The sequence below is a fragment of the Rhinopithecus roxellana genome, chromosome 1, assembly GCF_007565055.1.
Source record: "Rhinopithecus roxellana isolate Shanxi Qingling chromosome 1, ASM756505v1, whole genome shotgun sequence".
In the NCBI taxonomy this organism is placed as follows: Eukaryota; Metazoa; Chordata; class Mammalia; order Primates; family Cercopithecidae; genus Rhinopithecus; species Rhinopithecus roxellana.
Genome location: NC_044549.1, coordinates 160883325 through 161171682, shown reverse-complemented (window position 1 = coordinate 161171682; position 288358 = coordinate 160883325). Strand labels below are relative to the sequence as shown.

At 43.6% G+C, this 288358-nt stretch overlaps 6 protein-coding genes and 1 pseudogene across 7 annotated transcripts in view; 3 read left to right on the top strand and 4 right to left on the bottom strand.

Annotated features, from left to right (window-relative positions):
- SUSD5 (sushi domain containing 5) overlaps positions 1 to 68630 on the top strand; it is a 78221-nt gene extending 9591 nt beyond the window's left edge. Inside the window, exons 3-5 of the mRNA XM_010372964.2 lie at positions 1792 to 1910; positions 33347 to 33535; positions 66962 to 68630. Coding sequence (XP_010371266.1) covers positions 1792 to 1910; positions 33347 to 33535; positions 66962 to 68253 — 1600 coding nt within the window. The 3' untranslated portion in view covers positions 68254 to 68630. The remainder of the gene's footprint in view (positions 1 to 1791; positions 1911 to 33346; positions 33536 to 66961) is intronic.
- A 4571-nt stretch (positions 68631 to 73201) lies between these two features.
- Positions 73202 to 106559, bottom strand: CRTAP (cartilage associated protein). Its single transcript, XM_010372963.2, has 7 exons — positions 105962 to 106559; positions 99825 to 99974; positions 97054 to 97225; positions 91273 to 91401; positions 88712 to 88857; positions 86837 to 86920; positions 73202 to 78561 (listed from the first exon to the last, which is right to left on the bottom strand). The coding sequence occupies exons 1-7, from the start codon at positions 106430 to 106432 to the stop codon at positions 78508 to 78510; spliced, it is 1206 nt and encodes a 401-aa protein (XP_010371265.2). The 5' UTR covers positions 106433 to 106559; the 3' UTR covers positions 73202 to 78507.
- Positions 106560 to 123588: 17029 nt separating this feature from the next.
- GLB1 (galactosidase beta 1) lies at positions 123589 to 237457 on the top strand. The gene is given in 17 exon segments (XM_010372962.2): positions 123589 to 123808; positions 149420 to 149589; positions 152648 to 152798; positions 153328 to 153388; positions 156276 to 156370; positions 164182 to 164362; positions 169566 to 169624; positions 171697 to 171818; positions 171903 to 171943; positions 177847 to 177959; positions 209504 to 209578; positions 212176 to 212265; positions 215314 to 215427; positions 217028 to 217159; positions 219552 to 219806; positions 236845 to 237109; positions 237112 to 237457. Coding segments are annotated over 17 exon segments (2031 nt in total). The 5' UTR covers positions 123589 to 123733; the 3' UTR covers positions 237144 to 237457.
- TMPPE (transmembrane protein with metallophosphoesterase domain) lies at positions 123702 to 131000 on the top strand. Of its 2 annotated transcripts, none has more exons than XM_030932785.1 (2): positions 123702 to 123808; positions 126528 to 131000. In XM_030932785.1, the coding sequence occupies exon 2, from the start codon at positions 126636 to 126638 to the stop codon at positions 127995 to 127997; it is 1362 nt and encodes a 453-aa protein (XP_030788645.1). In that variant the 5' UTR covers positions 123702 to 123808; positions 126528 to 126635; the 3' UTR covers positions 127998 to 131000. The 2 variants fall into 2 exon arrangements, with proteins under 2 accessions (XP_030788645.1, XP_030788651.1); XM_030932791.1 differs by lacking the exon at positions 123702 to 123808 and adding an exon at positions 124014 to 124102.
- On the bottom strand, positions 144207 to 144491 carry LOC104669850 (small ubiquitin-related modifier 2-like). The gene is made up of 2 exons (XM_010372961.1): positions 144349 to 144491; positions 144207 to 144285 (listed from the first exon to the last, which is right to left on the bottom strand). The coding sequence occupies exons 1-2, from the start codon at positions 144489 to 144491 to the stop codon at positions 144207 to 144209; spliced, it is 222 nt and encodes a 73-aa protein (XP_010371263.1).
- LOC104669851 lies at positions 189339 to 190286 on the bottom strand (annotated as a pseudogene).
- A 43921-nt stretch (positions 237458 to 281378) lies between the features above and the next one.
- CCR4 (C-C motif chemokine receptor 4) lies at positions 281379 to 284863 on the bottom strand. Its single transcript, XM_010372959.2, has 2 exons — positions 284722 to 284863; positions 281379 to 283020 (listed from the first exon to the last, which is right to left on the bottom strand). The coding sequence occupies exon 2, from the start codon at positions 282967 to 282969 to the stop codon at positions 281887 to 281889; it is 1083 nt and encodes a 360-aa protein (XP_010371261.1). The 5' UTR covers positions 282970 to 283020; positions 284722 to 284863; the 3' UTR covers positions 281379 to 281886.
- Positions 284864 to 288358: the final 3495 nt, after the last annotated feature.

Below are 288358 nucleotides of genomic sequence, written 5' to 3'. Positions count from 1 at the left end.
GAAAGAAGAGAGAGAAAGAGAAAGAAAGAAGGAAGGAAGGAAGGAGAAAGAAGAAAGAAGAAGAAAGAAAGAGAGAGAGAGAAAGAAAGAAAAAAGAAAGAAAGAAAGAAAGAAAGAAAGAAAGAAAGAAAGAAAGAAAGAAAGAAAGAGGGAGAGAAAGAAAGGAAAGAAAGAAAGACTTTTAAAAAAAGAGCCAAAGAGAGGATTAGTGAACTGGAAAATATTTCAGAGGAGGATATCCAGAATCAATAATAGAGGGAAAAGGATGAAAAATTATACAACAAAGGGTAAAATACAAAGAAGATGCAATATAATTTGAATTATAAAAGGAGAAGAGAAAGAAAAAAGAAAATAGAAAAAAAGTAATATGAAAATGATCCGCAATTGAAGAAAAACATCCAGACACAGACTCAAGAATCACTGCAAAGCTCAAGTAAGACAAATACAAAGAAGTTCACAGCTAGGCACATCCTGGTAAGACTGGAAGAATCATATATGAAGAAAAGAATATTTTTAAAAATTAAAAATGCTGAGATTGTCTTTAAAGGAGGAACAATAAACTGACAATGAAAGCCCAAAGACTTTTGATACTTTGAAGGTACAGAAAGAAAATTACTGCTAACCTAGAATTTTATCCCCCAGTGAAAAATATCTCCCAATAATAAAGGTGAAATAAAGAAATTTTCAGACAGATGAAACGTGAGAGAATTCATTGCATCCAATCTGCACTGAAACAAGTGCTCTTCAGGCAGGAGGAAAATATTGCATGAGGAAGACTAGAGAGGCAAAAAGGAATAAATGGAAGGAGTAAATATGTGGACCAATTGAAATTACGTAATTGTCTGAAGCAGTAATAGTAACACTGGATGCTAAAAAAATGATTTATATAAGTGGGAAGTGTTTTAAGTGTATTCATATGTACTGTTTTAAGTATTTCAAGTTGTATTATTAGGGACAATGATAAAAGTAATATTACATTTCAATAAGTCAAAGAAGTTGTAACTTCTGGGTACCACTGAAGAAAATAGTGAAAGGATATTTAACTTCCAAATCAATACAGAGAAAAAAGAGAATACTCCCTCCAAAAGTGAAGAAGAATAATTCAGATAATCCAAAGTGGGAAAAAAGAAAGAAGAGGAAAGGAAGAGATAATGGGCAGAACTAATAAAAAGCAGATTTAAATTAGATTGATGATTAAATTAAGTATAAGTAGACAAGAGGCTCCAATTAGAAAACAGAGATTGTGAGATGAACTTTTAAAAATTCAAGTATTTGCTGTTTAGAAAAGATATCCTTAAATAAATTATGGGAAAAAATTATAATGGAAATTATCATGTATTTAGAACTCAGTGATATTAAAAATATACATAACCAAACTCATGGGGTGCTGCCAAAACTATAGAAGGAAATCTAAAACATTAAATGTTTGTTAGAAAAGGAAAAAAGCTGAAGGCTCATGAACTAAAGATCTAAAGAAATTTGAAGAACAGCAAAATAAGAGAAAAAAGAGCAGAATTTTATGAAATAAAAACCAACATAATCTGGAAGAGATCAACAGTATATTGCCTTTGAAACTCGAATTGATCCCTGTTACTTCAACTGAAGCATCACCTGTATTTCTGAATTTAGACTTTTTTTTTTGCAGAAAATGTGTCCAGATTTATGCTTTTAGACAGAGCTCATGAATCAGAAAAATCTCTGCTGATTCGGAGCTGACAGCAGAAGAGAATTATTCCTTATTATTTTCAACCCGGAGTTCTCCTCACTCAGTGCCTTTTTTGTGTGTTTCAGAACAACCGTGTGTAGCAAAGGAAGTGGAGAACAGCAAATCATGAGAGCTGTTGATGTGAGAACTGAGAGCAACCCAGTTCCTGGTGGCACATACAGTGCCCTTTGTATTAAGGATGAAGGTCAGTGCCAGAGTCTTCCTAAAGGTGCTGGAGGGTGTGCTCTTGGGGGTTGCTGTATTAGGTTGGTTTCTCTAGAAGAAAACCTTGAAGTGAGGATTTACTAGACATGGTTTATCAGAAAGTCTTCCGAAGAAAAGCCCAATAGCACGGTAGGGAAGTGGACAAGACAGGGAGGGGTCAAGCATCGGTGCAATATTGAGCGAAATTCGCAGTGGTGGTGCCAGGTCACTTTGGCTCGATCACTCAGGAAACCCCTGGAGATAGTGTATGTATGTAACCCCAGTTTTTCCAATTGGGGTGAGGGAGCTGGAGTAGTTATACCACACCTGTCAGGCATGGGTGAAGGCTTGCTTTAGGAGATATGAATTCCCAGGTTCTTCTGTTTTTTGCGTGTGCACAGGCAAAAGGTTCCAGTAGCCTGAGTGCTACCTTCCAACAAAGGGGCAAAGGTGCCTACCAGGAGTCCTTGTGCATGGGAATGGTAAAAGTGTCCAGAGAATATGGGCAGAGCCCTAGCAGCATCTGATATAGCTGCTGATGTTCAAAGCTTGCCCTCCAGTCTCTCTTCGTATTGGACAGTACGCTAAAAAGAAAATAATATCTTTTTCCCAAAAAGGAAATGTATAGGATTTAGGAAACTGTTCACAGTAAGGAAAATTCAAATTCCTATTGGGAAATCAGCTGAGTGGTGAGGAGAAAATCATAAAGAAGCCTCAAGGGCAGCATTTTGTATGCACCAAATAAGTACACCTCTGTTATCAGAAACACATGTGGTTGAAAAAGGAATATTCGTGTGAATAGGGAGGGGGAAGCAAGCTTCTTACTAATCAGTCATAGAAACGAGCACAGGTTCTTCTTGGCTGCACATTGGACTCATCGGGGGGGTGTTAAAAAATACTGATGCCTCAGTGCCAGCGCTAAAGATTCTGATTTAAATGTTCTGGGTTTTTTAAAACTCCCCTGTGATTTCAATATGCAGCCTAGGTTGAGAACTCCTTCTGTAATGCAGTGTTTCCCAGACTCCCCTGATAGTGTGAAATACCAGAAGAACTTGTTGAAAATACAAATCATCTGACTGCATCCCAGAAGCACCAAATCCTTATCTCCAAGAAAGGGGTCAGAGGAGTTGGTAAAAGTAAGAGTCATGGTGATCCCTAAGGGCCTTCTGCTCTGGGGTCCCTCTCTAGGAAGGGCTCTGCATCTGCTGGTTTCTATGGAAGGGTGTTGGGAGAGTCTCCTGTCATCACTGATCCAATCAAGCAACTGAGAGATGTGACTTGGTTTTCAAAAAATCCAGGGAGAGCAGTATCTGTGGTTTATTTTTTTTCTTAAAACACACACACACATACATACACACACACACACACACACATTAGTACATTTTTAATTTTTATGTATTTATTTTGAGACGCAGTCTTACTCTTGTCACCCAGGCTGTAGTACAATGGTGTGATCTCAGCTCACTGCAACCTCTGCCTTCCGGGTTCATGCGATTCTCCTGCTTCAGCCTCCTGAGTAGCTGGGATTACAGGTGTGTGCACCACCATGCCTGGCTAATTTTTGAATTTTTATTAGAGACGGGGTTTCACCATGTTGGTCAGGCTGGTCTTGAACTCCTAACCTCAGGTGATCTGCCCGCCTCAGCTTCCCAACATGCTGGGAGTACTGCGCCTGGCCCACATTAGTAAATTTAAATAATCTTTTAAATTCTAAACATAAACAGAGGATCATATCCCTGAGGGAGACAGGACAGAGCCAGAAGAAAAACAGGACAACCTTTTTTCTTCAGTAATGTCAAAGAAATATGTAGGGCTTCTGAGCCTTATTTCTTTCTCCAATAAACAAGATATATTGGTTAGCTTTTGCTAGCTAACATATCACCCCAAAATGTAGTGGCTTAGAACAGCAACTATTTATTTAGCTTACGATTTTGTGAACCACCACTTTGGCTGCTTTTCTGCCAGTCTTGGTGGGACTTCTTCATAAGTCTGTGGTCAGCTGCTGTTAGCTAGGTATGCTTGCTTCTAGGAGTTGGCTGGCCTTTGGCTTGGGTGACAAGGGCAACTGAACCATGTGTTTCTCCTCACCCAACAGGCCAACCTGGGCTTTCCACCTCACAGACCATCGAGCAAGTTATGTGTATGCAAGTGTGTGCCCCTTTTGCCCACAACTGTAGTGCATGAAGTCAGAGGTTGAGAACATCCATTCATGTCCTATAGGACACCAAAGTCAACGTCATGATAGTGACTCCAGATTTGAGTCATGGACAATTCAATATATATGATACATTACACTCAGAGGAACATATTGATTCAGTGATTCATTTTTTGCATATTCCTTCCAAAAACGTGTAACTGAATCTAATCACAAGGAAACATTAACCGAACTCAAATTGAAGAACATCCTACTCTTTTTAAAAAAATGTCAAGAATAAGAAAGGCTAAGCAACTGTTCTAGATTAAGATAGACCAAAAAGACTTGTCAATGAAATGCAATTCGTGATCCTGGATTGTATCCTGAACTAGGAAAAAATAGTTATAGTTGATGAAATTTGAATATGGATCATGAATTAAATAATAGTATTGTATCAACATTTAAATTTTCTGATTTGGATAACTGTACTGTAGTTATATAAGAAAATATCCTTGTTTTTAGAAATGCACACCAAGGTTTTTAGGGACAAAGGGACATCATATCTACAACTTACTCTCCAATGGTTCAAAAAAGAATTATAGATACACATATATACATATTCACATATATATGTATACACACATGTATGCGTGTGTGTTTGTGTGGTATGGAGAGAGGAAGAGAGAGAAGAGAATGATAAAGCAAACGGGAAAGTGAAAACACATTGGTGAACCTGCATAAAGGGTGGGTTCCTTGCTTTTATAATGTTTATATAACTTTGAAATTATATAAAAATTTAAAATCTCAAAAAGCTCAGGCCGTAGCCAGATGTAGTGGCGCATGCCTGTAATCCCAGCCACTCAGGAGGCTGAGGCATGAAAATCACTTTAACCCGGGAGGTGGAGGTTGCAGTGAGCTGAGATCACATCACTGCACTCCATCTTGGGTGACAGAGCAAGACTGTCTGAAGAAAGAAAAAAAAAAAAAAGAAAACCGAACAAACAAACAAAAAAAGCAAAATGCTCAGGCTGGGCATGGTGGCTTATGCTTGTAGTCCCAACACTTTGGAGGATAACTTGAGCCCAGAAGTTTGAGACCAGCCTGGGCAACATAGCAAGATACGTATATATACGTATGTGGATATGTATATATGTGTGTATCTATAATTTTTTTGAACCGTTGGAGAATAAGTTGTACATATGATACCCCTTTGTCCCTAAAAACCATCCCTTCAAAAAGTAAAAAAATTCGCCAGGCATGGTGGCGCACCCTGTATTCCCAGCTACTCTGGAGGCTGAGGCGAGAGGATCTCTGGAATTCAGGGGTTTGAGGCTGCAGTGAGCTATGATCATGCCACTGCACTCCAGCCTGAGCAACAGACTAAGTCCCTATGTCTCTCTCAAACAACAACAACAACAACAAATGGTCTACATACTCCTCCAAAAACAGCAAAAACAACAGCAGCAGACAAAAATAAACCTAAGACCCAAAATAACACTGAGTCATGGGGAGCCGGTTGGAGAGAGCCAGTGGAACTGGAGGGTGTGGAGACCCGGGCACACCGAGGGCACGCCGCCAGAAAGCTCAGCAGCGAACTGTCCAGATGTGTTCCAGAGGCAGAGTATCTATGTTGCTGTCGGCTTTTGGGCTTCCTGAGCTCATCATGGCCATACGTGAGCCTAGCAGAATGGCAGGCTTTAGATGAGGCATGTGCTGAAGCTCCCATGACACCTGTTGGCATGTGTGTGAAGACTGGATGCCATTTGAAAGGAGCGGGCATTATGTGTGGTTCATCACTGTTACAGTGCTCGAGGGCCCTGCATCCCAGAGCAGCTCGCCCTAGCCTAGCCTGGGCAAGAGCTGCACAGGGCAAGGGTTACAGGGAAGACAGGGGCCTTGGTCCTGCTGGGCCTACTTGGTGAGGAAGCTTCAGGTGAGCCATGAAGAGGACGCAGGAATGCATGCGGAGATGGCATGAGGACTACAGGACTCTTCTCCTGGGGCCTAACAGAAAAGCAGGATGGATTCCCACAGTGACTCAGAGGGAGTTCTATCCCTGCCCCTCTGCCTTTTCTCCTTTAGAAAGAGCTTGTAAATGGTTCCTGCAAGGCCCTCCGCCCTTCTCAGCAGAGTTGCTGCTTTTCCTCAGTAGAGCCTTTGTTGACAGCACAGTCAAAAAGGGAAATCTGTTTGCTCAAGGAAGGTGCAGTGCCTTGGCGGAAGCAGAGGAGAACAGGCTGTGCTGTGAGGTTCCCGTGTGAGTGCAGGTGAGGTCCAGCTCAGCAGATGCCCCCGTGCAGTGTTCCTCCAAAGCTTGCCTTTTTCCCAGTGATGCTGCATGGCGCTAAGCTGCTTCTTTTTGGCAAGACTGGAAGAATGAAGAGTGCTAATTCCAGAAACGGCAGACGTGTGCCTCATAAAGAGCCCAGAAGGAAAACAGAGCCTGTGGAATGTTCAGGCAGCTTCCTCCTGTGTTTCTTTATAGAAATAAAGTTCATCGTGAATGTAGACTTTTCTCATTTTCCTTTCAGTATTTTTGTTTCACTGACAGTGAATTTCCAACCCTGTGGTGATCTCACTTAAACTAATAAGTGAAGTTATTTTTAACCAACTGGATTCTGATGAAATAAGCTGCCTCCACTTGGGTCTTCTGGCTTTGTTTCTCTTGGCAGCTTGTCTGTGGGGTCTGCAGCTTGGGGTCTGGAGGCTTTGATTTTCCTCTGACCTTCTGATGCCCTGAAAGCCTCCACTGAGTGTATGCTTCTGTTTCTCCTGATCTAAGACAGGTCTGGCCTTGCTTCCCTCTTCCCAGCCCACTTCACCTTCTTAGTACTGCATTCCTCCTCCCCTGCATACTTTATGATTGCCTCTATTGCCCTTAAAATCAGGAGTGAAATTATTCCTGTCCTTTATGTCATTAAGAAGAAAGCTGGATGCTCCCCTGTCTTGGTGAGTGATCAGGAATTTTTGAAAGTAGCTAATTTCCGGGACTGCCTGGAGAAGGCCCGGTGTCTCAGGAATAACTTTGGGGAAATTCTCCAGCTGTAATACCAGATTGGAACCAGTTAATTGCATTGGTTGGTACAGCTGATAGAGAACACTTAGTTCAGGGTCTCCCGGGGAAGTGTGAAAGCCTCTGAGCTGATTACCATGGACCTGCTGTCAGTCATTTATGTGTTCATTTATTTGTCCAGGGTCAGGCAAAGTTCAATGCTCAGACTTGTGGGTACTTCAGATAGATGATAGATAGATGATTAGATAGATAGATAGATAGATAGATAGATAGATAGATAGATAGATAGATAACTCCTCCCCTCTCTCAAGGAGTTAACAGTGTATCGGGATAGGTAAGAGAGGAATATTTTTCCATGACACAAAGGAGAAAGGGTATTAGAGAGACTTCCTAAGCAGTGGCATTTGAGATGGATAAGTTGAGGGGATAATAGGTAGGGAAGAGAGGACAGGACATTGCGGACAGGAAGAACAGGGGTAGCAAGGGCTAGGAGTCTAAAGATCCCAATGGCTTTGGGAGACTAGCTGTGGGTGAGCCATTGTACTAGAGCTCTGGGAGAGTGGGCTGGGTCAGCACATCCTTGGGGGCTTGAATAGTTGTTGGGCAAGGCTGAGGTGGCTGCAGAGGGCAGCCCAAATAATTCCCACACAGTAAGCAGTGATGCCCTCTCTCCTGCCACCCACACACCCAGGCCTGGGTGGGCATCAGGTCTTGTTTTCTCAGACCTGAGGTCTTCTGCTCCAAAAATGTGGGCTAGACCAGTCCTGATACACCAACAGCCAGTTTCCACGAATGCCAAGTGTCTGGGCAGCCAGAGAAATGTTGCCAATGGGTCTTTTGGCCCCAAAGGCAGATATCTCTGTGGTGTCTTTGTGGCCTGGGGCCATGGGCACCAACAACCCAGACAGACTTCTCCACTTCTGTGCTACTCAGAAGAATTGGGGCTGTACATCTGGACCTGGCGGTGTGGTCAGGGACTTGTGGTTTGGTTTTCTGGCGTGTGGTAAATGTGAGGAGTTCAAAGCCCTTCCTTGCAGACACATACATGTGTGCCCAGGGCTGGATGCGCCCAGGGACAGCTTTATTCTTTTTTTTTTTTTTTTTGGAGACGGAGTCTCGCTCTGTCGCCCAGGCTGGAGTGCAGTGGCCAGATCTCAGCTCACTGCAAGCTCCGCCTCCCGGGTTTACGCCATTCTCCTGCCTCAGCCTCCCGAGTAGCTGGGACTACAGGCGCCCGCCACCTCGCCCAGCTAGTTTTTTGTATTTTTTAGTAGAGACGGGGGTTTCACCGTGTTAGCCAGGATGGTCTCGATCTCCTGACCTTGTGATCCGCCCGTCTCGGCCTCCCAAAGTGCTGGGATTACAGGCTTGAGCCACCGCGCCCGGCCGGGACAGCTTTATTCTTAAGCCTCTGCCGATCCAGTGAGGGTCCACATGATCTGTGAGCATGGACTTGGAGATACCTGCCTACATGCTGTTCTAGGGCAGCCTCTGGACCTGCAAGTGCCACTTAGTAACAGTCTGTTATTTGCCTTTTTAGAAAGGGCCTTTATGCTCTTCTTTCCAAGACAGGCTTTCTCATTGTTTTCAACAACGATAAGCTAAGAATTTTCAAAATCTTTTAGTTCTGGTTCCTTTTTGCTTATCAATTCCATCTTTAAGTCATTTATTTATTCTCAAATTTTACTGTAAGCAACAATAAAGGAGCCAGGCCAGTCCTTCAAAACTTTGCTTAGAGATTTCCTCAACCAAATATTCAATTTCGTGGCTTGCAAGTTCTACCTTCCGTAAAACCCTAGGACACAAACACAACTCAGCCAAGTTCTTTGCCATTTTATAACAAGCATTGCTTTTCTGCTGATATTCACCAACATGTTCCTCATTTCCATCTGAGACCTCATCAAAATGGCCTTTATTGTCCATCTTCCTACCAACATTCTGTCCAGAGTTATTTAGGTATTGTATAAGAAGATGGAGACTTTCTCTACAGCTCTCTTTTCCTTCTGGGCCCTCACCAGAATTGCCCTCAATGGTCCATTCATGGCAATGTAGTCTTTTTCTAGCATGCTTGACCTTGACATGGCTACCCAGCCTGGTCTCATCTCCTAGACCCGTAACACTAAGGCTGGAGGACTGGAAAATCCACAAGAGATGTGGTGCACTGCAGAGGAAGCACCTAAAACATTCTAGCACCTCAAAACTTTTCTAGCTTCTATCTGTTAATTCCAAAGCTGAATCCACATTTTTAGGTATTTGTTACAGCAAACCCCCCACTTCCTGTTACCAATTTCTGTTTAGGCTGCTATTTAAAAATAACATAAACGGGGTAGCTACAAATGACAGAAATATATGTCTCACAGTTCTGGAGGCAGGGAAGTCCAAGATAAGGTACTGGCAGGTTCAGTGTCTGTGAGAACCCACTTCCCAATTCACAGATAACTCTCTTCTTGTGGAGCCTTCACATGGCAGAAGGGGTGAGGCAGTTCTCTGAAGTCTCTTTCATAAGGGCACTAGTCCCATTCATGAAGTTTCCACCCTCATGGTCTGTCTTGCTCTGTCTTGTACTGCTATAACAGAATGCCTGAGACTAGCTGATTTATAATAAACAGAAACTTACTGGCTCAAAGTTCTGGAGGTTGATGAGTCCAATATCAAGGTGCCAGCATCTAGCAAGAGCCTTCTTTACGTGGCAGAAGGTGAGAGGAACCGAACTCACCCTTTTATAATGGTACCAGTTCCACCTAGGAGGGTGGAGCCCTCCTGGCTTAATCACCTATTAAAGGTCCACCTCTTCATACTGTTACAATGGCAATTAAATTTCAACAATGAAGTTTGGAGGAGTCAAACATTCGAACCATAGCATGGCCTAATCGCCTCCCAAAAGTTCCACTTTCAAATAGCATCACGCTGGGGATTAGGTTTCAACATATGAATTTTGGGAAGACACAGACATTCAGTCTATAGCAGAGTGACAGCTATGACATGAAAAATCTTCTAAGACATATTATGCAGGTCTCAGAATATGTATAGTATAATCCAATTTATTCTTTAAAAAACTTATTTTTGTGTATATGTGTAAACGTGTGTGTGTGTGTGTGTGTGTGTGAAATTTCCCCCCAAAGAAAAAAAGACATCTGAAGGAGAAACACCCTAGAAAGGGAGTAGCAGTGAGACTGAAGGGAGATGTTTATAGTTCATGCTCTATATTTTGTATATTTTGATTTTTTTAATAGTGCACATGCATTATTGCATTTCTTATGTAGCTTTAAAATATCTCCCTTCTATATGTCTGTTCTCAGCCTGTCTTTTATCTTTTATGTGAGTGTTCTTGAGGCCAGGGTCTGTGCTTAGAACTGGGCCTTCTTCAATATTTTGGGTGTGCCATGTTCACACTCCTGTGTCTGCTGACTCCAGTGTCCCAGCAGTGGGTAAAATATGGGTGATTCTTCCTAACTCCCTTTCCCCCAAGTAAAAAGTTTCCTCTGTAGTGCACCACATCTCTTGTGGATTTTCCAGTCCTCTGGCCCTGTTGTGGGTCTAAGAGATGAGACCAGGCTGCATAGCCATGTCAGACAGCAGGCAGGAAAGAGCTTGGTGTGTTTGAGAAAACAGTGAGCCTAGATAGTTTCAGGTGAGAGAGAGCGATCCAAGACCGGGCTGAACAGGTTGGGATAAGAGCTGGATATGCAGGGGTGAGAATATTGGATTGAATTTAGAACCAGTTCTCAGCTAGGATGCACTTTTTGAACATTTTCTGAAAATCGTTGTGGCTGCTAGTGGTGCAGTCCAGTAGATCAGGAACCCCCAAACTTGTCCTTTATGCAAATTCCTCCAAGCCCCATGTTTATGACAAGAAAGTGAATCAGAGCTAAACCAAGGTGTTCTCAAAGGAAACACCTGGAATAGGTTAGAACCATGGGCTCTATACCCAGAATACCTGGGCTTGAATCTTGGCTCTACCATTTACTTGCCTTGGGAATAGTATTAGAACCCATGACATAGAGCTGTCAAGAGGACAGAATAGGATAATACAAGTGAGCCACTTAGCCTAGTGCATGGCACAGAGTAACACCTCAATAAGTATGAGCTATGACTGTGATTAGTATCTAGCGCCACGTAACTCTAACAACATAAAGTGATAATAATAGTACAGTTTATTCACCTTGATGTTATACTGTTTTCAATAAATCAACCCATAATTTCTTTCAAAATAATTCAGCAAAGTTTAATATGCATATACATATATTTATTTATAATGTATACAGCTAATATGCATACAACCAAGTAATTCCATGCCTGGGTATTGATCCAGGAGAAGTGTATGACCACATAAAAATGCGTACACAAATGTTCTCAGCAATTTTATCATAAAAGCCCAAAACTGGAAGCGACCCAAGTGTTCATCAACTGATAAATGGATCAAAATACGTGGTATATCCATACCATGGATTAGTATTTGGCGATAAAAAGAATGAAATATCAATACGTGCAAAAACATGGATGAAGCTCTATAACATTAAGCTAGATGAAAAAAGTCAAACACAAAATATACATACTATATTATTCCATTTGAATGAAATTCTAGAAAAGGTAAAACTACCAGTGAGAGAAAGTAGCTTAATAGTTGCTTGGGGTAGTATGGAGCGGGGGAGGGTGTCTAGGGCCAAAGGCAAGTAGAATATGGTTTATGAGAATTGTTCTATACCTTGATTGTTGTGGTGGTGGTGGTTATACAATTGGATACATTTAGCAAAATTGACCAAGCTGTACACTTAAGATTGATGAATTTTATTTATATAAATAATACCTTAAAACACACACACACAAAAAGAAAAAAATTATCGAGCAGCTTTACAGTTATATTCTATAACTCCAAAATTGTGTTTTTCCAGAGTGTTCCCACAAACATTATCTCATTTAATCAGCGAGGCAATACTGTAGGCAGGGTGTTATCATTCTCTCTATTCAGATGAGGAAACTGAAGAACAGAGAGATTTGGTGCTTTGTCTCAAGTGACACAGCTCCTGGGAGATGCAGATGAGACCTCTCACCCATGCACCTTCCTATTCCTGTCCCCACCCATCCCAATCCTGTGCAGCAAGTCTCAAGATCCAGCTAAACCTGATGCAAACATCTCCACCACTTTTTTTTGACCCTGAGGCTGCAGCCCTAACTGTGGGCTTTGCTTCAGATTCTCAACCTCAGGAGGAAAATAGTAATAGCTAACACCTGCTATAGTACCCAGTGTTCACTCATTTAATCCTCACGACAACACTGCAGGAATTTACTATTATCCAAATTTTACAGATGAGTAACTGAGGCACAACAAAGTTAAGTAATTTGTCCAACGTAAGCAGGGGAGCAAGGACTCAAACCCAGATTCTATAGGCTTTTTGTTTTCTGAGATGCTCCTTTCTTCTTACTCTTGAATATCTTACCTTCACAGGCACTGCTGTTTGCGCCGGGATGTACGATGCTCATATTAGGGTGCCCTGCCTTCCAATTTGCTCAGTATTGTTCTTTCTTGTGCTGGTAATTATTAACCAGGGTCCTACTCATTTTCAAAAGTGTCCTTATATGGATGATAAACTATACGGTCAGCCTACCCTGTTGACTTAGAAGAAAACTTTCCCAGGGAGCCCTGCTTACCAAAAGTAGAGAGTGTGAGAATGGTAGCATAGTTACATGTGGGTCTGTGCTTTCCCCTGCTCTCTACAGAAGTTCTTTTTTGTTAAAACGAAGATATCCTTACAGATCCAGAGACGCAGCCATTGTCTGTGTTAGGGCAAGGGGAACCTTTGTCTGTGTCAGGGAAAAGAGAACCTTCCAGCAAATCACCATCGCAAATTAAACTGATTCTTTGCTGCATTCATGGACCATAGCCCAACACCGATAATCTGTCAGTAATCCTCTGTGTTCCCAATTCTGCTGGTTTCTTCTCACCTTGAACCAAGCCTCCATCACTGACCATTATTGCTCTGTCAATAGTGGGCAAATACAGGCTCATATCTGGTTTTATCTTTTTATGAGCATTTTGTTTTTCCCCTTTTCATGGCCCCAGGTGGCATTCAATTCCAATTTAGCCATGGTGTGGTTGGCTTCATTTGGTTTAAGGACAATGGGTATTCAATTACCATCATTACTTGAATATCTATTCAGGGCCATGCAAAAGACCATCAGTCTCCAACTATTTATATGGGAAATGGAGCTTGTTTTTATTCAGGACCTTATTAAGTTTCAGGCATGTGGTAGGCACTGGGAAAGGCATAGGTTCATTTAATTCTAGTAACAACCCTATGAGATAAATGTCATTAGCTCCATTTTTACAGTTATAATAGATTTTTCTATTATAAATATGAATATGTGGTCATTTTAGTGGAAAGTATAAAGAAAATTAAGGTCTCTCATAATCAGTCTTCCCTAATGTAAGTATTTTAGCATCAGTCTTTTGTGTTCCGGACATGGTTTATTTAGTTTACTAAATTGGGATTACATGAACAACATAAAAGATTGCATTCTGTTTTTTTTCTCATTTATATAGATATAGATTTATATCTCCCCATGACATTGAATATGCTTCAAAGGGTGACTCTTAATGGCTATAATAATCCACTATATGAATGTACTATAAATTAAACATTCCCTGTTATTAGATGTTTTGGTAATTCCATGGATTTAACTGTAATAAATACCACAATTGAACATCTTCATGCATATATCTTTTTACTCATCTTCAATTACTTCAGGCTCTTTTTTTAGTTTCAATTTATCTAGAACTGTGAGCCAGCAATTGCATTAAGACCTTGTCTATTGTACACTGCCTCAGACCTTGTCAATTACCTGCACAACAGCCATTCCCTCCCCCATCCCCAAGCAATTTCTCCCCTCCCCAAGAAAGCTGGTTGTTAATATTTAATATTTATCAGCACATCACTGATCAATTGTGGACTAAGCAAGCAGAGAAGAATTATAGGACAAGTGAAAGGAGTTTGCATTTCAGAAAGGAGGGAATTATTTTAAGGACTCAGAACAAATAAAACCACTTGCAGCTGTTTAGAAAGTGATTATTTATTGGGAGCCGTGGTGGCTCAGGCCGGTTGCCCTGGCACTCGGGGAAATAAGGCTATATGTTCAAGACTCAACCTGGTCAACATTGATTGAAAAAAAGAAGAAAGTGATTATTTATTGGTTTGTTTGTTTGTTTGTTTTGAGACAGAGTCTCACTCTGTCCCCCAGGCTGGAGTGCAGTGGCACAGTCTTGGGTCACTGCAACCTCCGCCTCCTGGGTTCAAGTGATTCCCCTGCCTTAGCCTCCCGGGTAGCTTGGACTACAGGTGCGCACCACCAGGCCCAGCTAATTTTTAAATTTTTAGTAGAGACGGGGTTTTGCCATGTTGGCTAGACTGGTCTTGAATTTGTGACCTCAGGTGATCCACCCACCTCGGCCTCCCTAAGTGCTGGGATTACAAGCATGAGCCACCGTGCCCAGCTGAAAGTGATTATTTATTCTTGCCTCTGAGCTAAACAAAGAAAAAAGAAAAAAAGAAAGTGATTATTTATTAATAATTCATATTTTCATCAAGCTTTTACTCCGTATCCCTTTAGCTACCATCCCATCTCTCTCCTCCCTTTCATAGCCCTCAAAATCCTCTGCACTCATGGTCTCCATTATCTCACCTTCCATCATTCCTTCTTCCATCCACTGCCTTCTGGTTTCCACCTTATCACTTAAGTGGAACTACTGTCACCAAGGCTACTGGTAGTTTCTCTGTGGCTAAATATCATGGCCATTTCTCAGCCTGCCCTTTGCTTATTGTTTCTGAAGCTTTAAGTACTTGACCACACACTTCCTTGAAACATGTTCTGCCTTGTCTTGCTCCAGGTTTTCTTTGTATATGTCTGGCTACGGTGATGTCCTTTGTGAACTCTTCTTTCTCTGCTGACTTCCTCTGGGCTCTGATCTGGCCCTCATCTCCCCTTGTAACCAGTCAACCAGTGGGTTCCTCTTGCCTGCTGCTCAGATAGAGACAATTTATCAAGACAGAGGAAATGCAATAGAGAAAGAGTTTAATACCCGTGGAGCCAGCTAAATGGGAGACCAGAGTTTTATTATTACTCAGATCAGCCTCTGAAAATTCAGAGGCTAGGATTTTTAAAAGATAATTTGACGGGTAGGGGGCAGGCAAGAGAATGAGAAGTGCGGGTTGATTGGGTCAGGGATGGAATCATAGGGAGTTGAAGCTGTCCTCTTGCTCTGTCAGTTCCTGGGTTGGTGCCCCAAGACCAGATGAGCCAGTTTAATGGTCTGGGTGGTACCAGCTGGTCCATCAGAATACGGAGTCTGAGAAGTATCTCAAACACCAATCTTAGGTTTTACAATACTGATATTATTCATAGGAGCAATAGGGGAGGATAGGAACCTTGAGGCCTCTGACCGCATGTCTCCTGGGCCCTAATTTCTAATCTTGTGGCTACTTTGTTAGTTTTGCAAAGGCAGTCTGGTCCCCAAGCAAGTGGCAGGGGTGGGGGTGGGGGGTTGTTTCAGGGAGGGGCTATTACCGTTTTTGTTTCAGCGTTACACTATAAATCCTTCGCAGTTAGTTTGGCCTATACCCAGGAATGAACAAGGGCAGTTTGTAGGTTAGAAGCAAGTTGGAGTCGGTTAGATCAGATTTCTTTCACTGTCATAATTTTCCTATGGCAGATTTTTCTCATTGTCATAATTTTTGCAAAGGTAGTTTCACCCTCATCTCCCCTCACTCGCTGAACACTTCAAAGGCTTCAGTTTCATCTAAATGCCCATTAATTTCAAATCATTTCTCAAGCCTAATCTCCTCCCCAGACCCCTGAATTCCATATGTGCAGCTACTTACTTATGGACATTGCTCGTGGCCCATCAAAATCCACAAGTCCCAAACTTAGACTCATCTCCCTCAGCTTCCTATGCCCTGATCCTCGTCTCACCCCTAACACGTTTTAGTTAAATGTTCTGTAAAAACTTCCCTTCTCAGTATCTCCCAGATCCACCTAGTTCTGCCCTCTGCACCTCTTTTGGCTCCTGTGCTGCTATCCTGGACAGCTCAAATGGCCTTCTCACTGGTCCTCCAGTCTCCAGGCATGTTTCCTCAATGCATCCTCTACACTGCAAATAGTGTCGTTTCTATACCGCCAAGGGGATCATGTTATTTTCTGTGTTAAACTCCTTAATGGTTCCTTGTTCTCCTCTGGACGAATTCCAGATTTTTTACCTAGCTTGTGAGGCCTTTCATGAACTCATGCCTGCCTCCCTGCAGCTGCATCACTTGCAACTCCCCCATTGCTTGCTTCAGTCTTATCAACTTATTGCCATTATTTCAATGATGTAAGAGGCTCAGATAGCAAAAAGGTTGTTTGGCAGTGAGACACAGACGGACAAGTACTTCAATGCAAAAGACTGGAAACACCAAAATAGACCCAACATACATAAGTATATGGTAAGAATGGTGAAACTTCAAGATAGTGGGAAAAGGGTGGATGGATTATTTGATAGTACTAGGCTAATTGGTTATGAATATGGGAAAATAAGGCAATGGATTATTAGATATATTTTTTCTTTTTTTTTTTTTTTTGACAGAGTCTCGCTCTGTCACCCAGGTTGGAGTGCATTGGTGTAATTTTGGCCCATCACAATCTCCACCTTCTGGGTTCAAGCGATTCTCATGGCTCAGCCTCCCAAGTAGCTGGGACTACAGGCATGCACCACCACATCTGGCTAATTTTTTATGTTTTTGGTAGAGACGGAGTTTCGCCATGTTGGTCAGGCTGATCTTGAACTCCTGACCTCAGGTGATCCACCTGCCTTGGCCTCCCAAAGTGCTAGTATTACAGGCATGAGTCGCCGCACCTAGCCTGGGTTATTATATAGATATATGCAGATATCTTACTAGATTGAAAGGAAAAGATAAAGACCACAATAGAGAAGTATTTTGAAGCAATACGATTGGTCAATAAATATTCAACTCTCTTGCCAATCAAAGATATGTGCATTAGGCTGGGCAGGGTGGCTCACGTCTGTAATCCCCTCACTTTGGGAGGCCAAGGTGGGCAGATCATTTGAGGCCAGGAGTTCGAAACCAGCCTGACCACCATGGTGAACTCCCCATCTCTACTAAAAATACAAAAAAAAAAAGAAAAAGAAATAGGTGGGTGTGGTGGCACATGCCTGTAGTCCTAGGTACTCAGGGCTGAGGCAGGAGAATTGCTTGAACCCGGGACATGGAGGTTGCAGTAAGCTGAGATAATGCTATTGTACTCCAGTCTGGGCAACAAAGCTAGGCTCTGTCTCAAAAAAAAAAAAAAAAAAAGAAAGAAAGAAAGAAAAATGCACATTAATATGAGAAATCACTTTGTCAGCCTGTAAAATTGTCAAAGTTTACAAAGAATGATAGCACTCAGTGTTCTGAAAGGAAATGGGCAAATTTATATGCCACTTGTAGGCATATAAATTCTTTTGGTTTTTTAGAGACAGGATCTTACTCTGTCATCAAGGATAGAATACAGTGGTTTGATCATAGCTCACTACAGCTCCTGGACTCAATAGATCCTCCCACCTCAACTGCCTCAGTAGCTAGGACTACAGGCACACACCACCATGCCTGGCTATTTTTTATTTTTTAGTTGAGATGGGATCTCGCTATATTGCCCAAGCTGCTCTCAAAACTCCCGGCCTGAAGCAATCCTGCTGCCTGAGCCTCCCAAAGTGCTGGGATTACAGGAGCGAGCCACTGCACCCAGCCAGCCTGAGTATAAATTCTTAAACACTCATATTCAACTTGGCAGAACCTATCAGAAGCTTAAAAACTACATATTCCCTTTCATCCATCAATTCTACTTTGAGTGTTTTATTCTAAGGATATTAGCATGGCTGGTACTATAGGAGAAGGAAGACTTTCCTACGCGCTGAAGGCTCAGTAACTGAGTCTATGAACACTGACAACAGACAGATCAATAGGAAGAAAAAAGGTATACTAATTTATTATATGCACAGGGCATCACAGAAAAGAAAAGTGAATACCCAAAACCCAATAAGATTTAGGAGCTTATATACACTCTATGAAGAGGGTGGAGAGGGTACATAATAAGCTCTATGAAGAAGGTATATAAGCTCCTAAATCTTACTGGATTTTGGGTATTCACAGTGGAGTTTGATGGGCCAGGGGTGGGGGAATGTAGACAATTTAGGGGAGATTAAATGATTTGGGGGAGAGATGAATGAGCCCTCAGAAAAGTAGGTGTAACAAAGTCTGTCTAGGTCCTCTGCTGTGATAGGAGTAAATCTTCTCTGGTTAATGAAATTCCTGGGGAGGGGATTAATGACAGCTGCGTTCCTTTTGAAGGATCTGTCATTAGGCAGAAAAGGGAAGCCCAGGGAAAGCCTCTGCCTGTGTCTTCTATCCCCCAAGTGCCCTCAGTTTGAAGTAATCAGCATGCCGAACAGAGTTGCATATTTTTGGGTGGCATTTCCTGAACTCCCTCAGTATAAAGGTATGTTTACAATGTTCATTATTTAGTAAGGAAGAAATGGAAACAGAGTTAGTGTCCCGCCATAGGGGACCCATTATGGTGAATCCATACAAATGGAATAATATGTAGTCATTTACAGTAAAATTTTAAAATACAAATATTTGTTGATAAGGGGAATATTTCACAATATAATGTTAAATTAACAAGCTACAAACCAAAATGGTTATATCGTATTATAGTGTAATGCTGTGTGTATGTATTTGTGTGTATGTGTGTAAAACTGAAAGAGTAAAAACCATGTTAGAAGTATATCCCTGGAACAAAAATGATCTTCGCTGGCATTAAGAAGAAGGCAGAAAGGGCAGACTTGATAGCTTATCTCAAGAAAACCACTAACAAGTACTAATTGGCCATTGCTTATTTATTACAAAACAGAAATGTCTTATGACTTTTTTATGTGTACCATAATTTAATAAATCTCATATACCAGAACTTAGATCATGAGTGACTGATGAATATTTTTGTTGGGCAGTCCTGATTTAACTAAGACTGGCTGTGGTTAAATGAGTATGTTCAGTTTTTTGAATTTGAATAGTAATTCCAATCCAGTAAATGCTATCACTATTCCCCTTTTAAAATATGATTGTAATTCACTAGTAATGGTCAACTTTTCATAAAGATGGTGAATGTCATCTTAAAATCTGTTGGAGATTGGTTTTACATATAGATTTATATAACTGGTTATGTGAATATGTTTAAATATTGGGGAAATTCCTTCATTGTCTCAGAACCAAGCAAGACTCACTTGTGTTTTGTATTCATTTGCATCTTAAAGGCAAGGGCTGAAGATAAAGTAGCAATGTGTACTTTATATTTTTGGTCTTAACTATGCCAATCTAATTAGAATTCCCTGTATCTAAAATGGTTCTTTTTACTTATCGAAAGGCATTTTAATGTGATTTATATGTAATATCAAATAAAGAACAATTAACACTTCTCAAAACAAAAACAATGGTTGTCATTGGTGAGGCTAAAGGAAAAATTTAATTTTTTTCCCAAAGCTTTCTTCTCCCATTGAGATATTTTAAAGCAAATCCAGGGCATTATATCATTTCATTCTAGAATTTTTTTTTTTTTTTTTTTTTGAGAAGGAGTCTTGCTCTGTCACCCAGGCTAGAGTGCAGTAGCATGATTTCAGCTCACTGCAACCTCCGCCTCCCCGGTTCAAGTGATTCTCCTACCTCAGTCCCTGAGTAGCTGGGACTACAGGCATGTGCTGCCACATCTGCCTAATTTTTGTTTTTTTAGTAGAGACTGGGTTTCACCATATTGGTCAGGCTGGTCTTGAACTCCTGACCTCGTGATCCACCCACCTCAGCCTCCCAAAGTGCTGAGATTACAGGTGTGAGCCACAGCGCCCAGCTGGCTAGAAGATTTTTTCAATAAGTTTTTAGGAGGAGAAACTCAAGGAGTAGTATCATGTAGATTTCCATGTGTTAGTAATTGATTTAGAGTTATTGATTGATTGACACAGGGTTTATTTGCATATGAACTTGCCTACATCTTGCAAATACTATATTGCTTCCCTGGTAGAATCCCTACAAGTTGGAAATCACTATCTTAAGTTATGAAGTATCCCTTGGGAGAGGTTGTGAATAATTTTCAACCACTTATACCTCATGCTGAATAAATTACAGATTTTTCTAAGGGGAGGTATTTTTTAAATTAACTCAGTTCATTAAGGTATAATTTACATCAGCAAAATGCACAGATCTAAAGCTGACAAGCTTTGACAAATGTATACACCTGTGTAATCAACACCCAATCATGATATAGAACATTTCCTTCACCTCAGAAAGTTCCCTGGAGCCCTTTTCCAATAATCTTCTGCCCCTCCATACTCCAGCAGAGCCAGAGGCCCATCTCTATTCTGATTCTTATCACCATATGTAGGTTTTGCCTGTTTTTGAGGATAGGTTTTTGATCTAGAGCAGCAGTTCTCCAAGGGTGGTCCTTGTACCAGCAGTCTCAACATTACCTAGGAACTTTCAAGAAATACAAATTTTGGGGCCTCAGCTGCAGTCAGAAACTCAAAACGAAGTCCAGATGTATTTTTACAAACCTTCCAGGTGATTCTGATACATGTTCATGTTTGAGAACCTCTGATGTAGAGGAATGTAAGAACTAACTATTCTTGGGTAGGACAATGCTGGTTGTGTGTTGTGGAGTGGGTGGGAGGGAGCTAGCAGGGGGCCTTAAAGACACATAGCTTAGGTAACACCAAAAGGAAGAAGGAAAGATCAAGCATTTGTTTCAGAATTTTTACATTTTTGGCTTGCAAAGTAATAATTGAGTTTTGCAGGCTCTTCTTTAAAATTTCAAAGGTCAAGATGAAAGTCAACAATTTCTCAGAATAAAAGCGTCAACTTTCATACGAGTTCTAAACTCTGTGGAAACACTGGTTATCAGAAGCTCTGACTGGCAGGCAAATGTGCCCTTTTAAATTGAAAAATGAGTGAAATAAATGTGCTTATGAATAAACATTTGTTTGATAGACGAAATCTGGTATAAAATCTTCTTTTCCTGGAAGGAAAAATAATAGATGTATCTCTTGATGTTGAAATGGTTGAAACCCAGGTCTTAAATCTGTGTTCACAAACCACAATTTCTATCTACAGAATAATCGAGAAGCAATGTTAAGCAATGTTAAGCAATGTTAAGTAATGTTAAGCAATGTTAAGACACTTACGAAATGTAAGTTTCCGTAGAGAGAAGAGGATCCAGGTATATAGCCAGCTGTTTTCCATAGCTCCCTTGTGAGGTTCAAGATGGGAAGATTAGTGAAAGGAACTAATTCAAGTTGCACCTGGATATGAGTGGTGTTTCTGGCATGCACTTTGTTGTGTTAACGCATAGCACTGTTGTGCTGGAGCTTCCGAATCACACCAGCTCAGAAGTGTGTTTCCTGTCTTGAATGTTTGCAGGAAATCCAGAAACATATGGTATATGTACCTAGACTCTCAGCAGCATTATTGCGGTTTTCCTGAGCCACATTCTAGCCTGTATCGTTTTGAAAATTAATTATGAAGGAGAAGATCTCATGAGTCTGGTGGGATCTGAGTTTAGCCTGAAGTCCCTCCTTCTCTACTTCCAAAACAGTTTCCCTGTGTTCCTTAGATAGATTTATGTGAGACTGAAAGTATTAATCAGTCCTTTCATAGTGTTTGCTGAAAAGCCTTCCAGTAGATCCTGGTAAGAAAACAGTGGGGCATCCAGCGTGAGTCACGGGCAGCTGAGGAAGGTGGAAAGTCCAAGCCTTTTGCCTTTGAGATACCAGCTGGAAGGTGGTCCAGCCTGACATAACTGAGGTGGATGACTTTGGTTCATTCTTCACCTACATGATTCTCCCCTACTCACCCTGCGGAGGGTACATCTGAATTTGTGGCAAGGGTTTCAGATGACTGCCTGTCCTGACTGGCCATATAGGTGAAATAAGCACTTGATCTCCTAGGCTCCTTGACTCAGAGAGCCAAGGTAGTTTTGGTGAAAATGTGTCACTCTGTGCTGTCTTCCTGAAGTACAGCCACACACTTCTTCATTCAAAATCTCTCTCATTTGAAAGGATATGTACAGCAATAAGTGTCTTTAAGAAAGTGCTGGCGGGGCGCGGTGGCTCACACCTGTAATCCCAGGACTTTGGGAAGCCGAGGCGGACAGATCACGAGGTCAAGCGATCAAGACCATCCTGGCCAACATGGTGAAACCCCGCCTCTACTAAAAATACAAAAATTAGCTGGGCATGGTGGCAGGAGAATCGCTTGAACCCAGGAGGCGGAGGTTACAGTGAGCAAAGATCATGCCACTGCACTCCATCCAGCCTGGCGACAGAATGAGACTCCGTCTCAAAAAAAAAAGAAAGTGCTACCAAACTACAAGCTGTGAGGCCAGTCAGGGTGGCTTAAAGCACAAGTCGTATTTTTTTATTTTCAGCATTTCTCAGTCTATCTTCTTTTAAGCAATATGCTTCTTAGGTAACTTGACTGCATACGGACTAAAGGAAAACAATCTGTAAAATTAGAAGAGGAAATTTGAATTTGAATTTTTTTTTAAATTGTGACATTACCTTGATGCAGCAGTTCCACTTCTAGAGGTTTATTCTAAAGAAATAAGATAGGTACAAAAATGTGCATGTGAGACTGTTCATTGAAGCATTGTTTATAATCGTGAAAAATTGGAATCAACGTAAATATCTGTCTAATGATTAAATAATGTGTGCTACCAAAGATTGAAGTAGATTATAGTATTAACATGGAAAGAAGTGTAATATTAAAAAAAAAAAAAAAGACTTCTGGTTTCTGGCCCAGCATGTCAGGAGCTTAGAAGTTACTGCTCCATCATAATAAGTAAAAAACTAAACAACTGACACATCCACAGCTCTTCTTAGATCCATCAGCAAAGTGAGGTCACAGGGCAAACTGCTGTCCCTAGAATTGGAGACACAGGTGAAAACAGATAATCACACGTTACCTAAGCAGAACAATCAGAAGAAACCAATGCCAGGGTAGGAAAACCTAAACTGTAATTGATGAATTGCTGGAAGCTCAGGGTGGACAAGTTTGTGAGTTAAAAACTCCAGGGGGACCCAGTCATCAAGGAGCTCCCAGGCTTTTGAAAGTTTTACCTCCAGGAGCTCTATCAGGTCCTTACAGAAAATATGAGAGAAAAATCTCGTACTTTCAACAAAGAGAGAGGAAAAATAACCATTTTGAAATACCCCAGAATATTCTGTTCTTAACAAGGCCTGTGGTCAGGAACGAAATATTTTTTCAGAGCCTAACCTACTGCGGGGAGGGAAATTCCCAACTCCAGCTCCATGTAGCCATCCTCTCTCACCTAGATGGGAGGGAAAAAAATGAGAAGCACTGATGAAGTTCACAGTCCTGGGGCACAGGCTCACAAAAGACCGAGACCTAGTCACAGGACTCTAGAACACTTCCTCTCCCCTCCACACCTTCCCACCACATTCCCAGAGGCCTGTTTACCATAGTTGCTTTTGCTCAGAACGTCATGTCCACTTTTCAACAAAAATTACAAGGCATTCTAAAAGACAAAAGATACAGTTTGAAGAGACTGAAAACAAGCATCAGAACTAGACTCAGATATGGCAAGGATGTTGAATTTATCAGACCAGAAATTTAAAAATGCTACGGTGACTATGCTCAGGGCATTAATGGGAGAATTGGATGACATACAAGAACAGATGGGTAATAGAAACAGAGAGGTGGCAATTCTAAGAAAGAATCAAAAAGAAATATGAGAAATCAAGAGCACTATAACAGAAATGAAGAATTCCTTTGATGGGCTCATCAGTAGACTGGACACAGCTGAGGAGATAATCTCTGGTTGAAGATATGGCAATAGAAACTTCTAAAAACTGAAAAACAAAGAGAAATAAAAGACAAAAAACGAGAATAGAATATCCAAGAACTATGGGATACTAAAAAATTATAACATACACATAATGGAAGTATCAGAAGGAGAAAGAAGAAAGGAACAGAAGCAATATTTGAAACCATAATGACTTAAGAACTTCCTCAAATTAACATCAGACAACCAACCACATATCCAGGGAACTCAGAGAACACCAAGTAGGATAAATACCCAAAAAACTATACTCTGGCATATCATTAAAAAACACAAAACAATTAAAGATAAATTTAAAATCTTGAAAGAATCTAGAGAAAAAAACCTACCTTATCTACAGAGGAGCAAAAGTAAGAATTATTTGCAATTTCTCCTCTGAAACCATGCAAGAAAGAGAGAGTGTAAGGCCGGGCGTGGTGGCTCAAGCCTTTAATCCCAGCACTTTGGGAGGCTGAGGTGGGCAGATCACCTGGGGCAAGAGTTCGAGACCAGCCTGGCCAACATGGTGAAACCCCATCTCTACTAAAAATACAAAAAAAAAATACCAGGGTGTGGTGGTGCGTGCCTGTAGTCCCAACTACTCAGGAGACTGATGCCGGAGAATTGCTGGAACCCGGGAGGTGGAGGTTGCAGTGAGCTGAGATCACGCCCCTGTACTCCAGCCTAGGAGACAGAGCGAGACTCCATCTCCAAAAAAAAAAAAAGGGTAGTAAAATATTTAAAGTGTTAAGAGGAAGAAAACCCCACCAACCTAAAATTGTATGCCCTAAGAAATTGTCCTTCAAAAGTGAAAGAGAAATAAAGACTTTCTCAAACAAAAAATGAGAGAATTTGTTGCCAGTAGACCTGTCTTGCAAGAAATGTTAAAAGAAGTTCTTTAGGAAGCAGGGAAATTATATAGGTCAGAAACTCAGACCTATGTAAATAAAGGAAGAACATCAGAGAATAAATAAGTGAAGGTAAAGTAAAAACTTGTTTTTTTCTATTCTTAGTGATCAGAGAGATAATAGCAGCAATTCAATAATGAACTGAATGACACCAATGATACGGGGACAGGTGGGAGGAATTAGGCATATTTTGTTATTATAAGGTACTTGCACTACCTGTGAAGTGTAGTATAGTGTTATTTGAAAGTGAAGTTGGACTTGTAAATGTATGTTGCAACCACCAGGGCAACAACTAAAAAAGATAAAAAATTAAAAAAAAAAAAAAAACAGGTATAATTGATATGCTAAGAAAGGAAAGAAAATGGAATTATATATAATGCTCAATTAAAACCATAAAAGACTTAAAAAACATGGAAGACAAAAATAGAAACAGAAAATAGGGTAACAGATAGAAAACAATAACAATTATAGTAGTTATTCAATTATATCAATGATCACTTTAAATATCAGTGGTCTAGATACACTGATTAAAAGACAGGTATTATAACAGTGTGTTAAAAAACAAGACCCAACTATATGTTGTCTATAAGAAACCCACTGTAAGTATAAAGACACATACAGATAAAAAGTAAAGGGGGTTTGGCACAGTGGCTCACACCTGTAATCCCAGCACTTTGGGAGGCCAAGTGGATCACGAGGTCAGGAGATCGAGACCATTCTGGCTAACATGGTGAAATCCCGTCTCTCTACTAAAAAAAAAAAAAGTACAAAAAATTAGCCAAGCATGGTGGTGGGCACCTGTAGTCCCAGCTACTCAGGAGGCTGAGGCAGGAGAATGGTGTGAACCCAGGAGGCAGAGCTTGCAGTGAGCCAAGATCACGCCACTGCACTCCAGCCTGGGCGACAGAGCGAGACTCTTTCTCAAAAAAAAAAAAAAAAAAAAAAAAAAGTAAATGGATGGAGAAAGATAGACCATGCTAACACTAATCAAAATAAAGTGGGAGTAGCTATACTAGTTTTAGACAGAGCAGACTTTGGATCAAGAAAAGTTATCAGGGATAAAGAGAAGAATTATGTAATGGTAAAAAGGGCAATAGTCTAAGAAGACATAACCATCTTTAATGTATATGTGCCTAACAACGGATGCCAAAATACATGAGGAAAAACTGATAGAACCGCAAGGAGAAATAGATGAATCCACTGTTGTAGTTGGAGATTTAAATACCCTTCTGTCAGAAATGGACAGATCTGGCAGGCAGATCAGCAATCACATAGTTGAACTTGACAGCCCCATTAGTTAAGTAGATATAATTGACATATTTAGACCACTTCATCCAACAACAGCTGATTACACATTCTTCTCAGGCTCACATGGAACATTTGCTACAATCGACCACATCCTGGGCCATAAAACACAAATTAACAAATTTTAAAGAGTAGGAATATGACATCTGCTCTCAGACCACAGTGGAATTAAGGTAGAAAACAATAACCGAACGATAGCTGGAAAATCCCAAAGTCCTTGGAGATTAGACAACACATTTTTAAATAATGCGTGAGTCAAAGAAGATATCTCAAGAGAATTTTAAAATATTTTTAACCACATGAGAATGAAAATACTTTTCAAAAGTTGTGAGAAGCAGTGCTTAGAGGCAAACTTATAGCAGTGAATACATATATTAGAAAAAAAGAAAAATCTAAAATCAGTAATCTTAGCCTCCACTTTAGAAAACTCAAAAAAGAAGAGCAAGTTATATCTAAATTAAACAGAAGAAAAGAAATACAGTATTCATTGCCTAACAGCAGGGATACATTCTGAGAAATGCATTGTAGGTGATTTTGTCATTGTGTGAACATCATAGAGTGCACTTACACAAACCTAGACAGTATAGCCTGCTATGCACCTAGGCAATGGTACAGCCTATTGTTCCTTGGCTACAAACCTGTACAGTGTGTTACTGTACTGAATACTATAGGCAGTTGTAACACAATGGTAGGTATTTGTGTATCTAAACAGAAAATGTACAGTAAAAATATAGTATAAAAGGTAAAACAAACAACAAAAATGAGCCAGACACAGTAACTCATGCCTGTGATCCCAGCACTTTGGGAAGCCAAGAGGGGAGGATCATTTGAGCCCAAGAGTTTGAGACCAGCCTGGGCAACATAAGGAGATCCCGTCTTTCCAATGGGGGAAAAAATATCTAGGCAGGGTGGCATATGCTCTTGGTCTCAGCTACACAGGAGGATTGCTTGAGAGTCCAAGAGTTCAGGGCTGCAGTAAGCCACGATCATGTCACTGCATTCCAGCCTGGGCAACAGAGTGAGATTTTATCTCAGATCTCCCCACCCCCAAAACAAAAACCAAACAAATGCAAAAAAAAAAAAAAAAAAGATGAAAATGATACATCTCTATAGGGCACTTACCATGCATGGCGCTTGCAGCACTGGACGTTGCCATGGGTGAGTCAGTGAATGAATGGTCAGTGAATGTGAAGGCCTAGGACATTACTGTATACTACTGCAGACTTTATAAACGCTGTACACTTAGACTACACTAAATTTATGAAAATATTTTTTCATCAGTAATAAATTAGCTTTAGTTTACTGTAACTTTTTTACTTTATAATTTTTAATTTTTAAAAACTTGACTTTTTTGTAATAACAGAGCTTAAAACAAAAACACATTGTACAGTTGTACAAACATATTTTCTTTATATCCTTATTCTATAAGATTTTTATTTTTTAAATTTATGATTATTATGATTATTATTATTTGCTGGGTGTGCTGGCTCATGCCTGCAACCCCAGCACTTTGGGAGGCCTGAGGCAGGAGGAGCTCTTGAGGCCAGGAGTTAAAGAACAACCTGGGCAACATAGTAAGACCCCATGTCTACAAAAAGAAAAAATTTTTTTTGAGGCAAAGTCTCGCTCCATCACTGAGGCAACCTCAGCTCATTGCAACCTCTGCCTCCTGGGTTCAAGCTATTCTCCTGCCTCAGCTTCCTGAGTAAGTGAGATTACAGGCGTGCACCACCACGCCCGGATAATTTTTTTTTGTATTTTTAGTATAAAAAGTTATTTTAGGGTTTCACCATGTTGGCCAGGCTGGTCTTTGACTCTTGACCTTAAGTGATCCATCTGCTTTGGCCTCCCAAAGTGTTGGGATTACAAGTGTGAGCCACTGCGCCTGGCCAAAAAGAATTTTTTTAATTAGTTGGGCACAGTTGCATGTGCCTATAGTCCCAGCTACTCAGGAAACTGGGGCAAGAGGATCACTTGAGCCCAGGAGTTCAAGGTTACAGTGAGCCATGATCATGCCACTGCACTCCAACCTGAGTGACAGAGCAAGACCATGTCTCAAAAAAATTTTTTTTTCACTTTTTAAACTTTATTGTTAAAAACTAAGACACAAACATGCACATTAGCCTAGGCTTACACAGGGTTAGGATCACCATCATCACTGTTTGACACCTTCACATCGTGTCCCAGTAGAAAGTCTTCAGGGGCAGTAACACACATGGAGCTGTCATCTCCTATTATAACAATGCCTTCTCTGGAATATCTCTTGAAGGACCTGCCTGAGGCTGTTTTAGTTAACTTTTTAAAAATAAGTAGTAGTACACTCTAAAATAATGACTAAAGTATAGAATAGTAAATATGTAAACCAGTATCATAGTCATTTAGTATCATTATTATTTTGTACTGTACATAATTTTATGTGCTATGCTTTTATACAGTTGGCAGTGCAATAGGTTTGTTTACATTAGCATCACCACAAACACATAAATAATACATTGCTCTATGGTTTTACAATGGCTACATCATTAGGTGTTAAAAATTTTTCAGCTCCATTATAATCTTACGAGACTACCCTCATATATTCAGTTCCTCCTTGACCAAAATGTCATTATGTGGCACATGACTGTAATAAAAATTAGAGTAGAAATCAGTAAAATTACAAACATAAAATCAATAAAATCAATGGAACAAAAAGTTGGTTTTTTGAAACCATAACCATTTTGAAACTGATAAGCCTCTAGCCAGACTATGACAGAAGATGCAAATTACTAATATTGAAAATGAAACCCCAAAGCAAGCTGTAAAACCTAGAAATATTATTCTAACCTTCTCCCACCTTTCTGTGTAGCACCTAGTCAGAAAGAAATAACTTGACCTACCTTGTTTGGTAATAGGTCATAAGACCTATATTCCAGAGGAGTTCTGCCTATATTTCGGAGAAAAGAATGCTACACAGAGAGGCCAACAAAAAGCTCAACAAACAAACCTTGCTAGGTTTCCCGGTTTCCCCCTTTAGTATATTACCATTTGATCATACACCTTTTGTCCCATCACATTTCTACACAGCTGTCCATTCTTCCTTGAATCTAAACATAAAAATCAGCTTTCCCTGGTTCTTTGGGTATTTATTTCTGAAGGCTCATAGGTCACATAGAACTTTGATTAAACAATTGGTTGTGCTTTTTTAAAAAAATCAGAGGGGACATCATTAGAGATCCTATGGACATTAAGAGGAAAGTGAAGGAGTATTATGAACAACTCTATGCCCACAAATCTGATAACCTAGAGTAAATCATCCATTACGGAGAAGAAATGGACAATCTGAACAGGCCTATAGCTATTAAATAAATAAACTGAATCAGTAACTAATTACCTTCCAAAGAAAGCACCAAGCCCAGAGGGTTCACTAGTGGATTCTGCCAAACATTTAAGGCAGAAATTATGCCAATTCTCTACAATCTTTTCCAGAAGTTAGCAAAATAAATACTTTCTAAACCTTTCTATGAGGCTAGTATTGCCCTGACACCAAAACCAAAGACATTACAAAAAAAACTACAGACCAGGCCAGGCGTGGTGGCTCACACCTGTAATCCCAGCACTTTGGGACGCTGAGGCAGGCAAGTCACGAGATGGAGACCATCGTGGCTAACACGGTGCAACCCTGTCTCTACTAAAAATACAAAAAACTAGCCGGGCGTGATGGCAGCGCAGTCCCAGCTACTTGAGAGAGCTGAGGCAGAGAAATGGTGTGAACCCGGGAGGTGGAGCTTGCAGTGAGTTGAGATCGCGCCACTGCACTCCAGCCTGGACGACAGAGGAGACTCCGTCTCAACAACAAACAAACAAAAAGGCAAACTACAGACCAATGTATCTCATGAACATAGATGCAAATATCTTCAACAGAATATTAGCAGATAAAATTCAACAATGTACACAAAGATGTGTACACCAAAACCAAGTGGTATTTATCCCAGGTGTGCAAGGCTAGTCTTCAAAATTAATATGGTCCATCACATCAAGAGGCTATGGAAGAAAAATCACATAATTATATTGATAGATGCAGAAAAAGCATTTGACAAAATCCAACACCCATTCATGATAAAAACTCCTAACAAACCAGGAATAGAGGGGAACTTCTTCAACTCAATAGAGAACATCTAAAAACAAAAACAAAAACAAAAAACTACAGCTAAAATCATGATTAAGGGTGAGAAATTTGAGGCTTTCTTGCTAAGATCAGAAACAAGGCAAGATGTCTCTTTTCACCACTGCTTTTCGGCATTTTACTGGAAATCCTAGCTCATACAATAAAATAAGAAAAGAAAATATAGATTGCAAAGGAACAACTGAAACTGTCTTTGTCTGCAGATAACATGATTGTCTATATAGAAAATCTGAAAGAATCAACAAAAAAACTAGAACTAATAAGGAGTTATAGTAACAAACCTGCACGTTCTGCTCATGTATTCCAGAACTTAAAGTATAATTTTTTTTAAAAAAAGCAATTATAGCAGGATTGCAGGATACAAGGTTAATGTACAAAAGTTAATCACTTTCCTGTGGACCAGCAATTAAATAGTGAAATTTTAAATTAAAAACACATTACCAGTTGGGTGCAATGGCTGATGCCTATAATCCCAAGACTTTGGGAGGCCAAGGTGGGAGGATCACTTAAACCCAGGAGGTTGAGGCTGCACTGCACAAAGAGCTGTGATCACACCACTGCACTCTAGCCTGGGCGACAGAGTGAGACCCTATCTCAAAAAAACAAAAAAGCCAAAAACATGTTATCGTTTATATTAGCACCCCAAGAAAAAATGAAATTCTTAGGTATAAATCTAACAAATTATGTCCAAGATCTATATATCTAGATGAAGAAAACTGTAAAACGTTGATGAAATATATCAAAGAAGAACTAAATAAATGGAGAAATAGCCTATGTTCATGGATTGTGAAATGTCAGTTTTTCCCAACTTGATCCATAGATTGACACATCCCAATAAAAATCCCAGCAAGTTACTTTTACGGGTATTAACCCATTTACGCCTTGTGTTCCATTGTTGGAATGCTAAGCTTGTGGGAGTTATTTATATCCTACTGCTCCAGGTCGTTGCCAAGGTCTGATTTTTCACACACAAAAAATTTGCAACCTCTGGCATAAACGGGTTAACAAACAAAGTCTGTAGTTTATGTGGAGAGGTAATAGATCCAGAATAACCAACTAAATATTGAAGGAGAAGAACAAAGTCAAAGGGCTGAACCTGTTGGGCTTGAAGACGTCTATAAAGCTACAGCAGTCAAGATAGTGTGTTATTGGTGAAAAAGCTGAGAAATATCAAGGGATCAGAGTAGAAAGCCCGGAAATAGACCCACATAAATACAGTTGATTGATCTTTGACTAAGGAGAAAAGGCAATATAATGAAGCAAAGATAGTCTCTTTTACACAACTGCTGGAACAATTGGACATCCACATACAAAAACCATCACCTAGACACAGACCTTACACCCTTCACAAAAATTAACTTGAGAGGGACCATAGACCTAAATGTAAAACCCAAAACTATAAGACTGCTAGAAGTTATCATAGGAGAAAACCTAAATGACCTTGGGTATGGCAATGACTTCTTAGACTAAAGTCATGATGCATGAAAGAAATAGTTGATAAGCTGGGATTCATTACAAGTTAAAACTTCTGTTCTGTAAAAGACAATGTCTAGAGAATAAGATGGGTCACAGACTTGGGAAAATATTTGCAATCCAAAACACAAACCAACAAATACTAGCAAGGATGTGGAGCAACAGGAACACTCATTCATTGCTGGCAGGAAAGCAAAATGGTACAGCCATTTTGCTGCAGTTCTTACAAAACTAAACATACTCTTCCCATACAATCCAGCAGTCATGCTCTTTGGTATTTACCCAAATGAACCAGAAACTAATGTTCACACAAAAACCTGTAAATGGATGTGTATAGCAGCTTTATTCATAGTTGCCAAAACTCGGAAGCAACCAAGATGTACTTCAGTAGGTGAATAGATAAACTGTGATACTTCCAGACAATGGAATAGTATTCAGTGCTAAAAAGAAAGAGCTCTCAAGCCATAAGAAGACATGGGGGAGCTTTCATTGCGTATTACTAAGTTGTAGAAGCCAATCTGAAAAGGCTACATACTATGATGCCAACTATGTGAATTCTGGAAAAGGCAAACTATAGAGACAGCAAAAGGATCAACTGTTGCAATCTTTAGGGAGGAGGAAGGTATAAATAAGCAGAGCACAGAGGACTTTGGGGCAGTGAAACTATTCTGTATGGTACAATAATGGTGGACACGTGTCATTGTGCATTTGTCAAAGCCCACAGAATGTACACCACCGAGGTAAATTATGGACTTTGGGTGATAATGAGGTATCAGTGGAGTTTCATCAGTTGTCACAAATGGACCACTGGTGCAGAATGCTAATAGTGGGAGAAGTTGTGTGCGTGGAAGGGTCGGGGGTATAGGGAGCTCTCTGTACTATCTGCTCAGCTTTGATGTGAACCTAAAAAATAGTTTATCAACTTTTTTAAAGCAGGGTACTCAGTAATACATATGATATAAATCCCATTTATGTTTAAAAAACAGAAATATGTATGTATTTATATATGTGTGTGTATATATATATTTGTATATATAGGGTGTGTGAGTGTGTGCATGTGTGTGTGTGTAACTTTTGTATTTACCAAACTGATAACGTTGTTGCCGTTGGTGTTGAGGTTGTGAGCAGGGTGGTGGGGGGAAGGTACCCTCTGCTGTGCTCTGTAAAATTTAGCCTTTGTCAGAGTTCCTATTCACTTATCAAAATATGGCAAAAGGGAGCTTGCTGCTAGGTATGTATCTCCAGACACTCCTTTCAAGGAGACATCAGAAGGTAACATTGTTTGGCAGCTTAAAAATGCAAAGTTGTAGCACTTTCTGTCGCATTTATTCACGCAACAATTATTTTTGAGTGCCTCTTCTATTCCAGGCATTCTGCCAGGCCTTGGAGTTGCCAGGGTGACCAAGAAACAGCCCCTGTGATCACAGTTGAGGGTGCGGTGGGCGGCAGGGGAGAGTTGTGTTTTAAGTCTGTTTTCTCACAGGCTGAAAAAGTTCCGCACAGTTTAGAAAAGCTGACTGTGATTCCTTCTCCTCAGAGAAGCCGTGTGGAGACCCGCCTTCGTTCCCACACACCATCCTGCAGGGCCGCACCGGCTTGGAGATGGGGGATGAACTGCTGTACGTGTGCGCCCCAGGCCACATCACGGGCCACCGGGAGACCGCCTTCACCTTGCTATGTAACAGCTGTGGGGAGTGGTATGGCCTGGTGCAGGCCTGCGGGAAAGGTAAGCAGCCCAGGGATGGGCCACCTTCACGTACCCACGCAGTGCTGGCAGAGAGCTCCACGGCTGCTGGCTGCATGTGGTGGGCTCTTCTCCACCAAGGTGCCTTTGAAAAGAGGCTTTCAGACTTTTCTGCTGAGCTCTGGACCTAGCAACATCTCCACTTGGGGATTCCTGTAGCATTTCAAATGTGCAACTGAGCTCTTCATCTTCCATGCTGGGAGCAAAGGGTTAACAAGTTAAAATCCCCGCCGCTTCTCTAAGTACACAGTTGACCTTGAGTTAACTTTCTAGTGTATTTCCCTGGAAACCTGGTCAAGATGGAACATCAGCTGTGGTACAAAGCAGCATTTTTCTGGTGAAAATGACCCGCAGTTGGTAAACTGGGCTGGGAAGACTATAATGAATACATATGAGGAAGCCCAGCTCTGTGCTGCTCTGAGGGTGGTGATTCCTGTATCTGAGCATGGCCTTTGTGGGGACCCTGAGAACTATTCTGTGGGTTATTGCAAGACATTCGAACTCTTATCGGGCATGGGACTTCCAAGCATCATCGATCCACACCACACATATGAGTTCGGATCCACCTGAGCAATCTTGGGAGGAAGGCCGGGGTGGTGAGGGGTGGAGCAAGGAGACGAACTCCAGGACAGCTGTATGGAACTGCTGCAAGGGCTCTTCCCACGGATGAAACTTGCTTGCTGTTTCCCGGCGGCCTTGCTGTGCTCCCTGGCCTGGAGCCTTCTGAATGCCAGGTGTGACCTGTGGAGTCTGAATAGTTAGTTGAGACTAAAAAGAGTCCTAGTGGACACGGAGTCCCCCAAACCAGATATGATTTCCGCAGATGTCCCCATTCCATCAACATCACATTTCTAGGAGTCCTAGTTTACTGTGCCTCCTTAATCCCTGCTGCCCAGCCCCTGGGGAATTTTTCCAGCAGCAGAAATCACTGTGTCCAGCCACACCCAGTCCTGGCCTCCCCACCCCCACAGGGACGCAGCAGCCAGCAGGCGACTGGGACAGCCCCATGGCTGACCTGGCTTGCGACTCCTATACCTTGGACCTCATGCCAGACCCTAAATTGTTCCCTGATCTCACAGTGCTCCTCTCACTCCAAGAGACTTTTTCAAGAACCCCCGCCCTGGCCTCCCATGACATCCAGGTACCAAGCGGAGGCTGGTTCTACAGAGGGAAATTACTCCAGCACCATGATCTTACTGAACTTCTAGGACAGTTTGTCCCTGGAATGTCCTGCAGATCCCATGAGGGAACTCAGATGAGACCTAGGGCGCTGTCACTACTGTGAGAGTCATTCACGTTGTTGCCTGAAGCTGTGGTTTCACTGCTACCATAGTCTTCACTGGTATTTACTATCCACATTGTGAATACACCATTATTTATTTATTCAGTCAGCTGGTGGTGGACATTTTGCGGCTGTCACAAACTATGCTGCTATAATTGTCCTCAGCCTCCTTTGGTTCCCATGTGAACACATTTCAGTTGGTTCCTAGCAGTAGAAGTGATGCCCATGGAGTATGTGTGTGTTCAGCTGCAGCTGATGCTGCCAAAGTGTTCTCTAAAGTATTTGACCAGTCTGCTTTCCCATCAGCTGTGTCTGAGAGTCCTTGTCGTTCAGCACCTCATCAGCTTTTAGGACTGCCAGTCTGGTGATGGCTCTGTGGTGACTTGTAGTTGTAACATTCATTTCTCTAATAATAGTGAGGTCAAGCACTTATCACATGTTAATAGGGCATTAGAATTTCTTTGTGTAAAATGTTCAGGTGCTTTTCCCATTTTTCTAATTGATTTGAATTTGATGATTTACATATTATAGAATTTTTTACATGAAATATTCATAATTAATGTGTTGCAAGTATTTTCTCTCATTCTGTGGCTTATTTTTTCACACTTGCACTGTCTTTTAATGAGTTGGTTTTGTTGTTTTCTATTTCACTACTTTTCAAATTCTTTGCAGACTCCTTTTTTTTTTTTTTTTTGAGACGGAGTCTCGCTCGGTCGCCCAGGCTGGAGTGCAGTGGCCCGATCTCGGCTCACTGCAAGCTCCGCCTCCCAGGTTCACGCCATTCTCCTGCCTCAGCCTCCCGAGTAGCTGGGGCTACAGGCACCCACCACCATGCCCGGCTACTTTTTTGTATTTTTAGTAGAGACGGGGTTTCCCCATGTTAGCCAGGATGGTCTCGATCTCCTGACCTCGTGATCCACCTGCCTCGGCCTCCCAAAGTGCTGGGATTACAGGTGTGAGCCACGGCGCCCGGCCTCTTTGTGGACTCTTACCCATTTTTTCTAGTCATTAGCTGATTAATACTTTAGTAAAATGCAATAAAAATGAATTAATATAAAATAAAATAGATTCCAAATATAAATGCAATTTTTGTTGAATTAAATAGACATATACCATTCCCCTGTCAAATTGTTGCAAAAGTTTTTAAAAACTTTCTGGGTGTTTCTACTTGCCTTGTTGCATACCTAATAACAAGTTACAGACTGGGACAAGTGCTGAAAGCACAATTCGAGCAATCTTCTAGAACTTTCTTCATCTTTCTTCTGTTGCTGTTGCTGTTGTTTTGTGCCAGGCGGGAGCTACTTGCCAATTCTGATCATTCACCTGCCCAAGAAAATCAAGCATAAGCACCAAGCTTCCTGTTTGTCCAACATGTCACCTTGAAGCAGGCCCATACCCACCCTGAGTTGTTAATGTTCTGATGAGGTGCTGAAGTTGCACCATCTCATGAGCCACACCCACAGCCAAATGGGTTGTTTGCCAGCTCTAGTCGAATGAGCACTAAATGCGGGTTTTGTGGGTCCAAAATGATTATTCCCACTGCAATGCAGTTGTTAAAGCTTTAAGCTGCTGGGCAGGAATTCTGGTTTATACGCTTGGGCTGGATATACAGATTGTTACAGTGTCTGTGGATTTAACATTTAAGCTATCTGTGTTATTGTAAGGAGAGAGAGAGAGAGAGTGTGTGTGTGTGTGTATGTGTGTGTGTGTGTGTCAAGAGTATCTTCACCAGATGAATTGCTTCAAATTGGAGAAAAGTCAACTTGGGGGAGTGGGTCAAACAAGGATTTTGGAATTGGACCCATCTGGGTTTGGATAATCACTCTTTGTTGTACTGGCTGATTGGACATTGATCCATTCATTCATTCCACATCCCAGCATTTGGCAGGATCCTAGGTGCTGTCTATACAAGTTGAGTAAATACTGTCTCAACCCTAAAGGAAACGCTAGTAAACTAGGTTCCTCAAAGACACAGAAAAGCAGTAGATGATGAGATAGAGATTGGAAAGTGAGGTGTCACAGAAGGTGACATTTTAGAGGAAGTGTGTTTCCAGATAGAGGAAGTGCTCAGTAAATCCAGAGGCTATAGAAAACAAGTAAATGAAAGCTAACATGTATGCATTGGCTTCACTGTGTGAAGGAGGTTCTGGCAGCCTTGTGTTTTCAGTGTATATGTGAGGGGGTGGGATGTACGGTAGCCACACTGCAGTGCATACAGGAATGAGATGCAGGGAGGAAGAAGGCCAAGGACAGACAACTCAGGTTCATGTTTCTGCTGCTCATGAAGAGGAATAGGGAAGACACAAAGGATAGAGCTGGAAGAAGATCAGAAGTCCAAAGAGGTTGTAGGGGTTTGTTTTGTTTGCTTGCTTGCTGTTGTTATTTTTAAGGTGATTTCTTTTAAGATACTTTTTAAAAAAATTTCCTACAACAAGCGATTTGAGCTTATTTAAACAACGACAGAAAGGATGAGAAGAAGAGAAAACCGTTTTCTTTACTTTCCTGAGCCTTAATTTGCCCATGGTACCCTTCCCCCTTCCCCTTTTTTTTGAGACAGTCTCTGTCTATTGCCCAGGCTGGAGTGCAGTGGCACAGTCTTGGTTCACTGCAACCTCTGCCTCCTGGGTTCAAGCAATTCTCCTGCCTCAGCCTCCCGAGTAGCTGGGATTACAGGCATGCGCCACCACGCTTGGCTAATTTTGTATTTTTAGTAGAGATGGGGTTTCACCATGTTGGCCAGGCTGGTCTTGAACTCCTGAGCTTAGGCAGTCCACCCGCCTCAGCCTCCCAAAGTGCTGGGATTACAGGTGTGAGCCACTGCCCATAGTACCCATATTTTAAAAATAGGTACTAGTTATCACAGAGATACCTTAGAGATGAGGTTCCTGTGAATACATCATTTAGAACAGGACCTATGATATAGTATGGGGGTCAGTAAATGTTCATTCTCTTTCACTTGTATGCTGATCAATGAGACCATTCAGACCCTTTCACCTAAGGTATCTGAAGGGATTTGTGCATGACACCATGACACTGGCTGCTCGCTTCCTTGTGTATTATTAACTCTAGCCCCTGTTACCATGAATAACTAACGGCAGCCTGTGACTTCAACCATCTGTTACTTGGGTGAGAAGTTAATCTCTGCCAGGAGGCTTCTCAGATTCTGGAGACCGGCAGCTGGTCTTTTTTTTTTTTTTTTTTTTGAGACGGAGTCTCGCTCTGTCGCCCAGGTTGGAGTGCAGTGGCGCAATCTCGGCTCGCTGCAACCTCTGCCTCCTGGGTTCACGCCATTCTCCTGCCTCAGCCTCCCGAGTAGCTGGGACTATAGGCACTCACCACTACGCCCGGCTAATTTTTTGTATTCTTTAGTAGAGACAGGGTTTCGCTGTGTTAGCCAGGATGGTCTCGATCTCCTGACCTCGTGATCCGCCCGTCTCGGCCTCCCAAAGTGCTGGGATTACAGGTGTGAGCCACCGCACCCGGCCTCAGCTGGTCTTTCCAGAAAGGCATGGCCAGTGTGACTTTCGGACTTGATAGAGACCCACACAGCTGGTAGCTTCCTAGTGTGTGGCATGCATACCTGGTGGGTAGCAAAAGGTGAGGGAGTGGATGGTGTAGGAGGGTCCCTCAGCCACACGCCGCCCAGGCTGTGTGTTCACAAGCAACATTCCAGTCTTAAGTGGTGGGGATGCAGTCTCTCACTTAAGCACAAGGACTTTCGTCTTGACCATTCACTGAAATGGATGAGGACTTATTTAACTGCCATTTTCTCCCCTCTGTGTGTTGGTACTTCTCTAGCCCTGGTCCCTAGAGTTCAGGTCTGGTTCTGGCCATTTAGTCTTCCATACTCCTGTCAAAATCCATACATGTTCTTCTTGGTTTCCATTCCCAGTTTGGCAGCAGGAAATGTCTGTCATGCCCTCTCTAATGTACTCATAATCTAACTAAAATTGGTTGTTGCCCTAATTACAGAAAAGTCCTGATGCGGCAGGGCATGGTGGCTCACACCTGTAAACAGCACTTTGGAAGGCCAAGGCCGGTGGATCACCTGAGTTTGGAAGTTTGAGACCAGCCTGACCAACATGGAGAAACCCCTTCTCTACTAAAAATACAAAATTAGCCGGGCGTGGTGGTGCATGCCTGTCATCCCAGCTACTCAGGAGGCTGAGGCAGGAGTATTGCTTGAACCCGGGAGGCAGAGATTGCAGCAAGCCGAGATCACACCACTGCACTCCAGCCTGGGCGATAGAGCAAGACTCTGTCTCAAAAAAAAAAAAAAAGAAAGAAAGACAGAAAGAAGGAAGGAAAAGAAAAGATGCCACAGGGCTATCTGCCACCAAGTGTGAAGATAGGCTCAGAAAGGCCTACCCCTACTCCCAGTTCCAAAATTGTTTGTTGCTTTCTGGGCTGCAGTATCAGGAAAGTGCTTGACCCCAAGCTGCACCTCACTCCACCAGCCTCGCCACCTCTGAGTCCAGTAGCAAATGCACAACTTTTCTTTTTCCCTTCCCTGATCTGACACAGCCATGGAAACAAGACGCATTCCCCAGTGAGGCATTGAGAACAAAGCTGGTATAAACCAAACACTCACTCCATGCTGTCTCTCTTCTGGGAGTTATTTTTTGGGCCTGCTTTTTTAACAACTCTATTGGGTTTAATTTGCATACCATCAACTGTACTCATTTAAAGTGTACATTTATCTGAACTGTCAGCCGGGCGCGGTGGCTCACGCCTGTAATCCCAGCAGTTTGGGAGGCTGAGGCGGGTGGATCATGAGGTCGGGAGATTGAGACCATCCTGGCTAACACAGTGAAACCCTATCTCTACTAAAAATATAAAAAAATTATCCGGGCATGGTGGTGGGTGCCTGGAGTCCCAGCTACTCAGGAGGTTGAGGCAGGAGAATGGCGTGAACCCGGGAGGCAGAGCTTGCAGTGAGCCAAGATCGTGCCACTGCACTCCAGCCTGGGTGACAGAGCCAGACTCCATCTCAAAAAATAAATAAATAAATAAATTTATCTGAACTGTCACAGGTGTATACACTCATGAAACCACCATTATAACTAAAATATAGAACACTTCCATCATTCCCAAGTTTCCTTGTGCCCCTTTCTACCATAGTTTTACACACTTCATCTCATTTAATCTTCACAAGTCTGGAAGTAGAAATGGCGAGTTCCAATTTATAGATGAAAACACTGAGGTACAGGAAAGTTCGGTGACTTGCCTGTGTCAGACACCAGAAAGAAGCAGAGCCAGGGTTTAAAACCAGGCATGTCTGGCCGGGCGCAGTGACTCATGCCTGTAATCCCAGCACTTTGGGAGGCTGAAGCAAGCTGATTACTTGAGGCCAGGAGTTTGAGACCAGCCTGGCCAACATGGCAAAACCCTGTCTCTACTAAAAATACAAAAATTAGCCAGGTGTGGTGGCACATGCTTGTAGTCCCAGCTTCTTGGGAAGCTGAGGCATGAAATTCACTTGAACCCAGGAGGCGGAGGTTGCAGTGAGCCAAGATCACCCCACTGCACTCCAGCCTGGGCAACAGAGTGAGATTCTGTCTCAAAAACATAAAAATAAAAAATAAAACCAGGCATGTCCTATCCTGATACCTGCATCATGCTATGTGCTGCCTCCCGGGGCCCTGAGATGGGGAGGAGAGCGAGGTCTCGGAGCAGCACACCTGCCCACTTGCAAACTAGCTGTCCCCTCCGTCAGTTCCTTTGCTCTTTTCTCATTTCTACAGGTATTATTTTGTTTTCTTAAATTAACTTCTATTTCTGTTTTTCTCTATCTTTTAGACTTAATTTCCTTCATAGAAGAATGCATGAGACTGAAACTGAATTTAGAATTTCCTTGTCAGGAACAAAAATTGCCATATTTGTTCAGAGGTTCATTGAACCAGTGGTTATTTCTGGCTTGTCTGGTTGTCTTTTTTTAAAATTACTATTTTTAAAGGCTGTGTAGCCAAGAACAGAGGGGGAAAAAAAAGAGGGTACGTGTGGGGCTTCCAGAAAGGCAGCAAAGTGAAAAAAGATGGAAAGTAGCAGCCCTGGGAGAACCCTGGATTTTGGGCTCTGGCCTGTCTCCTGCAGCCCCCAGCCACATCCCACTCTGATAAGAGACACAAGCAGTACACAAGCCAGCCTGCGCTTTTCAGTCCTGACGTATGATTTTCTGTGCTCTTCTGTTTTCCAAAAGTAGCAGTTAAATATAAATGCACAGTGAATGACCTGGGTTTTGCCAGGAGAAGCCACAAAGCTTACATTTCCTAGACTTGTTTGTCTAAATCAGAAGGCCCTGGTTGTGTTAGTACAGGTTTTCACAGAGAGGGTCGGGTGAGGGCAGGGCTAGAAGGATAGCTGAATGATCTGAGTCAGAGCGCAGACGCAGGAAAGCAGAGGGGAGGTGAGAGATACAGCACCTCCACAGGCAGAGAGCTGGGCTTCTCCATCTTGTGGGCAGAATGTGCTAGTTGGTTGAAATCTGATGAATAACAAATGTTACTGTTCCCCATGGGGAGAAAAATAAGCTTTGGATACTTCTTCATAAGTAGGCTATTTGTAAGCACTCATTCTTGTCTTCATTTGAGGTTTTGGGGAAACTGTGATATACTGACAACCGGTTGTTGTTGTTGTTGTTGTTGTTGTTGTTGTTTTTTGAGAGGGAGTCTCGTTCTGTTGCCCAGGCTGGAGTGCAGTGGCCGGATCTCAGCTCACTGCAAGCTCCGCCTCCTGGGTTTACGCCATTCTCCTGCCTCAGCCTCCTGAGTAGCTGGGACTACAGGCACCCGCCACCTCGCCTGGCTAGTTTTTTTTTTTTTATTTTTTTATTTTTTAGTAGAGACGGGGTTTCACCGTGTTAGCCAGGATGGTCTCGATCTCATGACCGCGTGATCCACCTGTCCCGGCCTCCCAAAGTGCTGGGATTACAGGCTTGAGCCACCGCGCTCGGCCCTGACAACCTGTTCTGTTTTTAAGTCAGGACCTTGACCTGTGAACCTGGGGAGACAGGAAGAGCTTAGTTTGGGGCCCTGGGCTTCTGCCCAGGGTTGCTGTAGCCTGAGGGAGCTCTGGAGGCAGAACCTTGGACACACGTACAGACACAATCACGTGCAAATCCATGCATACACACATACCCACACATGCAAGCACACACACAAACACACAGCTCAGACTGTAAGTGTCCAGATCAAGGCCACAGCCAGGGTGAGGTGACTTTTCCCAAATCCTCGCTCTAACATTAAACACTAGGCCAGTGTTTCCTGCACAAAAAAAGGTGAGAGAGGAGAACATACTCATCTTCTGCCCATGTTCCAGGTGCCTTTTAACTTTATGTTTTATATATATATATATATGTGTGTGTGTGTGTATATATATATATATATATATATATATATATTTTTTTTTTTTTTTTTTTTTTTTTTTTTTTGAGTTGGAGTCTCACTCTTGTTGCCCAGGCTGGAGTGCAGTGGCGTGATCTCGACTCACTGCAACCTCTGCCTCCCGGGTTCAAGCTATTCTCCTGCCTAGCCTCCTGAGTACCTGGGATTACAGGCGCACACCACCACGCCCAGCTAATTGTTGTACTTTAGTAGAGACAGGGTTTCGCCGTGTTGGCCAGGCTGGTCTCGCATTCCTGACCTCAGGTGATCCACATGCCTTGGCCTCCCAAAGTGCCAGGATTACAGGCATGAGCCACCAATATTTAAGCTCATGGGATGGGTAACACAGGAGGTGGAAGTTGGCAGACATTGATTATCCCCAATACTGGAACTCAAAAGTCATTTATCATTCTTTGCCTCTCTCACAAATCAAATGATGCCTTGGCTGATGGACTTCCAGACTGCATCAAGCTTTATAAAAACTGGAATTCACATCCACTAATTCATCTCTTCACTAATTTATTTATTCAACAAACATTTATGGAGTGCCTACTATATGCCATACACCATGCTGTGTGTGTGTGGGATACAAAGTCAGGGGGTACATGCCCTTGTTCTCAGGAAGTGCCTGGGCTAGTGGGGAGTTGGGCGGGCTGTGCAGGGAGAGCAGGGTGGTGTGATCAGCGCAGGGTGACAGCGGTGAACTCTGTTCTGGATGGATGCTGTTCCCCACGTTCTGGTGAGTAACACATTAGTCCCAAACTGAGACCTTTTAGGGTTCAAGTGTCAAGCACCATCAAGATCTAAATTGGTTTTACCCTGTCCGTATAAGAGCATGAAGTGTTTCTAAGGTATCTTTACCCAATCCCCATATCATATACACCTTTCATTTTACTAGTGAAAGCCCATTTCTAATGTTTATCATTGGTAGTTAGTAGGTCACTAATTTTACCAATAGAAAGCCATTTCAGATATTCAGGGTACTAATTAGCAAAGCAATGTTTTTGGTCAAGGTACAAATAAAGAAGTACTTGTATTAGCCACATATGGAGGATGAATTTTTCTAGTAGGAATGCTAACTGTCCGTCCCAGAGTGAATTCTTAATTGGAATACCAGCAGCAGCTGGCTTACAGTGTGACATAAGTAACACATGCGTAATATTACACGGTGTGTTTTCTTTTTCTTTTTTTTTTTTCTTTTGGAGATGGGGGTCTCACTGTCTCACCCAGGCTGCAATGCAGTGGGTCTCACTATGTTGTCCAGGCTAGTCTTGAACTCCTGGATTTAAGTGATCCTCCTATCTCGGGCTCCCAAAGTGCCAGGATTGTAGGCATGAGCCACTACACCTGGTCACACAGTATATTATTCTTGAGATAGCACAGACATCTTAAGATGAATGAATGCCTACTGTTAATATAAAATTGAATGACATCTTAACAAAGTAAAATATTGTTGAATTACATTTTCTTTCCCTCAAAGATTATAGCCATTGTTCTTTTTTCTTCTGTCACTGAACATGATGAGGTTAAATTTTAGGCAAGCCTGATTTAATTTTGTTCTTGCATGGGATTTGCCTCTTCTTCCCGAATATCAGTTAAATTGTTTCTTCATCCTTGGCATTCAGCAGCCAAATACTGGGCCAGTTTTTCCTGGTACATGGTGTCCACTTTTGATTGTCTATTTATATTTTTACTTAAGAGTAAGATAAATACAGAACATTTCAAAAATCAAAGATTATAAAGTTCAGTGAATTATCATACCATAAACACACCCATGTAATCAGCACCCAAGTCAAGAAGTAGACCATCACCAGCCATCCAGAAACACTCCTGGTGCTCCCTTTCAGTCCCAGCCTCCCTTAGAGTAACCACTATCCGCACTACTTAAACTATAAATTACATTCGCCCCCCTCGCTTGACTTTTATTTAAGTGGAAGCATACATTATGTACTCTTGTATACAGCTTCCTTTACCCAACATTATGTCTGTGAGACACATACATGTTGCTCTGTGAGCTGTTCATTCTTTTTCTTTGCTGTGGGGTATTCCATTCTACCATTAGGATTATTTTTCATTGTTTCATATTTGGAGCTATTATAAGGACATTCTTGCACAGGTCTTTTGGTGACCATGTTACACGTATTCCTTTAGAGTTTTGCGTTTTCTAGAATTTTGTCTATATCATAATTTAGAGTTGAATTGCTGGATCATACAGGGGTATGTGTGTGTGTGCGCGCACACATATGCGTGTTCAACTTTAGTAGATAATACTCAACAAGATAATGCCCAAATGGTTGTAAAAATTTACCCTCTGAAGAGCAATGTATAAGAGTTCTAGGAGCCTTACCTCCCCACCAACAATTGGTATTGACAGTCTTGTAAATTTTTAGCCATTTTGATGAGTATGTTGTGATATCACTTAATTTGAGTTTCCCTGATTAATGATGTTAAGCACCTTATCATATGTTTTCTGGCTATTAGAATACCTCATTTGTGAAGTGCCTATTCAATTCTCTTGCCCATTTTTCTACTGGGCTGTCTGTTTATTTTATATTTATTTGTAGGAGTCCTTTATATTATTCTGGATACCAGAACTTTCAAGGTTATTTATGTTGCAAATGTCTTCTGTTAGGTAAGTTGCCTTTTCATGTTCTTCATAGTATCTTTCATAAATAGAATTTTAATGTAGTATAACTTACTAATCCTTCCCTTTTTTGAAAAAAACTTGTGATAAAAACCACATAACATAAAATTTACCATCTTAACCATCTTCAAGTGTACAGATCAGTAGTGTTAAGTATATTCACATTGTTAGGAAACAGATCTCCCTAACTTCTTCATCTTGTAAATCTGAAACTTTACACCCATTAAGCAAAAACTCTTCTTTTTCTCTTTTCCCTCAGCCCTTGGTAATCACCATTCTACTTTCTGTTTCTATAAATGTGACTACTATCGAAGCCTCATGTAAGTGGAATCACACTGTATTAGGTTCATTTTTGTGACTGGCTTTATATAAAGGAAACTATGTATCTATATTTATATCTTTTTTTTTCTTTGAGACAGAGTCTTGCTCTGTCACCCAGGCTGGAGTGCTGTGGGAAGATCTTGGCTCACTGCAACCTCCACCTCCCGGGTTCAAGTGATTCTCCTGTCTCAGCCTCCTGAGTAGCTGGGATTACAGGCAGGTGCAACCATACCTGGGTAATTTTCTGTATTTTTTTAGTAGAGTTGGGGTTTCACCATGTTGACCAGGGTGGTCTAGAACTCCTGACCTCAAGTGATCCACTCACCTTGGCCTCCCAAAATGCTGGGATTATAGGCATGAGCCACCGCACCTGGCCCAGCCTATATATTTTTAAAAGAAATAAAAAGGTATATTTTTAAAATTAGGTTAAGGAAGTTTCCTCATATTCCTAATTTCTAAGGGTTTTTATTTTGTTGACTTTTGTCAGATGCTTTTCTGAAACTCCTTTTTTTCAAATGTTAAACCAATGATGAATTCCTGGGATAAATCTAACTAGGTATAATGTATTATTCTTTTAATATATTAACTTTTAATATATACTTAATATATTAAAGCTTAACCCAGCTTACTGACATTAACTTATTGCTGGATTCAGTTTGCCAACATTTTATATGGGACTTTCGCATCTATGTTCAGTAAGATTGGTCTGCAGTAGTTCCTTTTTATCATATCCTTGCCAGGTTTTGGTACCAAGGTTACCCTGTATGTGTAAAATACATTGGGAAGTATTTCCTCTTTCTCCGTTGTCTGGAAGAGTTTGTGTAATATTGGAATTATCCTCCTAAACATTTGATGGAATTCATTGGCAAAGCCACCTGTGCCTAGAGTTTTGTGTGTGTGGAGAGATTCAGTTTTGTTAATGGTATATAAAAAGTTTCTATTTCCTCTTGTGTCACTTTTGGTAAGTTATATTTCTCTAGAAATTTTTCTATTTCATCAGGATTTTTAGTTTCCTGGACATAATTTTTTTTTTTTTTTTTTTTTTTTTTTTTTTTTGTGAGATAGAGTTTTGCTATTGTTTCCCAGGCTGGAGTACAATGGCGGGATCTCAGCTCACCACAACCTCTGCCTCCCAGTTTCAGATTACAGGCATGTGCCACCACGCCCTGCTAATTTTGTGTTTTTAGTAGAGATAGGGTTTAACCACGTTGGCCAGGCTGATCTCAACCTTCTGACCTCAGGTGATCCACCTGCCCCAGCCTGCCCAAGTTCTGGGATTGCAGGCGCAAACCACTGTGCCCAGCCAGCTTCCTGGATATACATTTTTATCATGAGGTCCTGCTGTTGTCTTTTCTAGTACCTGAAACATCTCTGATGATGTCCCTTTTATTCCTAATGTTTTTCATTTGCATCTTCTTTAAATTCTTCTTAACTAGCCTTGCTAGGAGTTTATCAATGTTACTAGTCTTTTCAAATAATTAACTTTTGACTATGTCGATTTTCTCTATTGTGTGTTTGTTTTTTATTGACGTCTGTTCTTTTAAAAATCTCCTCCTTCTGTTTCTTTGTGTTTAACTTAATTTTATTTACCCAGCTTCCAGAAATCAATTTGATTTTTCAGCCTTTCTTCTTTTCTCACATAGATATTTAAAGGTATAACTTCCCCCGAGCTCAGCTTTTGCTGTTTCCCACACGTTTTGATATGTCATATTTCCATTATCATTCAGTTAGAATGTTTTCTGATTTCCACTGTAGTTTCTCCCTTGACCCATGAGTTATTTAGGCATATTTTGTTTAATTTCTATACATAGGGAAATTTTAAAGTAATTTTTTTGTCTAAACTAATCTCACTATGACCAGAAAATGTATGTATGATTCAGTCTTTTAAAGTTTGTTGATACTTCTTTTTTTTTTTTTTTTTTTTTTTTTTTTTATTATACTTTAAGTTCTAGGGTACATGTGCATAACGTGCAGGTTTGTTACATATGTATACTTATGCCATGTTGGTGTGCTGCACCCATCAACTCGTCAGCACCCATCAATTCATCATTTATATCATGTATAACTCCCCAATGCAATCCCTCCCTCCTCCCCCCTCCCCCCTCCCCATGATAGACCCCAGTGTGTGATGTTCCCCTTCCCGAGTCCAAGTGATCTCATTGTTCAGTTCCCACCTATGAGTGAGAACATGCGGTGTTTGGTTTTCTCTTCTTGTGATAGTTTGCTAAGAATGATGGTTTCCAGCTGCATCCATGTCCCTACAAAGGACGCAAACTCATCCTTTTTTATGGCTGCATAGTATTCCATGGTGTATATGTGCCACATTTTCTTAATCCAGTCTGTCACAGATGGACATTTGGGTTGATTCCAAGTCTTTGCTATTGTGAATAGTGCCGCAATAAACATACGTGTACATGTGTCTTTGTAGTAGACTAATTTATAATCCTTTGGGTATATACCCAGTAGTGGGATGGCTGGGTCATATGGTACATCTAGTTCTAGATCCTTGAGGAATTGCCATACTCTTTTCCATAATGGTTGAACTAGTTTACAATCCCACCAACAGTGTAAAAGTGTTCCTATTTCTCCACATCCTCTCCAACACCTGTTGTTTCCTGACTTCTTAATGATTGCCATTCTAACTGGTGTGAGATGGTATCTCATTGTGGTTTTGATTTGCATTTCTCTGATGGCCAGTGATGATGAGCATTTTTTCATGTGTCTGTTGGCTGTATGAATATCTTCTTTTGAGAAATGTCTGTTCATATCCTTTCCCCACTTTTTGATGGGGTTGTTTGTTTTTTTCTTGTATATTTGTTTGAGTTCTTTGTAGATTCTGGATATTAGCCCTTTGTCAGATGAGTAGGTTGCAAAAATTTTCTCCCATTCTGTAGGTTGCCTGTTCACTCTGATGGTAGTTTCTTTTGCTGTGCAAAAGCTCTTTAGTTTAATTAGATCCCATTTGTCAATTATGGCTTTTGCTGCCGTTGCTTTTGGTGTTTTAGACATGAAGTCCTTGCCCATGCCTATGTCCTGAATGGTACTACCTAGATTTTCTTCTAGGGTTTTTATGGTATTAGGTCTAACATTTAAGTCTCTAATCCATCTTGAATTAATCTTCGTATAAGGGGTAAGGAAAGGATCCAGTTTCAGCTTTCTACTTATGGCTAGCCAATTTTCCCAGCACCATTTATTAAATAGGGAATCCTTTCCCCATTTCTTGTTTCTCTCAGGTTTGTCAAAGATCAGATGGCTGTAGATGTGCGGTATTATTTCTGAGGACTCTGTTCTGTTCCATTGGTCTATATCTCTGTTTTGGTACCAGTACCATGCTGTTTTGGTTACTGTAGCCTTGTAGTATAGTTTGAAGTCAGGTAGCGTGACGCCTCCAGCTTTGTCCTTTTGACTTAGGATTGTCTTGGCAATGCGGGCTCTTTTTTGGTTCCATATGAACTTTAAAGCAGTTTTTTTCCAATTCTGTGAAGAAAGTCATTGGTAGCTTGATGGGGATGGCATTGAATCTATAAATAACCTTGGGGAGTATGGCCATTTTCACGATATTGATTCTTCCTATCCATGAGCATGGTATGTTCTTCCATTTGTTTGTGTCCTCTTTGATTTCACTGAGCAGTGGTTTGTAGTTCTCCTTGAAGAGGTCCTTTACATCCCTTGTAAGCTGGATTCCTAGGTATTTTATTCTCTTTGAAGCAATTGTGAATGGAAGTTCATTCCTGATTTGGCTCTCTGCTTGTCTGTTGCTGGTGTATAAGAATGCTTGTGATTTTTGCACATTAATTTTGTATCCTGAGACTTTGCTGAAGTTGCTTATCAGCTTAAGGAGATTTTGGGCTGAGACGATGGGGTTTTCTAAATATACAATCATGTCATCTGCAAACAGGGACAATTTGACTTCTTCTTTTCCTAACTGGATACCCTTGATTTCTTTCTCTTGCCTGATTGCCCTAGCCAGAACTTCCAACACTATGTTGAATAGGAGTGGTGAGAGAGGGCATCCCTGTCTTGTGCCAGTTTTCAAAGGGAATTTTTCCAGTTTTTGCCCATTCAGTATGATATTAGCTGTGGGTTTGTCATAAATAGCTCTTATTATTTTGAGGTACGTTCCATCAATACCGAATTTATTGAGCGTTTTTAGCATGAAGGGCTGTTGAATTTTGTCAAAAGCCTTTTCTGCATCTATTGAGACAATCATGTGGTTCTTGTCTTTGGTTCTGTTTATATGCTGGATTACGTTTATTGATTTGCGAATGTTGAACCAGCCTTGCATCCCAGGGATGAAGCCCACTTGATCATGGTGGATAAGCTTTTTGATGTGCTGCTGAATCCGGTTTGCCAGTATTTTATTGAGGATTTTTGCATCAATGTTCATCAGGGATATTGGTCTAAAATTCTCTTTTTTTGTTGTGTCTCTGCCAGGCTTTGGTATCAGGATGATGTTGGCCTCATAAAATGAGTTAGGGAGGATTCCCTCTTTTTCTATTGATTGGAATAGTTTCAGAAGGAATGGTACCAGCTCCTCCTTGTACCTCTGGTAGAATTCAGCTGTGAATCCATCTGGTCCTGGACTTTTTTTGGTGGGTAGGCTATTAATTGTTGCCTCAATTTCAGAGCCTGCTATTGGTCTATTCAGGGATTCAACTTCTTCCTGGTTTAGCCTTGGGAGAGTGTAAGTGTCCAGGAAATTATCCATTTCTTCTAGATTTTCTAGTTGATTTGCGTAGAGGCGTTTATAGTATTCTCTGATGGTAGTTTGTATTTCTGTGGGGTCAGTGGTGATATCCCCTTTATCATTTTTTATTGCATCTATTTGATTCCTCTCTCTTTTTTTCTTTATTAGCCTTGCTAGCGGTCTGTCAATTTTGTTGATCTTTTCAAAAAACCAACTCCTGGATTCATTGATTTTTTGGAGGGTTTTTTGTGTCTCTATCTCCTTCAGTTCTGCTCTGATCTTAGTTATTTCTAGCCTTCTGCTAGCTTTTGAATGTGATTGCTCTTGCCTCTCTAGTTCTTTTAATTGTGATGTTAGAGTGTCAATTTTAGATCTTTCCTGCTTTCTCTTGTGGGCATTTAGTGCTATAAATTTCCCTCTACACACTGCTTTAAATGTGTCCCAGAGATTCTGGTATGTTGTATCTTTGTTCTCATTGGTTTCAAAGAACATCTTTATTTCCGCTTTCATTTCGTTATGTACCCAGTAGTCATTCAGGAGCAGGTTGTTCAGTTTCCATGTAGTTGAGCGGTTTTGATTGAGTTTCTTAGTCCTGAGTTCTAGTTTGATTGCACTGTGGTCTGAGAGACAGTTTGTTATAATTTCTGTTCTTTTACATTTGCTGAGGAGTGCTTTACTTCCAATTATGTGGTCAATTTTGGAATAAGTGCGATGTGGTGCTGAGAAGAATGTATATTCTGTTGATTTGGGGTGGAGAGTTCTATAGATGTCTATTAGGTCCGCTTGGTGCAGAGATGAGTTCAATTCCTGGATATCCTTGTTAACTTTCTGTCTCGTTGATCTGTCTAATGTTGACAGCGGAGTGTTGAAGTCCCCCATTATTATTGTATGGGAGTCTAAGTCTCTTTGTAAGTCTCTAAGGACTTGCTTTATGAATCTGGGTGCTCCTGTATTGGGTGCATATATATTTAGGATAGTTATCTCTTCCTGTTGAATTGATCCCTTTACCATTATGTAATGGCCTTCTTTGTCTCTTTTGATCTTTGATGGTTTAAAGTCTGTTTTATCAGAGACTAGGATTGCAACCCCTGCTTTTTTTTGTTCTCCATTTGCTTGGTAGATCTTCCTCCATCCCTTTATTTTGAGCCTATGTATGTCTCTGCATGTGAGATGGGTCTCCTGAATACAGCAAACTGATGGGTCTTGACTCTTTATCCAGTTTGCCAGTCTGTGTCTTTTAATTGGAGCATTTAGTCCATTAACATTTAAGGTTAATATTGTTATGTGTGAACTTGATCCTGCCATTATGATATTAACTGGTTATTTTGCTCGTTAGTTGATGCAGTTTCTTCCTAGCCTCGATGGTCTTTACATTTTGCCAAGTTTTTGCGATGGCTGGTACTGGTTGTTCCTTTCCATGTTTAGGGCTTCCTTCAGGGTCTCTTGTAAGGCAGGCCTGGTGGTGACAAAATCTCTAAGCATTTGCTTATCTGTAAAGGATTTTATTTCTCCTTCACTTATGAAACTTAGTTTGGCTGGATATGAAATTCTGGGTTGAAAATTCTTTTCTTTAAGAACGTTGAATATTGGCCCCCACTCTCTTCTGGCTTGTAGAGTTTCTGCCGAGAGATCTGCTGTTAGTCTGATGGGCTTCCCTTTGTGGGTGACCCGACCTTTCTCTCTGGCTGCCCTTAAGATTTTTTCCTTCATTTCAACTTTGGTGAATCTGGCAATTATGTGTCTTGGAGTTGCTCTTCTGGAGGAGTATCTTTGTGGCGTTCTCTGTATTTCCTGAATTTGAATGTTGGCCTGCCCTACTAGGTTGGGGAAGTTCTCCTGGATGATATCCTGAAGAGTGTTTTCCAACTTGGTTCCATTTTCCCCCTCACTTTCAGGCACCCCAATCAGACGTAGATTTGGTCTTTTTACGTAATCCCATACTTCTTGCAGGCTTTGCTCATTTCTTTTTCTTCTTTTTTCTTTTGGTTTCTCTTCTCGCTTCATTTCATTCATTTGATCTTCAATCGCTGATACTCTTTCTTCCAGTTGATCGAGTCGGTTACTGAAGCTTGTGCATTTGTCACGTATTTCTCGTGTCATGGTTTTCATCTCTGTCATTTCGTTTATGATCTTCTCTGCATTAATGAGTCTAGCTGTCAATTCTTCCACTCTTTTTTCAAGATTTTTAGTTTCTTTGCGCTGGGTACGTAATTCCTCCTTTAGCTCTGATAAGTTTGATGGACTGAAGCCTTCTTCTCTCCTCTCGTCCAAGTCATTCTCTGACCAGCTTTGATCCGTTGCTGGTGATGGGCTGCGCTCCTTTGCAGGGGGAGATGCGCTCTTATTTTTTGAATTTCCAGCTTTTCTGCCCTGCTTCTTCCCCATCTTTGTGGTTTTATCTGTCTCTGGTCTTTGATGGTGGTGACGAACTGATGGGGTTTTGGTATAGGTGTCCTTCCTGTTTGATAGTTTTCCTTCTGACAGTCAGAAGGACTCTCTGTTGGTCTGTTGGAGATTGCTTGAGGTCCACTCCAGACCCTGTTTGCCTGGGTATCAGCAGCAGAGGTTGCCGAAGATAGAATATTGCTGAACAGCGAGTGTACCTGTCTGATTCTTCCTTTGGAAGTGTCCTCTCAGGGGTGTACTCCACCCTGTGAGGTGTGGGGTGTCAGACTGCCCCTAGTGGGGGATTTCTCCCAGCTAGGCTACTCAGGGGTCAGGGACACACCTGAGCAGGCAGTCTGTCCGTTCTCAGATCTCAACCTCCGCGTTGGGAGATCCGCGGCTCTCCCCAAAGCTGTCAGACAGAGTCGTTCGCGTCTGCACCGGCTCCCGCTACTTCCCCTGTTGGTCTTCAGCTGTGCGCTGTCCCCAGAGGTGGAGACTCAGTTGAAAATGCAGAAATCACCGGTCTTCTGTGTCGCTCGCGCTGGGAGTTGGAGACTGGAGTTGTTCCTATTCGGCCATCTTGCTCCGCCCCCTCAACTAAGTCTGATACTTCTTTTGTGGTCAATTTTGTAAAAATTATTCTATGTGCCCTTGAACAGAACATTTATTCTATAGTGGTTGGGTGTCATCCATATATTTCAAGGAAGTCATATTATGAAGTGTGTTGTTCAAATCTGTATTCTTACCTTTTTTCTATTTGTTATAATTATTAATGATAGAGATGTTTAAAATATCTCACTATGATCATGGATTTATCAGTGTCTTCTTTTAGTTCATATCTGTTAGATTCCTATATTTTGAGGCTTTATTTTTAAGTACATACAATTTTATAATTTAATATCTTCCAGGTGAATTGAAACATTTATCTTTATGAAACAGCCTTCTTTATCTCTACTAGTATTTTTTGCCTTAAAGTATTTTTTGCTGGTTAGCCTCTTCATGACTTTTTTTTAAGTCTTTGACTTTCAACTCATCTGTGTGCTTATATTTAAAGTGTGTCTCTTCTAAGTACCATGTACATGGGTTCTGTTTCTTTATCCAAGCTGACAACTTTTGTCTTTTAATGGTAGCATTAATCTGTTTTACATTTAACCATCAGTAGATTTGGGTTTAAAATTACTGTTGTTTTCATTTTCTCTCTTTCCTATTTGTCCTTTGTTCCTTTTTCTCTGCTTTCCTGCCTTCTTTTGAAGCAATTAAGCATTTTTTACTTATTGTATTTACCCCTTTCTATTACCTTCTAATCATCTTTTACTCTCCTTTTAGTGGTTACTCTAGAAATTATAACAGGCACCCTTGACATACACAAGTTTAATATTAATGAATAGTTACACCATTTCCTGGCTAATTTAAAGCCATCAAACACTTTGACTCCATTTACCTCTTCCCAGCTTCTATGCTGTTGTCAGATGTTTTGAATGAATATTGTGTGTGTGTGTGTGTGTGTGTGTATGTGTGTGTGTGTGTGTTGTTTTATGCAGTCAACATTCACGTGGCTCTGCCTCCATGTTTACTGTTTCATTGTTCTTTCCTTCCTGCATCTCTGAGCTTCCATCTATGACATTTTCACAGAGTAAGAAATTCCATATTGCCAGTTCGTTTCTTCTAACATTTTGAAGATTTTATCACATTGTCTTCCGGCTTTTATGGTTTTTTCTGAAAAGTCACCTCTCAATCTTATTGTTGCTTTATCAAACATTATATATTTGCTTTCACAGGTTGCTTTTACATTTTTCTGTCTTTGGTTTTTAGCAGTTTTAATTTGGTATGGCTATAGGCAATTTATGTGAATTTATTCTGCTTGAGGTTTGTAGTGATTCTTGAATATGTCTTCTGTCTTTTTTTCCTGTTTTATAAAATTCTCAGTCTGCTCTGTCTTTTGAAGTTTCTAACTGATTTTTTAGCTCTGTCATGATGCTACATTGGTCCTCAATTTGATGCCTGAAGTTCATAACCACCCTTTTCATAACATTCTGTTATTTTACACATTACCTTTGAGCTTTGTTTTGTTGCACTCACTTTCTTATTAAGTTTTGTATTGTGAAACAATCCTTTAATCCAGAAGAGGGAATGGTGGCTGTAAGGGGACAAGTCAACTGAAGTAGTATGTTGCCCAGGCTGGAGTGCAGTGGCATGTCATGCATGGCCCACTGCAGCCTCAATCTCCTGGGCTCAAGTGATCCTCCTGCCTCGGCCTGCCGAGTAGCTAGGACTACCGGTGTGTGCCACCACACCCAGTTAATTTTTTTTTTAAGAGAAGGAGTCTCGTTTTGTTGCCGAGGCTGTTCTCACTCCTGGCCTCAAATGATCCCCCTGCCTTGGATATTTACTCTTGTTTGTTTATTTGTTTGTCTTTAAAATATCTGGGCTTGACTGGGCATGGTGGCTCATGCCTGTAATCTCAGCACTTTGGGAGGCTGAGGTGGGAGGATTGCTCAAGACCAGAAGTTCAAGACGAGCCTGGGCAACATAGTGAGACGCTGTCTCTACAAAACATTAAAAAATTTTTAAAACTCCGGGTTCTCCTTTTTCTCAAAAATGTTTTAAATGTTCTATATCAAAGTTTCCTTCCCCTGAACAATGTGAAGTCTTGGCATTTTTTATTCTGTCAGGAAGAAGCAGCCCTCCTGGTTACTGGTTCTCTCCATCCACTTTGCTTCTCTCTAGGATTTGTTGACTCCCAGTACCATTTCTGAAGGATGAGGGTGGGTTAGGAGCTAAGGCAGGCCATGCTTGTCCACTCTTCTTTAGAACCCTCTGTTTCTCCTCTTGGTAACTAGTTTATGAAATTCGTTGCAATATATTATTCCCTTTTCGTGAGGTTGCTATTGATAAAATGTTTTTACTGATGTTTAGTATAGTTTCCTCATTTTTAGAAATTCACATTCAGTAAGCCTAGTTTTGTGTTTGTGTGTGTGTGTGTGTGTATATGTATGTGTGTGTGTATGTGTGTGTATGTGTGTGTATATGTGTGTATATGTATGTGTGTATGTGTGTGTGTGTATATGTGTGTGTGTGTATGTGTGTGTGTATGTGTGTGTATGTATGTGTGTGTATGTATGTGTGTGTGTATGTGTGTATGTGTATGTGTGTGTGTATCTGTGTGTGTGTATGTGTGTGTATGTGTGTACGTGTGTGTGTATGTGTGTGTATGTGTGTGTATGTGTGTGTGTATGTGTGTGTGTGTATGTGTGTATGTGTGTGTGTGTGTGTTTGGTGGTGTTTCCCCATTTTGATAGGTACGGGGGAGGGAAAATATATGATACAGTTTCAACTGGAACACTTAGATATTTTCAAGCGTGGCCTGTGATGCACCCTGTTCATAAGGCAATTTTGGCCTGTGTCCCCAATACATATTCAAGTGGTCTGGAACATAAGTGATGAGGTAGAAGAAGGAGGAAGAAGAGCAGATGGAAGGGCAGTCAGAAGCAAGAACAAAAAAGCAGGGGGCACTGGGGCGGATGGAAGTGAAATATGGGGTGTGGGCAGAAGAGACAGGGAAGAAGCCGGAGCAGAGGTTACAGCGAGACTTACCAGGGCCACAGATATTCTGAGGTGCTGGAAGATCTTGAGTATCCCTACAGTCACACTTCTTTTCAGCTGTTGGTTATTTGGGTAGAATTCTGCTTTCCCATGGACCGTATCAGTCTTGGCATCTGCAGAGGTGACAAGATGGCGGTCTGTGAGGACAGTGAGGAAGCACTTAGACTCAGCACCCACATTGGCAGCGACAGGCTGCTGGCTTTCCCATCACCCGGGACTGCCTTTGGCAAAGCTCTGTGCAGATGTTGGTCCCTTTCATCATGCTGACTGAGTTCAGCACAAACAGCTTGTTTACTCCCAACCGTCAGTGAACTGAAAGTCAGTGAGTTGATGACCTGAAAGAAAATTAATGCACTGTCCGGATTCATGCAAGCAAGAACGGGAAATGACAAAAATACCATGGAATAAAATAGAATCTGGGGTCCTTCACAGTTTGATGTCTTGGGGCTGCAGTGAGGCAACAAAAAATACTCCATAGTAAAATAACATGTGGAAAGAGGCCTGGCATTACAGCTGGTGCATGAAGCCTATGCTTTCAAGTAGGTGGAAGCTTCTTGAGGAAAAATGATCTTGGAGAGTTACTGCTTCCTACCTTATCCCCTCATGAAAGAGGGCCGGGTTCTGGCTAAGAACAGGGATATTCATCCTCAACAGCAGAACCTCTAGGAGACAACTGGCAAATGTGTATTGTTTCGTAAAGATAATTTCTTCTGCAGTACCACAGAATATATTATTTTCTTTAATTAAAAACAAATTCATTGGGGCAGATTTGGGGCAAAAATGACCGGTCAGACATGTGGAATGCCAAGTTTCTATGCATTAGGAGCAAACTTTGATGGAGCAGGATCACCACTCTGCTTGAAACTGACTAGCAGTGGGGAGGGAGTTCTACTAGGCTACCCTTTTAAATTGATAAGAATATGGGCACCGAGGAGAGGCTGGGATGAGAAGAGATGCTCTCACCAGCTAGGCTGTGACAGCGATTTGCTCACCAGTATGTGAGGGTGTGTGTTGTGTGCATGTATGTGGTGCACACCCGTGTGTGTTTTTGTATTCAATTGGTCCTTCAACAATGGCATCTTTTCAGAGGGTCTTTGGGGTGTGATGAGAGACTATGGGTACAAGTAATTCATTTAGTGTAATTTAGAAGTGGGCCTATAGTCCTCTTGTGTTTTGGGAGACTGTGCTCCTGGAAATTGATCTCAGTGCGGAACAGTTTTAAGGTAGGGATGAAGAGAAGCTTGGGATCTGAGCTATTGCAGATTTTTCCCATTTTCCTCCCAGAACCATTTACTTTTTCACTCACTCAAGAATACCTATAAGAATACCTATAGTAGATAAGCACTGTTCTACTTTAGGGACACAGTGCCTTGGGCCCTGCCCCCCAAGCAGCTCATTACTATTGCTAGTGTGTCAGTTAGCTTTTACTGCATAATGGACCATCCTTAAAAGGCTTAGTGACATGAAACAACAATCATTTATTCTGTTCCAGTTCTTTGAGTCAGCAGTTTGGGCTGGGCTCACTCAGGTGAATGTGGTCAGCCAGAGCTGACTGATCTAGGGTGGCCTCGGTTGGGACGTTTGCCTCTCCTTCATGGGGTCTTTTATCCTTCAGCATCCCGGTTTGTTCACATGGCAGCTGGCAGGGCTCCAAGGCAGAGAGCAAAGGCATGCAACACTTTCATTGCGTTCCGTAGGTCAAAACAAGGGACGAGGTCAGCCCAGATTCTAGAGATGGAAAAACGGGCCCAAACTTTTCATGGGAAGTCATGCAAAGGCACATTGCAAAAGGACTTGATGCAGGAAAAAGTGGAGATTTGTGGCCATTATTGCAATCTGTCTTCCACAGCCAGTAGGACAGACATGTGCATAAGCAATCTAATCCCCTTATCCTGAGGTCAAAGATACAAGTCATGACCTTAAATCTCAGTGTGACTTGTCTATATATTTTGAGTAAATTGTAGAGAAAAGTTCTGTCATAGTGACATTTATTTCATTTTGTTGTTTTTGAAGGAAGGACAGTACTTCAATGCAAAACCTAATGTTCGTTCAGAATGTTGGGTGAAAATTTCGTTGAAGTTCAATCCTATAGGATGCAAGACCTTGAGATTCTGTCCCATATGCTCCAAGGGGGAAGGGAGTATTTATCCTGTTCACCAGTGATCCCAAGCTCTAGCACATAGTCAGCACTCAGTGAGGTCTGTTGAATGAAGGAGCGCGTCAGTGCAGAATTTGAAATGAGGATATAACAGGGAATGTGAAGGGAGGCGCCTGGTTGAGCACTGGGAGCCTGTATTTGAATTCTACAAGGCTGATAAGAATGGTCCAGCCATCTGATGTGTTTTTTGTGTGAGGTTTTGTGAACAGGACACAATGGGGTATAATCATTGGCCATCCTTTTCTAAGCATAAAACACACATGCATTTGATATTTATCAGTAATGTTTGCTCTTCATCCACTGTTTCCCTTTTCTGACTGAGGACACATGTAAAGTGAATGGGCTTACATTTCAGGAGCAGATCAGAAAAGATTGTTAAATTTTATTTATAACTCTGTCAGTCATTAAATAAGCAAGATACAGAGTCTTATTCTCTTAATAGCCTTCAGAAATAAGCCAGCTACCCACTAATCTAGTTTCAGAACCCAGGAATGCACCACATGACACCTCAGCATTCCATCTAGACCTTGACTCTGGAGCTCTGTGCATTTTGTTCTTCCTAAGTTGAAAGTTAAGTGGGAGAACCAGTCTGTTTTAATAATTTAAATGTATCTTCCAGTAGGACTTGGCTTTCAAAGACCATTGAGAGAGGGGAAGCTCAAAGGGCTGCTGCTGTCTTCTGAGGACACCAGCTTCTTGAGCTTTCCTGACCAGTTGATTCCCCTCTCGTCGGACTGTCCTTACATTCTGGTCTCCTAGTTGTGGGGCTCTATTGAATCTTATTCAGTTGGATTCAGAATACTTCACAGCATCATCCCATGACTTGAAAGTTTTACAAAGAGCAAATCAGTGTTTTAAAAGATGCATTGGGGGCCGGGCGTGGTGACTCATGACTGTAATCCTAGCACTTTGGGAGGCCGAGATGGGCAGATCATGAAGTCAGGAATTTGAGACCAGCCTGACCAACATGGTGAAACCCTGTCTCTACTAAAAATACAAAAATTACCTGGGCGTGGTGGTGTGCACCTGTAATCCCAGCTACTCGGGAGGCTGAGGCAGGAGAATCGCTTGAACCTGGGAGGCAGAGGTTGCAGTGAGCCTAGATTGCGCCATTGCACTGCAGCCTAGGAGACAGAGAGAGACTCTGTCTTTAAAAAAAAAAAAAAAAAGAAAAAAAGAGATGCATTTTTAACTTAATTATAAAATACATACAAATCATAAGGCAACAAACCAATGAATTATCAAGAATAAACACAGATATTTAGGCCTTGACACAGTGAAGAAATCAAATACTGCCAGCACCCTAAAAGTCCTGTTTGTACCAGACCCAGTCATCACCCCTTCTCTCTTACCCAAGTGTAACCACCATCCTGAGTTTCGACATCCATAGAGTAATTCTGCCTGTTTTTTAACTTTATATAAATAGAATCAACACAGAGTGTGCTCTTTTGTGCCTGGCTTAACATTATGACCATGCAATTCATCTATTTTGTTGTGGGAAGCAGTAGTTGGTTCATGTTTATTGATGTACAGATTTGCATTGTTTGAGTATCCCGTAATTGATGTACCGGTTCTGCAGTTAATGGACACTCGAATTGCTTCCAGTTTTTTACGATTATGAACATTCTTAGGCATGTCTTTTGGTGCCCATATGCACACATTACTGTTAAGTGTATATTTAGGAGTAGAATTGCTGTGTCATGGAGCATCCATATGTTCAATTTTAGTAGAGATGCACAAACAATTTTCCATCGTGGTTGTTCCAGTTCACACTCTCACTAACAGTGCTGTATATCCTAGTTAACATTTGATATTGTCGATCTGTTTAATTTTAGCCATTCTGGTGCTATGCAATGGTATCTCATTATGACTATCTTACTAGTGAGCTTGAACATCTTTCCACGTTTAATGACTAATCTGATATCTTTCTGATGATGTGCCAATTCAAGTATCTTGCCAATTTTTCTATGGTTTGTCTATCTACTTAGTATAGATTTGTGGGAGTCCTTTCTAATTCTGGAGATGAGCCCTTTAGAGTTATATGCGTTGCAGATATCTTCTCTAACTCTGCCTTGCATTGTAACTCTCTTCGTGGTAGCTTTTAATGAACAGAAGATCTTAATTTTAATGTCATCTAATTATCTGTCCTTGTGCCAATGCCACAGCCTTAAAAGGGAATTGAGTTTTACAGTAAATCTTGAGTGTTTTGCATGTGTCTTCCAGCCCTTTCTTGTTTTTCAGTAAATCTTGAGTGTTTTGCATGTGTCTTCCAGCCCTTTCTTGTTTTACAGTAAATCTTGAATGTTTTGCATGTGTCTTCCAGCCCTTTCTTGTTTTACAGTAAATCTTGAGTGTTTTGCATGTGTCTTCCAGCCCTTTCTTGTTTTACAGTAAATCTTGAGTGTTTTGCATGTGTCTTCCAGCCCTTTCTTGTTTTACAGTAAATCTTGAATGTTTTGCATGTGTCTTCCAGCCCTTTCTTGTTTTACAGTAAATCTTGAGTGTTTTGCATGTGTCTTCCAGCCCTTTCTTGTTTTACAGTAAATCTTGAGTGTTTTGCATGTGTCTTCCAGCCCTTTCTTGTTTTACAGTAAATCTTGAGTGTTTTGCATGTGTCTTCCAGCCCTTTCTTGTTTTACAGTAAATCTTGAGTGTTTTGCATGTGTCTTCCAGCCCTTTCTTGTTTTACAGTAAATCTTGAGTGTTTTGCATGTGTCTCCAGCCCTTTCTTGTTTTACAGTAAATCTTGAGTGTTTTGCATGTGTCTTCCAGCCCTTTCTTGTTTTACAGTAAATCTTGAGTGTTTTGCATGTGTCTTCCAGCCCTTTCTTGTTTTACAGTAAATCTTGAGTGTTTTGCATGTGTCTTCCAGCCCTTTCTTGTTTTACAGTAAATCTTGAGTGTTTTGCATGTGTCTTCCAGCCCTTTCTTGTTTTTCAGTAAATCTTGAATGTTTTGCATGTGTCTTCCAGCCCTTTCTTGTTTTACAGTAAATCTTGAATGTTTTGCATGTGTCTTCCAGCCCTTTCTTGTTTTACAGTAAATCTTGAATGTTTTGCATGTGTCTTCCAGCCCTTTCTTGTTTTACAGTAAATCTTGAGTGTTTTGCATGTGTCTTCCAGCCCTTTCTTGTTTTACAGTAAATCTTGAGTGTTTTGCATGTGTCTTCCAGCCCTTTCTTGTTTTACAGTAAATCTTGAGTGTTTTGCATGTGTCTTCCAGCCCTTTCTTGTTTTACAGTAAATCTTGAGTGTTTTGCATGTGTCTTCCAGCCCTTTCTTGTTTTACAGTAAATCTTGAGTGTTTTGCATGTGTCTTCCAGCCCTTTCTTGTTTTACAGTAAATCTTGAGTGTTTTGCATGTGTCTTCCAGCCCTTTCTTGTTTTACAGTAAATCTTGAGTGTTTTGCATGTGTCTCCAGCCCTTTCTTGTTTTACAGTAAATCTTGAGTGTTTTGCATGTGTCTTCCAGCCCTTTCTTGTTTTACAGTAAATCTTGAGTGTTTTGCATGTGTCTTCCAGCCCTTTCTTGTTTTACAGTAAATCTTGAGTGTTTTGCATGTGTCTTCCAGCCCTTTCTTGTTTTACAGTAAATCTTGAGTGTTTTGCATGTGTCTTCCAGCCCTTTCTTGTTTTACAGTAAATCTTGAGTGTTTTGCATGTGTCTTCCAGCCCTTTCTTGTTTTTCAGTAAATCTTGAATGTTTTGCATGTGTCTTCCAGCCCTTTCTTGTTTTACAGTAAATCTTGAATGTTTTGCATGTGTCTTCCAGCCCTTTCTTGTTTTACAGTAAATCTTGAATGTTTTGCATGTGTCTTCCAGCCCTTTCTTGTTTTACAGTAAATCTTGAGTGTTTTGCATGTGTCTTCCAGCCCTTTCTTGTTTTACAGTAAATCTTGAGTGTTTTGCATGTGTCTTCCAGCCCTTTCTTGTTTTACAGTAAATCTTGAGTGTTTTGCATGTGTCTTCCAGCCCTTTCTTGTTTTACAGTAAATCTTGAGTGTTTTGCATGTGTCTTCCAGCCCTTTCTTGTTTTACAGTAAATCTTGAGTGTTTTGCATGTGTCTTCCAGCCCTTTCTTGTTTTACAGTAAATCTTGAGTGTTTTGCATGTGTCTTCCAGCCCTTTCTTGTTTTACAGTAAATCTTGAGTGTTTTGCATGTGTCTTCCAGCCCTTTCTTGTTTTACAGTAAATCTTGAGTGTTTTGCATGTGTCTTCCAGCCCTTTCTTGTTTTTCAGTAAATCTTGAGTGTTTTGCATGTGTCTTCCAGCCCTTTCTTGTTTTACAGTAAATCTTGAATGTTTTGCATGTGTCTTCCAGCCCTTTCTTGTTTTACAGTAAATCTTGAATGTTTTGCATGTGTCTTCCAGCCCTTTCTTGTTTTACAGTAAATCTTGAGTGTTTTGCATGTGTCTTCCAGCCCTTTCTTGTTTTACAGTAAATCTTGAGTGTTTTGCATGTGTCTTCCAGCCCTTTCTTGTTTTACAGTAAATCTTGAGTGTTTTGCATGTGTCTTCCAGCCCTTTCTTGTTTTACAGTAAATCTTGAGTGTTTTGCATGTGTCTTCCAGCCCTTTCTTGTTTTACAGTAAATCTTGAGTGTTTTGCATGTGTCTTCCAGCCCTTTCTTGTTTTACAGTAAATCTTGAGTGTTTTGCATGTGTCTTCCAGCCCTTTCTTGTTTTACAGTAAATCTTGAGTGTTTTGCATGTGTCTTCCAGCCCTTTCTTGTTTTACAGTAAATCTTGAGTGTTTTGCATGTGTCTTCCAGCCCTTTCTTGTTTTACAGTAAATCTTGAGTGTTTTGCATGTGTCTTCCAGCCCTTTCTTGTTTTACAGTAAATCTTGAGTGTTTTGCATGTGTCTTCCAGCCCTTTCTTGTTTTACAGTAAATCTTGAGTGTTTTGCATGTGTCTTCCAGCCCTTTCTTGTTTTACAGTAAATCTTGAGTGTTTTGCATGTGTCTTCCAGCCCTTTCTTGTTTTACAGTAAATCTTGAGTGTTTTGCATGTGTCTTCCAGCCCTTTCTTGTTTTACAGTAAATCTTGAGTGTTTTGCATGTGTCTTCCAGCCCTTTCTTGTTTTACAGTAAATCTTGAGTGTTTTGCATGTGTCTTCCAGCCCTTTCTTGTTTTACAGTAAATCTTGAGTGTTTTGCATGTGTCTTCCAGCCCTTTCTTGTTTTTCAGTAAATCTTGAATGTTTTGCATGTGTCTTCCAGCCCTTTCTTGTTTTACAGTAAATCTTGAATGTTTTGCATGTGTCTTCCAGCCCTTTCTTGTTTTACAGTAAATCTTGAATGTTTTGCATGTGTCTTCCAGCCCTTTCTTGTTTTACAGTAAATCTTGAGTGTTTTGCATGTGTCTTCCAGCCCTTTCTTGTTTTACAGTAAATCTTGAGTGTTTTGCATGTGTCTTCCAGCCCTTTCTTGTTTTACAGTAAATCTTGAGTGTTTTGCATGTGTCTTCCAGCCCTTTCTTGTTTTACAGTAAATCTTGAGTGTTTTGCATGTGTCTTCCAGCCCTTTCTTGTTTTACAGTAAATCTTGAGTGTTTTGCATGTGTCTTCCAGCCCTTTCTTGTTTTACAGTAAATCTTGAGTGTTTTGCATGTGTCTTCCAGCCCTTTCTTGTTTTACAGTAAATCTTGAGTGTTTTGCATGTGTCTTCCAGCCCTTTCTTGTTTTACAGTAAATCTTGAGTGTTTTGCATGTGTCTTCCAGCCCTTTCTTGTTTTACAGTAAATCTTGAGTGTTTTGCATGTGTCTTCCAGCCCTTTCTTGTTTTACAGTAAATCTTGAGTGTTTTGCATGTGTCTTCCAGCCCTTTCTTGTTTTACAGTAAATCTTGAGTGTTTTGCATGTGTCTTCCAGCCCTTTCTTGTTTTACAGTAAATCTTGAGTGTTTTGCATGTGTCTTCCAGCCCTTTCTTGTTTTACAGTAAATCTTGAGTGTTTTGCATGTGTCTTCCAGCCCTTTCTTGTTTTACAGTAAATCTTGAATGTTTTGCATGTGTCTTCCAGCCCTTTCTTGTTTTACAGTAAATCTTGAGTGTTTTGCATGTGTCTTCCAGCCCTTTCTTGTTTTACAGTAAATCTTGAGTGTTTTGCATGTGTCTTCCAGCCCTTTCTTGTTTTACAGTAAATCTTGAATGTTTTGCATGTGTCTTCCAGCCCTTTCTTGTTTTACAGTAAATCTTGAGTGTTTTGCATGTGTCTTCCAGCCCTTTCTTGTTTTACAGTAAATCTTGAGTGTTTTGCATGTGTCTTCCAGCCCTTTCTTGTTTTACAGTAAATCTTGAATGTTTTGCATGTGTCTTCCAGCCCTTTCTTGTTTTACAGTAAATCTTGAGTGTTTTGCATGTGTCTTCCAGCCCTTTCTTGTTTTACAGTAAATCTTGAGTGTTTTGCATGTGTCTTCCAGCCCTTTCTTGTTTTACAGTAAATCTTGAGTGTTTTGCATGTGTCTTCCAGCCCTTTCTTGTTTTACAGTAAATCTTGAGTGTTTTGCATGTGTCTTCCAGCCCTTTCTTGTTTTACAGTAAATCTTGAGTGTTTTGCATGTGTCTTCCAGCCCTTTCTTGTTTTACAGTAAATCTTGAGTGTTTTGCATGTGTCTTCCAGCCCTTTCTTGTTTTACAGTAAATCTTGAGTGTTTTGCATGTGTCTTCCAGCCCTTTCTTGTTTTACAGTAAATCTTGAGTGTTTTGCATGTGTCTTCCAGCCCTTTCTTGTTTTACAGTAAATCTTGAGTGTTTTGCATGTGTCTTCCAGCCCTTTCTTGTTTTACAGTAAATCTTGAGTGTTTTGCATGTGTCTTCCAGCCCTTTCTTGTTTTACAGTAAATCTTGAGTGTTTTGCATGTGTCTTCCAGCCCTTTCTTGTTTTACAGTAAATCTTGAGTGTTTTGCATGTGTCTTCCAGCCCTTTCTTGTTTTACAGTAAATCTTGAGTGTTTTGCATGTGTCTTCCAGCCCTTTCTTGTTTTACAGTAAATCTTGAGTGTTTTGCATGTGTCTTCCAGCCCTTTCTTGTTTTACAGTAAATCTTGAGTGTTTGCATGTGTCTTCCAGCCCTTTCTTGTTTTACAGTAAATCTTGAGTGTTTTGCATGTGTCTTCCAGCCCTTTCTTGTTTTACAGTAAATCTTGAGTGTTTTGCATGTGTCTTCCAGCCCTTTCTTGTTTTACAGTAAATCTTGAGTGTTTTGCATGTGTCTTCCAGCCCTTTCTTGTTTTACAGTAAATCTTGAGTGTTTTGCATGTGTCTTCCAGCCCTTTCTTGTTTTACAGTAAATCTTGAGTGTTTTGCATGTGTCTTCCAGCCCTTTCTTGTTTTACAGTAAATCTTGAGTGTTTTGCATGTGTCTTCCAGCCCTTTCTTGTTTTACAGTAAATCTTGAGTGTTTTGCATGTGTCTTCCAGCCCTTTCTTGTTTTACAGTAAATCTTGAGTGTTTTGCATGTGTCTTCCAGCCCTTTCTTGTTTTACAGTAAATCTTGAGTGTTTTGCATGTGTCTTCCAGCCCTTTCTTGTTTTACAGTAAATCTTGAGTGTTTTGCATGTGTCTTCCAGCCCTTTCTTGTTTTACAGTAAATCTTGAGTGTTTTGCATGTGTCTTCAGCCCTTTCTTGTTTTACAGTAAATCTTGAGTGTTTTGCATGTGTCTTCAGCCCTTTCTTGTTTTGCAGTAAATCTTGAGTGTTTTGCATGTGTCTTCAGCCCTTTCTTGTTTTACAGTAAATCTTGAGTGTTTTGCATGTGTCTTCAGCCCTTTCTTGTTTTACAGTAAATCTTGAGTGTTTTGCATGTGTCTTCCAGCCCTTTCTTGTTTTACAGTAAATCTTGAGTGTTTTGCATGTGTCTTCAGCCCTTTCTTGTTTTACAGTAAATCTTGAGTGTTTTGCATGTGTCTTCCAGCCCTTTCTTGTTTTACAGTAAATCTTGAGTGTTTTGCATGTGTCTTCCAGCCCTTTCTTGTTTTACAGTAAATCTTGAGTGTTTTGCATGTGTCTTCAGCCCTTTCTTCTTTTTCAGTATTGCCTTGTCTATTCTTGGTTCATTGCATTTCCATAAACTTTAGCATTCAGTTACTGTCTGAGATTTTTTATTAGAATTGTATTAGATCTGTGTAGATCAACTGGGACAGAATTGCCAACTTAGCAATCTTGAGCCTTCTACTACATGATCATGATCTATTCCTCCATTCATTTAAGTCTTCTTTAATTTTGCTCAGCAATGTCTTATATCATTCCATGCAGAAGTCTTGGACATCTTTTGTTAGATTTATTCTTATAGGTTTGGTTTTTTAAATGTTATTATAAATGGCATCCTTTTAAATTTTAATTTTCTGTTTATTGACAGTATTTAGAAATACAATTGATGTTTATATTTACTATAGACCTAGTATCCCTAATAAAGTCACATGTTTTTTGGTCGTTGTTGTTTTTGAGTTGTTTTTGTTTTTGAGTCTCACTCTATCACCCAGGCTGGAGTGCAGTGATGTGATCTTGGCTCACTGCAACCTCCTTCTTCTGGGTTCAAGCAGTTCTCATGTCTCATCCTCCTGAATAGCTGGGATTACAGGCATATGCCACTATGCCTGGCTATTTTTTTGTATTTTATTAGAGATGGGGGTTCGCCACGTTGACCAGGCTGGTCTCGAACTCCTGGCTTCAAGTGATCCACCTGCCTGGACCTCCCAAAGTGCTGGGATTATAGGTGTGAGCCACCATGCCTGGTCTAAGCTCAGATGTTAATTGTAGTTAATTGTAATGTTCATATGTAGATTCTTTGGGTTTATCTATGATACGCAGTCATATCATCTGTGAATAATAACAGTATTATTTATTCTGTCCCAGCCCTTATGCTTTTAATTTCCTTTTCTTGTGTTCTATACTGGCTCTGTGCCTTTGGAGCTAATGAGGTTTTTCCCTCTTTCCTTCCAGATGGGGCTGAGGCACACATTGACTATGAAGATAACTTCCCTGATGACAGATCTGTGTCATTCAGAGAGCTCATGGAGGATTCCCGGACAGAGGCAGAAGAGGACAGGAGTCAGGGAGACTTGTCTGAGGAGGCTCCAAAACAGGACCATCTGGTCTCCATTTCTGTGGGGAGAGAAAACATAGCCCAGGATAAAGGCTTTGTGCCAACCACAGCCTTGCCTGGCGCTGGGAGCAGTGTCCCTGCAGACTCGCCAGGATCGCGGCTCCTCCAGAAGCACTTGTTCTGGTTTCCTGCTGAGGCTTTCCACAAGCCTGGGTTGGAAAAGGAGGTGGATGATGACACCAAAAAGCACTTTTCTGCTGGAGACAACCACAGTGGTGTAAAATTGGTCCCAGGTGAACCTGAAACTAAGGTGATCTATGACAACACTGATGGTCCCTTGGGGCCATTTATGGGCAAGAATGATAGCAAGGCAGGGGATCCTGTGGTGAGCAGCAGTGATGAGTCCTGGTTAGATGGCTACCCTGTGACAGATGGGGCTTGGAGGAAGACAGAGGCAGAAGAGGAAGAAGATGGGGACAAAGGGGATGGGTCAGTAGGACTAGATGAAAACATCCTACTTACTCCTGATCAGCCCATTCTTGTGGAAGTTAAGAAGCCCTGGAGTAGCACCCTCACACCAAGCGAGGGCATGACCCATAGTTCAGTTCTTCCATCTCAAATGCTAGATGTGGAAGCTTTGGCGCTCAGACCCATGAGTGTGTCCGAGCCTGAGGGCAATGGGGATGGTGACTTGACCAAGTACCAGTCAACTCTACCCTGGAGATTCACCACAGAGGAGTCTCCGATGGCCACCCTGCCCTATGAGCTCACCAGCTCCACCCTGGAGATATTAACAGCGACCACTGTCAAGCAGACACCTAACCACATCCCCTCAACGATCATGACAACCACCCAGCCTCCAGGAGAAACCACTGCTCCTGAGATCCAGGACAGCTTCCCATACCTGCTGTCTGAAGACTTCTTTGGACAGGAAGGCCCTGGGCCGGGTACAAGCGAGGAGCTTCATCCCACCTTGGAGTCATGTGTGGGAGGCAGATGTCCTGGCCTCAGCAGAGGCCCTGTGATCGCCACCATTGTCACCGTCCTGTGCCTACTGCTGCTCCTGGCAGGTGTGGGGATGGTGTGGGGCTACCGCAAGTACCAGCACAAGAGCTCCGTGTACAAGCTGAATGTTGGCCAGCGGCAGGCTCGGCACTACCACCAGCAGATCGAGATGGAGAAGGTCTAGGCACCTTCGGAGTGGGTTCTCCCAAAGCCACTTGGGAGGAAAATAACTGTGACACATCACACTGATAATTTACTAGAGCATGATGCAGGTGGACTGGGGCTCATCATGTTTTCCTCAGCTCTTTGTTTTATAGGCTGAGAAGTGTCTCTGGAGCACCTGGGAGGGCAGGGAGGCTTTGGTGGCATCATCACTCACATCAGTGTCTTCACCATCTGCCGTGGAATTGACTACACTAATCCCAGACCTGTGCTTGGGCCCAGTTTCCAGTGTGAGGTTGAAAATCGCCTCTTCCTTCATCACAGTATTGTTATTATTATTATTATTATTATTATTGTTATTATTATTATTATTATTTTTTGAGATGGAGTCTCATGCTGTTGCCCAGGCTGGAGTGCAGTGGCACAATCTGAGCTCACTGCAACCTCTGCCTCCCAAGTTCAAGCAATTCTCCTGCCTCAGCCTCCCAAGTGGCTGGGATTACAGGCATGCACCACCACGCCCGGCTAATTTTTTTTGTATTTTTAGTAGAAATGGAGTTTCACCATGTTGGCCAGACTGGTCAAGAACTCCTGACCTCAAGTGATCCGCCCTCCTTAGCCTCCCAAAGTGCTAGGATTCCAGGTGTGGGCCACATGACAGTATTACCTTTTTGAAGAAAGAAGATCACCAGCTTCATGCCCTGGAATTTTATAAATAGTCATGATAAACCAAGTGTATGAGAGCAGCAGTATTTAGGACATAGATATTGAATTATTGGGAGAGGAATATGGAAGAATAATGGGTTGTTTCCTTTTAATGTTGTGATGTTGCTGAGGGCAGATGAACCAAGAGCCAGGACACAGTCCAGAAGCTCTGAGGTTTCTTTTTTCGTTGCTTCTTGAAATTAGAGAGAATTTAAGACTGACATTTTGTTGGGGGAGGTGAGGAATGAAGAAACACACATCCCTCTCTGTTCCCTCCATTTTGTGGGACAGCCTATCATTTATTCTATTTTATTTTCAATCTTTCCTGGTTAAGGATTTGCTATTATTTTTTAAAAACAAAGTTAGCTTTGTACCAGTAAGTACCATTTCCTCTCAGAAGCAGTGGCCTAGTTGTCCTTGACCAGTCTGTGCCTAGGAATGTCTTGGAATTTTTGCCAGGACTAACAAAACTCAGTCCTTGGTTTCCTCTCTCAGGATTAACCATTTCTCTGAACTCCAGTAAGAGGGAATGACACAGGAGAAAAAAAAAAAAGAAATGTTTTCAGAGGGCCGAACACCAGGATATCAAGTATGGGCACGTACTTGATGGAGAAGCAGAAGAATCTGTAAAAGAGTATGAAATGATCTGTGCTGATCTGTTCTCTAGTGTGGAAACTGGGAGTTCTGTGGAAACAGAAGCCATCCTGTCTGTTGGGCAACCCATTTCATAGCATCTAAATCATTCCTTAGGGTGGCTCAGCCAGTATGGTTTATGGCAGTGGTTCTCAAAGTGTGGTCCTCAGACCAGTAGCATCAGCATCACCTGGGAATTTGTTGGAGATGCAGATTCTCTAGTCCCACCCTAGACTCAGGAAACAGGAACCCTGGGAGTAGGGCCCAGTTCTCTGTGTTTTTAACAAGCCCTGCAGGTGATTTTGATGTGCACTCAAGTTTGAGAGCCTGTTGGTTTATAATAAGCTCAAATGTGAACTTCAAGGCCAGCTGAACTCCTAAAGGCACAGAAGATGAGTATGTGGTGTGTGTTGTGTGGAAGTCAGGCATGGCTGTGTGCAGCTGAGGTGGCATTTGAAGCTGCCCAAATGCCACCTGCAATAGTCTCCTGTATGTTGGCACAGAAATGAAACATGTTATATTTTTCTAATATGAATCACCTTCTTGGAAATAGTTATCAGTGGTAAAAGGTGAACACAATACATTAATTTTGAGACACCACAGGAGTCTAAGTGTTTTTGTGTGGTAGAGGGAAATCCTGATCTTTTTTATGATTGAAAAATTTTTGGTGGTGTTTTACCTAAGGAAAAAAGAATTCACAACATGCTTTCTACCCTGCCACCTCTTTTCAGCAAGCTTTGGAAAAATACTAGGCGAAGTAGCCATAAAGAAAAGCAGCATAATCAAAGATCTTAGTCCCCATAGTTGGGTAAAATAAAGCCTGAAGGCACCAACTAGAATACCTGTGCATCAGATGAAGTCAAGAACAATAGGAATAAAATGCTTTCTGCATGTAGCCAAAGCAAAACATAATAGAATAAAAGCCAGAGACTGTATATATTTATAAATTAGATCCTAATCTACTGCAAGATAACTTTTCTATTTTTAACTATATAAAATAACCTCTGTCCCAGCATTGGGACTGTGTTAGTAACTATTATTATGGAATAACCCAAAACATTGAATTTATACCAACAAATAAATAGGCAATATTAATACATGTGTATTAATAAATTTATTACAAATTATCAATACATGTAAATGTTTTATTTGTAGACACGGACTGTGAAATAAACCCAACACATCAGTTTTTAAGTTCTTATTGGTGTGGTATCCTCTAAATTAATGTTATAGAATCTAAAACTGCATGTTGAAAGGGAATGATTAAAATACTATAAATCTAAATTGTATGTCATGCATGTTTTGAGAACGGTGAATGTTTAATGCTCATGAAAATTAGGGGAGGGGGTTCTATTAACACAAAGCTTCTGAGATATTTAAAATAAATAATTATTGCCCCAACAGTTGCTGAATGTATTTTATTTCTAGGCTACTGCACCATGGTTTAAAAAAAAAAAAATCTCACTGGGCACAGTGGCTCACACTGGTAATCTCAGCACATTGGGAGGCTAAGGCAGGCAGATCACTTGAGGTCAGGAGTTCGAGACCAGCCTGGCCAACATGGTGAAACCTTTTCTCTACTAAAAATACAAAAATTAGCTGGGCGTGGTAGTGCACTCTTGTAGTACCAGCTACTCGGGAGGCTCTGGCAGGAGAACTGCTTGAACCGGGAGGTGGAGGTTGCAGTGAACTGAGATCATGCTACTGCACTTCAGCCTGGGGGACAGAGCAAGGCTCCATCTCAAAAAAAAAAAAAAAAAAATTCTCTAGTAATCTTGAAAATAATGTCTTAATACTTACTATATCTAAGATCTAAGACTGTCCTTTCTAAACCTAACTCTCAGCTATGTTACCTCCTGCAGCAGGATTTTAGGGAAGTTTGTGACACTCTTGCCCCTCCTCCCTCCCTACTTCCCTCTTCCTTGCCCCAACCAGAGACCACTCACTTCACTGCAATGAAACACCCAGGACCTCACTATTCAAAGTGCGGCTCCTGCCCCGGTAGCCCAGGCCCTGCAAGCAAGTACACAATCTCAGGCCGCACCCCAGGACTGCTGAATCAGGATCTGCATCTAACAGGATGCCCAGGTGGCAGGCATGAATGGTAAAGCTTGAGAAGCACTGGCCTAAGAGAGAACTGATTATCCCCTTTCTCTTCACAGGACACTCAAAGGAGTAAGTAGAGGGTTAGCTGAAGGGACTGTTCACAAAGGTGTGGGGAGAGTTAGGGGAACCATCAAGGGATGGTGGGGACCTGTTAGAGAGCCAACAAGAGCTCAGCAATAGGAAAGGCCCTGCAGGACAAGGGCTCTGGCCTCAAGGAGAATGCAGCCAGTGTCCAACTGTGGCCTGGAGGAAGCAAAGATTTTAAGGACCCAGACCTTGTCTCACCCTGCCATCTCCTGCTGGCATGTCCCAGTGGCAACCGGAAATCAGAGGGTGAAGAAGTCCAGGCAATGGAATCATAGAGGTCAGGCTCCTGGGACATCAGGCATGTTGGAGGGGCCTGTTGGAAGAGATGTGGAAGGGCAACTAGCAAATCCAGCTCAGACACCATCAGCACCAATCCCATCTGCCTTACGTCCATTTTCACGTCCATGACCACCACAGATCCATGCCTCCCAAGCCTTCCAATGTTGTGGACATTGTTGATGCCCCTCCCAAGTCCCCTTTGCTAGGTAGGTGAACCCATCTTCCAGCTGCCCTGAGTGTTGGCTGGTAAAATGCTCATAAGCACATAAGTGTACCCTTCCAACACAGAGAAATGCCCTTGGCCTACTGGGAGTTCCCTCACCCAGGAAGTTAGACCACCTTATACTCTGCTAGGGCAGCCTATAACCAATGACCAGCTGTCATGGGAATGCAAAAGGCTGGCCTCCTTGCCTCAAGGTGGGACCAACTCCAATGTGATTCATGCTCCAGAGCTCCCATGAGATCAGGCTGAAGCCAGTCTCCAACTGAAGACACATCCTTACTAGCTCCTTCCTGTTTCCCTCACACCCCTTCTCTTGAGAGCACCCCATCACTTCCCTTGCTTCAAAGGATTCTGACCTAAGACATCCATCAACTCAACTCTTATTCCCTGCACCTCCTCTCCTCCTCAGTCCAGATTTTTTACCACATCCTCTGGAATTCTTGGGCTCATCTCCATGTCCTCCACCTCTTCTTCAGACAGCTGTTTGAACTCTCCATAACGTGGACTTCTTTTTGTGCTGGCTGGTTCCTCACTCTTTCCACCTGCTTCCTTCTACTATTCTTTCTCCTGCCTGCCCCTTAGTGGCATGCATGGAGCATAGTTGCTGTTGACAGTCATGCCTGAAGATGCGTTGGGTCCCTGTTTGAAACAGATTCCAAATGTTTTTCCTAGTGAGATTCCAGATCTCCTCTGAAACACAATCTTCCTGGGGAGAGGCATGAGCCTCTACTGCCTGACAGGACCTCAGCCAGCTCATGGCTAGCAAGGACCAGTCCTCCTGCATGAGATCCAGGAGTCCCTGGTGTGAAGTTTCTACTTTGTTAGATGAATGTCAGAAATTTCACAGACCTGAGAAAACAGAGCTCATTACAACATAGCTTCCAGAATGTAGTGAAGACATCCCTGTCCAGTGGATAGAATAGAAAATAGAGAATAAGCAAAGTAAAACATTTAATGTGATGTAAAAAGAAAAACAAAAAGCTTTTGTTTTCAACTATTTTCTGAGTTCTAATTTTCAACGAGAGTGAGCTTGTACATACCACACTAACCCAAAGAGAGGAGGCAGAGAAAGACATCAGCAGTGGTCTTTGGAGTTTGGCCTACTGACTGCTACCGTAAAGTGGGAGATAAAACTCTGGAATCTTGTATCTGTTGGCCAAATTGCTTAATTCCTTCCTATTCTCTTCTTATAAAATGAGGCACTAATATCTTACCTGCCAGCTCCGAGAGGATCTACAGCCAACTCATTCATTCAACAAGCAACAAAAGTCAGCTATTTTTGTGGGGACAGTGTCAGGTGCCAGGATATGTGGCTGGCCCTAGATGGAAAACACTCTAAGGATAACCATGGCTGCTCTTGATTCTTATTTCTGGGGTAGGAGTGGGTCAGGCAAGGCAAAGCCGGGCTGTCATGGTGTCTTCTCTTTCAGGGAGATGTCATGGGGACAGGCATGGGGATCAGTCTTGCCCCTGGCTTCAGGCACAGGAAGTCCCATGCATAAAACCTTTGGCTGAGGCTTACTTAAGGTTCCTTTCCGTTTTTCTTTCCTCCCTTGTACATAGTTTAAACTCTCCACACTAGGTCATTCAGGCCTGGAGTCACCAGAAAAAAAGAAGTCCCTGTTTGGGGGATGGCAGATGATCAAGAGTTCAGACAGCTGCGATGAAGGATTAGTTGTGGGTTTTTCTCAGTGCCTTGCTACAAACTGTGTTGCAGTTCCATGTTCCGACACTATTAAATAATGTTTTCTCTGGCACCGATCCACCTTTTCCCTACAGTTTAAGTATTGATTTTTTTTTTTAACTGAAGTGGCTTCGGTTTACAGCTCACATTTAAAACTTAGAAACGTTATTTCCATAAATGTTGGCAGAAGCCGGTCACTGTTTATTCCACCAGCAGTCATAATAAACCCCTTCCCACTGACAATCTGACAAATCATTTTCTGTTTGCCACTGAGGTGGGTTCAATAAAATTTTTGTGCTCTTAAAATTTCCCTAATAAGAACTGAAAGCACACATTTCCTTCCTAGGCAGGCCTTGTGGTCACTGCTCGCAGTGGCTCTCTTTCTGAATTCCAGAGGTGAGCACAACAGGTTAGTTGTAGTAATTAGAAAGTCTCAAAAATCAGGAAGATTTTAGTATGTTGCATATGTTGGTATGTGCTCATTTCGGTCAGTTAGTCACTTTTAATTACATGTGTACACAAACCTCCCCTCAGCCCTTCACTTCTCCGCAAGTCAAATGTGAACAGTAGCAGTGGCCACAAGGAGTTATCTTTAGACCCTTCCCAGCGGGTGCCTCCTGCTTGGATGCCCTGAGTGGCAATGGGGCTGGACAGATGCCCCACCACGATGGGCGGCCTCCCCACCAGCCTGCAGAACCTAAAAGCAACCACTGGGCTCCATGCTGATGGGTCAGAGGACAAGCGAGGCATCTTACAGCGGGCCTGGAAGCTCCCACAGAGCTTACAAATGTGTTTGTTTTTTTCAAGACAGGCCAGACTGAGGCTGAACCAATGGGGTCTCAATCCAGGAATCTTCTAGGCTCTTCCAAGAAACAAAGGGAGGTGTTGGGTTGAGGTCATTGAGTGCAGCCTGCACATCAGGGTTTCACGGTAGGTTTGGAAGAACCAGCCCACTTTTTTTTTTTTCTTTTTTTTAAGGTTTGGTTTCCTTTGAAATAGAAATTTTGGTAACTCAGCGCCACAGCCTTCAATCAAAGCACAGTACTGACAATATTGACTGTACTATCACCAGGGTCCTCAGGGGACATCGCTAGGGTAGGGGTGGACGTGCTTTTCAATCCCCAGTGAAAGGAGGCCAACTTCAGAGAGTAAACGAGGACCCCCTACCATGCCAACTCAACCCATATGTGGAACAACATCATGTACAGAAAGCTCACCCCAAGCTCACAAGGACCCAACGGGACCGCTGCAGGGTACAGAGGTGGAGTAAGTCACAACACCCAACCCAGCCTGGGTCCCTGTGGACGTCGGCTTTCATTTTCTCACACAGCTGGGAAGGACATTGCAGCCCAGGGCTATAAGGGGAGTTCACAGCTGCTGGGCACACTATTTACAGGCTCAGGAATCCCGGAGCAGGGCGTCCACTCGCTGGGTCCTCCACTACTTTCTAGTCCTGTCTCATCACCCTCTTCCGCACTGAGTTCAAAAGGAAGTTTCTCTGGTGGAGTAGAGGGTGGGGTGAGGAAATAAAGGAGAACCCGGCATCCCGTGGGCAAAGGCCATCTCCCCCAGCAGGAAGCCACATAAGATCTGACGCATCGCTGGGACTGGGGGGCTGCTGTGGACATGGTGCATCCACCAGTAATAACACTGACTCTTCGGGTCTAACACACCCACTGGGAGTACAGCCTCTGCGGACATGGGCAACTTCAGCCCAAGACAGAAGTGGTAGGGGACTGTCCTGGGTTGGGCACCCTCAAAAGAGAACCTGATGCAGGGATTCTTGTGCAGGTGAGTGAGGACATGGTGTCAGAAGGGATGAGGGAAGCAGGATGGAACTGAAGGAGAAACAGAAGGATGTGCCCGAGTTCCCTGAGGTTGGTCGAGTGTTCTGAGGGATAAGGAAAGCCCAGAAAAGCACCATGTGTGAGTGTTCCACCCCAATGAACCACCATTACACAAAAACCCAAACACTCCATCCTTTTATTCCTTCCCAGGCTATTGCAGGAAAAGTCTTGTTTCCCAAATGCTGTGCCTTTCTCCTCTTGCCTTCAACCCTGGAGGGGCCCAACTACGCAAGTGACTTCTTTGGGGAAGGGAATGAGGCTGAATAAAGAAAGCTCAGCTTCCAGCACACCACACTCTCTTGGTTTTCTCTGACCTTAAGGTAACCCCTTCTCAATCTCTTTGGCTGATTTCCAATTTCCCAGAGGGCCCAAGGGCTCCATCCATGGCTCTTTTCTGTTGCTTCTCAGTAATACTCAAGAGACAATCTCACTGGCCCCTCCGGCCACATGGCTTTAAATGCCACTAACATGCTGATGGTTCAGTAGGGGACGCTGTGGTGCCCTGCCAGATCCCTTCACAGAGCCAGTTCCCAGGACCCCACAACCACCAACACACTACCATGCATGGTAGCTGCCAGATACCTACAGCCTCTTTTCCAGAGACTTGCCCTCAACTGAAGCCACTTGCCTTCAAATGTACCAGCAGCACTCCCAGGGACCTTCTCACAGCCAATAAATGACTGATTAGAGGCTTTCATGGGTTCCTTCTGAGAGCACCCCACACAATAAACCAAGTGCATTCAGATCCCTGTCCCGAGCTCTGCTGCAGACCTGACCTGAGAAAACTCTCCACTTGGATTTGCAGCCAGAACCTCCCATTCCAACCACAGACAGCCTGCTTTGCACCAAATTCCTTACTTACCCAGCCCATCCTTCCGTTTCAGTAACCGGTAACTCCATCTTTCCTGCTATTCAGGCCGAAAACCTTAATGTCATCATTAACTCTTCTTTCTCTTACACTGCACATTCAACCTCTCAGCAAATCCTATTGGCTCTGCTTTCAAACTAAATCTAGATATTTGGCCACTGCTGTTGCTGTGGCCCAGGCCCAAGACTGGAATCTTGCAGCAGCTTCCTAACAGGTCTTCCCTCTTCCTTCTGCCCTTGTCCACTAAAGTTTTTCACACTATGGCAGCTAGAATGACCCTTGCAAAATATAAATCAATCAAGGCACTCCTCTGTTCAAACCCTCCAGTGGCTCCCATCTCACTCAGCAGAAGCCACGTCAAGGCCCTCCGCCACCTGACCTCCTCCCCAGCCGTCTCTCCTTCCATTCTCCCCCTGCCCATGACTTTGCTTGGTCTCCCTGCTCTTCCCTGAGCATGCAGAGCAGGGGCACTGCACATCTTGTTCCTCCACCTGGAACCTGGACCTTGCCCAGGGTCCACTTTCCTAATGTCTCTGCTCTGACGTCCCTTTCCCAGTGAGGCCCCATTTAAAACTGCAGCCTCATCTCCAGGATTTCTTCCTCCCTCCCCTGCTTTATTTTTCTCCATAGCAATTATCACTGTATGATACCTTGCATATATTTATTCCTATGTATTGGCTATCTCTTTCTCCCTGTAGAATGTAAGCTCCATGAGCACAGGGAACTTTCCCCTGTTATTCGGTGAAGTATCTGTAGTTCCCTGGTCAATGCCTAGCACACAGTAGGTACTCAATAAATATTTACTCAAAGAATAAATGGAACTAGACAGCTCTGACTTTCTTCTTTTTCCATCTCGGAGACTCATAACTAAGCATTGTCCTCAAATGGGATTGGCCAACCGTTGTGATTTTGGAGATGCAAAGTGGGGCAAAAGCCACATTTCTGTACTCTACACTCTCTACTCGTTTTTCAGTGGGTGCTAGAATTGGTACAAGTCAGACCAAGTGAAGACCACTGTGAGGCTGGAGAAATTTAGCCTTTGTCTTCCACCATCTTTCCTGGATGGGGAGAAAGGAGACTAAAAGCTGGAAGAGCAAACAAGCCAAAGGAGGTTTTCACAATTATCATCTTTTAGGAATGTTTTTCTTATTTAAAAAATAATACTGATTTTCTGGGGAAAAAAAAAAAAAAACAAGCCAGAGAAGACTGTCCTTCAAACCAAAATGGTGAGAAAGGCAGGTATGAACACGGGGAAGACAAGTGTGAACATGAGAAAGACAGGGGTGAAGGTGTGAAAACAGATGTGAGGATAAGAAGACAGGTGTAAAGGTGAGAAAGAGGCCGGGCACAGTGGCTCACACCTGTAATCCCAGCACTGTGGGAGGCCAAGGCAGGTGGATCACCTGAAGTCAAGAGTTCAAGACCAGCCTGGCCAACATGGCGAAACCCCGTCTCTACTAAAAATACAAAATTAGCCAGGCATGGTGGCACATGCCTGTAATCCCAGGTACTCGGGAGGCTGAGGCAGGAGAATCGCTTGAACCCAGGAGGCAGAGGTTGCAGTGAGCCGAGAACGTGCCAAAGGACTCCAGCCTGGGCGACAGAGCGAGACTCCATCTCAAAAAGAAGGTAAGAAAGATAGGTGTGAACACGAGGTGGCAGGTGTGAAGATGGGAAAGGCAGGCTCACCCCTGGTGACGTGTAGTGAGAGAGATGGGGGCTTCCCTTTCACTTCGGAGAGGAAAGGGAAGGCTCTGAGGTATCAACAGCCTGGGCTGTTGGGAAAAGGACAAAGAATCTGTGTTTCCTGAACGTCAAGAAGAAGTCTCTTTGGTTGCTGTGGGCTAGCTGGTCTCCTCCAGTTCTAAGAGGTCATCCACGTATTCCACAACTTCTCCCTGTGAGAGACAACAGGACAACTTTGTTAAATGGGCTCATTGGACTTTTAAAAGTGCTGATGAGCAGAAACAGTATCCCGAGAGGCCATTGCCACTGTCTGCTTTGGCTGAAACAGGTTTTCTCTGTTTCTCAGGGGCCCAGAGGACCTGATTTCTCCCTGTGGAGGGGACCTCGGCTTTCACTCCATTTGAACTTGCTATCAAGTGCTCTGTGAGATCCGCCAACATGCTGTGTGAGGCAGACAGCCCAGCCTGTGAACGGCTCTACCAAGTGCCCCTCCTGTGTGCATCTCTGCCTACTCCCCTTTCTCCCCTCTCATGTGCAGGTCTCCCACAGGAACACTTTCTATCTGTTGCCTTTCTGCCTTGACCACCAGAACACAAACTTCTCAAGGGCCAGGGCCTGGGTTGATTTTTCTTCCCCAGAGCCCAGCACACAGAAGGTGCTCAATAAATATGTTGAAGAATGAATGACTGAGCGCATGCATACATATTGCTGGTATGACTAAAGCAATCATCCCTCTTACAGGAGAGACACACAGGGACAGTGGGATCCACTTGCCCAGTGTCGGTACCAGGAGCTCACCTGCTCCCTCCTGCAATCAGCCTTACACTTCAACTTGAAGCAGCCCAGCACCGTTCCCAATTTCTTTCTCCACACTGACTTCTCTCCTAGAACCCTCCTGGACCACCAGCTGATGACACCCATTCTCTTTTCTGCAGAGAATGAGTGAATGACCAAGGCTGAGGCACCTTCCATAAGAGTCAGCACAGACCGGCCCCACCACCCCTGCTAAAGCTCGACCCCTTCACTGAGCTCACCATCCCAGGCCAAGAGCCTGTTGGCTCCTTTTGATGTTTCAACACAGAGAAATTTACAAAAATCTTGCAGCATTTGGGAATAACTGGAAAACCTATCAAGTACATGAGACACAAATGGGAGTCTTAGTATTATCATCAAATACTTCTACTATGTCATGCCTGAGGTTAGAAACTCAAATTGTAACAGTAGAACATTATGGCTTGGAAAAAGCGTTTTTCAGTTGCTTTCTAGACCCCAAAAGGAAAACACAGCATAGTAGACGGATTATGTGTATAGCCATAACTTCTGCTTAGGGAGTTACTATATCCTGCTGTGTGTCTGTTGTGACTTGTGGGATGATGGTATTATTTACTTTTAGCTCACTAGTAATGAGTGCCCGAGGCAGCACAGATGAAAGAACTGCACCCCCTGCATGGCTGTTGTGGTGAATACTGGTGGGGCCTCGCTCAGATCTCCTTCCCAGCGCACCCATCCCCAACTCCTGCGAGGGCTGTTTGCTAACGGCTAGCAGCTGCCCCATCTCTGGGCAATTGCCTTTGGCCAAAACAACAACAACAAAAAAAAACAACAGCAGTCTTGCCAGGGAGGTTACACACCAGCCCTTCCTGGCAACAAAGAATGAATGACAGACTGATAAGGGGGACTACAAAAGGCAGGAACAACTCTGCGGTGCCATTCATGCTCCAGAGTCCCCCGTGGGAGCAGGCGAAGCTTGACTCCAGCTGAGACCACATCTTTGTTGAGCTCCTTACTCTGACCCTCATTCTGTTCCTATCTGAGAGTACTCCCTCAATAAATCCTTCCAACAAATTATATTCTGTTTCTTTGGACTTTCCTGAAGCAAACAACCATCAGAACTTGAAACCTGAAGCATCTATTTCAGCCTGTTTTAAAAAGTTTCTGAAACTGTAATAAACCTCTGCAAAATTTTGAACCAGTATGTAGACCTTCAGGAGTGCTTATATACATTTCAATGCCAGAAAGATAATAAGGAAGAATGCCACACATATCAGCAGCTAAAGTAGTAGTATGTCCTTTGGAAAATGGAAGGATTAAACTAAGAATTTTATGATTTTGCTTATATTTTCATTTCAAAGTATTACTTGCCATAATTTGGTATATAGTAAGAAAATGGTTCATTCTTCAGAGATGGATTAGTTCTTTCACAATTCTAAAGCCTCAATTAATAAGCAAACTACTCCAGAACCTTCAACAAAGTCCTTTTATCTTGAAAGTGCCAAGTCCAAGAATCCTAGGAATTTTAAAGCCTGCAATAAGCTTGGTGTGTTCATCAGATGATTACTAACCCTCTGTGTGACTGTGAGCAAGGCACTCTCTCTTTCTGAGTTTATTTCCTTATCTGTGACATGAGAGAGCTTTACTGAATCCTGTAAAAAATCTCTTCATGTTCTAATATCTACGATTTGCTTTCTATATATGTTGTTCTTATACATCAGAAGTCTTCCAAGTGTTCGCAGCCTTAGACCAGGAATTTCACCACTGGGAATTTTTTCTAAGGAAATGATTAGAGAAGAAGTAAACGATTTAGTCCCTGCTATGCTATTTGTAAAAGCAAAAAAGTTAGAAGCAAACTAAATGCCTACAAAAAGGCTCTATTTCTACAAATTCTATATCATGTAATATTAGTCACTAAAAAGTCATGTTTATAATGAATATTAACTAACAAGGGAAACAAAAATCATGTGATCATCTCAACAGATGCAGAAAAAGCATTTGACAAAATTCAACACAACTTCATGATAAAAAAAATTCAACGAATTAGAAATAGAACTTCCTCAACCTGATAGGGGCACCTACAAAAAATCCACAACTAATATCATATTTTCACATTTAATGCTGAAAGACTGTATGCTTTTTCCTTTTAAGATTGGGAATAAGACAAGGATGTTTACTCTCTCCACTTCTTTTTTTTTTTTCCAGAGAGACAAAGTCTCGCTCTGTCACCCAGTCTACAGTGCAGTGGCATGCTCATGGCTCACTGTACGCTCCCACTCCTGAGCTCCAGCAATCCTCCCACTTTAGCCTTATGAGTAGCTAGGATTACAGATATGCACCATCATACTTAGCTAATTGTTTTTTTTTAGACAGTGACTCACTGTGCCGCCCAGGCTAGAGTGCAGTGGTGTGATCTCAGCTCACTGCAACCTCCACCTCCTGGGTACAAGCGATTCTCGTGCCTCAGCCTCCTGAGTAGCTGAGACGATAGCCATGTGCCACCAGGCCCAGCTAATTTTTTTGTACTTTTAGTAAAGACAAGGTTTCGACCAATTGGCCAGGCTGGTCTTAAACTCCCGACCTCAGGTGATCCGCCCACCTCAGTCTCCCAAAGTGCTGGGATTACAGGCGTGAGCCACCACACCTGGCCTAATTTTTTTTATTTTTTGTAGAGATGGGATCTTGCTATGTTGTCCAGGCTGGTCTCAAACTCCTGGGTTCAAGTGATCCTCCTGCCTCAGCCTCCCAAAGTGCTGGGATTTAGAGGCATGAGCCCCTGTGCCAGGCCTACTCTCTCTGCTTCTATGCAACATGGTACTAGAAGTTTTAACTAGAACAATTAGGCAAGAAAAATAATACACACATACATACAAACTAATAAATAAGTTCAGCAAGTTTGCAGAATCAATACACAAAATCTATTGTATTTCTATTCTTTTAGAATATGTCCAAAAATGAAAATAAAAAAAATTTCATTTACAATAGCATCAAAAAGAATAAAATGCTTGAATACTGGGGGTTGGAAAGAATTTATTTTAATTTTTTAAAAAATAGAACGTTTACGAATAACAAAATAAGAAAACACTGTAAAAGAAATTTTAAAAAATCCAAATAAGTGGAAAGACTTCTCACGTTTATGGATCAGAAGACAATATTAAGATGCCAATACTACCCAAAGAGATTTATAGGTTCAGTGGAATTTCCTATAAAAGAATCCCAGCTGCCTTTTGCAAAAACTGAAAAAGCTAAACCTATAATTCATATGGGAATATAAAGGACCCAAAATAGCCAAAATCTTCTTGGAAAAGAAGAACAATGTTGGAGGACTCACACTTCAAATTTCAAAATGTAGTACAACGCTACAGTAATCTAATCTTTGTTGAAAGTCCACGTAATTTAAAAAAAAAAAAAAAAGCTATAGTAATGAAGACAGTGTAGTACTAACCTTAAGGATAGAAATTGAGATGAGTGTATAGACTGAGAGTCTGGAAAATAATTCTCACATTTATAGTCAATTGATTTCTTTCAAGGGTACCAAGACAATTCAATGGTGAAAAAGTCTTTTCAACAAATAGTGCTGTAACAACTGGCTATTCACATTCAAGAGAATGAAACTAGACCTCTTCCTAATATCATACATAAAATTAACTCAAACGGGTTGTAAATTTAAATGCAGGAGATAAAACTATAAAAATCATAACAGTAAAAATCAGGAGTAAATCTTTGTGACCTTGGATTAGGCAATGGTTTCTTAGATATAACACACAAAACAAAAGCAACAAAAGAAAGAACAGATAAATTGAATTTCACCAAATTTGAAAATTTGTGCTTCAAGACACCATTTAGAAAGTGAAAAGACAACCTACAGATTGTGAGAAAATATCTATAAGTCATATATCTGATAAGGAACTTATAACTAGAATACCTAAAGAACTTCTACAACACAATAATAAAAAGATAAATAACAATTTTAAAGTGGACAAAAGATTTGAATAGATGTTTCTTCAAAGATATACAAATGGCCAATCATGAAATGATGCTCAACATAATTAGTCACTAAGAAGGTGCAAATCAAGCTGGGCGCAGTGGCTCACACCTGTAATCCCAGCATTTTGGGAGGCTGAGGCGGGTGGATCGCCTGAGGTCAGGAGTTCGAGACCAGCCTGGCCAATATAGTGAAACCCCATTTCTACTAACAATACAAAAAATTAGCTGGACATGGTGGTGCGCACCTGTAATCCCAGCTACAGTGGCTGAGGCAGGAGAATCCCAGCTACAGTGGCTTGAGGCAGGAGAATCATTCTCTTGAATGTGAATAGCCAGTTGTTACAGCACTATTTGTTGAAAAGACTTTTTCACCATTGAATTGTCTTGGTACCCTTGAAAGAAATCAATTGGGAGGCAGAGGTTGCAGTGAGCCAAGATCGCACCATTGCACTCCAGCCTGGGCAATAAGAGTGAAACTCTGTCTCAAAAAAACAACCAAAAAAAAAAAAAAAGAAAGTGCAAGTCGGAACCACAATGAAATACTACTTACATCCACTGGCATGGCTATTAATAAAAAAGACAATATTAAGTTTTGTTGAAGACATTGCAAAGTTGGAACTCTCACACACTGCTGATGGGAATATAAATGGTGCAGTCACTTTGAAAAACAGTCTGGCAGTTTCTCAACAGGTTGAACCATTACCGTATGGCCCAGCAATTCCATTCCTAGGTATGTACCTGATTTGGTTTGGATATTTGTCCCCTCCAAATCTCAAGCTGAAATGTAATCTCCAGTGTTGGAAGTGGGGCCTGGCGGAAGGTATTCGGGTCAGGGGGCAGATGCCTCAAAAATGTCTTGGTGCTCTCCTCATGATAGTAAGTGAGTTCTCACTCTGAGTTCACAAGAGATCTAGTTGTTTAAAAGAGTGTGGCACTGCTCTTGCCATGTGACATATGCCAGCTCCCCCTTTGCCATGACCATAAGCTTCCTGAGACCTCACCAGAGTCCGAGCAGATGCCGTTGCCACACTTCCTGTGCCACCATGCCCAGCTAATTTTTAAATTTTCCGTAGAGACAGAGTCTCACTGTGTTACTCAGGCTAGTCCTGGGCTCAAGCAATCTCCTGCCTTGGTCTCCCAAAATGCTCGGATTACAGGCATGAGCCACCGCACCCAGCCAGGTATTTCTTTACAGTGATGCAAAAATGACCTAACACAATACCTATGTATACACTCCTAGGTATAAAAAAAAAAAACAACTGGAAAGCTTATGTTCAAACAAAACTTTGTACACAAATGGTCATAGCATCATTATTCAAAATAGCCAAAAAGTGGAACCAACCCAAACATCCATCAACTGAAGAAAGGATAAACAGAATGTGATATAGCCATACAGAAGAATATTACTTGGTAGTACAAAGGAAATTTTACAGGTAACATGTTCAACATGGCTGAACTTTGAAAACATATGCTCAGTGAAAGAACCCAGTCACAAAAGACCACATACCCTATGATTCCATTTATATGGAATGTCCACAACAGGCGAATCAACAGAAACAGAAAGTAGATTAGAATATTCCAGGGGCTGGAGGTGGAGGCAGGAGTGGGAACGTTGGCCCGGAGGAGAAATGGGAAGTGACTTAGCGATGGAGTTTCTTTTGGGGGCGATAAAAATGTTCTAAAGTTAAATAACGGTGATGGATGCAAAATTTTGTGGATATAGTTAAGTACCACTGAATTATATACTTTAAAAAGGAGCACTTTATTGTATTGAATAATATCTAAATAAAGCTGTTTTAGAAAAATATAACAAGTGAAACTGCTCATATTATAATATCAAGTGAAAAAGGCATGAGACATAATTATAGCTGAGTTTATAATAAATATATAGAAAAACATAAATTTAAAACTATAAAAATTTTTTTCTTTAATAATAAAAAACAATGGAAAGATATATACCAAAATATCCATAGTAGCCTGCCTCTAGATAACTGGGAACTCAACTCCTCCTACCTTTTCTAAATATATTTTTCTATACTTTCCTTTTATTTATTTTTTTTTTGAGGCAGGGTCTTACTCCAATTGCCGAGTCTGGAGTGCAATGGCGCAATATCAGCCTCAACCTCCCCAGACTCCTTCAGCCTCCCAAGTAGCTGGGACGACAGGTGCACTCCACCACACCCAGCTAATTTTTTTGTATTTTTTGTAGAGACAAGGTTTCGGCATGTTGCCCAGGCTCGTCTTGAACTCCTGGACTCAAGCAATCACCTGCTTTGGCCTCCCAAATGCTGGGATCACAGGCATGAGCCAGTACACCCAGCCTCTGCTATACTTTCCAAACCACAGTGGCCAATCTTGTTGGTATCTGGCTGGTGTTCCTCCTTTTAGGGAATGGGGGAATGGCCCTGGTGGCATCTTGGGATCCTGTCTCAGGCTCTGCTTCAAGGATACCCAACCCAAGACACAGGCATGTGCATCACTTTCCAGTTTAGAAAGCATTTCCACATGCAACACAGTATTTTATTCTCCAGCCCTGGGAGGGCAGTATTATTATTCCCATTTTATAGATAAAGAACTGAGGCTCAGTTGTTTAATACCAGTGATGAGTTCATCCCATACCTATTTGTAGACAGAAAACAAATTCCATGAAGATGTCTTATTCAGAGGTGCTTCACCTAAAACTAGGCTATAGGAAGAGCAGACCTGGAGGCTCAGGAAACTTGCTGGCCTCATGCTCCTCATCTATAAAGCAAAGGATCAGACCAGAGCAAGCTCACAGCTCTCTCAGAGCTCCAATAGCTGACATGTCCCCAGCTTTCTCAGTAAGCATTTTCCTGTTTGTTCCAAACACATCTCTCTAAATACTACCGCTAATGATGGCTTTTCTGTGACCAGGCTGCCCCACCACAAAATGACCACTCCATAACCAGATGAATTGGGGTCAGAAAAGGGGTCAGCTGAGTAAGGTGAAATCAAGAATTTCAAGCAGTTCTAGAGAATGATAAAATGCTTAAAGATGCAATTTAGAAAAAATAGGCCGGGCGCGGTGGCTCAAGCCTGTAATCCCAGCACTTTGGGAGGCCGAGACGGGCGGATCACGAGGTCAGGAGATCAAGACCATCCTGGCTAACCCGGTGAAACCCCGTCTCTACTAAAAAATACAAAAAACTAGCCGGGCGAGGTGGCGGGCGCCTGTAGTCCCAGCTACTCGGGAGGCTGAGGCAGGAGAATGGCGTAAACCCGGGAGGCGGAGCTTGCAGTGAGCTGAGATCCGGCCACTGCACTCAGCCCGGGAGACAGAGCGAGACTCCGTCTCAAAAAAAAAAAAAAAAAAAAAAAAAAAAAAAAAGAAAAAATAATAATAGCAATAGTCTAGTAGAAAAATTGGGGTGGGAGTATCCATGTATCTTCAGAGTGCTGAGCAATTAAAAATTCACCGTTTTTATATAAAGTGCAAAGATGAAGAGTGACCACTGTGAATTCCTGGAACGTCGCCCCGTACCCGTTTCACTCTCAGGAAATGTGGCACTCCTGCCTAGGTGTCCTAGAAAGCCGCTCTTTCCCATGCCAGCGTTCTGGCTGTCACTGAAACACCCACAGTAACTGTCCTTCTCAAGGTCCCCTCTGTTTCTTACTTCAGGGACGACTCGGCCTTCCAGTGATTTTTAGCAAAGATGTGAGCAATATTTTCTCTTAGCCACCAGACATGTGCTAAGCATGAAAACTTACCTCATCATCATCCATTATATTTTCCTTAGCAAAGTCATACAGCTCCTTCTGGAGTGTGGTCACGTTAAAGAACTGAACTGCTTCCTGTTCAGACACAACAGAGAACAGTTTACAGGACCAACGTTTTCATCTTAGAACTGGGAGGAGGGAGGAACAGGATATGGGGTTTTTCTAAGGTGATGAAAATGTTTAAAATTAGATAGTGGTAATGGCTGTACAACTCTGCATATACTAACAACCACTGAACCACTTTAAAGTGGTGAATTCTATCCTACATAAATTATATCTCAATTTTTAAAAAAAGAGTGGCCAGCCCTCAGTGGAAGATGAACTTATGAAAATCAAGATGGCATATAGAAATCCCCATGAAAACACAAGTAAAGAGCAAATATCAATTAGGAAAAATCTTTTGAAAGTAATATATGATGAATGGGGTTTGCTAACAACACATGCTAAGTGGTGAGTTTACCTATCAAGGGAATTAAATGATGGTCCATCCACAAAAGAGACTACCAGGGAGCTGTTAAAGGATAATAATTAAGAAGTTACATGGATGTGACATGGAGAAATATACAAAGAAAGTTGCAAAAAGTTGTAAGACTATATAAATATGATCTTGTTTTTTTTTTTTTTTTTTTTTTTTTTTGAGACGGAGTCTCGCTCTGTGGCCCAGGCTGGAGTGCAGTGGCCAGATCTCAGCTCACTGCAAGCTCCACCTCCCGGGTTCACGCCATTCTCCTGCCTCAGCCTCCCAAGTAGCTGGGACTACAGGCGCCCGCCAACGCGCCCGGCTAGTTTTTTGTATTTTTTAGTAGAGGCGGGGTTTCACCATGTTAGCCAGGATGGTCTCGATCTCCTGACCTCGTGATCCACCCATCTCGGCCTCCCAAAGTGCTGGGATTACAGGCTTGAGCCACCGCGCCCGGCCATGATCTTGTTTTTATAAAAATACACAAATATTTACTATATATATGAGTAAATATATACCTTTAAAGCAGGGGATAAAGAGATGGCACAGGCTGGGCGCAGTGGCTAGCACTTTGAAAGGCTGAGGTGTGTAGATCACCTGAGGTCAGGAGTTTGAGACCAGCCTGGCCAACAAGGTGAAACCTCGTCTCTACTAAAACTACAAAAATTCGCCTGATATGTTGGTGTATGCCTGTAATCCCAGCTACTCGGGAGCCTAAGAAAGGAGAATAGCTTGAACTCAGGAGGCAGAGGATGCAGTGAGCCAATATCACGCCACTGCACTCCAGCCTGGGGGACAGAGCAAGAATCTGTCTCAAAAAAAAAAAAAGAGAGAGAGAGAGAGAGAGTGAGAAGGTGTAGGATTATGAGAGAATTTTGCTTTCCAAGTAAAATATTTCTGCAATGATCAAAATTTGTAGAGTTTTTATAGATTCAGAAATCAGAATGAAGCAGTAAAATGTTAAAACACACACATGTGCAAAACTACAGAAAAAAATGACTTTTCCTTTATTTCCTTTTTTTTTTTTTTTCAGAGAGAGTCTCGCTCTATCTCCAAGCTGGATGGCAGGGGCACAATCTTGGCTCATTGCAACATCTGCCTCCCAGGTTCAAGTGATTCTTCTGCCTCACCCTCCCAAGTAGCTGGGACTACAGCCGCGTGCCACCATGCCTGGCTAATTTTTGTAGTTTTAGTAGAGACGGGGTTTCACTGTGTTGGACAGGCTGGTCTCGAACTCCTGACATCATGATCTGCCCGCCTCGGCCTCCCAAAGTGCCAGGATTACAGGCGTGACCCACCGCGCCCAGCCCCTTTATTTCCAAAATAACCCTTTCTCTTAAGGTACAAGGTAGTCTCCAGAAGGCGAGAATGAAGAGAAAAGGGAAGGTGTGGTGCACCAGACTTACAGGTCTGGGCTGGAAGTGCTCGTCCGAGAGGCCCCAAGTGTCCCTGTGGTACTGGTAATACACCAGGTTCTGCTGCATGACCTTGTCATTCTGATCAAAGAGCAGGTAGCTGACTGCACAGGGGGCTGCGTTCTTCAGGTCATTCACTGGGGTTGGGAAGAAAAGACAAATGAAGAAATCAGCAAACCAGGCCCTATAATTCCTCTCACTGGTTCTGCTTCTAAACAAAAAGGTCATATGAACAAGCCCCTTCTCCACAGTCGTTCCTTCAGAGAGCCTGGGGCCGACTGGCAGCCCTGGGTGGGCAGGCCACAGATGGGGTCTCCACATTAGCCTGGAAGCCAGGCTTGAAACTTAGTTCTAGTTAGGCACATACCTATGGAGAAATGCCTATGTTCCACCTCCAGCTCTGGTGACCCGAGCTGGTCTCAGGTGCCTGGAAGTAGCTGGAAAAAGCTGGATTGTCCTGGGGCTGAGGGAGATAGGGAGGATGTGCTCAGTAAACAGGTTTCTCATTTGGGGCCTAGAGTATCTGGATCCCATCTGGATGGGACCACAGTCTCCAGATCTAGGTTAGCTCCCCTACAGCTAAACCAGACCTGGAAAACCCAAAGGATGGTGGAGTCTCTGGGCTGGAGGGGATTTGGAAAGTCGCCTGGTTTTGCCACCTCCTGAGGATGGAACTCCCACCTCCAATCTCTCTGTTTGGTGTTGCCCACCTATGACAGTACCTTCAGCAGAGGGATTTTGCAGGGCTTGGGATTTGTCTTGGGAGTACAGGATAAGGAGGAAGAGGTGATGAGAAACAAAGCCCCTCGTATTTATTCCGGCACATTCTACTCTAATTTACACAACAGTACCGCTGCTAAAGCTGTGGTTGGCCAGAGTAGCCAAAGCTTGGGTATGAATAAATTGTGCCACCCAGTGACTGTTTCCTGTAATGACTACTTTAAAGCCAGCCCTTAGGGGCATTTATTCTTCAAATATAAATACCACCACCTGCCCTCAAGCAATGTAGTATGGTAGGCGGTCTAGGAAAAATTCAAAACAGGGCAGATTTTCAGGAATCTCATTTCAGAAAGTACATTTCATTCATACTGTTGATCCCCGAAAGCAGATTTCCTGGGAAGCAGCAAGCACAGCTAGAGGCCTCAGTCTACCAGTGTTGATAAGTGTTTGCCAGTTTCCGTTATGCAGGGCGATTTTCAGGGCATGTGAGGATTTCAGAGGGCCAGGGAGCTGCCAGAGCCCAGATGTGTGCAGAATACTTCTAAATACCTAGTGCTCTAGCTTTATCCATTTAGAACCAAGCCATGCTCAGTGACCTAGAAGACCTTATGGCTTTTTATATTTATATAATACATATTCTTTTTCTTTTTCTGACCTTCAGGGTGCAAGGCTTACCCTGTGTTCTGAAGAGGATGGGAGGTGAGATAAAGAGGAAACCCAACAAAAAACACAATGATCACAGTGGGAAAGGAGGGCTAAAGCCAAGATCACCTCTCACTTTTCCCAGGGCACCCTGAGACCAGCCACTCCCAGAGGGAGTGAAGGGGCAACCCAGGGGATCTATTCTAGCCAGAAATCTGCCACCACTAGACCCTGGCTCTTCATTAGGGCAGAAGAATTCCTGCTGCCACTGTCCCTAATCATTCTTCTATGCTTGCAACTGAACTGCCAAGGGACACACTGCTTGAACAAGTGGCACTTGGCAAAGTCAGGTACAGGGAGAGGAGGAAAAAGCCGAAACACACAGCCTCTGAAGTCCAACCCTGTACTTCCTTCTCGCCCATGTTTGCCTCCCATTGTCCACTAGAACGTTCTGACTGAGAAACTTCCATTTCAGATCAAGGGAGGGCAACAGGTGCAGTGGCTCACACCTGTAATCCCAGCACTTTGGGAGGCTGAAGTGGGTGGATTACTTGAGGTCAGAAGTTCAAGACCAGCCTGGCCAACACAGTGAAACCACATCTCTACTAAAAATACAAAAAATTAGCTGGGCGTGGTGGTGCACACCTGTAATCCCAGCTACTCGGGAGGCTGAGGAAGGGTAATCACTTGAACCTTGGAGGTGAAGGTTGCAGCAAATCAAGATGACACCACTGCACTCCAGCCTGGGCAACAGAGCAAGTCTCAAAAAAAAAAAGAAACTCTAACAGTCTGAAAAGTAAAGCCCATGATGAGGAGGAAGAGAAATAATGGTAACAAAAACAAACACACAGTTTGCTATGTGCCAGTGTGGGAATACCCCAGACATTTCACATCTATTAATTCATTTAATCCTCAAGACAATCCCATGAGGTTAGTACTACAATCTGTATTCACAATGAGGAAACTAAACCACAGAGAAGCTAGTAAGTGATAAGGCTGAAATCAAACCCAGGCAATGTGGTTACAGGCTCTGCCCTGAATCACTAAGCCATGCTGCCTTTTTGCGCAAAGCATGGCACCAGAGTTGTCAGTGTGACCTTAGCTATGGACAACAACCATAGCTAAGAGTTATTACCTCTATTTTACAGTCTTAGAAGGACTCACCCAAGATGACACAGAAGATTACTTACACTTATAATAGGCAAACTGCAAGTAATGATACATGGTAGCCACAAATTTCTCAACTGGATAGCCTCCTATAACTGGGGTGAGGTTCTCTTCACACTGTATTTTGCATTCCAGAACTTCTACATAATGATCTGAAACAAAACATACAAATTTTCAGAGCAGTACATCCATTATTTTCTTAATATGCTACTTCTGCTTCCTGCCCAAATGAAAAAGGTAAAAGAAGAATATTTGCAACACCCACAAGGAGCTGAAAATCTTTAATATACAAAGTTGTTTCAAATCAATAAGATGAACATCCACTATATAAATGGCCAAATAGTATTAACAGAAATTATTAAAATGTCTGAAAAACATTGGAGAGATGCTACACCTCTTCTGTAATTAAGAAATACAATTACCCCCAAAATAATTTAAACGACTAAATTGCAAAATTTTTAAAAATTCATAATGTAGTATTAAGAAAAGAACAGTGAAACTTACACTCTCATATTCTGTTGATGGAAGCAAAACAGGAACAAACTTTTTGGAGAACAATTTGGTAAAATTTATCAAAGGTTAAAATACACATATTTTCCAACCCAGCTGTCTACTTCTAGGAAATTTTCTTTAGACATAGGCATAAACACTGTTTAAAACAACAAACAAACAAACTTGAAAGTACCTAAATGCCAATCAATAGGATGAGGATTAATCAATTACAGTATATAAAAATAATAGAATCTATATAGCCTTTGAAAGAGAGTAAGGTGAACCTAAATATAGTCCAAGACTACATTTCCCATGCAGCTAGGTTGGGGCCATATGACTAGTCATGGCCAGTGACATGTTGAGAGTAACAAGGAATGCTACTTCCAGGCTTAACTCCTAAAACCTCCCACATCATCCTTGGCTACCTCCCTTTTCTCCCTTTATGCAGCTAGAAGCAAAAGACTCCAGGAGGGTTGCACACATTTTGTAAGTAAGACTGTGGAGGAACAGGTACTTTCAAACATGGCTGGTAGGAGGTACGAAATGATGCCTTAAAACACTAAAATTAATTTACAGAAACATTTACTCTTTGAACTATTAATTCCACTTTGATTGACTTTGAAAACACACCTCCATACTTACTACCACCACCAACAAAGAAGTCTTACATACTTACTACCACCACCAACAAAAAATTAACATCAACAACATGGGTACAAACAAACATCATACATATCTTGATGTGATATCCTGAGGAGGACATTTATATACCGGTCCAGCCAAAAATACATAACCTGAATGTAACTGTGAAGACACATCATAGAAACCCAAATTGAGGAATGTTTACAAAGTAATTAGCTTATATTCTTACAAAATATCATTGGCATAAAAAGACAAAGAAAGGCCAAAGGATTGTTCCAGATTAAAGAATTCGAAAGGAAGATGACAAATAAATAGGAAACATGATTCTGAACTGGAAACTATACCAGGAAAAAAAATGGTGCTAGAAAGAACATTATTGTGACAATTAACAAAATGGCAACATGAACTACAGATTAATACAAGCATTGTATCTAGTATATTAAGTTTCCTGAAATTAATTACTATGGATATTTAGATAGTATTATTGTTCTTAGGAAATACACTGAAGCATTATGGAGTAAAGAGTAATAATGCATGTGCAACATACTTCCAAATAGTTCTGAAATAAAAATAATTATACACAGCCGGGCGCGGTGGCACAAGCCTATAATCCCAGCACTTTGGGAGGGCAAGGTGGGCGAATCACTTGAGGTCAGGAGTTCAAACCCAGCCTGGCCAACACAGCAAAATCCCATCTCTACTAAAAATACAAAAAATTAGCCAGGCGTGGTGGCACCTGCCAGTAGTCCCAGCTACTCAGGAGGCTGAAGCAAGAGAATTGCTTCAACCCGGCAGGCGGAGGTTGCAGAGAGCCAAGACTGCGCCATTGCACCACAGCCTGGGTGACAGAGTGAGACTGTGTCTCGAAAATAAAATAAAATAGGCCAGACGTGGTGGCTCACGCCTGTGATCCTAGCACTTTGGGAGGCTGACGCGGGTGGATCACCTGAGGTCAGGAGTTCGAGACCAGCCTGGCCAACGTGGCAAAACCCCATCTCTACTAAAAACATAAAAATTAGCCGGACATGTTGGTGCACGCCTGTAATCCCAGCTACTCAGGAGGCTAAGGCAGGAGAATCGCTTGAACCTGGTGGGGGGTGGAGGCTGCGGTGAACCGAGATCATGCCACTGCATTCCAATCTTAGCAACAAGAGGGAATCCATGTCAAAAAATAATAGTAAATAAATAAATAAAATAATAACAATAATTATACCCACAGCACATATGGAGAGAGCAATAAAGTAAATGTGGCACAATCAATGTTACAAATTGGTGAATCTAGGTAAGGTGTACATGAGAGTTCTTTGTACAATTCTTTTGTCTTCTCTACAAGTTTGAAATTATTTAAAAACAAAAACTAAAGGCCGGACGCGGTAACTGACGCCTGTAATCCCAGCACTTTGGGAGGCTGAGGCGGGCGGATCACGAGGTCAGGAGATCAAGACCATCCTGGCTAACACGGTGAAACCCCGTCTCTATTAAAAATACAAAAAATTAGCCGGGCCTGGTGGTGGGCGCCTGTGCTCCCAGCTACTCGGGAGGCTGAGGCAGGAAAAAGGCATGAACCCGGGAGGCAGAGCTTGCAGTGAGCCAAGATCGTGCCACTGCACTCCAGCCTGGGCGAGAGCGAGACTCCGTCTCAAAAAACAAAACAAACAAACAAAACAATAATAAAAACTAAAGAAACTCTAAATATCTATATAGCTATACTGTGAGAGGAAAATACATCTCAGGACCCCAAAATCACTAAGCCAAAGGGAAAAGTCATGCTGGGACCCACATAGGACAAACCTGCTTCCCATCCTATTCCTAAATAAGATAGCTACAAAGATTTAAAAAAAAAAAAGCCACAAACCTCTCTTGTAATTTGCCCACAAGGAAGTTTTGTGGACAAAGGACGGGCAGAACTCAAAGTCATCCATCTGCTCATGTGGAACAAATGTATATATGATTGCTTCCTTTGCTGTGCTGTTTCACTAAGCCAGACTAAAGCATAAATGGCTATTCCTGTAAACTGCATATTCAGTGAAAGGCTAATCAGAAATTCAAAAGAATGCAACCATTTGTCTCTTACCTCCCTGTGACCTGGAAACCCCCTCCCACTTCAGGTTGTCCTGCCTTTCTTGACTGAACCAATATACATCTTACATATATTGACTGATGTCTCAAGTTTCCCTAAAATGTATAAAACCAAACTGTGCCCTGAGTACCTTGGGCATATGTTGTCAGGACCTCCTGAGGCTGTGTCACAAGTACATCCTCAACTTGGCAAAATAAACTTTCTAAATTGATTGAGACTTGTCTCAGATACTCTTTGATTTACAATACATATGTATCTTAGCTATATCAAAGATAGATGGAGAGGGACCGCAGACATTACGTGCCTCCTGATGAAGCATCAGCATCAGCTATGAAGCAGTTGACTCCCATCAAAAAAAAACCCCAAAACAAAATCAAACCAAGCCTGTTCAAGCCTCTACATCCAATTACCAATTTACAAGAAATACAGAAGACAGAGGAACATGGGGATACAGTCAGCAAAACCCAGACCATGGGAATCTCTCCAGGACAAAAATGCAGGTTCCTCAACAGCAAGGAGGAAAAGATATGGCAGAAGAACCTATGGATTAAACGAGATGTAAAAGATAACTAGCTTGCTACAACATGGATGAAACTTGAGGACAGTATGCCAAGTGAAATGAGCCAGTCACAAAAAGGCAAATACTGTATGACTCCACTTATGTAATGTATGTAGAACAGTCAAATTCATGAAGACAGAAAGTAGAAAGGTCGTTGCCAGTGGCTGGGGGCAAGGGGAAATGGGGAGTTACTGCATATAGAGTTTCAATTTGGGGAAACATAAAAAGTTCTAGAGATGGATGGTGCTGATGGTTGCACAATCATGTGAATGTAGTCAATGCCACTGGAGTGTACATTGAATGATGGCTAAAATAATAAAGTTCACATTATGTATATTTTACCAGTATAAAAATTTTCAAAAGATAACCCATTGTAATGGATGGACCTTAACTGGATCCTGATTCAAACAAATGGTAAATTAAAGGCACACACATGTATTTATGACATTTCTGAAACGACTGGGATACTGTTTAGGTATTTAATGATGAGATCAAATAATGATTGTTAAAATTCTTACAGGGGTAATGGCTTGGTGTTATGTTTAAAAAACAAAGAGTCCTTACCTTCTAAAGGTATATACTGAAATATTACAAACAAAATAATATGGCATCTGGAATTAGCTTCAAAATAACATGAGAGGAGGCCGGGTGCGGAGGCTCAAGCCTGTAATCCCAGCACTTTGGGAGGCCGAGGTGGGCGGATCACAAGGTCAGGAGATCGAGACCATCCTGGCAAACACAGTGAAATCCCGTCCGTACTAAAAACACAAAAAATTAGCTGGGCGCGGTGGTGGGCGCCTGTAGTCCCAGCTACTCAGGAGGCTGAGGCAGGAGAATGGCGTGAACCTGGGAGGCGGGGCTTGCAGTGAGCCGAGATAGTGCCACTGTACTCGAGCCTGGGCGACAGAGCAAGACTGCCTCAAAAAAAAAAAAAAAAAAAAAAAAGAGAGAGGAAAAATAGGTGGGAATTAGATGAAGCCAAGTGGCCATGAGTTGACAATCGTGAAGTTGGGTCATGGGTACGTGGTGGTTTATTTACTCTTCTCTCTGATTTTTGTATATGTTTGAAATTTGCCATAATAAAAAGTTTTCTTAAGACAAAAAAAAAAAAAACAAAAATAAAAAACCCTACTTTGTAGAAAGAGATTAATGAATAAAAAGTGACTGAAAAAAAAAACAAAACCGAAAACCCTGGATTCAATAACTTTAAAAGAGCTTCTCTACTGCAGGATTTCTAAGGGCCTTTAACCATTAAAGTGCACAATGATTCTTCAAGAAGGAGACGCAGTGCTCAGCCCATTCCCAGACCTTTTTAACAAGTGCATAGATACGATACCTTTATCCAAGGTACAGTCCGGATTTTACTTATCTAGTCGTTTCAGGGAGGCACAGTTCTAGGATCAGTGTTCTCAAACCACTTTGGGAAAGGGCTCCCCTTCGCCATTTCCCAGTTTCTGGAGTGATGCTGCCCAGTAAAGGCACTTGGGAAATGTCTAGGCACTATAGAGAAATCTGGGTTACCTATGTGTAGGGTTTTATGTTTTCTTCCTTTCTTCATTTTTCCTTTCTGTGTTTTCCAAACTTCCTATAATGAGCACATATTGTTTTATAACCAGAGAAGAAAATTTCAAAAAGCTACCTTAGTGATGGCCACTTAAAGGTTCATTCTACCTTTGTATGTGTTGGAAAATTGCCATCATCAGAGTTATCTCAGTAATGTGAGTCACTGAGGTGCTCCTGGGCCCATTTTTATTTTGCAAAATGCCTGTAGGAAATCTGTAAGTAGGGCAGACACAGAATTCTACCTTGGCAGGCCTGTGCTTGAACCTTCTCTCAGTGATTTCACTAGAAGCCCTTGCCAAGTCAAAGGTTTATCTATGCAGGTGGTAACTACCCTCAGTTACCCATTAATAAATATCTCAAAAGTTCCTCAGAGGCCACTCCAGGCATCTAGAAGGCATGCAGGCAAAGAGCAGACATCTAAGGAAGACTATTCCATGGGAGTAGCAAGCCTATTGACCTACCACCAACCTGCTATGGAAAGGTAGAAATCCTTGAAGTCCTTGATCTCCCTGGAACCCTCACAGGCCGCGAGACACTCGTAAAAGGCTTTGAAGAAGTCGGGAAGGGCCAGCTCCATGTCTGTGATGGATGTTCTCCAGTTCTCACCATTGTACGCTCGCACTGCTCGGATGAACAGGCTCTGAAAAGCACGGAGAAGCTAGTGAAGCTCGCTCCTGGGTGTGAAGGGAGACAGTCATGAACTCTCAAAGGGAACCAAGACCACCACCAAGTTTGCTCTCATTAGCTCTGAAGCCACACTGACCCTTAAAGAAGTCAATCAGTGAGTTACTTTATATCTAGATTTTTCTGCTCTGCTTATGATGGATACACTTCTTATTTAGTTGAATTCAAAAAGTAGCAGGCCCTTGATAATAATCTGAATCAAGGAAAATGGGAAAACTATGACAGAGATCAGATCAGCGGCTGCCAGGAGTCAGGGGTTACAGCAAAAACTTGACTACAAGAGGACAAGAGGAAATTGTTCAGGGGTGATGAAAATATTCTATGTCATGATTATGGTGGCAGTTACAGGACTGGATGTATTTGTCAAAACTTACTGCATTATACACTTAAAATTGATAAATATATTGTAAATAAATTGTACCTCAGTAAAACTGGTTTTTAAAATGGAACGAAAAGAAAAATATAAGTTTGAGAGCAGGTATATTAGTCTGTTCTCACACTGCTATACAGAAATACCTCCAGCCTGGCCAATATAGCAAAACCCCATCTCTACTAAAAATACAGAAATTACCAGGTGTGGTCACACACCTATAGTCCCAGCTACTGCGGAGGCTGAGGCACAAGAATCACTTGAACCCAGAAGGAAGAGGTGGCAGTAAGCTAAGATCGTGCCACTGTACTCCAGCCTGGGTGACAGGGCAAGACTCTGTCAAGAAAAAAAAAAATACTCGAGACTGGGTAATTTATAAATAAAAGAGGTTTAATTGGTTCATGGTTCTGCAGGTTATACAGGAAGCATAGCAGCTTCTGCTTCTGGGGAGGCCTCAGGAAACTTACAATCATGGCAGAAGGCAAACGGGGCGCCAGCACTTCACATGGCCAGAGAAGAAGGAAGAAAGAAAGGGGGAGGTATCATACACTTTTAAACAACCAGGTCTCATGATAACTCACTCACTCACCATCATGAGAACAGCCCAGAGGGGATGGTGCTAAACCATTCATAAAGGATCCACTCCTATGATCCAATCACCTCCCACCAGGCCCCATCTCTAACCCTGGGGATTACAATTCAACATGAGATTTAGGTGGAGACACAGATACAAACCACATCAGCAGGTGTCTGTCACCCCACTTCCTCCAACAATTAATTAGTAGTTAAACAGAAATGCCACCATACATAGCGCTAGTTACTAGGAAGGGCAACCGTGTGCCAGATAGTGGAAACTTCAAGGACTTTCTGCTAATTGTTGATTAGACTCAATTAGAAGAGAAGTAAAGGGAGGCTGAGGCAGTAGAATCATTTGAACACGAGAGGTGGAGGTTGCAGTAAGCCGAGATCGTGCCATTGCACTCCAGCCTGGGCAACAGGGCAAGACTTCGTTTAAAAAAAAAAAAAAAAGAGAGAGAAATAACTAGGACCAAGGAAGCAATTTAGTCTCCAAGAAATAAGTAGAGATCCTGGATACACACAAAACCTGCTAACTTGCAGAGGCCAGGAAAGGCCCTGAATAAGTATGAGACCCTCCATTTGGAGTTCCTTCTCAGCTCTTCCTGAATGGGGATATCTGAGGCCCCACCTTGGACCTAGAATTTTCACCAAGCTTAAGGCCTCAGGTAAAGAGGGTGGATTTTTTTTTTCTTCTTTTTTTTTTTTTTTTTTTTTGAGGGAGAGTCTCATTCTGTTGCCCCGGCTGGAGTGCAGTGGTGCGACCTCAGCTCACTGCAACCTCCGCCTCCTGGGTTCAAGCAATTCTCTTTGCCTCAGCCTCCCGAGTAGCTGGGATTACAGGCGCCTGCCACCACGCCTGGCTAATTTTTTTGTATTTTTAGCAGAGACAGGGTTTCACCATCTTGCCCAGGCTGGTCTTGAATTCCTGACCTCGTGATCCACCCACTTCAGCCTCCCAAAGTGCTGGGATCACAGGTGTGAGCCACCGTGCCCAGCCAAATCCCCATTTTCAACAATGCCCTGCCCTTGCTTGCTACCCAGGCCCCCAGTGCCTGAGTTCCAGAAGACCTTGCCAATAGTGAGTCCTCAAAAGGACAAGATCCTTCTTTCTTATTGTTGTTCTTATGACTAATTCTCATCAAAACTCTTCTTCGTAGATGCGCAGATTTAAGCATCCTCTACTCTTGTCACGTCAGCCTTCCTAACTCGTCTTTATTTTCCACTTTAATATATTTGGGGCATGCTTGTGTGCATGTGTATATAAAAACATATGCCTTCTCATTTCATCAAAACTGGAGATTTATGTTTCTATTTCTTGTGTTCCTGGTCATTTTTAGATGATTTTCAAGACGTCTTTACTCTCTTAAAACTAAATGATTAAATGACCATATTTCTAAAATATAGCATTTAAAGGGAACATGGCTTTTAAAATCATCACGGAATACAAAATGTCATTGTTAAATGGATCACTTTGTGCTAAAAGTCAATCATGTCTATTGTCACCAAAAATCACTAGAGGTCCTTAGCTATCAGTAGCTGCTTATGGAGAGACATTTCTTTAACAGTCCAGGTTGCCACTAACTGCCACGTAAAAATCCAAATATACCTCATACGACTTGGTTTCCAGGTCTTTAATGTAGTCCTCGGCACCAGGCAGGCTCTTATAATATGCCATGTTCCTCTTCATCATTTCGTCATCAGGATGCTTCAGTAGAAAGGTGTGAGCAGCTGCGATGGCTTTGGGGAGATTATTTGCCTAAAAGGACAAAGAACATAAAAGCTACTCCATGGATGCTGAGTGGTAATTTTTATAAAACAAGAATATCTGCTCAGGCCTTCAGAAACTTTGTGTAGCTATAACTTTTCCAGCTAAAGGTTCCGTGACTTCTGGGGCCCCTCAAGACCAAGTCCAGGCACTGCGAGATGAGTGTTGATTTCCTAAAAGTGACTGTCTAGATGGCCTTGGTCTGCCTTTCCCAATCTACTCTGCGCTGGCTACGCCTGTCCATGCCCCAGGAGGCTGGCCTGTGTGGACTCTAACAACAGACTCCCTTGCCCTCTGGCTTCCAAAGAGGTTCACCCATGAGGAGCCCCAACAGGACACTGAGGAAGGGAAGAGAGTAAGGTCGTATTATATCTTTCCTGGTTCCCTCCCTGCACAGTCATCTTGGGCTGCTAAGTCCCCTAATTGAAGGTCACAGCTCTTCTCCAGGTGACCCTCTCCATAGAGTCTCCCTCCTTCCTGGTTTCAATCATTGCTCTCTCCCCTGCCCCTTTTGGCCTAGGGGTGGTCATATCCCACTGCTACCAGCCCTGGGGCACAACACTATCCCTGTGGATTCTCCATGTACTGCACATGCCTTTGTAAATAACCACCTTCTTAAACTTTCCTCCAATTACCCAACATGACTGCACCAAATCTTTCCCACTGGAAACTTGACAAATACATTGTTTTCCCAAATCCTCTACAGATCTTCTGCTAACCTCCTCACTTATTCATCTATTCACGCAGCAAATAAATGTCATATTACAAGAGCACCACATCTAGGATGTGGGTCTATAACAATAAGCAAAACAGGAAAAAAAAATTCCCCAGCTGCATGGACCATATATTCTGTTAAGTTCTCCCTGTCTCCTAGTGGCCTCAATTAAGAGCCTCTCTGTTGTGTTAGTTCTGGGTTCTGTCTTCCCACGTTTTATGCCACCCTGCAATCTCAGCTGGTATGTCTATCTCCCCCATCAGACTATGATTCTCGGGGGACCCAGCTGTGTGTCATTCATTGTCTGGATTCCCAGTGCCTCACACCGTCCTCAGGACAAGGCAGGACATGATGAGTGTCTGTGATTTGAACATAATGACATTATGACCATAAAATATAATAAAATTAATTTATATTTTCCTCTCTTTTCCCCTCAGTCTTCTCTCCATTGAATGGGGGCCAATGATTCTGAGTTTCACCGCCTCAGGGAAGGTAGGTGTCTGGTCAGAACCAGCAAATTATTCATTTGAAAAAAGCCCGTCTCTACCAAAAAATACAAAAAAAAAAAAAAAAAAAAAAAAAAAAACTAGCCGGGCGAGGTGGCGGGCGCCTGTAGTCCCAGCTACTCGGGAGGCTGAGGCAGGAGAATGGCATGAACCCGGGAGGCGGAGCTTGCAGTGAGCTGAGATCTGGCCAGTGCACTCCAGCTTGGGTGACAGAGCGAGACTCCGTCTCAAAAAAAAAAAAAAAGAAAAAAGCCTGTCCTCACGGAAGAACCTGGCAGGTTTGAGGAGAGAAAGAAATTAGGGAGTAGCTGCAGGAAGAAGCTGACTGGCCTGGAAGAAGAAGAGGGAGAAAGGGAATCTCCCAGACTAGGAAAAAAATTTCCCTTGGGATCTGTGGGAGCAGCAGGCCTGTGGGCCCCAGAGCTTCAGGGCTGGCACTTATCGGCAGTGTCCAAGAGAGCAGAAGTCCTCAGGGAGAACCGGTATGTTATGGGGGGGTCTCAGGAGGGCAGGCAAATAGGGATGCAGAGGCCTCCCTGTGGGGACGCATGACCACCAACCAGAGGGCCCCCCCCATGCTGATGGACTCTTGGCACAACCTGGTAGGGAGAAGGGCAGGTACCTGTGCATGTGCACAGGGACTCAGCCAATCCAGAGGGACGCTCCAAGGCAGGAATTAGGGAATTCGGTTTAGACAGAGAAAATAAAGGAATATTTGGTATACCCTAGATTTCTAAGAGTCATAGGATGGCATATATCTGTACCGAATTGCCCCAGAATTGGAACCACGTCATTTTGAGACAATGGCAGTAGCCACATCAGAGAAGTGATGGGTGGTGATGAGGGCAGACTCCCAGATGTCAATGCTGATGTTTTGGGAATGCCAATTAGTCGTTTGTGGCAGGGCTGCCTTTAAAACAGCCCTACAGAAAGCTTCACACTCCTGGCTGGAAAAAGGCTGGATTTCAGCTAGAAAGAAGGGAGAGGGTACGAATGCTGCCTTTTAAAGCATTTGCCAGTGAAATCAGAGTTGCTAATTCTCAGAAGAGCATTTAGAAAGGGGGCACAGAGGCTGGGAGCAGTGGCTCATGCCTCTAGCACTTTAGGAGGTCGAGGTGGGTGGATCACGAGGTCAGGAGTTCAAGATCAGCCTGGCCAAAATGGTGAAACCCCGTCTCTACTAAAAAGACAAAAATTAGCTGGGCGCAATGGCAGGTGCTTGTAATCCCAGCTACTCGGGAGGCTGAGGCAGGAGAATAGCTTGAACCCGGGGGGCAGAGGTTGCAGTGAGCTGAGATCGTGCCACTGCACTCCAGCCTGGGCGACAGAGCGAGACTTCAACTCAAAAAAAAAAAGAAAGAAAGAAAGAAAAGAAAGAGGGGCACAGAGGAGGATTTTTACGACCTCTAACTTAGGATGTGAGTTTTACAAAACGGAAACTCTTCCTGAAGAGAAAAGAGTGATTTTATTTACTTCAACTCAGGTTCTGCAGCTGGAACATGGAGACATATCTTGGCTGTTAAACCTCTGACAGACCCCAGGCAGATTTTGGAGAAGGTGGTAGAGATGTGGGGAACCACCCTGCCTTGGATTCCTGAGACAGTCACCAGCATGAGCCACCCTAAATCAGCCATGACACAGAGGCAGGCCCTGTGGTTCTGGGGAGATTAGAGGCCACTGCCAGGCAAGGCCTGAGGTAAGAGGGCCTGTGAGTCAGTGCTCTCTGTCCAGGTCAGAGCTCAACAGTCATTAAGGATTTGATGAAGTGCTTGGGCCTACTTTTTACTTGGCCTATGGGAAAAATGAGTTTTTCATCGAAGATGGTAGTCATGAAGAGAACCCAAAGAAAGCTAATGACATGGACCTAGAGTAGGCTGGTGATGAGAAACCTATGATGCCTTTGAGGCTGCACACCAGTAGCACAGCCCTTTTCTACAAAAGCACATATGCAAGCCTCCTCGCCTCCCTCTGGCAGTCGGAACCCACCACTGCTATTGCGGTTATCAACTGAGGCATTTCTCCTTAATCACTGAAACAGAGAACTGCAACTCAAACCGCAGAGTAACATTTACCCATGTCCCACCACAGTGCACTAGCTACCTCCACATCGATCTCCAGCCTTCAGGTGCCAGGTAGAATGTATGTGCCTGCCACCCATCTTTTCCTCTCTATCCATAAACAGAGTTTAAACACATAAATATCACTTTTTTTTTTTTTTTTTTTGATACAAGAGTCTTGTTCTGTCATCCAGGCTGGAGTGCAGTGGTAAGATCTCAGCTCACTGCAGCCTTGACCTTCTGGGCTCAAGTGATCCTCCAGCCTCAGCCTCCTGAGTAGCTGAAACTAGAGGGGCACGCCACCATACCCGGCTAATTTTTTAATGTTTTTGTGGAGATGAGATCTCTTTATATTGCCCAGGCTGGTCTTGAACTCTTGGGCTCAAGAGATCCTCCCACCTTGGCCTCCCAAAGTACTGGGATTACAGGCATGAGCCATCATGCCAGGCCATAAACATCATTGAGAAAAAATAAATCATACAATATCTCCACAAAAATTACTTTTTCAGTTATATCTTCCACTGAAATAATTAAGTAACATTCAGGTTTATCAATAAAATTCTTAGCTTTTTCCTGCCCTCTAAGAGATCTCAAAATGTTAAGATGGTGGCCAGGCACAGTGGCTCAAATCCCGGTCTGTTATCTCAACGTTTCGGGTGGCCGGTGGATCACTTGAGGTTAAGAGTTCGAGACCAGCCTGGCCAACATGGCGAAACCCCATCTCTACTAAAAATACAGAAATTAGCTGGGCGTGGTGGCACATGCCTGTAATCCCAGCTACTCAGGAGGCTGAGATACAAGAATCACTTGCACCCTGGAGGCAAAGGTTGCAGTAAGCCAAGATCGTGCCACTGCACTCCAGTCTGGGTGACAAAGTGAAACTGTGTCTCAAAAAAAAGCAGATAGATATTTTACAGACCTTCAACTAAGTGATTGTTACAAGACCTGTAAAGGGTTTTGAAGAGAAGCTATGACCATCCTAACTTTTTGGGGCCACCATCATGAAGGAGAAAACCCATGCCTTATGGTCACATTGAGTAAAATGTTCTTCCCCTCCTCCCTGTATCACTTGTTCAAATTCATCTGTATATTAAAGAAATCAGAGCTTCTAGTATTCTCTAGGTTTAAAAATAAAATGTTTGCCTCTTGATTATGTGACCTAAATTTGGTTCAGACCATATTTGCCAAAAGCTATACAAAAAAAGAATTAGATAAGTCATTTTTAACTTAAAAAATGATGCGTTTGAACCAGCCCTCATTTTCAACAGTCTGGAATTTTACTATTAATCTCACTCCCTGTTTCTATTTTAAAACTGCTTATTTTTAATTGCCAGAACAAACATTCACAAAATTGTTATTTTATATAAAACTGTAACTAAGCATAGAAGTATAGAAGTAACCCAGCTTTTCTCCTCTTTGGGGTTTTGTGTTATTTTATTGCTCATATAAATACAAAATACACGTGGCTCTGTCTCGGTGGAAATATGAAAAACAGATCTTGCAGTCCAGAGACTGAAAACAAAGTTTAAAAACAAGAAAAACCTTCTACCTCAAGAGTCTAGAATATGCCATGAATCTATTTTTGTAGTTATTAAAATAAACACAATATATTCCTTTTAAAATCTTTCTCAGAGAAAGTAGAAAGTGGGCTTTGGGAGGGCTCTTTTAGCCAAACTCTGTGAAGACCCACCAAGCTAGAGCCTCTTTATCTAGTGACAGGGAATTCGACCCATTCTTAAAACTTGTGGGTCCTCAGAGTAAGAACCCATAGGATAGAGAACTGCAATTTGTGGCTATTTTTAGTCAGCAATCACAGAGAGAACTTAAGCAGCCATTAAAAGGAGGCAGTGAACTGTGTTAAATTCTAGATGAAAGAAACAGCGGAGAGGGCCAATCCTGATGACTCACGGTGCAAGAGTTCGCCTTTAAGCAGGGACGTGTCCTTGCAAGGAGTCCCCGCTCTTCCCTGGCCTCAATTTCATTCTCTTTAAAAAGAACTAGTCAGCTAGGCGCAATGGCTCACGCCTGTAATCCCAGAACTCTGGGAGGCAAGGTGGGAGGATCACTCGAGTCCGGGAGTTCGAGATCAGCCTGGGCAACGTGGCGAAACTCTGTCTCTACAAAAAATACCAAAAAAATTAGCCAGGTGGGGTTGCGTGCGCCTATAATCCCAACTATTCAGGAGGCTGCGATTGAGGATCACCTGAGCCTGAGGAGGTGAAGGCTGCAGTGAGCCATGATCGTGCCTCTACACTCCAGCCTGGGCGACAGTGAGACCCCGTCTCAACAAAAAATAAAAATAAAAGGTACTCGTCGGCTCCTCAGGTCTTCTGCTTTATTATCGCAAGTCACCGCTCACTTGAGAAAAAAGGCGACTGGCTTTAATGGTATATACAGAAAAGAGGCGTCTGCCCTCAACAGAGAACATTTATCAGGCACTTTGTTGGGTGCCTGGGCTGCGCTGCGTTCTGTGTACGTATTCTCTGCCTTAGAGCTACCGTTCAAGAAAGGCATTTTCATCTTTACTTGAGATGAAGAAGGAGGCAGGATTTGGACGGAGACCTTTGGCGGGGCTGGGTGGGAGGAAGCCAGGTCTAGAACTGGCGATGCAACGCGGTCCCGGGCGCAGGGGCGGGGCCAAGGCCTGGAGGCTGGGTCAGGGGCGGGGCCGGGGCCTGGGACGGGGCGAGGCGGACTTGCCTTGAAGTAGGCGAACTGCAGGAACTTGTAGGGCTCGCGGCGCTGGAAGTCCGCCAGCACCTCGCGGCTGGGCTGGGACTGGCGGAAGGCTGGCAGGCCTTGCTTGCAGCGTTTGAGGCAGTGCGCGCGGCGCAGCAGGCCCCCGAAGAGGCGCAGCTCTGGATAGCTGGCGAGGCCGGAGGCGGGCTCGGGCTGCGGCGCGGCGCTGCAGTTGCGGTGGCAGAAGGCCTCGCTGTCGCGCAGCAGGCGGTGCAGCCGCAGGCTGATCTCCAGGTAGCCCACGCTCTCAGCCCAGTGCTCGCCACTGTACTTGTCCAGCGCGTGCCGGTAGGCCGACTCGAGCGGCATCAGCTCGTCCCGTGGGAAGCTGCGGAAGCTGTAGCGTTCGTACTGGGCGCGCCCGGCGCGCAGCGCACAGGCCACGCACAGCAGCGCCAGCAGCGCCGCGACCCCCCGACGCCCCGGCTCCATCGCGCCCGGCGAAAGGAAGGAAGGAAGGGACGAAGGAAGGGAAAAGGGGAGGGAGAAGGAAAGGAAAGAGGACGGCTAAACGCGGCCGGCCGAATGCTTTCGGGGCGGGGACGCCAGCTGCCGGCCCGCCCCGTCCGGCCGCCCCTCCCCACCCAGCCGGGAGATCTGGGCGCCAGCTGCCAGCGCCGAGAGGGTGCGCGTGTAAGGCGCGCTGCGCACTGGTTCACGAAGGCTGATGCGTGTGATGGGGCTCCGCCGCTCATTCACCCGCCCGCAAGGCCGACGTGGCCCTACGATCTATATAATCTACAATTTTTATAGTCGCTTGAAGGTTTGTGAAAGCTAAGATTCCCGGGCTGTGCCCCCGGAGTTTCTGATTCAGAAAGTCTGGGGTGGAGGTCTGAGGATTTGTATGTTTAACCAGCACCCTGGTGAGGCTAATGCTGCGGGCTTACGGGCTGCACTTTCTTTTTTTTTTTTTTTTTTTTTTTTTTTTTTTTTTTTTTTGTATTCTTTAGTAGAGACGGGGTTTCACCGTATTAGCCAGGGTGGTCTCGATCTCCTGACCTCGTGATCCGCCCATCTCGGCCTCCCAAAGTGCTGGGATTACAGGCTTGAGCCACCGCGCCCGGCCTCGGGCTGCACTTTCAATAGCACTGCCCAACCTTAAATTTTAGTGAGAGAAAAAAGTGCAAAAATAAAATTAATAAGGACGTCAGTGGCACTTTGTAAACTGTATAGCTAGTCAGGTTGAAGATGTGCACAACTTGTGAATCTGCGACACCATTCTGTGGAATATGCTGGAGAAGCTTGCGCGTGTGCATCAAAAAATATGGATGGAATGTTAGTGGCAGCGCTTATAAAAAAAAATCTTTGAACTTTTTATTTATTTATTTATTTATTTATTTATTTTTTTTTTTTTTGAGACGGAGTCTGGCTCTGTTGCCCAGGCTGGAGTGCAGTGGCGCAATCTCGGCTCACTGCAAGCTCCATCTCCCGGGTTCCCGCCATTCTCCTGCCTCAGCCTCCCGAGTAGCTGGGACTACAGGCGCCCGCCACCACGCCCGGCTAGTTTTTTGTATTTTTAGTAGAGACGGGGTTTCACCGTGTTAGCCAGGATGGTCTCGATCTCCTGACCTCGTGATCCGCCCGTCTCGGCCTCCCAAAGTGCTGGGATTACAGGCTTGAGCCACCGCGCCCGGCCTGAACTTTTTAATCTTGAAATAATTTACAAGAAAGTTGCAAAAATAGTACGAAAAGTTCCTGCATACCCTTCATCAAGATTAACAAGTTGCTAATGTTGTACCACATTTCTATGTTTACATTTTTTTCTGACTCATTTGAGATAGGTTGCATATATCAGGCCCACTGTCCCTTAGTCGTTTTATTTTTTTTTATTTTTTTATTTTTTATTTTTTTTGAGACGGAGTCTCGCCCTGTCATCCAGGCTGGAGTGCAGTGGCACCATCTCGGCTCTCTGCAACCTTCGCCTCCCGGGTTCAAGCAATTCTTCCCGCCTCAGCCTCCCAAGTAGCTAGGATCACAGGCACCGTGCCACCACGCCTGGCTAATCTTTCTGTTTTTTACTAGAGATGGGGTTTTGCCGTGTTGGCCAGGCTGTTCCTGAACTCCTGACGTTAGGTGATCTACCCGCCTCGGCCTCCCAAAGTGCTGGGATTACAGGCGTGAGCCACTGTGCCCAACCCCTTAGTCTTTCAGTATATATGTCCTAAGAATGAAACTACCAATCAAATTTAGGAAATTTAATACTAATAGAAGACTTTAATCATGTTCCATTTCCAGTTTTGTCAGCTGTTCCAATTATGTCTTGCATAGCACTTTTTTCTCTTAGGATGCAGTCCATCCATGATTGCTGTTACATCCAGTCTATTTCATATCCTCTAATCTAAACTGGTTCCTCGGCTTTTCTGGTCATGCCGTTAGCATTTTTTAAAAATACAGGCCTAAACAGCAATGAAATACCACTACAAAATTCAAAACACTGACAACATCACATGCTGACAAGGATGTGGAGCAACAGGAACTCTCATTCATTGATGGTGGCAATGCAAAATGGTACATACACTTTAGAAGACAGTTTAGCAGTTTCTTACAAAACTAGGCATACTCTACTCATACAATCCAGAAATTGCACTTCTTGTTATTTACCCAAATGGGTTAAAACTTATGCACACACCTGCAAATGGATGTTTGTAGCAACTTTATTCACAATTACCATAACTTGGAAGCAACCAAGATGTCCTTCAGTGGGTAAGTGGATACATAAACTGTGGTATATACACACAATGGAATTTTATTCTAAGCCAAAAAGAAATCAGCTATCAAGCCATGAAAAGACATGGAGAAGTCTTAAATGCATGTTACTAGGTTGAAAGAAGCCAATCTGAAAAGGCTACATAGCCAAATGACATTCTGGAAAATGCAAAACTATGGAGACAGTAAAAGGATCAGTGGTTGCTGAGGATAAAGGGAGGGATGAACGGGTGGAGGACAGAGGATTCTTGGAGCAGTGAAGCTATTCTATATGATACTATAATGGTGGATACATGCCATACATTTGTTAAAATCCATAATATGTACAACACTAAGAGTGAGCCCTAATGTAAACTGTGGACTTTGGGTGATAACGATGTGTTGATGTAGGTTCATTGATTGTAACAAATGTACCATTCCAGTACAAGATATTGACAGTGGGGGAGCTTGTACATGTTGTAGGGTCATGGAGTGTATTTGAACTCTGTACTTTCTGCTCAGTTTCGCTATGAATCTTAAACTACTCTAAAAAACAAATTTTTTTTTTTTTTTGGAGATGGAGTCTCGCACTGCCGCAGAGGCTGGAGTGCAATGGCACGATCTCAGCTCACTGCAACCTCCACTTCTGGGGTTCAAGTGATTCTTCTGCCTCAGCCTCCTGAGTAGCTGGGATTACAGGTCAGTGCCACCACGCCAGGCTAATTTTTGTATTTTTAGTAGAGACGGGTTTCATCATTTTGGTCAGGCTGGTCTCGAACTCTTGATCTCGTGATCCACCTGTCTCAGCCTCCTTAAGTGCTGGAATTATAGGCATGAGCCACAGCGCCTGGCCTTTTTTTATTTTTTATTTTTTAAAGAACACAGGCCAGTTAACTTTGTAAAAGCTTCCTCATTTGAGGTTTTCCTGATGTTTCCTCATGACTAGATTCAGAGTAAGCTCTTTGGCTAGAATGCCATAGAAGCAATGTGCCATCTGTCTCAGGGTAAAATCTAAATAGCACAATGCCCACCCCTTGTCTGTGTTAATTTTGATCACTTTATTAAGGTGATCTCTATTTTCCCTACTTCATTTATTTTCTTTTGTAATTAACAAGTGTTTACAGTAAGGTGCCGCAATATTGTTCTTAATGGCAGAAAGCAGAAATAACCTGTCCATAAACAGAAGAGTAGATTTAAAAAAAGAGAGAGAGAGAGTAAATGCATATAGAAGAATATATTACAGCCAGGAAAATGAAAGAATTAGAGCTACAAGTAACAGTTCAATGTGGGGGCGGGGGAACCATACAGAATGATTCCATTGCCTAAAGTTTTTTTTTTTTTTTTTTTTGAGACAGAGTCTCACTCTGTCACCCAGGCTGGGCTGCAGTGGCACCATCTTGGCTCATTGTAACCTCTGCCACCCAGGTTCAAGCGATTCTCCTGCCTCAGCCTCCCGAGTAGCTGGGATTACAGGCACCTTCCACTGCACCCAGCTAATTTTTGTAGTTTTTAGTAGAGAAGGGGTTTCACCATCTTGGCTAGGCTGGTCTTGAACTCCTGACTTTGTGATCCACCCACCTCGGCCTCCCAAAGTTCTGGGATTATAGGTGTGAGCCACTGTGCCCGGCCCTAAAGTTTTAAAATATGGAAAAGTACACAGTGTATTATTTAGGAGTACAAATAATATAGTCCTACCTTATACAAACACACAGGGTAAAACTATATTGAAAAGAGAATGTTAGGCCAGGCACGGTGGCTCACGCCTGTAATCCCAGCACTTTGGAAGGCCAAGGTGGGTGATCACTTGAGGTCAGGAGTTTGAGACCAGCCTGGCCAATGTGATGAAACCCCCGTCTCTACTAAAAATACAAAAAATTAGCCGGGTGTGGAGGCACACACCTGTAATCCCAGCTACTGGGGAGGCTGAGGTAGGAGAATAACTTGAACCCAGGAGACAGAGGTTGCAGTGAGCCAAGATCGTGACACTGCACTCCAGCCTAGGTGATAGAGTAAGACTGTCTCAAGCAAAAAAAAAAGAAAAGAAAAGAAAAGAAAAATTAAGAAAGAAAGAAAAGAGGATGATAAATGGAAACTTAGGATAGTGGTTTCTTTCCAATAGGAGGAAGAACATGAAATGACAGAGGGTCAGACGCAGGGGAGGGGTTGGGGAGTAAATGGGAGAATGTTCATTGCATTGTTACTTTTTATGCCGTACATATATTTTGTAAATATTATTTTATATATTTATATTTCATGTTTTTGTTTTTTAATAAACAATTTTTGGGAAAAGAAAAGATTGCAGTAGTGATATGAAGAAAATTAAAAAGCTGAATGAGATGGGGTGGGGGAAGATTGGTTAAGGAGGTGGCATTTGGAAAGAGACCTGAAACGGGAGGGCACCTGTAGAGAGAGCTGTGCTGGGAGATGGTGCACAGTGTGTACCTGATCCTGGAACATCTTACCCTGGAAATCACCAGTGACCATCATTCCCAATAGCAAAGAGATACAATTTGGAATCATCTCACACAATCACTCAATTGAACAAGATGCTAAGCTCTGCCACAGCTTCTTCCTCTGTCTTGCCTTTGCCTTACCAACTCCTGCCAAACGGCCTTTGCCCAGGGCTGTTGTTTCAGATTTGGGAGGCTGACGTGGGTAGATCACCTGAGAGGTCAGGCGTTTGAGACCAGCCTGGCCAACATTGTGAAACCCCGTCTCTACAAAAAATTAGCCGGGCAGGCACCTGTAACCCCAGCTACTTAGAAGGCTGAGGCAGGAGAATTGCTTGAACCCAGGAGGCAGAGGTTGCAGTGAGCCGAGATTATGCCACTGCACTCCAGCCTGGGAGACAGATGAGACTCTGTCTCAAAAAAAAAAAAAAAAAAAAGGACAGGCGAGGTGGCTCACACCTGTAATCCCAATCCCATCACTTTGGGAGGCCGAGGCAGGCGGATCACAAGGTCAGGAGATCGAGACCATCCTGGCTAACACAGTAAAACCCTGTCTCTATTGAAAATACAAAAAATTAGGCTGGCATGGTGACATGTGCCTGTAGTCCCAGCTACTCGGGAGGCTGAGGCAGAAGAATCACTTGAACCTGAGAGGTGGAGGTTGCAGTGAGCCGAGCCCACGCCACTGCACTCCAGCCTAGGCAACAGAGTGAGACACCGACTCAAAAAAAAAAAAAGTTTTAAATTCCTGCCTTCTCCATCTCCATGCCCCTTGGCAATCTCCATCAAGAAGAGCTTCTCCACCAAGAAGGAGAGTTGGTTTCTCCACCCTTTGGATGGGGTTTGGACATGTGATTTACTTTTGTCAATGAGACAGCAGAAAAGGTCCCAAATGTGCACTGGGACTTGCCTCTTTCATGGTACTGGGAGCCCTTCCTTCATGTGCTTATACATAGGCTAGCCTGCTGAAGGATGAGACATGTGACCCAATTGTCTTTCCATCGTTTCTGGCACTTCTCAATTGTATGCGTGAGGCCATCCTGGATCATTCCACACCAGGAGATTGACCAGCTGTCTGCAGAGACATGGGAACTCCAGTAGAGCCAAAACCAGAAGAATCACTCAGCTGACCTACAGAATCATGAACTAAATAAGCAATTGCTGGCTGGGCGCGGTGTCTCACGCCTGTGATCCCAGCACTTTGGGAGGCCGAGGTGGGCAGATCACCTGAGGTCAGGAGTTCGAGACCAGCCTGACCGACATGGAGAAACCCCTTCTCTACTAAAAATGCAAAATTAGCCAGGCATGGTGGCACATGCCCAGCTACTCGGGAGGCTGAGGCAGGAGAATTGCTTGAACTCAGGAGGCGGAGGTTGTGGTGAGCCGAGATCGGGCCATTGCACTCCAACCTGGGCAACAAGAGTGAAACTCATGTCTAAAAAAAAAAAAAAGATTGCTATTGGCCTCTAAGTCTGGGGGTAGTTTGTTGCATAACACTAGCTAATAGATGCATTGGCCAAAAGTTCAAGAAGGATAACTGTTCTTTCTTCATATATTGCTCCTTCTCTTGTCCTTGAAGTCAGTTTGAGTCAACCTTGTGAGATTGATGGGGAGAGACTGTCATATGTGCACTCTGGCCTCTGCTGAAACATCGTCGGGTCCTGGATGGTCACCATTGATAAGTCATTCCCCATTCCCTTTAGCCAAGGCCCCTCAGGTCCATCAGCTCTGTGCTACATCCAGACCACTCAACTTTGACAGTGGAGTTTGGGGAATCTCAGGGAGCTGGTTGGGTCCCAGGCTACCTCCAAATATCACAAGCCAATGCATTGCTCCCACAGAAGATGGGGGGAAGGAGACATAAAGATTATAAGAGACTGAGAGAGGGCCACTGTGGAGAGAGCATAAAGCATAAAGAAAGGGAGTGTGGACCGGCAGAAGTCAGGTGGAATTGCCTTTGAGGAGCAAGGCTGTCGGTGGACAGGTGGAGGAGGAGGGAACAGTTGCTTTCCATTATAATTCAATAGAATTTTGTTTTTAATGGAGTCTCACTCTGTTGCCCAGGCTGGGGTGCAGTAGTGCAATCTCAGCTCACTGCAACCTCCACCTGCCAGGTTCAAGCGATTCTTGTGCCTCAGCCTCCTGAGTAGCTGGGATTACAGGTGCACACCACCACGCCTAGCTAATTTTTGTATTTTTAGTAAAGATGGGGTTTCACCATATTGGCCAGGCTGGTCTCGAACTCCTGACTTAAGGTGATCCACCCACCTCAGTCTCCCAAAGTGTTGGGATTACAGGTGTAAGCCACCATGCCTAGTCAATTCAACAGAATTTGTAAAAGGAAATGAAACCAGATATCTAGCATGCTGCCTTTGGCTTGAGTGGCTGCTTAGCCTCATTAGAGCTTTGTCTAAGGATGTCTCCTCACCGAAGAAGGCAGTATTCCCCCAGGTGACTTAAGTGACAAATTCTCTTTTATATCATGAATTTATTCATTCTTTCAATACACTGTTCAGCATCTACCTTATACCAGGTGCTGCACTTGGTGCTGAAATGCAAAGATGAAACAGACATTCTTCCTTGACTGTGTAGTAGAGGAAATACAATATTTATTTATTGTTTCATTTGTTACATAAACCTATAGTGAATTGTATTCCAGATGCCATATTAAAGAAATGATATCAACTTTTGCCTCAGAGAACTCAAAATTAGGAAATGACATATAAGTAAACCTTTCATTACCCTACTGATGGAGTTGGAATAGAGATGTGGACAAAGTACTTGTGGGAGCCCCAAAGAGGGCTGGGTAACCTAGTCTGAAGGTGAGTCTGGAATGTCTTCTCCAAGAGGCCGTGCTTGAATTCCTTTAAAGGGTATGAAAAGATAGAATAGAAGTTGACTGGAGATAAAAATGGAAAAGGAAGAAGATTGTTGGCAGAGGGCACAACATATGCAAAGGCTTATGGGGAAGAAAGCGTTGGGCCTGGAAGCCATAAAGCAGTATGGGAGACTCCTGAAGTGATTCCCACAAGAAATGTGAGGGCTCGAATTGAAGCACAGAACATAAAGACCCCTAACACACATAGAGAAAATAAATAAATATCAAAAGTTACGGCCGGGCGCGGTGGCTCAAGCCTGTAATCCCAGCACTTTGGGAGGCCGAGACGGGTGGATCACGAGGTCAGGAGATCGAGACCATCCTGGCTAACACGGTGAAACCCCATCTCTACTAAAAAATACAAAAAAATAGCCAGGCGAGGTGGCGGGCACCTGTAGTCCCAGCTACTCCGGAGGCTGAGGCAGGGGAATGGCGTGAACCCAGGAGGCAGAGCTTACAGTGAGCTGAGATCCGGCCACTGCACTCCAGCCTGGGCGACAGAGCGAGACTCCGTCTCAAAAAAAAAAAAAAAAAAAAAAAGTTAGGCTGAGCACAGTGGCTCACGCCTGTATTCCCAGCATATTGGGAGGCCGAGGCAGGTGGATCACCTAAGGTCAGGAGTTCAAGACCAGCCTGGCCAACATGGTGAAACCCCATCTCTCCTAAAATAAAAATTAGCCGGGCGTGGTGGTGGGTGCCTGTAATCCCAGCTACATGGGAAGCTGAGGCAGGAGAATTGTTTGAACCCAGGAGGCGGAGGTTGCAGTGAGCTGAGATCACACCATTGCACTCTAGCAAGGGCGACAGAGCAAGACTCAATCTCAAATAAATAAATAAATGTCAAAGTTAGATGTACGTAGAACACTATGAGAATTTCTGGAAGGAAAGAACTCCTTTAGTGCGATCAGTGATTACTTCATTTTAAAAAAGGCATTAGATCTGGGGTTTGAACTGGGGATGACCTGTAAACCCATAATCCTAAAAACAAAATCTAACAGACTTCCCCAAAACCCTAGGCTGAAGAAAGCTCAAGAAGTACATAGGTTGGAGAAAGCTCAAATAGTTTATCATGTTGAGCAAATGATTATCTCATCTTGAACTCTCTAGAAAACAGAGCCTGTGGCAAGAACTAAATGCTAATCTTATATTTGGGAGGTACAGTGCACGACAGTGAGAATGAAAAGAAAGGGAAATGAGGCAGGAAAGGAGGAAAAGTAGTACCAGGTAGTGAGTTACTGTGCAGACTTAAGTGCTTCATGCCAGCCTTAAAGACATGGAGACAGTTTCTTGGGAGGTGCACCCACTATACCATGTGGAATGTCTGTGGTCAGAGAAACCACACCTTGAAATACTTCAGCAGAGGGAGGAAGGGAGAGGAAATTTATTTACTGGCTCACCTCTGGTCTTCCATTGCACTGGGCTTCTCCATGTGGGAGTTAACTTACCTGCCCTTGTGGGTAGCACCACCTAGCTAGCCTCTTTGGCAGCCACTTGGGAAGCATGGTGCCTCATTCCAGTGAGTCCAGAAGTGTCTGGAGGAGCCAGAGACTCCAGATGGTTGACTTTGGGTGGCAGATGTGCTGCAGCAGTAGCTATGGTAGAGAGGCAGCTAAGAGTTCAGCAGAAAGGTGACTAGAGAATCTGGGCATCATATAGTATGTCGTATACAGCAATCATGGAGGTTCGACCAAATTACCGCTGAGACTCCCTGACCCAGAAGTTGCAAATTTCAATTTGTTCTGCCTTGGAGCCTACTGCAGTTCATGTCAAAACAAAAGGCAAACCAAAGCTAGGTGTGAGACCTGTAATCTCAGTGTTTTGGGAGACTAAGGTGAGAGGATTGCTTGAGGCCAAGAGCTCAAGACCAGCCTGGGCAACATAGCAAGACCCTATCTCTAAAAATAAAACAAAAATTTAAAAAATTTTAAAAGTGCATATCTGTAGTCCTAGCTACTCAGGAGTATATCTTGTGCCCAGGAGTTCAAGGCTGCAGTGAGCTATCATTGCCCTTCAGCCTGAGCAACAGAGTGAGACCCTGTCCCCCCCCAAAAAAAATAAAATAAAATAAAGTGAATCAGATGGAGAGGGCCGCCAACTGGAGAGACATATTCTGCCTAAGGAATGTCCCAACGCATATCTCTGGAGTACTGTTACCTCATGGGATCTTGGGCCTAGTGTGGCCAGACCTTCTGATCTTCGAAGAGAAACTGGAAATCCAGATTATGTAAATTCCCCAATTAAATGTTGACAACTACAGTAATTAAATACAATCAAAAACACTGGTGGATCAACATGGACAGTATCAAATCAAATAGTTTTTCTGGCCACATCTAGTTTTAACCTTCAATCTAGCTAGAAAACTACTATGATCATTCAGAGAAGGAGGGAGCCACAAATGCAGGCGTGGCTACAAAAGCAAAGAGGTGGGCTAGCTCCAGGGGTCCAGGTGAAGAAGAAATGACAGGCTTTGGTGGTAGATTAGACATGAGAGGGGGGGAAAAAGAAACAGAATAAAGAAATAGGCTGGGTGCAGTGGCTCATGCCTATAATCCCAGCACTTTGGGAGGCCGAAGTGGGTGGATCACGAGGTCAGGAGTTCAAGACCAGCCTGGTCAACTTGGTAAAACCCCGTCTCTACTAAAAATACAAAAATTAGCCAGGTGTGGTGGTGTGCACCTGTAATCCTAGCTACTCAGGAGGCTGAGGCACGGGAATCGCTTGAACCTGGGAGGTAGAGGTTGCAGTGAGCTGAGATCACACCACTGCACTCAGTCTGGGCAACAGAATGAGACTCCATCTCGAAAAAGAAAGAAAGAAAAAGCAAACCCTGCAAAGATGCATCTGAGAGACTCTGGGGAGCAGATGCCCATGACAGATAGGAAGGTGACAGAAAGAAGACAGGAGAGAAGAATGTTTGAAGCAACATCATTTTTTTTCTTAAGGCAGGCCTCACTTGAGGCATTTTATGTTTTCAGATATCTTAGACTCCTAGAGGGTAACCATGGGGACAAAGCCATCTCAAAACCCGTGACTACCATAAGGCATAGTCCTGTACCTGATCACAACTATCAACTTTTATTGGGAACTGTGGGGAAACTGTTGGCTGATGATTTCACAATTTTATTTTTTTATTGTTTCATAACCACACCCATCAAATTGGTTGCACGACTTAACCCCAGGACAAGTTAGGTTTCAGGACTTTTTGCATCAGAAAACTCAAAGACATGTGAGGAGGCTAAGGAATTGCTGCACAGCAGAATTGCTCACATTTGTAGGCCAGAGACCTTGTTATTTTCAGTTTTTAAAATAACTTCTAATTTTGACATAAGAATTATTGTATACCATTTACCTACTTCATCAATTGTTAACATTTTGCTTTATTTGCTCTATCACTTGGTCTCCCACCATTTTCATGTAATGTACATGTGTATTATGTGTAATATATAATTATAAGTATGAAAGTATAAACATATTATTATGGTTATATGAGAATAAGATGTAGACATTATGCTCCTTTTTTCGAGATGGGGTCTTGCTATGTTGCCCAGGCTAAAGCACAGCAGCTATTCACAGGCTCAGTCCCACTACTGATCAGCACGGGAGTTTTGACCTTCTCGGTTTCTGACCTGGGCCAATTCACCCCTCCTTAGGCAACCTAGTGGTCCCCTGTTCCCAGGAGGTCACCATATTTATGCCAAACTTAGTATAGACACCCAATCAGCATAGCGCACTACAGCCCAGAACTCCTGGACTCAAGCAATCCTCCTGCCTCAGCCTCCTGAGTAGCTGGGAGTACAGGCGTGCAACACCACACCTGGCAACATAATGCTCCTTTACTCCTACATAATTCTGCATGTAGTTCCAAAGAACACGGCCACAATATCACTTATCAAAAATAGAAAATTTAATATTGACACAATATTATTTTCTCATCCATAGTCTATATTCAACTTTTGTTAATTTTCCCAATAATATTCTTACCGATTTTTTTTTTCCTGGTCTAAGATCCAGTCTAGGACAACGTATCACATTTATTTGCCATGTCTTTCTAATGGAGATCTTGTTTATTTTTCTTGCCTTTAATGTGTGTAATTTAATACTCTTTTAAAACCTGCTCCAAATTATAATCACTTTAATGGCATTTTAAAAATATTAGAAATATAAAATTAGGCCAGGTGCCATGGCTCTCACCTGTGATCTCAACACTTTGAGAGGCTGAAGTGGGCAGATTGCTTTAGCCCAGGAGTTTAAGACCAGCCTGGATGATATGGGGCAACCCCATCTCTACAAAAAAAAAAAAAGAAAAATTTGTCAGACATGGTGGCCTGTGCCTGTAGTCTCAACTACTCAGGAGGCTGAGGTGGGAGAATCACCTGAGCCCAGGAGGTCAAGGCTGCAGTGAGCCATGATCATGCCACTGCACTCCAGCCTGGGCAACAGAGTGAGACAAGAAAGAAAAAAAGAAAGGGGTGGGGGGGAGAGAGAGAGAGAAAGAAAGAAGAAAGAAAGACAGGGAGAGAGAAGAGAGAGAGAAAGAGAAAAAAGGAAGAAAGAAAGAAAAAGAGAGAGAGAGAAAGAAAGAGAAAGAAAGAAAGAAAAAGGAAGAAAGAGAGAGAGAGAGAAAAGAAAGGAAAAGAAAAGAGAAAGAGAGGGAGGGAAGGAAGGGAGGGAGGGAGGTTAGATAACATTTTTTACTGAAATGCAGGTCAGAGTTGACCCTGGAAATGAAAATTTGCTGAGTAGGAAAACTCTATAAGGGAAAATAGATCAAAGAAATTGAGTTTGATTCTTAACTTGTGTGTAGAGCCCTGTTAGGACAGAAAAACAAAGTTTTCCTATGTTTTGGGGCCACACGTTTTTCTCCCTCTCATTGTTCTTATGCTACTGACGAGGCCTCTGTGCTTCTCAAACTATCTTTGGTAAAGGATCAGTTCTGTTTTTTTCTTTCTTTTTTTTTTTTTTTTTTTTTTTTTTGAGATGGAGTCACGCTCTGTCGCCCAGGCTGGAGTGCAGTGGCGCCATCTCAGCTCACTGCAACCTCCGCCTCCTGGGTTCACGCCATTCTCCCGCCTCAGCCTTCCAAGTAGCTGGGACCACAGGCGCCCGCCACCACGCCCGGCTAATTTTTTGTATTTTTAGTAGAGACGGGTTTCACCATGTTAGTCAAGATGGTCTCGATCTCCTGACCTCACGATCCACCTGCCTTGGCCTCCCAAAGTGCTGGGATTACAGGCGTGAGCCACCGCGCCCGGCCTTGTTTTTTTGTTTTTGTTTTCTAAATTATTAGTGCTCTTTCCTGTCTATCAAGGATTGATCCTTTCTAAAAAATTCAATAAAAATAAATTATTAGAAAAACAGGCCAGGTGAGCTGGTTCATGCCTGTAGTCGTAGCACTTCGAAGGCTGAGGGGGGTGGATTGCCTGAGCTCAGGAGCTCAAGACCAGCTTGGGCAACATGGTGAAACCCCATCTCTATTAAAATATGAACAAATCAGCCTGGCATGGTGGTGTGCACCTGTAGTCCCAGCTACTCAGGAGGCTGAGGTTTAATTGCGTGAACCCAGGAGGTAGAGGTTGCAGTGAGCCAAGATCATGTCACTGTGCTCCAGTCTGGGCAACAAAGTGAAACTCTGTCTCAAAAACAAACAAGCAAACAAAAACTACTAGAGGCCAGGCGCGGTGGCTCACGCCTCTAATCCTAGCACTTTGGGAGGCCGAGGCAGGCAGATCACCTGAGGTTGGGAGTTTGAGACCAGCCTGACCAACATGGAGAAACCCCATCTCTACTAAAAATATAAAATTAGCCGAGCGTGGTGGCACAGGCCTGTAATCCCAGCTACTCAGTAGGCTGAGGCAGGAGAATCGCTTGAACCTAAGAGGCGGAGGTTGCTGTGAGCCGAGATCGTGCCATTGCACTCCAGCTTGGGCAACAAAAGCAAAACTCTGTCTAAAAAAAAAAAAAAAAAAAAAAAAAAAAAAAAAACTCGAACAATGAAATAAAAATAGATGTATAATAATTTTGTTCATTATTAGATTCAACAGATAGACTTACTTTCTTAAATTGCTCCAAGTTTCTAAGTGCCTAGGCTGAATTTCTGTACTTATTGCACAGCACTGGTCTGAGGATCAGACTTTGAGAAGTACTGGTCTATATTAGAGCATGTACCACATTTACAGATGAGTTCCTGCAGGGTGACAGCCTTCTCATGGTCCCTTCATATTCTCTAGTATGCAGGGGCTTTGCACCCAGCACACTCTGTGCATTTAAACGGGAACCAAACAGTACACTATGGGCAGAAGCATAGCCTTGTGAAAATAACTCAGGCCCTAACATCAGGCAATGTAACTTTAGAGACTCGACTACTTCTCAACTCTGTGGCTACTGGCAAGTCATTTAACTCCTCTGGGTCTCAGCTTTCTCATCTGTGAAATGTGGATAATAGCATGTAGCTCGGATTGGGAGCAATAGTGACACATACTGATAACGCATTCAGCACAACAACGGCTATTATTACTATTGCTATTTCAACTACAATACATAGTCAAGTACTAAAAATCTCAGAAACAAACTACAATCTATATTCCTTTGGCAAGCTTATAATGTAAAAGGCTAGAACATAAATATATTCAGTTTTGTACGTCCTAAGATCTGTGTTGCAATGACTCCATTCTGCCATTGTAGCGTGAAAGCAGCCATATACAATATGCAGAGGATTGTAGGTGGCTGTGTTCTAAAAAACAATTTATGTGTAATCTTGGCACTTTGGGAGCCAAAGTGGGCAGATTGCTTGAGGCCAGGAGTTCAAGACCAACCCTGGCAACAAGGCAAGATCTCATCTTTAGGAAAAAAAAAAATTATTCAGGCATGGTGACACTCGCCTGTAGTCCTAGCTACTCAGCTACTCAGGAGGCCGACATGGGAGGACTGCTTGAACCCAGGAGTTCGAGACTGCTGTGCGCTATGAATGCACCACTGCACTCCAGCCTAGGTGACAGAGCAAGACTATGTCTCAAAAAAACAGAAAACATAAAAACAAAAACCAACCCCACAAAACTTTATTTATGGACACTGACACAGGAAACTTACATCATTTTCAAATGTCATAAAATATTATTCTTTTGATTTTTTTTATTCATTTAAAAATGTAAAAACCATTTTTAGCTGGCAGGCCATAGAAAAACTGGCAGCAAATTGTGCAGATTCTTAATAAAAAATAATTTTAAAAAAGAAAAAAACAGGCAACAGGCCAGATTTGATCCTCTGCCCTTAGTTTGCCAACTCCTGCTCTAAACCCTTTTGACCTCAATTTAGTGAAAAATACCTATTGCACATGATAACCTTGAGTGTACAGAGTAGGAAAGAAGATAGAAAAAGTTGAATCTGCCTCGTGGTAAGGATTTTTGTTTTGTTTTGTTTTTAAACTTCATTTGCAATAATTTCAGGCTTAGAAACAAAAAGTTGAAAAACAGAGTAAAAAGAAACTCCTTCACTGATTTTCCAAATGTTAACATTTTACCACATTTGCTTTTCTTTCTCAGGTTCTTTTCATGCCTGGAATACCATTTCTCTCTCTCTCTACATTTTGTGTGTGTGTGTGAACTGTTTGAGAATCAGTTGCAAAGATGATGCCCTTTTGTTTCCTAGAAACAAGGATGTTCTTTTATATAACCATTACCAAAATTACCACTACCCAAATCAATACACGAATACAAAACTATTATTTCATATTTAGACTGTGTACCATTATCAAAATCAGAAAGTTAACATTGATGTGGCCGGGCACAGTGGCTCATGCCTGTAATCCCAGCACTTTGGGAGGCCGAGGTGGGCAAATCACTTGAGGTCAGGAGTTCGAGACCAGCCTGGCCAACATGGTGAAACCCCATCTCTACTAAAAATACAAAGATTAGCCGGGCCTAATGGTGGGTTCCTGCAATCCCAGCTACTTGGGAGGCTGAGGCGGAAGAATCACTTGAACCTGGGAGGCAGAGGTTGTAGTGAGCCAAGACTGTGCGACTGCACTCCAGCGTGGGTGACAGAGTGGTCTGTTCTCCCACCCCCCAAAAAGGAAATGAACACTGATACATGGTACTAATCTAGCCTACAAGTCTAATTCTGATTTCAGCAACTGTCCCACTAACATCCTGTATATGCCAAGCTTCTTATCGTCATCATCTCTGGCAATTTCCCCAATTATCCAGTGAATTTGATATTATTATCCCTGTTTTACCAACGAAGAAACTAAGCTCAGAGAGGTTAATTTGCCCACAGTCACACAGATCGTAAGTGGCAGAGATGGAATTCTAACTCAAGTGTACTGCCTCCAGAGCCCTTGTTCTTTAATATTGAACTAGAATTGCAGAGCTTGGAAAGGACTTCACAGTGCAAACACACGGAATTGGTACTCCAGGCACGAAAAGAAGCCAAGGCACGGAGGCTCATGTCTGTAATTCCAGCATTTTGGGAGGTGCAGGCAGGCAGATTGCTTGATCCCAGAACTTCAAGACCTGCCTGGGTAACGTGGTGAGACCCTGCCTCTACAAAAAATACAAAAATTAGCCGGGTGTGGTGGTGTGCGCCTGTAGTTCCAGCCACTTGATAGGCTGAGACGGGAGAATTGCTTGAGCCCAGGAGGCCAAAGCTGCAGTAAGCCGTGTTCGCGCCACTGCACTCCAGCCTGGGAGACAGAGTGATAACCTGTCCCAAAAAAACAAAATCAAAACAAAAAAAAAACAACCCCCAAACCAAAAAACAAAAACCTGAGAAAGAAAAGCCAGTTACTGATACTTTCTCAGTCTCTCAAGGAAATGTCCAGTAGGAAAGGAGAAAGGAGTGAACAAACAGAATTTTTGGCTACTTCGTTATACAATGTAAAAGGCTTTTTGGAACACCAAGGCACAAACTAAGATTATTATTATTTTGTTTTTAACTTTTTTTTGAGACGTAATTTCGCTTTTGTTGCCCAGGCTGGAGCGCAATGGTTCATCTCGGCTCACCACAACCTCTGCCTCCTGGGTTCAAGGGATTCTCCTGTCTCAGCCTCCCCAGTAGATGGGATTACAGGCGCATGCCACCACGCCCGGTTAATTTTTGTATTTTTAGTACAGACGGGGTTTCATCATATTGGTCAGGCTGGTCTGGAACTCCTGACCTCAGGCGATCCGCCCGCCTTGACCTCTCAAGTGCTGGGATTACAGGCGTGAGCAGAATTTTCATTCTAACAAGTTCCAGCTGAGTTGATACAGTGGCTCCAGGGACCGACCACATTTTACTAACCCCTAGTTTAGAATTATTCAAAGAGCCTGTATATGATACGCGGATTCGATCTAGGGCGTTTAAGTTTAGTAATTAACAATTTCCCTCTTTTGCTCTCTCAAGGAAGCCAGAAAACAGGGAGACCATGATTAATGTCCAGTCTCCGAGGCGCGTTATCAAGCTGCTGAAAGCAGGGCCTCCCGATTGCCGTTGCAAAGGGTCCCCTCCCAGGGAAGACGCCTGCAAAACCCAGATAGTACTATCCTGGAGTCACGCGGCCGCGCGCAGCCTCCTAAACGCCCCCACCCGCCAGGCTCGGCCACAGTGGGGCGGAGCGCGGGGCTGAGCAGGCGCGAGGGCTGGCTGCTGGGCCGACGAGGGGCGGTGCCAGGCCGCGGGTCCTTAGTCAAGTGACGCGTAGCGGCCGGCCTGGGCGCCGACTGCAGAGCCGGGAGGCTGGTGGCCATGCCGGGGTTCCTGGTTCGCATCCTCCTTCTGCTGCTGGCTCTGCTGCTTCTGGGCCCTACGCGCGGCTTGCGGGTAAGTCTGCGGGACTCGAGTACGGGGAGGCATTGCTAGGGGACAGGCTGGCGGGGAACCGGGCTCGGGCCGCAGCCACCCGGGGTCCCGCAGGGCGGAGAGCCTGAGCCGCGAAGTGCCCCCCAGCAGGCAGGCGGCCGGCGGAACGCAGGCAGTGGACCGGCCTTCCCGTCGGGGGCGGGCCGGGGGGGGGGCTCGCGTCCTTCCAGGCAGCTCGGTCGCTTGGGCGTTCCGCTCCGGCTGCCCTCTGCACTTGGACCCACTTCCCTATCTGTAACGAGGTGGTGAGACGAGGTGCGCCTAAAGATTTCCTAAGTTGGCTTTCCGGGAGGGGCTTCCAAGTTGCGCGGGTTAGCGGGTGCCTCCGGTTCTGGTTTGGGGCGCCCTCGCTTTCCCAGTTCGTGCTCTGCGGAGCGCTCCGGAAGGAGAAAAATGGGGTCAGGAGAGGCCCCTGCTGTGGGAGCACTGGGTTATTTTCCCTCTGGGTGTTTTCCCTCTTCGTGCATCTTGTTCCCTTCTCACCACTCCCCGTCGCCTGCCCTTTGGCTCCGGTGTTTCTTTGTATTTGTGGGACCCTTTTCCTTCGGCGTTTGGGGGTCCAGGTTGCGTAGGGGAATAGGCAGGCTGCCGGGGGATCCCAGCATTGATGGGGGGAAGTATGGCGAGGCGAATAGGTGAGGTGCGGGGCGTGCACGTTTGGTGGGAGAGGAAGGGCAGCTTCACTCGCTTCGTCCGAGCTGAGGCGACGGGCTTAGGGGGTTCCTAAGCGCTGCCTGGGGAGGTTTGCATAACACCTGCGGAAAGGAGAGTGGATAGTTGCAAGCTGCTACTCTGCACGTTCCGCGAACCAACTTTGGTTCCTTCAGGGTATAGGTGAGCTGAGCCTGCAGCACGCTTTAAGTAAGAGCTGGTGGCATTTGACACCGTCGACTTGTAAGTTACACCCTTTAATAGGGCTTTCAATAACGCGCCTAGTGCAGAGAAAAGTGGTACATTTATCTAAAACCAAGATTGAACATCTTAAGTATTTGGAAAACAGCTGCTGAAAATGTTTTCATTTTGGGAAAAAGTCAGCACAGATTATTTACTTTTCCCTCTTCACCCCGTCTGTGGTTCCCCTAACCCCAGTATGTAGACAGAGTTCTTGTCCAGAAGGCCCGTAGGACCTTAGGAGTCAGAGCTAGCCAGCTGTGAGAACCACTGGGGAAGGTGGAACTGGGGCACAGTTCAGGAGAACAGTGGCAGGGTAAGGGGCTGGAGGAAAGGCAGATTTTAACCAGTATCTGGGAGTGGGGGTAGAGAGAGAGAGAAGGATTATATGAACCAGGAGCAGGTGGACAGGGTCAGTCTGTCTGATGTAAGCTCGTCAGTCTAGTGCAGCATCATTGGGTCAGGGTGGATGCCTTGTGGCTACCATACCTGAGGCCCACACAGGGAGGCTGGCATCACCCCAGGAATTCTCATGTCAGGTGCCAGGTGTCCCTCTTGGGCTCCTGTGCCCACAGCTGAAGAAAGATACTAGCAGTCTAGCTTTTCATTATCTCCTTGTTTACTTTCTTTAGGGTCCAAGCCATTCTCCTGCCTCAGCCTCCCAAGTAGCTGGGACTACGGGCGCCCGTCACCACACCCAACTTTTTTTTTTTTTTTTTTTGTATTTTTAGTAGAGACAGGGTTTCACTGCGTTAGCCAGGATGGTCTTGATCTCCTGACCTCGTGACCCAGCGGTTCTCAAATTTTAACTAAATTTTAGCTGTCCTAGAAATTAAGAGAATATTTTCTTCCTTTTTTTATTTTTTATTTATTTATTTATTTATTTTGAGACAGAGCCTCACTCTTTCGCCCAGGCTGGAGTGCAGTGGCATGATCTTGGCTCACTGCAACTTCCACCTCCCAGGTTCAAGTGATTCTCCTGCCTCAGCCTCCCGAGTAGCTGGGATTACATGTGCCTGCCACCACACCTGGCTAATTTTTGAATTCTTAGTAGAAACAGGGTTTTACCACGTTGGCCAGGCTGGTCTTGAACTCCTGACCTCAGGTAATCTGTCTGCGTCGGCCTCCCAAAGTGCTGGGATTATAGGCGTGAGCCACTGTGCCCAGCCCTAGAGAATATTTTAAACTATTTGTTAAGAAATAATACATCATTACACCTTAATAAACAATATATATATTTGAAAAACAATAATATTTGTCTTCAAATTTTAGGGTGAAGAGTTGCACTGTTTTACATTTCTGCAAATCTCTTCCAATGTCTCTTAATAGAAGACAGTCAAATTTTCATGTTTATTTCTGCATGAAATCTGTTGCCATATCACATGTCACATAGCCTCTGGAAAATTCCACCCTCAGGACTGAGTGAGAATGGAAAAGGCAGTAATGGCTTGGAATTATAATAAAAATAGTTTTGACTAATTGGACCCCTGAAGGGCTCTCTCCAGACCGCACTTTGAATACTGCTGATTTGGAACATTTTTGTAAAACAAGTGCATGCTCACTTAGAGAAACTTTAAACATAGAAAATGTGGTAAGAAAATGAAAACTGCCCATCATGTCACAATGCTGTGAGTTTCTTTTTGGATAATAAAGTATAGCTAGCAACTCACTGGTATTTGAGTGGCTTGGATTCAAGGTGGGTTGGGCAGATGTAAGTGGCCTTTGAGTTTTGAATGGGTACAAGGATGCTCTAATATCCCACAAAGCTGATGCTGGTTCCTGGTTGCAGGCGGAGTTGACCTGGAAACCTCTCCTTGGCCACTGTCCTTTCTAAGGAACTCATTTCCAGAGTCCACCAGCACAGAACTGGTTGGGGAGTCTCCTAGGAGCAGAGAAAATGGCCATCTTCAGGCAGCTGTCCCTAGGCGCGAAGGCCACCCTGGCTGCCATCACTGTCTTCGTGTCCATGATCGCCTCCCGCTCATATCTGGCAGACAGCCTTGAGCTCAGGGCCTGGCGTTGGCTGCTTCGCTTGCAGCTAGCCCTGTTTGTCAACTCGCTCTTGCTCATTGGCTCCCTCTACATTTGGCGCAGCACAGTTAGCAACCTCTGCCACTCCCCAGCTGCGGAGTCAACCTGTTTTCAGCTTTGGAAGGTAGTGGTTCTGGCATTTCTGGCCCTGGCCCATTCCAGTTTCTTCACCATGTTCTTTTTAGTGGCCGAGGAGCCCTATCTCTTTTCCTTGGCAGCCTACTCCTGCCTGGGTGCTTACATCATCATGCTCTTCTTCCTCTGCATCCTCAGCGGCATGGAGCAGGCCTACCAGCTCTTGGCCTGGCGCAGTGGTAGGGTCGTGGGCAGCCTTGACAAGACAAGGAAGCTGGTGCTCAGGCCTGCCCTGGCAGTGGGAGTGACTGCTGTGCTCAGCGTGGCCGGGATTCTGAATGCTGCACAGCCCCCGGCTGTGAAAACTGTGGAGGTGCCCATCCATCAGCTGCCTGCCTCAATGAACAACCTCAAGATCGTGCTCCTCTCAGACATTCACTTGGGCCCCACAGTGGGCAGGACCAAGATGGAGATGTTTGTGAGGATGGTGAATGTACTGGAACCAGATGTCACAGTGATCGTGGGTGACCTCTCTGACTCGGAAGCCTCGGTCCTGCGGACGGCTGTCGCTCCTCTGGGCCAGCTTCATTCACGTCTCGGCGCCTACTTCGTCACAGGCAATCATGAGTACTACACGTCAGATGTCAGCAACTGGTTTGCACTTCTGGAATCCCTGCATGTCCAGCCTCTTCATAATGAGAACGTGAAGATTTCCGCCACACGGGCCCAACGTGGTGGTGGTGGCAGTGGCGGTGAGAGTGAGGATGAGGACTGGATCTGCTTGGCTGGGGTGGACGATATTGAAGCAGACATCCTGCACTACTCTGGCCATGGCATGGATCTTGACAAGGCCCTGGAGGGCTGCAGCCCAGACCACACAATCATCTTGCTAGCTCACCAGCCCCTGGCCGCCAAGAGAGCTCTCCAGGCTCGGCCAGATATTAACCTGATCCTTTCTGGGCACACACATGCTGGGCAGATCTTCCCCTTGAACGTAGCAGCCTATCTCCTGAATCCCTTCTTTGCTGGTCTCTACCAAGTGGCCCAGGCTACTTTCGTGTATGTCAGCCCGGGCACAGCCTACTACGGGATACCCATGAGGTTGGGTAGCAGGGCGGAGATCACAGAGCTCATCCTGCGGCGGTCTCCCTGAACCGGCCCTGCTCTGTGCACCTCTGCCCTGCCCTTGCCCTCGATCCTCCGTCCTGCTTCAGAGTGGTTTGCCTGCTTTTCCCCTCCAGCCTTGCCCACCCAGCCTTGCCTACACACCCTTGGTCACAAGCCTGATTCAAACAGTGACTCCTGGTGGGGCTGCCTGGCATGTTCAGGCGGTTTAACCGTTTCCTTGGCTGGTTGCTTTTTTTGATGCACTTGTGAGATCACTAAGGTCACATATATGAGTACTCCCCTCTATTTTCCAGGTGGTGTGGAGTGGGGACCTTCTCCTGCAGAGCTCCAAGGGATGAACCTCCCCTTGGGGTTGCTAGAAAGGAATACCTCTAGAAGGTGGGGCCGAGGAGGAGCAGGAGCATTTTTCTCTTGGTGTTTTAAAACTGTCTTTAGGACTTAATTGGTTTCCAGAATCATTGATCCAGAGCCGTTCTGGGGAAGGGGCAGTGTTGCCAGGTAATTTGGGAGAACAGGCAAGATGGAAGGGCCCTCTGGCTGCTAGAGAAGAATATTTTCTTTTCCTCTGCTTCTATCAGGATCACTTCTATTGAGAGCATCAGCAAAATCCACTGGAATGCAAAGCTCCTCCTGCTCCAGGCCTTGAAGGATGCTATTTAACTGTCTGTGCTCCTGGGCCTTTGGGGGCAAGGTTGGGGGAGAAGAACGGTGGGCGCTGTGGTCGGTGATGGTGAGAACGTGGCTGCTTAGGAATTCGGAGAGCTTTGCCTCCCTTGCCTCATTTTATACAACCCTTTGGGGAGCTAATTGGGGACAGGCTGCTTTTCCCTATTTGGAGATGAGGAAACCAAGGCAAAGAGAGAGAAGGCACAGGCAATATGACAAGATGTGTAGGAGATTTGGGGCTAGAAACCAGGTCTTTTACCTCCCAGTAAAAGCGGTGCTTTTCCACCATGTGATGATTAAGTAGCTGCGTCTGTTGCAGGTGGTCTGTTGCAGGTGAGCGCAGGATTCAAATGCAGTTCACCAATTCACAGTGCAGAGAACGAACAAGGGCCTAGGACCCCGTGCTCTTTCTAAGTGGTTTGCTTGAGGCTGATTTCAACTTACCCATACCGGCATGGACCGGAACCTGGAAGGGAGTCAGCTAGTTTCAGTGTAGGATGTCTTACATTTGAAGAAGAGTCAGGAAACTGGAACCCTCCACCTCCGACCCCACATTTGGGTTTGATTTTTTTGTGAGCAGCCGGGTTCACTCTGTCAGTGGGGGAGATGAGGCCTGCATGGGAGTGGCAGTGCTGTGTGCCTCTGGCAGGGCCTGCAGACTCCTCTCCCTGGGCCTGGCTGTGGAATGCAGAGACTGTTCTTCCTGCTAGGTGGCTTCAACCCACTTGCCTGACCCTATAAGAGCTGCCCTTGGGCTCTGGCCACCAAATGATAGGGCCATCCCTGCTGGCTTCTAGACCCATAGAAAAACCAGGCAGGGATTATGATGTCCGGAGTGACCCTGTTGGTCTGGCCCTTTTGCCGGAAGCAACAGATCCTTTGATCCTGAGATGGAGATAAGCACCTGTGTTAGAAAAGGCCTCACTGAGAAGACAGGGCTGGGCCAGTTTCCTGCTGGGTGATTTAGGCTTGTGATGGATAGTCTTCCTCCCATGGGGAGTGAAGAGTGAAGAAACTCGCTTTGACTGGAGAGGCTAACCCTGCTACTCACTCATTGGGCAGCAGTGGGTGGGTGACTTTCCCTTACTGAGCCTTGGTTTCCATCAACCCTAAAATGGGGATAATTATCGCATCTACCTCAAGATTGTTTTGTCAGGAGGGATCCATCAAGCCTTGTGCATGAGTTCCACATGGCACAGTGTGCACAGCGAACACTCAGTGTTAATTTTTCAGCTTTCCAGTGGAGCTTGCTAAGGAACTGTTGGGCACCGGTGCCCGGAGGATTCATGAAGCAGCCAGTCCTGGGGAATGTGAGTGGGTAACGAGTTGCCTGCTGCTGGGGGCAGTGATGTGTTAAAGCAGCAACTGCTGGGGGTTTGCCTTCCTCCCTCGTGCGCATTCTGGCAGGCAAAGGGGGTTTCTTCCTTTCCTCCTTGTTCTCCTGGTGTATAGTGCGGTTCTGGGGGATCTGGAGACCACCCTTTTTGTTCCCAGGCAGCCACAGTATTGACAGTGGGCCATCCCATGCAGTTTAAAATGTATCTTTGAGTTGAAACTTTGGTGGTTTCCTTATTCTTTTCTCTCTTCCCTGTCCTTCCAAACTCACTTTTCTTGTGACCCGACTGCATTTTGTGAATCATCCTTCCTCCCTTTCAGTTCTCGCTTTGGATTTCACCAGGTGGGCTACATGGTGTCATTTCACTTCCACTGTTTGGTGCCACTGGTAATGTTTGACTCACATTAACTCACATTGTTATGTGTTATTTCACTGATTTCTTGATTTTACATCTTTCTCATCAGTGACCTGGGCTTGATGAAATTAGCTTTCATGAAGTCCTTTTTTTTTAAATTTAATTTTGCATCCTTACCTCTTTTCTTTCTCTTGAATGCCATCATTGTGTGGTCTTATATTCCCTTCATCCACTCTGAAGTCCTTGCTTGACTGATTGCTTTCTATTAGCAGAAAGAAAACAGCTCCATCCTATGTATCTGAGAAACAACATCAACACCCTCGCATATCTGGTTTGTATTCCCTGACTCGGCGGACATTTTTCCAGCAGAAATTTCTCCATCACTGTCCAGATTCTGGCCCTGGTGGGCAGGACTCCATGACACCTTTATTCCCTCTGTTCAACATTCTTAAACCATTGACCTTCTTTTTTTTGTTTGTTTGTGGCTGGGGGAAGTGGTGAGAAACATTACTGGAAGCTTGATCATTCTTTCAATTTCATATGTTTATTTTTAGTCTGTTAGATGCAAATTGAAATGCAATGCTTTTTGAAGATTAGCAATAGCATCTGTAGTATATGATGCTGTTACAAAATCTCAATAAATTAATCCTGCTTCCATTCCTACCAAATACTCATCCATGCTTTTTTTCTCATCGTATTTTGTTTGGTTTGTTTTAAACTTTTCGTACATGTACCTATCTCCCAGCTTTCACAAGGATGACAGGACCATTCTGCCATCCTTTCTCGGCTACCCCTGCCCCACTTGTACTCTTTATTTTCTGACTGGAGTATATTAAGGTAAATCATAGAAAACATAATGTTACCCCAAAATTACTTCAGTATGAATCCTTTTTCAAAAAGCATACCTATAATGTCATTATCATATCCAATGAAATTAACAGTGATTCTTGAATATCATCTAATAGCTAGTTAGGAGATTTGGGGCTAGTAGCCAGATTTTCGACCTTTTTAAAGACGCGTTCTTTCCACTGTCTGAGTATTAAGTAGCTGTATCTGTCACAAATGAGTATAGGATTCAAATGCAATTAATTGTGTGAAGAGTTAGTGTTTAGTTTTTCCTGATTATCTCAATTATATTTTTTATTGTGGCAAAAAATTGACTATCTTAACCATTTTTTTTGTTCTTTTAGTTGTTGTTGTTGATCTTAACCATTTTTAAGTGAACAGTTCAACAGTGTTAAGTATATTCACGTTGTTGTGAAATTGATCTAATTGATCTGTAGAACTTTTTCATCTTGCAACTCTATACCCATTGAGCAACAAGGCTCCATTTCCCCCTTCCTCCAGCCCCTGGTGACCACAATTCTATTTTCTGTTTCTATGGCTTTGACTACTTTAGATACCTCATAGAAGTGAAATCATGCAGTTTTTGTCTTTTTGTGGCGGGCTTGTTTCAGTTAGTATAATGACCTTAAGGTTGTGGCACCTGACTGGATTTCTATTCTTTTTAAGGCTGGACCACAGTAATATTCTGTTGTATTTTTATGCCACATTTTGTTTATCCAGGTTGAGCATGTTTTCATGGGCTTGTTGGCCACTTGTATACCTTCTTTGGAGAAATGTCTGTTCAAGCCCTTTGCCTATCTTTAAATCAGGTTAATTTATTGTTGTGGAGATGTAGGAGTTCTTTATAGATTCTGGGTATTAACCCCTTATCAGATATGTAATTTGCAGATATTTTCTTCAGTTCTGTACATTGCCTTTTCACTCATTGTGACCTTTGATGCACAGAGTTTTAAAGTCTGATGTGGGCCCATTTCTCTATTTTCACTTTTATGTTTGTGCTTTTGGCATCATATCCAAAAAATCATTGCCAAGTTCAATATCATGTAGCTTTTTTTCCCATGTTTTCTTCTAGGAGTGTTATAGTTTTGGGTCTTATGTTTAGGTCTTTAACCCATATTGAATTAATTTTTGTGTATGGTGTAAGATAAGGGTCCAACTTCATTCTCTTGCATGTGAATATCCAGATTTCCCAGCACTGTTTTCTGAAGAATTTCTCATCAAGAGGTCTTGACATCTTTGTTGAAAATCATTCGACCATATACACAAGGGTTTATTTCTGGGTGTTCTATTCTCTTTCATTGCTCTATTTGTCTGTCTTTATGCCATTACCATGTTATTTTGAATACTATAGCTTTGTTCTGAAATCAGGAGGTATGAGTCTTTCAACAGTCTTTTTCAAGACTGTTTTGTCTATTTGGTGTCTGTTTAGATTCTGTATGAATTTTAGGATACATTTTTCTATTTCTACAAGAAATGCTATTGGGATTTTTATAGGGATTGTGTTGAATCTGTAAATCACTTTGGGTAGTATGAACATTTTAACAATATGAATCTTCCACTCCATGAACATAGGATGTTTTTTCCATTTGTTTGTGTCTTCTTTAATTTCTTTTAACAGTGTTTTGTAGTGTTCAGTGTAGTCTTTCACCTTAGGCCTATTTCTAAGTATTTTATTCTTTTTGATGCTTTTTTAAATGGAATTTTTAAAAAATCCATTTAGGATTGTTCATTTTTAGTGTATAGAGATGCAGCTGATTTTGGTGTGTTGCTTTTGTATCCTGCAATTTTGCTGAACTCATTTATTAGTTCTAACAGTTGTGTGTGTGTGTGTGTGTGTGTGTGTGTGTAATCTTTAGGGTTTCCTTAATCTAAGATTATGTCATCTGCAAACAGATCATTTTACATCTCCTTTCTAATTTGAATGCCTTTTATTTCTAGTTGCTCTGACTAGGACTTCCAAAATTATTTGAGTAGATGTGGCAAAAGCAGACATCTTGTCTTGTTCCTGATCTTAGAGGAAAAGCTTGCAGTCTTTCACTATTGAGTATGATGTTAGCTATGGGCTTTTCACATGTGGACTTTACGATGTGGAGGTAGTTTTCTTCTATTTTGCATTTGTTGAGTTGTTGGGTTTTTTTAAATCATGAAAGGGTGTTGAATCTTGTCATGCTTTCTCTGCCTCAATTTAGATTATCATGTGGTTTTTGCCCTTTATTCTGTTAATTTGGTGTATTACATTGATTGATTTTTATATGTTAAACCATTCTTGCATTTTAGGAATAAATCCCACTTGATCATAGTATATAATCCTTTTAATGCATTGTTGAATTCAGTTTGCTAGTATTTTGTTGAGGATTTTTACATCAATATTCACCAGGAATATTATCGTACTGTAGTTTTCTTGTAATGTATTTGTCTGGCTTTGGTATTAGGATAATATTGGTCTCATAGAATAAATTTGGAAATGTTCCTTCTCTTCAACTTTTGTAAGAGTTTCAGGAGGATTGGTATTAATTCTTCTTTAAATGTTTGGTAGAATTCTCCAGTGAAGCCATCTGGTTCTAGGTTTTTCTTTGAGGGGTGTGTGTGTGTGTGTGTGTGTGGTTGTGTGTGCGCACGCGCGCGCCCATGTGCTGACACGTAGTCTTGCTCTGTCACCCATGCTGGAGTGCAGAGGCATGATCTTGGCTCACTGCAACCTCCGCATCCCAGGTTCAAGCGATTCTCCTTCCTCAGCCTCCCAAGTGGCTAGGACCACAGGCACGCGCCACCACGCCCGGCTAATTTTTGTATTTTTAGTAGAGACGGGTTTTCACCATGTTGGCCAGGCTGGTCTCAAACTCCTACCTCAAATGATCTGGCTGTCTTGGCCTCCCAAAGTGCTGGGATTACAGACGGGAGACACCATGCCCAGCCTCTTTGAGGTTTTTGATTATTGATTCAATGTTTTTAATAGCTATTGGTCTGTACAGATTTTCTGTTTCTTCATGATTCAGTCTTGGTGGGCTGGGTGTGTCTAGAAATTTATCCATATCTCCTAGGTTATCCAATTTGTTGGCATACAGTTGTTCATGCTATTCTCTTACAATCCTTTATTTCTGTGGCATCAGTTATTATGCCCTCTCTTTATTTCCGATTTATTTATATATTCTTTTTTAAAATCTAGTTAAGTTTCTCAATTTTGTTGATTTTTTTTTCAAAAACCAACTTTTTTTTTTCCTACTATCTTTCTATTCTCTTTTGTTTATTTCTGCTCTAATCTTTTATTGTCTTTTGCTAGCTTTGGGTTTTTTTTTTTTCCTTCTTCTTCTTATGGAATTGTCTTTTTATAGTTATTTTGTTTGAAACAGGCGAAAAATAGGTCTATATTTTGCCTGTGGTGTGTTTCTTCAGTTTCCTTGAGTCTATAACATCCCCTTTTCCTTATTTTATACCATTTATTTGTTCAAGTTATCTGGGTCGTATGTCTTAAAATTTTATGCATTTTGGATTTTGGTGTCATTTAACATGTTCATATTTTCTGTGAGTTCATAGAGCTAAAGCTCTCTAAAGGTTAGAGCTAGAGGCTGGATAGATTCAGGTTCAGCCTTTTCCCTTTTTGGGTAGGAAGACCATTGCATCTTCAGTGATGCTAAGATTGACCTGTCGGCCCAGGTGTTGTCAGCTTGATCGCTCCACTAGAAAATTCCTCATTATCTTTCCATTTAATGTTTCAGCAGTCATTGGTGATTGTTGTCTGATGTCATTATTTCACTAAAGTTTGCAAAATGATGATTCGTAAAATTCCATCCTTTTTTTCCCCTGCGTTTACTAGCTATGGGTCCTTTACAAAGAACTCTCCTCAACAATTGTGTGGTTACTCTGAAAAAGCCTATGACAAAGGCAAGACCGATACTAGATTCTTTCACTTGATTCCTTAGTTTATAGCATAATGAGCTGATACGACAGCAGCCTCCAAGAATGACCAATAAGCTTTTCTTCTGAGTGGGTGAAAATATTGTTAGGAATTTAGATATTTAGATATTTTATATGTCTGATGCTTTTTAGTTCATCAAAGTGTTACATCTTTTAACACTCAAAATAGCCCATCTTTAGCCAGTTGGGACCTTTTCATTTTTCATTTTTTACTTTTTAGAGTCATAGTCTTGCTCTGTTGTTCAGTCTGGAGTGCAGTGGTGTGACTAGAACTCACTGCACTCTCAATTTCCTGGGCTCAAGCAATGCACTCACTTTGGCCTCCAAGTAGCTAGGACTACAGGCACGCACCACCACACCTGGCTCTTTTTTTTTCTTTCTTTCTTTTTTTGGTAGAGACAGAGTCTCTCTGTGTTGCCCAGGCTGGTCTCAAACTTTTGGCCTCAAGCAGTCCTCAGCCTCCCGAAATGCTGGGATTACTGATGTGAACCTGTAATCAGCCTCCCAAAATGCTGGGATTACAGGTGTGAACCACTGCACTTGAGCTGGTTGGAGCCCTGTCATCTTGTTGTTTTGATGAGACCCCAGTAGTTTTTTTTTTTTTTTTTTTTTAATAGTTCTAGCGCTGTTTTGTACATCTTATGCCACAGACTTGGATTAACTAATTTCTTGACGAAGCAGTTCTGGTTACTTTTAGTGGGAAATGTTTGCAGACCACAATTTAGGCACTCTACGGGTTAGATTGCTTAGATTTAGATTGCTGCCTGCTGATATCATTTCCAAACTGTGTCTGTGGGTATTGCTAGGAAATGCAATACTTTTTTAGGGAGAAAAAAACAAATCATAAATGTGTACTAGTATTTCCAATTCAAATGAGAGATTATGGATTTTATTGTTTTTTAATGAACTATATTTTTTAGAGTAGTTTTAGCCTTATAGCAAAACTGAGGGGAAGGTACAGAGATTCTCCTGATTATGGGGTTCTTAATTTTGTTTGATTTTGTGTTTGTTTCTCTCTCTCTTTTTCTTTTGAAACAGAGTCTTGCTCTGTCACTCTGATTGGGCTGCAGCGGCACCATCACTACTCACTGCAGCCTCAACTATTCTGGGCTCAAGCAATCCTCCCACCTCAGCCTCCCAAGTAGGTGGGACCACAGGCGTGTGCCACCATACCCAGCTAACTTTTATTTATTTTTTATAGAGATGGGATCTCATGTTGTTGCCCAGGCTGGAACTTCTGGGGTCAAGCCATCCGACCACCTCAGCCTCCCAAAGTGCTAGGATTACAGGCATGAGCCACTGCACCCAGCCTGTTTCTCTTTTGTACTGAAAAATTTGGTTCTTAGTAACCTAATGTAGTTACTTAGTTTTTTTATCTTACTACATATATAACAGAACCAAGGTAGTAATGTCAATGTGGTTATTAAGATGAAGTCTACTGAATGCAGTTTGCTTTTGTTTTTTCCCTGAATGCAGTTTAAGCTGTATTTTTATCCTTAGGCCAAATATGGTCAATGTAGTGTGGAAAGTTAGTTCTGTATGTTTTTAATTTTAAAGAAATTATATATTTTTAAATTTAATTTTTATTTTTTTAAACTGCGCATTTACCTTTTCTCTGAGATGTGGGGGCACATATTTTAAATCTGTGCATGTCCAGAGTCCGTGAGGATTGGGAATCAGTCCAAAGCTGTGCTCACTTCTCCTCCTCTTCCACTGTGATTTGCCTTCTTTATCCAGTCTTTTGGAATGCTGAACAAAAATGTTTTTGGCACAAGACAGACATGAAAAAATAAAGTTAATAAAAATTGAAAGCATAAGCTAGAGCAGATTATCCACAGATTCCTCTATCTCCGTATAGATTATCACCATTGCTTGCACCTGTTTTCCTTCTCCAGCCTATCTGATGGAATGGTGCTTCCATGACATGTGGTGTTTGGAAGGCTCTTAGCTCTGACATAATCAGAGTTTGACCCATAGTCACCTGAAACATTTCTTCTCTTTCTCTATGTTCTATGAACTGAGGGGTCTGAGAAGTCCGTGGTATGCAAATAGCCTTCCAGCCCCTTCCCTCTCCCCTTGCCTCTATCCATGTTCTCTCAGCCCCAGGGTGCTTGCAGGCTAAGAAGACTGGGTCTCTGCCATCCTGGAGCTGAACAGCTCATATCAGGAATCCCCCAGGCCCTTGAGTCTCTAGGGTGAGTTGTAGGGGTGTGTAGGGTGCTGGGGATTAAGATCTGCTGAGTAGGTGCTTACCAGAGTTACACTGAGGGACCTGAAGACAGATCATCTTCACATAATCAGCATGACCCAGAATCTGCGATGTCACTGGGCTTCTTTTATTTCTTTAGTCAAGGAATGTGCGCAAGTAATACAAATATAATTATTTTTAGTCCCGGGGATTAGGGAACTTGGAGGGTGTTCACATTACCTGATGATGTCAATATTGTGTTGTGTTTAATTTTTGTTTTAAAAGAGATGCTTATTTATTACTGAAATAATCTAACCTGAATAAATAACTTTTTAAAAATTACAGTGGCCAGTATTAGGTTCCTGATATGTATTTGGTGTTTTGTTTGTACTGCTGGGTTTTTTCCCTCCAGTATTCGATGCGTTAATGGGGGGCCTTAAGAAGTTATGAATTTTGGTTTGTTCAGAATTGCTTTTTGTAAGTTTTCTGTGACCTCATGCACTAAATACTGATGCTTCCACACTTCTGCAAGTATGAAATAAAAGTATGTGTCTTCAGTATTGCATTCCTGCGGCAATTCATTTAGAAGGATAGAATTTGCACTCAGGTCAAATCTTGCATTATTTGCATTTGGGGGGAATACACTCTGAAGGCAGTTTTCTCTCTTTCTGTCTCCTTTTTCCTCCTCCTTTCCTTCTTTCTTCCTCCTATTCCCACTTTTTTTTTTTTTTTGAGACGGAGTTTTGCTCTTGTTGCCCAGGCTGGAGTGCAGTGGTGTGATCTCGGCTCCCTGCAACCTCTGCCTCCCAGGTTCAAGGGATTCTCCTGCCTCAGTCTCCAAGTAGCTGGGATTATAGGCATGGGCCACCATACCCAGCTAATTTTTGTATTTTTAGTATAGATGAGGTTTTGCCGGTCTCGAACTCCCGACCTCAGGTGATCCACCTGCCTCAGCCTCTCAAAGTTCTGGGATTACAGACGTGAGCCACCACATCTGGCCTTTGCCACTTTTTTTGATCGCCTTCTGTCAGTGGTGCCACAGCTCAGAGGAAGCTCAAAGGAAGCTGGCTCTTTAGATGGGATCTTCTTAGGTCCGTAACTTTTGAGAGGGGTCACCTTGGGTCCATGAAGTGGACTGTCCCTGTTTACTTTGGTTGTGACAGTCAACAATGATGAGCTGTCTTTTAACTGATACTGCTTCTGCAGCTGTTCATCTCATCCCCTCTCTGTGGCTTTTCTAGGTTGTTGTTTCAGAGACATGTCCCCTGCTCACCTGGTTCAAATAACGTGGTGGTGTTCATCTCTCAGACCACGACAGTCCATGAATGCACAGACAGTCCAGGTCTCGTGTGATACAGCAGGGCAGTGGACACAGCCCCAGGCAAGAGGGAGAATATACTGCTGTCCTGCCCACTCACGAACTGTTTTCAATCCTTTTTATCAGTAGGATTTGAAAAGATTAGAACATTAATTGCAAACCAAATATCAGAGGCTGTGTCGTTCTGTCCCAGTGGTAATCCCACACCCATGTGGTAGCTGCTGTTGGAGCTATTACTCAGTTAATTAAGTGGCTACCGTCATGTACCATGATCTGTTTTTTCTGGCGGAGGCTCACAGGCGATTTGAATGAACATGATGGAAATGATCTTTAAGTCTTTTTGGAGGGGGCACTCATAACTACAATTCCCAGAGGATTGTGGTCTTGCTTCAGATTTATCTTGAGTGAGAGTGGGGAGTGGGCAGTTCCAGAGCTTCCCCTTGATCCATGGTGGCTCCTACTCATGATGAGGGTTCTGCAGGCCATTATGTAAAACCATCCCACTTTCAGCTCAGAGCCAGGGAAATAACTGTGTGACGGATCCTCTGATTGGTTGGACTGTGAAAAGGACTGGGGCCAAGGCTCCCTTTATCTCTGGCCTGCCTAAGAGTGATAAGGGAGAGTGATGGCATTTCAGGTTCCCTGGTGCTACCATGTCAGTTCACACTGTATCCAACAGTCCTCAGAAGGGGGTGGCCTTGGGGTGCCTGTTACCCTGAATCTTGTTGGGAAGGACTGGAGGAATATTCACTGTGTGGACTTGGGGTGGTGTTATAGGGACCTTCCTCAAGGGGATCCATCCAACCTTTCCTTCAGTCAAATTTTGTTGACTGTATGTTGGAGAACTGGCTCAAAGCTGGGAATTGGATGTAGGAATCTCAATTTTCCATGCAGTTGTTGACATCAGCCTTTTGCTCACAAGTTTTTAAATATGTCAAGCAGTACTCTTGCCGATTGCCTGGCCATCTCACCCCACAGAAATGTGTGGCTTATGAGCCACTGGGTAAGGTCATTCCTGGTCCCCAGGTCAGCACACCCTGGTTGCCACTGTGACCTTGCTGGTCGTTGTGGTAATTGTGCCTTCCTGCTGCTGATGGTTAAGCGGTCCCACGTTGGTTATGCCAGAACCTCATCATCCCCAGTAACACTAGAGCGTCCCTTGCCATGGCAGCATCCCCCGTCATTCTTGCCTGCAGAGGATGGGCTTCCCAAGCATGCCAGGGCCCTCCTCACCAGTGCCTTCCTTCCTGAAGGGAGAGTTCTCTGGGCTCTCCTGGGGAATAGAGCCAGGTAGTGGGGTCTCTGGTCATCCTTTTTACATTCCCACCTCTTGAGCCATTCCATACCTTTCTCAGGATGCAGTCCTGGCATCCTCACCTCATTTCCTGTTAACCAGTGTCATGTCTAGGTTCCAAGGATCCTCCCAACAGCATAGAGACTGGGCTCTTACCAATAGAATATGGGTCATGGGAGAATACACCCTACCAGTAACTTCCCCAAATCTGGCCTGGGATTTTCCCCCTCAAGATCCATTCTCAGTGACTCCCATGGTTAGGTCTTACTTTTCTGGCCGGAGATGTGAGTCTCTTTAAACACTGCCACAGAAGCCTCTGACATTCATAGGATGCCCTGAGTGGATGGCTCACCCGAGCCCATCAAACAGTCATTGTCTTTAAAGCTTCCAAATCACTTAATAAAAGCCAGCTAACCTCACACTCTTTTCAATGACCAGTAACCCCCACCTCTGCCCCGCTCCAGGGGTGGAGCCAGTGCAGATACCGACTGCTCCCCTTCTCTCCATGCCTCCTCCCGGTCCCGCATAGTTGAGGGACTTGGTATTTGTCTTTGAGGCATTACCACGCCCCTTAGCACCAGCTATAGGGTTCTTGCTATTTGACATTCATGAGACAACAAGGTGCAGACTCACATCCTGATGATCTGCTCTTGAGGCCACTCCTGTTACCAATTGTCATACTTTGGGTCCCTCTAGAAGCAGAACATTGGGTGCAGGTGGTTTGAGAAGTGATCCAAGAGCATAGGAGCGAGGGACAGGTGGAAAGAAGGGACAGCGTGGGTCAGAATGCATATCGGGGTTATCACTCTGGGAACCGGGACATGATTCTTCTGAGACTTCCTGAAAAGTGCACAAAGTGTCTCCAGAATTATTTGCCTAAAAGACAAGAGAATGCAGTTCTCCACCCTCTTTGTGACTCATTGGCTGAAGGTTGCCCCCAGGGGCATGGACTACCCAGTGCCCCTGGACTTCTGGGCTGAACCCGTTCCCCCAGTGTTGGGGCAGGAAGGCAAAAAGACTTGAGATCTGAGTGTGAGTTGAGACAATCAGCACAAAGCATACTGAGCTTGCACAAGACCATTCACAGAGCTACAGCTGATGTAGGCATGTTTTTAAAACCCTTTTCAAAGCCAGGTGTGGTGGCTCACGTCTGTAATCCCAGCACTTTGGGAGGCCAAGGCGGGCGGATCACCTGAGGTCAGGAGCTCGAGACCAGCCTGGCCAACGTGGTGAAACCCCGTCTCTACTAAAAGTACAAAAATTAGCCAGGCGTGGGGGCAGGAGGCTGGGACAGGAGAACCGCTTGAACCGGGGAGGCGGAAGTTGCAGTGAGCCGAGACTGCGCCATTGCACTCCAGCCTGGGCCACAAGAGTGAAACTCCATCTCAAAAAAAAACCCAAAAAAACAAAAAAACACCTTTCAGGCTGGGCACGGTGGCTCATGCCTGTAATCCCACAACTTTGGGATCATGAGGTGGGAGGATTGCTTGAGGCTAGCAGTTGGAGACCAGCCTGGGCAACATAGTGAGATCCTGTCTCTACAGAAAATTTGAAAATTATTAGCTGAGCATGGTGGCACAACCCTGTGGTCCCAGCTACTTGGGGACTGAGGTGGAAGGATCACTTGAGCCCAGGAGGTCAAGGCTGCAGTGAGCCATGATCATGCTGCTGCATTCCAGCCAGAGCAACTGAGCAAGAAAGACCCTGTCTCAAAAACAAAAAACTCTCCTCCTCTGCCTTCACCCTATATCCATCGGAGACCATTTCACAATGGCAAGGGCTGCATACTCTCCAGAGCTGTATACGTTTGATCATGTATGTGTATTTGTATATATACAAACATGCATGTACAATACACATACAGTATAAACCATAATTCATTTTGTCAGTCTGCATTTTTATTTGTGTCAACATTTTGCTAGGAAAAATTTTCAGAGAGAGTTGAAACATTATACCGTTAACATATTACTATCAGTCTATCCCTCCATCTATCAATTCATCTTATTTTTTGGATGCATTTCAAAATAAGTTGCAGATATCAGTGCCCTCCTCTTCCTAAAATAAACACTTCAGCAGGCATATCATTAACTAGCAGTCAGTGTTTGTTAATAGCCCCTTTTAACCCCAAGATAAAATTTACATACAATGAAATGCACGTATCTTAAACATACCATTTGATGAGTTTTAACAAATGCCTACACCTGCATAATCCACAACCCTTATCTAGCTATAGAACATTACCATTACCCCAGAAAGTTCCCTCATGTCCCTTCCCAGGCAATACCTGCCTCCACTCTCCCAGAGTTAACTATTCTGATATTTTCTCCCACCATGGATTAGATTCGCCTTTCCCAGGACTTCATATAAATAGGTTCATGCAGTATGAACCCAATTGTGTAAGGCTTCTTTCTCTCAACATTTTTGAGATTTATGTACATTATTACAAATACCAGTAGTTGTTCTTTTTTATTGCTGAGTAGTAGTCCATCATATACCTATGCCATAGTTTGCTGAGGCAGGAGAATCACTTGAACCCAAGAGTTCAAGACTGCAACGAGATGTGATTGAGCCATTGCACTCCAGCCTGGGTGACGGAGCAAGACCTTATATCCAAAAAAATCTTTAAAAATTATAATGATAAATAAAAAGTAATAAAAATAAAAGAATTAGGATCCAAACCAGGTTCACGCTGACCTAATGAATATTGTATCATGTCATATTACAAATATTGTATCATACCTTATTACACATACCATATCACATATAATGATCTAATGCAATCATTAGGCCATTATTCCTCTGAAGTTCTTTCATTTCTAAATAGTACTCCCTTTCTTTCTTTTATTTTATTTTATTTATTTATTTATTTTTTTGGGGGGGGGACGGAGTCTCGCTCTGTTCCCCAGGCTGGAGTGCAGTGGCACGATCTCGGCTCACTGCAAGCTCCGCCTCCCGGGTTTACGCCATTCTCCTGCCTCAGCCTCCCGAGTAGCTGGGACTACAGGCGCCCGCCACCACGCCCGGCTAGTTTTTTGTATTTTTTAGTAGAGACGGGGTTTCACCGTGTTAGCCAGGATGGTCTCCATCTCCTGACCTCGTGATCCACCCGTCTCGGCCTCCCAAAGTGCTGGGATTACAGGCTTGAGCCACCGCGCCCGGCCTCTTTCTTTTAATACCATTGATTTGTTAAAACAACTGAATCATTGGACTTTTAAAATGTCCCACATTTTGGATTTGGCTTATTGCTTCCTTATGGTATTGTTAGATTTGGGTTCAATTGTGATTTTGATTCAATAACGAGGACCACTTTCTAGGTGAGACTGTACTTCGTGTTAAATCATAATATGACAGACATAATGTCTGGCTATTCCACTTTTATTGAGGCTGAAATTGAACAGATGGAGCACAAAAAAATATGCCCAGTCCTTCACACAATTTCCATCAGTGTTTCTAATGGTTTTAGCATCTATTGATGATAGCTTAAATCCATTTCATTAAGTGTTGGGAAAGAGGTGTTTTTCAGATGCTTTTATTCCTTCTGCATTTATTATTATTTTGAGACAGGGTCCCTCTCTGTCACCTGGCTGAAGTGCAGTGGCACCATCAAGTCTCACCATCACCTTGACTTCCTAGGCTCGAGCAATCTTCCCGCCTCAGCCTCCTGAGTAGCTAAGACTACCGGTGCCTGCCACCACACCTGGCTAATTGTTTGTTTATTTATTTATTTTAAACAAGAAATTTAAACAACAACCTTCTTGACTTGAAGGAAAAACTATCTAGGATTCCTTTTGTTTTAGACTAATTTATCCCTACTTAAAGACAAACTGTCCAACATGTAACAGCTATGTACAATGAAGTTATAAAATTGTTCTTGGTTTTACAATGATAAATGAAAAACATTAACATTCTACAATTGAACAAAGTATGCAAAATTTTTATGTTTTTTGTTGTTGTTGTTGTTAAAACAGCCAAATAACTTACTGAAATATAAAGATAAGAGCGGAATGAGCAGCCACTAATGAAGAAAAGGGGGTATTTTAACAGAATTGGTATTTTTCCCCATCCCATCTCCACTTGATATCAGTCAAAACGTACCATTGGCTGTTTAGTTAAAAAAAAAAAAAGCAATATACTTGTGCACATATACCAGTTACTTTATGTATAATAAAGGAGTGGGGAAGGGGGAAATGAAAGAATAGAGAAAACTATACTGTAGTAATCAGGATGTGGTGGAACCAAATTGCAGTTTTCTAATTGAGAATGTCATCTTGGTCTGTAAAGAACAGAGTTCTGGAATGAAGTGGGAGGTTCCCTTTTTAGTAGACACCCCCTGTCTGCTGGTAGAACACATCAGTTGTATCTTCATCCTCCATTTCCAACTGAGGCGGTGTGTCTCTTTCATTGGTTGCCTGTCAAATTGGAATCAGATCTGTCTCATTGACCATCCCTATCATTCACAATAGGCTTTTCATTAGTTTACTAAGTGATGTATGCCTCTTAATCCTAAACTGCACCACAGAACCCTCCTGTCCCGCCACCTTCAAATTAATATGATCATTGTTCTCAGTCTTGATTCTTTCCTTGGGTTTTTTGTCTGCCATGGCAAGCGCCGGAGTCTCAGCTGCCACTTCACAAAAGAGGTACCAAGTCTGCACCGAATGAGTACATAAGCAGCACCAGGAGTGGAAGAAGAAAGAGGTGGCAGCGGTGAATGAAGGAGACACTAATTTTGTTAGCTTTTTTTTTTTTTTTTTTGTAGAGACAGGGTCTTGCCATGTTCCCCAGGCTGGTCTTGAACTCCTGGGCTCTAGCAATTCTCCTGCCTCGGCCTCCCAAATTGCTGGGATTACAGGCATGAGCCATTGTGTCCGGGCCCTTCTATATTTAATTAACTGGGATCCAGTGGAGAATTTTCCATTGTCAATGTTTTGGTAACCCTGAAATACTGCTTTTATGTGAAGGGGAAGTAAACTGCTTGGCTCTTTCTCTGTATTTATCACTTTTCAGAGTAATGAGTTGGTACTCTAGCAGTCTCCAAAGGTGACCAATGTATTTTTTCTCCTTGTGTATTATGATGAACTGATCGGTGTTAATATACACGTAGTCATATTTTTTTTTTATTGATGTATCTCTTAAGTCTTTCACATGCTCGCTCTCTCTCTCTCTTTCTCTGTCTCTCTCTCTCTCCCCCCTTCATTTTGACACTCAAATTTCTCCCCAAGAACAGTAGGAGCCTCTTCAGGTTTGCGCCTGTGCCTGACATCTAACTGGCCACCATCCTGTAATTTCCTCCTTCCGCTTCCTGTCCACCTCATTGTCACCACCATGGGCCACAGCCACATCTCTTCTGCCTTTTTTGCCCATTCAGGAAAAAGCCAAACATTTGAAAACATATATCTGGTCCTATCTTTCTTTCATTTCAGTTGTTCTCCATGGCTCTCAGCATAAAGTCCGGGCCCTTGAATCTGGACTTCAGGGCTCATTGGATCTGGCCCTGGCCTCCTCCTCCGCCTCAGCAGCTGCCATGTTTTATCTGTATTGAGGCTGTGTGGCTCCTGGCCTGTAGTCCTGCCCTCTCTCTCCCAGGCCTCGCACACACTGTTTTCTCTATCTGTGTCACCTTCCCCCATGGCTAACTTCACTTCATCCTAGGCCTTGGCTCAGGCCAGTGGTTCTCAATTTTGCCTGCACATTACATCATCTAGGCAGCTTTAAGAAATTCCAGTGTCTGGGTTCCTCCCAAGACCGATTAAAACCTGAATGTCTGGGGGTGAGGTCAACTTTGCTTTTTTTTTTTTTTTTGAAACAGAGTCTCGCACTGTTGCCCAGGCTGGAGTGCAGTGGCGTGATCTTGGCTCACTGCAAGCTCTGCCTCCCGGGTTCATGCCATTCTCCTGCCTCAGTCTCCCGTGTAGCTGGGACTGCAGGCACCCTCCACCATGCCCGGCTAAATTTTTTTTTTGTATTTTTAGTAGAGACAGGGTTTCACCATGTTAGCCAGGATGGTCTCGATCTCCTGACCTCGTGATCTGCCCGCCTCGGCCTCCCAAAGAACTTTGCTATTTTTAAAACCTTGCACAGGTGATTTTGCCGTGCGGCCAAGATTGAGAAACACAGTTTGGGGTGTTTCTTCCTTTGAGAAACTTGCCCTTGCCCCTCCCCTCCACCCCGCCATGCCTGGGTTCCCTGCCATTTATTTCTGCTGCAGCATTCTGCTCTAACCCTTACTGTACCACCTCGACCTCACTGTGTTAACCCTTGATTTTCTTCCAGGCTAGATGGAAGCTTTATACGGGTTGTGGCCACATCTGTGTGGTTCTTGTCTGTGATTACTCAGCACGTAATAGGTGCTTGGTAATATTATATTTGTCAGTGAATGGTGGGGAGATATTTAGACTGTACTTTGAGGTCATTGGAGGGTAGAGACAGTGTCTCACCATGTATGGGACAAAGGCCAGATTCCATTGTCTCCCACCATCATTTTTTTCCAGCCTTATCTTCTGCTCCTCTGAACTCTTTCACTTAGGTGGATTTCAAAAAGCTCTACCCTTTTCCCAATTCTGCCAGAAGTTGCTTGACCTGCTTTCTACCTGTCTGATGCATGTTCCCACCTCATGGGCCACCTTTGAACTTAGGAAACTTGTGGGGAACCCTTATTTGACACTTAGCCATGTATATACTATGAGAATGTTTCCAAGAGCATCCATTGAGGCACCTGGTGTAAGAAATAATTTTTATATTTTTGTGAGTTTAGGAGACTTTTCCTTTGAACAGAAATTAAAGCCTTATTTACTAGAAGAATAAAGTGATGTTAAATTGAGACTTGCCCTTTTAAAAATGATTCCTAAATTAGTTATGTGTTTGTGTTTATTTAGCTTTATTGAGATGTAATTCACATACAGTAAAGCTCTCTGTTTGCCCCTATGAATTCTTCTCTGAGTTGTTTAACTTCAGCTCCCCGGTTAGATTTCAGGCATGTGTGATGTAGGACTCATGCTGCCACAGCTGCTTCCAAATACAGCTTCAAGGGTAACCCCCAAAGCCACCATGGACTATGATGCTACTGTGACTAAAGCTAGTATTGTGACCTTCAAAAGCCTAAAGATGCACAAGGAATCTGACCCATAATGGAGAGCACTAGTTAGATGGCTTCTTAAAACCCTGGTTCTGCCGGCCGGGCGCGGTGGCTCAAGCCTGTAATCCCAGCACTTTGGGAGGCCGAGGCGGGCGGATCACGAGGTCAGGAGATCGAGACTATCCTGGCTAACACGGTGAAACCCCGTCTCTACTAAAAAAATACAAAAAACTAGCCGGGCGAGGTGGCGGGCGCCTGTAGTCCCAGCTACTGCGGAGGCTGAGGCAGGAGAATGGCGTAAACCCGGGAGGCGGAGTTTGCAGTGAGCTGAGATCTGGCCACTGCACTCCGGCCTGGGTGACAGAGTGAGACTCCTTCTCAAAAAAAAAAAAAAAAAAAAAAAAAAAAAAAAACAACCCTGGTTCTATTGGCACCTGTGGCCTGTTGCTACCTTATCCATCAGAGGGCAGTGTTCCACTCGGCTTAAAGTGGAACCCCAACCCCTACCACCCGTTGAGGTCATGCCTTTCAAAATCCTAGCATTTTAGCTCCTGAAGTGACCCAAAAACAGTGTTTCTTAAAATTTTGCTTCATAGAAATAAATCTTACATTGCAACCAAATATACGTGCATACATATGCAACTCCACATATGTATATATAACAAAAGTTTTATAAAGTAATACTTTACTATGTGTAATACACTCTTCTTTCTTTCTTTTTCTTTCTTTCTTTCTTTCTCTTTCTTTCTTTCTTTCTCTCTTTCTTTCTCTTTCTCTCTTTCTCTCTCTCTCTCTCTCTCTCTCTCTCTCTCTTTCTTTCTTTCTTTCTTTCTTTCTTTTCTCGGAGTCTCGCTCTGTTGCCAGGCTGGAGTGTAATGGCATGATCTTGGCTCACTGCAACCTCCACCTCCCCGGTTCAAGCGATTCTCCTGCCCCAACCTCCCGAGTAGGTGGGACTATAGGCGTGTGCCACCATGCCCAGCTAATTTTTTTATTTTTGGTAGAGACGGGGTTTCACCATGTTGGCCAGGATGGTCTCGATCCCTTGACCTCATGATCCACCCGCCTCAGTCTCCTAAAGTGCTGGGATTACAGGCGTGAGCCACCATACCCGGCCTCTATTTTCTTTCTTGCCCTTTTTTTTTTTTTTTTTTGAGACAAGTGTCTTGCTCTGTCACCCAGGCTGCAGTGCAGTGGCATGAACAGGGTTCACTGCAGTCTCAACCTTCTGGGCTCAAGCAATCCTTTCACCTCAGCCTCCCAAGTAGCTGGGACCCTAGGTGTGTGCCACCATGCCTGATTTTTTTTTTTTTTTTTTTTTTTTTTGTAGAGATGAGGCCTTGCTGAGTTGCCTAGGCTGGTCTCAAACTCCTTAGCTCAAGCGATCCTCCAGCCTTGGCCTCCCAAAGTGCTAGGATTATAGGCATAAGCAACTGTGCCTGCTATTCCTTGATTTTTATTTTTATTTATTTTATTATTATTTTTTTTTGAGACAGAGTCTTGCTCTGTCACCCAGGCTGGAGTGCACTGGTGTGATCTCAGCTAACTGCAACCTCTGCTTCCTGGGTTCAAGTGGTTCTCGTGTCTCAGCCTCCCAAGTAGCTGGGATTACAGACGTGCACCACTATGCCTGGCTAATTTTTGCATTTTTGGTGGAGATGGGGTTTCACCATGTTGGCCAGGCTGGTCTTGAACTCCTGACCTCAGGTGATCCACCTGCCTCGGCCTCCCAAAGTTCTGGGATTATAGGCGTGAGCTATCATGCCTGGACAATTCTTTCATTTTTAAAAAGTGCTTATTGCCACCAAAAATGAGTTTATTATTCACAAATCAGGTCACCCCCACAATTCGAAAAATATTGCATTAAAGTTCTTTTAATCCAATACCCTGGATAGTTATGGATGAAGAGAGGTAGGGTTAGAGACGGGACTTACCCAGGTCACTCTGGGATTCACGCAATACCTAGGATGGGGCGTCGGGGCTCTGGAGTTTTAACCCGTTGCTTTTTGTCCTGTATTTTACACTTAGAATTTTCTTAATGGGTCTTGGTTATCCCAGTGACATTACTGTTGAGGTGCATCCAGTGCTCAGGCAGGTCACAGCAACAAGGGCGTGTGTGTGTGTGTGTGTGTGTGTGTGTGTGTGTTCTCTAGCCCCATGAACAGCGCAGTGGAATATCATCTCAGCCACTGATTGTCAGCTCGGTGCTGGCCTCTAGAAGCTGAGCCTTATGGAATCCTGCATGTGGATCCTCTTTGATAATTTCTCTTACCTGAGTACCCCTGGTGGACCTGGCTTAGCAATGGTTTGTATGATAGCTCAGAAAACAAGCATTAAGTCCATCAGCACATTATATAAATTAAATAGGCGGAGAGTCACTTGCCACTGTCAAAGGATCAGCTTCTGAAATGCAGAAGGTGAAAGTTCTCATGTGGCCCCATCCTTGCTCTGTAGAATGCCACCCGGAGGGTGTTTGAAATTGCCTATAGCCAGGACCGCTTCCTCAAGGATGGCCAGCCGTTTCGCTACATCTCAGGAAGCATTCACTACTCCCGCGTCCCCCGCTTCTACTGGAAGGACCGGCTGCTGAAGATGAAGATGGCTGGGCTGAACACCATCCAGACGTAAGTAGGAGGGCACATGGCTGTCACCTAGGCCTGAACACTCACTCTGGAGAGAGGATACAACTGTATTTCTCAGGGTGGCTATTTGATTGCTTAGAAATGGGAAATAGTCCAGTGTGGTGTTCTGGGAGGGGCTTGTCATGAACTGGACTGGCCCTTTTTCAAATAATCAACTACTTCTTCCAGTCTTCAATTTCAATCATCAGAAATCATTAAATAAATAGCTTAAAAAGGCAAAGGATGGGGGAAGCACACAGAAGTAGCAATGATTGAGGCCTTACCAGATCCAGGGTACTTTATACTAATGATTCCATTCCCTGGAGATAGGCGTTATTGTTCCTGTTTATAGCTGGTGAAAGTGAAATTTGCCCAAGGCCATATCTTTGGCTAGTATTTGAAGGGAAGGGAAGGCATGCAGGCAGCTATAGCACAAGTATGGCTGTAGTCATACAAAAAGATAGGCTAACAGGAGAAAAGCATAACAGATACCTGTAAGTTTTATCTGACATGAGAGTCTTCAGAAAAGAAGACCCAAGAAAACCTTTTTACACTTAGATTCTTTGAAAGGTTTTGACCTAGTGGTAGTAGACTGAAGCGGGAAACCCCACAAGGCCTGCCTCAACGGATACTTCTTGGCCTTTCTGGGTGGCATTCCTTCCTTCTGGGTATGGAGCAGGACCCCTCTGCAATGAGGGTCTAGAAGGGAGAAAGGAGAGGCGACCTTTCTAGGTTTCATGGCTTGCTTTGGGAGAGAGGGCTTCTAATTTCTATGACCCACACTGGGAGGAATTCTGGTTTGACTTGCTTCAGGGGAGAAGAAGGAGTGGGAGACAGAAGAACAGGAGAAGTTCAGAGAAAGAAGATTTGCTCCTAAGGCCTTCCAATCTCCTTTAGTTCAAAGGACTCAGCATGCCGAGGTGCCATACTTTGGGGTATTGTTTTCTGAGCCCCAGTAACAGAATAAGCCTTGTGCTAAGGTAGATTTCTGAAACCCAGTTTGGCTTTGTGGTTCTGCTGGGGTAATTGTGTAACTTCAGGGTATAGAATTATCCCAATAGTTACCTCTCCGCATCTCTTCTGCTATTGCAAAGTAACAAACAGGGAAGAAAGTTGGTGTGGCTGGCCGCTCTGGCTTTTGCAGTGCTGATGTGGATTGCTGATAACTTTTCAAAGATAAAGAGTGAGAAAACCCAGAGGCAGATTCCGAAGATAGATGGTGAGGGAGAACCCACTCATTCTTCTGGTTCTCATTCTTCTGGAATGCAGTGGCTCAGTCATACTTCACTGAAACCTTAAAGTGGGCTCAGGTGATCCTCCCACTTCAGCCTCCTGAGTAGTTGGGATTACAGGCACTGCTACCACACCAGCTAATTTTTTTGTTTTGTTTTGTTTTTAGAGATGAAGTCACACTATGTTTCCCATGGTGGTCTTCAACTCTGGGCCTCAAGCGATCCTACTGCTTTGGCCTCCCAGAGTGCGGGGATTACAGAAGTGAGCTACTGTGCCCAGCTATAATTGTTATGTAATAGGAATTAGTGCTGATATAATTCTGGAATTTTCTGTTGTTGTTGCTTTTAAGAAGTGTCCCCACCAAGTTTGATTAGCTTGGGGAGCTGCTGTAAAAATTCATAACAAGGTCCCTCCCAAGAGGCTGCCAAATGGGAAGGTCTGTGTGTCCTGTGGTTTATGGTTCTACAAACAGTTTAGACATTTACATAGGAGATCTGGTTTTTGAGCTCTTTCCCCTTCCACAGGGCACCTCAGTTCAATTATTTATGCAAAATATAATTATAAAAAGCCAAAAACATGACTTACAAACAAATATATAATGGACATATATCAGAAATTTATTTAACTGGATAAAGAAAATGTGGTACATATACACCATGGAATACTACAAAATCACAAAAAAGAATGAGATCATGTCCTTTGCAGCAACCTGGATGCAGCTAGAGGCTATTACCCTGAGCAAACACGGGGATGGAAAACCAAATACCACATGTTCTCACTTATAAGTGGTAGCTAAACTTCGAGTACATATGGACACAAAGAAGGAAACAACAGACAACGGGGCCTTGAGGGTGGAGGGTGGGAGGAAGGTGAATACCCCTGTCGTGTACTAGGCATATTACCTGGGTGACTAAATAATCTGTACACCAAACCCCCGTGACATGCAATTTACCTGTATAACAAACCTGCACATGTACCCCTGAACCTAAAATAAAAGTTTTGAAAAATTTATTTAACTTATTACCAAGGAAACTAGCTATATGGTAAAGCCAATTCAAAGGAGAATTTGAGGAAGGGAGGTTTATAGCCAGTCAAGAAAGGCATGTTCAAATAAAGTTATCTTTAGAGATAAAACTGGTTAATATCATAAAAGGCAATGAATGAGTTACCTTTGGAGTTGCCTTCTCTGTATGACAATCATCATTTGTTTCTCTCCCAGGCAATAATCTACAAATTAATCTGTAACTTCAAAGTTCTTCCCTTAATCAATGGTAAATAGTAAGTCAAACAAAATATTTCCCTTGGAGAATGAAGGAAGCCTCAGTGGGCCCACTGGACAGTCCTCCATTATAACATGGAAAGGAAATGCAGTCACTGTTTTGCCTTATATCCAAATTCTGGATAATTTTTTCTTTTCTTTTCTTTATTTTGACACAGGGTCTCTGTCATCCAGTCTGGAGTGCAGTGGCACAATCACAGCTCACTGCAGCTTCAACCTCCCGAGCTTAAGCAAACCTCCACCTCAAGCCTCCAGGGTAACTGGGACCACAGGCGTGCACCCTGGCTCATTTTTTTGTGTTTTTTGTAGAGGTAGGGTTTCACCATGTTGCCCAGGCTAGTGTCAAATTTCTGGGCTCTGCCCACCGTGGCTTCCCAAAGTGCTGGGATTAGAGGCCTGAGCCACGTGTCCAGCCTTGGATAATTTTTCTTCTAAAGCACCTTCTCCCTCTTATCCTTGTGTTAGCAATAGTCCTAATGAGGCCCCTTCCCCATTCTTCCTTCTTGACTCTGCCAAGTATCCAGGAAGGGGCTGTGTGTATCTTGGCAGGTATGTGCCCTGGAACTTTCATGAGCCCTGGCCAGGACAGTACCAGTTTTCTGAGGACCATGATGTGGAATATTTTCTTCGGCTGGCTCACGAGCTGGGACTGCTGGTTATCCTGAGGCCCGGGCCCTACATCTGTGCGGAGTGGGAAATGGTGAGTGTGGCTAGACTGGGTTCTGCCTGGTGTGTGAGTTGGCAGGCAGCAGCTCTGGGGCAAAGGGCATTAAAGCAGACCTGCATTCCAGAGAGCATGGGGCCTGGGACTGTACCCAGCAGAGGTGTCTTTTACCTTACCAAGGTGCCCAGGCAGAGAGAAACAGGCCGGGGTCAGGGCATGGGCTCTCCTCTTGGTGGTCACTCATATAACTCAGCTTGTTCATCTGTAAGAAGCAGTTAATGGTATCTTCTCTATCTACCTCACAGGGTAGTTGTGAAACTAAATTGAACAATCTTTATGGAAAGGGCTTTGGTCCTCAAAACGTTGCATTCATGCAGAGTGATCTTAATTGTACTACATTCCAATTTCTAATTTCCCTGCAAGTTATAAACCAAAAAGCCCAGTTCAAATACCTCTTGTCCCTTGAAGCTTTTATTCTTTTCCGTAACTGCTAATAGTAATTTCTGTCTCCTCTGAGCTCCCTTCACGGAATGGACATTATAATGGCTTGTTTTTCCTGACCTAGGGAGGATTACCTGCTTGGCTGCTGGAGAAAGAGTCTATTCTTCTCCGCTCTTCCGACCCAGGTAAGTTGTTACAGATGTCTTGAGAAGATTTATAAAAGCTTCAGGCCATTGTGCACATGTACCCTAGAACTTAAAGTATAATAATAATAAAATTAAATTAAAAAATAAAAAACAGCTTCAGGCTAGGTGCGGTGGCTCACACCTGTAATCCTAGCACTTTGGGAGGCTGAGGCGGGTGGATTACCTGAGGTCAGGAGTTTGAGACCAGCCTAGCCAATATGGCAAAACCTCGCCTCTACTAAAAATACAAAAAATTAGCCAGGCGTGGTCGTGGGCTCCTGGAATCCCAGCTACTCAGGAGGCTGAGGCAGGAGGATTGCTGGAACCCTAGAGGCAGATATTGCAGTGAGCCGAGATCGCGCTAATGCACTATAGCCTGGACGACAGAGCGAGACTACGTCTCAAAACAAACAAAAAAAGCTTCAACAATTTTTATCAAAAGGGGGAGGTATTTTGAAGTTTGGGGTACCTCTGCACAAATACTTTTGAAAGTTTACTGAAAGTCTGAGTGTTTATCACCGTCCAGTGCATAGCACCAAACTAAACCTCTAGGAAATTAAGCTTTGAACTACTTAACCAGATCTTACTGATAAACTGGTAATTCTTTGAATTGGCATTGAGCCCTGTTTGCGGTTGACCAGCTGACCTCAATGCTTTCTCTTCCTATTTACTTAGCATATTCCACAACCAATAATAGCACCTAGCTAATCAAAATGACAAGCCAGGCACAGTGGCTCACACCTGTGATCCCAGGACTTTGGGAGGCCAAGGAGGAGGGATTCCTTGAGCCCAGGAGTTTGAGACGAGCCTAGGTAACATAGTGAGACCCTATCTCTAAGAAAATTTAAAAATTAGCCAGGTGTGCTGGCATGTGCCTGTAGTCCGGCAGGCTGAGGTGGGAGGATTGCCTGAGCCTGGGAGGTTGGGGCTGCAGTGAGCCATGATTGCACCACTGCACTCTAGCCTGGGCAACAGAGAGGGACTTTGTCTCAAAGAAAGAAATAAGGCCGGGCACAGTGGCTCACACCTGTAATCCCAACACTTTGAGAGGCCAAGGCAGGCAGATCACCTGAGGTCGGGAGTTTGAGACCAGCCTGACCAACATGAAGAAACCCTGTCTCTACTAAAAATACAAAATTAGCCGGGTGTGGTGGTGCATGCCTATAATCCCAGCTACTTGGGAGGCTGAGGCAGGAGAATTGCTTGAACCTGGGAAGTGGAGGTTGCAGGGAGCCCAGATTGCGCCATTGCACTCCAGCCTGGGCAACAAGAATGAAACTCTGTCTCAAAAAAAAAAAAAAAAAAGAAAGAAAGAAAAACAAAATGACAGTTTCTGGGATGGTGTCACTGGATTGCTTGGTAGCTGCAATGCCTTCTATTTTTGTCTACTTTTACAGAGCAATGTGTAAATGATGGTTTTTTTGTCTTACTCCAGTACCTGCATGTTTTGCACACTTAGCATATTATTGGTGTTTTCATATGTAGTAACTCCTTTAATCCTTATGCCAACTTTATGTGGCATGTACTTTTATTATTCCTGTTTGACAATATAAATATATAATTTATTAGAACTTCATTTGATACAGAAAAAAAGTCTTCCTGTGACTGAGAAGAGGACACACTGTTCAGTGACTGTTTTCTTCGTTCAGCAAACGTTGCTTGGATATGTTCTATGCTCCAGGCTTTGTGTCCTATGGCGTCTTAGTCCATTTTCTGTTGCTTGTAACAGAATACCTGAAGCTGAGTAATTTATAAAGAAAAGCATTTATTTCCTACAGTTATGGAGGCCGAGAAGTTCAAGGTGGAAGGGCTGTATCTGGTGAGGGCCTTCTTGCTGGTGGGGACTCTGCAGAGTCCTGAGGGGGCACAGGGCATCACATGGTGAGGGGGCTGAGTGTCCTAGCTCAGATCTCTCTGCCTCTTCTTACAAAGCCACCAGTCCCGTTCCCATGATGACCCATGAATCCATTAACCTATTAATCTATGAATCCATGAGTGGATCAATCTGCTTATGAGGGCTGAGCCCTCAAGACCCAACACCTCTTAAAGGCCCCACCTCTCAATGCTAATGCATTGGGGATTCTGTTTCAACGTGAGTTTCAGAGGGGCAAACATTCCAACTGTAGCAGACAGGTACAGGCACACTGGTCCTTGTCCCCTGAGGAGCTCAGCTGAGGAGACAACTACATGCAGGACAACGTTTGTGAGACTTTTATTTCAGAAGGTACTTGTCGAGTCCCATATATCCTGATCTCTGCTGCCAGCCCTGGTGTAATAAGGCTGCATTGGCTGCATTGGTGTCTCTTTGTACTAAAAGATGTGTGATGGTGTTAAACCAGGGGTGTTCAATCTTTTGGCTTCCCTGGTCTACATTGGAAGAAGAATTGTCTTGGGCCACACATAAAATACACTGACACTAATGATAGCTGATGAGCTAAAAGAAAAATTTTTTTTAAATCATAATTTTTTTTTTTTTGAGACAGAATTTCACTCTTGTTGCCCAGGCTGGAGTGCAATGGCGCCATATTGGCTCACCACAACCTCCGCCTCCCAGATTCAAGCAATTCTCCTGCCTCAGCCTCCCGAGTAGCTGGGATTACAGGCATGCACCACCACACCAGGCTAATTTTGCATTTTTAGTAGAGACAGGGTTTCTTCACGTTGGTCAGGCTGGTCTCGAACTCCCGACCTCAGGTGATCTGCCTGCCTCGGCCTCCCAAAGTGCTGGGGTTACAGGCTTGAGCCACCGTGCCCAGCCAAAAAACTCAGAATGTTTTTAAAAAGTTTACAAATTTGTGTAGGGCCACATTCAAAGCCATCCTAGGCTGCATGTGGCTTGCAGGCTGTGGGTTGGACAAGCTTGTGTTAAACTGTTCTTGTTTTCCAGATTACCTGGCAGCTGTGGACAAGTGGTTGGGAGTCCTTCTGCCCAAGATGAAGCCACTCCTCTATCAGAATGGAGGGCCAATTATAACAGTGCAGGTAACCCTGGAGTTGAGCATGGATGGATTGGGGGAGGGGTTTCCATCCATCTATATTATATAAATGATAGGAGTGATGCAGACATGAGCCTCATAGATCTGTTTCTTTAAGAGGTAATGCCGCAGATAGTGCTTTTAGTTAAATTGCATTTGGGAAGGCATTACCATTTTTGAATGCCTGCTATGTGGCAGGCTTTGTGCTGGGTGCTTTGTAAATGCTATTCAATTCTTCCAACCACTGTCTCTTTTCAATGAGGAAGTTTGAAAAGGTTAAGTGACTTGGCCAAGGTCACCCAGCCAGCAGGTGGCAGAATTAGGATAGTATCCTAATTCTGCGGATTCCAGGGTTTGTCTCTCTGTCTCTCCTGCAATATTATTTTCTGGCAGCAGGCATGCAGCATGGACTGAAACACTTTGGTATCGGCACTGCCTCGGCAGTCAGATAAACCTGGAATGGAAAAGGATGTGGTCAACTGGGGCTGTTATGTTTCCTCTCTTGCTTTCTGCCCCATTCTCCTTCTTCCATGTGTTCTTGGCTCTGCAAGGACTAGTATACTGTGGGGTACATTGAACTTCAACAGTTTTTGGTGTTGGTAAAATTACTTAGGTGAAACATAAAACTGTGTTCATTGAACATTGACCAAGGATACCAAGGATGCTCTTTATTTTATTTATTTATTTATTTATTTTTTTGAGACAGAGTCTCACTCTGTCGCCCAGGCTGGATGGAGTGCAGTGGCGCAATCTCGGCTTACTGCAACCTCTGCCTCCTGGGTTCAGGTGATTCTCCCACCTCAGCCTCCCATGTAGCTGGGATTACAGGTGCATGCCACCACGCCTGGCTGATTTTTGTATTTTAGTAGAGACGGGGTTTCACCGTTTTGGCCAGGCTGGTCTCAAACTCCTGACCTCAGGTGATCTGCCTGCCTTGGCCTTCCAAAGTGCTGGGATTACAGGCATGAGTCCCTGTGCCCGGCCATGACCAAGTATGCTGTTATGGAAAAGAGTAAAGGTTTTTTTTTTTTTTTTTTTTTTTGAGACAGGGTCTCGCTCTGTCGCCCAGGCTGGAATGCAGTGGCACGACCTCGGCTCACTGCAACCTCTGCCTCCTGGGTTCAGGTGACCCTCCTGCGTCAGCCTCCTGAGTAGCTGGCATTACAGGCGTGCGCCACGATGCCCGGCTATGTTTTTGTATTTTTAGTAGAGACGGGGTTTCACCATGTTGACCAGGCTGGTCTCAAACTCCTGACCTCAGGTGATCCACCCACCTCGGCCTCCCAAAGTGCTGGGATTACAGGCATGAGCCACTGCTCGTGGCCATGACCAAGGATGCTTTTATGGAAAAAAGTAAAGTTATGTAAAAGTGGCTGCATCCTGGACATCGCAGGGATGCAGAGTGGCGCTCCCTAGGGGAGTGTGGGCCAGGCTTCCTTCTTATGAACAGGACTAGAGGCAGCTTGTGGGGATGGATCATGGTAGGGCGGGAGCATGGGCGCTCCCTCGCCTTTCAGATGTAGGTGGACAGAGGTGCTGAGAGGGCTGCACTGGCCAGGGTGTCCGTTCTGAGGCTTTGCGGTGGGAGGAGATGTCTTCTTGAGAGAGGCCAGGTTGCTGCTCACGGCGGGATGTGTGAGTCGCCCCACATGCCCCTCTCTGTTACCGTCTTAAGTCTGTACTGGTTAAGCTCATAGGAACCACATTTTCCTACATGAAGACGTCAAGTCTGAAACGTGGGTGCGTCTTTGCTTTGCATGGCTGTGTTGTCTTCCTTTCTTCTGGTCTCAGGTGCAAACCCTCTTTGGATGCCCTCTTTTTTTCAGTCTCTGCTTCTCCTTGAATCACTTTCAATTTCTGCTCACAACTTTTCTGCCCCTTTGATTTTGGAAGTGCCACAAAAAGTGTGATCAAGTATTAATTCTGCAGAGGCGAAGCTGATTGTCGTGGAGCTATTTCTTCTTGTGTCCATCCCTAGCAACCTCAGATGACTTTAACTTGACCCTGGGTCCTGCCAGTTGACTCCGCCCTCCTCCTTCTCATCCTCTCCCCTTCCCATCTCCACATGCTTGAATCCCGTCTAATCATTTTTACCCCTTGTTTACAAAATAAACAAGTGTAGAGAGACATAAGAAAGCAGAAAAAACATAATTGTTGCTCAGACCTCAGGAGCCATAGCAAAGCTCTTCACATTTTGGGAGTTTCCTTGAATATTTTCTATGCCTTTTTTTTTTCTTCTTTCTTACAGAGTAAGTTCATTCTCTGTGACCTATTTTCTGTGTGGCTTTTTTTGCTTCATTCTTTGTCATGAGCACTTTTTCATGTCGTTAACAATTCTTTCATCATCTTTCATGGTTGTCCTACTTACCTTCCGACGCACAGTTCCTATACGTGTTCCCTCTGTCCGGAAGCCGTCCCAATTGACATATTGGTTTCCGTAAGACTTTCAGAACAGTCACTAGTGCCTCCTTTTGTGAAGCACACGTGGGAGCAGTTTCATCCCTGACACACTGTGTCTCTAGTCTCCTGGCCCCCCATGCCTCTGCCTGGCAGCCATGAGGGCACATCATGTGTTTGTGCACATCACATACCCACCAAACAGCTCTGGAATGGAATAGAAGCTGATTGACTTGATAAGAAGAGGCCGGGCGTGGTGGCTCATGCCTGTAATCCCAGCACTTTGGGAGGCTGAGACGGGCAGATCACAAGGTCAGGAGATCGAGACCATCCTGGCTAACATGGTGAAACCCCGTCTCTACTAAAAAAATACAAAAAACTAGCCAGGCGAGGTGGCGGGCGCCTGTAGTCCCAGCTACTCAGGAGGCTGAGGCAGGAGAATGGCATGAACCCGGGAGGCAGAGCTTGCAGTGAGCCAGGATCCAGCCACTGCACTCCAGCCTGGGTGACAGAGCGAGACTCCGTCTCAAAAAAAAAGAAGGAACTGGGGGATTTGTAGACAGTATTTCTTTTTGTTGTTGTTATTATTTTTGTTTTTTGACACAGAGTCTCGCTCTGTCACCAGGCTGGAGTGCAGTAACACGATCTTGGCTCACTGCAACCTCCACCTCCCAGGTTCAAGTGATCCTCCTGCTTCAGCCTCCCGAGTAGCTGGGACTACAGGTGTGCGCAACCACACCGGCTAATTTTGTATATTTTTAGTGGAGATGGGGTTTCACCATGTTGGTCAGGATGGTCTCAATCTCTTGACCTCGTGATCCACCCACCTCGGCCTCCCAAAGTGCTGGGATTACAGGCATGAGCCACTGCCCCAGGCCTGTAGACAGTAATTCTATCTGTAAAGATTTCTGTAAAAGGGCATGGTGGCTCAATGCCTGTAATCCCAGCACTTTGGAAGGCCGAGGCAGGAGGATCTCTTGAGCCCAGGAGTTCAAGACCAGCCTGGGCAACATAGTGAAACTCCATCACTACAAAAAATTGAAAAATTAGCTGGGTATGGTGGCATGCGCCTGTGTTCCCAGCCATTCAGGGGGCAGAGGCAGGAGGATCACTTGAGCCTGGGAGGTTGGGGCTGCAGTGAGCCGTGGTCACACCACTCAGTGCACTCCAGCCTGGGAAACAAAATGACACTGTCTCAAAAAGTAAAGATTTCTATAAAAGCCGTTTTGTGTCTCTGTCTTAATTCATGTTGAAGGGTAGAAAATGGTGGCTTTACTCAATTCTTGATGTTGGTTTTCTCTCTCAGTGCTCAGAGTTTGAGATGGCCAGGGAGGAGCTACGTGTTTGCAGCCAGGGTAAAAATGAGTCAGACCAGAAGGCTCAAATCCCTGTCTGAGAACATTTAGGGCCCTCAACACTGTTGTGTTACAGATACAAGAAGCCAGGTCTGTGCCTTTACTCATCCTCGTGATTCAGTCAGATATGCAGATGTTTCTCTTTTGGGGGGATTAGCTGAGCCAGTGCCACCTATGATGGTTTGCATATGTGGATGTTTATCTCAGTTTCTGCCTGAAAAAACTAAAGCCATTGATAATATCCAAGGTGAAAATAATTAGGAGTGGACGACCTTCCACCCACAACTTTACTTCATCCAATTAACAGGGCATTCATCATGAGGTAATAAGCCTATTTGTGACTTTTTGGAAGAGCAACATCTTTAAAAGTCTCTGGTGCTTAAGGAGCTTACAGAATGGAGGCAGTTACTCTAGAACAAAGACCTGCAAATTATGGCCACCACCTACGTTTTTTTGTAAGTAAAAGTATATTGGAATCGCCACACTATTTGTTTATATATTGTCTTTGGCCACTTTTGTACTATAGTGGCAGAGTTGAGTAGTTGAGATGGAGACCTCTATGGCTGCAATGCCTAAAATATTTACTCTCTGGTGGTTATTTGTTTGTTTGTTTGTTTGTTTGTTTGTTTGTTTTAAGACGGAGTCTCACTCTGTCACCCAGGCTGAAGTTCAGTGGCGTAATCTCTGCTCATAGCAACCTCTGCCTCCCAGGTTCAAGCAATTCTTGTGCCTCAGCCTCTCAAATAGCTGGGATTATAGGCGCCTGCCACCACACCTGGCTAGTTTTTTTGTATTTTTAGTAGAGATAGGGTTTCATCATGTTGACCAGACTGGTTTCGAACTCCTGACCTCAAGTGATCCACCTGCCTAAGCCTCCCAAAGTACTAGGATTACAGGCGTGAGCCACCACACCCAGCCTGATGTTGTATTTAAAAGGTTTGTTGACTCCTGCTCTAGAAACATCAGTGTTCCTCTGAACCCAGCCATGACTTTTTCTATGGGTTTTTCAAGCCTTTTCATTTGTATGTTTCACCCACCCCCAGCCTTCACACACCTCTTTTTTTCCTAATTGGTAGTAACATAGAACTTGCGTGGAGTCTTAGCTGCTAGCATTTTGAACACTTACTAGATGCCAGATCTGTGCAAAGTTCTAGTCATGTATTGACTCAGTTAATCCTCGTGATAACCCATCAAGTTAGGTACATTTTACAGGTGGAGTCCCATGGGTAGGAAGTGGCAGAGCTCAGATTTGCATGTAGATGGTTGGGCCTTTGCCAGCCATGCCTGTGACTAGAACTCTAAGCTGCCTCACAATTGTGCTTTTCTTGCTCTCTCAAAACCTAACCAAACTATGTGTATACATTTTTTACAAGCCTGTTTATTTTAGGGTATATGATACAATGATGATAATGGATAAATAAGATCTGGAAAAGCAAGATGATAAGAAAACCAAGGTTGAGTTGGGTTATGGGGGTGGGCGGAAGAGAACACAAGGTGCAGAGGCTGTGAGACCATTTAGTTGCTGGAGCTGACTTTTAAGATCTTTAGCTCTGAATTTCTTGACAGCCAGATGATAAAAAGGAGACATAGTCATGTAAGTAGCACTTATAAAGGCGGAGAAAAGAACCTTGCCAGCATTTACAAAGCTTTTCTTAGCATTTACCTAAATTATTGCAAAAGGAACTTTCATGGAACTCATCAATGGGAGTTTTCTACTCTGCGTAAGTAGCAAATACGTCCTCTTCCAGGATGGTTTCATGACCAGTGAATTCTCTGTCCTGGGCATGCATGCTACAGTCTGTTTTACTTCTTGAACCCAAAATCTGAAAGTATTGCCAGAGGGATCCTCTCTGAGAGAAGGATCATTCATGAAACCATTTGGGAGGCAGGACTGTGCAGATAAGGACAGCAGCATTTAGTTCATTTTCATCACTCACCATTCTTCTCCCACTCTCCAACTCTGCACATGGACGAAATTGAGCTGTTGGTGATATCAAATATGGAGGAATACCCTCTTCCCATTCCCTTCCCAAGTTCAGAGCCTTTTCTTCTAGAGCTACCTCGGGCTGTCCCTCCAAGGAACCTTCCCTACCAATCTCTCCCAGCCACTCAGGCTAAGCACCTCTTTTCTGGGGGCTCACAGTTTCTTGTGCTTATGTTTAAAGATCACGTATTCCCAGGATCTCAAATATTTTTGTATTATGTGCACGTTAAAATTTTATGGTTGGGCATTTTAAAAAATTTTATAAATGAAATATAGCATACATATATAAATGTGCAGTGTAATGAATCACTATGGTGTGAACACCCACATAAACACCAACCAAGGTCAGGAAACAGCACGTGGCCAGTGCCCCAGAAGCTTCCCAGGTGTCCTTGTTGATCATACACCATTTCATCCCACTGTCCTGACTCTTATGGCCATCAGTTTTTTGCTTTTCTTTATACTTTTACCACCTATGTGTGTACTCAGACTTTATAGTTAGGTTTTGATTGTTTTGAATTTTCTCTAAAGGGGATTGTACTGTATGTAGTTTTCAGTGTCATGCTTCTTTCACCTGACATTATATTCCTAAGATTCTTTGGTGTATTGGGTAGAGCTGAAGTTCATTTGTTTTATTGCCCGAGAGCAATGTTTCTTTCTTTTTTTTTTTTTTTTTTTTGAGACGGAGTCTCGCTCCGTCACCCAGGCTGGACTGCAGTGGTGCGAACTTGGCTCACTGCAAGCTCCACCTCCCGGGTTCACACCATTCTCCTGCCTCAGCCTCCCGAGTAGCTGGGACTACAGGCGCCCGCCATCACGCCCGGCTAGTTTTTTGTATTTTTATTAGAGACGGGGTTTCACTGTGTGAGCTGGGATGGGATAGTCTCGATCTCCTGACCTCGTGATCCGCCCGCCTCAGCCTCCCAAAGTGCTGGGATTACAGGCGTGAGCCACCGCGCCCGGCCGAGAGCCATGTTTCTTAACCTGTTTTTTTCATCATTGCCCCCAAGGATCCCTTTTAAATTTTTTTTCTAAGTGTCTTCTCCTCTCCACCATGAAATTTTAGTAGCTGAGATATTGTATATTGGTTTATTTGCTCTGTGTGTGTGTGTATATATATATATATGTTTAATATATTTTATCCCCAAAGCATCCATTTTTACCCCCTCAGGGATGCTACCCACCTCATTGAGAATGCGTGCTTCAGAGCAGGGACCCCGCCCTCAGCACTGTTGCCATGTTGCACCTGATAATTCTTCACTCTGGGGCTTCCCTGTGCACTGTGGAATGTCTAGCAGCATCCCTGGGCCTCTAGCCACTGGATGCCCTGAGCACGTCCCCCGAGGTGTGACAATCACAAACATTTCCAGACATAGCCACATGTCCCCTGTGGGACTAAAGAGCTCCTGGTTGAGAACCACTGATGTTATTGAGCACAAACTGAACACCAGTGTGTGTGTGACAGCAGGTCGAATAAACATGCCGTGTCTGTCCCTGGCATTCACCCTTCTTATTGCCACGGAGATTTTGCATAGCGTATTAAGGGAAAACACAGTTACAACTGGTGCATGTAATATGATGCCAGTTTTGAGGAAAGAAAACACTGCTGTATATTATTTGTGTATATTTGGGGAGTGTGTGGGTCTGTGTAAATCTAGGTGGCTATATACTAAAATGCTTGCAGTGATTATCTCTGGGCAATGGAATTAATGGATACTTTTCCTGTTTTCTGTTCATTTTTCTAGCGTTTCTACCATGGGAAGGGATTATTTATGTGATGTTTAAAGTATCTACTTTCTATTTTAGGGAAGAATACCACTCCAATCTGAACACCAGTTTGGTGTTTTGTTGTTTTTCTTATTTCTCAGTGGTGGGAGAGGGTTAATAGGAGGTAAAGTTTTATGGTGAATTGTTGGTGGTTTTTTCTAGTCAGTTTTGAGGTCTGAGTGAAGGAAGTTTTTCTGGCAATCATTAAGCCTTGTCATCTTAGCAGATGCTCAGATATTTTCCCACACAAAAGCTTGCATTAGGATAGCTACATTGGGATCTCCTCATTTTTCCCTGCTCTTTTTTCACTCACAGGTTGAAAATGAATATGGCAGCTACTTTGCCTGTGATTTTGACTACCTGCGCTTCCTGCAGAAGCGCTTTCACCACCATCTGGGGGATGATGTGGTTCTGTTCACCACGGACGGCGCACATGAAATATTCCTGCAATGTGGGGCCCTGCAGGGCCTCTACACCACAGTGGACTTTGGACCAGGTTGGTGTTTGTAGTAACAGAAATTGCAGCTTCAAATCAGCTTTTTACTCAGTCAGTTGCTCTGGGCAGCTGTTGTTTTCAGTGTCGTGGGCAGATTGAGATTTTTCACTTCCTTTTTCAAGGAGCAGGTAGAATAGAATACTTGCACGCCTCACTAACAGAGGGTCATCTGTAGGCCAAGAGCTTCCAGGGTAGCTGCATTTTCAGCACTGGTGGAGCTAGCCTGGAACATGGAGTCTCAGGGGCTGGGCTGGCCCACCCAAGATGAAGAAGCAGGTGGGCGGCTCCAGCTGTGAGAAGCGCTACCTGGAGGCAGTCACCTTTTAGGCTGTGTCTGGGGCGTGCTTCTCGGCTCTTTCTGCCCTCCCTGACCTCCCACTCAGGGTTATGTCTTGGCCGTAGCCAACCTTGAGGTCAGCCACTGGCTGGGAACTTACCGTACGCTTTGTTACCTTTCTGCATAACTTAGAACACCAAACTGTCAGGGCTGGAGATGGTTTGGCAGATGTTACAAAAGCTGTGCCAGATTCCTTACACAGTGCTGGGTAAACTGTGGAGATGCTGCAAGTGAAAGTTACAGATGGGTGGGCAATGTGGTTACGATGCTTCTGGCCATAAGTAATATGAAGAGAGTCTTCATTTAGGACAGCATCTTTCATAAAGGATATGACAGCTGTATTTGTCCATTCTTGCACTGCTCTAAATAAATACCAGAGACTGGGTAACTTATAAAGAAAAGAGGTTTAGTTGACTTCCAGGCTGTACAGGAAGCCTGGTGGCAATAGCTTCTGGGGAGGCCTTAAGAAACTTAAAATCTTGGCAGAAGGCAAAGGGAAAGCAGGTACATCTTACGTGGCCAGAGCAGGAGGGAGAGATAGGAGGGGAAGTGCTACGCACTTTCAGACAACCAGATCTCGTAACTTGTTCACTCACTATCAGGAGAATAGCACTGAGGGGATGGTGCTAACCCATTCACAAGAACTCCACCCCCATGATCCAGTCGCCTGCCACCAGGCCCTACCTCCAACACTGGGGATTACAGTTCAACATGAGATTTGGTGGGGACACAGATCCAAACCGTATCAACAGCTAAATGTCTGACTGGACTTTTGTGTGTGTGTGTGGCTATGAAAGACATTATTGAGACAATTGCAATCTTTGAATAAAGTCTGTAGACTAGATAAGAGTATTGTATCAGTGTAATTTCCTGATTTTTATAAGTATATTGTGTTTATTTAAAGAATGCCTTTGTTCTGAGGGAATGAACACTGAAGTATTTAGGGATAAAGGGCCGTCACATCTGCAATTTATTCTCAGATGGCTCAGAAAAATGTATATTTTTATAGAGAAACTGATAGAGTAAATCTAGTAAAATGCTAACAATTGGGAAATCTAGGTGAAGGGAATAGGAGAGTTTTTTTGTACTATTTTTACAACATTCTATAAGTTTGAAATTACTGCAGAATAAAAAGTTACAGGCTAGGCGTGGTGGCAAGTGCCTGTAGTCGTAGCTGCTTGGGAGGATGAGGCGGGAAGATCACTTGAGCCCAGGAGTTCAAGGCTGCAGTGAGCTGTGATCGTGCCACTGTACCCCAACCTGGGCAACAGAGCAAGACCCTGTCTCAAAAAAAGATACACACACAAAAAAAAGACCAGTTCCTTGAGTAGCATAAAGACCCTGATGTTTTCCCCTCTGAGGTATAAGGCACTTCATGCACATCGCACATCCAAGGCTTGCCTCTCTTGAGAGGGATGTACAGAAGACTGAAATGAGGAAATTAGCCTGGTGTCGCTTTTTTTTTTTTTTTCTTTGAGATGGAATTTCTCTCTTGTTGCCCAGGCTGGAGTGCAATGACATGATCCCAGCTCACTGCAACCTCTGCCTCCTGGGTTCAAGCATTCTCCTACCGCAGTCTCCCAAGCAGCTGGGATTACAGGCACCTGCCACCACGCCTGGCTAATTTTTGTATTTTTAGTAGAGATGGGGTTTCACCATGTTGGCCAGGGTGGTCTCAAACTCCTGACCTCACGTGATCCGCCTGCCTTGGCCTCCCAAAGTGTTGGGATTACAGGCGTGAGCCACGGCGCCCAGTCTGTAGTCACATTTTTAAGGAGGTTCTTCTACCGTATCAAAAAAGAGAAGAACAGAAAAGAACTGACCTTAAGTGAATGGAGTGTTTCGAGAGCATTTGGTGATAGAAGGACTCATCCGTTAGATTGGTTACGTTGAGGCAAAAGTGATTGCAGTTTTTGCCTTAAAAAAACAAACAACAAACAAACAAAAAAACAGGCCCAGTGCAGTGCCTCCCACCTGTAATCCCAGCACTTTGGGAGGCTGAGGTGGGCGGATCATGAGGTCAGGAGTCTGAGAGCAGCCTGGCCAACATGGTGAAATCCCATCTCTACTAAAGATACAAAAATTAGCTGGTATAAAAATCATGGTGGCACACTCCTGTAATCCCAGCTACTCAGGAGGCTGAGGCAGGAGAATTGCTTGAGCCCAGGAGGCGGAGGTTGCAGTAACCTGAGATCGTGCCACTGTGCTCCAGCCTGGGCGACAAAGCGAAACTCCATCTCAAAAAAAAAAAAAGAAAAGAAAAGAAAACCATGACAAAAACCACAATTACTTTTGCACCAAGCTAATACAAAGTGCTGCAGAGGAAGTGACGTGCCGGTTTCCTCCTGCTTTGGCCAGGCTTCTCATCACAGGGATGAAAAAGCATGACATTTTTCTGTTGGGAGGAACAAATTGAAGGTGATTATGAATGTGTTTTAAGCATAATTTGTATGAGGTGACAGTATGACTGTCTCTGCTGGGGGTTGGAGAAGATACAACCACAAGGCCAGGGTACCTGGGGCAGACAGGCCCTCCAGTCAGAGACTTTTGCCAGCTTCATGGCTTTGTGTGGGAGAGGGGCATTGCCCGGTGGGTCTTATGAGAACAGTGTTTAAAGATCTGAATGCCACCTAATGCTTAATAGTGAAAAAGACAACCAATGAGATTCTGCTCTTTCTCGATCAGCATATTCTGTCCTGAAAGCTGGCCTTACAGAGAAGCCAAATGCCCATCTCAGAGCAAGTGATTATCAGAGGGTCTTGGCTGGGGCCACATCCACCCTGGGATACCTGTTGTGGGAACTGGGTCGTGAAGTGTGGGGCCAGGGCATCCTCTGCTTGGGTTGGTGTGGACACTGCTCATGCTTCCTCTTTCCCCAGTGTTTGGCAGCCCATTCCTTCTCTGTGGAGAAATTCTTTTTCTTTTTTTTTTTTTTTTTTTGAGACGGAGTCTCGCTCTGTGTCCCAGGCTGGAGTGCAGTGGCTGGATCTCAGCTCACTGCAAGCTCCACCTCCCAGGTTCACGCCATTCTTCTGCCTCAGCCTCCCAAGTAGCTGGGACTACAGGCCCCCGCCACCTCGCCCAGCTAGTTTTTTTCTATTTTTTAGTAGAGACGGGGTTTCACCGTGTTAGCCAGGGTGGTCTCGATCTCCTGACCTCGTGATCCACCTGCCTCGGCCTCCCAAAGTGCTGGGATTACAGGCTTGAGCCACTGCACCCGTCCTCTTTTTCATTTTAGAGGAGGGAGGGAAAATGGAAGACACAAGAGGAAAGACAAGACACCCCTAATGGGATATTTCATGAGGAAAACTTGAGAGCAAGTGGTTTGGAATGGCTAATGTACAAATTAGAATCCAGAGTATATTCCAATATTCAGGGGTAAACACAACTAGAGCACCCACATCCTTTTGATTTGTTAATTAACTGGCAAATATTTGTGGCACTATCATGTGTATGGTGTTATGGAGGCTGTAAGTATCTTCAAACCAGGCTTATCCTGTGGGGTGCATCCAGGTCAACCAGGTGTTCTTGTGAAGAGACAAGCACACAAGATATGTATCCAGGCCCTGGGGAAACACAGGTAAAGAAGACAGGCCTGTGAAGGGAGCTGTTGTGCAGACAGGAAAGGCCACGGGGACCTCTTCAGAGAGGAAGCAGTATCCTCGGTCCACACACATCCTCAGATGGGTCCAATCTGAAGCTAGCCTGGAAGTATTCCAGTCCCATGGGGTGTGGGAAGGGAAAGGGGCCTGTCTTAGTCAGTTTGGGCTGCTATAACAAAATACCTTAGACTGGGTAATTTATAAACAAAAGAACTTTATTGCTCACAGCTCTAGAGGTGGTGAAGTCCAAACTTAAGATGCCAGCAAGCCGGGCGCGGTGGCTCAAGCCTGTAATCCCAGCACTTTGGGAGGCCGAGACGGGCGGATCACGAGGTCAGGAGATCAAGACCATCCTGGCTAACACGGTGAAACCCCGTCTCTACTAAAAATACAAAAAACTAGCCGGGCGAGGTGGCGGGTGCCTGTAGTCCCAGCTACTCCGGAGGCTGAGGCAGGAGAATGGCGTAAACCCGGGAGGCGGAGCTTGCAGTGAGCTGAGACCCGGCCACTGCACTCCAGCCTGGGAGACAGAGCCAGACTCCGTCTCAAAAAAAAAAAAAAAAAAAAAAAAAGATGCCAGCAGATTCAGTGTCTGGCAAGGACTTGCTCTTTGCTTCAAAGATGGTGCCATGCCTTCTTCCTGTGCCCTCATGTGGCCAGGAAGCGGCGTTGAGCCTCTTTTTATTTATTTATTTATTTATTTATTTATTTATTTTTATTAGAAAAAATATTTTTGAGATGGAGTCTCGCTCTGTCGCCCAGGCTGGAGTGCAGTGGCACGATCTCAGCTCACTACAACCTCCACCTCCCGGGTTCAAGCAATTCTCCTGCCTCAACCTCCTGAGTAGCTGGGATTACAAGTGTGTGCCACCACGCTCAGCTAATTTTTGTATTTTTTAGTAGAGATGGGGTTTCACTATGTTGGCCAGGCTGGTCTCGAACTCCTAACCTCAGGTGATGCACCCGTCTTGGCCTCCCAAAGTGCTGGGATTACAGGCATGAGCCACCGTGCCAGGCTGGAGCCTCTTTGTATAGGGGCACTAATCCCATTCACGAAGGTGGAGCCCTTATGACAATCACTTCCAGTGACCTCACCTCTTACTACTATCATATTGGGTGTTAAGTTCCAACATGAGAATTTTAGGGGGATACCAACATTCTGACCGTAGCCGGGCTTGAGGCCCGAGTCCCATGAAGGGCTCTTGTTATTTAACTTCTTGTCATTTCTATGACTGACCTGGCTTCTCCTTCTTAAAATTTTCAGGCAGCAACATCACAGATGCTTTCCAAATCCAGAGAAAGTGTGAGCCCAAAGGACCCTTGGTAAGAATTGAGGGTGAGGTGTGGAGAGACCATTGCAGCTGTTAGGAGAGAAAGGTTACATGCTGCTGAAACTGGGCAGCAGGCACTTGGTGTTTTTGGCTCTGGGGTCAGCAGCTAATGGGATTGTGGAGTCATAGCCATTCTGGACATGTGAATGACAGCAGAAACAATGTTTCTATTTGAAATTGAGCTCCTGCACTGGGGTGGAACAGACTGGGGACCAACATGAATGGCCTGTTACACATCAGGTTCTGTGCTTCTGCATCCTGGTCTCCTCTGGTCCTCAGGGCAACTCTCATAAGTGGGCTTATTGTCTCCATTTTTATTGAGGCTCAGGGAACCTATGTGGTCTTATTGTCTCCATTTTAGGCTCAGGGAACGTATGTCACTTGCCAGGGTCATATAGCCAGTGAGTGGCTAGGCCAGGATCTGAGTTCAAATCTGTGTTAAGTGACTCTTTGTGAGCTTCTCCACCTTTAAAGTATTTACAAATCACTTGGGGATCTTATTAATCCTCACGTGATTCATAAACACAGCAAATTTTGATCTGCTTGGTCTGGGCTGGGGCCTGAGATTCTCATTTCCTTTTTTTTTTTTTTTTTGAGACAGAGTCTTGCTCTGTTGCCCAGGCTGGAGCACAGTGGTGCCATCTGGGCTCTCTGCAACCTCTGCCTCCTGGTTCAGTGATTCTTGTGCCTCAGCCCCCCAAGTAGCTGGGATTACAGGTGTGTACCACCACGCCCAGCTAACTTTTTTGTATTTTTAGTAGAGATGAAGTTTTACCATGTTGGCCAGGCTTGTCTCAAACTCCTGAGCTCAAGTGATCCCACTTTGGCCTCCCAAAGGGCTGGGATTACAGGTGTGAATCACTGTGCCTGGCCCTGAGATTCTTATTTTTAATAAACAGCCAGGTGGCTTTGAAGATGTAGGTTTGCTGACCACGCCAAATTGCAGGGCTTCATGGCACACAGTGTAGGCTGCTAGGAGGAGGGGATGGTGGCAAGATGCAGGTGGTTGTAAACAATCTGTCAATCCTTCTGTCTCTGTTCTTCCAGTCTTTGGCTGAAGTTGCTGTTCTTGTTGTCACTCAGCCCAGTTTAAGGGGTTAATATCCTGTGCCTTCTCTGCACCAGGTCAGACTGCCCCACCTGTGTACAAGCCTGATTTATAAAACAACCTTTTCTGAGTCCAGTCTCTGCATAGACTTTGGGTGGAGCTTATTTCCTGGAACCTAAAACAAGAAGTGCCCACGAGAAGGTCCAGATTTCTTTTTTGTTCTCTAGACCAAGGCTTGGCAGGGCAATGCCCGAGAAAAACATGAAGTGTTTGAAGCCTGCTTTGCAGAATACTGGGATAAGTCTACCTCGTTATACATCAACCTGAGATCTGAAAATCTGGATTCATACAAAGGGTGAACTTGGAGCTGTTATTCTTTTTTTCTTTTCTTTTTTTTGAGACAGAGTCTCACTCTGTCGCCAGGCTGGAGTGCGGTGGTGCAATCTCGGCTCATTGCATCCTCCACCTCCCAAGTTCAAGCGATTCCCCTGCCTCAGCCTCCCAATAGCTGGGACTACAGGGGCGCACCACCACACCCAGATAATTTTCCTATTTTTAGTAGAGACAGGGTTTCACCATGTTGGCCAGGAGGGTCTCAATCTCTCGACCTCGTGATCCGCCCACCTCGGCCTCCCAAAGTGCTGGGATTACAGGTGTGAGCCACCGCGCCCGGCCTGGAGCTGTTATTCTATAAAACTATTTTGCTATACAGTTTCTTTGCCCAACAAGACTTTCCTACTGTGTTTAAACAGGGGATCAGCTATCTAAATTTTAATGTAGGCACCACTTTTCAGGAATACTTACATTGTGTAAGATGAGATCTCACTTTAGGCTGGAACCTGAGGACTGAACATAGGCATTGCTGGTATTGGAAGTGCTTATTGGTACCCCAACTCTGGGTTAAGCAGTGCATGTCAACACCATTTCCACCTGTCATAGATGGGGCATTGCAGGGAAGCCCTGGCATTGGAAGGTCATAAGTCTATCCTAAGGGCCACATTCTTTTTTTGTTTTAGATCAATTCTGAATTCTATACTGGCTGGCTAGACCACTGGGGCCAACCTCACTCCACAATCAAGACTGAAGTGGTGGCTTCCTCCCTGTATGATATACTTGCCCGTGGGGCGAGTGTGAACTTGTGAGTGTTCATTGCCTGAGGGGAGGGCGCCCTCAGTAGCTGTGAGCTCACAGTAAAGTACTGTGTTCTTTTGTTTCCTTGTAGGTACATGTTTATAGGAGGGACCAATTTTGCCTATTGGAATGGTAAGAGCACTTTAACATCTGTAGAAACTTATGCTACAATGTTTCAGTTGATTAATTTGGGGAGGGGTGTGCCCACAGACAATTTTGTTTTCTTTTTTTTGTTTAACCTCTCCTAAATTTTCTTTTTTTTTTGTTTCGGAGACAGTCTCACTCTGTCGGCTAGGCTGGAGTGAAGTGACACAACCTCAACTCACTGCAGCCTCCACCTCCCAGGTTCAAGGGATCCTCCTGCCTCAGCCTCCGAGTAGCTGGGATTACAAGCACGCGCCACCATGCCTGACTAATTTTTTGCATTTTAGTAGAGATGGGGTTTCACCATGTTGGCCAGGCTCGCCTTGAACTCCTGACCTCAAGTGATCGTCCCACTTTGGCCTCCCAAAATGCTAGGATTACAGGTGTGAGCCATTGTGCCTGGCCCTACATTTTCTAACATATAAGGATTGCCAATATAATTTTTAAAAATAATGTTTCTTAAATTTTTTTTCTTTTTTTTTTTTTTTTTTTGACAGAGTCTCACTCTGTCGCCCAGGCTGGAGTGCAGTGGCACAATCTTGGCTCACTGCAAGCTCTGCCTCCTGGGTTCACGCCATTCTTCCGCCTCAGCCTCCCTAGTAGCTGGGACTACAGGTACCCGCCACCATGCCCGGCTAATTTTTGTTTCTGTATTTTTAGTAGGGATGGGGTTTCACCATGTTGGACAGGGTGGTCTCGATCTTCTGACCTCATGATTCACCCGCCACGGCCTCCCAAAGTGCTGGGATTACAGGCGTGAGCCACCACGCCTGGACAAAATAATTCTTAAGGGAAATAAATGTGAGCATTTAGAAGCCTTTTACTGTTTTAAACCAGGCTAGTTGGGCAGGCTTCAGTCACAGTCTGTAACTGTAGCTTATTTGTTCAGATATTCTACTGTGGTCTTTTTCTTTTAACGTTTTATTTTGTTGAGGTATAATTTACAAACCATAAAATTTACAGTTTTTAAGTATATGATGCAGTAGTATTTACTGTATTCACAAAGTAGTGTAACCATTACCATTATCTAATTCAGGAACATTTTATCACCCCAAAAAGAAACTCCATACCCATTAGCATTCATTCCATACTCTCCCTCCTCCCAGTCCCTGGAAATAATATACTTTCTGTCCCCGTGGGTTTGCTGATTCTGAGCATTTCGTATAAATGAACCATGTATATATACCTGTCTGACTTATTTCATTTAGCCTAATGTGTTCAACCTTTGTCCATGTTGTTGCATGTATCAGTGCTTCATTCCTTTTTATTGCTGAATAGTATTCCCTTGTGTGGATGTACAGTATTTTATTTATCCATTCATTGGTTGATGGACATTTGGGTTATTTCCACATTTTGGTTATAGTGTTGCTTTGAACATTAATGTACAAGGATTTGTTTGAATTCCTGTTTCAGTTCCTTTGGGTGTATACCAAGAAGTGGAATGGCTGCATCATATGTTAACTCTATGTTTAGAGTTTCAGGAACTGCTGTAGTGTTTCCCAAAATGTCCATGCCAGTTTACATTTCTATATTTTTTTTGTATAGGAAAAATTATGACAAAATTTTTCTGTAATGTCTTTGTTTTTTTTTGTTGTTTTTTTTTTTTTTTTTTTTTTTTGTCTTTTTGCAAAGACAAATGATGCTGTACTGGCTTTTCTCTAAGCTTCATTCCCTACCTGTCTCTGTATTTGCATTTTTCTCTCTGAATCATAGAGGATGCCCAGCTGTTGAGTTTTGAAGGCTTAGTTTGGGCCTAAATCTCTCAGGATCTGAAACTGAATACTGTCAGCTCTTAATGAAGTTTCTCCTTTGAACTGCTGTCTTTTTTGCAGGCTGAGATGGGCTAGGAGAAGACATTGCTTACAAGCATTATCAATTTTAATACTATTATTAGAGCCAAAAAATGAAGATATTGTAAAACTCAAATGTCACTGCCTATAAGATAATAGCGTGCCCGAGGCCTGTCTGGGGTGGGTGAGGGGAAGGAGAGCATCAGGATAAATAGCTAATGCATGCGAGGCTTAATACCTAGATGACCAGGCTGGGTGCGGTGGCTCACACCTGTAATCCCAGCAGTTTGGGAGGCCGAGGTGGGTGGATCACGAGATCAGGAGTTTGAGACCAGCCTGGCCAACATGGTGAAACCCCATCTCAACTAAAGTTACAAAAAATTACCCAGTTGTGGTGGCGCTCACCTGTAATCCCAGCTACTTGGGAGGCTGAGGCAGGAGAATCACTTGAACCCTGGTGGCAGAGGTTACAGTGAACCAAGATCATGCCATTGCACTCCAGCCTGGGTGACAGGGCGAGACTTTGTCTCAAAAAAAAAAAAAACCCTAGGTGACCAGTTGATAGGTGTGGCAAACCCTCATGGCACACATTTACCTATATAACAAACCTACACGTCCTGCACATATATCCCAGAACTTAAAATTAAATTAAATTTTAAAAAAAGGAAAGATAATAGTGTGTCAAGGTTGGTCATTGATATTTTAGATCATCCCTGTGTGTTCATCTTATGAGAAACAGTTGAGACCTGGTGGGTACCTTTTTCATTCAGTAGATGGGGATTCCCCTAGCTGCCATTGATGGGATCGAGACCAATCATCCAATCCAGGAAAAAAGACATCGTTTTTGGAGCTTTATGGTTCATGACACAGATTTTAAAAAATCTTACTGTTATACTTAAAATAACACATTCATCTTAGAAAAAAATTGGACATTATAGAAACTGTCAGAACAGAGGAGTTGTCCTTAATCCTCTTCCCTGCCCCTCCCTCTGCCATAATCCATAGAATTCCCCTTTCTTCCTCTGTTGTCTTATTTAGCCTGCATATTAGCCTCGTCTTAATTAGAGATAATCAACACCACTTTACAGATAAGAATAACTGAATGCAGGCCGGGCGCGGTGGCTCAAGCCTGTAATCCCAGCACTTTGGGAGGCCGAGACGGGCGGATCACGAGGTCAGGAGATCGAGACCATCCTGACTAACACAGTGAAACCCCGTCTCTACTAAAAATACAAAAAAAAAAAAAAACTAGCCGGGCGAGGTGGCGGGCGCCTGTAGTCCCAGCTACTCGGGAGGCTGAGGCGGGAGAATGGCGCAAACCCGGGAGGCGGAGCTTGCAGTGAGCTGAGATCCGGCCACTGCACTCCAGTCCGGGCGACAGAGCGAGACTTCGCCTCAAAAAAAAAAAAAAAAAAAAAAAAAAAAAAAAAAAAAAAAAAAAAAAAAAAAAAAAAAAAAAAAAAAAAAAGAATAACTGAATGCAAAAAAAAAGTCCACACGTTTTCTGTTCAGCTGGCAAGGGGTGGAGCTTGGACTGGAATTCAGGTAGTGGTGAGCCAGAGTCACTGCCCTTTGGATCACCCTTTGCACCCTGGAGCCCCTGAGCCAGCCCCCACACCCACCCCGCTGTGTTCTGCCAAGCCTCTCTCAAGCTGCCTTTTTGCCCTGTCTCTTTGAGGAAGTGAGAGAAGGCCAGTCTGTACTTAGCAGCTGTTCTTCAGGCCGGCATCCCAGAGGAGAGCAGGGAGAGAAAACCATGGGGAGTGGGGAGCTCACTGCCCATCCCACCCACAGGAACATGCACCTGCCTGTGCAGGTGTGTGTCTCCTTCCTCCATGCCTGTGTGTGTCCAGAGCTGTGTGATGGCTGCCTAAAGGGTCCAGGCGCTCCTGTACTTCTCACACAATGTGGAATGTTGGTGAATGCAAAGTCTCACCATTTCTTTCGCCTTCACACCTCACACCCTCTTAGGTGGCCAGAGGAGGCTTGAATCTGCACCATTTCTCTGCAATGCTGCCCTATGGTGGTCTAAAAACACCCAAAGTAAGATTCTGCCAGTAGAACTAGAACAAAGACTTAGTCTTCCAGTCCATTCTTAAACCCACCGGACAGCTTCCCAGCCTGGGCTCCCTCGGCCTGTAAAGTGTGCTTCTGGAGGTCATGCTTTCCCAACTCAACCTGGCAACCCCCTCCATGCCGGGCTCTGGCTGAGGACTCAAGGGCAAGTGAGGCAGTCTCTCCCTCTCCAGTGCAAGCAGTGTAGTGTCGAGAGAGACATACAAGTGAGAAACACAGCGCAGCATGGGTGACTACCACATTAGAAGCAGACGAGGGCCACAAAGAAGGTGAGTTCCTTGCAGCAACGGATGTGGGTTTTTTTTTTTTCTTTGTGTCTCACAGGAAGGGATGTGTTTTAACCTATGCATCCCTTAAGGCGGGCAGACCTGTTGACTGTGAGTTGTCTCTGATTAATAAGAAATGGGGGAAATGGTATGACTAGATCAATTCAGTTGGTTGAGTGGTCCAGATCTTTCAAAGTTTAGATTCTGTGCAGAGAACTAATGAAAAGGTCTTTGGAGCTGACCTGCTTGATCTGATCCTCAGCCTTGCCCATCTGTCATCTCCACCATCAGTAGGTCACCCAAGGTGGCTCCATCATTGGTGAGCCGCATCCGAGGAATTTATTACTAAGCCTAGGTAAGCTGTCATGTTTTGTGCCTCACTGATGTACAAATTAGGTTGGACAAAAGACTATTCCTAAAATAACTTCACTTTCACACACGTGCATTGCAATATGCTGTCTGAAGTAGAGGAGGAAGGCACAAAGCCTTGCTGGTCTATGGATGACAGTATCAGCATCACCTGGACGCCTGTTAGAAGTGCAGTCTCAGGCCCCACTCCGGACCTGCTGAATCAGAATCTCTGGGATGGGGCTTAGGAATCTGTTTTAACAGGCTCTCCGTGTGACACTTAAGCACAGTAAGTTTTTGAAGTACCGCCCAATATTGCAGACAACCTCATACCTGTGAACATCATCCCTGACAAGGTCGGGATCCTCTGGTCTAGATCCCGCCCCTTGCACAGTAATTGCAGGAGTATTCGTTTTTCTAGTCCTTTTGTGTACTCAGTATTGGCACTATCCTTTGGCCTTTGTTGTAGGTCAAGTTCCCAGGGAAACAGACTCCGAGATTACCTGGCAGGAAGCTTATTGAGTGTGCTCTCTGGGATAATGCCTGTAAGATAAAGAGGGAGAAATGGGGCTATGATGCAGCTTCACAAGTGGCCTCAACGAATCTTAGAGGGAGCTCTGCAGCTGGGATGGCTGTTTGAGGCACATTGGTCAGTTGTTGGGTGTGGGCTATCCCTAAGGGTTGTAACCTTGGGTGAGGCAGCTCAGCAGAGGCCAGCACCCAGAGACGGACACATCTGAGAAATGTCAGCAGACAACAACCCTAGCTGCTGGGAGAATGAGCAAGTGCCCTGGTTCTAAAGGGGGATCCAGGAGGTGCACCACAGCCCCATCGACAGTCTTCGATGCAACAGAGGCCCTCGGGTTATGTTTGAACCTCTGTGGCTGATGTGGGTCTGCCGTCATCTCCCTCTGCGTTTGGTTTAATAAGCCCTCGGTTTTCTGCTGACCCATGGCCGAGTCATCTGTATCTTCACCACTGAGCTTTTCTCAGCCACAGCTTGAGGACATGAAAAAGTTCAGAGATGACAGGATGAACAGTCGGAGATGGGGGTCACATCATGAACCCTGCCATGACTGGTTGTGAGGCATTAGCAGATTTTTGTGGGGAGCTTCAGATTCCCTGCTTGTCCAGTGGGGGTGATGCCTGTGAGAATCACAGCCGTGGGCTTCTGTAGAGAGTGGATGGAAAGCGTGCTTCGGAAACTCGAAGGTGCCTGCTAAGTGCTGCCTTTAGAAAGAAACCCCTTCCTCTAAACCTTGCATCCTGGGGGCCACATCTGTCTCCCAACAACTGGTTTTAACGTGTCTTCTAGTTTTCTCTCTCCACAGTGCTGAGCTCATGGATCCCAAAGAACTTGTCCCAGAGCTGGGCCATCAGTAATAACTAGTGGCACATTTTTGTCTTCTAGGGGCCAACTCACCCTATGCAGCACAGCCCACGAGCTACGACTATGACGCCCCACTGAGTGAGGCCGGGGACCTCACTGAGAAGTATTTTGCTCTGCGAGACGTTATCCAGAAGGTGGGTGCTTTGTATGAGCTGTGGTTGGGCTGATCTTGGACAGAGCCTTTCTTGAATTCACTGTGGCTCTGTGGACAACTTCCTGCCTGGGGCCCTCCTGTTTAAAAGGATGGATGAAGGGAGGCATCAGCTAGACTTGGGTTTGCATCTTGTACCCACGTGATTAAGAATGAGTCTATGAGCAAATCAGTCTACTGATTATTAATTTGTACAACTGGGATTACAGCATCTGGTTGTGTTGTAAAGGTTGAAAAGAATGTGTGTAAGCCATCCAGGACAATTCCTGACACATACATGTCTAATAAGTGGTAGCTGTTAACTATTATTTATCTTACATGTAAGAAAATATGTGTCTACTTAAATAGCTGATGTACATAGGAAAACAAATCTTCAGACACTGTGAAGCATGGTGCAGATGTCAGCTGTCAGTGAAGCTTCATTTTTCTATTTGGAGCAAGTGATTGCTGTTTCCTTCTGGACTGCACCTGAACTGCTTAGTCCTGCTAGCGTTGTAACATTTTGAGGCACCTAATGCACCTAGGTGGGGTTTCCTGTCTCTGCTGTGGGTTAAAAGAAAAAACCCACGGTTTTTCTGCTCAGTCACCTGAGTTTTGAAGTTAAAAAACAAAGGTTTTCTGCCTATAAATGGTATGGGGTTTTTTTTGTTTAAGTATGATGTCGTCTTAATTTTAAGCATGTGTTAAAATGAGTATTACAAATTTTTTTAAGGTAAACAATATAATCTAGACTTACCGCACTTATAATTTGTCCATTTCATCTAAATTTTCAGATGTATTGTTAAAATGTTGCTTATGCTATTCCTTTATGATGGGTTTAGCCTCCACAGAATTTATAGTAATGTCTCCCAAGCTCTCTCATATGTTTGTCCTGTTTTGAAGCTTTTGGTTCCTATCTTTATTATTTTCTTCCTTTATTTGAAGCTTAGCTTTTTAATGCAGCCTTGCTTCTTTTCTAATATAAATATTTAAGGTTATAAATGTCCTTGAAGTACTGCTATGGCTTTATCTCATAAGTTTTGATGTGCAATCTATTTCTTACTGTTTGCTTCTAAACATGTCTATTTTGATTTCTCTTTACCCTTGATATGTGCAGAAGTGTGTTTTTTAAATTACTAGAAATAAGTACTTTTCAGGCCGGGCGCGGTGGCTCAAGCCTGTAATCCCAGCACTTTGGGAGGCCGAGACGGGCGGATCATGAGGTCAGGAGATCGAGACCATCCTGGCTAATACGGTGAAACCCCGTCTCTACTAAAAAATACAAAAAACTAGCCGGGCGACGAGGCGGGCGCCTGTAGTCCCAGCTACTCGGGAGGCTGAGGCAGGAGAATGGCGTGAACCCGGGAGGCGGAGCTTGCAGTGAGCTGAGAGCCGGCCACTGCACTCCAGCCTGGGCGGCAGAGCAAAGACTCCGTCTCAAAAAAAAAAAAAAAAAAAAATAAGTACTTTTCTGTTTTTTTTTAATTTCTAGCCTCTTTGCATTCTGGTTAGAGAATATCATCTGTGTGACACCAATCCCTTGAAAGCTATTGAGCCTAGTCCTAGAGCCTGACATACACCAATATTAATGGTCAATGTGTGCATAAAAAGAAAGTATATTTTACAGTTGTTGACTGTATTCTACATACACGTTCATCAGATTAAGTTTATTAATGGTGCCATTGATATCTTTGATCTGCTTCCTAATTTTTTGTCAGATCAGTCTACTATTTATTGAGAGTTGTCCTCATGTATTTCCCCTTGTAGCTCTGCCAGTTCTGAGCTTATATTATTAGGTGGGCAAATTGAGAATTAAATCCTTCAGTACTTAATAGTAAAGGGATTATATAACCCCCTATTTCTAATAAGGCTTTTTGCCTGGAACCTTTTTGTTTGCTTGTTTGTTTGTCTGTTATTCATTAACACCGTTTACCTGCATACTTTTGCTTGGTATTTTTCTGAAATATCTTTCCCAATGCTTTAATTTCAACCTTTTTATATCCTTTGTTCTCTTTACATGTGTCTCTTATAAATAGGATATAATTGAATTTTTAAAATATCAGTTTGAAATGTCTTGTCCTTTAACTGGTATATTTATGCATTCTCATTCATTGTACTTGATATACATAGATTAATTTCAATTATTTTATAATTTCTGTTTGTTTACCTTTTTGGCTTTTTCTTTCCCTTTATTGCTTTCTTTTAGATTGAGGTTTTTTGTTTTGTTTGTTTGGGGTTTTTTTCCTCTTATTTCTTTCCCCCCTCTTCTACTTCGGAAGTTATTCACTGCATTCTAATTTTTTTTAGTGGTTGCCATTTAAGTGTGACATATATACCCCCAGAAAAAAACAACTCATAGGTACACAGCTCAGTGAATTTAGACAAAGGGAGCACAGCCCTGTAACCAACACACATTTCCCCAGAAGCCCCTCTCATGCCCCTCTCTAGTCATTAACACACATACCCATCCCTGAGCTCACAGCTGGCCTCACCTCTATCGCCAGAGGCCTCACCTCTATTCGTTTTGCTTGTTTTTAGGCAGCAAGTTCCTACAATATACACTCCTGTGTCTAGCTGTCTTGTAATAGTTTAAAATTAATCAATGTCTTTACTTTCTCCCTATTGCATCCCTCTTTAACTTACTGTAACTCCAATTACACCCCTCTTGATTTGTATGTTATTATTGTCAGATATTTTAATTCTCTGGGTTTAGTGTTCATGTATTTTAGTTCCCTCCTTAAAAAATGAAACCCATGGAGCATTACTGTAATGGCTTCAGATAGTATTTCACTTGACCCACATAGTCCATTTATTTGCAAATGATTAACAAGTATTTATCAAGTACTCTCCATGCTCCAGGTGCAGTTTTAGCTTCTTGGTGTATATAGGCTTTCCGAGAAGGTGGAGCTCGAACAAAAACTTTAAGGTGGTGAGAGGGCCATGTGGAATATCTCCACCAGGACAAGAGCATTCCAGGCAGAATTCAACCAGTGAGAACTTGGGAAGGTATATGGCATTTTTAAAGTCTAGAAAGGAGGCCAGTGTGGCTGGAACCCAGTAAATGAGAGGTAAGAAGTAGGAAATGAGGTCAAGGAGATAGATGGGGAACTGATCACATGGGGCATTACAAGCCATCATAAGACTTTGGCTTTTACTCTGAATGAAATGGGAATCCATTGAGGAGTTGAGCAGAACCATTGTTAAAGCATTCCATTAAAGCAGAATGCAGCTGTGTTTTGAGACTAGACCCTGGGAGGTGCGGCAAAGGTAGAGTAGGAAGACCAGTTAGAAGGCTTTTGCAGCCATCTCAGTGAGAGGTGATTGTGGCTTGTGAAGGTCGTAGGAACTAGGCAGTTTCAGAATATATTATGAAACTAGTGCTAATATAATTTTCAGATGGGGAATATGAAAGAAAGGAGAGACAGGTGACTCTAAAGTGTTTTAAATGGCAACTCGAAGGACGGAGTTACCGTTTATGTGGGGGAAGATCAGGAGTTCAGTTTTGGCTGTGCAAAGTTAGACTCGTCTAGTATATGTCCTAGTGGAGATGTAGAGTGGGCAGTGGATATATGAATGCACAGTTTGAGACAAAGGTCTGGTACCTTTGTCCCAGGACCACACTTTCTTTATCTTTTGTTCCTTCTTGCAGCTCAATCTTTCCATCTGAGGTCACCCTTCTTCTGCCTGAAGTATATTCTTTAGAATTTCATTTAGTGAGCAAATTATATTAATTCTTCTTTGTCTGAAAATTGTTTTTCACCTTCATTTTCAAAATGCAGTTTTTCTTTTCTTCTTCTTCTTCTTCTTTTTTTTTCTTTCTTTTTTTTTTTTTTTTTTTTTTTGTAAGGCAGGGTCTCACTCTGTCGCCCAGACTGAGTGCAGTGGTGAGTTCTTGGCTCACTGCCCTCCTCTGCCTCCCAGCTTCAAGTGATTCTCATGCCTCAGCCTCCCAAGTAACTGGGATTACAGGTGTGCATCATCACACCTGGCTAATTTTTATATTTATAGTAGAGATGGAGTTTCACCATGTTGGCGAGGCTGGTCTTGAACTTCTGACCTCAGATGGTCCACCTGCCTCAGCCTCCCAAAGTGCTGGGATTACAGGTGTGAGCCACCATGTCCGGCCTCAAAATGTAGTTTTTCTAGACTGACAGTTTTCTCTCAGCATACTGACTTCGGGCCTCTATTGTTGCTGGTGAGAAGTCAGTTTGCTGTACTCTGTCACTCTTCTGAAGATAATCTGTCTTTCCTCTTGGACAGCTTCTGAGATTTTCTCTTTATATTTGATGCTGTATAGTTTCTCTGTGATGAATCTAAGTGTAACTTTCTTTTTATTTATCCCACTTGGTAGTTTTGGAACTTGTGGCTTGGTATCTTTTTTCACTAGTCCTAAAAAGTTTATACCATTATGTCTTCAAATATTTGTTTCTATTAGATAATTTGTTAGACCTTCTGATTCTAGCCTCCACGGCTTGTAATCTCTTTTTCTCTGTACGGCATTCTGATTATCTTCAAATATGTTCTTCAATTGTTGTTTTCTTTTTAGCAGCTATAAATTCTGAGATTAAAACCTTTCCATTGAGTTATTAAATTATATTTTTCATTCTATAAGTTCACATTGGCAGTTCGAATTTTACTCAGCCATTTTTAAATTCTCTTGCTTTTTCCTTATGTATACATGTTCTTCTTTTATTTCTTTAAACATTCTAGAGATACTTCTGTTATATATCTCCATTTGATCATTTCAGTAGGTAGAGTCTTTCTGTGTCTCACTCCGCTTTTTGTTGTTTCTGTGAGCTTTTGCTTATGATGCCTCGTTTCTGTGTGTGTATTGTGATTTTGACTGAGCTTAATTTCTTGGAACTTTTTGTAGTTGTTGTTGTTGTTCTTCTTCTTTTTAGAGACAGGGTTTCGCTCTGTCGCCCAGGCTGGAGTGCAGTGGTGCAATCAAGGCTCACTGCAACCTCAACCTCCCTGGCTCAAGTGATTCTCCTGCCACAGCCTCCTGAGGATCTGGAACTACAGGCATGTGCCACCATGCCTAGCTTATGTATTATTTATTTATTTATTTATTTATTTATTGTAGAGCAAAGGTCTCACTATGTTGCCTAAGCTGGTATTGAACTCCTGGGCTCACTCGTGGAACTTTTATCTTTTTTTTTTTTTTTTTTTTTTGAGACAGAGTCTCGCTCTGTCGCCCAGGCTGGAGTGCAGTGGTGCAATCAAGGCTCACTGCAACCTCAACCTCCCTGGCTCAAGTGATTCTCCTGCCACAGCCTCCTGAGGATCTGGAACTACAGGCATGTGCCACCGTGCCTAGCTTATGTATTATTTATTTATTTATTGTAGAGCGAAGGTCTCACTATGTTGCCTAAGCTGGTATTGAACTCCTGGGCTCACTCGTGGAACTTTTATCTTTTTTTTTTTTTTTTTTTTGAGACAGAGTCTCGCTCTGTCGCCCAGGCTGGAGTGCAGTGGCACAACCTCGACTCACTCCAAGCTCCGCCTCCCGGGTTCACGCCATTCTCCTGCCTCAGCCTCCCGTGTACCTGGGACTACAGGTGCCCGCCACCGCACCTGGCTAATTTCTTGTATTTTTAGTAGAGACGGGGTTTCACCGTGTTAACCAGGATGATCTCGATCTCCTGACCTCGTGATCTGCCCGTCTCGGCCTCCCAAAGTGCTGGGATTACAGGCATGAGCCACCATGCCCGGCTGGAACTTTTATTTTTAGGAATTATTTGAGATTTGGGGTGAACATGGATTCTTCCGGAGAGAATTAGCATTTGCTTCTGGCAGATACCAGGGAACATTACACCTTAAATTAAAACTTAAATTGAGGGATTTTTTGTACTACAGAAGCAGTGTGAATTTTAGCTACAAATATATCTGAGGGCCGATTGTGAATATGAATTGTTGAAGGAGATTTGTTTTCTCCTTATGTATTGCCGTGTAACAAAGAACCCCTAAACCTAGTAACTCAACATAACAAATATTTATTATATTACAGTTTCCTAGGATAAAGGATCTAGGAATGGCTTAGATAGATGTTATGTCTAAGCTACTCCTAGGGCTATTTTTTATTTCTATCAGTTTATAGAGTTTTAAAAATCAGCATTTTCAAGATGCCATTCCTTATTTGTATGTATGACCTCCATCATTTCTTTTGAAAAATCACCTGTCACTTTTTTTCATTTGATGGTATAGGTCTTTTTTTCTCTAGTGCTTTTAAGATTTCCTTTTCATCTTTGATTTTTAGGAATTTTCCTATGGTATGCCTATGCATAGTTTTCTTTATATACATCTTGTTTGAGGGTGTTTGAACTTCCTAAATCTATGGCATTACTTCTTTTGTGGATTTTAGAACATTCTTGGCTATTATCTTATCCAATGTCATGTTTACTTCATTCTCCCACCTTGCCTTTCAGAACACCAGTGATATGTGTGTTAGACGTTTTTTCCTGTGTTCTGTGTACCTCTTAAGCGCTTCCATTGTTTCTATCCTTTCCCCCCAACATATTTTAGTTTAGATTTTATTCTGACCTATCTTCTAATTTATTAATCCTCTTTTCAACTGAGTGAAACCCATATTACAGACTCAATTTCAGTGATTGCATTTTTCAGTTCTAGAGTTTCCATTAGATTTTAAAGATTGTTTCCAGTTCTCTGCTGAAATTCCTTATCTTGCTTTGTTGTATGTTTATTGGCATTATTTTAAGCTATTTTCAGATTATTACAATACAATACCATGAAGTCTTATGGGTCTGTTTCAATGGTTTTTTTTTTTGTTTGTTTGTTTTTTTGAGACAGAGTCTTGCTCTGTTGCCCAGGCTGGAGTGCAGTGGCACAATCTCAGCTCACTGCAACCTCTGCCTCCCGAGTTTAAGTGATTCTCCTGCCTCAGCCTCCTGAGTAGCTGGGATAACAGGCATGTACCACCATGCCTGGCTAATTTTTGTATATTTTTTTAGTAGAGATGGGGTTTCACCATGTTGGTCAGACTGGTCTCAAACTCCTGACCTCATGATCTGCCCACTTCGGCCTCCCAAAGTGCTGGGCTTAGAGGCGTGAGCCGCTATGCCCAGCCCTGGCTTTTTTTTCTATTCATTTTTGATCAGATAGTGTTGTCTCCTATATGTTGGGTTTTTTCTCATCCAGAAGTCAATAAAACAAAAAAGAAAGAGATAATTTGGGTTATATATGTTTTTTCTTCCAAAAGAGATTTACTTTTACTTCTACCAGGCAGTTAGAGTAGAGAGAGATCATCTTCATGCAATCAGGAGTTAAGCTAATTTGAAAGTGGGCTTCTGTCTTCTTGAGGGTTGGTCTGCTTCTGGTTCACTTTCTTAGGGGTCTCAACTGAGAGCTTGAAGTCTTTACCAGGGTTCCTTCTCCATTCTGATCTCTGAAGTCCCATTTTTATCTTCTCAGCCCTAGAAGACTCTCAGAAGTTGTGTTTGGCTTCTAGCCTCTCAGTTGGCCTTTGTGAATTGGCAGATACCTTGATAGGAAAACTAGTAACAAATATCAGACTTGCATCATGGCATTTTCCATTTTTTTGGAATTGTAACCACTTAATTCCTTTCTGCTTTGGTAGCTTTCTGATGCCTTCAAACAGATATTTTAAAACATCTTGTACAATTGTTCCAGGTGTTTTCCACAGGAAGATTTGTCAACAAAAACCTAGTTTCAGAGATTTACTTACTTCCTAAGAGATTCTCCAGAATTTGCTATCCACAAAGGTGTTAAACTTCAGAGCACAGGGAAAACCTTTCACAAATTATTTTTCTGAGATCTGTGGATCATCCACTTAATCATTATGCAAACATTCAGTACCAGTCTTGCAGATGCTGTGTTAAATGCTAGAGGTGAGCAGTAAATCTACCATGGTCCTATGTTGGAGGGGTTCCCAGAAGAGATCAATTAGAATTTTTTTCTTTAAGCATCCCTCTCACTCCAGAGTTTCTCCAGATAGACTGAAATCACGTTTAAGCAAGTTTTAAAGATACGGCAGATGTGTAATTTGTTACCTCTCTCACCAGTCTGGCCTTTTTTTTTTTTTTTTGAGGAGTCACCCAGTATTGTGTGAGAGGTAGAGTCACAGATTGGAGAAGCTTTGGAGAGGGACAGAACAAAACTTGAGTGTTGACTCCAGTACTCAGTGGGCAAGGTACCCTCCTTCCACGTCTGTGCAATATGGTTAGCACGTCTTCTCAGAGAAGAATACATAGCAGTTATTTTTATTACTGTTTTTCTTCACTTATGTCATTGTAAAATTTCAAACTAGAGTTAAATATTCCTCTGGAAAGTCATGCCTACTTATGCTCAAAGCCTCTGTGGACAGTTCCCTTTAGTAGCTGCAGTAATCACTATTGCTCAATTGCTCCCGAGAAAATCAAGGAGGAAGTAATACTTGGCCATTCTACTAGTTTTTATGTGGCGTCGAGACCCAAAGGGTATCTTGTTACAGAGAGTGTGACATGAGCACTGTAGTTTTCTCTAGATAAGAGTTACTGTTCCATGTTTACTTTGGGTGTCTTCTATCAGCCAGGACTACTGATTTACTTCATTTGATTATAACGCCTGTGGACTTATTTCTTTTATAGACTATTGCTTCATTTCACAATCCACTTCAGGTTTATTTATTTTCTCAACAGATTTGTTGAGGTATAATTCACATACATTTCTCCCATTCGAAGTACACCATTCATTGTTTTTTGGTATATTATTAATTTTTTAGGCCAGGTGTGGTGGCTCATGCCTGTAATCCCAGCACTTTGGGAGGCTGAGGCAGGCAGATCACCTAAGGTCGGGAGTTCAAGACCAGCCTGACCAACATGGTGAAATCCCGTCTCCACTAAAAATACAAAAATTAGCCTGGCATGGTGGTGCATGCCTGTAATCCCAGCAATTCAGGAGACTGGGGCAGGAGAAGCACTTGAACCTGGGAGTCAGAGGTTGCAGTGACCTGAGATCACACCACTGCACTCCAGCCTAGGCAACAGAGCAAGACTCTGTCTCACAAAAAAAAAAAAAAAAAATTAAATTTTGGTAAAATATATTTAAAACAAAATTTGCTGTTTTAACCATATTTAAATGTAAATTCAGTGCCATTAGTTATATTCACAATGTTATGCAGCCAACACCATTATCTATTTTCAAAACTTTTTCTTCCTTCTGGACGGAAACTCTGTAACCATGAAGCAATAGCTCCTCACCCTCTCCTCAGCTTCTAGTAGCTCCTAGTTTATTTTCTGTCTCTGTGAATTTGCCTATTCTAGATATTTCTTATAAGTGGCGTCATAAAATATTGGTCCTTTTGTGTCTGGCTTAATTCACTTAGCACAATCTTTTCGAGGTTCATGTTGTAATGTGTCAGAATTTCATTCCTTTTTATGGCTTAATATTCCACTGTATGCATAGATGTATTTTTAATTATTCATTTTGTTCATCTGGTGATGACCATATTGGTTGTTTCCATCTTTTGGCTATTTGAATAATGCTGCACTGAACATCAGAATACAAGAATCATTATGAATAAGTGTCTGCTTGTCATTCCTCTAGGGACATACCTAGAAGTGAAGTTGCTGGTAGGCTTAGTTTTAGAATTATTTTCTTTCTGAAATAGTGAACTTTCCTAATGTGGAAAAAATCAAATCAAGTTTTACAACACTTATTTACATATGCTTTATTGCATAAAATATCACTTTACATTTGGCCTTATCATAACAGCACATTTTTATTCTCTCATACTTCTAGCTACTTCTTCCTGCCATCCCCTATCCCTGAAACTCCACACACTTTTCTTGACCTTCCCTTGCTCTTCTGATCGATGGTGGATAGTCTTACACGATCACCCTCAATCCGTCTGTATGCGGCTGTTTAAGAGGCCCTGCTCTATGAACCACTGCTGGGACCATTCTCACTGTCCCACTCTGGAACCAGAGCCAGGCAGAAGAATTTTAAACTTTAGTATTGACTGGCCAGGAAGGGATCTTACTTCCAGTCTGATTTGGATCTTTCATGATCTCCAGTTCTCTTTATGCCCTTTGTCATTTCTTCTTCTCACTGTCTACTATAAACCATCACCCTTACACTTTATCCTAATGTACAGGAGACACTGTCTCCTACTTCACCAAGAAAATAAATGCTATCGAATACACCAAGTTAAGGAGCTTGAATTATAGGTAATGGTGCCTTTGAATTAGTTTAAAGAAGAAAATGATACAATCGGCTGTGCATTTCAAAATGGCTATTGGATGAGACAACAAAAAGGAATGTGTAGTTAGAATGAATCAAGAAATCATTACAAATTCTAAGTGTCTTAGTCAGTTTGAGCTGCAATAACAAAGTACCACAGACTGGGTGGTACTTATTTCTCATGGTTCTGGAGGGTGCAAATGCCAGCATGGTTAGGTTCTGGTGAGGGCCCTCTTCCACACTGCAGAGCACTGACTTCTAAATGTATCCTTAATTATAAAAAGGGGGCTAAAGAGCTCTCTGGGATCTCATTTAAGGTACTAATCCCATCTTAAAGTCCCTACCACATAATACCATCACCTTAAGAGTTGGAATTTTAACATACGAGTTTTGGGAGGACACAAATGTTCAGTCCATAACAAAAAGATTAAATGATTAAAATAATCACAAATATCACTTTTTTTTTTCTTCTTGAGACAGTGTCTTGTTCTGTTGTCCAGGCTGGAGGGCGGTGGTGCAATCATGGCTCACCGCAGCTTCAAACCCCTGGACTCAAGCAGTCCTCCTGCCTCAGCCTCCTGAGCAGCTAGGGCTACAGGTGTGCACCACCACACCTGACTTTTTAAAAATTTTTTTGTAGCAACGGAGTCTCCCTATGTTGCCTGGGCTGCTCTCGAACTCCTGACCTCAAACAATACTCCTGCCTTGGTCTCCCAGAGTCCTGGCATTACAGGCATGGGCAATTGTGCCCAGCCTACAACATTTTTTTAAAAACATCATTTGGTTTTATTAACTGCTTGAAACCTCTACCGTTCTTCATTCCTTACCTTTTGTTTTTTTTAATAAGCAATATGTCTTTATTTAGTGACTTTGGAAACAACGCCTCCCAAATAATGCCTGAACCCAAAGTTACATAAAAATGGCTTAAAATATTTTAAAATAATAGATTTGAACACCATTTGCAGTTTCTGCCTCATAACATGAATGCTTTCAGCTGGACAGTAAATTACAAACCATCTCTGATCATGTTTAGACAGATTAGATGATCAATCTGTGGTTGCATTTGTAACTACCCCTAGGAAAAGAATCTTGTTGGAGTTGGGAGCTCCTCACAGTTGCTCAGTCAGTTGGCCCAGGATGGGGCAGTCCTGGAGCTGGCAGGTGGGAGGCTCCGCCTGTCTTGTCACTGCTTGTTCTGCTGGCCCTCTATGACTGAAGCTGACACAGAGCCCTGGCCCTTGTTGACATCACTGATACACACCCACTGCCCGTCAGCCAACTGCTTCCACAGGGTCACCTTATTGTCCCCACCAGAGATGGCCAAATATTGGCCATGATGGACCTGCCCACATGCCACATGACATCATTGAACTTGTGCAGCAATATGGGAGGCCATATATTTCCCAAGGCATCATCACAGGTCCAAATGAACACACGACCATCCTGGGAGCAGCTGGCCATGGTGCTGGTGGGCAGGCTGATGGAGGGGGCCCAGGCCACATTTCAAACCCAGTCACTGTGTGCTTCCAGCTTCTGCTCCTCCTTCCACTGGCCATCCTTGAAGAGATTGTCACCACCACCTGATGCAAACTTCTTGACATAATTGGGTTTCTGCCTGGACAGCTGGTCTGTGAGGCTTCCAGGTACAACAGCAGGGGTCCAGCTGACAGCATTGCAGCCAATGGTGTGAGCGTTGTTGATATTCTTCACTTCCCATTGGCCTTCCCCTGTATAAGTCAGCAGGAAGATGGCCCCATCTGAACTCCCACAGGCCAGGATTAGGCAGTAGTCGTGGGGGTCCCAGCACACAGTTCACTGAGGAGTCATATCCTGAGGGGTCGTGGGTCTTCTCCCAGGTGCCATTTTCCTCTTTCCAGATAATGACTTTCCAATCGTAGGAGCACAATGCCAGGATATTGCCATATGTGGGGTGAGCCCAGGCCACATGCCACAAGGACTCTCATGACTTCTGAGGTTGGCAATGAGGATCTGCCCTCCATTGTGCACTTTGAAGATTTTGACGGATTTTTCTGATGAGCAGGTTGCTCAGGCGGGTGCCTTAGTAGTCCATCTGAGCATCATGAATCATGTCCTTATGGGAGGTATCCACAGTGTTAACTACTGACACCATGATTGCAGCGTGGCTGCTCTGGGGACGTGGCAGCTCCTGGTGGTGCTTCCCCATTCCTTACCAGCTTTTTTTTTTTTGAGACAGTCTCACTGTCTCACCCAGGCTGGAGTGCAGTGGCACAATCTTGGCTCACTGAACCCTCTGCCTCCCAGATTCAAGCGATTCTCCTGCCTCAGCCTCCCGAGTAACTGGGATTACAGGTGTGCGCCACCATACCTAGCTAATTTTGTATTTTTAGTAGAGACGGGGTTTCACCATGTTGACCAGGCTGGTCTCGAACTCTTGACCTCAAGTGATCCACCTGCCTGGCCTCCCAAAGTGTTAGAATTATAGGCGTGAGCCACCCCACCTGGCCTCTTATCACCTTTTTTTAGCAACAGTGTTTGCCTCTTCAGATGGCAACAATGTTTGTAATCTTTGCCTCTAGAGAGAATAGAAATCTTTCTTTTTAGCCTGGCTGATTGAAATTTGTTTAGTATTGATAGTTTAGAAAAACAAAAAAGCTTCACATTTTGTTACTGATAATATTATATAAATGTTTAAGATTGTAATCAAAATTGGGGAACTATCTCTCCAGTTCGTTCATATATGAGCTGTAATTTTTGGAAGAAATTTTCACAGACAGGTTCTGGCCCCATACATTTCAAACCTTGCTTCTCCACAACCCATGTACTTCCGGGGCTGGGTGCCTTCAGGCATGATTATATTGTACTATGATGCTAAGTGAGTCAGCACATTGAGTGGAGGGAAGATCCATTAATCATAACTTACCTACTCATGAAAGTAACCAGGAATTGTATCAATATATCCTACTGTACCCATGTAAAGTAAATCCCTACTTTAACTGCTTTTTAGTTGGGTCCCCAAAATGCCTATAGCAACTGTAAAACCTCCCAAAGGAAGAGGACATTTGACACAGGGAAGCTGGAGCAGAAAGAGACAAGGATGCTAGCTTGTTATGGTCACATTATCTTACTTTTGCAAGTTTTACAAAAACATGTGACAGTGTGAACATGCTGGTGGGATTCCTCCCTTGGGGCACTTCTGGATGCAGCTGCCACAGTAGCCTAGGAATGAGACGATGGCAGGGTCATCAGGGAGTGGAGAGGAAGCAATCAATTTGAAAAACATTTAGGGCTGGGCACAGTGGCTCTTGCCTGTAATCCCAGCACTCTGGGAGGCCAAAGTGGGAGGTTTGCCAGAGGCCAGGAAATCAAGACCAGCTTAGGCAACATAGTGAGACTCTGTCTCCAAAAGAAAATTAAAACATTTAAATTAGGAAAGAAAAGTGTTCAGGAGGTAAAATTGATAGGATTTTGGTGATTGACTGAACACAGATGTGAGAAAGAATGAGGAATTGTTGATTTGTCCAGGTTACAACCTTAGTTAGATAACTAGGTGGGTACTGGGATTGGCACCTGAGATAGAGGATTGCAGAGGAGGCCCTGGCAGGGACAGGGGAAGCAAGTTCAATTCTGGGCTTGTTCAGCTCAATGTTTCCAGAAACATCCAGGTAGAGAGATTTCTCCATAAGCACCAACACTTAATAGTAAGACACTCCAGGGAGAAGTCTGAAAGGCTGGCGCAGATTCTGGGGCCATCAGTGCAAATGGAAGCCGAAGTCCAGGGAGAGGTTGAGACTGCACATGGGGAACTGACGGAGGAGGAGGATGGGCCAAGCAAAAGACAAACCCAGGGAATCCAAAGCTTTAACCACTGGGCAGAGTAAAAGAACCCACAAAGGAGACAGAGTCTTTAGAAATTGCCAGGCTCAGTGGCTCATGCGTGTAATCCCAGCACTTTGGGAGGCTGAGGTGGGTGGATCACCTGAGGTCAGGAGTTTGAGACCAGCCTGGCCAACATGGTGAAACTCCGTCTCTACTAAAAATAAAAAAATTAGCTGGTCATGGCGCACTCCTGTAGTCCCAGCTACTCTGTCGGCTGAGGCAGGAGAATCGCTTGAACCCAGGAGGTGGAGGTTTCAGTGAGCCGAGATCACGCTGTTGCACTCCAGCCTGGGTGACGAGCAAAACTCCGTCTCAAAAACAAAACAAAAAAAGAAATGAATGTAATTAAATAGCTTATGATAGATTGCAGCTTAACATATCATATTTTCCCTCTTTTTGACATTTCTGGTTTGAAAGAGAAATTAACTACAAGATTTAGTGGAGATAAATGTATTTTGTTTTTGTTTTTGTTTCTTTGTTTGTTTTTGAGACAGAGTCTTGCTCTGTCACCCAGACAACTTCCACCTCCCTGGTTCAAGTGATTCTCTTGCCTCAGTCTCCCAAGTAGATGGGATTAGAAACATACACCAATGCACATGGCTAATTTTTGTATTTTTAGTAGAGATGGAGTTTCACCATGTTGGCCAGTCTGGTCTCAAACTCCTGACCTCAAGTGATCCACCCGCCTCGGCCTCCCAAAGTGCTGGGATTACAGGTGTGAGCCACCGCACCTAGCCAGTGGGCTCTTTCTTATGAGACTTTGTAGATATTCCATTAGCTGATTTGTTAAAGGATCTTCAAAATATTTGCTTGCATCAAGTAAGGGAATTGGATGGTAAATATCCCCTATATATAGCTCTACCTGCCTCCTTCCTTCATCAAAGACTCAAAAAGTGGAATATGTCTCCTCTTTAATCCATTTCAAGAGCACATTAGATGGTGATGGGCAATATATTTCACTGACATGGACTCCTGGGGATAATCTCCCAGCAGGTTGCATAAGCCTATGCTCAGTGGTAAAGGCCCTCAGGCGGCTCTCTTCATAACAATCTTCAAGGCATGGCAAAGCTCATGACATTTGCATTCTAAAAGGTATTTGCTTTGGTGTGGGTAAAACTCAACCAAACATGGTTAACACTTTGACCTCGGGGATGAACCATAAAAATATAGGGCAGCGACCTCCTCTTCCCTACCGATTCCTGAGAGGGGCAGTCGTGAGTTTATTTTTGTATGCTGTCAAATCAACTTAAGACCCATTTTAAGAGTTTTGTTTCTGTTCTTTATAAGGATTCCATCAAAGTAAGAGTTCCGCTGATTTTTTGGAAACGGGTCACTGTAAAAATTAATCAAGTGGTAGTTGAGGACCTTGATAATTGGAGTGGATTCTGGGATTCCCAAAGGTAGTAACTGAGCTTAGTGGTGAAGAGGGGATGGGAGAAGAGCCACAGTGATTTTTCTGTACTTCAAAAGCTTAATGAAGTTTGAAATTTGATCCAGGATTTGTCTACACTGGCTGATTGATCATCCTGCTCTGTTCATGACTGGAATGCCATTGGCTTGATACGCAGACACAGCTGTCTCTTGCTGATGTATAGTGACATGCGCATCCGTGTGAAGAGACCACCAAACAGGCTTTGTGTGAGCAGTAAAGCTTTTTAATCACCTGGGTGCAGGCGGGCTGAGTCCGAAAAGAGAGTCAACGAAAGGAGATAAGGGTGGGGCTGTTTTATAGGATTTGGGTAGGTAAACGAAAATTACAGTCAAAGGGGGGTTGTTCTCTGGCGGGCAGGAGTGGGGGTCACAAGGTGCTCAGTGGGGGAGCTTTTTGAGCCAGGATGTGCCAGGAAAAGAACTTTCACAAGGTAATGTCATCACTTAAGGCAAAGACCAGCCATTTTCACTTCTTTTGTGGTGGAATATCATCAGTTAAGGCGGAGCAGGGCATTTTCACTTCTTTTATGATTCTTCAGTTGTGTGCAAGTCACAGGGGATGCGATGGCTTGGCTTGGGCTCAGAGGTCTGACATTCCTGCCTTCTTATATTAATAAGAAAAATAAAACAAAATAATGTTGAAGTGTTGGGGTGGCGAAAATTTTTGGGGGGCGTTATGGAGAGAATGGGCGATGTTTCTCAGGGCTGCTTCAAGCGGGATTAGGGGCAGCGTGGGAACCTAGAGTGGGAGAGATTAAACTGAAGGGAGCTCTTGTGGTAAGAGGCGATATTGTGAGGATGTTAGAAGGAGCATTTGTCGCATAGAATGATTGGTGATGGCCTGGATGTGGTTTTGGATGAATTGAGAAACTAAACAGAAGATACAAGGTACGAATAAAAGAAAGAGAAAAAATAGGTATTAAAGGACTAAGAATTGGGAGGTCCTAGGACATCTAATAGAGAAAGCCTAAGGGGGTTCAGCATAATTATTTAGTTGGTTGGTGAGTTTTTAGGCTCTAAGTTTTTGGGGTGCAGTTCAAGTTGTTCTGGTGTCTGGAATGAGACTGGGGCTTAATAAAAAGGAGTGTCCACACAGGAGCTCAAACGGGCTGTAACCTGTCGCATTCCAAGGACAGGCCTGAATTTTGAGAAAGAAAAGTGGTAAAAGTATTGTCTAGTCCTTTCTAAGTTGGTGACTGAGCTTGGTGAGGTGTGTTTTTAAAAGACCATTAGTCCATTTTACCTTTCCTGAAGATTGAGGACGGTAAAGGATATAAAGGTTTCACTGAATACTAAGAGCCTGAGAAACTGCTTGGGTGATTTGACTAATAAAGGCTGGTCCGTTATCAGACTGTATAGAGGTGGGAAGGCCAAACTGAGGAATTATGTCTGACAGAAGGGAGGAAATGACCACGGTGGCCTTCTCAGACCCTGTGGGAAAGGCCTCTACTTATCCAGTGAAAGTGTCTACCTAGACCAAAAGTATTTTAGTTTCCTGACTGGAGGCATGTGAGTAAAGTCAATTTGCCCATCCTGGGCGGGGGCAAAACCTCCAGCTTGATGTGTAGGAAAGGGAGGGGGCCTGAACAATCCCTGAGGGGTAGTAGAATAGCAGATGGAACACTGAGAAGTGATCTCCTTGAGGACAGATTTCCGTGATGGAAAGAAAATGAGAGGCTCTAAGAGGTGGGCTAGCGGCTTGTAACCTACATGGAAGAGGTTATGAAATGATGACAGAATAGAATGGGCCTGTGAGACTGGAAGGAGATATTTCCATTGGTCTAAGAACCATTTGCCTTGTGTGCGAAGAGATTGATAGGTGGAAGTTTCAGCGGGGGAATAGGTGGGAGTGGCCAATGTGAAGAAGAAAAACTGATAGAAGTTGGAACACTAGCTGCTTTTTTAGTTAACTTATCAGCATAAGCATTGTCCTGAGCGATGGCTGGGGGAAGAAAATAGATTTTGGAAGTTATGAGAACTGTAGAGATTTGAGCATAGTTGGTGATTTTTAGGGCCTCGAACAGTAAAGCAGTGGCAGCTGCTGTATGCAGACATGAGGGCTAGGCTAAAACAGTAAGGTCAAGTTGTTTGGACAGAAAGGCTACAGGACGCGGTCCTGGCTCTTGTGTAAGAATTCTGACCACACTAACCATGCCTAGGAAGGAAAGGAGATGTTGTTTTGTAGAAGGGATTGGGGTTTGGGAGATTAGTCAGACACGATCAGCAGGGAGAGCACGTGTGTTTTTATAAGAGAATTATGCCAAGATAGGTAACAGATGAGGAAGAAGTTTGGGCTTGACTGAAGTAATGGGGCTGTCTGTGAACCCTTGCAGCAGTAGAGCCTAGGTAATTTGCTGAGCCTGTTGGGTGTCAGGGTCAGTCCAAGTGAAAGCGAAGAGAGGCTGGGATGAAGGGTGTAAAGGAATAGTCAAGAAAGTATGTTTGAGATCCAGAACAGAATAATGGGTTGTGGAGGAAGGTATTGAGCACGAAAGAGTGTACGGGTTGGGCACCACAGGGTGGATAGGCAAAACAATTTGATTGATAAGGCTCAGATCTTGAACTAAACTGTAAGCCTTGTCTGGTTTTAGGACAGGTAAAATGGGGGAATTGTAACGGGAGTTTACAGGCTTTAAAAGGCCATGCTGTAGCAGGCGAGTGATAACAGGCTTTAATCCTTTTAAAGGATGCTGTGGGATGGAATATTGGCATTGAGCAGGGTAAGAGTGATTAGGTTTTATGAGATGGTAAGTGGTGCATGATCAGTCGCCAAGGAGGGAGTAGAGGTATCTTACACTTGTGGGTTAAGGTGGGGAGATACAAGGGGAGGATGCAAAGGAGGCTTTGAACTGGGGAAAAAGGCAGAAATGAGGCATGGCTGTAGCCCAGGAATAGTCAGAGAAGAAGATAATTTAGTTAAAATGTCTTGACCTAATAAGGGAGGTGGGCAGGTGGGGATAACTAAAAAGGAGTGCATAAAAGAATGTTGTCCAAATTGGTGCCAGAGGTGGGGAGTTTTAAGACGTTTAGAAGCCTGGCTGTCAATACCCACAACAGTTATGAAGGCAAGGGAAACAGGCCTTTGAAAAGAAGGAAATGTGGAGTGGGTAGCCTCCGTATTGATTAAGAAGGGGACGGACTTACCCTCCACTGTAAGAGTTACCCAAAGCGTCTGTGATGGTCCAGGAGGCTTCCGAGGTGATGGGACGCATCAGTCTTCAGCCACTAAGCCAAGAAGGTGTGGGAAGAAGTCAGTCACAGAGCTTTGGGCCAGAGCTCCAGGGGCTCTGGGAGTGGCTGCTGGGCAAGTTGAACAGTCCGATTTCCAGTGGGGTCCCACACAGATGGGACACGGCTTAGGAGGAATCCCGGGCTGTGGACATTCCTTGACCCGGTGGCCAGATTTCCAGCACTTGTAGCAAGCTCCTGGGTGAGGAGGTTCTGGAGGAACCCCTGGCAGCTGCGGTTCAGGTGTTTGGAGTTCTGTACTGTAGATGTGGCTGGGGTTTGTCTCACAGTGGAGGCAAGGAATTGCAACTTAGAAATAAGTTGCTACTTGGCTGCCTTTACTCTATTATTGTACACCTTGAAGGTGACATTCATTAAGTCCTGTTGTGAGGTTTGAGGGCCGGAATTTAATTTTTGGAGTTTTATTTAATGTCGGGAGCAGATTAAGTAATAAAATAAAATGCATATTAAGAATAAGACAGCCTTGGCCAGGTGCGGTGGCTCAAGCCTGTAATCCCAGCACTTTGGGAGGCCGAAACGGGCAGATCATGAGGTCAGGAGATCGAGACCATCCTGGCTAACACGGTGAAACCCCGTCTCTACTAAAAAATACAAAAAACTAGCTGGGCGAGGTGGCGGGCGCCTGTAGTCCCAGCTACTCGGGAGGCTGAGGCAGGAGAATGGTGAAAGCCCAGGAGGCGGAGCTTGCAGTGAGCTGAGATCCGGCCACTGCACTCCAGCCTGGGCGACAGAGCGAGACTCCAACTGAAAAAAAAAAAAAAAAAAAAAAAGAATAAGACAGCCTTCTGACCTTTCAGGGTCTAGGGTTGAAAAGCATCTCAGGGTTGCTGCCAAACGAGCCATGAACTGAGCTGGGTTTTTCATATTTGATGAAAAAAGAGCCTAAACGCTAACTGATTTGGGAGAGGTCAGATAAAGAAAAAGGAACATTAACCTTGACTATGCCTTTAGCTCTAGCAACTTTTTTAAGAGGAAATTGCTGGACAGGTGGGGGAGGGCTAGTTGCGGAACGAAACTGTAAACCAGACCGGGTGTGAGGAGGGGAGGTGATAAAAGGATTATAGGGTGGGGGAGCAGAGGCTGAGGAAAAATTGGGACTTAGCTCGGCCTGGCGAGGAGGGGAGAGGTCAGATGTGTCTGTAGAAAAGGAAGACTGGAAAGACTCGGCGGTGCTTGGGGTTGGGACTGAGGGGACAGGCGGGAGGGAAAGAAGGAAGATTTGGGACGAGTTGCATTGGGAACAGAGACTAGGGAGGGACGGATGTGTAAAAGAATGCCTGGACATCAGGCACCTCAGACCATTTGCCCATTTTACGACAAGAATTATTTAGATTTTGTAGGATGGAAAAATCGAAAGTGCCGTTTTCTGGCTATTTGGAACTACTGTCGAGTTTGTATTGGGGTCACGCGGCATTGTAGAAGAAAATAAGGCATTTAGGTTTTAGGTCAGGTGTGAGTTGAAGAGGTTTTAAGTTCTTGAGAGCACAGGCTAAGGGAGAAGAAGGAGGAATGGAGGGTGGAAGGTTGCCCATAGTGAAGGAGGCAAGCCCAGAGAAAAGAGAGAGTAGAGACATGGAGAGAAGGAGTTTGGGGGTTCTTGCCCTCCAGAAAAGCGGGAAAGGGGTCGGGTGCAGAAATAAGGGATTGGGGCACAAAAATAAGTTGGGGTGCAAAAATAAGAGGTCTGGGCACAAAAATAAGAGGTTGAGGTTCTTGCCCCTCCCCCAGAAAAGCAGAGAAGGGGTAGAGACAGGGAGAGAAGGGGTCGGGGTGCTTGCCCCTCCCCCAGAAAAGCAGAGAAGGGGTAGAGACAGGGAGAGAAGGGGTCGGGGTGCTTGCCCCTCCCCCAGAAAAGCAGAGAAGGGGTAGAGACAGGGAGAGAAGGGGTCGGGGTGCTTGCCCCTCCCCCAGAAAAGCAGAGAAGGGGTAGAGACAGGGAGAGAAGGGGTTGGGGTACTTGCCCCTCCCCCAGAAAAGCAGAGAAGGGGTAGAGACAGGGAGAGAAGGGGTCGGGGTACTTGTCCCTCCCCCAGAAAAGCAGAGAAGGGGTAGAGACAGGGAGAGAAGGGGTTGGGGTACTTGTCCCTCCCCCAGAAAAGCAGAGAAGGGGTAGAGACAGGGAGAGAAGGGGTTGGGGTGCTTGCCCCTCCCCCAGAAAAGCGGGACTTGCCACTAAGGGTGAAGGACCAAGGCAGGCGTCCCTGCAGCGTGGTCAGACACCCCTGAAACGTGGGTGAGTAACCAGAGAGGCGTCCCTGCAATGATTAAACACCAAGGGAAGGCTGCCTTCCCCAGTCCGTGATCAGCACCAGTGTTTTGGGTCCATGGATAAAGCGTGTCTCCTTTGTCTCTACCAGAACATGAAAGGAATTGAAATTAAGAGAAGGGAGAGGTTGGAGGGTGGCACCAAGATTGAAAGGAGAAAGAGGTGAGAGAGGTTGAAGAAGAGAGTAAAAAGAGAGGCCGCTTACCTGATTTAAAATTGGTGAGATGTTCCTTGGGCTGGTTGGTCTGAGGACCAGAGGTCGTAGGTGGATCTTTCTCACGGAGCAAAGAGCAGGAGGACAGGGGATTGATCTCCCAAGGGAGGTCCCCCGATCCGAGTCACGGCACCAAAATGACATGCGTGCCCATGTGAAGAGACCACCAAACAGGCTTTGTGTGAGCAATAAAGCTTTTTAATCACCTGGGTGCAGGCAGGCTGAGTCCAAAAAGAGAGTCAGCGAAGGGAGATAAAGGTGGGGCCGTTTTATAGGATTTGGGTAGGTAAAGGAAAATTACAGTCAAAGGGGGGTTGTTTTCTGGCGGGCAGGAGTGGGGGTCACAAGGTGCTAAGTGGGGGAGTTTTTTGAGCCAGGATGTGCCAGGAAAAGAACTTTCACAAAGTTTTCACTTCTTTTGTGGTGGAATGTCATCAGTTAAGGCGGGGCAGGGCATTTTCACTTCTTTAGTGATTCTTTAGTTACGTGCAAGTCACAGGGGATGCGATGGCTTGGCTTGGGCTCAGAGGCCTGACATGTAGTGCTGGTGAAAACCAGTGTTTTATGTCTGATGGTTACAGACGAGAAAGGGAATATTACTTAGTAGCTGTTAAATAGTCTTTTAAAGTGCCACCTGCTCTCTTGTAGTACTGGTCTCTTCATTTCCTGTAGAGCTGGCTTTTCTAGTCCATCTTCCAGAATGATTTCTCTGAAACACTGATGTGATCACTTATCAGTCTTTTGGCTTAGATCAAGTGTAGTATCTAAAACACTGATGTGGTCGGGATACCTTCCATGACTTGGCCCCTATACTTTTCCAGCCTCATCTTTCAATTCTCCCTTCTTAGATGTGACTCCCTGGCCTTAAGATGGAGCTATATACAATTCCATGAATGAGACAGTGCTGTTTATACTTCCTGGTCTCTGCACCCTCTGCCTTTATTCACCTGGAAATGAAGACACACCTCACTTACCTTATCTGCAGAATCTTCTTTGATCCACTTGTCAGCTGAGTTAGTCACATTTTGTTTTCTATCACTTATATTGTAGAAATCTTTTTAAAACTTTTTTTTTTTCTTAACTTTTCTTTTAGGTTCATGGGTACACATGCAAGGTTGTTGTGTAGGTAAACTGTGTGTCACAGGGGTTTGGTATACAGATTATTTTGTCACCCAGGTAATAAGCATAGTACCTAATAGGTCATTCTTTGATCCTCTCCCTCCTCCCACCTGCCACCCTCAAACAGGACCTGATTCTGTTCCCCTTTGTGTCCATGTGTTCTCATCATTTAGCTCCCACTTATAAGTGAGAACATGCAGTATTTGGTTTTCTGTTCCTGCATTAGTTTGCTTAGGATAATGGCCTCCAGGTCCATCTGTGTTGCTACAAAGGACATGATCTTGTTCTTTTTTTATGGCTGCATAGTATTCCATGGTGTATATAAACACCATGTCCAGTTTTTCTGGACTTTATCCAGTCTACCATTGATGGTCATTTAGGTTGATTCCATGTCTTTGCTATTGAAAATACTACTTTTCATGGTATGTTAATGTAACTGATTTATACACATTTCTCACTCTCTGGAATAGGAGCTGTTTGTAAGTCTAGTACCAAGCGTAGGACCTGACACAAAGCATTTTCTTAATAAGAGTTTGTTGAATGAATGAATGAAAACATTAGAGGTCTTGGTGAAGGAAAAGCTGGTCACCATTGAATCTAGTGGATTCCACAGGGAAAAGAGCAGCTTCCTGTATTGAATTTGTCCAGTTAAGTATGAGAAGCAACATTTGCAATTGCTCTGAATAGTATGATTAAAGCACAAATTATTACGGAAAAATAATGGTTTAGAAGTATAGCATTTTAGTATATTTGTTAATTTCTTTTCTGAAACATTAATTAGCTAAGGTAAAGATGAGGATTTTGCTATATGATAATCAAACTAGTATCAATGAAAAATCAATATTAAAATGAAAAGTTAGAAAATTGTAATAAATGGGATAGACAGATGAAAGCTTCATATCTATATTGTAATGAGCTAATACCACTGATCAGAATATCAAGATATACATAGAAAGTTGGGTAAATGATGGCCAGGCACAGTGGCTCACGCCTGTAATCCCAGCACTTAGGCCAAGGCGGGCGGATCATCTGAGGTCGGGAGTTTGAGACCAGCCTGACCAACATGGAGAAACCTCGTTTCTACTAAAAATACAAAAAATTAGCTGAGCGTGGTGGCGCATCCCTGTAATCCCAGCTACTCTGGAGGCTGAGGCAGGAGAATCACTTGAACCTGGGAAGCGGAGGTTGCGCTGAGCCAAGATTGTACCATTGCACTCCAGCCTGGGCAGCAAGAGCAAAACAACGTATCAAAAAAAAAAAAAAAAAAAAAAAGGGTAAATGACGTAAACAAGTATGGATACTTGGTGAAAATGTGGGTATACACTATTTTAAGAGTCATATAAAATACTCATATCCTTTGACCTAGTCACCCCACACTTGGGGCGTTACTTTTAAAAAATAAAAATTTAAAAGAAGGATAATGCTATAGACATGAAGTTGTTTGTTGCAACTTAGAAATTTTGGTATTTATGATATCAAAATTGGAGACAATTCAACCCCTAATATAGGACGGATTATGTAAATTCTGTCATATCCACACAAAACGCTATAATATGCAATAAGTAAAATTGTTTTCAATATTTAACCATGTCAGAAGTACTTTTAGTAAGTGACAGTAGCAAATTACAAAATTATCTCTCAAGTTTATGTTATATGTATGCATAAGGGGAGGGTCTAGGAGGGAAACTGGAAGAGAAGGTTTTGTGGTGGCTTTGGGGGTTGTTTTGTTTTGTTTTTGGAATTGTGGGTGAAAAAACTTTCTTTTTTTTTTTCTTTTTTTGAGACGAAGTCTTGCTCTGTCGCCCAGGCTGGAGTGCAGTAGCACGATCTCAGCTCACTGCAACCTCTGCCTCCTGGGTTCAAGCGATTCACCTGCATCAGCCTCCTGAGTAGCTGGGACTACAGGAGCACGCCACCATGCTTGGCTAATTTGTTTGTATTTTTAGTAGAGACGGGGTTCTGCCATGTTGGCCAGGCTAGTCTCAAACTCCTGACCTCAGGTGATCCACCCACCTCAGCCTCCCAAAGTGCTGGGATTACAGGCATGAGCCACTGCGCTGCGCCTAATACTTTCTATTCTATTGTTACAACAATAAGGAGGCAGGGCGGAGCAGTGGGAACAGCGCTAGACTTGGCGCCACAGTACCAACTCCCTCCCTTGTTCTCTTTATCATCTCGTGCTAGTTTCTCAGTCTTATCTCTAAAGAGGAAATATAATAACTAGGTATGAGAGCCTTTGGAAGTAGTACATGAGATGACAGTACAAGCACCTAAGCACTGCATCAAAGTGAGCTGAGTGTAGGTTGAACAAGTATGTCCATACAATGACTTTTTCTTCCAGTGTGGTAGAAAAGATTGCAGTCCGAGTTAAATTGGAATCCGCCTTGAACTTTAAGGGATGTATGACATGGTCACTAATATGTGCGGGTAAGTAGGGAACTTCAGGAAACCGATCATACTCTTCTCATTCTCAGGTCGCTCTTTGTGAATCTGCTTTTATTGGCCAGAATGGGGAGTGAGAAGGGATGGGTAAACGGCTAGTAGAGGAGTGTGGTCTAGACTTCAGGGAAAGTGGGAAAAGATCTTACAACATTTTTCACTTTCCAAGATAAATAGTAACTCTTTGATCCCACATTTATTTCTTTTAATATTATGTTTTAAAAGTTTCATAGAGATAATAGATTCATCTTGTGGGTACAAAGCACTTTCCAGAGCAAGATGGCCAGCTGACCACCTCCTTATCTCTTCTCCCTTCCAAAATGTTACTTCTTTCAAAACATGGGCATCTTTTTAAAAATGGAGACAGTAAAAGGGGAGTTGTTCCTGCATGACAGATTTCAAAAGATCTGTGGTGGCTGAGGATGTAGGATAAGGAAATCTCAGTCCCTAGTGAGCGTGGAATAGAGTTACAGGAACAGAGAGCAGGGAGTAGACTGGTCTCAAAGAACCACGGCGACCAGGTCCTGGAAGTACATGAGTGGCAAAAGATAGGAATGAAATGGAGCTGACAGTGAGAAGGTGAATTAAACCTTACGTATTTTCTGTTAGGTCCTCCACTCCTTCACCTCAGTCTCAAACACAGACCGTCCATCAGGGAGGCATCTTTCTACCAGTCAGGAAATCAGAGGGGATTTTCCTTAAAACATTAAAAAAGTAAACAGCCCCAGATTAAAGACCCTCCCCACTACATCTGATTCTGTCAGAGCACCCTAAAACAAAACCCCCAGACCTGGACGTGGTGGCTTACGCCTGTAATCCCAGCACTTTGGGAGGCTGAGGCAGGCAGGTCACCTTAAGTCAGGAGTTCGAGACCAGCCTGGCCAACATGGTGAAATCCCGTCTCTAGTAAAATTACAAAAAAATTAGCAGGACGTGGTGGTGGGCACCTGTATTCCCAGCTACTCAGGAAGCTGAGGCAGGAGAATCACTTGAACCCGGGAGACGGAGGTTGCAGTGAGCTGAGATCGTGTCACTGCACTCCAGCCTGGGCGACAAGGGCAAAACTCAGTCTCAAAAAAAAATTAAAAAAAAAAAAAAAAAACCCAGAGGACAAGCCCTGCTCCTGTACACAGAGTAGGAAGCACTGTTAGAGAGAGGACAGTTATGCAGATGCTGGGGCATTCATTTGCATTACCATTAAATAGGAATGAACAACCAGGCATGGCCAGACACTGAGGACAACCATAAAACCTGCAACAGGAAAGAGAAAGACCAAGATGAAGTAAACAGAAAAGTGACTGTAGAGGCAACAAAGAATTCAGGGGACAGAAGAGATCTTAAGTACAAAAAACAAAATCCATCAAGTTAATACCTTCCAGAGGTATGTTACATCCATAAGGTAAGAATGGGATACTTTGAAAAAGAAGCTACTAGACTAGAACAAGAGTTCTTGGATATTGAGAATCTCCTAGAAACTAGAACCAGAATACAGAGATGGAAATCAGAAAAGATACGAGATAATGAGGAACAATCTAGGATGTCCAACTTGTTACTGATAAGAAAGAAAAAATTGGAGAAAAAATGTCAAAGAAGTAATACAGAATTTTTTCAAAATGGAAAGGGATCTCTGATTTGTCGAACATAATGAATGCAAAGAAGGTACATAGTCAGATGTATTTCTGGGAAATTTTAGGACATTGAGAATAAAGAGGTGACAGAGGACTGGGCGTTGTGGCTCATGCCTATAATCCCAGCACTTTGGGAAGCTGAGGTGGGCAGATCACTTGAGGCCAGGAGTTCGAGACCAGCCTGGCCAACATGGTGAAACCCTGTCTCTACTAAAAATACAAAAATTAGCCAGGCATGGTGACGTGAGCCTGTAATCCCAGCTATTCAAGAGGCTGAGGCATGAGAATCACTTGAACCCAGGAGGTGGAGGTTGTAGGCAGTGGAGATCACGCCACTGCACTTCAGCCTGGGTGACAGAGCGAGACTCCATCTCAAAAAAAACAAAACAAAACAAAAAGAAGTGACATAGGGTAATATGCTAATTGATGGAACTAAGAAATAAAGATATAAGGATATTATTTTAAAGGTAACTAGGAGAGAAGCTGAAAATGTTGATACAAACATAATAGCAAGAAAGGAAGATAAACTTTCTTTATCTTCTGGGCTGTACTCTCGTGTTAAATAAATCAGTGATAAGAAAAAGCAGTACACATATATTACTTAGAGACCAGAAGAAGCAAAAATAGGAACAATTAAATAATTTTAAAATGTGCTGGGCGTGGTGGCTCACACCTGTAATCCCAGCACTTTGGGAGGCCAAGGTGGGAGGATCACTTGAGTTCATGGGTTCGAGACCAGCCTAGGCAACATAGTGAGACCCGTTTTTACAAAAATAAAAATAAACATTACCAGGTCATGGTGGTGCATGCCTAAAATCCCAGCTACTCAGGAGGCTGAGACAGGAGGATCGCTGGAACTCAGGAGGTTGAGTCTGCAGTGAGCCGTGATTATGCCACTGTACTCCAGCCTGGGCAACAGCCTATCTCAAAATAAAATAATAAAAAATGATAATTTTTAAATGGCTTCCTCTGAAAGAAAGAAGAAAAAAGTGAGGCAGGGGACTCTTGCTTTTCACCATAACAGTTTTTTGTCCTCCTATTTTATTTCATTATTTTATTATTTTTTATTTTTTTGAGGTAGAGTCTCACTCTGTCGTCCAGACTGGAGTGCAGTGGTGTAATCTCGGCTCACTGCAACCTCTGCCTCCCAGGTTCAAGCAATTCTCATGTCTCAGCCTCCCAAGTAGCTGAGATTACAGGTGTGTGCCACCATGCCTGGCTAATTTTGTATTTTTAGTAGAGATGGGGTTTCACCATGTTGGCCAGGCTGGTCTTGAACTCCTGACCTCAAGCGATCTACCTACCTCGGCCTTCCAAAGTGCTGGAATTACAGGCGTGAGCCACTGTGCCAGGCCTTGTCCTCCGCCTTTTAAAAATTATTAGTTTTTATTATTGTTACAGGATCTTTGGAGTGTCACTTTTCTGGCTAGAAACCTCTGTGGCCTGTGGCGCCTTTGCCCGAGTTTTGCTTGGGCCCACTGGGCTCGTTCTGCTGTCTTGGCCCAGCAGGCGGCACTTGGCTCATGCTTCCTGCCTGGATCCCATACCTACCAAGGACAAGTCAGGCATAGAACAGCAAGGGGTGTGTGAGCAGGCATGTGATTGAGCCACTGTGCATGGTCAGACACACTGGCTGCTGCTGCAGGGTGAGCAGCTCCAGGTACCCGCACAGGCGCCAGCCCTCTGCAAGGCTGCAGCTGGACCAGGCGCACTGCAGACAGCTTCTCTGGCTGGCATCAGGGTATGCAGTAGTGCCCGGAAGCTTGGAGATGCCAGGAACCACAGGGCCCCAAAGAGGGAGTCACAGCCCCAGCTCTGGGAGCTCCCAGGTCTGCACAGCTCTTCTCTCCTTCTCTTCTCCCACAACGTGGTGAGCAAGGTGCATGTTTCAGCCCTATTTGCGTCACAGCTCTTTCAGCCTCACCATTCAGCGGATCTTGAGTTCTTGTCCTACATCCAGGAAGAATGAGGTACACAGACAAGTGGAGGGTGAGCAAGATGAAGAGTAGCTTTATTGAGTGATAGAACAGCTCAGAGGAGACCCACAGTGGGTAGCTCCTCTCCATAGCCAGGGTGTCCCAACCAGTGTTCAGCTCTCAGCAAACAGGGTGGTGCCTCTCTGTGGGTAGATTGTCCCATCCTCTCTCCATCCTCTCAGCAGAGAGAATAGCTTTTCTCTGTAGCTGATTGTCTCCCTTGTGTCTCCATTTTCTAGTCTTGCTGACTTGTGGATGTTAGGGGCCTCAGTGGGGAGGAAGTGCGGCTTGGACCATGGGCGGCCATTGGCGGGTCCAGGGAAAAGCACCACCAGTTACCCCTCTGGTCCGTGAGACTAGTGGCTTGAACCCCAGGCTTCGAGCCCTCCCCCACTTGAAGGTGGGGCTTCATCACCCGCCCACTTCCACCCAGGAGCCTGCCCACCTCCTGCCACCATTCATGGCGCCCAGACTGTTTGTGTCAAGGGGCACCTACAGTCCAGTACTGAGCTGTCCTCAGCCCCCTCGGCCTCCCTCCTGTGCTCATTGGTGCCCAAAGTCCAGAGGGGGCTGAGGTGGCAGGAGGCTGGCATATCAGTGCTACCCTGAGCATTTGCACACACAGCCAGCGTGCGACAGCACGTGGGCCACTCAGCGCCATCCTTGCTTCGAGATCGGAGTGGCACTGGGAGAAGAGAGACGCTAGGCAGCGAGAGCAGACACCTCTTAGCCTTTCGGGGGACAGGGGCCTTCCCGGGCCCCCGAGAGTGCAGAGATGCTTCCGTCTGCAGCTGCAGCTTGGTAGCTGCAGCCACGCCCAGCTCCTGCTTGGCTCTGTGGATCGTGGCACTGCCCCGGGCACAGCTCTACCTCAGGGACCTTCTCTGTCCGCCCCTCCGTGCCCAACCACGCTGCTACCCCGCCAGCAGGTGACTCGGCCCAATCCCATCGTGGCGGGCTTCAGGGACTGTCCACTTCCTCCCTGCTGCACCCTTTCCACGGCAGCAGCAGGCAAGAGCAGCGACGCGGGGCCAGGGTCAGTAGCGGCAGAGGCTCCAGGCCTGGGAGTAGATCCTGCCTGGCCCCGTGAGGCTGGGGACTGCACAGTCAGCTGCCTTGGGGATATGGGGCACAGGGGTCCTCCCCGCTGCCCCTACTGGCCCTGCAGCTGCTCCCACCGCCACTGCCCACGACCTCCTTCTGCCACAGCCAGCGTGATGGCAGCAGCTGCTCCGGGTCATAAAGAGGCAATGCTGCCATCATTGTGTCTTTTAGAAAGGGAAACCAAAAAAAAAGAAGGAAAGAAAGCAATAGAAGGCTCCTGAGAGTTCACAGTACACTCTACTTGAAAAGGCAGATGGCCACAGACATTTCTTTTTTTTTTTTTTTTTTTTTTTGAGGCGGAGTCTCGCTCTGTCGCCCAGACTGGTGTGCAGTGGCGCAATCTCGGCTCACTGCAAGCTCCGCCTCCCGGGTTCACGCCATTCTCCTGCCTCAGCCTCCTGAGTAGCTGGGACTACAGGCGCCCGCCACCTCGCCCAGCTAGTTTTTTGTATTTTTAGTAGAGACGGGGTTTCACCATGTTAGCCAGGATGGTCTCGATCTCCTGACCTCGTGATCCGCCCGTCTCGGCCTCCCAAAGTGCTGGGATTACAGGCTTGAGCCACCGCGCCCGGCCGGCCACAGACATTTCTAAGACGTGAGACTTTCTCCCAGATCCTCTTACTCCATAATTACATACATACATGCACATATATGTGTGTGCATGTGTATATGTCCATATATAATATTTAACATTTAATAAGGATTTATTTTTAAAAATAGTTTCAGACTTTCAGAAAAGTTACAGGAGTAAAAGTAGTTTAAAAAAAGAGCATTTGTGGTCAGGTGCGCTGGCTCATGCCTGTAATCCCTGCACTTTGGGAGGCCAAGGTGGGCAGATCACCTGAGATCAGGAGTTCAAGACCAGCCTGCCCAACATGGAGAAACGCTGTCTCTACTAAAAATACAAAATTAGCCAGGTGTGGTGGTGCATGCTTGTAGTCCCAGCTACTCGGGAGGCTGAAGCAGGAGAATCGCTTGAACCCAGGAGGCAGATGTTGCCGCAAGCCAAGATCACACCATTGTACTCCAGCCTGGGCAGCAAGAGCGAAACTCCGGCTCAAAAAAAAAAAAAAAAAAAAAAAAACCTTTTGTATATTCTCCACCTGGACTCATCTGCGTCAACATTTTACTTGCTTCATCACTTGTGCATAGGCTTGTTTCTTCTCTCTCTCTCTCTCTCTCTCTCTCTCTCTCTCTCTCTCTCTGTGTTTGTATATGTGTGTGTGTGTGTTTTCTAAATCATTGGAGGATTGCATACATCATGGCCTTTACCTTTAAATACTTTATTATATGTTTCATAATAATATGGAGAAGTATTCTCTCTCATAACCACAGTAAATTTAACATTGATACAGGCCGGGCGCGGTGGCTCAAGCCTGTAATCCCAGCACTTTGGGAGGCCGAGATGGGCGGATCACGAGGTCAGGAGATCGAGACCATCCTGGCTAATACGGTGAAACCCCGTCTCTACTAAAAAATACAAAAAACGAGGCGGGCGCCTGTAGTCCCAGCTACTCGGGAGGCTGAGACAGGAGAATGGCGTCAACCCGGGAGGCGGAGCTTGCAGTGAGCTGAGATCTGGCCACTGCACTCCAGCCTGGGCGACAGAGTAAGACTCCGTCTCAAAAAAAAAAAAAAAAAAAAAAAAAAAAAAAAAAAAAACATTGATACAGCACTTTAGCAATTAAGATTAATATTTTTCCTATGATAGGCTATCTCCCTTCAGAGTCTGTTTGTCATGTACCTGTTTCCTTTTCCCTCCCGCTCCCTAGCCTCCTGCTGTTTACCCTCATTCTCTCTACTTGTTTTTGCTCTTTTGTCTTGAGGTCTTTCGGTTTATAATTATTTGGATATTCCTGAAGCTTAAAACACAGACATGCACTTTGAGGTAAAAAAATTTACCAGATCCTGCTTTGGAAGAAGTCTCTAGTTCCTTTGATTTTCAAAAAAAGCTCTGGCACTGATGAGTCTTTGACCTTCCTTTCAAAAAATAAATTTTTGAATATGTTTCTGAAGGTTTAACAGCTTTTTTTCTTTTCTCTCTTTTTCTGCTCTGGTTTATAGTTTGAAAAAGTACCAGAAGGTCCTATCCCTCCATCTACACCAAAGTTTGCATATGGAAAGGTCTCTCTGGAAAAGGTAAGAAAAAAATAACAGAAACTTTGAAAGTGAGAGATGGGAGTGAGAAAGTGGAATTTAGTAGCAGTGAGTGAAAGTGCTGTGCTGGAGGAATTGGCTCGTTATTTTTCTGAGAATTTGTTTTCTGCGAGCCTAATGGGGTAAACAATGTTTCTGGGAAAAGGGGGAGAGAGCGGTGAGAACATACTTATGCTTGTTGACAGGATGAGCAGATGGGACACAGGTGGGAGTAGTAGGCATTCTTGGATCATTTGGGTCATCTTGGTTCCTTTATCAGTGGTATAAACAGTGTCAAGTGCCTTTGTGGAAATAACATGCCACCTCATTGTTCTGGCTGTCAAGGCTCTTTGTCATAATTTACCTTTTTTTAGGAGTTCCGCAAAATCACAGGCATTTTGAGAGATCTCTGCCCTAAATTATATAATTCCCTCCATCTCAAAGTTGTGTCCTAATTTTTATGGTCTGTGGTTTATATGTTAAATGGGGACACTGGAGAAAAAGCTAGAAATCGATCATAAATAGGAGTTAAGGGCAATGTATTCTAGGAAAAGCGAAAAAGAAGAAAGGTTTTACTTAATAGTCAGAGGAGTGACATAGCCAAAGTCAATTTGTTTTGACCATCTGTGTCTTCAGGTTTTCCCCTTTTGTAATCCCTAACTCCTACATGTATTAACTCACAAGAAAAAAAAAAAAAAAAAGAACCATTACCTATTTCTTAAGAATCTCAATATCCTAAAATAGTATCATAAGTTTTTATCTTCAAGCAAAATGCCAAACATGATTATGTAATTTTTCCATCCAAGAAGCCCTTTGACATGGTTGGTTGAGTTCTTGTAACATTTTCCACCTAGTGTCAGATACGTGTGCTACATTCTACAAAGAATGTGGTCTTTCTCTCTGATAGGGATCTTTCTTTAGTTTAATCAGACTTTAGTCGCTCTTGTAAAGGGAGCACCTTCTACCTGTTCATTGCTACAGCTACTTAAGGAAAACTTGGGTTTGTTTCAGAGCCGTGACAAATCTATTTTTATGCAACAGAAAATAGCTCCAAATGTTCAAAACAACAACATTGCTAAAACAAAGCTAGCTTAGTACCAAAAGCACATTCTGTTTACCGTGAAAGAAAATCATGTGAGCAGAAATGACTTTTTATTTTTAAATAAATATATACAGTTGAAGATAGCAAATCAGCATATAACTGAATTAACTTTATGTAGAACACAGTTATATGGAAAACAGGTTTTTACCGTGAGTTGAATTTCTTAGCGTCCAGGCGGGAAAACACCCATATGAGTAGCTGGCTTGATGAAATTGTGAATCAGATTTTTTTCCTTAATGCTGCACATCAGCAAGGTAACCGTGGGAAGTGTTTATGAAATTCCTAAATGGGCCGGGCGTGGTGGCTCACACCTGTAATCCCAGCACTTTGGGAGGCCGAGGCGGGAGGATCACCTGAAGTCAGGAGTTCAAGACCAACCTGGCCAACATGGTGAAACCCCATCTCTACTAAAAATACAAAAATTAGCCAGGCATGGTGGCACATGCCTGCTCAGGAGGCTGAGGCAGCAGAATCGCTTGAACCTGGGAGGAGGAGGTTGCAGTGAGCCAAGATTACACCACTGCACTCCAGCCTGCCAGCCTGGGTGACAGAGTGAGTCTCTCTCAAAAAAAGAAAAAAAAATCCTAACCAGTATTATGTCGTGGAAAATCCTGGGGTTTGGAGCCAAATCTAACCACAAATCCTGGCTCTGTCATTACTCAAGTGGACTTCTCTGAGTCTCCACAACACAGGGAGGACAGTAGCGCCTGCCCCACAGGGTAGTTGTGAGTAGTTAGTGAGCTAGTGCATGTAAACGCTGTATCTTGTATGGAGTGTGTAGACAGGCAATGACTGGTAGCTGTTATTATCATTGTTGTTATCGCATCAGAATGAGTATCCTGGGTTCCAAAATAACCAGTCCTTTGGATTGAATATAATAAATAGTTGCCAGGCGTCTACTATGTTCTAGGCATCAGGGCTGAGTATGGAACATATCTTATCCTTAAGGAGCTGACAGTCTGGTGAGGAAGACAAAGATGAACAACTGAAAAATGACACAGGCATGGAAAAAATGCCGCACACAAATTCAGAGGAGGGTGAAGTAACTAGGAAGTGTTAAATATTAAGGTGATATAATAATAGTGTATCTAATCTTAGTTGAATGTAATTGGCCTCTGGTTACTACTTTTAATTCTTAGTTATTTCACTTGGGGGTGTTCAGAGAGGGTTTATATAAGGAGGCCGCATCTGACCCTTGGTTTTCATTCATTTTAAGAGCCTTTTATAGGTCTCTGAGCAGGTTGAATTTCTGAATAGGTATGTTTGAAACCTTTTTTAAGACTACCATCATCATAGTTTTCTTCAGGAGTTAGGGAGTAGATGGAGAGGACTGAAGGAGACTGGGAAGCAATATTGAGTGGAATCTGAATGATTTAGGTTTATTTAGGGGTTTGGTCAAACCCGCTGATATCTTTGATAGTTAGGAAGTGACGCTACTCTCTACCTTGATGACCAGTGAGGGGTGCAGTGTGTGAATGCTGCTTTTGTTTCTTTTCAGTTAAAGACAGTGGGAGCAGCTCTGGACATTCTGTGCCCCTCTGGGCCCATCAAAAGCCTTTATCCCTTGACATTTATCCAGGTGAAACAGGTAGGCCTTCAAAGGTAATGCCTCGCCAGTTTTCTGTTTGCAAAAATGTGCTTTCTGCACTGCCTTGCAGTGCCCATTCTGAGTTCAGGGGCCAAAATGGTAAGCAAATGCATTAGATCCCAGGTAAATGAACCATGAATTTCCAGGCTCTCTTTAGCTTGAAGGGCTGCACGGTGGGCTGATCCTGCCTATATTTTTTGCCCCACTTCTCACTCATACAGGAGGTAGCCCAACCTGCTTCACCATAATTCTGTACAAGTTGTAAATTGAGTTCACTGACCAATCTAATTAATCTTTATTACTAGGCATCAGTGGAAGATCACTGTTTTAATACTCAAAACAGACAGTTTAATTATTTGTCTGTTCTTAGCTCAATGGCATAAGGACTGTGTTTTTTGGTAGACTGGGTTCTTTGAGATTCTTCTTCCTGCTTTTAAAGAGAACAGAGCACATCTTTTTGTGTGTGTGTGTGTGTTTGTATATGTGTGTGTTTGATATCCAGACACTGCCTCGTCTTTATTTTTTTTTTAATTTTTCCCAGCGTTTTGTTTTGGAAAATTTTAAATCCAAAAAATGTTGCAAGAATAGTACAATAAACACCCATATACTTTTTACCTAGATTCACCAATTGTCAACAGTGCTTTACTTGCCTTTTTCTCTCCATGTGTATGTAGTCAACTGCTTTTCTTTTTCTAACCATTTGAATTGTCAGCACCATGTCACTCCACATTTAAATACTACAGCATACATGTTTTAAGAAAAAGAACATTATCCTGCAGGACCATAATACAATGATCACACATAAGAAATTTAATATTGATGCAATCCTATAATCTAATATAAATTCTATAGTCAAGTGTTCCTGGTCATTGCAATAATGTCCTTTACAGCTTAATCTTTTCTCAATCCAGTTTCCAATCCATAATCACACATTGCCATTAGTTATATTCTCTTTAGTCTTCTTCTGTCTGAAACTGTTCCTAAGTCTCTCTCTCATGACATGGACATTTTTGAAAAGGTCAGGGTGTTTGCAGACTTTGCCTCGCTAATTAGATTCAGTAAAACATTTTGGGCATGAACACAACGAAGGTGATGTTTCCTTAGGGAATGATAGTTGGATGCCTGTGAAACCAGCTTGTCCCTTCACTGCAATGTTAAGCTTCATCACTTAGGATCTCAGCCCCATGTTTTGAAATAGAAGATTATCCACGTCCTCTTTTCTGATTTTCTGTGGCGATCACCTTCTGGAAGAGGTCTGAACAGTTAGGCAAAATAGTAACAGCATATCTGATCTTAGTTTAGTGAAGTTTGCCATCAGTTGCTATTTTTACACCTGTGATTTTATTCCAACAATTCTATTTTGTAATATAATGAATAATTAAGTCCCCCCACCCCCCCCACACACACATTCACTGTTTTATGAACATTGTATAGGGTACTCTGCAGTCCTAGCACCCACATCTATAAATGGAACTTACCTGAACTTCGCAGGGCTGTTGAGCACTTCAGACAATGATCCACGAGCACGTGGAGCCTGGGGAGGGAGTTTCAGGTTATATATGAACACGTGCAGCCATTGTTCTTTCTCAGACCCCTTCTGCTTTCTGATCTTTGGCCAAGGCAGTGGTCTCAGATTGAGTGGGGCTTCCTGGGCCCTGGCTATTTCAGATCTGGGGCAAGTCCACAGAATATCTGTTTCCAGCAAAAAACCCCAAAGGGCACAGACTTCGGGGAGTGGGGCTCATCCTACTGTCTCTGCAGGGACCCCCTGAGCCTCAGCCACACCTGCCTGGAGAGCATCACAGCTTCTACCCCTCCTTCTGGAAGCCCTTGACAAAGCTTTCCTCAGCCCTTGAGGAAACTTACCACTTCAGCTAGTTCTCAAAATAAGTAAATAAATAAACAAAAAGGAGATGGAGGTGTGGAGTCTGGGCGGGAGGTGTTCTTGTGCTAGAAGGTTTGTGTGGTCTTAGTAGCATTTCTTGTGCTCAGCTCATTCCTGCAACACAGGAAGGTGGATTAATGCTTTCCTTAGCTCCTCCCAGTCACCTTTCCACTTGCCTGAAGTTTACTTTCTTTCTTTCTGGTCCCTAGAAGTAGGGAACCTTTTCTCTGTTCCATGCTGGATCTCTATTTTCATTCTCTTCCATAACTCAGGATTTTGTCCCAGCTCAGCCTTGCTAATAATGTCCACAGCAGGAAGTAAATAAGCAAAGTCAATAACTATAATTCTGTGGGTTATTATGTCAATAACTATAATCTGTGAATAATTCTGTTACTGCTGAGGCTGATTGTTTAAGGCTTTTCTTTTGGACCAGGGATATCAGCATCTAAAAATATTTTCTGATTTAGTGGTCGGTTACAATCTAGTCTCTTAACTATTTCTTTCCCCTGTTCCTCCACTTAAAACGGTTCTGATGGACTTTGTTGTTGTTGTTATTATTAGAGATGGGGTCTTGCTATGTTACCCAGACTAGCCTCGAACTCCTGGGCTCAAGAGATCCTCCCAGTTCAGCCCCCCAAGTAGCTGAGACTACAGGTGAATGCCGCTGCACCCAGTTCATTGCCTTTGGTTTTGTATGTTCAAGCACATTTAGCCCAAGAACCTGGAGACAGTTTTGCTGAGCAGAGCTTCATCTCTTGGCTTTGCTGTTTGTTTACCTTGTTTTTTTTTTGTTGTTGCTGTTGGTTTTACTTAGTTTTGTTTTTGGAGCTAACATCCATAACGTTTGCTATGTATGATACAATCCCGTGTATGACCCTGGGCAAGTGACTGAATCCATTCAGGGTCCAGGTTCCTCTTACGGGAAAGGGATGCTTGATAAGACACTGTTCACAGTTCCTTGCAGTTTACTATTATGATAGATCTTTGATGAGCTAAAAATGTAAGCCAGTTTCCTTTTTCAAATTTATGTTTTTCTGGAGGTGGGGGAAGATATTCATTCCTTATGGTTTCCAAAACATTGCTTTCATACAGGACTAGGGTAACCAAGTTCTCTAAACGAATGGCAATAGTGATGTATTTTTCTTAAATCCTTTTCTAACCAGTATTATGGGTTTGTGCTGTACCGGACAACACTTCCTCAAGATTGCAGCAACCCAACACCTCTCTCTTCACCCTTCAATGGAGTCCACGATCGAGCGTATGTTGCTGTGGATGGGGTAAGAATCGTCTCTGAACTGTGTGTTTTGTCCCGGTAAGGGTGGGGATGAGCAGCCTACACTTGTTAACACAGTATTTGGGGTCTTTGCTCATCTCTTCAACCTCAGGCTCCACCCATCATCTTTTTTTTTTTTTTTTTTTTAAGACAGATTTTTGCTCTGTTGCCCAGCCTGGAGTATGGTGGTGTGATCACAGCTCACTGCAGCCTCAACCTCCCAGGCCCACGTGATCCTCCTACCTCGCCCTCCCAAGTAGCTGAGACTACAGGGTTGCACCACCTTGCCTGGCTAATGTTTTGATATTTTTGTAGAGACAGGGTCCCACTGTGTTGCCCAGGCTGGTCTTGAACTCCTGAGCTCAAGTGATCCTTCTGCCTCAGCCTCCCAAATTGCTAGGATTACAGGAATGAGCCGCCACACTGGGCTCTACCCTTCTTCTTGGTGACCCTGAGCTGTGCCTCTTGCTTGCTGTGAGGCCTCATGCATGTGCCATTTGCTGGAATCCACCCTACCCACCATCTTAACCCAGAGGGCTGTGCTTGACACCCCACCCTCTCAGAAGCCTTCTGGGTCTCCCCAACCAAGGTCACCCTTCTCTGACTGATATTGCCTGTGCCTTCTTTGCTCCTTAAGGGTGGGGTCCATTTCCAGTTCAATTTTGTACCTGCCACTGTACAAAGTTTGTTGAACTTCGTGCCTTTATCCTACATGAGAAATTATATTCTGAAGGACTGCTCGTGACAATTATTACTGAAATGCACAAAGAACCGTGTTGCATAACAAAAGCAGATGCATTTCAGGACTTGCAGTCCTTTCACTGAAATGGTCACAGGAAGGAACATAGGAAAAGATTTTCCTCACCAAGAAAATTTGTTCAGAAGATTTTAAAATATTTCCCATTCTCCTGTAATCAACAGCTTTCATTTCAGTGGGAGCAGATTACTAAGACAGTCTACTCTTTTGATGGTAACTGTTTCTTCGCTTCTAACTTTGGTGTTGTCATAGTGAATTACGATCATTGTAAAGTCAATTTAAAAAGTCTAACCTTTAAAAAGGTTAGGAATATGTTGCTGATAAAATACCTGTTGTTTTTCCTCATTCTATTATATAATTTTCGTGGTTAATGCATCATGTCAAGTATTTTGAGGTGAGAATACTCCACCTAACTCTCTGATTTTATCTCGTTTATCTGATTTTGTCTTATCTCTCCATGTTGTTCAGAAGCAATTTTTTGTGAGTGACTTTTGTGCTGTCAGAACACGAAGCAGCTCCTCTAATAAGAATCCTCCCCTGGAATTTGTCTCTCTCTTGTTTCCACTAAAAGTAGATGGCAGTAAAACATTCCAGGGCAAAGGAGACCAGCTTAGACCGTTCCATGCTCTCAGCTGTGTCTGGCAATTTTCCTAAACAGGAAGCAGTGATTGGGGGAGCTTTCCAACCTGGCCAGTAATTTGGGCTAAGATGCTGTCAAACCATTTCTTTCCAAGTCTGGTGACACTTCAAGGCAAGAAAATGAGTGCTAAATTAACTGAGCATGCTGCTGCTCCTTGCTGACCTTCTTACCCTCAATTCAATTGTCGTTTGGTCTTGAACCCCACAGATTCCCCAGGGAGTCCTTGAGCGAAATAGGGTGATCACTCTGAACATAACAGGGAAAGCTGGAGCCACTCTGGACCTTCTGGTAGAGAATATGGGACGTGTGAACTATGGCGCATATATCAACGATTTTAAGGTAGGACAAACCACACTGTCAAGACTAAGGTTCAAGGGGTGACAACTTAGAAGTTGAAGCCCAGTACAGTGGCTCACACCTGTAATCTCAGCACTTTGGGAAGCCAAAGCAGGAGGATCACTTGAGGCCAGGAGTTCAAGACCAGCCTGGGTGAAATAGTGAGACCTCTACGAAAAAAAACTTAGCCAGGTGTAGTGACGTGCACCTGTGGTCTCAGCTACTCAGGAGGCTGAGGCAGGAGGATTGCTTGAGCCCAGAAGCTGGAGATTAAAATGACCTATGATCATGCCACTGCACTCTAGTCTGGGTGACAAAGTGAGATCTTGTCTCAAAAAGAAAAAAAAAGAAGAAGTAGTTGAGCTATTTTGAAGAGCTGTTTTCCTCTGTAGGTGATGAGAAAGTGGAGCTTTGCAAACAGAACCTTTCCCCTGTATTTGAGTTTGGTCATCCTATAGAAAGAAACAGAAAGAGGAAGCCCCTCCACCATGCTCTTCCTCTGCTTAAAAAGACCACCGAGCTCACTGAAGGCACTCCTTTGCCAGCAAAGCCAGCTGAGCCTCTGTTCTGCCCTGTTTTATGGGTTTGGATGGTTAGTCCATGGCAAACTCTTCACTTGTAGGAAGCCTCTTCCCTTGGGGCACTGGCTGTTACCTCTGTTGATTACTCCTGTGTCCAGATGTGTAGCCCAAATAAGTTTTTCTAACACATATTTTTAGAGCATTATTCAGCAAGTATTTGTTAAGCTCCCACTCCGCGAGATGCCCCGCCAGGTGCTTTGGGGAATGCAAAGGTGTCAAGAGACAGGCTCCTCTCAGGGAGCTCACCCTCCACAAGAGGAGAGAACACCTCATCAAGGAAACAATGGCGCCACCCAGGCTAGGACAGGACAGGTGTCTAGGCTATTTCCTGACCCTCTTGGGATCAGGCAATTACATCTTAGGGAACTCAGGGAATAGCTGTGTGCAGGCCACCTTTGCCTCCAGTATTAATGTCTCTCTCATAGTTCTTGTGCTCAGAGTGGACTTCGTGGCCTCCTGCCTGGCTCTCAGAGGCCACACTGACCCATGAGAGTGACTCGACTCTGTAGTGTAGTCTCTAGGTCCCCAGTACCTGTCAAAGAGCCTGACACACAGCCACCTGGTTAATATTTATCAAATTACTAAATGAGCAATCGAGACTTGGTATCTGGGATTCCACTGGGAATGGAGAAGTTCCCCACATACAAGCCAGGGAAGGGGAAGTTAGCTGAGCCTTGACAGCCCAGCCCTGGCCTGTGTGGAACAAATAGAGCAGCTTCTGAATTCAGGTCTGAGATTTGCCATCATCATCATTACCCTTCCTGTCTTCCTAAGGTGTCACAGTATTCTCATGTATGTTATCTCACTTGGCCCTCATAACAGGTGAGTGACTCGGGTGTGGTCCTCCCTGTGACGACAGCTGAGGTGCTGAAGGCCAATATTTCTCCTGGCTGCATCCATCGTGCATGCTGCATCCGCAGTGGGGTGACTCTTCCTTTGTATCCCCCACTCACTCATTCCTTTTGTCCCCAGATTCCATCTTGAGACAGGATCTCGCTGTCACCCAGCCTGGAGTGCAGTGGCACAATCTCGGCTTACTGCAACCTCTGTCTCCTGGACTCAAGCAATCCTCCCTCCTCAACCTCCCAAGTAGTTGGGACTATAGGTGCATAGGCCAATTTCTGTATGTCTTGTGGAGACTGGATCCCTTTTTGTTTTGAGACAGAGTGTCGCTCTGACACCCAGACTGGAGTGCAGTGGCATGATCTCAGCTCACTGCAACCTCTACCTCCCAGGTTCAAGTGATTCTCATGCCTCAGCCTCCTAAGTAGCTGGGATTACAGGCACCTGCTACCACACCTAGCTAATTTTTGTATTTTTAGTAAAGATGGGGTTTCACCATGTTGACCAGGTTAGTCTTGAACTCCTGACCTCAAGTGATCTGCCTACGTTGGCCTCCCAAAGTCCTGGGATTACAGGCATGAGCCACTGCACCTGGCCCATCTTTTTTGGTGCCCATCTTTCTCTATTCTAACAGTGACTCTCAGCCAAATTCTGAAAATTTGGGAAGTTGGGATCAATCACTCTAGCAGCTCAATGCCCTTTCTGTGGAAGCAGAAACTCTGGACCTTCTATGGAGACATTGTGACCTGCAGAGGAGAAAGTTATAGTTTGGGGAATATATCTCTTCCCAAGGATTTGTAATTCAACCTCCAGTTAGATCTGTGTTACTTTGATGTACACATATTTTGAGGTTCATTTCCTGTTGATGTTTTGTATCCCGGTTTGCTTTTCCCATTTCCATGGAATGCAGAGACACGTACAGCCTTTTTCCTTCCCTCCCCAGCTCACTGGGCTCTGTTTCTGCTTTGCAGGGTTTGGTTTCTAACCTGACCCTCGATTCCAATATCCTCACCGGCTGGACGATCTTCCCACTGGACACTGAGGATGCTGTGCGCAGCCACCTCGGGGGCTGGGAACACCATGAGAGTGGCCGCCATGATGAAACCTGGGCCTACAGCTCATCCAACTACACGCTCCCGGCCTTTTATGTGGGGAACTTCTCCATTCCCAGTGGGATCCCAGACTTGCCCCAGGACACCTTTATCCAGTTTCCTGGATGGACCAAGGTATGTGTCTTCATGGGAAGGGTTTGAATTCAGGCCTCAAACTTTTGGTTGTTAGTGTCTGAGAAAGAATCACAAAGAGCCGTTAGCAAGATACTATGTGACAGTTTTGAGTGTGGCGTTTTGGACATTCTTCAGGAGGCGGATTGTGGCAGATCTTCGGGGATTCAGTGTTCAGAGGTGGCGCCATCTGCCCCCTTGTCATTGGTTTCCTGTAGTGAATGACGCCATCCTGCCTCCTCCAAGAAGAATCATGAGGCCTTTTGATACTGATTATAGGGGTGCTTTCTCTTTATCTTGAGGAAAATCCAGTCTGGACAAAGGGGTGGATCCCTGTGGGAGAGTCTGTCTGTTTTTCATTTATGCCAAGCCCAGTGCTCCCAGAATATCCCCGCCTGCATCCAGCCCCGCACCCCTGAGTTTCCCGCCACGGTCTGTCTGCTCCTCCTCCCTTCCTCATCCATTTCACTTCCCAGTCACTGCCTCTTGTTGTTTGACAGTGGCATATCTTCCTTCACCACCTTCTCCTCTCCCTTACGTCCTGTTTTCATCCTAGATCGTCTTACCATCCCTTATTCAACACACTTCTCATTCTGTGGCCACTGTGTGCCCAAGGTGTGTGCCAGGCACTAAGGATACAGTCGTGAATAAAACCAGACATGGTCCTTTCCCTCATGGAACTTTCAGTCTAGTTGGGGAGGCAGACCTATATTAAACAGTAAAACCACAGCTGTGATGGATGCTAAGAAGGGCTATGGGATTGATAATTATTGGGGCATTTGGCCTTGTCATGGAGGTCAGGGAAGCCTTCCCTAAGATAGTGATGCTTGTCAGGATATGAAGGATGAGTAAGAATTAATATGGCAAGAAGGGAATAAAGCATGTTCCTGGGAGAGGGAACAGCATGTGCAAAGGCCATGGGGTTGGAGGGGGAAATGTCAAGTGTGGAAAGTGGGTAGAGACTAGATTGGGACAGGTCTTATAGGCCACGTTAAAGTTTTGTCTTTGTGTTGAGAGCCATTGAAGCAGGAGAGTGACATCATAAGGCTGTGATCTGACAAGCTCCTCTGATCCCATTGTGCAGAATGGTTTGGGTAAGGACACTTACGGATTCAAGGAAACCATCTAGGAGGCTGGACCATAGTCTCAGTGAGAAACTGGGATGGTGGTATCTAAGATGGAGATGACATCAACTGTTTGAGAGATGTCTGAAGTTGGATCAATAAATTGTGATGATGGATTGGACATAAGGGTTTGCGAAGAGGGATATGTCTTGGATGACTCAGGTCTCAAGCTTGCAGCTAGGCAGAGTGGTACCATTTGCTGAAAGAAGCAGGTTCAGAAGGGGACTTGGGCTTAGAGAGGGGGGTCATGAGTTTGAATTTAGACAAATTGTGTTTGAAAGGCTGCCTTAGTCCATTTGGGCTGCTATAACAAAATACCATAAGCTGGGTGGCTTATAAACAACAAACATTTATTTCTCACAGTTCTGGAGGCTAGGAAGTCTCCAAGATCAGGGCACCAGTAGATTTGCTGTCTGGTGAGAGTCTACTTCCTGATAGATGGCACCCTCTATGTCCTTACATGGCTGAAGGGGCAAAGGAGCTTTCTTGGGTCTCTTTCATGAGGACACTAATTTCATTCATGAGGGCTCCACCTTCATGACCTAATCACCTCCCAAAGGGGGCCTGGCCTCCTAACCCATCACCATGGGGGCTAGAATTTTAACAGATGAGTTTTGGGTGGACACAAACATTCAGACCATAGCAGAGGCCTTGGAGAATGGCTGTGAAAGAGTATTAGGAGAGGGTTGTTGGATCTACAGACTGGGAATTCAGGGCAGGGATCTGGGCTGGGAATGTATGTAGAAGATCATTGTTGTATAGATGATTGTTAAAAACATGGGCTGGATGAGGTCCCTTAAGGAGAGAGGATACAGAGGGAAGAAAAGAGGACCTAAGGCTGATCTTTGAGGGACAAAAACATGATGAAGAGTGAAGAGGAGAGACCAAACAAGTAGAAAACCAACATTTCTGCTGCCAAGAGGACAAATAAGATAAAGACAGAAGCAATTCGGTGGATTTAGAAGCAAGGAGGCCCTTGGGAATCAATAAGCCTTGTTCCAGTGGAGTGAAGCATCTCCCAGCCAGATTGCATTCTATAGAGAAGAGCAGGGTAAGGAATAGGAATGTGAGTACTTGAATATAAACATTCTTTTTGAGAAATTTACCTCTGAAGAAGAGAAGAAAATTATGTTAATAGCTGGAGGAGGAGAGGGCAAAAGATGTACATGGTGTGTGTTTAATAAAAAGACCTTTTATTTATTTATATATTGCTTGTTTAAAATTTATTGAAACGTATTTTTATTATTCTGTTTGAAATATTTTCTTTTTTTTGAAATGGACTCTGTCACCCAGGCTGGAGTGCAGTGGTGTGATCTCTGCTCACTGCAACCTCCACCTCCCAGGCTCAAGCAATTATCCTGCCTCAGCCTCCGGAGAAGTGGGACCTACAGGCACGCGCCACCACGCCTGGCTACTTTTTTTTTAATATTTTTAGTAGAGACGGGGTTTCACCATGTTTGCCAGGCTGATCTCTAACTCCTGACCTCAAGTGATCTGCCCACTTCACTCAAGTGATCCGCCCACCTTGGCCTCAAAAAGTGCTAGGATTACAAGCGTAAGCCACCACAGCCAGCCCATTAGAAATATTTTCTAGTTTCTCTTGTGATTTCTTCTTTGACCCACAGATTATTAAAAAGTATGTTTTACTATGCATGGTGGCTCATGCCTGTAAATCCCAGCACTTTGGGAGGCTGAGGTGGGTGGATCACCTGAGGCCAGGAGTTCAAGACCAGTCTGGCCAACGTGGCAGAACCCCATCTCTACTAAAAATACAAAACTTAGTCAGGCATGGTGGTGAGTGCCTGTAATCTCGGCTACTTGGGAGACTGAGGTGGGAGAATCTCTTGAACCTGGAAGGCAGAGGCTGCAGTGAGCCAAGATCATGCCACTGCACTCCAGCCTGGGTGACAAAACGAGACTGTCTCAAAAACAAACAAACAAAAAGAGTATACTGTTTAATTTCCACATATTTTGGGTTTGTAAAAATATCTTGTAATTATTAATTTGTGACTTAATTCCTCTGTAAAACTTCTAAAATTTCTCTCTAGGGAGAGAAATCTCCATGATCTTGGGTTAGGCAAAGACCTCTTAGAATTGGCACCTAAGGCATTATCCTTCCTTAAAGAACAAAAATTGATAAATTGGACTTTATCAGAATTAAAAATGTTTGTTCTTCAAAAAGCATTATTAGGAAAATGAGAATCCAAGCCACAAACTGGGAGAAAATAATTTTCAAATCATATATCTAACAAAGGACTTATATCTAGAATATGTAAAGAATTCTTACGATTCAATAATAGACAAACAGCCCAGTCATAAAATGAGCGAAGGACTTGAATAGATATTTTACCAAAGAAGGTATAAGATGGCTAAGTACATTTGCATTTGTGTACCTTCTTTGGTAAAATGTCTATTATAAACTAAAATTAGTGGCTGATTAATGCTCAACATTATTAATCATTCAGGAAATGCAAGTCAAAACCAAAATGAAATACTACTTCACACTCACCAGGATGGCTATAATAGTAAGAGAAGCAATAGGCAATGTAGGAAAGGACATGTAGGGGAAAGGGAATCTTCCCATATTGCTGGTAGAAAGATAATATGGTACATTTGGGAGCATAATTTGGCAATTTCTTTAAGGGCTAAACATCGATTACCATAGAACCTAGCAATTCCACTCCTAGATATGTACACAAGAGAAAGGAAAACATGTTCACATAAAAACTTACATGCAAGTGTTTATAGCGGTATTATAATAACTATAAATTGGAATTAATTCAGATGTCTATCACCTGACAAGTGGAGAAAGCATGTATATCCATACGATTCCTCAGTAAAAAGGAATGGAGTACTGATAACATGCCACAACCCAGATGAATCGGAAAACTATTATGCTAAGTAAAAGAAGCCAAAAGTAAAAGGCTACATATTGTATGACTCCATTTCTATGAAATGTTCAGAAAAGGCAAATCCATACAGACAGTAGGTTACTGGTTGCCTAGGGCTGAGAGTGGGAATGGAGAGTGACTGTTAAGTGGGCATGGGGTTTCTTTTGGAGCTGATGGACATGTTCTGAAACTAACTTGAATGATAGCTGCACAGTCTTCTTAAATGTATTTAGACTTATTTTATGGCCCAGCGCAGGCGTCTATCTTGGTGAACATACCTTTGAGATTTTAGGCTTTAATATCCTCTCTCTGGCTGCTTGTTTCTATGCACCAAACTCTCATGCCTACCAACCTCACTCTTTTTTTTTTTTTTTTTTTTTTTTTTTTTTTTTTTTTTTTTTGAGACGGAGTCTTGCTCTGCCGCCCAGGCTGGAGTGCAGTGGCCGGCTCTCAGCTCACTGCAAGCTCCGCCTCCCGGGTTCACGCCATTCTCCTGCCTCAGCCTCCCGAGTAGCTGGGACTACAGGCGCCCGCCTCGTCGCCCGGCTAGTTTTTTGTATTTTTTAGTAGAGACGGGGTTTCACCGTATTAGCCAGGATGGTCTCGATCTCCTGACCTCATGATCCGCCCGTCTCGGCCTCCCAAAGTGCTGGGATTACAGGCTTGAGCCACCGCGCCCGGCCCCAACCTCACTCTTAAATCTTTTTTTTTTTTTTTTTTTTTTTGAGACGGAGTCTTGCTCTTGTCACCCAGGCTGGAGTGCAATGGCACGATCTCGGTTCACTGCAACCTCCGCCTCCCGGGTTCAAGTGATCCTCCTGCCTCAACCTCTCGAGTAGCTGGGATTACAGGCACCCGCCACCACACCTGGCTGATTTTTGTGTTTTAAGTAGAGAAGGGGTTTCACTGTGTTGGCCAGGCTGGTCTTGAACTCCTGACCTTGTGATCCTCCCAACTTGTCCTCCCAAAGTGCTGGGATTACAGGCGTGAACCACTGCACTCGGCCTTAAATCTTATTAATGACCTGAAACATTCCACCATTAAGGCCGCAATTCTTCCTCTACCAAGCCTAGGCCTTACCACAATCTTTTTTTTTTTTTTTTTTTTTTTTTTATTAAGACGGAGTTTCGTTCTTGTTGCTCATACTGGAGTACAATGGCGCAATCGCGGCTCACTGCAACCTCTGCCTCCCAGGTTCAAGCGATTCTCCTGCCTAGCCTGCCGAGTAGCTGGGATTACAGGCATGTGCCACCACGCCTGGCTAATTTTGTATTTTTAGCAGTGACGGGGTTTCTCCATGTTGGTCAGGCTGGTCTCAAACTCCCAATGTCAGTTGATTCACCCACCTCAGCCTCCCATAGTGCTGGGATTACAGGCGTGAGCCACTGCGCCCGGCCACCGTGATCTTTTTTTGAGAGCCATCAGTCCACCTCCCCCCTTGCCCCTTTGCCTTTCTACTCTGCCTCCTTCATTCCTCCTCCATGTAGTTCCACTACTGGCATCTCTGCTGGTTCACCAGTCACTGAGCACAGCTGAGGGGCTTCTTAGTGCATTCATTGTGGCTACCATCCCCTCATTGTTGCCAGCCTCCAGAAGCCCTCAGATTTGCTCAGCAGTCCTTGGTCTCTCTCTGCTCCTTTCCCCCACTGACCTTTTCAACCTTTATCACCCTCCTAAAGCCACCTGACTCTCTCCCCCACCCTCTCCACTGAAGACCTCATCCTCCTTGACTGCTATCAGGTGTAACTCCTTTGTTCCCTCAGCTTCCTGTCAGACTTATCTCTCTGCCTCCACCCTCATTTCCTGCCCAGTGGTATCTAGGAGGAAGTCTGAGTTCTGAATCCCCTCCCCACTGTCTTCCTCCAGGCCAAGACCCTGTTCTCATATTTCCCCTACCTGCATTTTGTCAGCCTTTCCATCTTTCTGCCAAGTCCCATTTTTCAGCCAAAAAGTGGTAACTAGGAGCTCTAGGACCTAAACACAAAGACCTCCCTGGATCTTCCCCCTTTAGCTAGCAAGCATGTTCTTGTTCCCTCGATCCCTCGATCCCTCTTTTTCTCCCCTCCTAATGCAGTAGAGACAAATGGAAAAGTGTGGGACATGTTGGAGGTCAGAGGGAGGTTCATCTTGATCAAGTCATAAAGGTGTCACATGCAAGAGTTACTGACCCAGGAGTTCTGCTCAACACTTTATGGACACTATCTCCATAGCCATCAAAAGAGGCACCTGTGGTAGATGGATCATTATCTCCAGTTTGCAGATGAGTAGCTGGAGGCTTAGAGAGCTAAGTAACTTGCACGAGGTACAGAAGTGCTCAGTGGCACAGGTACCTGAGCCCCATGTGAAAAAGCAGGTGGTATTGAGAAATTCATAGTCATTATCGAGGCTGGGGCTTTTTACTTATTTGGTCAATCTGATGAATGCTCTGCATCTCCAGGCTTGAAAGTACATCTCCACACAGTATTTGTGAATGTGTCAAAGGGTTCAGACCCCCAAAAGCCCATCTAATCCGTATGTCCACTCAAAAACTTGTACACAAGTATTCATTGCACCATTATCCATAATTTCCATAAGGCGGAAACAGCCCAAATGTGCATCAACTGAGGAATCAATAAACAAAATGTAGTATAGCCATACAATGGAATATGATTTGGCTATAAAAAGAAATGAAGTATTGATACATGTTACAACATGGAAGAATTTTGAAAACATTGGGCTAATGAAAGACACCAGTCACAAAGGACTGTATGTTGCATGATTCCATTTACATGAAATGTCCAGAACAAGCAAATTCATGTAGACAGGAAGATCTGTGACTGCCTAGAGCAGGGAAAAGAGAGTGTTGGTTGGATGGGAAGAGAATGTTAAAGGGTACGGGGCTTCTTAATGGAGTGATGAAATGTTCTAAAATTGACCATGGTAATGGTTGTGCAGCTCTGTAGTATACTAAAGACTGCTGAATTGTATGGTATATGAATTCTAGGTCAATAAAGTGCCACACACACACAAAGGCCCATCCAAGAAGTCTGTGGACTTTGGAGTGAATGGGTGTGAAGGTCCAAGGGTACGCACACGTCCTACCTAACACAGGACCGATGTGGTTTCTGCTTTCGGTGTACAGAGGTCCCTGCTGCCGAGGACAGTCCCAGGCCAGCTCTGGGGCTTCTAAATGATCAACCACCTCAGAACAGGCAGATCGCACTCCCACACTGAGTGCTAAGCTCTGACATTTGAAAGGATGAACACATTAGCACATAGTTTGAATGCAGGGAGCTGGCTGTTGTGGTGGGGGGTGGACAAAATGATCGCTGAAACCCCAGCTGTTTCCAAGGCTGTGCACTAACCCCCACGTCCTTCATCAGGAGACGCCCTTGTCAAAGCCCCTGGCACAGGACTCTATGCTTTTCCTATTCATTTCACTGTAAAGAAACTACCTTGATTTAGAGAGCAAAGTCACTGATATACGGGCAATTCATGAGATTAAAAAAATCACTTTTGTTTACACTCGCTTTACTTGAGTCAGATGTGGCTTTCTGATTAATGCCAAATGTGAATGAATATCAACTGGGACTTCAGTAGAAAGGGGTCAGGCATGTTCTGCTCTGTCCAGGAGACACAGGGCAATGCTTTGACCTCACTGAGTTCTTATCTGACTAGAAAGTCCCTTAGATAGGAAGTGTTCTTCTCTGGTGCTTTCCACGATGTGTCCTGTATGCCAGTGGTCCCCAACCTTGTTGTTATCAGGGGCTAGTTTCGTGGAAGACACTTTTTTCCATGGACTGTGCGGGGGAAGGGGGGACGGGAATGGTTTTGGGATGAAACTGTTCCACCTCAGATTCTCAAGCATTAGTTAGATTCTCATAAAGAGGGCACAGCCTACATCCCTCACGTGCACAGTTCACAATAGGGTTCCTGCTCCTATGAGAATCTAATGCTGTCAGTCTGACAGGAGGTGGCACTCAGGCAGTAATACTCGCTCACCTCTCACTGTGTGGCCTGGTTCCTAACAGGCCGCGGCCAGTCTATGGCCTGGGGTTTGGGGACCCCTGCTATATGCCAAACCTGAAATGTCATGTCCTGCCAGTACAGCAGTGCTTCTGCTATTTACCTCTCTTTCAGATGGGTGTGGATAAGTCTCATGTCAATATCCTATGCAGCCTTCCAGCCTTTAACATTTTCTGGTAGGTTCAGGTGCATCACAGCATGGTAGTGAGTGGGATAATTTTTCCTTAACCAAAATTATACTTTGAAGAGTCAAGAATCAAAATAGAATACTGATCAAAAGTAATTCTGTATTTTAAAGATAAATTATCCCACCTTCAAGATGTAAAATAATTATGAAATAAAACAATGTACAATAAACAGCTGAAAGAAATTCCTTCTTTTAACTATTTGTTACATCTTGCTTTTGAAATTTCCTGGCTGACGTGATGGCTCACACCTGTAATCCTAGCCCTTTGGGAGACCGAGGTGGTAGGATCACTTGAGCTCAGGGGTTTGAGACCAGCCTGGGCAACTTAATGAGACCTCATCTCTACAAAAATTTATTTTTAATTAGTTGGGCCTAGTGGCACGGACCTGTAGTCCCAGCTACCTGGTGGGAGATGGGAGGATTGCTTGAGCTGAGAAAGTCTAGGCTGCAGTGAGACATGATGATGCCACAAAAGAGTATGTAAAACTTTTAAAACCTTATCCATGTTAGTCACTTGGTCTCAATCCATTTGGAGAGATAGTGGTATAGACAGAGCCCAAGAGAATTGTAAGAGTCTGTAAGAGATATGTAAACTATGCAGTTGGGCCTTGGAGAGGAGGAAATTATAAGTGCCTAAGATTGCTGGGAAAGGTCTGGTCTACCTAGTGGGAAGAACATTTTGTGCAAAGGGACTGACATTTTTCAAGGGAATAGTATAATAAGAAATATATTTGGTCTTCGTCCCTGGTTCCAGGGCCCTAAAACCCTTGGCATTTTCTGAGTGGTAGGAGTGTCTTTTGTTATTTGTAACTAGCCCCTTTCAGTCACACCTGGGTTTATGCTAATGAGGCGACTTAGGATGGCGCTCCAGAAAACTCTGGGATAGTTATAGGGGCATGGTGGCACCTGCAGTCCCAGCTACCCGATGAGAGGTGGGAGAGGTGGGAGGATTGCCTCTCCTGACTTGTGTGCCCAAACTTCTCCTGGTTTTCCTCCCTCTCTTTGTTCCTTCTCAGGCTTCTCTCTCAGCTTCTATGTTGCAGTCCTCAGGACTTGGTCCTGGGCTCTCTTCTTACACTTCTGGGGGATGTCGTCCTCAGATGTGCTGGACATGCTCACGTTTCCTTTTCCAGCTCTGCTCTTACAAGACTCTGGAGCCCACCTTTGGGTGTCTCAGAGGCACCTCCAGCCTGATAGGTATAAAACAGAACTCTCTCCCTGTTACCCCTGAAAGCTGCTCTTCTGCTGGAGAAGTGGTCCAGGGAGAAGGGACAGAGCTGGACTTGAGTGTGGCGGTAGAGAGGGAGGGCGGTCCAGATTCAGGAAAGAATAATAGTACCAGCCACATCTGCCGTGCTGGCCACTGTACTGAGTGCTCACAGGTGTCTTCTCAGCCAGCTGTTCTCAGCAGTCCTGAGAAAGGCACAGACATGGCTGAAGAAGCCCCAATGGGATTTGGTGATTGATCAGTGAAAGCAGAACTAAGTAGTGGATGGCTCTACTATTTTTAAATTGAGTTTTTAAACGTCACTCACTTTCCTGAAAAGTAGCATGCTTAGGCACCTTCTGACCATGGAGATGTGTATCAGTTAGCTTCTGCTGCATAACGAGTCACCCAAAACTTAGTGGATTAAAACAGCAGCAGTTTATTTAGTTCACTATTTTAAGTATTGGCAGACCAAGTGGTGGTTTTGCTGGTCTCAGCTGGGCATGACCACCTGGGTGTTAGCCATCTGTCAGCTGAGGCAACAGAGAAGATGAGACCACGTCTCTTTCATCATCCAGCAAGCTAGCCTGGGCTTGTTCACATGGCGACTGAGCAGTGTTCAAAGAAAGAATGCAAATGCTCAAGGCATCTTAAGGCCCAAGTCAGGATTCACATGTCGCTTCTTCCACATTGTTTGGCCAAAATATGTCACTAGACCAGCCAGATCCAAGGAATGGAGAAACATATTCTACTCCTTTTTTTTTTTTTGAAATGGAGTCTCACTCTGTCGCCCAAGCTGGAGTGCGGTGACACAATCTCAGCTCATTGCAACCTCTACCTCCCGGGTTCAAGCGATCCTCCTGCCTCAGCCTCCTGAGTAGCTGGGATTACAGGCGTGTGCCACCACACCTGGCTGATTTTTGTATTTTTAGTAGAGTTGGGGTTTCACCATGTAGGCCAGGCTAGTCTGGAACTCCTGACCTCAGGTGATCCACCTGCCTTGGCCTCCCAAAGTGCTGGGATTACAGGAGTGAGCCACCATGCCCAGACAGATTCTACTTCTTGATAGACGGAACCACTAAGAATTGGGGCCATCCTTTCAATATGCCACAGGTCTTAACACTATTGGACCCTACTTTCATCCTAAATTTGATATGCCTGTTAAACTTCTTTTTTATCTAATTTGTAATTACGCTTACATCCTACAAGACCCACTATTTCCATCTAATTCACTGTTTCCAGTCACAAGTCCCGTGAACTTTGAAACTAGACCATCAGACTTCTCTCAACAAATATTATATTAATTTAGTAACAAAACTTCTTAGAACTTTTGTAAATGAGTAAATAGGCTAGAAGTGAAAGAAGATCTCCTACAATTTTTAGGTTGTGAACTTTATAAAAAGTATGACATAAGGCAGTAGTTTTTGCTTATCAGTTCCTAGCTTGGTGCCAGATATATGAGGTGGTTTGACGACTGTTGTTAGGTGAGCATTATATTAAAAAGGTCTAGCAATGGTGGAACTGTTGGGAGTTGAGAAGGAAAAACAATTTTTATTTGGGATTTGATGAGAAGTGATCTTTTATGCTATTATTGTATGCATTTGATGGCTTCAGTTCTATTTGGATCTGTCCCAAAATATAGAGAAACCATAAAGTTATTTAACTTTATTACTCTAAGACTGAGGAGGAAGCTGCAGAGCCCTTTGGGGTTCTGAAGGAAGGGGAGAATTAATCTTCTCCTGTGTATTTCAGTGAGATCTATGTAACATTTTATTTCTAAGCAAGCCTTGTGAAAGGCTTTTACCTTTTTTCTTTTCAATTCTCCTCTTTTTCTTCTCTTTCTCCCAGGTGAGCATCACAGTGATCCATGAGCTGTGTGTGTGAGAGCCTTTAACTTTGGGAACTAACTGGACCTTTGTCTTTTCCATTTTAAGTCCTGCAAGTGTGTAAATGTTTTCTTTCAGAGAGTGACAAAGGCACCATTCACCCTAAGCTTATTGTTGCTTTTAAAGGAGCTCCCAAAAATTTTTGGAAAATTTTAAACTACAACTTAAAACAATAGTGAGAGCAGGCACAGAGGCTCACACCTGTAATCCCAGCACTTTGGGAGGTGAAAGCAGGAGGATCACTTGAGGCCAGGAGTTGGAGACAAGCCTGGGCAACATAGTGAGATTCTATGTCTATTTTTAAAAATGGTTTTTAAGTTAGCTGGCCATGATGGCTAACAACAACACATGCTGGCCTCCCCCCGACAAATAGTTTTACACCTGTAGTCCCAGCTACTCGGGAGGCTGACACAGGAGGATCGCTTGAGTCCAAGAATTCAAGGCTGCAGTGAGCTATGATAGTGCAGCTGCAGTCCAGTCTGAATGACAGAGTGAGACCCTGTCTCAGAAGGGAGAGCGGGAGGGGAAGGAAGGAAACAAAACTTTTGTTTTAAATTCCATTTATCCAGATAGTTTAAAACAGACAGAAAAACACATGAATCTGTCTGATCAACAAAAAAGTAGGTCAGGCATTTCCAGGAACCTCATATTTATGAAACTATTATTATTGCCTTGGTGATTACAGCAAAGGGTGGGGAGTCTGCCAGGGTCAAGCCATGGTCAGAGAAAGTCACTTTGTCATGGAACTATTTTAACTGAGACTGCCTTAGGCAGCCGCGGAAACCACTGGTGTTCACTGTATAAACGCTTGGCCCCCATGGGGCTAACTTCATTAAGAGTGTATCAACTCTTAGATCATATTCAGCAACACGTGCATACCTCCCCACCAAAAATAATTGCAAAAGCATAACTTTTTAAAGAGAAATAAAAATCAATGTGTGTGTGTGTGTGTATATATATATATATATATATATATATATATATATTTTTTTTTTTTTTTTTTTTTTTTTTTGAGACGGAGTCTCGCTCTGTCGCCCAGGCTGGAGTGCAGTGGCTGGATCTCAGCTCACTGCAAACTCTGCCTCCCGGGTTTACGCCATTCCCCTGCCTCAGCCTCCCGAGTAGCTGGGACTACAGGCGCCCGCCACCTCGCCCGGCTAGTTTTTTGTATTTTTTAGTAGAGACAGGGTTTCACTGTATTAGCCAGGATGGTCTTGATCTCCTGACCTCGTGATCCACCCGTCTCGGCCTCCCAAAGTGCTGGGATTACAGGCTTGAGCCACCGCGCCCGGCCCATATATTTTTTAAATAGAATTTTTAAAGTTAAATTATATTAATGTGTTTTTCATTGGTTCTAATCAAGGAGGGAAGGCAAATGTTTTTCTTTGAGTGAACAATATTCTTTAAAACTCTTAAACTGGGAGAGAGGAACGTGAAGAATTCTTTCAGAAGGGCTTCACGTCACCTCTTCAGTGAATCTTTTCTTGGCAGAATTATCAACAAGTATCAGCAGCCATGAGTGCTACTAAGTGTATATTGAGTATCACTCTCTTGCATGCGGAGAATCTCGCCTCAAAGAAAATGGACAAAGCCTTTCCCTTCCTAAAGCCTGTGTTATAGCTGGAAATAGCTCCTAAACTAGTCATCAAACAGAAGATATGAATTTCAAATCATGATAATAACTAGAAGAAAAAGAAAAAATTAAAGGATAGTGAGTGACTTGGAATGGAAAACCCAGCATTAAGGAGGAGGATCGTGGCCCTGCCTGAGTGATGAGAAGGCTTCAGCTCAAAGTGAATAGCGACGAGCTGATGCCTAAGTGAGACTAACTTAAAGTAATTGGGGAGCTGTGTGTGGTGGTGCACATCTGAAGACCAGCTTCTTGGGAAGCTGAGGCAGAAGGCTATATTGTGCTAGAATTGTGCCTGTGAATAGCGACTGGACTCCAACATAGCCCGAGAGAGAGAGAGAGAAGAAAAGAAAGAAAAGTAGGAAGGAAAGAAAAGTAGTGGAGAGTGGAGTGAGCAAGGGGGAGTGCGGCAAAGACAAGGAGGAAAGGATGAAGGTATGGGCTGTGGACCACAGGAAGGAGGTTAGAAACAGAAATGTGTGAAAAGTATCCTATTTTCACTTTGGCAGCTATGCAGACCCTAGATTCTAGAGTTAATAGAGTCAGGAGACTATGAGGAAGCTACAGCAGTCTAAAACAACATTGATTTATGACTTGCTCTGGAAGTCAGGCTGTGAGGATGGAGAGAAATGGAGAGATCATGGTCTAATGATGAAGTCACTAGGATCTCACCATACCTTAGCTCTGTAGTCCAGCGCAGTAGCTTCTTGTGTAACATTGTTTTTGTTTTGTTTTGTTTTGTTTTGTTTTGTTTTGTTTTGTTTTTTTCAAACTGAGTCTTGCTGTGTCACCAGACTGGAGTGCAGTGGTGCAATCTCAGCTCACTGCAACCTCCACCTTCCAGGTTCAAGCAATTCCCCTGCCTCAGCCTCCTGAGTAGCTGGGATTACAGGCACCTGCCACCATGCCTGGCTAATTTTTTTACTTTTAGTAGAGACTGCTTTTCACCATGTTGGCCAGACTGGTCTCAAACTCCTGACCCCAAGTGTTATGTCCACCTTGGCTTCCCAAAGTACTGGGATTCCAGACGTGAGCCACCACGCCTGGCCTTGTATAATATTCTTTATAAGAATGTTCATTTTTAACCACATGTGGTTAAGTTTAAATTAATTAAATGTGAAAATTCAATTTCTCCTTCACACTTTTTAAAAAACTAGGTACTCTTTACAGTATCACTAAAATTGGACACAGGCATATCCCATGACCCAGCAATTCCATTCCTAGCATTCCCCTCCTGTAAGAAACATGTACATGGCCAGGCGTGGTGGCTCACGCCTGTAATCCCAGCATTTTGGGAGGCTGAGGTGGAAGGATCACTTGAGACCAGGAGTTTGAGACCAGCCTGGGCAACATGGCGAAACACCATCTCTAAAAAAAATACAAAAATTAGCCAGGCATGGTGGGGCATGCCCGTAGTCCCAGCTATGTGGGAGGTTAAGGTGGGAGGTTGACACTAGTGAGCCTTGATGGTGCCACTGCATTCTAACCTGGGTGTCTGGAGTGAGACCTTGCCTCAAAAAGGAAAAAAAGAAGAAGAAAAAAGCCAGGCTTGGAGGCTCATGCCTGTAATCCCAATACTTTGGGAGGCCGAGGTGGGCGGATCTCTTGAGGCCAAGAGTCAGAGACCAGCCTGGGCAACACGGCAAAAACCCATCTCTACCAAAAATACAAAAATTAGCTGGGCATGGTGGTGCACGCCTGTATTCCCAGCTACTCAGGAGGCGGAGGAACAAGAAGCTCTTGAACTTGGGAGGTGGAGGCTGCAGTGAGCCAGGATTGCACCACTGCACCCAGAGCAATGGTTGCTGCTTCCCTCCACCTTCCCAGTCTCAAGCAAGGGCCCCTTCTGACCAACACTTACCCAGAACCATCCAGGGAAGGGGATCCAGGGAAAACAATTTCCAGCTTACCTACCAGGTGCACAGTCCACCCAGCATATGAGGGCCCATCTCTTGGATGCTTATGAAATGGAACTGGAGGTTTGAGAAAAGACCAAACCTCCACTCTGATCACCTGCTATTTGGTCAGGAGTTGGCTTGGCCTGTGTCCTGAGCATAGCATGAAGCCTGTAGTCATGCGTGCCTTTCCTCGGGTGCTGCTCACGAAGACCTCCCACTTCTCTGTCTTCCCCCTTGACCGCAAAAGTAAAGTGCTACTGTTCTCTAATACTGCAAAAACAAGGCACCGGCAGATTTTAAGCTGATAAAAACCTGGTAAAGCTGTCATTGTATATACCTTTTAGGATGGAATGAGATAACATATCCCAGCGTAAAAACAAGAGTGAAATAGTTCTGAGAACTGTGAAACTGTCGTCCTCTTTCTAAATGACTTAATCCAACAGACAGGTGGTTTTTAATCATGGACCCCCTTCTTTTGTAGGCATGTGAACACCAATATCTTTTCACTTTAATCATGTAAGGAGTGCTACCGCTTACAGGCCACGCACTGTTCCTTCATCATCATTGTCCCCAGTGACTGATATGAAAAATTGAGTTGAGACCTGTCCAAGGTCAGACAGCTAGTAAGTGGCAGGACACAGATATGAACCCAGGTAGGAAATTCAGAAGGATCTAAAATAAAGGGGGCACTTGGAGGCTGAAAAATACCCAAACATAAGAAGACTGAAGATCCCTGGGGTGAGCAGCAGTAGTAGTGTTGCAGAACGTGATGAGGATTGGGGCTCAGCAGGTGTCAGCCATGTCTGGGCCTCCTCCAGGCTGTCTCCTAGGATATCTGGGCCATTGCGGGTTGCAGTTTCTTTCCTGCCTCCCTCCCTTCTTCCATTCCTCTTTCCTCTTCCTTCTCCCTTTATGTTTTCCTTTCTTCTCCCAGATTTTCTCTTTCTTTTGCGTGTATGTGATCTCCCCTTCTTCACTTTCTTTCTTCGTAATAGAATGTTCCATCTAGTTAGTCAACTGTTGATCCTTGCCTTTAGCTTTGAGCAATTTTTTTTTTTGTTTTTCTTGAGACGCAGTCTTGCTCTGTCACCACCCAGGCTAGAGTGCAGTGGCGCAATCTCAGCCCACTGCAACGTCTGCCTCCCCTGGTTCAAGTGATTCTCTTGCCCCAGGCTCCTGAGTAACTGGGTTTACAGGCATGTGCCACCACACCCAGCTAATTTTTGTATTTTTAGTAGAGATGGGTTTTCACCATGTTGGCCAGGCTGGTCTCGAACTCCTGACCTCAGGTGATCTGCCTGCCTTGGCCTCCGAAAGTGTTGGGATTACAGGCATGAAGGACTGCACTCAGCCCCTTTGAGCAAATTTTAGCACATACAGAGAGGCTGTGTAGACAAAGCTAAACATGGTCCCTGTTTTTTAGGAGTTTATCCTCCACTTCCAGTTTTGTTATGGGAAGCAGCCTTCCCTACTCACAGAAATTGGTTATGCAGCCTATAGCATCACCTCTGCTCCTGAACCAAACATGGAATCCACACCCTAACTCTGAGGGTGCCTGTAAGAGTCATTAAAACACAGCAGTAATGTAGATACCCAACTGGATGAGCCTCTTCCTCTCCCTCACCCAAACCCCGTATCCCTCTTGAGGGGTTGTTTTGGGGACCACTCCTGGTACCTGTCTGACCTCAGGATGCAGGCCCTAGAGTCCTGTGTGCCCTGTGTTCACCGGGTGTGCAGCAGATAGTGACGTCAAGACCTGCCTCTAGGAAAAGCGAATGAAGAAGGAAAAGATCTATTTAAGGAAGCAGTTCAGCAGTTGTCTTCTATGTACAGAAAAGTCAGGGAGAGGCTGGTCTGTGGGGACAGGCAGCACCCTGGAACCGGGATGAAATTTAGAAACTTCCACACTGTTCTCTGGTACTGACATCTGTGACCACTGAAGTCTGTCAGAGGGACCAAACCTGTATTTTCCTGAAGCAGGAGTGGGTCTTTGGGGCAAGTTTTTGTTATCCCCCATCCACCTTGTTCCCACCTTGGCCAGTTATCTCAGCAGGAAGCGGAAACCAAGGCTGGCATGGGCCTGGCTGTCAGCCCCGCCTTTCTGGGGGCATTTCTTTCCTCCATTGCTGCTGACCTGCCCTACATCAGGGCCCCCACCTTCCGCAGGGCTTTCGCTGCATCTGGGGTTGATGGTTTTGTCTCTCTCTCTCCAGGGCCAGGTCTGGATTAATGGCTTTAACCTTGGCCGCTATTGGCCAGCCCGGGGCCCTCAGTTGACCTTGTTTGTGCCCCAGCACATCCTGATGACCTCAGCCCCAAACACCATCACCATGCTGGAACTGGAGCGGGCACCCTGCAGCAGTGATGGTCCAGAACTGTGTGCTGTGGAGTTCGTGGACAGGCCAGCTATTGGCTCATCTCAGATCTATGATCATCTCTCCAAACCTGTTGAGCAAAGACTCATGCCCCCACCCCCCCAGAAAACAAAGATTCATGGCTGGAGCATGTATGATGATGAAACCCTGTGACTTTGAGGGATTCTACCCTGAACGTACCTCCCAGATCCTCCCTGTCATGCCACATTTCACTGATTGGAGTGTGGAATTGGAAAAGGAATTTCGGATGTGGATTTTCACCCGAGGTTTCCCTGCATCCCTGCAGTGCCAAAGCCCCACCTTCAGGGACCACCTGGAATGTGTGAGGGGCTAACAGCACAGTGACGTGCATACATATCTGCAGGGTTGGCATGGGAGCTTTAAAGGTGGTAATGATTTGTATTTTGGAAGAATCATGTTGCCTTTTTGTTAAATAAAATCTGTACTCAAATGATAATGCCACTGTTTTTAATGTGCAGATATTAAATTATATGGTCTGACTTAAATCATAACTAGACTTGAGTGGGCTGAATAAACCACTTCACTAACTTGAAGTTCAAAAGGATGGAAAATAGTCTTTGTTTGATCTGCGGACTGTGCTTTTCTGATCGTTATTTGGCTTGCTTTTGGATTAGATAACCGACAAATACAGCTCAAAACAATTATGCAAACAATCTAAGTGATTAACAGTTGCACAGTGTACATAGTATGGTGTATCTATATAGAAGCATAGTATTTTAGCTACTAAAATGGTGAGAGATCTATACTTATATGCAAATGTCCTGATACATGAAAAAACAGATTACCTTAAATTGGATCCCATTTTGTGTGTTTCAACATAAGAACTTCGCATATTCACACAGTACAGGCCTATACACATATCAGTAGTTAGGCATGCACGTGTGTGTGTGCTGTGTATGTGCACAGATAGGAAAGGACGTGGTGTTTCTGATACTCCCGTCCTGACATGGAACAGTAGCTCTCATTTGTCAAGGACTTGTTTTATGCCATGCACAGTTCTGAGGGCATGTTTAACTCATTTGCCCCTCACAAGAACACTGAGGAATATACTATCATCCTGCCAGTTTACCAGATCTCACAGATGTACATGGCAAGACAGGGTTTGAGCCCAGGTAGTCTGGCTCTAGTGTCTGGGTATATATTGCATACACAGAATATTAATACATGCTTGTGTTGCACAAGAAAGGTTAGGAACAACTTTAAAATGTTCATATAATTATATCTGGATGGTAAGTATTTGAGAGATCGCTTGCTTTTTCTTATCTGTATTTTTAATTATATACCAAGAATATGTATTTTTTTTTTTTTTTTTTTTGAGGCTGGGTCTTGCTCTGTTGCCCAGGCTGAAGTGCAATGGCATGATCGTAGCTCATTGCAGCCTTGAATTCCTGGCGTCAAGTGATCCTCCTGCCTTGACCTCCCAAAGTTCTAGGATTACAGTTATGAACCTCTGCACCCAGCCCTGTAGGGGTTTTTTTGTTTTTTTGTTTTTAAGGAGGGAGAAAGGAAAGTTTTTTATGTCAATCTGTAATGTTTTCTTGGTGGTATATTTTTCCCTCTCTCATAGGCACAAATAATAAATATCTGAGGTTGAACAGTGAGTCTTTAAATGCTGGTTGAGCTGCAGGTGGCATAGATGAGCTGAAACAAACACTGGAACTTAGTTGAGGACATTGAGGACGTTTTTCCGTAGTACCTTTTTCTAGATGTTCTGCACCATTTGATGTTCGGGCAGATCACAGGGCGAAGGAGGTTCTACATGGACCATTACCATCATTTCATTACTCCTCCACTGCACAGTTACCAAAAACACGAAATGATACTCAAGAACCATGGCCAAACAGTGATAAGCTTTGGAAAGAAATGTGAAATGACTCCTTTAAAGGAGTGTGTGCATATGTACATTGGTGAATTGCAGTTCCCCTGCTCCAGAGACAAGCAGAGAATCTCCAGAAGGCGTGAGCGGTGGAGTGTGGTCGCCTCATCAACGTGTACACTTGCCTTGTATGTCTCTCATTCAGTCTTCAGAACTACACTGTCAGGTCAAGTAGCAATAAATCCATTTTACAGTTGAAAATATTTAAAACTTTGGCAAGAGGCAGAGTTGATTTCAAACCTGGCCCACCTCCCTTCAAAGCCAGAGTGTTTTGTCTTATCAGTGTGAGGGAATTTGGATGGGTTTTCCCACCTACAGCACTCTGCCACCCCTTACCCAGGAAGTTTTTGGAAAACAGAATCGTTTTTTTTTTTTTTTTTTTTTTTGAAACAGAGTCTCACTCTGTTGCCAAGGCTGGAGTGCAGTGACGTGATCTCGGCTCACTGCAACCTTCGTCTCCCGGGTTCAAGCAATTCTCCTGCCTCAGCCTCCGGAGTAGCTGGGATTACAGGCATGCATCACCATACCCAGCTAATTTTTGTATTTTTGGCAGAGACGGGGTTTTGCTGTGTTGGCCAGGCTGGTCTCGGACGCCTGACCTCAGGTTATCTGCCCACCTGGGCCTCCCCAATTGCTGGGATTACAGGCATGAGCCACTGCGCCTGGCCGGGAAAACAGAATCTTAATACATAGATAGTGCCACCTGGACTCTGGACTCGACTCAACCCTTCCAACTCTATGCTGCCTCTCATGGGCACACATTTTGCCTGCTACAGTGTTCTTCCTAAAATAAGATGTACCTTCAGCCATTCCTGATTTCTCTGAATAACCTTGTTTCAGATCTGTCCACGAATTGATCGAAAATGTAACTGTCTCTATGGATGCTACCTTTGGAAAATAATAAGGGGAGTACCTTTATTACCTACTATCTAAACCTTTTATATGAAATTTATCTTTCAGCCACCGTGCCCGGCCTCACAATATACAGTCATTTGTGTCTGATCTCTCTCATTTAGCATACCATGAGGTTTGTTCCATGTTGTAGCGTGTTCAGGAATGTGTTCCTGTGTGTTGCTGAGTCGCATTCCATTGTGTGAATGTACCATATTTTGTTCATTTACCAGCTGATGGGCATTTGAATGGTTTCCAGTTTTGACTATTATGAAGAATGCTGATATGAACATCCGTATACAGTTCTTTGTGTAGTCATCCGTTTTCATTTCCCTTGGACAGATATTCATGAGTGGGATTGTTTAGTCATACAGTAATTTATATTGAACTGTTTAAGGAACTACTAAACAATTTCAGAATATCTTTTTTGAAGACATTGAATAATGAAGAAGAGGCAGAATTACCCTTAGACCTGTAATCCCAGCACTTTGGGAGGCCCAGTGGGTGGATTGCTTGAGCCCAAGAATTCGAGACTAGGCTGGGCAATATGGCAAGACCTCATCTCCACTAAAAATACTAAAATTAGGCCAGGCATAGTGACTCACACCTGCAATCCAAGCACTTTGGGCTGGAGCAGGTGGATCATCTGAGGTCAGGAGTTCGAGACCAGCCTGGCCAACATGGTGAAACCCCCATCTCTACTAAAAAATACAAAACTTAGCCAGGCATGGTGGCAGGCACCTGTAATCCCAGTTAGGAGGCCGAGGCAGGGGAATCGCCTGAAAGCGGGAGGCAGAGGTTTCAGGGAGCCAAGATTGCGCCACTGCACTCCAGCCTAGGTGACAAGAGTGACACTCTGTCTCAAAACAAACAAACAAAACAAAAATTAGCTGGATGTGGTGGTGCATGCCTGTAGTCCTTGCTGCTCAAAAGGCTGAGGTAGGAGAATCACTTGAGCCCGGGAGGCAGAGGTTGCAGTGAGCTGAAATCACACCACTGCGTTCCAACCTGGGCAGCAGGGCCAGACCTGTCTCAAAAAAAAGAATTACACTTAGAATTTGCAGACTTATCATCTCTCCTGTCCTCTCTCTCTTCCCTTCTCCACCTTACACTACCTACTTTCTTTATCTGTCATTGTCAGTCTGTTTATCTTTGTTTCTCAGTAAATCCAGTTTATTCAGAATGAAATTGTTTAGTGCTAATCCGAGGTGGGGTTTTTTTTCATTGTTTCCCCAACAAGAAATATGTCTTCTGTCAAATGACAGAAATAGGAAATGATCTCATGTGGTCTTTATTTCTCTCCTTTATGAAAAAGAAGTCATTTTCTGAAATCACCGTTTGAGTCAGTCTGAGGGATCCTGACTGGTCTGTGGTAGCACACACAGCCAGTGTGGACCATCAGCACATGGGCTGCAAGGAAAGTTGCCCTGATGTCCAGACAGTGGGGCCAGGTGGTTTCTGGGTTTTGGCCTAGCCCCTGCTCTTGGTCTGACTGAGCAATACTTCCCCAGGTGTCTCTTGCCCTTCAGCCCACTGGCCCTGACCTTTGTTAGAAGTGGATGCCCAGCAGCTTTCTGGTTGTCTGCAAATGCCCGGTGAAGATTCTGAACTGATTCCTCACCAGACAGTTGCTCTACTTGTACCGCAAGGGGCTTTCCCACATGTGAGCAGGCCTCCCACCAGCTTCATTCCTCCAAACTCCCAAACCAGCAGCGCTGTCTCCTAAGATACAACAGGACAGGCTTTGGGGCGAGAAACCCATGGTCACGTTCCTACTCCATCACTTTCCATCAGCATGGTCTCAGGCAAGGGAATCGTGTAAGTCTAAATTTCTTATTCTCCTAAATGTGGTGCCCACCTTGTGGGGTTTTAAAATTAAATGAGGTCACCATAAAAGTACCTTGTATAGCATTTGCCATGTAGTAGCTGCTTACTAAATGCTAGTTTGAGTCTTTCCTATCATATTCTGCCACAGAAGCAGGTAACTGATCATCTGGAAACCTGGGGGACAGGAGGGAAGAAATGACGCCTAGGATGCTCCATCCTTTCCCTGCATCCCTTTGTGTTCAGTTCGACAATTTGGTTCTCCTCCTGACCAGCCACTGTGCTTAGCTGAGGACACAAAGGTGAAGGAGACAGTCTATTATAAAACATGACACAGACCAGACCCGAAAGGGAGGAAGAGGTGCTGTAGAAAAGGTGAAGGGGCATCATTCACCAAGCCTCTCCAGCATTAACCAGAGACTGCTTGAGGGCAGCGTGAGCCTACGGAAAAGACACGAGATCCAGGGTTTGGACTTAAAGTCCCCAGTGTGGACTTCTTCAGTGCTCCGCTTCCTAAAGATTCTGTTGGCTTGTTCTCAAAACGTAAGCAACTTTCCAGTGCCAACATATTGAATTCCTTGCCCACAGGACATTTCTCATCATTGTGTGCTGCAATGTGTGCTGTTGTCTGTTGCTGCATAATAAACCAGTAAGTCTGCTTAAATGGCATAGAAGCAACTCTTTTGTTATGCACATGATTCTATGGATCAGGAATTTGGATAGCCCGGCAAGGATGGCTTGTCTTTTCTGTGATGTTGGGGCTTCTGCTGGGTACCAGAACCATCTGGCAATTCCTTCACTCACTTGCCTGGTGTTTGGGCCGGGATGACTTGAAGTTTAAGGTCACTTAGGACGGTCAACAGAGCATCTACAAGTGATCTTTCCATGTGACTCAGGCTTCTTAAAACACAGTAGCTGGGTTCTGATGGCATGTTCCAGAAGGGAGCTTCCAGAGAGTGAACACTGCAACAGAAGCAGGTGGAAGCTGCATGGCCCTTTAAGGCCTAGATGCAGAAGTCACAGAGCATCAGTCCACTGTACTCTACTGGTCAAAACAGTCATAACCCAGATTCAAGGGGACGAAACACAGACCCCCATTCTTTGATGGGAGAAATGACAAAGAATTTGTGGCCATTTTTAAGAAATCATCACATGTGCACCCAGTGCTGTGTTGTAGCACACTCCGATTTGTGTATTTCTGTCCACTCCACTAAAGGTCTGAAAGCCCAGAAAGCATGAATTGAGGTCCAAGGTCCCACTGGTAAGGAACAGGAGGCCATTGGCTAAGTGGTTCATTTAGCCTGTGTTTAGTGAATTGGATCCCTTTGTCTCTTTTGCAAATTGCCAGGCCCCTGGTGATCTCACCAGATATTAACTGAAGGGAATTGACACCGGCAGGAAATCCACTGTGTGAACTCCCGAACAGTCAGAGTCTGTGGAGGTATGAGATGCTGGGCACTGCACACAAAGCTCCATGCGGTTTCTTTGTTTCTTATCTTTGGGTGAAATCTTTTGATTTGATTTCTGATCAAGAGGTGCAGTCTGTCCAATGTACTTCAACTTTCTTTAATTTTTACTAAGCAATAGGATCTTTTTTTTTTTTTTGAGACAGAGTCTTACTCTGTTGCCCAGGCTGGAGTGCAGTGGCACGATCTTGGCTCACGATCTTGGCTCACTGCAAGCTCCGCCTCCCAGGTTCATGCCATTCTCCTGCCTCAGCCTCCCGAGTAGCTGGGACTACAGGTGCCCGCCAGCACGCCTGGCTAATTTTTTTGTATTTTTTAGTAGAGACGGGGTTTCACCGTGTTAGCCAGGATGTTTTCAATTTCCTGACCTCGTGATCCACCCGCCTCGGCCTTCCAAACTGCTGGGATTACAGGTGTGAGCCACCGCACCCGGCGGGCCGCAATAGGATCTTTTTACCAGAGTGCTTTGGCTGTCGTGGACCATCTGCGCTCTTTTCTGGGACCTTTGAAATCAGAAAGTGTCCCAAGAAGTGCCCAGTGAGGAGTCCCCAGGGTTTCAGGTCGTATCCCTTCTAGTGTGATGGATAAGCCCCTCAGCATTTAACTGTTTTAGTAGGTGGGTTTTGTTTTGTTTTCGTTTTTTCATTTACCCAATAGACATTCATTCAATACTTACTCTACACCCCATGCCACCTGTGTAGGACACATGTCTTGCCCCTCAGGGAGCACACAGATCTATTAATGAACAATGCAGTATTGTGAGGGGTAGACAATGACAGGGATGAGATCAGAGTACTGTCAGCATGCTGAATCCAGTCTTAGACTTGATGTGGAGCAGAGACTGCTCACGGCAGGCTTTCTGGAGTTGAGCCAGGTGAAGAATAAGAGAAGAAGGAGAAAAGATAGGCGTGAGTACAGCGTGAGAAAGTGCTTCTCAGAGGGAAGCAGCATCTGCAAAGATCCAGGGTCTGGAAAGACAATGGAGAATTCCAGAAATTTGTGACATGCACCTCAATCTGGCTGGGGTTGGAATGAACAGAGATGAGGCAGGAGAGATGCAGGGATCAGAGCTATCTCCAACCAGATTGTAGTATCCTGAAAAATTGGTTATCTTCACACATCTTTTGTCCTCTGAAGTTTCTAGGTTCATGTCTTCAACTTTGATGGTGCTTAATAAGAATAATAACATTCATAAAGTGGCTTTAGTATGTTATTTTGCATACAGTATCTCATTCAATCTTTATAAGAACCTTTTGAAGAAATAGGGCAGGTGACATACAGCTCAATTTACAGTTTAGGAAAATCAAGAAGTTGGAAGAATTGTGATTTACACAAAATCAGGGGCCTGAAACTTGGACCCAAGTCTCTTGCCTCCAAATCCCACTCTCTTCTCACTATGCAGATTGCCTTGATTGAGCTGCAAGGAGAAAGTTTTGTACTGTATTTGAGAAAACTCACAACACAGAAGAACAATAGTTCAGCCTTGTTGTCAACATTTAACTATTTTAGTAGGTGGGTTTAGTAGGCCTGACAGATCAGGTCTAAGCTGTGGCCCCAGGTTTTGGTGATTGACCCATGAGTCTTGTGTGTGTCTCTGGTGAGCAGAATGCCCAGGATATGTGGGTCCCCAGTGGACACAGGTCAGGGAGCAAGCAATCCTCCACACTGGAAGATGGCTTGTTCACAAGGCTGGGCATCCCTCTCAGACAAAACCCACTATCATATCTCTTCTGCTTTAATTCATGTTTTGACACTCAGCAAATTCCCCAAGAACTTAGCTGAAGAGTTTCATGAGCCAGAAGTGCCTCTGAAAGAAGTGAGCAGAGAGAATGTACACGGAACTTTATTCATAGTTGAGCAGGCAAATGATGACTCTTGGTTTTTCTCTGAAGGGGAGCTCTTCCTTGATGTGAAACAGGGGCTGAGGAGACATGAGAGAGGGCAGAGAAGCACCACAGACTGACATCAGCCTGAGGCCTTCTGATGCTAAGAACATCACAACTTCCCTGGTGGGCAACTGGGTTCATCTGTCCACTGTCTGCCATGATCGGCAGATATCAACAAACCATTTGCAAAGTCCAAAGAACAAATATGGTAAAATACTCAAGAAACTCACCAAAGAGTTTATTTGTAGTGGACCAGAGGTCACTGTGCTGCTGCCAGCACCCCACCCCCACCCCAGTGATCTTGATAAGTCTTTCATGGTTTTGTACTCCAAAATTGTGATTACCTGGAACCAAACCTTACCATGCCAAAGCCTTCCACTAGATGGGATTTTTGCAGCACTAAATATTTACAAGAAAAAAGAGCTAGATTGGAGACAGTTGTTAGGTGGAGGACTAGTTTTATCTAGCTTTCTATTAAAAGCTTCTGTGATTGCCTGATAGGCTGATAACAGGAAGGTATTATTGAAATACATATTACAGAGTCCTGTCCTGAAGTCAGTGCAGATTCATCTCAGTTCATTGCAAACTCTGCAGAAGGCAACCTGGTAAAAGATGGAATTCTGATTGCTCAGGAGACAGAGTGGAGGATAGAGAAAAGAGACTGAGATAACTGTCTGGTTTTCTTTCCACTCTGGGCACCAGAATTTTGCGTCTTAATAGCTAGGAAGGAGCCACCCATCTCAAGAATGCAGATAGAGCAATGCTTTTGAGAGCAGCCAACTCTTCACTCTGATATAAAACCTCAGTGCCCATGTTATCTGAATAGTAACAACATATGTAGAATGTGAATACCATACAGCAGATGTGAACTGAACTTTCAGTTCCTCCTCACTGAGCAGGACACTTCAACAATACATTGATCCCAACTGTTTCTCTTTCTCTTAGTGACCCAATTTTGCCATTTGCTGCTCCCATGTTCTTTTTTTTTTTTTTTTTTGAGAGGGAGTCTCGCTCTGTCGCCCAGGCTGGAGTGCAGTGGTGCGATCTAGGCTCACTGCAAGCTCTGCCTCCCGGTTCACGCCATTCTTCTGCCTCAGTCTCCCGAGTAGCTGGGACTACAGGCGCCCGCCACCGCGCCTGGCTAATTTTTTGTATTTTTAGTAGAGACGGGGTTTCACCGTGTTAGCCAGGATGGTCTCCATCTCCTGACCTCGTGATCCGCCCACCTCAGCCTCCCAAAGTGCTGGGATTACAGGCGTGAACCACCACGCCCGTCCCCACCCACCCTGTGTTCTTATACACTGAAATTTCCCCTTCTTCATTTCAGTCGCCTATAACTTAAGTCCTTGGTGTTTGCACCTTAAAAGTCTCTAAGATCCTTTTTTTTTTTTTTTTTTTTTGGAGATGGAGTCTTGCTCTGTCACCAAGGCTGTAGTGCAATGAAGTGATCTTGGCTCACTGCAACCTCCACCTCCTGGGTTCAAGTGATTCTCCTGCCTCAGCCTCTCAAGTAGCTGGGACTACAGGCATGCTCCACCACACCCAGCTAATTGTGTTGTATTTTTTAGTAAGATGGGGTTTCACCATGTCAGTCAGTTGGTCTTGAACTCCTGACCTCAAATGATTTGCCTGCCTCAGCCTCCCAAAGTCCTGGGATTACAGGCGTGAGCCACCATGCCCAGCCTCTAAGATTCATTCTTTATGGAAATGTTATTAAGCTCCAATATTCTCTACAAAAATGCCTGTAGCCTGCATCTCTTTGTTAAATCCAGGACAACTTTGATTCATTCATTAATTCATTCAACTATTAAGGTATATCTAATACATGCTAAGCATTGAGATTAAAATGATAACCACTTAATCACCCTATCTCTCAGTCTCTTTTTTAAAGAGTATTGAGATACTACCAATAGCAATAATAATAAAAACATGAACCATGCCTTCAAAAGGTTTAGTTAGTAGGAGAGATAAGTAAATAGACAGTTCAGTGCAGTCTCATGGGCACCATAGTGAGAGACAGTACAGAGTGGTAGAGCAGCACAAGAGGGGTTCACAATCCAGGCCTGGGCAGCCAGGCATTCTGTCTTACTGCAGAGCCAAAGACAGGGCTTTTTGTGCACGTGGTTTATGGAGGGGATGCTCTAAGGAGAAAGGGAGTGAGGGAAGGGTGCAGGGCAAGAGAATAAAGGTAAGCAAGGAGACTACTTTCAGTTTAAACCAACTGTTTGGTTCATGACTCTGCTGTGTGGTTCTTCTGGTCTGGAACAGGCTCCACTGATGTTGGCTTGGCTCCCTCATGTATCTAGGCTAGGTCAGATCAGGCTGCTAGTTCCAGAGAAACTCACACATATTAATTTCACCACAAAGTTGGATGCACCCTGAGTCAAGGGGGCCAGTCTTTTAACCTTCCATCCATGTCAACCAGCCACTGGCTGCAGGCTGCCACTGATGGGAGGGGAGGACTAGTTGTACTGTGGGAAGGTAGTAGGGAGTTCACCATAAAAAAAGAGAAGAGGGCATCTGTGAGCTGTTAGCAGCCAACGCTCACAGTAGCTGGGGACTGAGTACGCCAGTCCATAAAGGGAAGTTGGGTGAGCATGATCAGCATCTGCTGTCGAATCGGCCTCCAAGCTGACTTGAGTGATGAGCAATAGTTGGTCAGGTGACCAGCAGGGGAAGAGAATTCCAGGTTAAAGAAACAGTCTATTACAGTGGCGGTTCATGGCTGTAATCCCAACAGTTTGGGAGGCCGAGGCGAGCAGATCATCTGAGGTCAGGAGTTCATGACCAGCCTGACCAACATGGTGAAACCCCGCCTCTACGAAAAATGCAAAAATTAGCTGGATGTGGTGGCGCACACCTGTAATCCCAGCTACTTGGGAGGCTGACACAGGAGTGTCACTTGAACCTGGGAGGCAGAGGTTACAGTGAGCCGAGATCATGCCACTGCACTCCAGCCTGGAAGACACAGCGAGACTCCATCTCAAAAAAAAAAGAGAAACAGTCTATGCAGATGGCCAGAACTAACAGAGAGCAAGACCATTCACAGCAACATAGGTGATGGGGACGGGCAGTGTTGAGAACACATGGGGCTGTAAAAATATCAGGGAGCTCGATGTGAAGGGTCTTGTATGATTGTGTAAGAAGGAAAATATTTTTGAAGTATTTGCCCAATATTTCTGTATTAGTCAATATAGGCTAAGTTATGTTACATAACAAGCAGCACCCAAACCTTAGTAGCTTAAAACAAAAAGATTTATTTCTTATCCTTACTACATGTCCTTTGCCAATCAATTGGGCTCTCTGTTGCCCAGTGTTTTGATTCTGGGACCCAATCCATAAAGGAAATTTGAATGGGCATCAGCAGTGTCTGCTACAGGTCTCCAAACTGAGACCTGAACAATGAGTAGGAGCAGCTGACAGAGCAGCTACCGCCTCAAGCACTGCTTCCATAATTGCCAAAGCAGGCAAAAGGGAACATGGAAAATCACACACTGACTTAAAGCTTCACTTGCAAGTGATAACAGAAGAGCAAACACATTTTAATTTTTAAAGCATCATTAAAAATAGAGAGTTGTCCAGGCGCAGTGGCTCACACCTGTAATTCTAGCACTTCGGGAGGAAAAGGGAGCTGGATCACCTGAGGTCAGGAGTTCAAGACCAGCCTGGCCAACATGGGGAAGCCCTGTCTCTAATAAAAAATATAAAAATTAGCCAGACATGATGGTGCATGCCTGTAGTCCCAGCTACTTGGGAGGCTGAGGTATGACAATCACTTGAACCCAGGAGATGGAGGTTGCAGTGAGCTGAGATCATGCCACTGCACTGAAATCTGGGTAACAGAGTGAGACTCCATCTCAAAAAATATACATAGAGAGAGTTATCACAAAAGTGATATAATTCCAATTTATCAAGAAGACACATCAATATTAAACACGCATGTGCATAAAATAAAATATATATAAAAGTATATCATAAAATTTAAAATATAGGCCAGGCATGGTGGCTCACACCTTAATCCTAGCCCTTTGGGAGGCCAAAGCAGGCAGATCACTTGAGGTCAGGAGTTTGAGACCAGCCTGACCCACATGGTGACACCCTGTCTGTACTAAAAATCCAAAAAATTAGCCAGGAGTGGTGACAGACACCTGTAATCCCAGCTACTTGGGAGGCAGAGGCAGAAGAATCACTTGAACCCAGGAGGCAGACATTGCACTGAGTTGAGATTGCACCACTACACTCCAGCCTGGGCGACAGAGGAGACTCCATCTCAAAAAAAAAAAAAAAAAAATTAAAAATATGAAGATACATCACTTCTAAACATGCAGATGCATAAAACAAAATATGTGAAGAAAATTTATACAACCACAAAAAAACTGACAAATCCTCCATTGTATGGTATTAAAAAGCTGATGGAATAGTAAGAAAGAAAGAAAGAAATCATTCAGAGACACTTTTGCTTTTTTTTTTTTTTTTTTTTTTTGAGACAAGAGTTTCACCCTGTTACCCAAGCTGGAGTGCAAGTGGCATGAACACAGCTCACTGCAGCCTCAACCTCTTGGGCTCCAGCAGTTCTCCTGCCTCAGCCTCCCAAATAGCTGGGACCACAGATGCAGGCCACGACACCAGACTAATTTTTTTTTTTTTTTTTTTTTTTTTTTTTTTTTTGAGATGGAGTCTCACTCTGTCACCCAGGCTGGAGTGCAGTAGCGTGATCTCAGCTCACCACAACCTCTGCCTCCTGGGTTCAAGTGATTCTCCTGCATCAGCCTCCTGAGTAGCTGGGACTACAGGCACGTGCCACCATGCTCAGCTAATTTTTGTATTTTTGGTAAAGACGAGGTTTCACCATGTTAGCCAGGATGGTCTTGAACTCCTAACCTCGTGATCCACCTGCCTCGGCCTCCCCTCCCAAAGTGCTGGGATTACAGGCATGAGCCACCACACCTGGCAACACCAGGCTAATTTTTAAATTTTTTAATAGAAACTTGGTCTCGCTATGTTGCCCAGGCTGGTCTCAAATTTTTGAGGTTCAGGTGATCCTCCTGCCTCAGCCTCACGAAGTGCTGGTATTGTAGGCATGACCCACCACACCCAGCCATGTTTGCATTTTATTATCCAAAGTAAAGTAAGTATGAAACTAAAACTCTGTTTGGAAGGGTTTACCAAAGTTGAGAATTCTGATAGGAAACTGATCCACATTAAGCTGAGTGGCTCTAGCTGGGGGATGCACTTGTCAGGGTAGGAGTATAACAGATGGAAAGCAAACCCCTTGAATTCTCCCCTGAGCAACGCCCTTGAATTCCCCTCAGAGGAACCCCTCTGAATTCTCAGGGGAATGTAGGGACAAGTACCTTGATGCTGAGCAAGGCAGGAATAACTAACAACCCATCTCTGATTGGTTGTAAGCACAGGCTAGCCTTAGTGTGGATTTATGTTCTAAATTTGTGTCACAGGATTAGTCCAATAAACTTAAGGTGGTTAATTAGAGCATTATACAGAACTAATATTGCTGCTACGTGTCTGACAGAAGCAAACTCAAAATCATCTTGGAATAAGGGTATATTTATCCTAAACTTGGGAAATCCTCTCAAATAATATTCAAGGTCAGGCTAGGAGTGGCAGCTCAGGCCTGTAATCCCAGCACTTCGGGAGGCTGAGGTGGGAAGATTACTGGGCAACATAGGGAAACCCTGTCTCTACAAAAAAAATTTAAAAATTAGCTGGGCTTGGTGGTGGTGCATCTATAGTCCCAGCTACTCAGGGGGCTGAGGTGGGAGGACTACTTGAACTCAGGAGATCAAGGTTGTAGTGAGCCTTGATTGCACCACTGCATTCCAGCCTGAGCAAGAGAGTGAGACCCTATCTCAAAAACAATAAGAATTATTATTACTATTATTATTATTTTCAAGGTCAAAGAGTAGCCCCAGCCAGATATAATCAAAGGCACAATGGAACAAAGCAACATAAGGACCACAGAAACAAATCCACATAGGCCTCAGATATTGAAATGATGAGACATATTTTAAAATAAACATTCCTACAATACTTAAATAAAACAACCTTGAAAATATCTACAGGAAGAGAAAACTACAAGGAAGCATCATAGATTTGCAAAAGAACAAAATAGCACTTTTGGAACTGCAAAATAAAATAACCAAATTTTAAAACACAACATATGGGTTTGGGAACTGGTTAGACACAGTAGAAGAGAGAATCAGTAAGTGGAATGTAGATCAGAAGAAATGATGCAGAATGTAGCATAGAAAGCAAACAAAAAGGAAAACATGAGAGAAACATTTAGAGACACAGAGGATAAAGTGAAATGATTAAACATCTGCTTAATCCGAATTCCAGAAGTAGAAGATAAGATGAAGTAGAGGTAGTATTTGAAGAAATAATAGATGAGGATTTTCTAGAATCAGTGTTTGAGACACCAGTCCCTAGATTCAAGAAGCCCAACAAATACCAAACATTTAAACTGAAGTTCACACCTAGACATGTCAAAGTGAAATTGAAGAGCACCAGCAACAAATAGAAGCATCTTAAAAGCAGCCAGAGGATAGTCTATTGCCACTTCAAGGGAGTGACAGTAGACTCAAAGAGGATTTCTCAAAAGTAAAAGAAGAAGACCAAAGATAATACAATGATATATTCAATATACTGAAAGGAAACAAATGCGGACCTAGAATGCTATATCCAATGAAATTCTCCCTCAAGAATGTTTGCAAAATGAAGACATTTTATGATAAACATAAACAGAGACTCTCACTGAAGGGTATACTAAAGTATGTACCTCAGTCAGAAGGAAGATGATTCTAGAAAGTTCTAGGACGTAAAAAAGACTGAAAAGCAAATAGAGTGGTAAACCTGTGTATAAATGTAAATAAATATTAAATTCATGACATGCAATAATAATGGTTAGTGGACCTCATAAGATTGAATTACAATATATCGTTGTAATTGTGTAAATTACAACTTGTAAAAACAAGAATTATAAGACAGGAACAATAGAAGTAGAGTTAAAACTTCTACTTTTGTTGTTTGTCTTTGGGTTTTTTTTTTTTTTAAATGTCTGTAATAAAGGCAAAGGTAATTGGTTAATTTTAAACTTTGAAAATTAAATATACTCCCCCAAAAAGGCAAGGAATGAGAGAAAAAGAAACAGGTGGTACAAATATAATCTATGAAACAAGATTTTTTTTTGTTTTGAGACTGAGTTTCACTCTTGTTGCCCAGAGTGCAATGGTGCCCTCTCAGCTCACTGCAACCTCCACCTCCCGGGTTCAAGCAATTCTCCTGCCTCAGCCTCCCAAGGAGCTGTCATTACAGGTATGCACCACCATGCCTGGCTAATTTTGTATTTTTAGTAGAGACGGGGTTTCTCCATGTTGGTCAGACTGGTCTCAAACTCCCGACCTCAGTTGATCCACCTGCCTCAACCTCCCAAAGTGCTGGGATTACAGGCATGAGCCACTGTACCCGAAGGAAATAAGATTTATACAGGACTATCAGAAGTTGCATTAATGTAAAATAGGGTATATGCAATAGTGAAAAGACCAAGATTGTCAGATTGTGTCCTTAATAAACTATGTGTTGTCTACTAGAAATCAAATTGAATTCATATGAATACCAAGAGGTTGAAAGTAAAAAGATGGAAACAAGTATACCATGCAAATTCAAACCAAAAAACAAACTGATGTAACTTTGTTAGTATCAGGCAAAGTATCCTTTTTTTTTTTTTTTTTTTTTTGAGATGAAGTCTCGCTCTGTCTCCCAGGCTGGAGTGCAGTGGCACAGTCTCAGCTCACTGCAGCCTCTGCCCCTCAGGTTCAAGCGATTCTCTGCCTCAGCTTCCCGAGTACCGGGGATTACAGGCATGTGCCATGATGCCTGGCTAATTTTTGTATTTTTAGTAGAAACGGGGTTTCCTCATGTTGACCAGGCTGGTCTTGAACTCCTGGCCTCAAGTGATCCACCCACATCAGCCTCCCAAAGTGCTGGGATTACAGATGGGAACCACCGTGCCTGGTCAGTATCAGGCAAAATATCTAACGTAAAAAGAGATACAGAAGACCTTTTCTTTTCTTCTTTTTCTTTTTTTTTTTTTTTTTTGAAATGGAGTCTCACTCTGTCACCCAGGTTGGAGTGCAATGGTGTGGTCTTGGCTCACTGCAACCTCCACCTCCCGGGTTCAAGGGATTCTGCCTCAGCCTCCCAAGTAGCTGGGACTACAGGTGTATGCCACTACACTCAACTAATTTTTGAATTTTTAGTAGAGATGGGGTTTCACTATGTTGGCTAGGCTGGTGTCAAACTCCTGACCTCGTGATCCACCCACCTCCGCCTCCCAAAGTGTTGGATTACAGTCGTGAGCCACCACGCCTGGCCCAGAAGATTTTTTTGTTATTGTTGTTTTATGTTTGTTTGATTGATTGTTTGTTTGTTTGTTTTTGAGATGGTGTCTTGCTCTGTTGCCCAGGCTGGAGTGCACCTCTGCCTCCTGGGTTCATGTAATTCTCCTTCCTCAGCCTTCCAGGTAACTAGGATTACAGGTGTGCACCACCATTCCCAGCTAATTTTTGTATTTTCAGTAGAGATGGGATTTCACCGTGTTGCCCAGGCTGGTCTCGAACTCCTGACCTCAAGTGATCCACTTGCCTCAGCCTCCCAAAGTGCTGGGATTAGGGGCGTGAGCCACTGCACCTGACCCTGATTTTTTTTGTTTTTTGTTTGTTTGGGTGGTTGGTTGTTTTCTTGTTGTTGTTTTTGTTTGTTTGTTTGTTTTGAGAGGGAATCTCACTCTGTTGCCCAGTCTGGGGTGCAGTGGCATGATCTTGGCTCACTGCAACCTCCACCTCCTGGGTTCAAGTGATTCTCCTACCTCAGCCTCCCAAGTAGCTGGGATTACAGGCGTGTGCCACCATGCCTGGCTAAATTTTGTATTTTTAGTAGAGACAAGGTTTCACCATGCTGGCCAGGCTGGTCTCGAACTCCTGACCTTGTGATCCACCCACCTCAGCCTCCCAAAGCTGATGGTTTTAAATTAAGGATCTTAGGATACAGTTTGAGCTGAGGAATATAGAAAGCATTACATATCAAAACTTGTGAGATATAGCTAACGCTATATTTAGAGGAAAAGTTACAGCCTTAAATGTTTTTATTAGAGAAGAAAGTCTGAAATTTAATGAGCAAAACATCTTCAAGAAGTAAGGAGGGCCAAGTGTGGTGTCTCATGCCTGTAATTCCAGCTACTTAGGAGGCCAACGTGCAAGGATCACTTGAGGCCAGGAATTCCAGACCAGCCTGAACAACATAGCAAGATCTTGTATTTTAAAAAAATGTAAGTAAGCCGGGAATGGAAAGAGGATGATCATGAGGAATAAGTGCTGATGTCCTTATTGCACAGTAGGGTGACTATAGTTAACAATAATGTATTGAATATTTCAAAATAGCTAGAAGAAAGGATTTTGAGTGTTTTCACTAAAAAAAGACAAATGTTGAGGCGGTGGATATGCTAATTATACTGATTTGATCATTACACAAAGTATGCATGTATTGAAACATCACACTGTACCCATAAATATGTACAATTATTATGTGTCAATTATAATTTTTAATTAAATTTTTTCAGAGAAAAAAATTAATCTCTTAAAAGCTTCCTTTTCTTTTTTTTCCTTTTCTTTTTCTTTTCTTTTTTTTTTTTTTTTTTTTGAGACAGGGTCTCACTACGTCACCCAGGCTGGAGTACAGTGGCACCATCACAACTCACTGCAACCTTGACCCCTGAGCTCCAGCCATCCTCCCACTTCAGCCTCCTAAGTAGCTGGGGCAACAGGCACATGCCACCATGCCCAGCTAATTTTTTATTTTTTGTAGAGACAGTGTCTCACTATATTGCCCAGGCTGTTCTCAAAGTCCTATTCTCAAGAAATCCTCCCATCTTGACCTCCCAAAGTGCTGGGATTACAGGTGTGAGCCACCACTCCCGGCCAAGTGTGCCATTTTGACAATAAAAATCCACCACTTCTTACCAAAAAAAAAAAAAAAAAAAAAGAATTTTTTAAATGTGAAAGAAAGAAATACATGTAATACATGTAAAAGCAGAAAATAATGAAATAGAAAAATACATATTCAATAGAGAACATCAACAAAGTCAACAGTTTTTTATCTTCAGACTCATAAGTTGATAAACTCAGGGATGAAAAGTGTTTCCTCGCCTCTGTAAGTGTTTTAGCCTAAGAGCTAAAGAAATCTTTCTTTATTAGGAAAGTCTGGACCCACCCTCTAAAACAATGAATGTGACTTTATTGGGTTTCAGAAGGACAGAACTGTAAGGGAACTCAACTTCTCACTCTATATCATGAAGGCAGAGAACTTTGAGTTCCAGAGAAGGGAAACAGAGGCTCAAATCATACAGCCAGTCAGCAGCATACAGAAACCTAGGCATAGCTGTGTACGGTGATTCACTCCTGTGATCCCAGCACTTTGAAAGGCCGAGGCAGGCAGATCACTTGAAGTCAGGAGTTTGAGACCAGCCTGGCCAACACATCGAAATCCCATCTCTAGGCTGGCCACGGTGGCTCACGCCTGTAATCCCAGCACTTTGGGAGACCAGGGCAGGTGGATCACCTGAGGTTGGGAGTTCGAGACCAGCCTGACCAACGTGGCGAAACCCCGTCTCTACTAAAAACACAAAATTAGACAGGCATGGTAGCACATGCCTGTAATCCCAGCTACTCGGGAGGCTGAGGCAGGAGAATTGCTTGAACCCAAGAGGCGGAGGTTGCGGTGAGCCGAGATCACGCCATTGCCCTCCAGCCTGGGCTACAACAGAGAAACTCTGTTTCAGAAAAAAAAAAGAAAAAAGAAGAAAGAAAGAAAGAAAGAAAAGAGAGAGAGAAAGAAATGAAAGAAAGAAAGAAGAAAGAAAGAAAAAGAAAGAAAGAAAGAAAGAAAGAAAGAAAGAAAGAAAGAAAGAAAGAAAGAAAGAGAAAGAAAGAAAGAAAGAAAGAAAGAAAGAAAGAAAGAAAGAAGAAAGAAAGAAAGAAAGAAAGAAAGAAAGAAAGAAAGAAAGAAAGAAAGAAAGAAAGAAAGAGAGAGAGAGAAAGGAAGAGGAAGGAGGGAGGCCGTAGGTATTGTCGTTATTTTGAAGAAGGAGGAAGAGGCGAATTAAGGAAGTGCATGAATCTTAATTAAGGAAGGAAGTAAGTAAGGAAGGAAGGAGGAAGGAAGGAAGGAAGAAATCAATCTTGTCTCTACTAAAAATACAAAAAAAAAAAAAAAAATTAGCCAGGTGTGGTGGTGGGCACCTGTAATCCCAGCTACTTGGGAAGCTGAAGCAGGAGAATCACCTGAACCAAACCGAGATGGGGGTTGCAGTGAGCCGAGATCACGCCACTGCACTCCAGCCTGGGCCACAGAGCAAGACTCCGTCTCAAAAAAAAAAAAAAATCTAGATAAGGTTTGTCTTAAAAACTTTCCCACAATTTCTGTGAACCCCTGGAGCACTCACTTTCTCATGGTTTCCTCGGTCTAGACATTCTGCCTCTGCTTCCACTAAATCCATTCAGTTCATGAATGATCTCACCATCCTACACATTATTTTGCAGTATCTTGACTCAAATGTGGAACAGAGTCCCTTGAATTTCACAAAAAGCTTATCCACATCAGGCCTCTTTAATGCGTAGAAACTTTACAGAAGCGTTAAAGAGATGGAGGAGGAGGTGCGGTCTACATTGTCACAGCACAAGCTCAATAGTATTGACTGTCAAATATCCCAGTTTGTAAAAGATATTCTACCACCATCCATTTTCTTGATAATCCTTTTGTCTTCACTCTTCTCTTCTTTGTCCAACCCCACCTCCAAATTTCAAATAATTTTAAAATTAAAGCTGTCCCATCTGTACTCCTGAAATGACACATCCTCACCTTTCTTCTCCAGGTCCAGCTTCTGAGGAAGGGGCCCTAAGAAGCATGAGGCTTCCATGGGCTAAGGCGGGAGGGAGAGAGGAGTCAGAAAGAAAGCAGAAGGCTTGGGAGCCTCCCAGACAAGAGTCCGGGCACTGCTGCGTCCTATGGCCAAGCCCTTGGGAAAAGGAAGCACAATAAAATCCCCACTCAGATTTTGGGATGTGAGAAAATAGGGCTTTTGGGCCACGTTCCTGTGGGGAAAAGAGAGATCAGCCTGTTACTGTGTCTATATAGAAGAAAGTAGACATAAAAGACTCCATTTAGTTCTATATTTGAGATGCTGTTAAACTGTGACCTTACCTCCAACCTTGTCCTTGCAAGAGACATGTGCTGTGGTGACTTAAGGTTAAAAGAATTTTGGGCGGTGCAGAATGTGCTTTGTTAAACAAGTGCCTAAAGGCTGCTTATGGTTAAAGGTCATCACCATTCTCTTTAATCTCAAGAAAGAGAAAAACATTTGTCTCCTGCCCCTCCCTGGGCTATGGAACATCTCCGGGTAATACCCATTGTGTGCCTTGTTTACTGAGTGAGGAGAAACCGCCTTTAGGAATAAGGTGGGACTTGCTGGAGCAATACTGCTAAAAGGTTTATGGAGATGTCGCATATACATCTCAAGGCACAGCATTTTCCTTTAAACTTATTCATGTTACAAGGATTTTTTGTTCATATGTCTTACTGCTGATTTCCTCCCTACAATGATCCTATTGTCCAGCCACTCCCTTATCTTTTTAATAGTAAAGATAATTATCAATAAATACTAAGGGAACTCAGAGGCCGGTGCCGGCGTGGGTCCTCTGTAAGCTGAGCGCCGGTCCCCTGGGCCCCGCTTTTCTTTCTCTACACTTTGTCTCTGTGTTTTATTCCTTTTCTCAAGTCTTTCGTTTCCACCTAACGAGAAACACCCACAAGTGTGGAGGGGCAGGCCACCCCTTCAGTTCCCAATGTCAAGCTTGGGGAGGAAGCAAGATCCCTGAGTTCCCCATCACAGTGCAAGGGCAGATGCAACACAGTGCAGCTTGTATCTGCATGTGGACCAAGGCAACCTGCAAGAGTTCCCATGAACCAGCCATGGAGGGGAGAGAGTAGGATGGTTTCCCACAACAACTTGAGCAGCAGGAAGCAGAAAAAGCCCTCGATACCTCCAGTAAGTCTTCTGAGGCCACGGAGAAGAGCAAGAGAGAATGGAGCATTTCCCATGTCCCAAAAGGAGTGCCAAGGGATCTGAGTGAGACATGGCCCGGTATGTGGGAATGGATCAACTTAGCAGGTGACTTCATGGATGAATGGTTGAGGCCCAGACAGGATGCAGTTACAGGCAGGAGCTGACATCAGCAAATCACAAAGACCAGAGTCACACTCGCAAAATTGCAACACCAGATGTTACTGAGGAAAAGGGGGATGGGTGAAATGCTGCATTGACTAAGATTAAGCCCCTGCCTTCTGGGGGAAATGAGGTCTGAAAATAAAAATGAAGTTCAGTTCTAGAAGGAAGTTTACCGTTGACAACCATGTTTCTCTCTCCTAACACTCTTGGTCAGGAGCCACCTCCCTGGTGTCAGCAAATGTTTTACAATCTTTTGTTCTTTCTTAGTGGGTGTTACTTTATTCTCCTCCAGATAGATAGGCATATTTATTTAAAAGTGTTTTCCACACTATCCTGTTATGGTGATTTCATCTCAAGTGAGCTGCCGTTTGGATTGTTGATCTCGTTCATTGTTTTAGAATCATATTTCTTCCTTAGGCTATGGAAATGTGGTATGCATACTCATTTTAAATGGGAGATTTTCTACTTGTTTGTAAATATTCGTTGCTCTTTCTCTCACAGTCTCTCTCTCTCTTTCCCTCTTTCTCTCCTTTTCTACTAATCCATCTTTGTATAGGAATTTTGAAGTTGCCCCTGTACTGGGTATTGTTGATGCCCTACCAAAAAAACCTATAGCTGCTTGTACATGACTACCTACCTGCTGTGAGGGTTGGTTGCTCCCTTCCCCAGAGAACTACTCTTTGTTTAATGGGAAGATGCCTCACTGACATATGGATAAAAAAGGCCAGACCCAGCCAGAGGCGGTACCTCATGCCCCTGTAATCCCAGCACTTTGGGAGGTCAAGGTGGGAGGATCATTTGAGCCCAGGAGTTTGAAACCAGCCTGGGCAACATAGTGAGACCCCATCTCTGCAAATTAAAATTTAAAAATTAGTTGGGCATGGTGGTATATGGCTGTAGTCTCAGCTACTCAGGAGGCTGAGGTGGGAGGATTACTTGAGCTTGGGAGGTTGAGGCTGCAGTGAGCCATGATCATGCCACTGCACTCCAGCCTGAGTGACAGAGTGACACCCTGTCTTAAAAATAAAAATAAAGAGGTGACACACCGCCTCAACGTGGAATTCATTGTGTCATGTAATTCATGCTCCAAAACCTCCATGAGATCAGGCTGAGGCTAGACTCCAGCAGGGAACTTGTGACGGGTAATTTTATGTGCCAACTTGACTAGGTTACCGGGTGCCCAGACATTTGGTCAAACAGCATTCTGGGTGTGTCTGTGTGGGTGTATCTGGATGGCACTAACATTTGAATCAGTAAATTGAGTGAAGCAGATCACCCACCCTAATGTGGGGGGGTCTCATCCAATTAATTGAGGGTCTGAATAGACCCTTTCATGAGTAAGAGGGGACTCCTCTTGCCTGACTGACTTGAGCTGGGACATCAGTCTTTTCCTGCCTTCAGACTCTTGGTGGAAACATCAAGTCTTCCTGGGTCTCAGGATGGCCAGGTTTTGGACTCACACCATAGGCTCTCCTGGTTCTTAGGCCTTTGGACTGAGGCTGGAACCACATCCTCAGTTCTCCTGGATCTCCAGCTTGGCAACTGCAGGCATTGGGACATTTCAGATTCCATAATCATGTGAGCAAATTTTTTATGATATTTATAAACTTACAGATATAGATAGATAATATAGACACAGATATAGATATGGATATAGATACAGATAGATCGATGATATAGATATAGATATGGATGTAGATATATAACCTATATTCTGATTCTCTGGAGAACCCTAATACAGAGCACATTCTTACTTAGCTTCTTCCCTTTCCTGGTCTTACTTCTTTCCCTCCCTCCCCCTCTCCAGGAAGCACCCCCCATAAATTACTTGCATTAGAATCCCTGCCTCAGGTTCTGCTTCTCAGGAACCCAGTCTAAGACTCCTTCCAGTTAGCAGCCTAGAGTTGCAATCCAAAATCAGGTCTTCTGTTGGTGGTTTGAATCTCGCATCCTGTAAGGGTCTGGGCATACCACAGTTCTAGTTGCTGAGCAGTGAGCTCAGGGCTTGCTTTGAATCTTAGTCATGAGTTTGTGTTTATCCTCCAGCCTAACAAGCCTACAGCTGCCAACCAGCAGTTTCTTTGTCTCCTTGCAGAGGAGGAATAGCTCTGCCTTGCCCTAACCTCTGACTGCAGCCCCCCTCTCCATATTAGATGAAGCAGAGTTACCCTACAGGATCTGCGCTCCTGGCAGCTGCTACCTGCTTCGGGTGCCAAGACCCAGAGGACTTACAATCTCAGCTTTGCTCAACACTTTGCTTCTATTCCCTAGTTCTTGACCTCAAAGATGCTTAATCCTATTTGTTTGTTTGTTTGAAATAGTGTTTATTTTTTATTGGTGTATAATTTACATGCCATAAAACATGTAGACCTTTAAGTGTATAGTACAATGAGTTTTGATAAATTTATATTAGGTTGGTGCAAACATAATTGTGGTTTTGGTCATTGAAAGTAATGGCCAAAACCGCAGTTAGGACAGGTGTGATGGCTCATGCCTGTAATCCCAGCACTTTGGGAGGCTGAGGCGAGCGGATAACTTGAGGTTGGGAGTTCGAGACCAACAAAAATTAACTGGACATGATGGCATGCACCTGTAATCCTAGCTACTGGGGAGGCTGAGGCATGAGAATCACTTGAACCCAAGAGGTGGAGATTGCAGTGAGCCAAGATCGCTCCACTGTACACCAGCCTGGGCAACAAAGTGAGACTCCATCTCAAAAACAAAATGCAATTATGTTTGCACTAACCAAATATATATATACACACACACACAGGTCACCCACATCCAACAAGATAGAGAATTTCCATCATCCAAAGTGTTCCCTTGCACTCCATTGTAGCGGGATTTTAAGGAATCAGAGAGACCAATGGGGTTCAGGAGGATATTTATTAATTATTTATGTGCACCAGCCCAGTCGGATTAACATCCAAAGGACTGAGCCCCGAACAAAGAGTTAAGTTAACTTTTAAGCATTTCTTGAGTGAGGGGAGATCTGTGCAGGGGGGAGCATACTACAGAAGTGAGAAACAAAGTTATTCATTTGAGACATGCATTACATCATTTCTTACTTTTCAAGGAAAAACATGTTTTGCGACTTGAGTTTATCTGTCTAGTGACCTTGCAGCTGCACAACTAGGGAAACAGGGTCTTCACAATGCCTGGGAAGGGAGGAGAGATAAGGCTCACTAGCCACAGAAAAACAGGCAGTTTTTAAAGGACTCCAGTGCTTTCTCTTTCGCAGGTGGAGTTTGGTTTTCTCACATACAACTGAGTTTCTGCTTACACACTCTTTAATTTCTCTTAATTCCTGTTCCATTCCTCCCTGTGGTGCTTTTTTATAACAGAGGTGTTAACAGAAAGCACCACTATTTGCCACCTCCTTGTGGAGCTGAGCTGCTGCTTCTACCGGCAGCGGCTGATATCCGGTTAATGTCATCAACTGCGCGGTAGTGTGTCAGACTACTGTTGCCTCCACAGTTGACTGAATACTACCAATAAACAGGGGTAAAAGGCACGGGAGGATGAGGCAGATGCCAAGAATAAGCAAGAACCCACTAATGACGGTTTTGAATCCTCCAAAGGCTGAGAACCATCCTTCAAACAAGGAATCTGGGGACCACCCGGACCAAGTCTGAACTGGAACATGGGCTAACTTGAGCATTCTAACTGTGATTTCCATGACAGCTCGGCTATTATCATTGATTCCTTTTTTTTTTTTTTTTTTTTTTTTTTTGAGATGGAGTCTCGCTCGGTCGCCCAGGCTGGAGTGCAGTGGCCGGATCTCAGCTCACTGCAAGCTCCGCCTCCCGGGTTCACGCCATTCTCCTGCCTCCGCCTCCCGAGTAGCTGGGACTACAGGCGCCCGCCACGTCGCCCGGCTAGTTTTTTGTATTTTTAGTAGAGACGGGGTTTCACCGTGTTAGCCAGGATGGTCTTGATCTCCTGACCTCGTGATCCGCCCGTCTCGGCCTCCCAAAGTGCTGGGATTACAGGCTTGAGCCACCGCGCCCGGCCATCATTGATTTCTAGGCAACAGTTGGTTAAATTAAATTTTCCACATACTCCTCCTTTCGAGGCTAACAGGTAATCTAAAGCCAGCCTATTCTGTATATAGCATTCCTCATTTGTGTTGCTTGGATTGCCAATAAATCTAGTGCCTTTGATGTTTCATTGGTTATGATTTCAAGGACTGCCTGCAACCTTATGATGCAGTTGAACATATAAATGGGGGTATGGTACCCCCATGACCTGTCTTGCACCCAGATAGCTAGCCCATAGTATTTAATGATTCTTTCAGGAGGCCATTCATTATCTTTCCAGTTTCTTATGTCCATATTCTTTTTGATATTTGTGTCTATTTTTGTGATTATGCTTCTTCTAGCTTTTATTTTATTTTTATCATAAACTGGATATCTTAAGAGTTCCTCTTGCTTTAGAGGAATTAGAAAGAAGGATGGCTTGATTGTTTTTAACACACATGCTCCTGGCCACTTAGCCAGCAGTTGCCAATATGCCTGTGCTCCACAGATCCAATATAGGCCAGAGGGTGCCTTTCAAGCAGCTGGAGCCTCTAGCTGATGCCAAGAGTGGCTTAGAGTGGAGAACCAAGAGAAAGGTTTGGATCTGGTAAGTAGGAGTCATTCTGGGTGTGTCTCCATAGAGTTTTGTTTTTAGTCTCATCATAATGCTGTTGCCGTAGGCAGGTTGTTTCTCCTACGGCCTCTGTGAAAGCCTTTCCCCATCAAGCAATACAGTACTTTCCAATTATGGAGGCTTTTAACAACCAAACACTGGCTGAGGCTGTTGATTTACTGGCAGGGTTAGGCGAAGTGAAGTTATCTTGTTGCATTAACTCCTTTGCCTCCCATGGCCACTGGTCGCCCATATGAGTTCCTCCATATGCATAGCATGAGGAAATTCCTAAGCTGCCAGCTATGTTTTCAGCTAGCTGAGCAAATAAGTTTTTGGTTGATGGAGGAAGCTCGGGCACTGGCTGATTAAAATGCTTATAGAATGAATTATGGACCCGGAATTGCGGGGTTGGATGCATTTGAGTCCTTCTAGTCTTTTTGACAATTAGTAGTGGAACTCCAAGGCCTGCTCCTTTATCAACTCATAATAGTGCTGTCTGTCCTGTAGACCAAAAAGGTAGCTCTGACTTTAAGATAGTAAAATTTAAAGGATTGCATGTCCTTGTCTTACAATCTGGTTTGGTTGACCTACAACTTAGTAGAGCAGTCCTTCCTGAATATAAATGTTGGAGCTGTGTTAGCGTAGACCACTGAATGTTACAGTCTGGGCATCCGATTTGTGGTTCTCCACACACATGTTTAGGACTGTTGCTGCTAAGCGTCTCTTGTGTCAAACCATTGCAGACTGCTTCTGGTTTTTTATGATTATGAACATACGTGACATGACAGGCATCGAAGTATAAGGAAATAGGCTCTTTATAGGAGGGAGGGGCTTCTTTGGTTTGAGCTATAAGCTTTCTTTCTTTTTCTCCTTCTGATTTAATATGTACCTCAAACCAGAATTCACAGGGTGAGAGCTTAGAGTCATAACATACACATAGCTGATTATTTCCTGGGTCACAGACTGAATAAGTGTTCTGGTTGTATGTGCAGGTTCTTAACTTGGTTCCTGTACATTCATAGTAGGTATGGTACAGTAGAGTTTTAACTATGGTATTCCTCCTTACCCAGGTAGTGTGTACACAATGTGGACATCCTTCTAGAGATTTCTCCCCTTTTAGTATAGGCAGAAATGATAACAACATTTAGTGTATGTAATAGAAACATGCTTCCACTACACATGGGCACAGCAAACCTTCTTCCGGGCATAGACATTTGCAGCATTTGCAGTGATAACATAACAACAGAACAATCAGTATTGACAGAATTATAACTAGGCTTATAAACTATATCTGGAGAGGGTTCTTTCAGCTTTGGCTGTGCATAGACTAGTCAGCTTCCTGGATGTGACTAGAGCAGAGCTTGCAGGATCCTCAAGCTTCAGCTGTGCATAGACTGACCAGCCTCCGATGTGGCCAGAGCAGGGAAGTTGTCCTTCTTACTGGTGGTTAGGTTTCGCCGTAGGACTATTCGGGTGGGGCGATTTGGGTCTTGTTGGCTAATCTACTGGTCATTGTCAGGAGTCACTGCTGCCGCTGGTTTCAGCCAGTTATGGTGAATCCAAGGTGTGACACCTGCAACTTTAACAGCAGTGGGAGTAGACATGATCACAATGTGGGCCTGTCCTATATGGGTCCTAGAGTGGTTGGATTCCATTTTTCAACCTAAACAAAGTCCCTAAGTTTGAAAGGGTGTATGGGTCTGTTGGACTTACAGGCATTCTTTTCCATACCTTAGCCATGCATCTTTTGCGTGGCCATACTTAAAGCCTGCATTTGCCTTTTTAAAGTTAATTTTTCTAGTTTACAGAGATTACCTTTAATCTGACTTATAATGGGGGGTGGCCGCTGAACAAAATCTCATAGGGCGAATACCCAGTTTGTTAGGTGGGCGTGTACCTGACTCGGAGGAGGACCGTGGGCAAGACCTTGATCCCACCACGAGTTTCTTGACAAAATGTCTTCAGCATCTGTTTGAGCGTTCGGTTCATGCACTCCAGCTTACCTGAGATCTGCAGCCTGTAGGCTATATGTAATTTTTACTTTATTTTTAATAGTTGAGCTAAGTCCTGAACTGTTTCAGCCACAAATGTTGGTTCATTGTCTGATCTCAGAGTCAGAGGCAGTCCAAATCTGGGAATAATGTCTCTTAACACCTTGGTGCCTTCTCTGTCGAGGTGGGGAAGGCCTCGACCTATCCTGAAAAGGTACAAATGAACACCAATATGTACTGATAGCCTCCCTCTCAGGGCAATTTGGTGAAGTCCATAAGCAGTTTTTCACAGTGCATCCTCCTGTTTCCTGAACTCCCGGGAGCCAAGTAGGACCTTTTTGTGGATTGTTCTGAGTGCAAGTTAAACACTGTTTACAAATGGCTCAAGTAATAGCAGTGAGTCGTGGCACATAGAAATGATGCCTTTAGGCCGGGCACGGTGGCTCAAGCCTGTAATCCCAGCACTTTGGGAGGCCGAGACGGGCGGATCACGAGGTCAGGAGATCGAGACCATCCTGGCTAACATGGTGAAACCCCGTCTCTACTAAAAAAATACAAAAAACTAGCCGGGCGAGGTGGTGGGCGCCTGTAGTCCCAGTTACTTGGGAGGCTGAGGCAGGAGAATGGCGTGAACCCGGGAGGCGGAGCTTGCAGTGAGCTGAGATTCGGCCACTGCACTCCAGCCCGGGTGACAGAGCGAGACTCCGTCTCAAAAAAAAAAAAAAAAAAAAAAAAAGAAATGATACCTTTAATAATGTCTTTAGTGCTGTTTTTCCCATGTGAGTTCCTTGGTGGAACTCTTTTACAAATCTGGGGGCCACTATTTCAGGTATGGCTAGCCTCCCATTGGAGAATTTTTACCATCCTCCTTCAATGTAGTTCTTATTTTCCTGGGCAAGCTAAGCCTTTTCATTTGGAGTGTAGCTTGGGATCTCCAGGAGGGGAATCTCCAGGAGGAAAGGCATAGCTAAGGCTTCTTCTTTAGAAGGTGGAGTTGTCATTGCACCCTGCTTTGCCTCTTTGTCCGCCTTTCTATTTTCTTTAGCCTTTAGTGTTCTTGCTTTTTTGGTGCCCCTTGCAGTGCATCACTGCCACCTCTTTTGGGGCCCATACAGCATTTAAGAGCTGTAGAATTTCTTCCTTGTTACTTTATTTCTTTACTTCCAGCAGTTAAAAGTCTTTTTTTCTTTATAAGTAATCTCATGAACATACAAAATGGCAGAAGCATATTTGGAATCTGTGTAAATATTTGTTTTTTTGGCCTTTTGCTAGCCAGAGAGCTCTTGTCAGAGCTATTAGCTCTGCTTTCTAAGCAGAAGTTTCTGTAGGCAAAGACTGCACCTCTATACTGAGTCCAAACTTACCAATGCATACCCAGTTCGACGGACTCCCTTTAGTATGAAACTGCTTCCGTCAGTAAAATAGTCAATGTCCGGGTCCCCAAGGGGCCAATCTGTCAAATGGCTTGAGAACACTTTATCTACCACATCCACACAGCAATGAAGGGGGCCTCCTGAGACTGACTCAATGAGGAACTAAGTAGCCAGGTTTAGGCTATTCACAGTTTTAAAGTCAGTTTATTAGCTTCCTGTGCCAGTAGGGCAGTGTCAGCTAGTGCTTTAAAACAAGGAGGCCATCCAAGTGCCATAGAATCTAATTGCCTGGATAAGTATGTCACTGGGCAATGCTGTGACTTTATGGCTTGAGTTAGAACCTCTGTGGCCTCCCTTTCATTTGTGGACATACAAGAAGAAAAGCTTAGTTAGTTAGATCTGGCAGTCCTAAAGCTGGGGCCTGAGTCAAGGCTTCTTTGATTTCTTTAAAAGCCTTCTCCTGGTTGGCCTCCTAGAGGAGGGGCTCCTTCTTTCCTCTTCTTCGTGGCTTCGTGTAATGGCTTAGCCATGAGCAAGAAATTTGGGATCTAAATGCAGCAGAACCTTGCTGCCCTTAGGAACTCTCTTATTTGATGCCAGGTGGTTGGAGTAGGAAGTGCACAAACAGCCTGCTTTTGTTCACTACTAAGCCATCTTTTCTCTTGGCTTATATAAAAGCTTAAATGTTGGACACTTTTAGAGCAGATTTGAGCTTTTTTTCTCGACACGTTACACCCTGCCTTCCACAGCAGGTGCAGGGGCCTTGGGTTTCTCCTGGGCGCAGTAGCCCTTGGCCAGTGTTTCTTTCACAGCATGGCCTTGACCATTCTCCTTATTCTTTTGACATTTATTGTTCCAATGTCCTTTCCTTTTGCACCATGCACATTAATCTCTCTCTAGACTCGGCCGGCTTTTAAACTCCTGTCCAGACTAGCCATTTCCATGACTGTGTTCACGCCCATGTCCATGCCTCCTTGCAAAGCCAGCTTCTCTTCCCATAAGGGCTGCTGCTAGTAAATTAGCCTTTCTTAAGTTTCCGATCAGCCTCCTTCTTTGCCTCCTGATCTCGGTTAATGTACACCTTGGTAGCCACTTTCACTTTGTTAGTGGGGACACGAGTTTCATCCAAATTGGAAAGCCACTCCTGCCGTGGCTGGGGGCGTTGGATTAGTGGTCATTCCCCAGGAGGTGATAAAGCTCCCCTTTGTCCTTATGGGACGGGCTTCCCTGCCTTGGGCCCTTGCTCCTTACCGTGGTTCCCAAAGTGCTGGTATTGTCCTGCAGCCCCATCTCCGGTTCCATTGCGCTACCAGGCAGGGCGCTGGGGCACAGGGAGAGCTCGTTTCCATCCAGGTGAAGCTCCCCCTTGGCACACCTTGGATGCCAGGTCTTCCCCGGCCCTGGGGCTCTAGTCCCACAGACAAAGGAGACAGTAAATCTGTTGTCTCCAATCATGGGTGAACTCCCAGAAATGTAACAGGATTTTAAGGAATCAGAGAGACCGATGGGGTTCAGAGGATATTTATTAATTATTTAGGTGCACCGGCCCAGTTGGATTAACATCCAAAGGACTGAGCCCCAAACAAAGAGTTAAGTTACCTTTTAAGCATTTTGTGGGTAGGGGAGGATATATAATTCACATACCATCTTGAACCTCCAATTCCTGGGTTCAAGCAATTCTCCTGCCTCAGCCTCCCAAGTAGCTGGGATTATAGGCGTGCACCACCATGCCCGGATAATTTTTGTATTTTTGGTAGAGATGAGATTTCCTCATGTTGGCCAGGCTGGTCTGTAACTCCTGACCTCAGGTCATCTGCCTGCCTTGGCCTCCCAAAGTAGATACAATTGTTTTTTGTATATTGATCTTGTATCCTGCAACCTGCTGAACTCATTAAAACTCACTAATAGTTTTATAGTGGGTTTCTTAGAATTTTCTACATATAAGATCATATCATCTACAAAAAGAGATAATTTTACTTCTTCCTTTTCAATCTAGATCCCTTTTATTTATTTTTCTTGGTGATTTTTTCCTTATGAGAACTTCCAATACAATATGAATAGAAATGGAAGAGCAGACATCCTAGTCTTGTTACTGATCCTGGGAAGAAAGCAGTCCATCTTGCACCATTAAGTATTGTATTAGTTCATTCTCATGCTGCTGATAAGGACATGCCAGAGACTGGGTAATTTATAAAGGAGAGAAGTCTAATGGACTCACAGTTCCACATGACTGGGGAGGCCATCATGGCAGAAGGCAAGGAGGAGCAAAGGCACAGCTTACATGGCAGCAGGCAAGAGAGTGTATGCAGGGGAACTTTCCTTTATAAAACCATGAGATCTTGTGAGACTTATTCACTATCATGAGAACAGCATGAGAAAACCCACCACCATGATTCAATTACCTCCCACCAGGTCCCTCCCAAAACACATGGAGATTATGGGAGCTACAATTCAAGATGAGATTTGGGTGGGGACACAGCCAAACCACATCATTCTGCCCCAGCCCCTCCCAAATCTCATGTTCTTCCATTTCAAAGCCAATCATGCCTTTTAAACAGTCCCCTAAAGTCTTAACTCATTCCAGCATTAATGCAAAAGTCCAAGTCCAGAGTCTCATCTGAAACAAGGCAACCCCCTTCTTACCTATGAGCCTGTAAAATCAAAAGCAAGTTAGTTACTTCCTAGATACAATGGGGGTACAGGCATTGGGTAAATACAGCTGTTCCAAATGGGAGAAATTGGCCAAAACAAAGGGGCTACAGGTTCCATGCAAGTCCAAAACCCAACAGGGCAGTCGTTAAACCTTAAGGTTCCAAAGTGATCTCCTTTAACTCCAGGTCTCACATCCAGGTCATGGTGATGCCAGAGGTGGGCTCCTACAGCCTTGGGAAGCTCTGCCCTTGTGGCTTTGCAGGTTATAGCCCCCTCCCAGCTGGTTTAACAGACTGGCGTTGAGAGTCTGCAGCTTTTTCAGGTACACAGCGCAAGCTGTTGGTGGAGCTACCATTCTAGGGTCTGGAGGACAGTGGCCCTCTTCTCACAGCTCCACTTGGCAATACACCAGTGGGGACTTTGTGTGGGGGCTTCAACTCCACATTCCCTTCTGCACTGTAGAGATTCTCCATGAGGGCCCCACCACTACAGCAAACTTCTGCCTGGACATCCCAGAGTTTCCATACGTCCTCTGAAATCTAGGCAAGGTTCCCAAACCTCAATTCTTGACTTCTGTGCACCTGCAGTCTCAACACAACTTGGAACCTGCCAAGGACTGGGGCTTGCACTCTCTGAAGCCACAGCCAGAGCTATACCTTGGCCCCTTTTAGCCATGGTTGGCGTGGCTGGGACACAGGGCACAAAGTCCCTAAACTGTACACTGCAGGGGGGCCCTGGACCTGGCCCAGGAAACCATTTTTCCCTCCTAGGCCTCCAGGCCTGAAATGACCAGGGCTGACACAAAAGACTCTGATATCCCCTGAAGATATTTTCCACATTATCTTAGTGAATAACATTCAACTTCCTGTTATGTAGCAAATTTCTGCAGCAGGCTTGGATTTCTTCCCAGAAAATTTTTTTTTCTTTTCTATTACATCATCAGTCTGCAAATTTTCCAAATTTTTATTCTCTGCTTCCTCTTGAACACTTTGCCACTCAGAAATTTCTTCCACCAGATACCCTAAATCATCTCTCTCAAGTTCAATATTCCATAGATCTCTAGGCCAGGAGCAAAATGCCACCACTCTCTTTGCTAAAGTATAACAAGAGTCACCTTTGCTCCAGTCCCCAAGAACTTCCTCATTTCCATCTGAGACCACCTCAATCTGGGCTTTATCACCCTATCACTATCAGCATTTTGGTCTAAGCCATTCAACAAGTCTGAAGGAAGTTCCAAACTTTCCCACATCTTTCTGTCTTCTTCTAAGCCCTCCAAACTGTTCCAACCTCTGCCTGTTACCCAGTTCCAAAGTTGCTTCCACATTTTCAGGTATTTTTACAGCAGTGCTCCACTACCTGGTACCAATTTACTGTATTAGTCTGTTCTCATGCTGCTAATAAGGATATATCCGAGTCTGGTTAATTTATACAGGAAAGAGGTTTCACAGACTCAGAGTTCCACATGGCTGGAGAGGCCTCACAATCATGGTGGAAGGTGAAAAACGAGCAAAGGCACATCTTACATGACAGCAGGCAGGAGGGTGTGTGTGGGGAACCGCCCTTTATAAAACCATCAGATCTCATGAGACTTATTCACTATCACAAGCACTGCATGGGAAAAACCTAACCTCATGATTCAAATTACCTCCCACTGGGTCCCTCCCATGACACGCGGGGATTGTGGGAGCTACAATTCAAGATGAGATTTGGGTGGGGACATGGCCAAATCATATCAAGTATGATGTTACCAACATTCTTGAATGAGTCATTTTGTGGACCAAAGTTTTCATTTCTCTTGGATCAATACCTAGGTATAGAATTATTGGATCATAAAATAGGTATATGTTCAACTTTACACAGAGTTGTCTAACAGTTTTTCAAAGTGGCATTTGTACCCAGACATCAATCAGGCCTCTGTTGTTATATATTGTCTATCACATTTCAATTAGTTTTAGAAAACAGGAAGATCCCCAAACTGTGAACTTTTTACTGCACCTTAATTGGAAGTCTTTCTAATAATAGAATGAACAGATCTGTAACCCTCAAGAAGTTCTTAAGGACTCAGATTAGAAACAACTCTTGTGTTTACAACTCAAATTCATTCCTTCATATATTTACCCTCTGTCCACTGCACGAACTCCCTCAAATTCTTCCCTGGTCATTCCATGAAGAGGAGCCCAACTAGGTCACACAATGCTCCATGTGAACCATCATTCACTTTATTTGCGTCTGACATTTTTCTAGTGACATCAAAACAATTAGGAGGAATCTCCCTAACCAAGGTAACCATGGAGAGGTGGTTGTACAGTCTAGTCTCGACGCAGATCCTTTTCCTGCCTGCTGCCCTCCAATGATAGTCTGTTTATATCAAGTATGATCAAAAGAATTCAAACATTCTGCAGGCTTCAGCATGCTATCTGGTACCTATCTCATACCACAAACTCAGCTATCCATCCTCAGGACTGATGTCAGCATCTTCTTCAAAGCACTGCACATCTCTGTGGGCAGGTGTTATATCAGGATGTCATGCACATGTTCAAGTCACCTGGGAGCCCTATATTCCAGAATATCTTTGTGTGGTTTATTTTAGTCAGTTCTCCATCATCACAAAGTTCTCCTTTTTTTCCTAAAATGGAAATATTGCTACTGCTTTGGCAGATTATGAAAGTAATGCATGTTTGCTTAAAGAAATAAAGAAGCCTAGATAGAACATACAAAGCATAATTTTTTCCTCTATAAAATGGCTAACAGTTTGGGGTTTATACTTCTGGGTTTTCAAAATGCACTTAAGATATTATGGACATTTGTGAATGGTATAGGTATATAGCTGAAAGTTATTCTTTTTAATGGCACCATATTTCATAGTATGAGTATACGTTAATTTACTTATTATTAAGCATTTCAACCATATAGAAAAGTACCAAGAATAATGTAACAAACATCCATGTGCCACTTGCTGATTTTAAAGAAGTTCAATTGCATTTAACTGCAATCAAATGACCCTGTTTGTCATTTGTCTTTTGACTTTTTCTTTGGGGATGTTTTTGTCATGCATATTTTTAATTCACAGAGTTGAATTTATTAATCTTTTCCTTTATGGCTTCTGAATTTCCTTTATGGCTTCTGAATTTTGAGTTATTTTTAGAAAGGCTTTGCCTGCTGCACAAATTGTGAAGAAATTGTACCACGTTTTCTTTTAAAACTTTTATTTTTCCAATTTTTACATTTAAATATTTTTTCTGTTTGGAATTAAGCCATGTATAGTGTGACATATGAATCAAGTTTAATTTTTTTTCCAGATGCCAATACATTTGGCCCACTTCTGAATAAATAGTTTATAGTAGTCCTCCTTTGATTTAAGTTGCCATCTTTAATATGCACTAAATTCTCACGTGTATTTTGGTCTCATACTAGATTTCCCATTCTGTTTCACTTGACTTTCTGCAACATTGCTGTATATTTTAATTAGCTAATTAATTTAACATACATATTAATTTATAATATGCATATCCTCATTGTTGTTCTTTTTCAGAGTGGTCCGGGCTATTTTTGTTGTTGTTCGTTCTTATGTAAACTTTTAAATTGGTGTATGTAATTTTTAAAAAGCTATTAATATGTCTTGAAGAATAACATTGTATTTAATAATTTAACTGAAAATAATTTGCGTTTTTTATACCATTGAGCCTGCTTGTATAAGGCCTTTTCTGGCCTAGTGCTGTAATAGTGTTTTAAAGTAAGTTGTTCCCATATATTTTCTATCTGTTTCATACTATGTATAGATAATATATATTTTAATTATGATTTATTTCTATTCTCTTTCATAATGTGGGTCTGTTATCCCACATCTTCTGATTGTTATTTGTAAATATAAAAGTAATTGAGTTTGATGTGTTAACATCTTCCCTTATTAACTTACGTAATTATCTTATTGTTAATAATAGTTTTTTAAGTAATTCTCTTGGGTATTGCAATTATTCAACAGTATCATTGGAGCTAGAGATATTTTCCCTTCCCCTTTCCAATTTTTTAAATAAACTTTGTATTTTAGAACAGTTTTAGATTTCCAGAAAGCTGGTGAAGATGGCAGAGAAAGTTCCCACTTACTGTACATCATATTTCCCCTATTATTAATACCATACATTAGAATGCTACCTTTGTTATACTTACTGAACCAATATTGATACATTATTATTAACTAATGTTCATTCTTTATTCATGCTTCTTTAATGTTTAGCTAATGTCCTCTTTCTGATCCAGAACTAATGACATGTAGTTGTCTCCTTAGGCTCCTCTTGGCTGTGACAGCTTCTCAGATTCGCTTTTTTTTTTTTTTTTTTGAGATGTAGTCTCACTCTGTCGCCCAGACTGAAGTGCAATGGGGTGATCTCAGCTCACTGCAACCTCTGCCTCCCGGGTTTAAGTGATTCTCCTACCTCGGCTCCTGAGTAGCTGGGACTAGCCGCATGCATCACCACGGCCAGCTAATTTTTGTATTTTTAGTAGATTGGGTTTCACCATGTTGGCCAAGCTGGTCTCAAACCCCTGACCTCCAGTGATCTGCCCACCTCGGCCTCCCAAAGTACTGGGATTAGAGGCATGAGTCACTGACAATTTCTATACCTCTACCTTATTCCCCTTATCTTGTGGAGCTGGTACCTCCAGGGCAATGTTATATAGAAGTGGTGATCACAGGCACTCATTCTTTCCTATTTTTAGCTAGCTGGAATGCCTCTGGAGTGGCCTATGACGCCTTCTCAGCTGAGATAGACATATTTTATCATGATAATGAAATATTTTCTGTATTTTCCTATATTTCTCTAGTATTCCTCTCCAGATTCCAGTCAATGGTGTCATTTTTCTTAGTATTTGTCTTTGCATTGTTTAATGTGCTTATGTTTGTGTTTCTGCCTAGGAGGAAAGCAATGGCAGCAGTTTTCCAGGCTAGCTGGCTTCACAACCAAATGGCTGTCTTCTTTTCTGCTGCCACAGAGACAGACTGTCTGCCTCCGGCAAATTTGAAATTTGGCAAACCTGCCTCCTCTGCTTCTCTGAACCAAACTGGGGCCAGGAGGACTTCTGACCCAAGCGCTGATCACCTCTCTTCCTACAGCGCACCGTGCACCCTCTGCTCAGGAAATGCCTTTGGTGTGTTGCTGACGTCTGTACCTGCTGCATCTCTCACCGCCCTGCACTTCACCGTTTCCCACACAGGTTTCACCTGATCTCAGCTGCTTTGGGCAGACCATCCAGGTATTCTGGAGTCTGAAAAGGATCTCTGTCTCCAAGTCTGGTGCAAATGCAGTTTGGGGGTTTTAAAATTCATTCTTCTTACTGCTGGTTCACAATTTCTCAGAAAAGCTGAAAATGCAGACGTTTGCAGTTACATTCAATATGAAAAGTCTTAACAAAGTAATTTTTGACCTAAAGCCCACCAGTATTTCTGGAACAATTCAGTCAATCTTTGAACGTGGTCACATAAAGTCTTATTAGAAATACAGTGGGGATTTTGGAGATAGGACTAGTGAACTTTGTGTAGTTAAACAGAAACTTGAATTGCCAGTGTAGAGTACTTGATTAAGAGATAAGGAAATCCACTCATTCAGTAAAAAATAATTGAGCTTTGTGCTAGCCATTTTACTAGGCAGTTAGGTGGTGGGTATTTTTGGTGGAGTGAGTCTAATTCATGATTAAAATATTGTTTCTCCTGAAACTCAATTTCTTGGAGTAATAAAATCAACCTTACCTACTTTAAGAAGAGGGTAAAATGAGTGTCAATATATAAAAGCACTTGGATTTCTGATTTTCTGAAAGGGGAATTTGGAGCTGTTGTAAGCTTTCAAGGGGTAAAGTATTATGACCACAAAAAATGGGTGGAGTTTAGGTCTAGTTCATTTGAGTCAAGAAAGGCTGGAGATGGAGTGGACAGTCTCTGACTGGATGTAGGGTACAGGATATAGCATGACAGATGATTGTGGCATGACCAAGGATAGAGATGGGCTGTAACGATAACAGGAATAAGGTGTGTAGGAAAAAGATGCCTGAGGGCTTGAGAGAGGGAAATTATGGGGCCAAAGGAAAACAGAGGAGCCAACGGTTAAGTGAGGTTGATGGTTAAAAGACAATGAATGAGGCCGGGCGCGGTGGCTCAAGCCTGTAATCCCAGCACTTTGGGAGGCCAAGACGGGTGGATCACGAGGTCAGGAGATTGAGACCATCCTGGCTAACACGGTGAAACCCCATCTCTACTAAAAAATACAAAAAACTAGCCGGGCGAGGTGGCGGGCGCCTGTAATCCCAGCTACTCGGGAGGCTGAGGCAGGAGAATGGCGTGAACCTGGGAGGCGGAGCTTGCAGTGAGCTGAGATCCGGCCACTGCGCTCCAGCCTGGGCGACAGAGCCAGACTCCGTCTCAAAAAAAAAAAAAAAAAAAAAAAAAGACAATGAATGAAACACATCTCTGATGCAAAGATTATGTCTCCTCATTTTCCCACTCCTAGGTCAGTTTCCATTTATGTTAGGTGCTCACTTGTCCCCAGTGTGATCAGAAAGTCCTTGTTTTAGGCTGGGATTCTGGAAGCATGCTCTGAGGCTCTGAGATTAGCATGCAGGAGATTTAGTAGGGAGTCCTCTTGGAAACCACACCTGTAAGGGCATAAACAAAGCAGACTGGGGCTGGATGTGGTGGCTCATGCCTGTAATCCCAGCACTTTGGGAGGCCAAGGCGGGCGGGCCACCTGAGATCAGAAGTTTGAGACCAGCCTGGCCAACATGGTGAAACCCCATCTCTACTAAAAAATACCAAAATATTAGCCAGGCTTCGGGGCGGGCACCTGTAATCCCAGCTACTCAAGAGGCTGATACAGGAGAATCACTTGAACCCAGGAGGCAGAGGTTGCGGTGAGCCAAGATCACACCACTGCACTCCAGCCTGGGCAACAAGAGCAAAACTCTATCTCAAAAAAAAAAAAAAAAGGAAGAAAGGAAGAAGGCAGTTTGGACAGTGGGAAAAGTGGAACTGCAACACAGTTGCAACAGAGGCCTCAGCTAATCTCATTGGAGCTCTGGAGTAGCAATGGCCCTTGAGAGTTATCCCAAATCTAGGCAAGGGGCAAGTGCTTGCATCTCCTCATTATCCAGTCACTGAATATGAGCTGCCCCCAGGGAGGATGATTCCTGAAGGGAGACCAGCTGAGAGTTATCAGGGCCAACATTCCTGATGACTAGTAGAGTGAGTGTTTCAGTCCTGAACTGGTGGGTGTGTGGACAGCACCCCTTAACACCCTGACAGTCTCAAGCCCAGAGCAGGATGGTAGCTGACTCAGTCCATGACTCAAGGCTGCTGCCTCTTGGCTCTGTACTTTCCTTTGGTCTCACCTTTCCCTACTTTGCTCCACTGCCCCATTCCCATGCACTTTAACTACAAGAAAACCCTACAACTACCCCCTGACCACACAGTGCCCTCTTAACACCACTCTGCCTTTTCAGATGCTATTTCATCAGCTTAGGGAGTCCTTTCTCCCTTCCCTTCATCAAAATCATGCGTCTCCTACAAGGTCTACTTCAAAAGTTAATCATATTATGAGATTTGAAATGTAATCAACTTCTCCTTTCTCTGGAGTCCCGAAGTATCTTTCTTATGGCTCTATTATCACACTTGTCTTGCTTGCAGTATAGTTAATCCTGCGTTTGCGTTTCCTTTATCAGATTGTTAATTCCATGAGTGGCAGAACTTACTTCTTTATTCTTTTATTATTTCCATAAACTAGCATTCTGCTTGGCACAAAATAGGCAACTCTTTCAACAGAAATCGTTCCAAATTGTTATAAGAGTTTCTTGCAAATAATCTCCCTAAAGGTCTAAAGACCCTTTGACTTCACCCTGTATTATTCCTTCTCATGAGAAGCAGATGAAATTAATTTACTTATTCAATAGAATTTGAGAGCCTACTATGGGACAGATATTGGCTGGACTAGTTCCTGTCACTCTTATTGTTATGTTGTTGAGGTAAAATTCACATAATATAAAATGAACCATTTTTAAATGCACAATTCAGTAGCATTTAGTATATTCACAACATTGTGCAACCCATGCTTCTATCTAGATCCAAAACATTTACATCACCCCAAAAGCAAACCCACTTCTATTGTTCCTGAGCAAATTACACCTAGGCTAGGTATGTTGCAACAAGAAAGACATGAATCTAATGTCTGAAAATTTATAGTTAAACCCATCTTTGTTTAGAAATCATGCTGGCTGCCGGGCGCGGTGGCTCAAGCCTGTAATCCTAGCACTTTGGGAGGCCGAGACGGGCGGATCACGAGGTCAGCAGATCGAGACCATCCTGGCTAACACGGTGAAACCCCGTCTCTACTAAAAAATACAAAACAAAAAACTAGCCGGGCGAGGTGGCGGGCGCCTGTAGTCCCAGCTACTCGGGAGGCTGAGGCGGGAGAATGGCGTAAAAAACCCGGGAGGCGGAGCTTGCAGTGAGCTGCGATCCGGCCACTGCACTCCAGCCTGGGCGACAGAGCGAGACTCCGTCTCAAAAAAAGAAAAAAAAAAAAAAAAAAAAAAAAGAAATCATGCTGGCTGGTTGGGTGCGGTGTCTCACACCTATAATCCCAGTACTTTGGGAGGCCGAGGCAGGCAGATCACCTGAGGTCAGTAGTTCCAGACCAGCCTGGCCAACATGGTGAAAGCCTGTCTCTACTAAAAATACAAAAATTAGCCAGGCGTGGTGGTACATGCCTGTAATCCCAGCTACTCGGGAGGCTAAGGCAGGAGAATTACTTGAACCTGAAAGGCAGAGGTTGCAGTGAGCCAAGATCGCACCATGACACTCCAGCCTGGGCGACAGAGCAAGACTCCATCTCAAAAAACAAACAAACAAACAAACAAACAAAAAACAATAGAAATCATGCTGGCTTTCTTTCTATGATTCTTTTGCTTAATGGGAAGAAACTTTATTTTGGGTGTTCTAAGAGGGTTATGTTTGGATGTCACCAGAGGTTCTACATGCCTGTCCTGAGGGAATATTCTCTCCAACTTTGGAATAAGAGGAGCTCTCACTGACTTTGAGAAAATGAAAGACCCATTCTCAGGCAGAGATATGGAAGCCACTTGGATTGCACCTCACAGACTTGGTACAGCCTGTGATGGAAATGAAGGGGCAGTAAAGCCCCTTTGACCAGCTTTTGTATTTTGGTGCCCTAAAGTTTATGTCTCACTGTAATTAAATGAATAAAATTAACAGCTCTACCAGGACAAGAGAGGCAGCCTCTGATTGGGCATATCCAAAAGTTTCCTTTATCTATGACCTAGAAACATAGGTGCTTTGCATTCATCATCTTTTTTTTTTTTTTTTTTTAATCCCTCTGAAGTATGTTTTACAGAAGAGAAAACTGAGGCTAACAGAGAAAAGTAACATGCTCAGACTAACAAAGGAATGCAGAGCTAGGATTTGGCAGATCATAGCCCACCTCACAGAGGTTGTCTAAGGAAACACTGCCTAGGAACTGGCCCATCCCTAACATCTTTTTTTTTTTTTTTTTTTTTGAGACAGAGTCTCACTCACTCTGCACCCAGGCTGAAGTGCAGTGGCATGATCTCTGCTCACTGCAACCTCTGCCTCCCAGGTTCAAGTGATTGTCATGCCTCAGCCTCCAAAGTATCTGGGATTGCAAGCACACTGGCTACTTTTTGTGCTTTTAGTAGAGATGGGGTTTCACTATGTTGGCCAGGCAGGTCTCAAACTCCTGACCTCAAGTTATCGGCCCACCTCGGCCTCCCAAAGTGCTGGGATTGCAGGCATGAGCCACCACGCCCACCCCCAACTTATTCACTCTCGTCTCCAAGTCCCCTACAGCGAGACAGCAACACACAGCCCAAAGTGGAGATGGCAACAGCGAACGCTTTGATTCCTCCCCTTGGGTGAGTTCACATCTACAGCATGTGGTGAAGCAATGGCTCATCAGCAGCTCTGATTCTCATCCACGTCAGGAGATCCAACACAAACACGATCAGGAAAAAAATGCTCCCTGGGGCTATGAACGAGTTTATTTTATTTTATTTTCTATGAAGACAGCATCAACTTTCCCTCTTTAAAATCACTTTACTGAAAATAAATTTTCTGGAAATGCATTCTTTATAAATGTAAAGCGTGCAAGAATGTATAAACATAACAAAAGCATTTGTAACTGGTTAACTCAGTTAATAGCTTGCAAGATAAGTTTTTGTTTTGGGAGGAATTAGAGATCTCCCAGATTTTGTTGGAGTATTTGCTTAGTTAAGGCTGTAAGGACAGAGATAGCAATTTATCTTAATAGTACGAAAGGATTAATTAAATGATTTAAATGACTTGTAAGAAATAACTAACCAGTCCGGGCGCGGTGGCTCAAGCCTGTAATCCCAGCACTTTGGGAGGCCGAGGCAGGCGGATCACCAGGTCAAGAGACCAAGACCATCCCGGCTAACACGGTGAAACCCCGTCTCTACTAAAAAATACAAAAAATTAGCCAGGCATGGTGGCGGGCACCTGTAGTCCCAGCTACTCGGGAGGCTCAGGCAGGAGAATGGAGTGAACCCGGGAGGCAGAGCTTGCAGTGAGCTGAGATCGCGCCACTGCACTCCAGCCTGGACGACAGAGCAAGACTTCATCTCAAAAAAAAAAAAAAAAGAAATGACTAACCAAACTTTCGAGTCACCCAAAAGTTAAAAACTAGGGCCAATGGCTGGGCCCAGTGGCTCACACCTGTAATCCTAGCACTTTGGGAGGCCGAAGTAGGTGGATCGCCTGAGGTCAGGAGTTCAAGATCAGCCTGGCCAACATGGTGAAACTCTGTCTCTACTAAAAATACAAAAAAATTAGCTGGGCATGGTGGCGGGTGCCCGTAATCCCAGTTACTTGGGAGGCTGAAGCAGGAGAATTGGTTGAACCCAGGAGGCGGAGGTTGTGGTGAGCTGAGATCATGCCATTGCACTCCAGCCTGGGCAATAAGAGCAAAACTCTGTCTCAAAAACAAAAACAAAAACAAAAACAAAAATCTAGGGCCAATATTTTAAGAGAGGATGATACTTTTCAAATTTCATAATTTTTTAACAACCATATTTGTACAATATCAACAATAACTTTTAGTTGATTATTTTTACTTCAATTGATAGCAGGCACTTCAAAATGATTAAGGAGGTATTATCATGCTTTATTAATCCTTAATTTTAATTACGAAGGGATTGTTTATAAACAAGTAAAAGAACTTGGCTGGGCAAGGTGGCTCATGCCTGTAATCCCAGCACTTTGGGAGGCTAAGGCAGGCAGATCACCTGAGATCAGGAGTTCAAGACCAGCCTGGCCAATATGGTGAAACCCTGTCTCTACTAAAAATACAAAAATTAGCCTGGCGTGGTGGCACTTGCCTATAATCCCAGCTGCTTGAGAAGCTGAGGCAAGAGAATCGCTTGAACCCGGGAGGCAGAGGTTGCAGTGAACCGAGTACCACTGCATTCCAGCTTAGGTGACAGAGTGAGACTCCATCTCAAAAATAAAATAAAATAAGATAAAATATAAACAACTAAATGACCTCAAATAAATGTATTCTTGGCCTATGTATTATTTAATTTTTTTTTTTTTAGATGGCGTTTCACTCTTGTTGCCCAGGCTGGATTTCAATGGCGTGATCTTGGCTCACCGCAACCTCCACCTCCCAGGTTCAAGCGATTCTCCTGCCTCAGCCTCCCGAGTAGCTGGGATTACAGGCATGTGCCACCATGCCTGGCTAATTTTGTATCTTTTAGTAGACACAGGGTTTTCTCCATGTTGGCCAGGCTAGTCTCGAACTCCTGACCTCAGGTGATCCGCCTGCCTCGGCCTCCCAAAGTGCTGGGATTACAGGCCACCATGCCCAGCCTATTTAAAACTTTTTAATATTCCTCTGTTATAATTAGAACAAAACATGTCCACAAACAAGTGAGAAACTGTGTTTGAATTTTCACAAATATGTTTGGATTTTAAACGCCTTGTAGTTCGTGTTTGGAAATCAGACCATTCTAATGTCTTCATATCCTCACCCTTATATCAGTATAAAAAGTTTGGCTTCAATTAACAGATAATCCTTTACAACAAAGAATTGAGATCTGGTTTCATCACTTTGCTAATTGTTTCTTCATACATCTGGCTCAATGGAATATACTATGCCTCAGATATATTATTAGAAAAACAGTTTTCTAGGCCGGGCGCGGTGGCTCAAGCCTGTAATCCCAGCACTTTGGGAGGCCGAGACGGGCGGATCATGAGGTCAGGAGATCGAGACCATCCTGGCTAACACGGTGAAACCCCGTCTCTACCAAAAAAATACAAAACACTAGCCGGGCGTGGTGGCGGGCACCTGTAGTCCCAGCTACTTGGGAGGCTGAGGCAGGAGAATGGCGTAAACCCGGGAGGCAGAGCTTGCAGTGAGCTGAGATCTAGCCACTGCACTCCAGCCTGGGCAACAGAGCGAGACTCTGTCTCAGAAAAAAAAAAAAAAGAAAAACAGTTTTCTATATTGTTCCACAAAAGCAAGAAATTAATTAGAGGGCCCATTTGCCAGAGCAAAAGGTAGGGATTTACTCCATCAGCCAATGCTCTGCAATTCCCTCTGGAGAAACCCATCAGTTCAGGTTAGAAGGGAAAGTCTTTGCCTTGCAATATTACCTACAACTTCATTCAAACACTGCTCAGTGTTCTCATCAGACTGACTCATGCCTGCAGGCAAGCCTGGTGTGAGGAAGGATGCCTCAGCCCAGGTGAACCCTTGCCAGGCTGGACTTGTCTAGTGGGAGAGAAAAAGTTGCCTGCAGGGTGAGAAGCCATCTTTCCACTACGGGTGTAGGCCATCCTCCTGACACTGGCTCAGGAATCTCTTACTAAAATACAATTTTAAGTAAGCTCTGAATGTGGAAAGTTCATTGACTCTGTGTTTCAGCTTTTCATTTTTCTACAGAGCATCATGGAGATCATGATCCATGGTGGACTGCGTGTAAGATGAGCTGGGGGTGTCAGCAGAATAAATTTGGAGGAATCCACAGTATTGGCAGAGCACAAAAAGGCCCCTGCAGGTTTTGAAGAGCTGTAGGATGTACTTGCGAAATTTCTCCCCCAGAAAAAAGTAGATGATGGGATTAAGGCAGCAGTGAACAAAAGCCAGAGTTTCTGTGGCCTGGATGGCATAGTCCAAGTATCTTTCAAAAGTGCAGTCCTGAAGGACTTCTAGCTCCACCAGGGTCTCTAGGAAGAGCACTATGTTGTAAGGTGTCCAGAACCCAAGGAAGAGGACCACCACGGCAAAGATCATCTTCACCGCCTTGTTCTTCTTCTCATTTTTACAATGCTGCAAGGTTCTGATGATCATGGAGTAGCAAAACAGCATGATCCCGAAGGGGATCACCAATCCGAGAATGTTGATTTCCAGGGAGCTGAGAACCTTCCACGTCGTGGAGTTGAGAGAGTACTTGGTTTTGCAGTAGGTATGGTTGCGCTCAGTATAACAAGTGCTGAACAGAAAGCCAGGAAGGGAGGCGAACACAGCCACTGACCACGTAGCTAAACTGGTGATTACCCCATAAGTCAAGGTCCTTGCCCTCAAGGAAAACACCGCATGCACAATTGCCAGGTATCTATCAATGCTCATAAGCATGACGAAGAATATGCCGCTGTAAAAGCCCACCAGGTAAATCCAGGAAATCATCTTGCACAGACCTAGCCCAAAAACCCACTGGTCTGCTGCATAGTAGCCCCAAAACGGGAGGGAAAACACGAAGAGCAGATCCGAGATGGCAAGGTTGAGCAGGTACACGTCAGTCATGGACCTGAGCCGCTTGTATTTGAACAGGACCAGAACCACCACAGAATTTCCAAGCAGACCAAATACAAAAACCAAGGAGTACAGCGGGGGCAGGAAGAGCTCCCCAAATGCCTTGATGCCTTCTTTGGTGCAAGGCTTGGGGATACTTTCATACAGATAGTAATTGCTGTATATGCTTTCATCAAGGGTGGTGTCTGCTATATCCGTGGGGTTCATTTTTTAACTCTACAGGCTCCTCAAGGCAGGTCTGGACCCAACCAGAAGAAGCTAATGAGGGGAAGAGCAAAGGAGATTTTTGTGAGAACAAAAATAAACCAAAGTGTTGCTAAATGCAGAGCATAGCTGTGTACTGTTTTGCTCCAGGTCTGTATGTGCCTTTCCTAAGATGAAGGGCTCGGTTACTCACAGGGCCCTGCAGCCAGATGAAATAGTTTTGGGCTTTGGAGGCAGACAGATTTGTTTCAGATTCCAGTTCGGGCACTCACTAATTTTCTTACCTCTCTGCTAGGAGCTTCAGTTCTCTCATTTGTAAGTGAGGATCGTAAAACCTCCTTTTCAAGCAGGTGTTCTTCAAGGATGTATTTCAAAAAGATATTTCATAGTCTGGGGTTACTGAAATCACTTTTAGGGATGACAAAATCAGTCGAACAATTCTCAATTGGGTGTATTTTATATGCATGATCATGATCATCATCAAACTGCATATAAAAATCATTTCTATACACAGAATCCTATTAGAGTGGGAATTCGCCTGATGGATCTAGAAAACACACATTGCAGCCAGAAGTAAAACCTCTATCTCCCCAACCACCTTCACTCCTATCTAAATTGGTAGATAAAGAGGTTGAAATCTTCTTAAAATTTATCATATGCTGACATGTCTATCAGAGGAACTCAGGGCTGAAGGATTTTCCGACTCCAGGCCACTCCCTTGCTTCCTTCTCGAGGCTTTTGTGGGACCCTCACATTCCTTGTTAAAATCCTTTTCGCATTCGTCAGTAAACTCACATTCGCTCTCTCCCCACACCCTCACCACCACACACCCAATGCCCAAATTGTGTTTCTCAAGCAAGAGCTTCTGAAACGAGGTGTGCGGTGGCCCATGCCTATAATCCCAGCACTTTGGGAGGCCGAGGAGGAAGGATCACTTGAGCCAAGGAGCTCCACACCAGCATGAGCAACATAGGGAGACCCTGTGTCTACAAAAAATTGTTTTAAAAGTTAGCTGGGTGTGATGGTATGTGTTGATAGTACCAGCTACTCAGGAGGCTGAGGCGGGAGGATCCCCTGAGCCCAGGAGTTCAAGGCTGCAGTGGGCTATGATGGCACCACTGCACTTCAACCTGGGCAGCAGAGTGAAACCCTGTCTCAAAAAAAAAAAAAAAAAAAAAAAAAGGGAAAGAAAAGAGAAGAAAAAGAAAAAGAAAAAAAGAAAGAAAAAGATTTTGGTTTACTCGTGCAAATAGATACTGAACACCTGCTGCATTGCAGAGTCTCCAAAAAAGTTTGTCGAATGACTAACAATTCTAGTCTTTCTCCACCATTTTACCAGTGAAAATGAAAGGCATAAGCAAGGCTGAGGAGTTAGGAAATTATCAGGAGAACAAAAAACCAGGAGACAGAGCTGGTAAGGGTCTGGAATTATTCTGTAGGCCTTGTGTGTGTGGTATTTCTTGCCTGGGAGTCTTGCTAGAAGCAAGAAGCAGACAAGTGTATATTTTTTATGAAAATGATCTATTTATTTTGGGCATGTGGACTCAGGCCAGATGTGTGCAGGAGGAGAGTCCCACATAAATGAATGCCCATCAGATGAGGGCTCGGAGGGTGTGGGGACAGGTAGAAGGTGTGTGGGCTGCAAGGTAGGTGCCAAGTGTAAGCCCTAGACTCACGAGGGGCCTGAGCATCTGAGCCAGGTCCAGAAAGCAGTGTGCGACCCAAGACCCTGAGAATGTCCCCATCCCCACTTACCTTGCTTTTCTGAAAGCGGCTGTGAGGAAGGTCTGTGAGGCAATGCCAGGCTTGCTCAGGAAGCACAATGCTAAGAAGGACCGGTGCCTTTCAAGGGTGCGTGGCTTCCTGTGAGCACGAGTTCTCTCCCTCACCCAATTGTACTGAGTTCAAGTGGGGTTTTTTGATAGAAGTAGGAAGCAGAAAATGATTCTTAGTCATTTCCCAAGACTGAAGGCCAAGAAGATGTGCTAAGAAAAGATTAAGGAAAAAAATGAAGTCAGTTTCTTTTTAAAAAAGAAAATTTTTAGTTTTTAAAAATGTATTTGTTGGCTTTTAAAAAAGATATTTTTTTAAAGAAATAGGGTCCCCCAGACCGGTGTTCAGTGGTGCAATCATAGCTCACTGTAACCTTGAACTCCTAGGCTCAAGTGATCCTCCTGCCTCAGTCTCCCAAGTAGCTGAGACTAGAGGTGCAAGCCACCGTGGCTGACTAATTTTATTTTTTGTGGAGATACGGGTCTTGCTACATTGCCCAGGCTGATCTTGAACTCCTGGCCTCAAGTAATCCTCCCACCTCAGCTTCCTAAAGCACTGGGATTATAGGCATCAGCCACTGCTTTTTGGCTTTTTAGTTTAAAAAAAAAAATCCATTTAACTGGCCATATGCTGTAGCAACGATCTCTACATTTTGGATCAGCAACCTGTTTGTTAGTTTCTCATCATGGATATGCAGGGGCCAGCAGTTAAGATGTGCAATGTTCTCCTGACAACTGGGATCTGAGAGGCCAGAGTGAGAAGGAAGGCCAGAGATAGTCAAGAAAAAGGATAATGAAGAAGAGAGAAGAGAAAAACTCGTCCAAATGTATGTGTCTGTGAGTGACTTGGAGGGCATTAGCCAACCACATTGTTTGATTCAATAGTTGACACGGCCTCAAACCGGTGTGAAGTGACCTGGCAAAATAGCTTCAAGTCCTTTTACAACAGGAAGACCCCTCACCCAAGCGCCTTCTGCTTGGAGATTGAGGAGATTCACCGGCAGTGGTCTTGGCTGAGGTCTTGAACTTCACTTTGGAGGTGGGTAGCAGTCATAGCCAAGGAGCTGACATGAGCCCTAAGTCTCTCATAGCCTCAGCTTTTGGCAACTTCCAGATGCTTTCCCTGTGTTTCAACAGTTGCTTAGCTCTTTGGTTCAACTTAAAAGAACCATAAATATCATTCTTTCTGAGGAATTGGCATAAATAGGAACTAAAACACTGAGCTAGAATGGTGTTAGGGAACCCCTTTTTTTTTTCATTATCACTTCCCCCAAGGAGTCTTTTGAGACTGTTTTTCCTAACACTCCCTCATAAAATTTTAATGCTACAGACATACTGTGTATCTATTTATACAGGGTATGTATATCTGTGCTTTATACATAAAATGAGTAAGAAATTTTTCTCCCTCCAAGAGCTAAGTTTTACCTTGGGGGCAATATTGCCTCTACTGAGAATGCACGAGTTAGAGTAGAGAGTAGAGGCACGAGGCACTCAACTCAGGCTTTGTGCCCCCATGAGGCATATAGCAATATCTGCAATATCTGGAGACATTTTAGCTTGGGGTGGGAGGGAGTTACTACTGGCTGTTTTTTTTTTTTTTTTTTTTTTTTTTTTGAGATGGAGTCTTGCTCTGTCACCAGGCTGGAGTGCAGTGGCATGATCTCAGCTCACTGCAAACTCCACCTCCCAGGTTCAAGCAATTCCCCTGCCTCACCCTCCCGAGTAGCCAGGACTACAGGTGCACGCCACCACGTCCGGCTAATTTTTTGTATTTCAGTAGAGACGGGGTTTCACCATGTTGGCTAGGATGGTCTTGAACTCCTGACCTCAGGTGATCTGCCTGCCTCAGCCTCCCAAAGTGCTGGGATTACAGGCATGAGCCACCACGCCTGGCCTGCTACTGGCTTCTAATGGGTAGAATCCAGGAATGCTGCTAAAGTCCTACAATGCACAGGACAGCCCTCCACAGCAAAGAGTTATCTGACCAAGAAGATCGGTAGTGCTGAGGTTGAGAAACCCCGAGCCAGAGCAGTGTTCCCCAGAGTATGAACTGTGGAACGAGATTCATAAATAGCCTGCAAAAGAGAAATGGGAACAGGTGGTCAGGTAGGTCTGGGGAATGCTGGGCTTGGGTTCAAGTTAAACACAGTTCCATCCTGCAGTGCTTCCTGGGGGCCTTCCAATGCTGATATCATGTTGAGCCTCTGGAAGGAGGATTTGCAATAAAAGTGTCCCATGTGTATTTGACCAGCTAATCTATGCCCATTATATAGAGTAATTTATAAAATGAATATATTTCCAGAAACATGGGGCCTGAAGAAGATTCTGCCATTAAATTATAGACTTTGAGATACAGGTTAGAGAGCTGGCCGGGGGCAAAGTGTGAAGGGCAGGAAAGCACGTGCCTGGGCAGGGGCCTGGGAAAGTTCATCTGAGCACACCGCCTACATCTCCATGAGCTCTGGCCTGGGTGGGGGCAATGTTAAGGTTCTAGAACATATGCTATCTAGAGGTCCAAATCATCACAAATGAGCATTGATCCATGTGGGTCTACAGATGATCCCTGGAGAGCCAGTCAGTCCTTCCTTGACTGAACCTGGCCATGTGACACACATCCTGGTCCCATGAGTGAGGCAGAGTGTGAGCTCTAGTGGCCTCATTGGTTGAGAGGACTTACTTTGAGTCTGAGTTTGGATCTCAGTACCACTACTCACTAGCTGTGTAAACCTAAATTTTCTTATCTGTAAAAAGGGGTGATAATACTTGAGGATTGTGAGGGAATTAAATGAGCTGATGTTTGTAAAGCACTTAGCATAGTGCCTGGTACATACAGGTGTTTAACAACGCACTAGCAGTGATTAGAAATTAGTAAGATAGGCCAGGTGTGGTGGCTCACACCTGTAATCCCAGCACTTTGGGAGACCAAGGTGGGCAGATCACGAGGTTAGGAGATCGAGATCATCCTGGCCAACACAGGTGAAACCCCGTCTCTACTAAAAATATGAAAAATTAGCCGGGCATAGTGGTGGGTGCCTGTAGTCCCAGCTACTCGGGAGGCTGAGGCAGGAGAATGGCGTGAACCCATGGGGAGGCGGAGCTTGCAGTGAGCCGAGATCTCGCCACTGCACTCCAGCCTGGGAGACAGAGCTAGACTCCGTCTCAAAAACAAAAAAAAAAGAAAAAACAAGAAATTAGTAGGATAAATACGATACACAGGAATAGCTTCCTCTCTTGAAATAGCCGAGCCCAGAGCATGCCCTTGGCCATTGCTGGGATCCCAGGAAATATTTGGATTTAGACTTTTTGGGCCACATTCAATTTCCAAGTCAGGGTTCAGGTAAAAAGCAGGTTTCAGGTTTCCAAGTTGCAGAGGTTACGCCCTGGAGATAGTCAGTCTTCAGGTTGGCAAAGTAACAACATTACTGTCCTGGAGAAACACTAAGTAGGTGTCCCTTCAGTAAGGGTTTCAAAATTAAACATCCAAAAAAAAACGACCTCAGCCCCCAAAAAAGAATCTTTTTTTCCCCCCCTGAGACAGAGCTTCGCTCTTGTTGCCCAGGCTGGAGTGCAGCGGCGCAATCTCGGCTCACTGCAATGTCTGCTTCCCCAGTTCAAGGGAT

What these genes read in the sequence shown, in the direction of transcription:
- CRTAP (XM_010372963.2), bottom strand. Translation starts at nt 106,432, where the DNA reads ATGGAGCCGGGGCGTCGGGGGGTCGCGGCGCTGCTGGCGCTGCTGTGC. An exon ending in TGGAAACCAAGTCGTATGAG is followed by an intron (nt 97,226 to 99,824) that starts GTATATTTGGAT and finishes CGTGCTTTTCAG; the next exon opens with AGCCTGTTCATCCGAGCAGT. An exon ending in GCAGTTTGCCTATTATAAGT is followed by an intron (nt 88,858 to 91,272) that starts GTAAGTAATCTT and finishes TCCCAACCCCAG; the next exon opens with TGAATGACCTGAAGAACGCA.
- TMPPE (XM_030932785.1), top strand. Translation starts at nt 126,636, where the DNA reads ATGGCCATCTTCAGGCAGCTGTCCCTAGGCGCGAAGGCCACCCTGGCT.
- LOC104669850 (XM_010372961.1), bottom strand. Translation starts at nt 144,491, where the DNA reads ATGGCAGACAAAAAACCCAAGGAAAGAATCAAGACTGAGAACAATGAT. An exon ending in AAACTAATGAAAAGCCTATT is followed by an intron (nt 144,286 to 144,348) that starts GTGAATGATAGG and finishes AACCAATGAAAG; the next exon opens with AGACACACCGCCTCAGTTGG.
- CCR4 (XM_010372959.2), bottom strand. Translation starts at nt 282,969, where the DNA reads ATGAACCCCACGGATATAGCAGACACCACCCTTGATGAAAGCATATAC.